The following is a 288,358-nucleotide window of genomic DNA, read 5'->3' as shown; positions in this document are numbered from 1 at the left end:
GTTAGAATGCAGCATTGCAAGTTAATTCACTGCTCACTGCCAGTTTTATTCTAACCATTTCAAGGTTGATTCAGCCTTTCATCCTTTCAAGTTTGGTAAAATGAGGACCCAGATTGTTGGGGGTAATATGCTGACTCTGTAAACTGCTTAGAGAGGGCTGTAAAGCATTGTAAAGTGGTATATAAGTCTAAGTGCTAACACTATGTTTTTTTAATGTATAGAACAGATAGGATGTTTTTGAATATTGATGACTAGGAAATCTCATTCTTTTCCTATACTATAAAATGAGTGAATATATTTTATTTTTGTGGCCTACTAGAAAGTCATCAAAACTGTGCTGCTACTGGTGCTATAGAACTTCTAATGACAAGAATATATATTTAATCAAAATTATTTATAATATAGTTTATTATATTTCACTGTCATTTATTATGGTTACTATTTGTTAGTTGCAGCACTTGCTTTTGCACATTGCTTACAATCATCTTGACTGAAGCAGTTTTTAAATGTATTTATAATTTATTAATAAATACATTGTGAGGCTACATACAAATCTAAGTAAACTGCAATAAAAACAGAAAATTTATTTGTAGAATGCTCTAAGCCATTGCTAGACTAATTTGTATTTGATGTTTCATCTGTTGGTTAGAAATGAACATATTCACTTTCTCTTCCAGTCAATGTTCCCTCTAATTTGTTTTCAGTATGAGCAGAAAAATATAGTGTTTGAGCGGCATATTTTCATGCCTGAGCACCTGAATTTTTTTCACAGATGTCACCTAAGACAACAACGAAATCAGTATTATTTGAAACTCAAAGTTATGTTTATTCAAGGTACCCGCTTAATTAAAAGTGTTACATAATACCAGTATCACTTAACAACGGTCCTGCTTAGCAACCAAAATGTTGGCTCAGAAAGTCTGGCATTTGAAGCACGCAAGTCTTAAAGCTGTTGTTACAAGATCCTTGCACCCCTAACCCTTTAGAAAAAAAATCCCAGGGGTCTTCAAACCTGACAGCTTTAAGACTTGTGGACTTCAACTCCCATAATTCCTCCTCCAGTCATGTTGGCTCAGAAACTCTGGCATTGAAGCATGCAAGTCTTAAAGCTGTCAAGTTACAAGATCCTTGTACCCATAACCCTTTAGGGAAAAAAACCCCAGGGGTCTTCAAACCTGACAGCTTTAAGATTTGTGGACTTCAACTCCCAGAATTCTTCCTCCAGTCATGTTGCGGCGACGTCATCTGTGTGGATCCATTTTTGGCTTTTTTCACAGGGGGCAGGGCTGCTGCTGAAGATGCCAACGAGCCCCCGCCGCTACTAGAATAACTGCTGCCACTGCCGCCTCCTCCTCCTCCAACATCACCAACACATTTTCTGCCCAGCGCTGCAGCCGAGGTGAAGCAGCCAAAGCTCCTGCAGGCGCCCCCGTCCATGGCAGCGGTGGCGGTGCCTTCCCCTCCCCTCGGAGCACCTCAGCCGGGCTCTGGGTTACCCCTGCCGCCGCCTCCACTGTGCTTTTGAGAAGCCATGAGGCCTTTTTTTCCTGCTCCCGCCCCTCTGCCGCCTTCCTACTAGCTCCCGCGGCCTCATGGCTCCTCAAAAGCACGGCGGAGGAGGAAGGGGGAGGGATAACACGGGGGCTAGCTCAGGTGCTCCGCGTGGAGGGAGAGGCACCACTGCCACGGGCGGAGGTGCTGACGGGAGCTTTGGCGGCTTAACCTCAACTGTGTCGGGCGGCAAATCCGGAAGTGCTATTGGAGGAGGAGGAGGCAGCAGCAAATATTCCCCTTCTGCCTGTGACATAAATCACTGCTCGCAGTTAGAAACGGCTGCACAGTGTTTTCTTGCCACGTGCGCAGCCGCGCACCTTAGAGGGAACAGTGCTTCTAGTACATATTATTGAAAAACAGTCACAAACTATCATTGGAGTAGGAACTACGTACCTGATCATATATACACAAGAGATTGTCTTTTCTTTCTTTCCAAAACTTAAGTTCACTCTGAGGATCTGGGTGAATCTGGTTAAAAGACAGTTGAGCTATATTCCTTTCCAAAATGTCTTTTATTTGGCATGACCACTTGATAACCATTGATTCTATTTCATGAAGTACTGGTCTTGTCTGGGAATTTTGCCTAAAAGATAGGGAGAATAAAGGTTGATTTTTCCATGCTTAGATATGCTTAAAGTTATCCTGAAACTAACTGCACAATATTTTGGGTGTGCTTTTATTATTTGGTTCTGATCTGATAACAGATGGTACTGCTTTATATGACATGACAAATTACATATTTAACTGACAAATTAAGCAATTTCCAATGTTTCCTTTTAAAAAGTTCACCAAATAAAGAGAATTTTTGTTTTCAGTGATAAATAAAGTATATGTTCTGAGATGATATTAGCATTACAAGGGCACTTTGAAAGTCAAGCTTAAAGTCAAGGTCTTCTGTCAATTGGATTTGTGATGTGGTGCTGGCTGGGGGATTCTGGGAGTTGAAGTCCACAGGACTTAAGGTCGCCAAGGTTGAGAAACACTGCTCTACAGTATTTGTAGCCATTCTTTCATATATTGAGGAGCTGAGGTGGCGCAGAGGTTAGAGTGCAGTACTGCAGGCCACTTCAGCTGACTGCTATCTGCAGTTCGGCGGTTCAAATCTCACCGGCTCAAGGTTGACTCAGCCTTCCATCATTCTGAGGTGGGTGAAATGAGGACCCAGACTGTGTGGTCAATATGCTGACTCTGTAAACCGCTTAGAGCGGGCTGAAAGCCCTATGAAGCAGTATATAAGTCTAACTGCTATTGTTATTGCTATTGCTAACAAATGCTTCCCTTTTATTTATCCTTAATATAGCCCCATTTTCCTTATTCTTATAAGAGTATATCAAGAAATGCACAGATTTTGATCAAAGAATAATCCAACCTGGAATTCTGCTACAGTGGCTAAGCAAAGGGTAGGTGCAACTGCACATTCCTACTTGTGTATCCAAAAACGACACTGAGAAGAAGCAAATGATATTAAAATATATACCTGTCGTTTTCAGTAGCCATTAGTTATCTTGTAATCTATAAAGTTTTTATTTTTTAAAATAATCTAACCTTTAAAATGAAGCATTATTAATAAGTTGCATTCATTATAGGATTATTATAGATGTATTTGCTTATTTACTTGTGATAGTTCAAGGCATCAAGCCTGATTGCCACTCTAATCAACTAGGAATCTATGGGGTGAACAACCCAACTGCTATATCCAGTTAAAATTATAATGCTAGGTTTAAGCATAGCCTTAAAAAAAGTCAACCTGTACAGAATTTAGTTATGAGGAAAGTGCTTAAAGGCTGCAAAAATATCACTCAGCTAGTGGAGAGGGAGATTTATATACTGGATTCCTCCTAGGCTGCCAGATATTATTTAAATATTCCCAGAAATCTGTTGTTAAAGAACAAAAGAAAGCATCCTGAAACACTTGGGACCAGTACGTAATTCCCAGAATTTAAATTCATCTTGTTTCCCTATACCACATAATTAATCCAACTGTTCCTTGCAATAACTGAATGGAAAAAGAAGAGATTCTGTTGCCCATCAAAGTGTCTATGTACTGAGAAGGCCATGGAAGTAGTGATTGACAGAATCTCTCTTCTCTAAGGAATCATGTAAATATCTTTTTGTCTGATACTACACTAATAACACTGACTGGCAGCTAATAACATTGACTGGCAGCTTAACCCTAGATAGATAAGTAGATAGATAGATAGATGGATGGATGGATGGATGGATGGATGGATGGATGGATGGATGGATGGATGGTATGTCTATCAAATGGAAGGATTATAAGGACATTCTCTAAGGCACCAGATGAGATGTAATAGGCGGAAGCTAGTTAAAAAGAGATCCAATTTAGAAGTAAGGAGAAATTTTCTGACAGTCAGAACAATTAGGTAATAGTTTACCTCCTGGAGTAATGGATGCATTGAGGCTTTCAAAAGCAGACCAAACTATTGGAAGTCAATTAAGGTTCCTATCTTGAACAGGGGCTGGAATAGAGCCGTGACGGCAAACTTACGGCACATGTGCCAGAAGTAGCAGGCCAAGCCATGTCACCTGGCACACGTGTTGCCCATTCCTCTTCCAGGTTTCTGCTGCATAAGCGTGCATGACAATCAGCTGGCCTTTGTATGTGCAGCAGTGCCAGAAACCAGAAGAGCTTGTCTTCCATTTTCCGGTGTACACATGCCCCTTGGGCCGCTTCTCTTCCATGTTGCATCTCTGACGAGCGTGTAAGCTCCCTTTCCGGCACTTGGTGCTGAAAAGGTTTGCCATCACTAGACAAGAGGATCTCCAAGGTCCCTTCCAACCTATGATTCTGTTTTAGATGAATTATTTATACTTTCTTGTAATATAATTTTGAATGCACAAATTTCCTGCTTACACTTTAACTGCTTGATCCATTAGACCATGTCCTTCTCAAGTCTCTCTATTAAGCTATTGGAGGTGTCCTGCTTCTTTTTGTTTCCTAGGTAGCATCTTTTCCCCACATTCCCAAAGACATTCACACATTCCATTACATATATATGTAAACTCCTTACTTATTTTCAATGCACATATCCTGCAAATCAGTCTTTGCTGCAATTGTTGGAAGAGGAAGAAGAATTTTCCCAGACACAATTCCATTCATAACATAGGTCTTGTTTTTAATTATCTCTATATGCCGCTCCATATCATGGGAAATAACATGTGGCCAAGAGCCATTATTTTTCTTAGTGGAAAGAACAGGAACTACAACCTGGCAGCAGAAAGAACAAGATGTCAATGATGTAAAGAATCCTTAAAACTTAACCTTCTTTTTGAAGTCGTGTTTAATTTTTGTTGTTATATTCCACATAAACTAGATTTTCTTTCATAAACACCCTCAAAAAATTATGTTAACTTTTAAAATGAAACATTATGCATTGATAATTCACAGGAAGACTATTTAAAAAAAGGACATCGTTGCATTATGTATTTTATAACTTTACACTATAAGGGCTTAAATTTGTTTATTTGTATTCTGTTTTTATTCTTATATACAGACATACACTGATAATCTTATGGCTTCAAAGTATTTCAAGATGGAAACTCAATACAGGTTTGCAAATACTAAACTAAAACTTACTATGCTGTACAATCATTTAACAACAATCAGTGTTCTTATGGTCAACACAAAACCATATTCAGATCAAGGGTGGGCTGCTGCTACCAATTCACAACCCGTTAGCCAGGCACATGCTGTGCACATGCATGCACAGAACAATTGTGCATGCACAGAACAATTTACAGTGAACTGTTCGTGCACAGTCAGTAAAAAACAAAATGGCACTGCCCCAGCGATGGAGAGGGAACTGGTTCAGGGACATGGCAGGCCTGAGTCACTGCTGGTTCTGCGACCCAGGCCTGAATTCCACTACCCATCTCTGATTTAGATCCATTACATGGTATACCATATCTTTAGAGTACATATGAAGAGAGACCCATTATATTCAGCTTCCATTTGATCTCACTGATAAGTATGGATTCAGACAAAATACGAGCTTTTATCACTTCTACTATTATGTAAAATAATTACCTCAACAATTGCCATCTACCACCCTAAAACAGCAATACTGATTGGGAAAACAGAGTAAAAAGGTAACTGTTGTGAATTTTCTATCTGATTTAAAAATGATTTAGAGAGTGGCTTGGCTCAGAAAAGGATTAAGTTTGATTCACTCTTACTAACATTGTTTTCCAATTTTCATTTCATTCTGTAAATGCACGATGTAGAGATTATCTCTAGAGTAACATGAGAGTGGATTCCCAGGAGAAAATAGAGAAACATTATCTGTTCCTTATTCAATTCAGTAAATAATCTCTTGAATTGAATTCCATACTGTACATTTAGGATTCAAACTAGAGGAATAATCTGTATTTTCTTTGCTATGCAAATTTCATGACATTGGAGTCCCTTCAATCTATGGACCGCAACCCAAGATTCAAATTAATTATATGAACAGCTATTAATCTTTATTTACTACATAGCGAAATCTCAATTTTAAATAAAATTTGAATGAGTTTATGAAGTAGTAGATTCTAAATTATCTTTCCAGTTAATTCAACAACTTCCTTATATTGGTTTTGGTGTTTGATTCTGATACCCTAGTCTGTCAAAAAAAAAAGAGTTCAATTACTCTGAATACCAAATATATTCTAAGAACTGTAATTATTAAGCCCAATACTACTACAAACTGAATTATGTTTTTAATAATAAACATTTTATTCTTAACTGATTATGAAATGACGATCTGTCTCTTATTCATTTTGCAAGACTTTCAATTTTTTAAAAATTATTTGGTCTCTAACACAAGATAGTTCTTCAATGATAATCAGAAATGTTAAAAATATTTGATCAAGCACTTTTGATATTGTGAAATGTTTGGTCTTTGTGTCATATACCAATCAAACAGTTCCAGTAGGACTAGGATCTGTAACTATAACATTCCAAAAGTTTGTTTGTTGCAATATATATTCCATAGTGATAAATGTAAACTTACATCAGCTTGAGAACAAACTGTACTCTAAATAAACATGCAATTTAGAAATAAGGTAAGACTAAATGAGCACTCAACATTAAGATCAGAAATCTCAAGCATTATGAGATGGGTGCCATCCTGTACACACAGGTTCCAGTGTGCTTGCAGACAATACACTTCATGTTATTAGCTCAATAATATGATCTTATTGTGTGGTCTTATTTTTTGAAATATTATGTCAATTAAGAAAAAAATAAATATATACTGGTATACAACATACTGCCCAGCTAAAGGATTTTTATGTAATTCTAAGACAACAGAATAGGTAAACCATGAAGAAAATGCTTTTAGGAAGGGAATTCATGGCTCTAATTAGTATACAAAATTAATGTTGTATTAGGTAGCTAAATAGGTAAATTTTAATATAGTCTTGCATTTATTAATTATGTGAATATGTATTTTATCCTTAAGTCAGATAACAATCAATACTTTCACAGCATATTATCTAGTCACAACACTATACTATAATCCAATACTTCTTTCATTTGCTGCTTATATTTCCTATTGAACTATGAACCTGTAGGACAAAAACATTTATTTATTTTCTGCAGAAGTTCAAAGCCATGTATATAGCATTCTTCCACTTTTCCTGCACCATCCTTGAAAGACTAGTAGGCTGCCCTGGGAGACCATGACTAGCACTAAGCTATCTAACTTTCCATGACTGAACACTGATTAACTCCCCATCTTACTGTTTTCAGCATTTATATACTGCATTTTTTACTGCAGATGGTCTGCACCCAAAGAACAGTAAACAAAGCAATGTTGCAATTCCATACATTGCAGGAATATAAGAAAAGCTCTGAAGACTGAGGATCTTCAGTCAACACAACATATGTGCACTGTACACTATGCTACACTTCACCTACACTAAGGCAGAAACTTGTCGACCCCAAGGATGAAACACCTAGACACAAACTGAGCAACGCAGTATATGCAGTTACAATGCAATGAGCCATATGCAGATCTGTACATTAGGGAAACAAAACTACTTCATAAAAGCATGACAAAACATAGGAGAACAAATCCAACAGGACTAGTCCATCTGCATTTAAAAGATAAAGCTGACTCTTTTGAAGACAGCAAAGTCTACATTTTGGACTGAGAGGACCGCTGGTTTGAAAGAGGGATCAAAGAGGCCATCTATGTCAAAATTGAACAGCCCTCTTTCAACAGAGGTGGAGGAAAATAACATCATCTATTTCCAGTCTACAACACACTCTATTCAACAGTTCCAAGAAGGCTCCACACCCATTTGCACTACTCAAGTGACCTGGCAACACAGGTAAACTTTAATGACTTGCTAAAAGAATGAAAATGATCACATGTCTGCAAGGAGTGTAAATCCTTACACTCCCCACCACCCAGTGAGAACTGAAGAAACTTCTTGGATGAGAAGCAAAAAGTTTTTAAAGAAAAACCAGAAAGTCCAGTTGTCTTTTGAATAAACACATTTGGGACAAGATTGCATTTGAAATTTCAAACATTCTCTAGAACACTGTCTGAAAAATATTACAAAATTGTTGTTGCTGATTTCACCATCATGTCTCTCAGTGGTCTATAGACTACAAAATATTTTTTTTAAAATCCACCATAATTCCTTTCAATATAAAAGCTGTCTTTATAATATTGCTAAAAAAGTTTCCATAATCCTTATTTTTTTTAAAATGAGAACACCCAGAAGATAGGAATCTAGTTTTCTCCAAAAAGAAGCAGCTTTTTGGCAACTTTTCTACTAAAACAGATGTAAGGATAACATATTGCAAAGTGGTTATTTATTTATTTTATTTATTTATTTAGTTTTCCAAACATGTACGACAGGGGTGGTTTCTGGCAGAGACTACAGCTGGTTCACTCAGGGACGCACCGCCCATACATGCACAATACAACAAAACTTGCTCTGTGCATGCGCAGAAGCAAAAAACAAAATGGCGGCACATACAGCGCTATCAGGAGAACCGGTTTGGGGCATAGCAGGCCTGGGTCACTGCTGGTTTCAGTGACCCAGGCTGCCAAGCTACTACCGGTTCAGCTGAACCAGTCTGAACTGGTAGGAACCCACCACTGATGTACAAGATAACAGGCATAAGTATAAACATGGACATGAACACAGGAAATGGGTACAAATAAATGGGGACAGTAGGTCAGGGACGATAGGCATGCTAGTGCATTTATGCATGCCCCCTTACAGACCTCTTAGGAATGGGGTGAGGTTCACAGTAAACAGTTTAAGGTTAAAGTTATGGGGGTTTGAGAATGTAACAACAGAGTCAGGTAGTGCATTCCAGGCATTGACTACTCTGTTGCTGAATATATTTGCTGCAATTGAGTTTGGAGTGGTTTAACTTGAGTTTGTATCTATTGTTTGATTATGTATTATTGCAGTTGAAGCCGAAGTAGTTATTGACAGGTAGGACGTTGTAGCAGACAATTTTTTCTACTATGCTTAGGTCAGACTGTAGGCGGCATAGTTCTAGGTCAGTGATGGTGAACCTTTTTTGGCTCACGTACCAAGAGCGGGGGAGTGCAGGGGGGTCGTGCACATGTGTGCCACATCCATAATGATCTAGTGCGTATGTATGCACGACCAGTGCTCCCCCTCATCTTTGGCGTGCTTTTTTCACCCTCCCCAGGCTCCAGAGGCTTTATAGGAGCACGGGGAGGGCAAAAACAGCCTCCCCACTCCCCGGAGGCCCTCCAGAGGCTTCAGGAGCCTCCCTGAAACCTCCAGAGAGCGAAAAACTGGCCCTACAGGCAAACTGGAAGTTTGAAAATGGACTTCCAGTTTGCCCGTAGGGCTGGTTTTTGGCGAAGCCTCCATAAGGTGAAAAATGGCCTCAAAAGAAGGCCAAAGTCAGCTGGCCAGTGCAATGCCTCACATGCCATGACAAATGGCTCCACATGCCACCTTTGGCACGTTTGTCGTAGATTCGCATCCCAGTTCTAGGTTGTCCAAGCCCAAAATTCCAAGCCTGGTGGAATAAGATATTCTATTGTGAACAGAGGAGAGGAGTACTCTTCTCGTGAAATACCTCTGGACTTGCTCAATTGTATTAATGTCTGATATACAGTTTGGATTCCAGACAAACAAGCTGTATTTGAGAATTGGTCTGGCAAAAGTTTGTATGCTCTAGTTTGCAATACAATTTGTTTTTAAAGTTCTTGTCTTCAAAAATCATTTTAAAGTTATTTAAATAAAGTTATTTGTCTAGTACTAAATATACAGAGTACAAGAGTACTCCAGAGTACTCTTGCACTCTATATAAGAATTACGAGTCCTTTGAATGTTAAAATAGGGAATCTAGATTCCAGTCCTTGCTAAATACTGAAATTCACTGCTGGATGTTTCACCAAATTTCGACTCCCAACAATCTATTTCAGAGACTAAAATGAAGGGAGATCTTTACATGTACTGACTTGAGCTTCTACAGAAAACATGATATGTAAATGCTATATGTAAATAAAACAAAACAAAACAAACAAACAAACAGTACCTTCTCTAAGAATACCATTACATGCTCCAAGGGTATTCCAGACAGTTCTGACAATCTGAGGTCTTCCTTGTAGTTTTCTGTTCCAATGCAATTTGCAGTCTTCATGACCCATACAAGTTTATGCTTTATAACACTTGGTATCTAAATCAGAAAGAGATATACTAATAATAATGAAAAAAAAGAAACCCATGGTTTATCCCACTGCGGAGCTGTTGTTTTACATTATAGCTCTGGCCAATACCCTGCAACTACTTAGGTTTAACTCTAGAAAGAAAAGGACTCGTACTACAAGAGACACTGTAAAATTTTATATTTTCATAGGTTGGAGGTGGGGAAACTTTTTGCAGACAATGGCTGATTTAGTGCTGTAGATCTTGTTCACTGAAATCAAGGTGTGTAATAAAATGTCTGAATGATCTTTAAGAATGAGGGGAAGAGATGCTGCCTAGGAAACAATCAGATAAGAGAGGGAGAACCCACAGTGGCTTAACAGTCAGAAAAAGAGACTTAGGAAAGGCCCACATACTTTCAGACTTGAAAGATTGATATCAGTCCTCTCAGATAACCAGATAGGAAACCCAACTAGATGAATTAATTCTACTTTATTATAGAATTAGCAGAATTATTTAACAGAATAGCAGTAGACTTATAGCAGTAGACTTATATACCGCTTCATAGGCCTTCAGGCCTCTCTAAGCGGTTTACAGAGAGTCAGCATATTGCCCCCAACAATCTGGGTCCTCATTTTACCCACCTCGGAAGGATGGAAGGCTGAGTCAACCCTGAGCCGGTGAGATTTGAACCGCTGACCTGCTGATCTAGCAGTAGCCTGCAGTGCTGCATTTAACCACTGCGCCACCTTGGCTCTGAATCTTGGGGGTACAAACTTCCCACCACCACTTTAAACTACTTGACCCATTAGGATTATGATGGCAAACCTATGGCATATGTGCCACAGGTGGCACAAAGAGCCATCTTTTGGGGGCATGTGCTGGCCAGCTGATTTTGACCTTCTTTTGGGGCCATTTTTCAGAGTGCAAAAAACTGGCCCTATAGGCAAACTGGAAATTCAGGAACAGACTTCCAGTTTGCTCGTAGGGTCATTTTTCGCCCACCGGAGCCTTCAAGGAAGCCTCCTGAAGGCTCCAGAGGTTGAAAACCGGCCCCACAGACAAACTGGAAGTTGCCATTCCCGGGTTCCTTGTAGAGCCGTTTTTCACCCTCCGGAGACTTCAGGGAAACTCCAGAGGGCCTCCGGGGGCATCAGGGGGGGCTGTTTTCACCCTCCCCAGGCTCCTAGAAATCCTCTGGAGCCAGGGGAGGGCACAAAAAGTGCCAAAAGTGGGGGAAAGTGCTGGTCGCACAAGCATGTGAGCTGGGTCGTGTGCATAGCATTATGGGTGTTGCACGCCCACACATGGCACCCCTACGCTCCCCCTGCTTTTGGCATGGGAGCCAAAAAAGATTAGCCATCACTGCATTAGGACATGTGTGTGTGTGTGTGTGTGTGTGTGTGTGTATGTATGTACGTACGTACGTACACATGCATGCATACATGCTTGTGTGTGTGTGTGTGAAAACACTCATGCAGGAATCACTAAATCTGCAGACCTGTAAAGCCTACAAACATGAAATTTGGCATGTATGTTCTTCTTTGCTACTAGATGCTCAGTAACAAAGGATTTTTTGAAATGACCATCAGAACATTAATATTTCTTATTTTATTATTAACATGCTCTGATGCTAAGAAGTTAGACGTTCTACTCCCCCTCCCAACCTGAAAACTTCGAAATGGGTGTGGCCAGCATGTGACATCCTACACCCATAGTTGCTTTGCTTTACCAGTGTTCAGCTGAAGCTTATTGACCCCCATTTGGATCCTTGCATCCTCTGGGCATTGTGAAAGGACAACCATAGTGTCACTTGGATCATCAAGGTTAGAGATATAAGCCTAAGTGACATCCACATAGTGATGATACTGCATTCCATAGTGTTGGGTGATCTCACCCAATGGTTTCATGTAAATGTTTAAAAAGAGCAAAGAGAATACTGAGACCTGTGGCATCCCACTAGGGAGTGGCCATGAAATACTGTGTGATCAGTATAATACTCTGCCATCCAAAAGGATACCGTGGTCAATGGCCCCAAAAGCTGTCAAGAAGTCATGGAAAGCAAGGATGGATTCCTGCATGAGTGTTTTCACACACACACACACACTATTTGGGTCCCTTTTAGTCAGGTTTCAAACCAGATACAGCTTTTGCCAGAAATTATTCCACAAGTGTGACCAATGCTGTATCTGGTTTGAAACCTGACTAAAAGGGACCCAAATAATGTATTTCATTCAGGATGCTCTGGAGTTGCAATACAACCACTTTTTCCACCATCTTCCCTAAAAGGAGGAAGTGGGAAAATGGATGGAAATCGTCTGTTCGAAGGAAGAGAAAGATTTGCTAGAATCAAGGAAAAATCAAGGAATTTTAAACTTCAAAGTTGAACTAAACAAGGGTAACTAAAATGATTGTGGTGTAGCCAGAAATTTTCTTGGCTTTGTTTTAACATGACATTTAATCATAACTTAAAGAATATCTGGCCATCAACTTTTTGTCACGATATAGCTGCAAGAATCTATTTCTTTGCAGGCCAAACTGGCCAACTCATTTTAATTATTTAAGTAATTTTGCCCTGTAAACTAACCAAACTAACAATGGAAAGTAAGAACTTTCTAATGAACCACAACTTCTAGTATAAATGCTTATAGAATATGCAGAAGCGAATGTAGAATACAACTTTTGGGGACTGGTTTTTGGAATAAAAAACTTAAATGTAAAACACAAACTGGATTAGTAATTTTATTGATTGGATTTAATCTTTCATAGAGCAGAAATCAAAGTTCCACATTTTTTTGAATTTCGTGCAACTGATTTTATATATAATCAATGTAATCTGATGCCAATTCAAACCTAAACAAATTGTTTAAAATCTTGCCCTGAATTATGTGTTATATTAAAGCCATAGCAAGCAGTTCTACAGAAACTTCCCCCAAAAAATTAGATATGAACTTTTTGTTTAACTATGGAGAATTTTGAGAAGGTTGATGAGACTGTTTTACTATCAGGAAATTGTAACATTAAAATAACCAAATAAAAATACTGTATATGATTGATTTACAGTACAGTTCAAGGGATTAAGGTTAAATACATCAAACAAGTAAGAGAGAATCTTTTTAGAGGGATTCTCACCGAAGAATCTGCTACTTATTACCTATTGGTATTGTGAAAGAAAGACCACAAGTGGACAAGTCCACACCAACAGCTCTAACTCCGTCCATAGTTCCACCAGTGATAGATTGTTTTTCATATGGAGAAGTAATTGCAATTCTAACTGTAGGAAAATTGTATCCCATTATTCAGTAGATAGTCCCTGCAAGTGGATTCATACACTTGCTTATTAAGTTTCCTATTCCCTCAGCCTTTTTATATCTATGTGACTGGATGCCGAAATAGCCCCCAAACAGAAGAAAACTACTTTAAGAACAGTAACTATGTATGAAACTATATTCCCTCCTTTTACCTTTGTCTCTAAAGCCAATCCTCCGGCCACAGAGTGGTAGAAGACCAAGAAAGCTGGGGTGTTACTCTCTAAAAAGTCCGTCAGGAGTTTTTGGTTCTGTTCCTCTTCCAGAAACTTGCTCCATTTCTCTTCTTTGAGCCTTAACAAATGGGTCAGGCGGAAGCCAACGAACTGCACCCGCTCGTCGTCAGCGAAACTTTTTTCTTGCACTATCTCGTCTTCCTCGTCCTCCATCGCTAACCGGAGTAATACAAGCGGGAGAGCCGAGTGAAACTCCTTACAACAAAGCTTATCGTCGGGGCACTTCTGCGTCTCGTATCCTTGGGGTCCCTTTGATAGCTAAATTACGCCTTGGATTTTTTTTTTCCTCTCCTGTCCAGTCACCTGCCTCCGCTAAGCGCGCCCGCCCACGCGAGTCTTCTTTCCCACAAGACCAGCGCAGGAGCTTCGCTCAGTTCCCCTCCATTACTGCGGCGACAGCAGCGTCCCGTTGCCCTGGGGACCAACTAAGTCACACACAGGCCACCCGCAGTTGCGGCTGAAGGGAAACAAATCACAGCTTTAGCCAATTAGGGCCATTCTTTTTTGAAGAAGGAAACACCAGCTGTAAAAAAAAAAAAAGTCGGGAGAAGATGCAGCTAAGCTTCTGATGGAGAGTGGCGAAGTGCACAATGCAGTCTTGCGCTGCTAAAGTCTAATACTCTTGAGCCTGTGGGGTTGGGGAGTGGGGCTTCTGCCGCTCACACTCAGAATTGGTTACTATAACATATCGCAGCCTCCTGCCAATATGATCTGAATCTTTGAAAGAATGGGCATGGAAGTACACATGTTGCTTTAGTTAAGTTTGATGTTGATTCTTATAGTTGTAATATTTTTAATGTGGATGTTGTTTTGGTTGTGAGATGTTGTTTGGTACAAGATGAGCAGCTACAGAAGTTTGGAAGGAAAAGAAAGAGCAACAGAGTTTTGTTAACACATTTTCCTTGTGGCTGAAGTTAATGATGAATGACAATGCATCTTGTTTGCACTCTGAGTTCTTTACTTTCTAAAAGTATGAGTACTTTCTAAGACCTGAATTATGAGGGATGAAGTGGGAAAATAATTAATCAATAATTTAAAATGTGAGGTTGTGAGGTTTGGGAGGGAAGGTGAGAGCTATCTATCAACTTCTGTAAACATTTGGTGTTTACATTCGATGTGGTGAATTGACATGGTTGTGAAAATGAAACCATCTATATTCTGAATCTATATCCAAAAATACAGTAGATTCTACCAAGTTACACAAACAGATTGAAACTTAATTAACAATGGATTTCCCAAGAAAATTGATAGTTTTAAGTCACTTCCATAATAGTGGACACCATGAAATCTATAGCTGTCCTCAGGTGACCAAACTGCCATGTGACTTCACACCACCTTGGCAACCCAAGCCAATTTATTCCCTTTCCAGGTTATACTGTAAGAGCAGCTACACAGAACTTCCACTGGAATTATATGACAGAGCAGCTTCCCATTGACAAGATGGGCTATCCCTATTCTATCTGAGATAACTCTGTCTTCAAAAACCAAGAAAGTTGCCCTCCCCTCCCCTCCCTCACATGTCTCCTTGCAGCAAACAGCAAAAAGCATGGTCAACTTCAGCACAGCCTGATTTAGCACAAGCAGCTGACTGGCAGTTGGACTGATCTCCTGGAATACTCTCCCAGGCTGTGGGGATCGCCACCACCCATCATCATTGCTACCAATCGCTGCCTCCATGTGCCCCGTTTTCAGCCTCCTTGTGACCCATTTTTGGCCTCTGTGAATTCCATTTTCAGCTCCTTGCAGGAAGCAGCGATCCTCATAGCCTGGAACAGCTGATAGGAGGTATTCTGGGAAGCAGATCCAACTGCCAATCAGCTGCTCATGCTAAATCAGGCTCTGCTGAATATGATCACATTATTTTCTGTTTGCTGCAACGAGTCAAATTGCTGGGAGCCAGAGGCCAAAGGGTGGGGCCGACAGGTAGATGGGACTTAGGCAACATAAGACGTACAGACATTTCCACCCACTTTTTTGTGTGGAGGGGATTGAAACTTATACTCCAAAAATGCACTGTGTGTGTGTGTGTGTGTGTGTGTGTATACATACATACATACATACATACATACATACATACATATTGTATAAATATGTAGGTATAAGTATATTTATATACATATGCATGTGCGCTTGTGTGCATGCATGTATATATCTATATATATATATGTATGTATGTGTGTGTATGTGTATATGGATATGGATATGTATGTAGGGATTTTGCAGCAAAATGCACTGTAAAACTGCACCAAGGAGAGAAATATGTTAATATTATACTATAGAGAGAAACATTTGCAAGTAAGGTAATCAAAAACAAAAAACATTTAAGATTAAAAGAAGTAGAAAAATGCTGACTGTGAGAGATATTTTAAAAGGGCTGTAGAAGTGATTGAACAGAACCGTAAGAAGTCAAAGAAGGTGAATGGAATGAAAAACAAAAGCAATATAGAATTGAAATAAAAACTGAATTGAAGAAATGCTGAAATATTTTAAAGATACCCATTGCTTCTTGTCCTGTCCTCAGGTGCCTTGGAGAATAGTTTGACTCCCTCTTCTTTGTTGCAGCCCCTGAGATATTGGAACACTGCTATCATGTCTCCCCTAGTCCTTCTTTTCATTAAACTAGACACATCCAGTTCCTGCAACCATTCCTCATGTTTTAGCCTCCAGTCCCCTAATCATTTTGTGGCTCTTCTCTGCACTCTTTCTAGAGTCTCCACATCTTTTCTACACCATGGTGACCAAAACCGAATGCAGTATTCCAAGTGTGGCTTTACAAGGCATTATAAAGTGGTATTAACACTTCATGTGATCTTGATTCTATCCCTGTTTATGCAGCCTAGAACTGTGTTGGCTTTTTTGGCAGCTGCTGCACACTGCTGGCTCATATTTAAATGGATTTCCACTAGGACTCCAAGATCCATCTCACAATTACTACTATTGACCGAGGTATACAGATAGTCCTCAACTTACAATAGTTCACTTAGTGACTATAGGAGCCGAGGTGGCGCAGTGGTTAAATGCAGCACTGCAGGCTACTTCAGCTGACTGCAGTTCTGCAGTTCGGCTGTTCAAATCTCACTGGCTCAGGGTTGACTCAGCCTTCCATCCTTCCGAGGTGGGTAAAATGAGGACCCGGATTGTTGTTGGGGGCAATATGCTGACTCTGTAAACCGCTTAGAGAGGGCTGAAAGCCCTATGAAACGGTATATAAGTCTAACTGCTATTGCTATTGCTAAGTTACAATGGCACTAAAAAGTAACTTATGACCATTTTTCATACTTATGACCATTGCAGAACCCCCATGGTCGGATGATCCAAATTCAGAGACTTGACAATTATTCATATTTAGATAGTTGCATTGTTCCGGGGTCATGTGATCATCTCTTGTGACATTCTGACCAGCAAATGGGGAAGCCAGATTCACTTAAAAATCATGCTATTGATTCACTTAAATATGGCAAAACAGTTGTAAAATGGGGCAAAAAACACAGCAACTTTCAATTTTGGTCCTAAGTCGAGAATTACCTGTGTTTAACAAGTGGTTCAAGATTGAGCAGGAAGTTAAGAATCAGATGTTTGACATCTGCTTCATTGTTTCATATATTTATGGATACGTGTATAAAGAATATATGATGATATCAGACTTATGTTGGTTGAAGATATAAATTGTTAAAAGACACTTTTTATATGCCTCAATTCAAACATGACTTTTTATGGGATTGTTAGTTACAATGTGAACCTAAGAAAAGACACATTATATATTTGCATAAATAGCTGCACATTCCTAATGTAGTGAACTATGCAAGTTATACATAAATGGAGGGAATAAACATAAAAATACATGCTGTGTAATTTGATTTGATATTTTGTGAAGATGGTGATATTAAAATGTTTAAATGGTGGGGGAAAAATAATGGATAGTATATGGTTTAACAATGGCTTATTAGACCATACTTCCAACCACTTTGTTAAATGGAGATTGGAAGTAATTACTCAGCAAAACATAAAAATAAGCTGCTGAGGGGACGGGGCACTTAAATGACTAAGTGGTGAATGAATGTGACTTGAATATCAAGGGTCTAATGAAGTAGCTTGTAGAAAGAATAAGAATCACATTGCAAACAAATATATAAAGGAAGACCAGTGGGTCAAGAGGAAGGGAAGTTTAAAGAAGAGATATTTAGGTGATGCTAAAAAGATCATCAGAAAGGAGAAGTTGAAAGAACAAAAAGTCATGTATGATTCAGTATAGCGACATATAAGTATGGTTTGTAAATAAAGATAAACAGAATGGTATTGGCATAAATTAGGTTTAGTTTCATTTCTTTTGCTCTTGCCTTAGATTATTTCTTTCTCTTGCTATTTCTTACTTTTACTGCATTTTGTATATTTCTTATCATGAAAGAGGCTAGCATGATGGGTTATGTATGTAGGTAAAGGTAAAGGTTCCCCTCACACATATTGGCTACTCATTCCCAACTCTAGGGGGTGGTGTTCATCTCTGTTTCAAAGCTGAAGAGCCAGCGCTCTCCAAAGTCTCCTTGGTCATGTGGCCATTATGACTAAACGCCAAAAGGGCATGGAACAGTTACTTCCCACCAAAGTACTCCCTATTTTTCTATTTGCATTTTTACATGCTTTTTAACTGCTAGATTGGCAGAAGTTGGGACAAGTAACCGTCGAACTTTCTGATCGACAAGCACAGCGTCTTAGCCACTGTGTCCCTATGTATGTAGATTAACTTGAAATATTTGTATACTTCATTATAGAGAATATATATTTTATATATTTCTAAAGCTCTCTACTAATAAGAAATTAATATCAACAGAAAATGTTATTTACCAAGCATTCCTTTCTTTTACCCTCTGCTCATTCTTTGTATCTATTCCAAACACTTAGGCGGAGTCTTAAAATAGATGTGAACACATGCAGTGAGACAGAAAGCAAAGAAGGTCCTGTTCCATGAACAAGGGCACACTCCTGCAAGATTGGTTATATTCTAGTTTTATTCACAAGGTTTTTCACAAAAAAACATTTTTGTGATTGAACCTTTGATTCCAAAAACTGAGAGAGTTGTTTTGAGAAGTACCTAATTTTCCAACTGTTGTCATTATGAAATATCTAACCAGCATGAAGAAGTCTCAAACACAATCTATAACATGAGGCATAAATGGCGCTGTGGTTTAAATAAATTAAAATAACATTTATTTTCTTGAATGTTCACAGTATTTGGATTTCATGTGTGTTCCTATTTTTGTTTAGTTTATTGCGCAGACAATGCTGGACAGTTTTAACAATCTATTTATGCTTCCTGAAGGTAGAGACACTATTTTCACAAAGATTATGTCTAAGACACCATTTTTTATTAAAAATTGAGAATGTGTACAGAAATTCTCAATCATCCAGATCATAGTTGTTCTAAAGATGCTTTTCCAGAAGACAACTGGATTTTGGTTTTTTTTTTCTTTGAAAACATTTAGCTTTTCATCCATGAAGCTTCTTCAGTTCTGACAGGTGGGAAATGGAAGAATTTATATTTATATGCAGTCCTCTGGACATTAGCAATCTGAGGGTTAGTTGTTAGCCAATAGTAGTTGCGGATTTATCTGTATTCTCCAAATCACTTGAATCAGACTGCATCCAGTGTGGAACTTTCTTAGGACTGTGTTGAAAGGACTGTTAATAAAACAGGGAAAAGATGGAGTCATATCCCCCCCCCTTCTGTTGCAGGAGGGCTATTTAATTTTAACACAGATGGCCTCTTTGACCCCTTTCAAACCTATGGTCCTGTCAAGAATGTGAACTTTGCTGTCTTCAAGAGTGACAGTTGTCTTTCAGATGCATATGCTGAATCTTGTCCTAATGGGTTTATTTTCCAATATTGTACCATGTGTTTGCTAAGTTGAGAAATTATGTTCTTTCTAATGGACATTTAGAGGGTTCATTCAAAGGATATAGATACCAGGAACTAGGCCTGCAAGAACAACAGACAAAGCCCACGGGGAGAGAATTACCTGATGCTGCACAGCAGCCCCTTTCAGCATAGGATTACCAATCCTATGAAGGCAGATTCAGGCTCAGAATATTTTGCTGTAGCCTCTCTTGCGTCTGTCATAACAAGTTAAAAACAAAAATAACCAGGAAAAATCCTGCTAAGAAATCCCCAGGCTATGCACTGACAAAATATAGATGTCTCTTCCGAGATCTATTGCAGTCTACAGATTTGGAGAAAGACAGGCTGTCATTATTTGAGAATTCATTAATTTTGTATGTATCTGTAGTTTATAAGAATCTATGATCGTGTTAACGTATCTATGATGATTTTAATGTATCTGTGGTTTTGACTTTATACTTATGCAAAATGGCAGGTGAGCTTTTCTTATATGCAGAAACTACATTTTCTTAAGATTTCATTATCTGTGATTGGTTGGCTAGAATGGAGGGTCAGCCTTCTGTGAATAGACAGCTATCTACATACATTTTCAATCATATTATCTGTTGTATTTCAAAATATATTAATAAATTCTATTAAGAAATGCATAGATATACACATGCTAGTTCCTGCAGTTTTTTTCCAAGTTGTTTACAACTGCCTTCTTCTTACATTTTTTTTACATTTACATTTGATTTTATTTGTAGGCCGCCCTTTTCCCTGAGGGGACTCAGGGCGGCTCACAGGAAACCAGGGAGGGGAGGAATACAACACTAAGACGACAACACATAATAAAATAATAAGCAACATGCATACAACATTCGGGCGGGGTAATGGTCCTTATCCCCAGGCCTGACGGGCGAGCCAGTTCTTCAAGGCTGTGCGGAAGGCCTGGACGGTGGAGAGGGTGCGAATCTCTACGGGGAGCTCGTTCCAAAGGGTCGGGGCCGCTGCTGAGAAGGCCCTCCTCCTTGTGGTTGCCAGCCGACACTGGCTGGCCGATGGAATGCGGAGGAGGCCTAACCTATGGGATCTTATAGGTCGTAGGGAGGTAATTGGCAGAAGGCGGTCTCTCAAGTATCCAGATCCACTGCCATGTAGGGCTTTATGGGTGATCAGTAGCACCTTGAAGCGCATCCGGAGATCGACAGGTAGCCAGCGCAGCTCGCGGAGGATAGGTGTAATGCGGGTGAATCGGGGTGCACCCGCGATCACTCGCGCGGCTGCGTTCTGCACTAGCTGAAGTCGCCGGATGCTCCTCAAGGGCAGCCCCATGTAGAGCACGTTGCAGTATTCCAGCCTAGAAATCACGAGGGCCCGAGTGACTGTTGTGAGGGCCTCCCGGTTCAGGTAGGGTCGCAACTGGCGCACCAGGCGTACCTGGGCGAATGCCCCCCTGGTCACAGCCGCTATATGATGGTCGAATGACAGCTGTGGATCCAGGAGGACTCCCAAGTTGCGAACCCTCTCTGAGGGGTGTAAAATTTGACCCCCCAGCCTGAGCGTTGGATTAGTGGCCAAATTTTTGGGAGGAAAACACAACAGCCACTCGGTCTTTTCTGGGTTGAGCACAAGCTTGTTAATCCTCATCCAGTCCATGACGGCTTCAAGCCCCCGGTCCATTACGTCAACCGCTTCATTGATTTGGCACGGGGCGGACAGATACAATTGAGTATCGTCCGCGTATTGATGGTATCTAATCCCGTGCCTACGGATGATCTCTCCCAGCGGTTTCATGTAAATGTTAAATAGTAGGGGGGATAAGACCGAACCCTGCGGCACCCCATATTTCAGGGGCCTTGGGGACGACCTCTGCCCTCCCACTAACACCGACTGCGACCTGTCCGAGAGGTAGGAGGAGAACCACCGTAACACGGTGCCTCCCACTCCCACCTCCCGCAGTCTTCGCAGAAGGATACCATGGTCGATGGTATCGAAAGCCGCTGAGAGGTCAAGGAGGACCAGGATGGAGGGATGTCCTTCATCTCTGGCTCTCCAAAGATCATCCATCAATGCGACCAAGGCGGTTTCAGTGCTGTAACCGGGTCTGAAGCCTGACTGGAAGGGGTCTAGGTAGTCTGCTTCCTCCAAGGACCGTTGGAGCTGGAAGGCCACCACCTTCTCAACAACCTTCCCCAAAAAGGGGAGGTTGGAGACCGGGCGATAGTTGTTAAGGACAGCTGGATCTAGGGATGGCTTCTTCAGGAGGGGTCTCACCACCGCCGCTTTCAGTGCGGCGGGGAAGTTCCCCTCCCGAAGAGAGGCGGTTACAACCGCCTGGATCCAGCCTCGTGTCACCTCACTGCAGTTAGAAACCAGCCATGAGGGACACGGATCCAGAGCACAGGTGGAGGAACTCACAGCTCTCATGGCCTTGTCCACATCCCCGGGGGTAACCTCCTGAAACTCAACCCAGAGCTGTTGTACTTGGTCCCCCTGAGTCTCGGCTGGAACTGCAGGTGTGGAGTCCAAGTCCGTCCGAAACCGAGCAATTTTGTCCGCTAAGAATTGGGCATATTCTTCAGCTCTGCCCTGCAAGGGTTCCCCCGCCTCCCTTTTGTTCAATAGGGAGCGGGTTATCCTAAACAGGGCGGCTGGACGGGACTCAGCGGATGCGACCAGGGAGGCTATGTGTGATCTTTTAGCTGCCCTAAGTGCCCTAGTATATTCCCTGGTGCAGGTGGTTACCATTGCTCGGTTCGATGCGGACTTATCGGACCTCCAACGGTGCTCTAGGCATCTCCTCCGGCGCTTCATCTCCCGGAGCTCCTCGGTGAACCAAGGGGGTCTCCGGGATCCGCCGCCTCGGAGGGGCCGCAGTGGCGCAATCCGGTCGAGGGCCTCTGACGCTGCCGAATGCCACGCAGCAGCCAGAGTCTCTACCGGACTGTGGGCGAAAGTATCAGGAATAACCCCAAGCTCTGTCTGGAACCTTACTGGCTCCATAAGACGCCTGGGGCGGAACCACCTGGTCGGTTCCTCCTCCCTACAGTGGGGGTTTGGCCTCCGGAAGTCGAGCCTCAGTAGGCAATGGTCTGACCACGACAGGGGTATGATGTCACTCCCCCTCAGACCAAGATCACACATCCACTGCTCCGAGAGAAATACGAGGTCAAGCATGTGTCCCGCTGAATGGGTTGGGTTACAGTTGAAAGAAAGTGAATGGCCAAAGATCACCCAGTTTCCTTTGTGCCTAAAGCAGGACTAAAGCTCATGGTCTACTGGTTTCTAGTCTGGTACCTTAATTACTTGCAGGACAAACATTGAAAATAACAACAAATTTTCTACTGGTTCTATTCTGTGCTATTATTTTATAGGGATTTTTTTTTTTTGTTATCTAGAAATAAATCTACTCATTATCTGATGACATTGTCTACTGTTTTTGGTATTTCAGGTAGAATGTATCCTTTTATTTGTTTCCACGTTGATACTTTTTGTTTTATTATATATACTAGTTGACCCCGAAGTTGTGTCAAAATGATGAATCTGGCTTAATATGTAAAATATAAAGGTTAAAAATAATATACGTTTTAAAGTAAAATACATGTAAATCCAAAAGAATTTAATAAGTTACTTGCAGTGTTATTGTAGGCAACAACATCTACACAGTTTTAGTTCCAAATCCACAAAAACACACAAAATTTATACAAATCAGCATAGTAAAAATTAATGCCTTAAAGATTTTGCTGGAAGAATTAATTTGTAAATTCTGGAATGGGTTTTTCTTCTATTTTTCTTATTTTTTTTACAAAAGATTTACAAGTGAAATATTACTACAAAATTTTTATAAGGTTTTTTTTTGCAAAACATTTACAATTTGACCATCAACTATTTCTGTTTCAAGATAATTATTTTTAACACCTTATGCTGCACATCAATTTCTGTGGGATGACAATTGTGACATGCATTAACAAAAAGCACAAGGCATCAGAAATGGAGACTTAAGTACAAATTTTGTTGCAATAAACAATTATAAAATTGAAAAACAGGATTCAAACATCATGCTTATCTAACAAAAACTTTTTCTAAGTTACGTTTTATTACTTTTTTCATGAAACAATGTAATAATGACATAACACCAATTTGTAATGTAATCAGAAAACACTTATACAACCCTATCCCAATAAAGTATATTAAAAGGGGGGGGGGTTATGCCAACACTGGAATTCTATCATGATAAATACACTTTGCACTTGTAAATACAATAAAGCAAAATTTCATAATGGTGGCCAAGGGATGAACAGTGAAATGTCATTAAACAAGCTACTACTGCACATCTGTGCCCTATTACATACAACAGTTATATCCCAACAAGTCAAAAAAAGGACACCAAAATTTACGATTCTTCTAAGAGTGAAAAGTGGACTCAGAACGGTATGCAGAACAGACTATCAAAATGTTTTTAATTTCAGGAGTAATAAGTGCACCTGCTAAGACAAATTTATCTATATTAGATTTTGTGACACCAAACAAATTTTGATATACTTGCCACAGATTACAATAATTTTAATTTCATATTTGCATACTTAACTATGCAAAAAGAATATTTAACAATTGTGCAGAGTACTCAACCTTTTAGTTTATAAAGTATTTTTAAAATCTATTAACATGATTCTATTAGGAAATGTCATTTGCTTAACTATTTTTCAGCACTGATTGTAAAGCATATTAAATATTCATTTGATGTTCAAATTCATCTGCAGCAGAAAATTAGTATTATCTAATTATCTAATATTATCTATACTAAATATATTGTCAATTTGATGTTTTAAAGCCAGATATATCAGTTGAGAATATTTTAAATGATATACAAAATGATATTTAAAAAATCCCAACTAATATTTAAAGTGTTAAATCTTTATAAAGGGTATAAGAAATTTAAATTTTATAACCATAGAGTAAAGTTGTTTCTTTATTATATATGTGAGCTCAAATTATGAAAGACTTCCAGTTTTGTATGTCACTACATGGAGCATTCCTAAAGTGTACATAGTACAAACAACTACCAGTAGATCTTTGTCTTTTAAAAATGGATGCAATGTCACAAAACTGGGACTTGTATATGCTTATAAAAGATGCTTGTTTGAAGTTTCAAGCAGTTCCCAACCAAAGTATATTGTTAAAGGAAATTTCATTTGTCTGCACTGTATTTTTAAATTATCCAAATATTTTATTGTAAAAATGTAAAAAGTGTTCTTGAGAAGTTTTCAACAGGATAGATAGCAAAACATAATTTTTATGTCGAAATTGTTTTAAAAACCCAAAGTATTTTTAGTTATATTCCTTTTTATGCATTCAAACTTGTAACAATTGCCACAAACCAGCAAAAGATAGCAGCACAGGAAAAATTTTCACAACACAATTAAGATAGATGGAGATTCCTGCCCATACACCAATAAGCTCATCTAGATGCTAACAATAGATGTATTCACAAAATGTGCATTCCTTCCAAAGGAACCACATTGGATGACCAGCATTCAATAAAAAGAACTGGATCTGTAACAATTTTCATTTCTTTTATTATTTTCAGTGAGCTATTATTAAAGAAACCCACATTACAGACACATCACTACACATGTTCAGAATATACTGTATTTTGTTCTGAAAAATGAAAATAATTATTTTTTCACTATTTACTGGTTTGTTTACTTTCTGTGATACAGGACGGGGAAACATGTAAGAAATTGCTGGACTCCAAATAATTTTTGCAAAATACTCTGTGCATCTAAACTGTTATATCAGTAGGAGAGAACACATATAACTCGGGGTTGGAACTATGGAGTCCCTGGCACTCTCTGAGGTTGGTTCTTGCTTTAAAAAGACATTTCGCTACCAGACTAGATAACATCTTCAGTGCTCGGAGGAAGTGGGTTTTGTAGCAGCTTGCCTTGCTAGCGTGGATGGGGGCGACATTTTCTTCTTGGTAGTTCCTTGACTACACTTTTATTTACTGCTTGATTGTCGAGTGTTAATCCCTGCTTTCCTGAGTGTTGATTGCTGGACAAGATATGTTTTGACTTTTTGTTTCCTTTTTAACTAAGTAGCTGTTATAGACCTAAATTGGGAGTATCAACTCAGATGAACAATCTATCAGTATGCAAAAGGCTAAATAAGGGACTACCAAGGAGAAAACCACAACCTAACCACACTAAGAGGGCACGTTACTGTACATAAACAGAGATCAAAACCACTCCTTCTAGCCCTGAGGATGTTACCTAGTCTAGTAGCAAATAAATAAGGTCAGAGGGCACCACAATCTGTTAAGGGCACAAAAATTTTTTTTCAAAGGAAAGAAAAGGTTGAAACCTTCTTACTTGCTGGACAGAAACTCTTGAGCAAACCAAAATTATTTCTTTGTATCCCAGTCAATATTTTTTATAAGGAGCAGATAATTATTTCAGTTATACTTTTGGTTGCTAATCTTTTTCTTTGGTTAGTTTCGTTAATTCAGTACATTTACCCTAATTGAAAAAATGTTATAAATGGTGCATAAATGCTACATTCTTATAACATTCCACTTCCCATTATCTCCAAGTATTGAATAGAATTTATTATTTAAATTACTGGCTTAAAAACAGAGATTAAACAGTTTTTAAGAATAGATCCTGTATCGTGAAATGGGATGAATTAAGATACAAGTTTGTAATGCATATTATCGAATTTAATTTTTACATAGAAATTAAAGTTTTATGTTAATATATTTCTGAAGTTCAGTATTTAATACAGAATACACTGACACTGTAGATCTCTCATCTCTTCTAGAAAGAGAATAATCTATATTTATTGATTGTCATTACATACACTACTATAATGTAGTGGCCAAAATTATCTGAGATGTACCTCAGATCCATTTCATATGCTGCCATCTGATTTTTAACAAATGAATAAAGATGGCCCAATTTAATATACATGTCTCACAAAGAAAAAAAAAGTTTTCATCTTCACTAGAGCACTTCATATTTTTGTGCCTTTTGGACAAAGTCAAATCCCATGAAAATACTAGATTTTTAAAGGAAAACTCTAATCAGCAGCAATTCTGTTGCATATTCTTACAGTTTGTTGCTACAACAAACATTTATATCTCATCCTGGAAGATAAATCTAATCAAAAATTATTTATGAGATACAGAGCTATAAAAATCAGTGCTGTGTGGAAGTAACATTTTCCTAATCTGTTTTATGCATAATTTATCTATATGAATTGGTTCTTTCTTTTTTTAAATGTTGTCTTATTGTACAAAGTACACTTTCTATGCTAATTCTCCAGCTTGGAATACTTATAGTAATCAAGACTGAATACATGATTTCCTGCTCTGTAATACACTTTTACCAGCCCACTTCCGTATCTTGAAAAGTATGTAAACTTAAGTGCATTTCTAGGCATTTATGTAATTATTTCAGAATTCCTCCATGTTTGCTGAAACATTTGGAGTTGCTGGATTTGAATCTTGAGAAATGGCTGCTACTGTGACAATCCTTGGAGATCCAAGAACCTCAGTAACTGAAGGGTCCAATTCACCTGAGGTAACGATAGCAAGGGCTGTTCCTCCACCCTTCTTGTTCTGATGTGTTTTGACATGCTTGGAGAGATGATCACTTCGCATAAATCTTTTAGAACACTCTGGACATTCAAATCTTTTCTCCCCTGTCAAGAAATGTTCAAATTAACATCATGGACAAATCATATAAGCATAATGTAGTACAGTGCCATGACTAACACTTTTTCCCTGTAAGTATAACCTTCAATTTAACAGTGATGGGAGAAAGAGGTATCTGTTAAAATCAAGTGCTGCTTAAAGAACTAATTAGATTTTTTGATGGGAGAGAAGGAAATGTGTTGGAGAAAACAGAAAACATGTGGGCTGCTGGGATATGATTGCTGGCAGTTGTGGGGATAAAAGTAGGGAAAGTGTTGCATGTTGCAAAGATTTTCAGTTTAGATTATGAATCTGCCAAATAATTTTATTAAACTGAAGGCTTATTGTATTAAAACATATATTCAAATGATTCTCAATGGAAAATATTTGCATTGATTTTTAAAGTGAAGTTAAATACGCTGAAGAATATAAGTAACTGAAATACTTGTATATACAGTATAATACTTACACCTCTTTGAGTTCTTTCTTCCTTTTCTTTACAGTTATGACCAATTCGAAACATCTTAAGTAGCTTTATATTTATGTATTTCTAAAGTCTTTGTCATATACAACAAAGAACACAAGCAAGCATAAATTAAGAACATCCTATATATCAACATCAAAACATAAAATGTTTTCAACATACACTAAACTGAATGTTTCTTTTTTGCAGTGAAAGCATTTTAAAATATTGCCCCCACAACACAAAAAGATTATTCACGATTGTTGTACATTAGAATCTTTAGGAAATACAGAGATTTTATGGTATAATCATGAAAGCCTGTAACAATAATTGCAATACTTGAGTAGATGTATAAGAAGACAATTCAAGGGGATCCTATTAACTTCTAGTTATTACTTAAATCTGAATCAAGCCTATTAATAATCAGTAGCCAATGCAATGTATAATTTTGTTATTAGCTATATGTGCTGCATCATAACTTTTTGTTGCATTGTTTACTTACAACAAACAGCATCTATATAGTGCATATGAGTAGCACTCAATGAGTAATTGTACACAGAAATGAGATTATTAATAGTAATAGTTCTTAGTCATATATTGCTTCATATCGTATATAGCACTTTCTAAGTGGTTTACAAATGTCATTATATTGCCCCCAACAATCTGGGTCCTCATTTTACTGACCTTGGAAGGGTGGAAGGTTGAGTCAACATTCAGCTGGTCAGGATCGAACTAGAGGCTGTGGGCAGAATTAGCCTACAATACTACATTTTAATAACTGTGCCACCACAGCTCCTAACATTGTTAAAAGTCATAAAATATACTCCTTGCCATCAGAGGAACTTGGTCTTCCGTAAAATGTTTAGTATATGAGCAATTCCATTCCTATATATCTAGAAATTTCAATTAACAGGAAATTATCTATATCTTATATCTAGAACTGCCAAGCACAGAAATTCTCTGCTACCAACATCTATTTAGGCTAATTATATTTTACACTATGTCCTAATTCAGATAAGTCTTACAAACTAAGCTATATTTCAGAAGGATGTTGATGACATTATTCTTCAAATTGTTTAAGAAATAATCTGAAATAATTACTTTGTCACCAACCATCAAATAGGAGTGCAACCATCTCTTTCCTCTCTCAAAAGGATGATCAGTCAACAGCGCTAAAAGCAATTATAATTATTCTTAAAGGTAACCAAGAAATCAAGCAATTATAATATTTCTATTCCTTAAGATAGGAAACTTAATAATAGCCAATTCAATCCCAAAATAAGATCTTGAGTTTAACTGAAAAGTTCTAACAGGGTTTTCTGCCAAATTCTTTCAGTTAGTCCACCACTATATTTTAAGTATCTTCTCAAACAGAAATGCAATGACTAAGCAATCATGATTCCATGTGATCTTTTTAATTGTTAAGATAGGTGTTCTTTCAATTAGCTTCCAATTTACATCTTATACCTCTAGTCAAAGAATACTCTTCATACAATTTCCTACTGTATCTTAAGAATTGAATTTGAAATTATGTATTGTAAAAATCAACATGGAAAGAAACACTAAACTTAAAAAGAAAAAATCTGAATACTTACTGCTCACAGCAAGTTGCACTGTACTATTATCAACTAATTATAATTTAAAAAAATACAAATTAAAAACAAATTCACCAAGTAACATGCAGGCATTGATCCCCAAAACACTCACTTTATTTCAGGGATGGAGAACTGAGAAATTATGATTATTCGGTAAATGCAAAAATAACTAGTAACACATATTGTGATGAAGTGGACAAGGCCATGGGAGCTGTGAGTGCCTCCACATGTGTACTGGACCCGTGCCCCTCCTGGCTGGTCGCGAACAGCAGGGAGGTGACGCGGGGCTGGATCCAGGCGATGGTGAATGCCTCTCTTTGGGAGGGTTTCTTTCCACCGGCATTGAAGGTAGTGGTGGTGAGACCCCTCCTGAAGAAGCCATCACTGGACCCAGCCAGTTTGAACAACTACCGTCCAGTCTCCAACCTCCCCTTCATTGGGAAGATTGTTGAGAAAGTGGTGGCCTCGCAACTCCAGCGGTCCTTGGATGAAGCCGATTATCTAGACTCCTTTCAGTCTGGTTTCAGGCCTGGCTATAGCACGGAAACCGCTTTGGTCGCACTGACCAATGATCTCTGGAGAGCCAGGGATGGAAGTCATTCCTCCATCCTAGTGCTCCTTGACCTCTCAGCGGCCTTCGATACCATCGACCATGGTATCCGTCTGCGACGACTGCGAGAGGTGGGGGTGGGAGGCACCGTTTTTTGGTGGTTCTCCTCCTACGTCTCGGACAGGTCGCAGTCGGTGTTAGTTGGGGAGGAGAGGTCGACCCCTAGGCCCCTGAAATACGGGGTTCCTCAGGGTTCGGTCCTGTCCCCCCTGCTATTTAATATCTACATGAAGCCACTGGGTGAGATCATTCGACGGCACGGGATAAAACACCATCAATATGCGGACGATATACAGTTGTATCTGTCCGCCCCGTGCCAACTCAGTGAAGCGGTTGACATGATGTGCCAGTGCCTGGAGGCTGTTAGGGTCTGGATGGGGGTTAACAAGCTTGTACTCAATCCAGACAAGACCGAGTGGCTGTTGTGTTTTCCTCCCAAAAACTTGGTCAATATTCCATCACTCAGGCTGGGGGGTGAAAACCTACACCCCTCAGTCAGGGCTCGCAACTTGGGGGTCCTCCTGGATCCACAGCTGACTTTAGAACAGCATTTGTCGGCTGTGACCAGGGAGGCATTTGCCCAGGTTCGCCTGGTGCACCAATTGCGTCCCTACCTGGACCAGGAGGCACTCGCAACAGTGACTCACGCCCTCGTGACCTCAAGACTGGACTACTGCAATGCGCTCTACATGGGGCAGCCCTTGAAGAGTATTCGGAGACTTCAACTCGTCCAGAACGCAGCCGCGCGAGCGATCGTGGGTGCACCTCGGTACACCCACGTTACACCTATCCTCCGCGAGCTGCACTGGTTACCAATCAGTCTCCGGATACGCTTCAAGGTGCTAGTCATAACTTATAAAGCCCTTCATGGTATTGGATCTGGGTACTTGAGAGACCGCCTGCTGCCAATTACCTCCCACAGACCCATTAGATCTCACAGGGTTGGCCTCCTCCGGGTGCCATCTACAAGCCAATGCCACCTGGCTATTACCAGGGGGAGGGCCTTCTCTGTGGCAGCTCCGGCCCTCTGGAATGAACTCCCCACAGGGATTCGGACCCTCACCTCTCTCCAGGCCTTCCGAAAAGCCGTCAAAACCTGGATTTGCTGGCAGGCCTGGGGGTGATGAGTTCCCTCCCCTCTCGACATGTATGGTTGTGCGATTGTTGTCGACTTTTATTATTTGTATTTTGTCTTTTATGTTCCCCCTTTTTTTTCCCCTTTGAATTGTTCACCGCCCTGAGTCCTCCCGGAGAAGGGTGGCATACAAATAATAAAATACCAATACCAAAACCAATACTGTTCAAATGTATATCTCAATTATTTTTAAATAGTAATTGAGCTTTCATTTCCAATAAGCCTAAAAAAATTAAGCTCAATAAGGACTCTGAAGTATTAATTAGTAAGTTCCGATTGAAGGAAACATATTCAAATATGATATAATTTAAATGTCAGAACATTAAAATATACACATATTTTATTTTTAAAAATATTTATCTAAGCTATTCACTCACCTGTATGGGTTCGTCTATGTCTCTGCAATTCATCACTTCTTGTAAATCTTTTTCCACAGAAGATCCAATTGCACACAAATGGCCTTTCCCCTGTATGCCAGCGAAGATGTGCCCGAAGATGAGATGTTTTTCCATATACTTTACCACAGCCTTCAATATGGCAGATATGTTGTTTCTTCTTTCCTGGTTCACTGCTGCTTCTATCGAATACAAATCACTATTAGTTAAAGTCAGAAAAATTTCAAATAAGGGCTATGTTAATAAAAATAATGTCATTAAAGATGTAACAGAAATATGCAAGGAGAATAAATGCTATTTGATATTTAATAGTAAATATGGCAAATACCTTCCATCCCCTTCTCTACAATTAGGGCATGAACAAGCAACTCTTCTTAATCTTTTGCCAGGCTGCACTTCTTGATCAGATGCTTGCTGAGCTTGTTGCAGCTGCACTTGAGTTATTTGATCAGGACTAACTGCACCCATTGCTGCATTAGCTATACCTCCAACTGCTACAGTTACAGGAGCTATTGTTGCTTGCTGTACTTTCACTCCTCCATCGTGCCCTTGTTGTTGACCTGGAAAGTAAGAAAAAAATTATTTTTTTATTTAATACAGGGAGATTATAATATATATATATTGTTGTATCTTGTTTACTACATAAAAATAAGTTCTACAGGTATATAAAATCAAGCCATACAAATACTTTGGGATACATATTTTAATTGTATTAAATCCCAAATTTTTAAATTAAATATGAAGTTATTAATACTGAAACATACTCTCTGCTAACTATAAAGTAACTATGGAGTGAAAGAATTACTGAATTCCTCATCTGAGATTGCTATCATGGTTGCAGTAATTTCCACAGTGCATAGTAAAACCACTGCCAAAAATGTCTGTGGAGAGTCTCAATCACCCATGAAGCTTCTTGAATGAGAAGTTAAAAGACTCTGAAATCAATGCTCAGTTTCAAAAAAATGGATAAAACAGCTCAAAGGATTTGCAGAAATAATGAAATAAGGTAAAGGTTCCCCTTGCACATATGTGTTAGTTGTTCCTGACTCTAGAGGATGATGCTCATCTCTGTTTCAAAGCCGAAGAGCCAGTAGTGTCCAAAGACCTCTCTGTGGTCATGTGGCCAGCATGACTAAACTCCAAAGGGGCACAGAACCCTGTTATCTTCCCACCAAAGGTGGTCCTTATTTCTCTACTTGCATTTTTACATGCTTTTGAACTGCTAGGTTGGCAGAAGTTGGGACAAGTAACGGGACTCACTCTGTTACGCGGCACTAGGGATTCGAACCGCCAAACTGCCGACCTTCCTGATCGACAATCTCAGCGTCTTAGCCACTGTGTCCCTCTAGCAATAAAATACCAAGAGACAATAGGAAGAAAAGCACTTTAAACAGCAAAAAGTGATATATATATGAAAATGAGGAAAAAGTTACATTATTCATTTCCTTCTTTAAAGCAGATTTATAAGAAAAATTAAAGAGAAATTGATTAGAACACAGTGACTTAATGAAGTCAGTAGCCAGAGTAAAGGAAGTGACCAACTCCATTTGGCCAAAGATCTTACACATTCATACCATAAATGGAACACTAAGAAGTATATACAGTTTTTTCAGCACAAAACAATAAAAGAGGGAAAAGTCAAGGATGACATGACATGAGGAGAAAAAAATTAGCTTCATGGCAAGAAAGGAAAGAGATGGAAGTGAGGTGAAGTGAATTGATAGTAATTAGATACGAAAATAAAAACCTAGTTTAGCTGTTTGGGTTATGTCTTTTCCCTAACTACTAACTATCTTCCAGGGTAGATGTATATTACAACAGCTATGTTTGTCTTTTTATTTTCAGGTTTGATGAGCCCATCCTAATTCATAATTTTTAGGAGAGAGATCTTATTCTTATATTAGAAAATAAAATATGAAAGGAGGATTTCTTCAGAGATGAAAGATTTTATTTTGGTGACAATATTATACACAAGCCCAATCACATAGAAGAACTGTTAGAAAAATAAATGACTAAAAAAATCAGATTGGAATGAATTGGTGAAATAATTAGTAGGACAGTTCCAAGAGTCTGACTCATAATTATTCCAAGGATAAAAGGAAATAAATATAATGCCCCAAATACTGGAGTATAGATAATGGATCACTAGGCAGATTCAATTGTGAGCTTTAAGCAGGCTATCTAAACAGGCTTTGAATCTTACAGCCTTTTTTTCTTAATCAAGGTAAAAACCAATGAATCTTCTTTCCTTTGTTCTTTTTTTAAAAAACTGAGTATCTGGTAGTTATGTACCTTTCCAAAGCTTTTGTAAACCAAGAGGGGCATAGACTTAAAACACAGGTGCTTGTGCTCATATTCTTTAGAATCTGTTTACTTCCTCAGGAACAACCATTCCCAAGTCAAACCATTCCCAAATAACTGGGCAAGAACTTGCCCTGGGTTCCTCTACGAGACAAGCAATTGGGAATGAACCCAAACAATTCTGTCTTCCAAAGAAATCAGCAGATTCCTCAGCATTTTCTGAGATAGACTTCTGTATCCTCCTTCGCAAGGGTCGATGGTTCACCTTAAAGAAGGTTGCTGGCCAATTATATGCAAACACAATTAGTGTGAAGAAGTACTTTGCTGCCAGAATTGTCATGCAGTAGGTTTTAATAGCATATCTTATTCATGTTTGATTGAATTTATCCCTTGTCTTCTGCCAGCGGTACTCTACATATCTTTTCATCCATTTCATCCCTCTCAGTATCTTTGTATATCATTGGGGATAAAAAAATCTATGGGTTGGGAGAGGTTGCATGGGTGCTATCCTATTCGGACCCTGAGTCACCTTCCTATTCCAAGTGGTGACAAGGAACTTTGGAGGGCTACATATCAGATCTGCAGTTATAACCCCCAGTTCCTTTGAAATCCATCTGGGTTGATTAACTGCTGGGGCAGATCAACTTAAAATGCCCTGTTTCTCTGCAAGGGTGTACAAGTCTAGGGAAACTCATTGCCACCAAATTATGAGCTGACCATGACAGGGAAGAAAAGATATGCCCACCAATTCTAGATTAGATAGGGATTGTTCTGAAAAGAACACCAGAGATTAGTATACCCTGGAGGATCTAGGACAGGCTAGAATCATGGCTTACATTAAATCCTGAGCTACTTCCAATCTCACATCCAGGGATGGCAGATTGAAGCCCCCTACAACTAAAGCCTGGGTAATTCCACTGCCAGCCCTCAGGTGAGGTCCAGGAGCCTAGGTAGGAAGCTTCCATGCAGGGAGGCTGCTACAGCATCCCCCCGTGATTCCTGAAGGCCAATATTAGAAAAAGAGTCTCATAACTCGACATTTGTGGAGCCATATTCCCGGAAGCTGTCAGAGACTCTCTGATGAGAACAGCCATACCTGCTCCTCAACCCTGTAGTCCAGTCTGGTGCCATACTCAATAACCTGTGGGAATATTTCTGAGAGAGGAACACCTCCCTCCAAGCTCAACCAAGTTTCAGTGAAACAAGCCAGATCAGTCTTCTACGCAAGAAGCAATAATTATTACAGGCTGATCAGGCATTTAAAAGCAGCAGCCTAAAACCAGACCCTCCACAGATCTGCTGACCAGGTATATGAGGTGAGTGCAAGGGAAGCAGAACATGAGACCAGCATTAAATACCGAGTTCTTATTCTCCATGAGTGTCTCCTTTTACCTCCCATATTTCCTCATACATGGCATCACTAAAATAGAATAACAGTGTTGGAAGGGACCTTGGAGGACTTCTAGTCCAACCCCCTTCCTAGGCAGAAAACCCTACACCATATTGGTTATCCAATATATTCTTAAAAACTTCCTGTGTTGGACCACATACAACTCCTGGAGGTAAGCTGTTCTACTGATTAATTGTTCTAACTGTCAGGAAATTTCTCCTTAGTTTTAAGTTGCTTCTCTCCTTGATTAGTTTCCATCCATTGCTTCTTGTCCTGCTGTCAGGTCCTTTGGAGAATAGCTTGACACTCTCTTCTCTATGGCAGCCCCTGAGATATTGGAACACTGCTATCATGTCAACCATGGTCCTTCTTTTCATTAAACTAGACACACCCAGTTCCTGCAACTGTTCTTCATGTTTTAGCCTCCAGTCCCCTAATCGTCTTTGCCCTACCCTGCCTTCCTTACCTGCCATTCCACCTACCAATTTTAAAACTCTTTTATTGGTCTAAAAGAGAAATCTCTTCCAACTAGTGAACAGTGAGCGGTAAAGTGAGCACAACAGGTACTTTAAAGACACCACTTCAAAAATCTAACTTTGAAGATTCAAAAAATGTACATTACTTCTAACCCCTATGTATGTGAAAGACCACAGAGAATCTTCCTATAAATATCCAATTCCATTTAAAAAAACCACACATACATTCTCCTGGTAATTAATGTCATCAGTATATTCAAAGGTAAAGAATTTCAAAGGTAAAGATTTCATAGAATATATTGGGGAAATAAATTGGGGCCTGATTGCAGCTACCCCATAATTGACTGATTTTTAAGTATAAGCTCAATATATTGGGGCTTTTGGGGGACAAAATAACCAAGTTTTTTATTTTATTTTCTTGATCTCATTTAATGCAATAGAAGCTATTTGTATATTAATAGCAATATAGACCTAGTAAAAATAAATGAATTGCATGTTAAATTGATTTGTAGCTGTTAGTTCTGCAATTTAAATATACTTACATTGATTCAGGTAGAGTACCTATTTTTTTCAACTACTGTCCAGAAAACAAACTTATATAATAGATCTAGCTATCCTACTGCCTTAAAGTCTTAGTTTCATTTTAATATTTGTCTTAATAGACAATTAACATTAAAAATATATATATTGTAACACACACACACATACAATAGATATAAAAATGAGGATCTATATGAAAGTCTATATAGACCTTCATATAGATCCTCATTTTTATATATGTTGCTTTGCTCTAAAGCTACCTATTTTTGAGACAAGTCCACAGTAAATTATATAATAACAATGCCTATGAAAGTTGTCTACTGCATTCTGTATAAACTTCAATCCTAAGTAACATGAGCAGATACCGGGTTAGGGGGCTGAAGGTTAGAATTAAACCCCATACCAGCATGGAATCAACTGAAATATATATTAAAAAGGCAAAACTACAGCATTGCTCTACTTTAAGCACACTTAACAATATGAGTAACTTAGTGCTATGCTCAAACCTGGAGTTATGTTTATTGCATAAATCATATCTTAAGCCAGTTTTCAGCTACACATGCTGGCTTGCTTTAGCAGAATAAATCTATTTACAATGAATCACAATATTATTCCCAACTTCAATAGTTTAAGATTTTTAGCCTGACAATATTAGTCCTAATTCAATAGATGGAAACTATATAAAAATATCTTATGAAGTTCAAAGCTTTAGATTAAAATGAAAATGAAAATGCTTTTCATAAAACTATGAACTAGCGGAAAGCTAGTTTGGGATAATGGTTAAGGCATCAAACCAGAAACCAAGAGATTATGAATTCTAGTTCTGTTTTAGGCATGCAGCTTATAGGTGATTTTGGGCCAGTCATGCTCTTAGTCATAGGAAACAACCAACAGCAAACCATTTCCAAAATCTTGCCAAGAAACTGCAGCAACTTTCTCAGAAACCAACAGGAGCCAATACTGACCTGAAAGAACAAAAACAATCAAGGAAATCAAGGGGGTGGGATTAACAGATAATAGAGCAAAAGGATTACAAATTAAAGCACATAAGTACACATTTTGTGCTGATGATTTAGTATTGATTGTGCAAGTTCCATTAGAGAGCACGGAAGATTAAAATATTTGAGAAATGGTGGGTTTTAAAATAAATTAAAGATGATAATATTTAAGAATATGAATGTGAAGACCAGAAGAAAGTAGAATTTAAAACTGGTTTTAAAGTTGTGAAAAAAGTATAGTATTTGGAAATGATTCCTACTGATGAGAATTCCAAGATATAAAAGTAATTATGTTAAAATATGGAAGGAGATAAAGACAGATTTAAACGGGAAAAACTAGATTTGTCATAGATGAGAAGAATTTCAGTAATTAAAATGAAGGTACTACGTAGAATGTTATTTCTATTCCAGACTATACCAATATTGACTAAAGATTCCTCCTTTAAACATTAGCAAAAAGATATATCTAAATTTATTTGGCAAAATAAAAAACCAAGAATTAAATATAAGCTTTTATAGGATGCTAAAGAAGAGGTGGCCAGAGTTTGTCAGATCTTAGATTGTATTATGTTTATTCTTTGATAGGATTAAAAGATTGGATATTTGAAAAACTCAAGGTTGTTAAATTTTGAAAGTTCTGATTTGAGGTTTGGGTTGCATGCTTACTTGTGGTATGACAAACTAATAGTTAACCCTGGTTTTAAGAATATCATTAGGCAATCGATTGGGCATGTATGGTCGAAATATAAAAGAAGATTGCTGCAAAGTGCCACTTTGGCTATCACCTCATAAAAGAAAAGTAATTCTATTGGAAGTTAAATGGATGACATACCTGGATTTATTGACATTTGAAAAAGGACTTAAAATAAAAACAAGAGAAACTAATAAGTGAAGGATTTGTTTATGATTGGCCTAATTATTATAGAATTTTTGGAAGATTTAAACTTGATAAAACTGTTTTTGGAGGAGTTCAATCTGAGTCGGATAGCATCATGTTCTGGAGATGACCACTTGATCTCTAAAGTAGTTACCTAAGATCAAACTGGAAGACAAATATGTCAAAGTTTGTATGATAAAATGAGTAAAAAATGCTAAATAAATGGAATAATGTATGGACTCACTGTTTAAAATTTACTTTGAATTAGTTTCAAAGAAATATTTTATAAAATAATTCTCTAATTATATTTTCATAATGCATGAATTGATTTTAAACAGGAAAATGGAACTAAGGAAGCTATAATATATTCCTTAGAAATAGTATATCCAGATTTCACTAAACAAAATTGTTCGATCTCTAAAAGCACTAAATAGTTTCTTCTCTGAGCTACAACCCAAATATAACTCAGTGGATTAAGAGGGACATGACACAGAATATGACTGACTAAAGCAGTATGCTGTTCTATACTCCAGCACCAATAAAGTAAGCATCTCTATGTGTCAGCAAAAGAAGTTAGGACTGAGAAAGATAAATGTAGGACAGTGAAATACATGCCATCTCTGTTGCCTAACAACATGGATAATAGCTACTTCAATCTTTAGGCTGCAATGAATTTCAATATCATGCTCAATATCAAAATAAAAAACAACTATAATAAAGTATGAATACCTATAATAAAATATAAATAATAGACACTTTTTGAATTTTAGTAAAAAAAATTGATTACCAAGTTCCTAATTCTATTTCATAACTTTTCTTAACACCCATTGATACAAGGGTCTTCAACTGCAAATTATATTTGCACAGTACATTTTTAAAAGCAATGAGCTTAATTGTATCATACTGCATTTCTTTTTGAATTATACCCCTAATCAAAAATTTATTTGCCATAACAAAAGATAAAGTATCTTCCTGCTTCATTTTTACTCACCGTATTTTTCCCTACTTTTCAAAAGTTTTTTGACATCTCCAATATCAGCATTTAGAATTATTTTGCACACAAAACTTTTATTAGGCATAGAATCTGAGTATTATTTAACTTAACTATATTTCTATCAATGTATCCCAATGTAGAACAAGCTTCCGTTAAAATATAATTATGTCACTTTGTTACAAATCAGCCTTTCCCAACCTGGTATTTTATAAGGTTGGTCTATGTGAACAGTATTTGGATAGGTGGAAATATAATGTGCAATAATGACATATACTGCTATTATATAATATTTTAGTAGACTGGGAACACAGTTTAAACCTAAACCATGTTCCCAGGAATAATTCTTTTCCATGAAATTTCACACTTCAAATATTAGAGTTATATGGGAAAAGAGGCAAAAATTAGATGCTATAACGAGATAGCCCTCGAGTCATTCATTTAGTGCAGGAGTCCTCAAACTATTACTAGTGGGCTGGATATGCCTTGCACACATCAACCCACCCACCCACTGCCCCCCTCCGTTTGGCTAAGCACAAGACTTACCTTGGTGAGCCCTGCGGGCTAGAAATGGGGGGGGGGGAGAGGGAGGGAGAGAAAAAAGACAAGAGACACACAAGGGGGAGGGAAAAAGAGAGACAGAAAGATATAGACATATAGGCAGAGATATAGACATAGACACACACAGAGGTATAGACAGAAAGAGAGATAGTGATAGGCAGAAAGAGAGAGAGAAAGAGAGAGAGAGAGAGAAAGAGAGAGAGAGAAAGAAAGAGAAAGAAAGATAGAGAGATTTGTTGATTGTAAGCTTCTTGGGGCGGAGAGGAATTGTTGCAAAATTGAGTTTTCTGAAGTGAACCACTAGACTCCTAAACAACTTTAAAAGCTATATATCTTGCTATTCTGCAGATTTAGAAAGAACATAGTTTTCTTGAAGAAACAAATTAGTCAGTTTGCATTAATGAATCCTGGACAGATGAAAATCAACCAAGCCAGGACAGAAACATGTGTCCAGCTTAATTACATGCCAGAACCAACCCCCACCCCACCCCCCCAAAACCCCTCAGTGTAGTTACTATGAATTTTTAGCTTTTCCATGGCAGCCCTTGGCACTGTCCAAAACTCTTGGGTTGAGACTCTTCTAATCCAGCATGAAATTAAGAAAAAAAGACTTGGTAAATGCTCAGGTAATATTAATGGTACAATTTTCTAATGGCAAATTTATCCTTACATACTACTGTATAAAGAGGTTAATACATTTTATACTGTATAAGTAGTCCTTGCCTTATGATCACAATTTAACCCAAAATTTATGTTGTTAAGACATTTGTTGAGGTTTTCCCATTTTATGACCTTTCTTGGTTCCACCACAAAACCGCGCCCGACTAAACCGCGCCCGACTAAACCACGTCGCTGACGTCATCAACAGGGCGACGACAGCGCAGAGACAGAAGCACGCTGTAAACCCTAAACCTAAAATTAACCCCTAAACCTAACCCCCCTAAACCTAATCCTAAACCTAACCCTTAACCTAACCCTAAACCTTACCTTAAGTTGAATCGGCTTGCTTTCAAAGCACTATTTAAAGCGCCCTTCTTTCTCCATGTTGGCTGTTGTCGCCCTGTTGATGACATCAGCGACACGGTTTAATTGGGCGTGGCTTAGTCAAGTGCGGTTTTGACGGGTCACGCAAGTAGTCCTTGACTTATGACCACAATTTAACCCAAAATTTATGTTGTTAAGGCATTTGTTGAGGTTTTCCCATTTTATGATCTTTCTTGCCACAGTTAAGTGAATCACTGTAATTGATAACTTAGGAATACAGCTGTTAAGTGAATCTGACTTCATTGACTTGGTTTGTCAGATGGTCACAAAAGGAGATCACATGACCTTGGGACACAGCAATGGTTATAAGCATCTGAATTTTGATCACATGATTATGGGGATACTACAAAGGTCATAAGTGTGTCATAAGTGACTTTTTTCAGTGTTGTTGTAATTTTGAACAATCACTAAATGAAATTGTGAGTTGAGGACTACCACTACTTTAATGCTTGCAAAAGGATAAAACTTACCTGCAACACTTGTAATAGTGACTGGCACTCCTTGCACTTGAACACCTGCAGCACCCAAGTTGGCTACACTTACTGTTTGAAGATTAGGCACTGAAGCAATCTGAGCAGCATTAAGTGTTATTGGTGTGCCAGCAACAGCTACTGGTGCTATTTGAGCAATTGTGCCACCACTTGAAGATACAGGGGTAATAGTTAATTGTTGGGGTAGCCCAGCATTTTGAACTTGGAGATTTGAAAGACTTTGAAGATTTTGGACTTGTACTGTCTGCCAACTGATTTGTCCTGTTGGGGTTAAAGTTGGTGCTCTTATGAGTACTTGTGTTGGACTCATTGCTTGCAGCTGAACATTTTGCAATGACTGTTGCTGAATAGTCTGAATAGTTTGTCCTGACTGAAGCTGGAAAGACTGTGGAGAAATTGCTTGAATGATCTGCTGCTGAGGCTGTTGGATCTGGATCTGCTGGAGAAAAGGCTGACCTACTATTTGAACCTGTTGCAGTGAATTTGACTGATCCTGCATATTTTGCAATCCATTGGATTGAAGCTGACTAGAATTTTGTGCCTCTGTTTCAGATGTGCTAGTTTGAGTTTCTTCAGCACTCGTTTCAGAACTATTTGCTGTGCTTGCATATTGGCCTGTTTCGCCAGTAGTAACTAATGTTTCAGTGCCTGTTAAAGATGTAGAGGCTGTAGTTGTACAAGTGGAAGTAGGAGATTCAGGCATAGCAGTAACAGAAGCTGTTGTGACAGGTGTGGACAATACTTGGTTTCCATTGGATAGTCCACTATCATTGGATTGGACAATTTGTCCAGAACTAGTACCTGTTGCAACATTTATTACAGGTAATGCTAGAGTCACTCCCCCAATATTTATAGGCAATGAAGTTACAACTTGAGCCTGAGTACCAGCAATGGGTAGCTGCAATGGAATGGAAACACCAGGCCTAATCTGGACAGGCACTGTTTGATTTGCCAGATTCTGAGCAATAATATTCCCAGAAGCTGTCCTGTTTGAAGTTGTAATAATAGCTTGATTATTCCCTGCAGGAATAAGCTGAATCTGGCCCTGTATATCTTGCAGAGCTGTGGCATTAGCAGGATTTATCTGAATTTGTTGACCTTCTGTTGTCTGAATGTGTGGAATCACTTGGTACTGAACGCTACCACCTGAATTCTGAACTTGGATGACTTGAAATTGTCCTGGAGCTATTCCAGAAAAATTGCTTGGTTTAGGTTTTGAGGGGGATACATTTCCATTGTTGCTATTGGAGGGACTTGCTGCAGTTGAAACAACAGAAGAGGGTTGCTGGTTGTTGTTTTCTTTTGAAGCAGAAGGAGCTGCAACAAGTTGCCAAGCATTTCCAGCAAGTTGAGTTGTCACTAATTCTAACTGCTGTGGTTGGCTCTGAAGCTGAACCAAACCCTGACTTGGATCTATAATAATCTGTTGTCCAGTTGATTGATTCTCACCAGGAGTTCCTATTTTACTGCAGGTAGCTGCCAACAGAGCCAGAGGGGAGGGCTGAGAATCCTAACAAAAATAGTATGTGTATTAGAACCTAAACTATAAAAGAGTAGCAGTAACAGCATTGTATATATTAATAAAATTACCTAACCATAATGTTATAGAAATAGGAAATTACCCACCCAGCTAATAATTTCTTCTTCTACTGAGCCTTTCAAGACCCTCTAAAGTAAATTTTGATTTAAAAAAATCTATCCCATCTATAAATACATGTAAGTAGTTTGCCACCTCCCTCCTTCCCTCTCATTTTCCTCTTATTTTTTTAGACATTTTACCTGAGAAGCTCCAGTTTTGTTCTTCTTATTGTTATTCTCAGCCTCAGGAGATTTCTCTCCCTCAGAAGGCATAGTTTCCTCCTTCTTTTGATCTTCAAAATAAAGCGAGAGAAACAAAATTTATTAAGCATCATCCTTTATGCCTATTTTGGCACAGAAAATAATCAGAACGTTCTCACTGACCCCTGGCTCCTCCATGCTTTTGCTAGTTGAAAGCTACTGTCCACTTCTCTAGTGGAAAACAGGGAGAACTTAAGAAACGTGGTTTTAAACCCGGCCTACAGGGGCTGGCGATGAACGCCCAGAAAGGGGAGTTTTGATTGGTTTCTGCTATCGGAGACTGTAAGGCAGAGGGGGGGAAAAACCACCCACAACCCTCCCCCTCCTCCTGCCCCTAAAGCATCCACGGCTACTGAGTGGCCCAGGATGCTTTAGGGGCAGGAGCAGGGAGGTGCAGGGGAGGAGAAAATGGGAGGAAACAGAAGCGAAGGAGGGATGGATGGATGTACACAGGAGGAGGGCTGGGAAAGAAAGAAGGAATGGAAAGAGAAAAAGGAGGGAGGGAAGAGAAAGGGGCTCGGGAGTGACGAGGCGGCCGGGTGGGATGGCGCGGGGAGGCAGCGGAGGCGGGAGGGAAGGAGGAGGGGGGCTACGTACCGCTCATCCCGCATTAACGCCCGCTGAGGCGCGGCTCGAGGAGGAGGGAGGGGAGGGACGGAGGGCGGGGTGCTGGGGGTAGCGGCGAGAGAAGGCCGGTCGCTGCCGGAGCTGGGAGGAGCAGGTCGGCCTATTTTTCCACGAATGGCCGCCGCTGGGCTGTGGCGTAGCTGCCCGTCTCTCCGCCCGCTGCCGTCGCCTATCTCAGCCCAGGCGCCTTGATTGACAACTTAGAGCCGGACGAAGCGGGGGGGAGGGGGGAAGGGAGCGGAGGAGGGAGGGGCCGGGGGAACGCCTCGGCTGACCCCCACCGAGGAGCCAAGCGAAGCAAGCGGCAGCTGGCCTGGAGGAGGAGAAGGAGGGGGCGGAGGCGAGGGGAGGAGCGAGGGCGGCGCTAAGCTGGAGCCGCGCGGGAGTCGGATCCCGGCTTGAAAGCAGGTCAGCTTCTATCGAGGAGGGCCTGCCGGTCGCAAAGGCCAAAAACGGTTACAGTTTGAGGGGAAAGGGTGGCGCACCCAGCAGGCGCGAGGAGTAAGAAAGCAGAAGGGGCTCGCTCTCCCCTCCCCCACTTCTCTCTCGGCCTCGCTCTCCCCATAAGGGAGAGGAAAGCGGAGGCGGGATTAAGGGAGGGGCGGCGCAGAGTAGTTCTCAGTCCCCCCCCCCCATCTCCCTGCAAAATTGTTGCTGATTGACCTGCTTCGGCGAAGCCGAGAACGAATGAAATGGGAACCCGAATGAAGGCGCGAACCAACTTCTGCCCCGCCGGAGTCGGTTCACCCCTTTTTTTTTAGCCAAAAGTCTTGAACCTTCTAATATATTGGCCGAGGCGGATCCGTATCTTCCCTTGTGCCAATTTAGGTTACTAGTGGAATGCAAAAACAAAGGGCAAAGTGCTACATCCTGCCGTCCGAATTCAAAGCTACGTTTTAGGGTTTTTTTTTGTTTTTTTTTAAATGCGAGTGGTTGTGTAAAGGTGCTCAATCCATGCCGGGATTTGTAGTTCTCAGCATCATTGTTAGCGCGTGCGCAATACAGACCAGTTACTACCAGTTCGGCTTTTACTATACCTTGTGTAGTAGAGTTCTCTGCAAAGTCTGTGCGATGCTTTAGTTTATACTGATCTGTGTACCTGGTGGGTGATTCATTCGCAGGACATAGCCTCGCTGGTTTTAGAAATGTCACGGTAGCGAAAGTTATGGATGTTAGCATCTAGCCCGTCAGCTGATATTTTGCAGGCAGATTTAAATCACAAAAATCCCTGAAATATTCAGAGTTTGGTTTGGGTCAACTACAAAGGACAGGACTACATTCCCCAATGGCCCAGTATTAAAATCCCAAATTTTCCAAATTTTCTGTTTCCTTCAGAGGGAAATCAATTAGTGCAATTGAGAAACAGCAAATTCCCAACAGTAGCTATCAATCAAGTAATAACCCGGATTATTTGTGGGGGGGGGAGGGACTATGAGGAACAGTACAGCTGATGCAATCGGTGGGCAAAAACTTTTACACAAGAAAAAATGCCACTGATAGTAACACATTCAAAACTTAGTCTTATGATGTTACCTGGTTTTCTTAACCTACCAAAGTTTACTTGGTACTTTTTTGTTAGAATAAATTGGATGGCACAAAAATGTAATAAGATTACAATTTGGTAGCAACAGGTTTGAACTGATTAAAATATTTTCTATAACTAGAAAAGAACTTTAGAAAGCAATTTAAAGGCATTCTTGATTAATGTGCCATCTTTTTAATTTCTGGAGCTATTCTTTAGTTTGGAAATACAACTGAACATGCTAAGAACAGTCCTTTAAACAAATTATATGCTAAAACCTAGACCTAATAACTTAGCTTGTTGGCTGACTTGCCTTACCTTGTAATTTTGTTTTCATCCGAACTTGGAGAATGAAGCTCAATGTTTCACCAAATTTCAGGGCAGTTATCAGGTACCCAGGGACTTTATTAATTTGGATCCAAAGATGTTAAAAACTCAAGTAAATAAAGGGATTTTAAGCCTTATTATTAAGTAAGAATATAGATTTAAAAGCATAACATGAAAAGCATACATACCAACAAGGAAGAATTTCAATCTCTTGTTGCCAGGATCTCCTTAACACCAGAGGTAGTCTAAGAGAAGACAGCGTTCCCTGTCTCCAGCTGTAGATTTTGAGTAAAAGCTTCCAACAATTAACTACCCTGCCGTTTTTTCCCCAAATCAAAACCAAGGTCAGAACTTCATAGCCTTGTATTGGTCAGGACTGCAAAGCCTCACCTTGAGTGGCTGCCATGATATGGCTAGGATTGGAATAAAAAAATGTCTTAAGGGAAAAGCTGAAATTTTGAAGATTCCCTCCTCCCTTCTTGGTACAACAAGCAAGAGTGAAAAACAATACTGGCCACCTCAGAATAACCTCTAAACTTCTCTTAATATGAAGGAGAAATCAAAATATGTTACTAAACTTAAAATAACAAATGTTCTTCTGCATTGCAATTACATTCTACTCCTCAAATATTTTAATTTCCCTTCGTGTTTTTACTTTTTATGGATTCTAAATCTCCCAGTAATAACTTATACATTTAACTTAAGATACATACAAAATATACATCTACATAATTGCCACTAAAAAAATAATTATTGGATTATATGTCTTAAATTACTGATCATAATTGGCTGCATTCTGATCACATTTTATAAAACTCTTCCAGCAACTTCTAAGTGTATGCTGGTCTTGCTTTGTTTTCAAACTGGATGCATGGTAAAACAGCATTTTTACTTCATGACAGAGATTCCTCCTTAAATAGGTGTAAGCAGATGGAGAGCTCTGATTTACTATCACGAGGATATAATTGTGTTCAAGGACTAATATCTATGTGCTAAATATTAGTCCTTGAACTAATTAAAATAGACTAACAATTATAGTGATTACTTAATGAGGCATACTCATGCTAGATGTCTTTGTGATCCCAATGATCTGCAAACCAAAAATACATGGCAGACTCAAAAAAGATCTTCACCTGGGAGATAAAAAGTAGTTTTTAAAAAAGTAAGTTTACTGTTATCAGTAAGTTCTTTTGTTAGTTTACCATCTGATTTTTTGTACCAGACTTTCTTTTCTGTAGATGTAAATCCTCCCTGACATTTTAAATATTATTTTCTAACCCATCTATCTTTTATTGAACAAATATTTTTTTCTAAAATTAGCTGGGAAATCTGATTCCCTCTCTCAATAAACACATTACTATGTCTCTGCTATACAGGACAGCCCGACGTTTTCCTCTGTAATCTAGGCTTATTATACTGTCTCAATTCTTTTTATAACCAAACTGGACCCGAGGACAATCCTGTCATGATGCAGCTCAGCCATAGATCTACAGATTTAGCAAAATTGCTTTCTGAATGCCTTTAATAGCATTTGCATATTAAAGTCAAAGTGGAGGAGACAGATTCATTAGCTAAGGGAGGGGGAACAAACATAGTTTATTATAACTGAACCCTGAGTTGATTCCCTTAATCTTTTGGAGTACAGCTGGTCCTCAGCTTACAACACAATTGGGTCCAACATTTCTGTTGGTAAGTGGGACAGTTATTAAATAAGTTTTGCCCCATTTTATCATTTTTCTTGCAATAGTTAAGTGAATCACCCTTATAAAATGAATCTGCCTTCTCCATTGACTTCACTTCTCAGAAAGTTGCAAGAGGTAATCACATGACCCAGGACAAGTTCATAAATGTGAGTCAAGCATCCAAATTTTGATCACATGCCCATGGCGATGCTGCCAGAGTGAAAAATGGTAATAAATCTCTTTTTTCAGTGCTGTTGTTAGTAAATGAATGGTTGTAAGTCATGGACTACCTGTTTATAGTAAACCACCAACAATTATTTTTCCAGTAGAGAACATTACACTTCTGCACCTTCCTATAGATCACTTTTTTTTGATAAAGTTAATTTATCATAGATCCAATGTACATTCACCCTATATGGCTAGTTCTAAAAAATTTAGAACTTGGAAATAATCAGCTTATTGAACTAAAACTTTTATCTTACTGAAAGAATGTTCAGCTTCATATCACTTCTTCATTTTATACCAGCTTGGGAAGGAGAAAATTCTATGCTATTGTCAATCATAGTGTGGTGCTGTCCTGACCATAGGATTCTAAAAATTACTCCTTTTTTTAATCTGTTATCCAGTTCTCGGATTCTTACGCAGGTGTTTATAGGTCAATTAAATACTTCTCATTAAAGATAAATCATCAAAGATTAACATAATCACAATAATGCCTGACAAGGGTATTATTCTTGAGATGAAACTTGACAGTTCATTGCATTTCCTGTTTAGCTAAATATATTATACAATTCAACTACAAAGAATTTTAATGCTACTTAATTCTCCAATAAGTTCTCAAAATCAAAACTGGGAAAAAGCACATTCAATATTTGAACTGATTTTACAGCCAAAAACTTTTTTAAAAATTTCAAATAGATCATAAATTATGGAGGCTCTATCAAACATAGTCAGATAGATAGATAGATAGATAGATAGATAGATAGATAGATAGATAGATAGATGATAGATAGATAGATAGATAGATAGATAGATAGATAGATAGATAGATAGATAGATAGATAGATATACAGAAATGATTCTTGTTGCAAAAGTAGGGAGGGGGAGATTGCTGGTAATCTTCACATCTCTAGACATTTCTAACTGCTTAAGCCAATCCACAGCTGAATAACAGTAAAATGTGAATACTCAGTCCTGGAATGTATCGCTAAGCCCAATTCATTTCATCTAGAAGAGCAAGCTCATCTTTAAAAGCAGTGACTTTCTAAGTTTGTTGCTGCACCTTTCTTTGACTGGTTCAAATTGCACGCAGACTAGAGGTTATATTCAGCCATTCGCACCGGTTCAGACAAACTGGTAGGAAAAATTTGACCTGCTTCGCCAAACTGGTAATAACCTCTGGCTGGCCCTGCCCCTGGTCGCTGCTTGCTCACTCCACCTGCCCGATTGCTGCTTGCCTGTTCACCCCTCACACCTGCTCGACACTCTTCGTCCGCCTGCTGCCAATTACCTCCAATAGACCTATTAGATCCCACAGAGTAGGCTTCCTCCGAATTCCATCTCCCGGCCAATGTCGCCTGGCTACCACCCACAGGAGGGCCTTCTCTGTGGCTGCTCCGGCCCTCTGGAACGAGCTCCCCGTGGAGATTCGGACCCTCACCACCCTTCAGGCCTTCCGCAAAGCCCTTAAAACCTGGCTGTTCTGACAGGCCTGGGGCTGACGAGTTCCCATCCCAGCTTGAACTGTGTGACTGTTGATTGTTTTTAAATTCTTTCTGTAGTTGTTTGTTGTGCTGTTTTTTTCCCCCTTGTCTGTATTTCCCTCCCTTTGATTTGTGAGCCGCCCTGAGTCCCTCCGGAATAGGGCGGCATATAAATGCAATAAATTCAATTCGTGCCTGCTGGGTCAATGCTTGCCACACCCATCCCAGTCCTATATATGTTGCCTTCGCCATGCGGCCCAACTAATTGCCTCACCAGTCACCTCCACCTCTTGCCTGCTCTGCTCAGCTCACCAAAGGTATGCATGCTGCCCACTTTCCATTTGCCTTGAGTCAGGGGCTAGGGCCCAAGGACACAACATTCCCTGGCTCTGGCCTTCCTGGGGCCTCCTGCATGCCACCCACTCTCACTGCCACATGTTGCCCAGTTTCCCCTCCTTCAGAGGCCACGCCCGGTCCTTACTTAATCTCCCCACAGGTTTACCTTAATCCTGTGGCTGGTGCCAGAGGATTGAGCCACAGCTGAGCTGTCACCGCTGTGCTCCTTGTCAGCCTGCATATAGCCCCCTTGTGAGATGTTTGCAGCCGCCACTCCTTTTTTCCAGTGCGAGAAGCCTCCCGACCGCCTCTTTGCCAGCTGGAAGTTTGATGACCAGTGGCTGCAGTCTTATGCTGAAAACTACCGACCTCTGCTTCTTGAACATGCTGAAAAAAAGTTTCAGTGCCACTGCTGTCACCACCCTGTTCTTCATGCTAGCCGCATACACACACCCCACACCCCATGCACTGGAAGAAAAGGGTGGTGATGGTGGTGGGACTGAAGCTCTTTTCCAGCGTGCTCTAGAAGCGGAGGCCGGTAGTTTCCAGCACAAGAAGCCTGCAACCGCCTCTCGGTTCTGGCTGGCAAAGAGGCGGCTGCTAGGAGGCTTTTTGCGCCAAAAACTACAGGCCAAAAAAAAGGCCTGAAGTCCCATCACCACCATCATTGCCCTATTCTTTGTGCCAGCTGAACATGTGCACCCCATTGCCTGCCAGTGCATGTGCACAGCCACACCCCATTGTCAGACCCAGTCAGGAGAATGGCCTGCTGCACCAGAGGGACAGCATTGCAGCAGAGCTGCTCGGAAGACAGCTGGACTGCAGTGTCCCTTTAAGGTACTTCGATGGGGGGGGGGAGCAGAGGTGGTATTCTACTGGTTCCACCTGGTTCTCCCAAACTAGTAGTGGAAATCATGGGTGGCCCCACCCACTCACCCCGGCTCTACAGCATCCCACTTAGGCCCCCTTTTTTTTGCCAAAAGCAAAAAAAATGAGTGCACTCACATTTGCAAACCAGTAGGGAAGGTAAGTCAATACCACCTCTGAGGGAGGACGACCATAAAGGTATAGGTCGCAGAACTGCCTTTTCTGCCGGTTCAGTGGGTGTGGTTTATGTGACCGAGTAGTCATGGCTAACTTAATGTCATATTCAGTTGGCCATGCCTACTCAGTCACATGACCCTCACCAAGCCACGCCAACCAAGTTGTGCCCACAGAATTGGTAGTAGAAAAAAAATAGAATCCCACCCCTGGTCCAGACATTTTGGATCAGTTGATCATTGAGAAAGACCGTCCCAGTCCACTGTCTTCTTTCCATTCTTCTCTCGCCCTCCCAATAACTTCATGCATGCATTGAGAATTCAGTTCTAAATTGTGAAATAAATTCATTGTGCAGGGGAAAAATATTATTGTTTTCTCCCCATTAGTTCCCCAGCCCCAGATTATCATCCCCAGGCACATTTTATATTTGGAAATCACTTGACAGGATGGCAGACATTTAGCTACAGTGCAATACAATTTATAAAAGTAAAGTTATGCTTAAATATTTCAGTCTCTCTACATCTGGATATAGAAACCAATGTGCATTTCTAGATACGGTATTGCTTTCTCCCCACCCATTATTAAGATTACAGATTAAACTACAAGGTTATTACTAAGGTAATTTGTATGCCATGAATGCATTAACTAAATATTACAAAGGAGCCAAGTTTTTTCTATCAAAAATCAAGCACTTTCTTTGTCTTGAACCTATTTAAAGTGGAAGTCTAAATGAATTGTAGACAGGAATTATGTTGGAGGCATGGCAGAACCTGGAAACAAAGTTAAAAGAGGGGTCAGCCTAGAATCCTTATTAAAAATCAGACTAAGTCCAACTTCCCTTGAATTCTGTTGATGCTTATTTAACTTCAAGCAGGTGATTTTAGTTGAGCAGATTCCTGTTCATAGACATGAGTAGCAATAAATCAATTTAATTGAACCTTCACACGTTCTTTCATGCAAGACAACCTCCATCCCAAATAAATTCAGAGGTGAATTGATGCTTTTCTGCCCATCTGGTTTTTATTGGAAATTAAACATGAGATATGTGATGAAAATGTTTCTTTTATTTAGCAATAGCAATAGCAGTTCGACTTATATACCGCTTCATAGAACTTTCAGCCCTCTCTAAGCGGTTTACAGAGTCAGCATATTGCCCCCAACAACAATCAGGGTCCTCATTTTACCCATCTCGGAAGGATGGAAGGCTGAGTCAACCCTGAGCCGGTGAGATTTGAACCGCTGAACTGCAGATAGCAGTCAGCTGAAGTGGCCTGCAGTACTGCACTCTACCCACTGTGCCACCTCAGCTCTTTAAGAATGATTAAACATATTTTTATTTTGATTAAATTATAAACGGTAATTATTGCTACAAGAATAGTTATTGCTATAAATAAGCAAAAATGTTATTGGATTGATTGATTGATTATATGCCTTCAAGTAGTTTTTGACGCCTAACAACCACATAGATTTTCTCCAAAGCAATCTATCCCCAACCTGTTTCTTTTATGTGTTCCAATGGTGTACTCATCAACTCTGAAACTGGGTTTATACACCTTGCTGCTGGTCGTCCTATTCTTTTAACGTCTATCTTTTCATCTTCCCCACCATTAGAGTCTTTTCTAGAGAGTTGATTCTTTGCATAAGTAGGATAATTTGAGCCTCATCATTTTTTGCTCAGTGATCTATTTACTTATTTTCCTAACTCTCCGTGATTTTCTCAGGAGTCTTCTCCAACACCAAATTTCAAAAGTGTCAATACTTTTTCTATCCAGCTTCTTTAAAATCCAACTTTTGCTTCCCTAGGGTGTCATAGGGACTACTATGCACAGTTCTAAGATTTGTAACTATAGAAATGTTACAGAATTTGAATACCTGACTTTCTTCAACAACCTCAAATTTTAATTTATGGCTGCTTAATAAATGTTAACCTGTGGCTTAATTTCTAAGTGCTTATTTCTTTACTGTTAATGGTAGATTCCAAAAGGCAGAAGTTACCTTTGATATATTGTTTGTTAATTCTAATCTAATTGTTCTACCTGTTGTCATTAATTTGGTCTTTCTTCTTTTTATTTAATTTTACATACATTTTTTCACTGTGCTCTTTGATCTTTAGTACTAGGATTGAAATCCTTTGTGTTTAAGCTGTCATGATAGTGTTATCAATGTGCAGGTGCAGGTTACTGATATCTTTGTCCAACTTTAAAACTATGTTCATCTAATCCAGCATCTCTTACATATATTCTACATGTAAGTTGAATTAAAAAAAGGGGGAGCATACACAGTTTTGTTGCATTCCTTTGCTAACCTGGAGCCAGGCTGTTTTACCATGTTTTGTCCAGACTATATATTTCTGACTAGTGTATATGTTTCTTCTGAGGATATTCAATGATTCTCACTTTTCTGAGCATATTACACAACTTTTGGAATATATGGATGTGATTCACACAATGAAAAGTTTTTGTATAATAAATAAATAACATACTGATGTTTTATTATTCTTTGGCTTTTTCAATTATCCAGCCCTTACTGGCTACAATGTCTCATGTTCCTCAGGCATTTCTAAAACCAACTTGAACATCTGACATCTCTTTTTTCACGTAGGGCTCTAATTTATATTGGGTGATCCTAAGCATTATTTTACTAGCATAGGAAATTAAGGATATTGTATAGTAGTTTGCATCTTCTATTCTCCATTTTTTGCTATTGGAATATAGTTTGACCTCTTCCAATTAATTGGCGAGTGTGTCGTTCTCCATATTTCCTCATGTAGCTTGATTAAAACCTTGGCTGATTTTTCTTCTGCTGTTGTCAGTTGGATAGTCTATCTCAGGGGTGTCAAACTCAAGGCCCTCAGGCAGAATCCAGCCCGCAAGGTGCTTAAATACGGCCAGCATGGGGCCAGCATGGAAATAATCAAAGTATCGGCCTATGGGGTCTCTGCTGGCCAAAATGGGCCATGGGAAGCATGTGTGCTGTCCCCCCATGGCCTGTTTTCAGCGTCCACCGCCTCTTGTAGCACTCTGCCAGCCAAAACAGGGCAGCAGGAGCCTCACGAGGACAATTTTCTGCCTCCTCAGCTCCAGCTGCACTCTGCCAGCTGAAAATGGACCATGCGCCCCAGGAGGGCCCTCATGAGGCCTCCGTGTAGCCTGTTTTCGGCCAGGAGAGGGCTGTGGGAGGTGTGGAAGTCAAAACCAGCCAATTGAATTGGTTACTCTCTGTCTATTGGTGTCCTTTAGTATATCAATTTGAGGTTTAAATCTGAGTTCAGAGATCTTCTGAAAAACTTTCCTTGTTTATTTCCTTCTTCAATGTCTTTATAGATGGAGTCGTAAAACTGTGTCTTGTCTTTTCTAACCTCTCTCTGAAACTTTTTGTTAAATTCCTTTCTGAAATTTTTGTTTTTCTTCGCTTTGGCTTCTTTTCTCTTTTTGGCAATTTCCATAGTTTATTCTGACATCTAGTTTCTTTTCTTCTTTTTCTTCATTTCTGGCAATGAATTCCTTACATTCATCCTTAACTTCTTTAAGCTAATTTCATAACTTCTCTGGTTCTCTATCAATAAGACCAACAATTTCAAAGTGATTTTTAATGTTCTCCTTCAAAATATGCTCAAGATCATGCCACAGAAACTAACTCTGTCCTTATTATTTAGTTTAATATGGATGTTGCAAATGAGCAATTCATGTTGTGTTTTTGATATTCCTACACATTTTTAAAATCAATAATATAGTCAATTTGAATTCTATATACTCCAACTGGTGATGTCCATGAATTGAAGTATTATTTTGGTGATCTGAAGACAATGTTAGTTATGAAGAAATCATTACAGTGGCAGAGATTAATAAATCAACCTTCTACTTCACTTTGGTTTCTTAAGAAACTATGTTTTCCTCTTTCATGTTACTAACTTTGGCCTTCCAACCACAAGCAGCAAGGTTTTCATTGTCAATTCGTAATTGAACTTGATTATAGTAGTCATTGATCTTCTATGGTCAGAACATAAACTTGAGTGATTGTCATATTAAAGGGTTATCCACAAAGCATAATTGATATCATCTGATCATTGATTACATTATAGCCAAGAATTGTTCCCAACTGTAAAGTAACATCATTTCTTTTTTTGTTTATCATGAATAAACAATGTGATCTGACTAAAAGTGTTTGATCCTAGTGCATCTCAATTTACTGATGCTTAGAATGTCTATTTGTAGTAGTTTGATTTCATTTTTCACCATGTTGAGCTTTCCTGCATTGATTTTTTTTTTACATTCCATGTTCCTGCTGTAAATCTATCTGTGCAGCTTTGGGTTTTCTTTTTCTGGATGGTAACTAGACATCCCAAAGCTTTATTCTAGTACCGTGATGGCGAACCTATGGCATGCATGTCGGAAATGGCACGCAGAGCCATCTCTCCAGGCACGTGAGCCGTCGCTCAGTGCTCTTTTGGGTTCTGGTGTGCCGGCCAGCTGGTCTTCACATGCATAGGAATGGCAGAAACTGGAAGAGCAACTGCCCGGTGTGCATGTGCACACTGGGCAGCTGCTCTTCTGATTTATGGCACGCATGTGCACTAGTCTGCTGGTTTTTGTGCACACATGTGTGCAAGAAACCGGAAAACCAGGTGGCCGCTCTGTATGTGCACGCTGGAAACCAGAAGAGCAGTTCTAGTTTCCAGCATGCACACACACATGCACAATGCTCCTGTTTCAGCACTCAGTGCCAAAAAGGTTCGCCAACACTGATCTAGCACGTCATAAACACCAATAGCTTATTGAGAGATCCTCAGCTCTTCTTCAGTAGCATGTTTAGTGCCGTCTGATGTGAGGGTTCCATCATCCTGCACTACATCATCAAACATTTCATATTTTCTATCCATGTAGTTTTCTTGGTAAAAATATAGGAGTATGATTTTTTTACCATTGTCGCTAAAATGATCACCTGTCTCCATCATCATCTATCTCCATCACCTCCCTCATGAGGACCAGATTGTTGGGGGCAATTTCTCTGACTATAAACTGCTTAGAGAGGGCTGTAAAGCACTGTGAAGCGGTATATAAATCTAAGTACTATTGCTATTGCTATCTTCCTGTATCACTGCTTATCCAATATAGATGCTTTCTTGCTTTAGCTGGGCAACTGAGAGGACCTTCATGCCTTCGGTGACTTTGCTAGGAGCATATATTCTTGGGACATACTTCCAACATTCTTCGCTCATCCTTCCCAGAAATATTTTCCACCATAGTGAGGCAATACATAAATACATAAACATTTGTTATCTTAGGGTATAAGTATTAGATATAAGAAACATGAAAGTTGCTTTTTGATATTTGGTAGAAGTATATGATGCTTGAAAATGTTCTAAGGAATAAAAGAATTCAGCTTCTTTTACTGTAGATGGGAAAGCCATTTGACCATGAGCAGATCTTTCAGTCTAAGAAGTGCACTTTGATTTATAGTTATGGGTACATATTTTGTCTTTTGGAGCAGCGTCATAGTTATCTGACATCAAAAGCATTTTTTTAACCTTCAATTTATTGTACTTTGCTATCACCAGTGGCTGTACATACAACTAAGATGGACTGAACTAATTTGATGCTATGTAACCCAGACACTTTAGTCTCCCAGCAAAGAATTACACAAGTGTTTTTATGTCAAAGTTATATCTCCTGTAATGGTAGATAACAACTGTAAACTATATAGACACTTCAATAGTTTTGACTGCTCCGAAAACTCAACAGGAAATTCTACTTCAGTTGATATTTCTATTGAAATTCATGTTTCAGACACTAAATGAAAGCATACTGTGTTAGCATCATGAAAAGCTTTACTTAGATCAAATTAATTTGTGAAAATATCAGCTTTGAGTTTAATTTTAGGTATAAACATTTTATACATTATTCAAATGTTTAAACAGATACAAATAAACTTAATAATGCAGATTTTTAATCTAAATTGAACATTGTGGAGAATACACATTAAGACTACTAAGTTTATTAAGTTTGTTCTTAATATGGTTGGCAATATCCTGTTTCCCTGAAAATAAGACCTCCCTGAATAATAAGCCAAATCTGGCTTTTGAGCATAAGCACTAAAATAAGCCCTCCTCCCAAAATAAGCTCTCCCTGAAAATCTTGCAACACAGCAGAAGCCATGAGGTGATCATGCTCACCATCTCCTGCACTTCAAAATTAATAAGACCTCCCCAAAAACAAGGCCGGGTGCTTATTTCTGTGGCCAAAAGAAAATAAGACCCTGTCTTATTTTCTGGAAAACACGGTAAGCCTTTTTTCAGCACTGCTAGGATTGGATCACACTGTATAAATGAGCAAATGGATTTATCATTCTTGTTAGTGACTTTGTCTCTTTAAAGCTGAACTAGATAGCCTTGTTGCCTAGACTGCAGTTAATGTTTTTAATCCATTTTGTTTAGTTTTCAACTTAATCATAACCATTATTATTATTTAGAAACTATATCTTTTCTTTCATAGATGTACTGAACGTGATGTATATTTTACTACTTTTTCCTAATCTTCTACAACAATAGTCTTTTAGGTATCCGAGAGATAGTAATTGGCCAAAACCTTACACGGTTTTGTCTCTTTTTCAAGAATCTGATGCCTTCCTTTAATTCCCATAAAACAAGGTAATTACGAATGTCCAATACTCTCTAATATAGAGTCTATATGATTTGCATATTGGATATTAAATGTAAGGGCATTCTGAAATACCTCTAATATAAAGTTCTACTGAAACTGTATGCAACCTGAAGACCAGGATACCAGTGAGTTAATTTCATTTTTAAGAAGTCTTAATGGACTATTTCAATAAGAAACAAAATATTTTCTAGGAGTATTATTTGAAAATCTTCAACAAAGTACATATGCAGTACATATAAAACAAAGGAAAGTGTCTGTATGAAATTTGTGCTAACGTGAAAAGTTTTTTTTTAAAAAAAAATCACCCTCCCCACAAGGTCCAGATAAAGGCCTATCCTCATGACGACAGCATGTTTAAATGACCTGTTCTTTATCTTATACACAACCTTCTACTGAAGCACATTAAATACATTTTAGCTGTTTTAAAGTATTGTTTTTCTTCTTGTTGTGATACCATTTCAGCTGCATGTGTTGTCTACAGTGCTTCATTACTTACATGATTGATTATTAGGTCAGGGTTGGGATCTGCTTAATGCTTTGTAGCCTCCACATTTCTTATACTTGAACATTACTTTCTGGCACCACTTTGCTTTTGGTAGAGTCCTTTTTCTCCCTAATCATATTTTCTGTATTTATCTATCTTCAAATGATGTCAATCTCAGAGACTTGGATCAGTCCAAATAGCAGTTGATTGGAGATTGCAGCAGATAAGAGGGAAAGAGAGAGAAATAGAACATTTCTCTTTGTTGTTTCACAGCAGATACTCACTACAATATCCTCCTTCTGTTAATATTCAATGCTAGAACTCCAGTTGCTGGAAAATTTGAAGTTAGAATCTTCCTTCTGATACATGGATTGGAAATCTGGTGGGTAAAAAGCTGCCACCTTTCATTATTTCCCATTTCACTACGCTCTTCTTACAGCACCTGTCACATTTTCAGGCTGCCTTACAGGCATTGCTCCTGCCATCCTTCTCAACCTTGATAGTGAAGTAGGGAGAGACCATTCTTTTTGTGCCAGTCATCTGTGGGCTTAGGAGCCTGGCAGATGAAGACCCATTTCCTCTTGATAGAGCCTCTGCTCTCCATGATTGTGCATATTTGAAGAGTTGCTTTCTGTACATTGTTCTAGATTAAAATTATGACAGACTTTTTGTTACAGAAACAAAATGAAGTTTAATAGCAAATTGAGCAATGAATACTTTGACAGCTTATCTTATTATTTATTTATTTAAATTTTACCCCACCCATATCCCCTACAAGGTCACTCTGGGTGGCTTACATATGATAAAAAGACAATTAGAAAAATAATGCAAATTAAAAATATAAAACTATATGGGAAGCCAAGACAAAGAGTCAATGGCATGGGGATAAAATCTTATTACCCAATCCACCATTTTCAACAGTAAGTGCCCCCCTCGGGGTCCCAAGCCAACTGGCAAAGCAGAGTTTTAATATTCTTCAAAGGGCAAAAAGATTGGGAGCAGTTTTCATCTTTGGTGGTGGTATTTCACAGGGACAAACTATAGCAAAAAATGCACTTCTCCTTGACCTAACTTGCTGTAATTCCTTAGCAAAAAGAATTCATAGCAGGTGTCTTCCAGTGGCCCAGAAAAGGCAGGCTAGTCCCATTGGGGTGAGACAGTTCCTCCTCTTCTGCCAATTCAGAAACTGGTGGGTTGCATTTTAATATGGTTGCCTGATTATACCCTAAGCCAGTGATGGCCAACATTTTTTGGCTCCCTTGCCAAAAACATGGGGAACGCAGCGGAGTCGTGAATGGGCATGCCATACCCATAATGCTATGTGAGTGACATCCCCATGTGTGCGCGACAGCAACACCACCATCCCGCTTTTGATGCAGTTTGTTGGCTCTCCCCAGGCTCCAGAGGCTATCTAGGAGCCTGGGGAGGGCGAAAACAGCCTCCCTGCCCCCCCCCCCGGATGCCCTCCGGAGGCCTCAGGAGCTTCCCTGAAGCCTCTGGAGGGTGAAAAATGGATCTATGGGGAACCCAGAAGTTCAGAAATTGTGACTTCCAGTTTGTCCGTAGGTCCGTTTTTCGCTCTTCATGTGCCCTAACAAATGGCTCCGTATGCCACCTGTGGCACGCACACCATAGGTTTGCTATTACGGCCCTAAGCCTTATCCTTGTTGTTTGTTTGGTCCTGATTCCTGCACAGTACATAAATCCACTTAACCACCCTGAGCAGGTGATTATTGAAATCTCCAGCAAGAGGTAATCTGCTGCTGTTTGGAAAAGAGTATATCTATTGATTAACAATTTTTTTACTGTCTGGACATTTTCTCCAATACTCAGTTTCAGTAGCTACATCCTTTCTTCCTCAACAATTCCTTAGATTTTATTTTGTTTTATTTTATTTATTTCTTATACATACATTTGTACTTCCACCCCACACATACTTTTAAAAGCTCAGGGTTGCTCACATTGTTTAGATATTTATATGAGCTACTATCATATCTTCTAATAGTATTCTCCTTTCAAATTTTGAACATATATATTCCTTGGCTGCCCACTGGAAGGTTTTCTAATTTAGCCTCTTAGAGTTGCATGTTGTGCTTCAAGTGACAGGAAATAGTTCTGCCTATTTGTATTTTATAAAATGTGGTTTCCTTTATTATGTTTTCTTTTCACTCACTGTGTTATTTCCTGCACCAAGAGTGAAAAGCAGTTAAGTAAAAAAGCAGAGTTGAATCATGTATCATCTACATGGATTACTATAATTCTCTTTGCATGTTGCATTGGCTGCATTATTGCTGTAATGCGTTGCTGGAGATTGTTGGAGATGGAAGTCATTTGTAAATTCATAAATGAATAAGAAAACAATGTACAGATTCAGAAACATTAGTGTCTATCTTTCTAAAATAATTTCAGAAATATTGTTCTACTAATAGTAAGCATGCAAAGAGTATGTTTACATAGAAACCCATATAAATTATGTGGTGGCATAATAAATTAATACGTAAAAATATGGCTTGATCCTAAAAAAAACCATGTTAGGTAAAAGAAATATTACATTATAGAAACTAAAACTTAATACTGTATAAAATAAGTGCTTATCTTTGTGTTACAACTGTATTCAACTTAAGCCAGAACCATTTGGAGCTATGGTATCATGGTTAAGGCACTAGAAAGCTGGAGATTGTGAGTGCAAATCCTGCCTGAGCGAGTTGGATGACTTTGGGTCAGTCACTTTCGCTTAGCCCAATCTACCTACCAGTATTGTTGTGGCGATAACAGGAAGACTGAGTATTGTGCATGTTTGCCATCTTGAGTTATTTGTAAAAATAATAAAGGTGGGATATAAATAAAATTAAACTGTGGGAGAAAAATCAGTATTCTATTCTACCTGCATTTGTTGCTGAATGAATTAAATAGTAACTTATGATGTGATGATCAGTTTCATCATGTCTGCTTCTGGTGACATCAGATGATCTTTGTCCAAATTAAATAAGTTTGAGTCAGGGTAAAACTGAACCACTAAAAATATATATTTGTGGTTTACAGTATATATTAAGTTCTGGCCGAGAATGGAGATGAGGCCAGAGTGACTTTTAGCAAAACTCTTTTATTAGCTCATTGGAACAACAGAAACAACACCCTGGCTGACAGTGCTCCTTTTTATAAGAAACTGTCAGCCAGTTAACCAATAGGATTGCTTCAATAGCAGACCTGAGTGAGAACTAGTTTCAGCTACTCATGTTAATATGTAACACCACTCTCCACCAACATGGAACATTATCAATTTAAATGTATGCATTTTAGCATTCGTAGTCATGTAGGTTGTTGGGGTGGTGGGGCGCTCGTCTTGAGCTGCACAATTCAGTTAGTCTGTCGTTTGGGGAAGGTATGGTCACGGCTCTTGGAGGCTCGGCCGCTGGTGTCTCTGCTGCATCAGGAATTAGTTCTACAGGAACTCTTCACTGACTGGCCCCCGGTTTGGTAGGTACTTGCGTTGCGTGACTATCTTATTTGATTTGTAGCTCCCTTTGTGGTGGAGCTTCAGAGTCTGCAATTGGGTTTGTTTCTGTTGCAGTCCATTCTGGCCGGTGGCAGACAGAGGTGGCCAAATGCCTGTGCAGTTGGTCGATGTGGCGGTGCCATACTTGGCCATCCTCCAGCTATACTCGGTAGGAATGTGGCCTGGTTACGGTGATCACCCGGGCAGGAATCCAGAGAGCACCCTTGGCATAGTTGTGGGCATATATTAAGTCTCCCACAGTGAATGACCAGAGTTTGCTGGTCGAGTCAGTGGGTGCATCGGAAGAATACTTTGGCGTAGCAGGGCCAGATCAGTTCTCAGGTGGCAACCCATTAGAATTTCAGCCACACTCTGGTTAGTTGTGGCACAAGGTGTAACATGTTGGACTAACAAATATTTTGAAATTTGCATTTGCCAGTCCTCAGGTCCCATTCATGCCTGTACCTCTTTTGCTGACTGCACCATTCTCTCTGTCTGTCCATTACTAGTGGGGTGGAATGGGGCGACCAGGGCATCCCAGATGCCATGGCCTGCCAGAAATAGTTCAAATTGGTTGGATGTGAGCTGTGGCCCGTTATCTGACACCAAAATGTCTGGTAGTCCATGGGTTGCAAGCATTTTGCAATGCCTTAATGATTGCGTCAGAGGTGATTGATGGCATTAGTATCATTTCAAGCCATTTGGAGTATGCATCCATGACCACCATGAAACTCTGGCCCTGAAATGGCCTGGCAAAGTTGATATGGATTCTTGACCATAGTGTTTTGAGTGTTTCCCACTCACACACTGGAGCAGATGGGGGTCCTGGTCTTGATTCTTGGCACGGCTGGCAAGAGGCGATCCACTCTGCGATTGCTTTGTCCAGGTTGGGTAACCATAGCTGCGGGCAAATGCCCTCAGTCTTACAATGCCTGGGTGGCCTATGTGCAAGGCTTCCAAGACTGTTGCCATATGGGACTAGTACTGTATTTCCCCACAGTAAACAGGCCAGTTGAGCTGACAGTTCATGTTGTTGGGCATGGAAGAGCATGAATTCTGCTCTGACTGGGCCCTTTAGCCACCCCCTCCTCACCCAATTGAGTACTTGTGTGATGACTGGGTCTTTGGCGGAGTGACTGGGTATTTCTGCTGCTTAATAGGACTGGTTGTTAGTTCTTCAATCAGGAGAATGGGGGTGATTGGGGCTAGGTCCTCTACAAAAGTTGGGAGTGGGCATCGGCTGAGGGTGTCAGCATGACTAAGTGACTTACCCGGTCGATATATGAGCCGGTTGTTGTAGGCTGCCAAAAAATACAGTCCAGTGCATCATGCAAGGTGACAAGATTTTCAGTGTCTGACGGTCCCCTGTGAATAGGTCTAGCAGTGGCTTGTGGTCTGTAATAAGATTAAAGCCCTTGCCATAGAGATATTCATGGAAACATTTGACTCCTGCAATTTCAATCAATGCTTCCTTGTCCAGCTGATTGTAATTTCGCTCAGCAGATGACAAAGTTCATGAATAAAATGCGCTTGAAGCGTCTTTTACATTTGGAACTTTGTGGTTTAGGATTGCTCCTATGCTGAATGAGGAGACACTGTAGGTGAGAACTAGTGATAGGTTCTCATTATATTGAATGAGGATGCATTAGATGATAACAGATCCTTGACAGTGGAAAACATGACAGCTTCTTTTTGTCCATAGGACCAAGACGTTTTTTGTCTAGCAGTCTGTGCAGAGGCTCTGCTATGGCAAGAAGACGCTGTAAAAATTTAGTAGTCCCAAGAAAGCCTGTAGTTCCATTTTGTTTTTTGGTGTAAAACCTTTCTGTATGGTTTGGACCTTTGCCTTTGTAGAGTATAATCCTGAGGCATTAATAAGGTAGGTTAGGAACTTCACTTGTTTGACAGCTATTTTCCAGGGCGCTGCTCTGGAGAGTCCAAGCAAGGGTTAAATACAGCCAATCTGCCCAGAACTGAATTGAAACTTTAAGCCACGCCTCTGGTGCTGATTATCTTCAGTTTTTTTCAATTCAGCTAGCCCAGTGGAAGCGCTTTGAGTTTCTTTTCAATTCTGGATAGATTGCTTAGACTCTCCATTGAGTTTAACGTGAGAAAAAACATTGATGAATTTAAATTCGAGCAGGCTTGGTGAGCAAAAATTTCCTTCCTTCAATTTGGTCATTCTCTCACCCCTTGGTCCTCCCAGTGTCCTGGTCTCACTCAGGCACCGTTGGGGCCACAGGCAGCTGTCGGGGAGGTGCGTGAGTCGGAGTGCCGCTGCCAGTGCTGCCGCAGCACCCCACTGTGGTGGGCATCCCCGCTGAGAGCTCCGTTGCCGCCATCCATGCTTTACAGAAGCCGGCATTCGGCGTGGCTCCTCAGGGCTCTCTCCTAGTGCTAGTGGCAATTTTAAATAACAGGCGAGGCAACAGAGAGTTTCTGGCCACCATTTTGGATTTCTGCTGGTTTTGTTTTTGTTTCTGACCACATGTTGCAGCTGCCTGAAGCCTGACTCACAGCAAGAGCCGCGTTGAGGCTTTATTATCTGGTTAGGCAGATGATTTGACTCCTAGCTCTTCAGATTGAAGTGGCAAAGGATTGAGACCTCCTGGGTCACAGCCCTATTATTCCTGCAGGCGCTGGGAGCTGTTTTTGCTTGCGCCCCACTCCGTTTGGCTAGATTTGATCCTGCAACCTTCTGTGCCTCCTCTACAAGCGCTTTGGTCTGCAGTGGACTCCTGTGAGGTGGTGAGTGGAGGTGTCCCTACCTGTCTCAGTTAGGCCCAGTATCAACACCATGGCATATCAGGTCCCTGAAGACCCTGTGGGTATCTTCCCGAAAAGCTTGTCTCTTTGCCTGTCCTTTGGACCTGGAGGAAGGGTCAGCTGTGGGCCCTTTGGCACCATAGCAACTGCCTCCCAGGCCTGATCCTAGGGTTCGCCTCATTGAGGACCAGGGGACCAACCTCTCTGCAGAGATGCAGGAGGTTATTAACAGAGCTATCTCCCAGGGCATTGAAGCGGGTATGCAACAGAAGGGCAAGCACACTCGCAAGACCTGGCATCTCTAGCTCCAAGATGCTCCTGGAGCTGCATCTCTCACCCATCCTTCGCAGTCCCCCCATTCTTCTCTGGCCACAAAGAATTCGGACTGGGAGAAGGAGAACATTCTACCTAGGCAGGAAGCTGAGTTCTCTGGGGACAAAGGTGGCACCACCGAAAAACCTGCGTTTTTGGGCCTATTTAAACTTTCCAACTTCAAAGCCATTCTGGATAAGGCTAAGATAGCAACTTGCTTGGTCAACTCCACCTGTTCAGGCGATTAATGACCCAGATGGTCTATCTGGAGACCTCTTTGAGGAACCTGTTTTGGCCCAATATGGTGCAAAAGCAACGGGCAGAACCAACCACCATGGCTACCCCCAGTAGCAATGATAAGAAGCTATACACGGTAGATGCAAGCCTGGAGGACTTGCTTAAGCGGCCCCAATTGATTCCTCTGTGGCGGCCCTTACCTCAACCTCTGCACTCCCACCTGATTTACTGGAGGGTCTTAAGGCAGAGGACAAGAAAACTGAGAACGCCTGTCACAAAACACACCAGGTGGCTGCATGGGCAATTAAAATGTCCGCCTTGGCCTCCTTCCTTTCCAGAGCCACTCTCCTCTGGTTGAGACAGTTATTGACAAAGATCCCAGCCAGAGATACCAAATTAAGGCAGGATATCAATAAGATCATGGTGATGCCACCCTGAGCACAGCCAAATTCGCTTCTCGGGCCCTAGTATCCAACGTCACTACCAGGTGTCTCTTGTGGCTCTGGCACCGGAACGTGGACATGGGTTCCAAATGGAAGCTAGTCTCAGCTCCCTTTAAAGGGGACAAGCTTTTCGGGGAGGTCCTGGACCCGGTCCTAGTAGAAAACAAGAGCAAAAGGAAGGTGATGCCATCGGTTACAAAGAAGTCTGACCGGAAGGGCCCCAACTCCAAAGGAGACAGCCCTTTCAGAATGCGGAGCCCTCTTCCAGTTCTGTTCCGCCCCATCGGTCATACTCCCAGCAGGCTAATCGGTCCCAAGACCGTCAGTCATTTTGCAACAGAGTTCGCCAGCAACACTAGTCCAGGCGTCCCTTTCAGGGGAGGGGATCTGGCTCCCATCCCTTCAGGAGGTACAAATGACTATTGAGTTCGCAACTTGGGAGTCCTCCTAGATCCACAGCTATCGTTCGACCACCATTTGACGGCTGTGGCTAGGGGGGCATTCGCCCAGGTTCGCCTGGTGCGCCAGTTGCGACCCTACCTGAGTCGGGAGGCACTCACAACAGTCACTCGGGCCCTCGTGACCTCTAGGCTGGAATACTGCAATGTGCTCTACATGGGGCTGCCCTTGAAGAGCATCCGGCGTCTTCAGCTGGTACAGAACGCAGCCGCGCGAGCGATTGTGGGTGCACCGCGGTTCACCCACATTACACCTATCCTCCGCGAGCTGCGCTGGCTACCTGTCGATTTCCGGATGCGCTTCAAGGTGCTGCTAATCACCCATAAAGCCCTACATGGTAGTGGATCTGGATACTTGAGAGACCGCCTTCTGCCAATCACCTCCCTGCGACCAATAAGATCACACAGATTGGGCCTCCTCCGTATTCCATCGGCCAGCCAGTGTCGGCTGGCAACTACAAGGAGGAGGGCCTTCTCAGTAGTCGCCCCGACCCTTTGGAACGAACTCCCTGTGGAGATTCGTACCCTCACCACCGTCCAGGCCTTCCGCACAGAACTGGCTAGCCCGTCAGGCCTGGGGATGAAGATAGTTGCCCCTCCCGAATGATGAATGCATGTTGGTTACTGTTTTTATTATATGTGTCTTTGTTATTGTCTGCATTTCCCCTTCCCTGATTTTATGTGAGCCGCCCTGAGTCCCCTCAGGGAAAAGGGCGGCCTACAAATGTCAATAAAATCAAAATCAAAATCAAAATGACTATCAGAGGTCAGCTCCCAGAGGAGGGTGTCTCCAGCTATTCCAGGCGTAGAGGGAGCAGATAACGTCAGATCAGTGGATCCTACAAACAATCTGACTGGGTCTCACCTTAGAATTCCTTTCCCTCCCTCCCTGACACTTCATCAGATGTCCTGTCCCCTCATGCCTGATCAAATGGGCTCTCATGGAACAGGAGATCAGGCATTTCAAAGATATCAGGGCCATAGAGCCAGTTCCGGCAGGTCAGGAAGGAACAGGATTTTACTCCATCCTGTTCCTGGTCCCCAAAAACTCTGGGGGGTGGAGGGGAATCCTAGATCTAAAAAGATTAAACTATCACATAACCTACCGGAGATTCAAGATGCAGTCCCTGCAGTCTATCCTGAGCTGCATTAGACCGAGAGACATCTTGACATCCATAGATCTCAAAGAGGCCTACCTCCACATACCTATTCGCAAAGCCCACCGCCAGTACCTGAGGTTTGCTTACGCCGGCCGCCACTACCAGTACTGGGCCCTTCCGTTTGGTCTGTCATTGGCCCCCAGGATGTTTACGAAGATCCTCGCAACAGTGGCGGCGTTCTTCAGATCCCATCCGGTAAGGCTACACTGCTACCTAGACGATGTCCTCATCCAGTTGTCATCACCCCAGCAGGCGAACCGGGACCTGGAGTATACCATGCAGGTGCTTCAAGCTCACGGATTTTCCATAAACTTGGAGAAGAGTCATCTTCACCCAACAACCAGGCTGCAACATCTAGGAGCCACAATCAACACCGTCTCCTGCCAGGTCTTCCTATCGCCGGAGCAGGTGGTGAACCTCAGAGAAAGAGTCGCACAGGTGTAGCGGTTTCCCCAAGCCAAGGTTGTTCAATTGTCACAACTCCTAGGCAAAATGATCTCATGTTTGTTCATCGTTCCATGGGCAAGACTCCATTCTCACCCCCTCCAGTGGCTCCTGCTCCCTTACCAAAGGGCCAACGAAAGCAGCTCGACAAAGCTCATTCCGATCTCCATGAAAGTACGTCGTTCTCTCAGATGGTGGATGTCTCCAGCCCTGGCAAAGGGGTCCCTATTCAGAGAGCCGACCCGACTCACCATCACGACGGACTCCAGCCTGTACAGTTGGGGGGGCCATTTCCACAATCAACTTGCGCAGGGCAGGTGGTCCCCAACTGAAGCCACTCACAGCATCAACTGGCTGGAGCTGAGGGCTGTCCGACTAGCTCTCCTTCATTTCTATTTGGGAGCGTCACGTGAGGATGTTGGCAGACAATGTTGCGACAAAGGCCCACATCAACTGCCCGGGGGGCATACACTCCAGATCCTTGATGTCAGAGGCCGACGGCCTGGGTCGGTGGGCGGAGAAACACCTCCTGTCCATACAGGTGAATCACATTTCCAGCATGACCAACACTCAGGCAGACGGGCTGAGCAGGGCCGCGGTCGACCACTCGGAGTGGCGCCTGCATCCGCATCTGTTCCAACGCATGTCCCAGAGGTTCAGTTGTCCGCAGGTAGACCTGTTCGCCACCACAGCCAACTCGACCTTCCCAGGTTTTTCATGAGATTTCATGACCTGTGTGCCGAGGGAGTCAATGAATTGCACTGCCCTTGGCCGCGGGGACTGCTCTACACCTTCCCACCATTACCTCTCCTTCCCAGAGTCACGCGGAAGATCCTGTCAGAGGCAGCGGAGGTACTACTGATGGCACCATTCTGGCCCAGGAGAATCTGGTTTGCAGATCCCACCACAGGAGATCTCCCTCAGTCAAAGGGCCCTTCAACACCCGCAGCCCCAGTGGCTGCAGCTAACTGTCTGGCTCTTGAGAGGGATCTTCTGAGCAGAGGCAGCCTTTTATCCAGGGTGATCTGCACCATCCAGGCGTCAAGACGTCCCTTCACGACCTGGATCTACGACGCTACCCAGAGGGCCTTCAATAGCTGGTGCACTGCTTGAGGCACATCGGCTTCCTCAGCATTGGTTCCTGTCATCCTGGACTTCCTGCAGGACGATCTTGACAAGGGTCTGGCACCCAACACTCTATGCTGTCAGGTGGCCGCAATTTCCACCATCCTGGCTCCAGATGAACAGTCCTCACATGGTCGTCATCCCACCATCCACAGTTTTCTCAGGGGCGCAACTAACCTGAGACCCCTAGCGGTTCACAGATATCCAACTTTGGACCTCAACATAGTTCTGCGTGCTCTTATTGAGCACCCTTTTGAACCTCTCCGGACGGCCAGCATTAAACGTTTGACATTTAAGACCGCCTTTTTGATTGCCATTACCTCTGCACAACACATTTCATAGCTGGCTGCCCTGTTAGTCCAAGAGGACTTGTGCCTGATTCAACAGGACAGGGTAGCCCTCAGACTGGACCCATCATTCATCCCTTAGATTAACTCCTGGTTCCACCGAGCCCAAGAGGTAATTTTACCGGATTTCTGTCCACATTCTAGACATCCCAGGGAGGAACACTGGCACAAGCTAGATGTCCGCAGGATGCTCCGCACGTACGTCAAGCACACTGCTAGTTTTCGTCATTCTGAATTGCTCTTTGTTTCCTTCCAAGTGGCTTCCCAGGACAGGAAGGTGTCCTCGTCTACAATGATGGATGGCTTAGAGTCTGCATCGCCCTCGCTCATGTTCTGCAGTCGAAACCGGTGCCTAGCCACATCATGGCAGATTCTACTAGGAGCGCTGCCACCACGGCAGCCTTGGCGACTTGGACACCGATTGAGGAAATTTGCAGAGCGACTTAGTTATCTCCGTTTGTCCGGAATTATAAGTTGGACAAGTTTGCTTCAGCGGAAGGGGCCTTTGGGAGGCGAGTTCTTCAGGGCATTCATACCAGCGGAGAGACCCTGACTGCAGCTGCTTCCCGCCCAAGTGACATTTAGTTTGGGTTTGTCCCTTGCTTGGACTCACCAGAGCAGCGACCTAAAAAATGACCATTGACTTACCTGAAGGTTCTAGTTCCGCTGGCCTTAGTTCAGAAGTTTGCAGTTCCAATTGGTTTTGTTCTTTGTTGGATGTGTATCGGATCCATTGTTGGACTTCTTAGCGCGCAACAGTTCCACATTGAAAAAATCTGAAGATAATCAGCAACAGAGGTGTGGCTTAAAGTTTCAATTCAGTTCTGGGCAGATTGGCTGTATTTAACCCTTGCTTGGACTCTCCTCCGCAGTGCCCTGAAAATGACCCTTCAGGTAAGTCAATGGTCATTTTGCATTTGTCCCTTCTAACTTTGAGGTCCACCTCCTGGAATCTGATGAGCATTGCTCTCAGATGGTTGAGAAGTTTTGTGTTGTCAGTTGCAGATATCAATATATCATCAAAATAGGGGATTACACCAAGGATGCCTTGTAAAAGGTGCTCCATTATACCCTGGAAAGTCCTTGCACCACGCTCACCCCAAACTGCAACCAATGGCATCTAAAGGCTCCTTGATGCATCATGATTGTCTGCACTTCAGCTGTGACATCATCAACTGGAAATTGTTAATAGGCTTGTGGAGGTCCTGGCAAATATTTTTCTTTCATCCAGAGAGTGTGGCTGGTGTTGAATTAATGGCACCGGGTATGCGTTTTGTTGCAGCGCCTTGCTGAGAGTGCATTTATAGTCTGTGCAGATGCAGAGGGTCTCAATTGGGGTCTCCCATTTGGCATTGTTGACTGGTTCCAAGATCCCCTAAGCTATTAGTTTGTCTAGTTGTTCATCCACTTTTGGACATAATGCGAATGGCACCCTGCATGGTTTCATTCATATTGGCACAACCTGGGGTACAAGATTGAAGGATATGGGTGTATCCTTCTACTTGCCCAGGTCTCCTTCAAAGACATCGGTGAAGTCCCAGATCAGGGTCTTGATATTCGAGTCACTGGTGGAATTGATGCCAATCATTCCCAGATCCAGAGAGGAAAATCGGTCAGGTCCCAAAAGACTTGGTAGGGAGCCATCCACTATGATCAGCTGTAGTTCTTGAATGAGATTTGGAAAGTTTCATTTTCAATGATGGGGATGAGGTTCCCTTGGTAGTCTCGCAAGTGACGGTGACAACATTTCAGCTGGTGTTTTGAAAGTCTAGGCACCAGTTTTTTAATCATGTTCCAGGAGACAATGGTCATGGACAACCCAGTATCCACCTCCATGCCACAAAGGGATGCTCGATCATGACAGTGACTTGGATTTTCTTTGAATAGATGAGGCTGGCTTGCCTAATGACTGCCTGGCAGGCGCTTTTGGAGATAGTGAAGCATTCTTCTCCATGAGTCTGCTGTTTATGTTGTGCTGTCCTGGAGCCTGTTGGGCCTGCAGGTTGGCTGGTGCGACAAACACTAGCTAAATGTCCCTTTTTGTTGCACCTTTGGCAGATGGTGTTTTTCTATTTACATGCCGCTCTTGAGTAGTTGCTGCCGCAACCTACATATGCTGTTTTTTCTTCTCGGCAGTCGTACCTTGCTTTTTTGATGACTTGAGTTGATTGACATCCTCTTATCATCATTGGTTGTAACATCCCTGTATCATCCCTGTAACTCAAATCGTCATGGTTTACCAGAACTGCTTTGTGCAAAGATGGTGTGATGTTTGATTTCTGGATTTCAGCTATCAATCGGTTTGACATTTCAGCTGCTTGTGCCTTATTGAGTGCCATCTATAGGGTGAGGTTCGTTTTAGCGAGGAGCCATCACTGTAATTTAATGTCCATTACCCCACAAACCAATCTGTCCAAAAGAATGTTGTCTAATTCTTTGAATTCGCAGTGTAGTGCTGCCTTTTGAAGAGCCATGACATATGTGTTGATGGATTCACCCTGTGCTTGGTTCCTGTCATGGAAAGCGTGTTGGCAGGCAATCTGTAAAGGTTTTGGTGCATAGTAATTCTGCAGCTTGTTCTGCAGTGTGTCCCACGGTACTGTGTAAATGGCTTGCAGAGCAAGGTACTGTGTAAATGGCTTGCAGAGCAAGGAAAGTCCTGACCATTTTGAAGATATCTGGGTCACAGTAGCTTAGGAATAGAACCCTTTTCTGGTTGTCCAAAATACCAGTGAAACAATTTGCTTCGAGGACGCACTTGAAATGGACGATGTACGAGTCTCATGTCTTGGTGGCTGGGTTACATGGAGTGAAAGGTGTTACTGCAGCCATTCTGCTAGACCAATGCAGGCCCAGGCAATTTGGGCTGATCATTATGGTGGATGAATGGGGCTGCAGCTATGGAGAATCATCTCTGGTGTTCAGTTTTCGAATGGGCCCATGCTCAGCTCTTTTGGACTCAATTTCCATTTGATTCCACCTTCATCGCCAGTGTTAAGTTTTGGGCGAGAATGAAGATGAGGGCAAAGTGACAAAGCTCTTTTATTAGCTCATTAGAACAACAGAAGTAACAGCCTGGCTGACAGTGCTCCTTTTATAGAAGGCTGTCAGCCGGTTAACCAATAGAATTAAACTATTTTCCTGCTTCAATAGCGGACCTGGGTGAGAACTTCAGCAAATAGTTTCAGCTACTCATTTAATACGTAACAGTATGCAATTGTTTCTTGCTGTCAAAAAATCTTCTTTTGCTATTCTGTTGATTTGTGGTTCAAAAAATTGAATAATATTGTATTTTTCTTGGCTGATGGTATAGTGAACATTACGAGGATGTAAAGGAATTGTTGCTGAATTTCTTTTGTCCATTAACAAGCATTATTTAAGATTTCTTCATCTGGAAATCTAAGCTAACAAAAAAAATGGACAAAATTTCAAAATTTATATTATTTTTAACATAATTTTATAAGCAATGTAAAGTAAATCACAATACTTATATTGAAAAAAAATAATTTTAATATAATTTGATTAAACTTTAAAAGCATTAAATTTAATATTTTCTTTACTTGTAATGCTATATACAAACTAAAAGGCAATGTAACTTTATAATGATATAGGTATTATGTAGCAATAAATTATTTTATAATTTAAAAACTAAATTATTTTATAAAAAGGCATATAATAAAAAAGAGTACCTAAATTATTTCTTTAAAAAGCCATTCAGAAATTATTTAAAACTTAAAAAAACAGAACTAAATACTGTAATACTAAAAGCTAAGCTGAATTTAATTACATAAATGTAAATTATATCTAATTCTCAATGTATATAGAGACACCCATCTAAAGGTAAAAGAAAAAATAGGTTATATTATTAAAATTATATGTTCATTAAAACCATAATGAAATTGAATAGTAAATTCAATTTCATTATGGTTTGATTTTAATGAAGTAAATAGTAAATTAAACTCAAAACAGAAGCATATAGTCTGGTCTATTTCTCCTTTTTCTTATATTGTGTCACATGGAACCAACGTTTTTAGAGGAAATGTTTCCTGTCTCTTTGAACTTAATGATAATAAGAGCAACAACAATAACACTGTTTTGGATGAATTGTCAAAGAACTACCAGAATTCTTTATAATTTTCTTAGCCAGAATGTATAAGGCTCTCCAAATAAGTGACATGTTGAATCAAACTGTAACACCCACATCAATAATATTACATAGCATTTTCTATTAAAAGGAAATCCTGTTAAGGATCAGCTTCTGTTCCCATCTACTCTTTAGTTAGAACATGTCCTCTGAGACAGCCTTTGAATAAAAGGTTTCACTCAGGCAGGATCACATTTCTTTGCTGCCAAATGTTTTTGAAAAGGTGTTGAAGATGAGAAAGAGAGTTGCTGTATCTTAGATTTCTTTTTGTGAATGCTTTGAAATTTCCAGGGATATGTTTGTGCAGCTTCTCTTAGGGACATTTAGGAATTTACTGTTGGAAGATAATAGCACATGTAATCTTTTTGGTTTAATTCATTTTTAATATTATAGATTTGAATATGATTTTGTGGTTTGATCTTTTTAATGTAGAATTACTATATCTCCATCACTTATCAGGTAAATGCTACAATTTATTTTCCAAGTATGCTTCTTTTTCCATACTTACACAACTGTATAACTTAGGGGTGTTAAACTCATGTTGTCACGGTGGTGTCACGTGGCATATTGGGACTTTTTTCCCCTTCACTAAATTGGGCGTGGGTGTGGCCAGCTTGTGACGCATCCAGTCTGCGTACTGGGAGTTTGACAGCCCTTGTGTAACTGTTAGAATTTAAATTTTCATTCAGCCATTGGATATTTGCAACTTTTATTGCTGGAAGTAGTACAGTAGTAATGCATTTTCAAAATTGGTGTTTGAAATTTCATAAAATCACACATTACAAAATGGCTTCCAAAACCAAGCTTATCTCTTTTTTAGCTTTTTTTTCTTTCTCTTATTAGTACAAATCTTTTTATTTCCATTTCATTCTATACAATCACATGTTTACTGTGCAACCGAGACATATAACATTGAGTAATAAACACAGCCCTCGCTTTTATAGAGAATGCCCCCTACAATACAAACCCAATATACCGCCTTAGCCCACCATACACCCTCTTTCATCCCCCTCCAACTTTCATTCTTCCTTCTCTCATACCCCTCTACACCTACTTCCCCTCCCCCTCTATCTAACCCTAACCCTATCACTCCCAATCCATTCCCTCCCTTCCTTCTCCTCCTCCTCTCTCTCACTCTCTCTGCTCTCCTTCTTCTTTCATTCAGCTCCTCCCTTCGGTATCTCTTACTTTCCGATATATTCAGTTTGTTCTGTTTTAACACTAACATTAATAAAAACCACAGTATACAAGTGCAATCATGCTTTAGAATTTAACACATATTATATTTCCCCCCTCCCCCTAGATCCCCGCCTCCCTTCCCTCCCCCCGACTTCCCAGAGCCCATACATGGTATAACTTTTTGACAATCACAGTCTAAAATATCTCTACATTGAACTCAGCTTCTTGCTGTTACCCAAATTTTTAACAATTTACGTTATTACTAATTTTAAGCATAAGCTATCTGGAATTTCCTAGTCCCAAGCTTATGTCTTCACTAAATGACTTCCATGGTAGACATGGTCAATCACAGAATTCCAGTTATTAGAAAACAAACTAAAGACATTCTTCCCATCATCGTGTTTAACTTACCACTAGATGCTCTTTCTTATCCCAGTTATTTCATAGTTAAATGCATGTTTTTGGATTTAAAAAAAAGATACATCTATAGTGCTTTATTTGTTTTGTTTTTAGATTGGGGCCTATCTGGTTCCCAGGTACATTATTGAACATAAAGATGATTCTGAAAGATAGTGTTTTTTTAATTTGTCAATTTCTTAGGTCTATTTTTCAATTAAATAATGTTCTTTTTAACAATAAAAACCAAAGACATGAAGCTTAGTGGCCATAAATACAATCACAAATAAATTGGCGCTTACAATTACTGCTGTGCTTATTCTTTGCTTCATATTTACAAATCATGACTTATTTTAATGACCATTTAGACAATTATTGCTACTGTATAGCTGGGTCTATTGGGATTTTTGAACCCTATGACTATGGGCCTTCCTTTCTTGCTCATCTTTCTGTAATGTCACATTATAATTGCTACTGCTCATCCCTGAAGTTTGACTGAACCCAGATTTCAAGCCGTTTCTCAGGTTTTCCATGTTTGTTAAAAATATTTTTTAGTTGATTGTTGCTGACATGTGTTAAAGTAGATCTCCTTAAGATGATAACAGGATGGGTAGGAATTCTGAGAGCCCCATATGATTAGAATGTAACATGCTAAAAAAAAAATTACTGGAGAAATGAAACTTTCCAGATATCAATTTTGGGTAGCAATACAAGTAGTGATAATATTATTATTATATGTTGTTGTTGTTGTTGTCATCGTCTTTTTTGGATTGTAAGATTATTCACTGATTTTGTTCTATTTCAGGACACATGTCTTTATTTATCAGTACTATCTAGGTTTTCTGCTATTATATGACCTCATTTCCCCCCTCCCAAAACAGGCTAGTCACCACCTTTTTTCTTCTTTTTCTCCAAGAATTTATTCTGTCTATGTTAAAGTATTTCAATAAAATTACATTATAATAAAATTGCTTCATTTTAAAGTACTACACATCATTCTCTCTGTTTTTCCTCCCAGTCTAAACATAAAACTGTTTTGAGACAAAAAACTGTCCTTCTCTGAAAGGCTGTATATTCAGTGATCAGTGGTGGGTTTCTGCTGGTTCTCACTGGCTCAGGAGAACCGGATGGTGAAATTTACCGATCCAGTGAGAGGAGGTTCGACCGGTGGACCTGGAAGTAACTTCCAGAACGCCTGCCCTGGCCCTGTCGCTCGCTCGCTCACCCCTGCCCATCTGGAAGCAGCTCCATCACTTGCTCCCCCCGCCTGTATGCACTATCCTAGCCCAATTTGGTGTCACGTCCAATTCCTGGGAGTGGAGGTGGTGAACGGAGAAGCATGGGGAGGTCCAGTGGCACAATCAACTAGACAGCAGTGGCAAGCTCAGGATTTTTCTCCTGGATTCCCCTCTGTCCTGCCTCCACCGATCTCCCAAAGTTCTTTCTCCAGAGTGTGATAGCTTTCTACTGGATTCCCCTCTGTCCTGCCTCCTCCAACTCCCAAAGTTCTTTCCCCAGCGTGTGATAGCTTTCTACTGGATTCTCCTCTGTCCTGCCTTTTCAGATCTCCCAAAGTTCTTTCCCCAGAGTGTGAAAACTTTCTACTGGATTCCCTTCTGTCCTGCCTCGTCCAATCTCCCAAAAGCCTTTCCCCATTGTGTGATAGCTTTCTACTGGATTCCCCTCTGTCCTGCATCCTCTGAACTCCCAAAGTTCTTTCCCCAGCGTGCGATAGCTTTCTACTGGATTCCCCTCTGTCCTGCCTCCTCCAACTCCCAAAGTTCTTTCCCCAGCGTGTGATAGCTTTCTACTGGATTCTCCTCTGTCCTGCCTTTTCAGATCTCCCAAAGTTCTTTCCCCAGAGTGTGAAAACTTTCTACTGGATTCCCCTCTGTCCTGCCTCGTCCAATCTCCCAAAAGCCTTTCCCCATTGTGTGATAGCTTTCTACTGGATTCCCCTCTGTCCTGCATCCTCTGAACTCCCAAAGTTCTTTCCCCAGCGTGCGATAGCTTTCTACTGGATTCCCCTCTGTCCTGCCTCCTCCAACTCCCAAAGTTCTTTCCCCAGCGTGTGATAGCTTTCTACTGGATTCTCCTCTGTCCTGCCTTTTCAGATCTCCCAAAGTTCTTTCCCCAGAGTGTGATAGCTTTCTACTTGATTCCCCTCTGCCCTGCCTTTTCAGATCTCCCAAAAAATTTTCCCCACTGTGTGATAGCTTTCTACTGGATTCCCCTCTGTCCTGCCCTCTCCAATCTCCCAAAGTTTTTTTCCCCAGCCTGTGATAGCTTTCTACTGGATTTCCCTCTGTACTGCCTTTTCAGATCTCCCAAAGTTCTTTCCCCAGAGTGTGATAGCTTTCTACTGGATTCCCCTCCGTCCTGCCTTCTCCGATTTTCCTAATTTCGGCCCTTAATCCTCAGTTTTCTATTTTTGGAAGGTTTTCCCCTCTCTCCCCTCCCCCTTTATAGGAGTCCCAAAAAAATTTGCCACATGGCTTGGGGGGGGTGTCATGTGACTGAGTGTGCATGAGTGATGTCAAGTTTTCCATACCCGCCTAGTCACATGACTGCCAAGCCACTCCCACAAAATAGGCCACACCCACGGAATAGGTTCTAAAAAAAATTGAAACCCACCACTATCAGATATGCACCTTTCAGAACCTTTTTCAGTATCCATGCCATACAGAAATAGATGACTGGCACTACTAAATGTAGATTATAAAATCTTTGCATAAATAATGGCAGAAAGAATGAAGAGACTTTTAAATGAACTTATACATATAGACCAAAATGGACTTCTCACTAAGAGACAGATCAGAGACAATATGTAAATTGTATTAAACACACTAGAGTACTATGAAGCCCACCCAGAGAAGCAAATGGCACTGTTATTTCTGGACACAGAAGGCCTTTGATAATGTGAACCGGCAATTTATGATAACACAACTGCAAATGATGGGATTTGGTGAGGGATTTATGGGCATGATCAAGAGGATATACAATAGCCAATCGGCAAAAGTAATGGTAAATTGTGAGATGACAGGGAAGATAGAGATCATGAAGGGAACTAGACAAGGATGTCCACTATCCTCATTATTATTTATACGTCATGATTAGAGATTTTGAATAGAATAAATATGACAAAATAAAGAAGTAAAAGGGATGAAAGAAAAATATAAATTGCAGCCATTCACAGATGATTGGGTGTTTATTATGAAAGATCCAATAGAAATGGGGCCAAAACTAATCAAACTAATAGAAAAATATGGAGAAGTAGAGTGCTTGAAGATTAATAAAGGCAAAACAAAGATTCTGTTGAAAAATATGACAGAAAACTGAAAAGGGAGTTGATGGGGAAACTGGACATACAGGTAGTGAAAAAAGTGAAATATTTGGGTATTCAATTGACCAAGATGTATAACACTAAAGGAGGATAACTATTATAAGGTGAGTAAACTAATAGAAATAGATCTAAAAAGACAGAAGAACCTGCAATTATCACTGATGGGAAGAATAACAGTAGTAAAGATGAATATATTACCAAGACTGCTATACTTATTTCAAACAATACTGATAAAACTAGCGAAAAAATACTTTGAAAGCATGAATAAAATAGTGGGATAATATATATGGCAGGGGGCGGGTGGAAGCAAGAATTAATATAAAATTTTTGCAAGATGCAAGAGTTCGAGGTGGATTCAGATTATAGCAATAGCAGTAGACTTATATACCGCTTCATAGGCCTTCCAGGCCTCTCTAAGCGGTTTACAGAGAGTCAGCATATTGCCCCCAACAATCTGGGTCCTCATTTTACCCACCTCGGAAGGATGGAAGGCTGAGTCAACCCTGAGCCGGTGAGATTTGAACCGCTGACCTGCTGATCTAGCAGTAGCCTGCAGTGCTGCATTTTAACCACTGCGCCACCTTGGCTCTTTACCAAATTGGGAATTGTATTATCAAGCAGTGGGATTAGCTTGGATGAAAGAATGGATTTTACTGAGTAATACAAGATTATTGACACTGGAAGGCCATGATTTGCAACTAAGTTGGCCTGCTTTTTTGAGGTATGGTAAAAGCGAGGCACATGGTTATTTTCAAAGACACTATGTAAGGAATGGATTGTTAACAATATGGGAAAGAGTGAAAGGGAAACACTCTTTAGAAATACCAATGTGGCTTTCAACGATGGAAGCACTGACACATCCAAATTAGTAGTATGGAAAATATCATTAGATACAAAGATATCTTAACAGAAAGGGGGAACTAAAACAAAAACAAGAATTAGAAAAATAAGGGATTAAAATAGGATGGTTTGCACAATTGCAAATACAATCAAGATATGAAAAAGATAAAAGAGAATACAGTTTTAACTTAGGAAGTTCTGAATTGGATAAGATATTTATGGGAACGGAAGAAAAAATAATTAAGAAACTATATAGCTACCTACTAAGAACTAGGTTAGAAGAAGAAGTGGTTAAAGAGACAATGGTAACCTGGGCAAGGAATTTTGGTTACACGATTGAGCTAGAAAAGTGGCAACAGCTATGGGAAAGGAACTATAAATTAACCATGTCAACAGCTTACAAAGAAAACTTATACAAAATGTTTTATAGATGGCACATGTCACCAGAAAAACTAGCAAAGATGTTTAAAAATGAATCAGCTGAAATGTTGGAAGTGTCAACAAGCAATAAATTCCTATTATCAAATGTGGTGGACATGTGCAGAAGCAAGGAAATACTGGACTAAGATAAGAGTATGGCTAAATAAAATGTTACAACAAGAAATAGAATTTAGACCAGAGATATTTATACTAGGTATTATTTCAGAGAAATTCAAGAAAGAGGATACCTATTTGATTATACATGTAACTACAGCAGCAAGAATCATATTTGCCCAAAATTGGAAATTAAATAAACTACCAACAGATGAAGAGATAGTAAAAAAAAAAATTAGATTGTGCAGAGATGAACAGGTTGACAATGAAAATAAAGGATAAAGAGGAATCAGAGTACTTCAGGTCATGGGGAAGATTTTATGATTGGCTAGAGAAAGCAAATTAGAAAAGAGTAGGAAGAAGATACAGAACTCAAGCGATGCACTGTTACGGAAAAAGGGGGGAAGAAGGAAAACAGAAAAGAAAAAATTAACTACATAAGTATATATATAATAGAGAGATACAAACAAGGGGGGATATAATTAGTATAGATTAGTGAAGGTAAGGGAACAAGAAAAGATACCAATTTGAGAATGCTCAGGCATTCTGAGGCTTGAGCTCTGCTGCGGGCGAAAGAAAGTGCTTTAATCAGTGGGGTGCCAGGGGAGAGGACTGCCTCACCAGCCATAAACCTCACCGCACGTCACTGCCAAACTGTATGCCTATATTATAACCTATAAAATGGAATAACAAATGTATAAGAATGATAAATGTAAATAAGAAAAATAATTATGTGAATGTATATTTAAAATGGTATGTAAGAGAATTAAAAATAAATAAAAATGTTCTGGCAAAAAGAAAAAAGAAATAGATGGCTGTCATTGGACTCTTGCTTTGATTCTGCAATGTGACAACCTCACTTACATGATTGAAACCAATAGGAAATTTTAGAATGTGCTAGGCAAATTATATATCACACATGGGTTTGTTCTCTTAATATACAGAATCTGATACCAAGGAAGTTGCTTTCACTTGCCAGGTTCATTATCTCAAAGATGGCTCTCTATTTTGCTACTGGCTTAAATAGCATAAACATTCCATAGAATTTCTAGAAACATTTGTGATTTTCTAATGTTCAAACCATTTAGATTCCAAAGCATTTGGAAACCTTTTGAAAAATCTTCGCTTTAGGCTTTCAATCTTCATATATATTATAAGCACCTTGTTCTATTTTCCTCAACCAGAAAGGTGGATTTCTCTATTTTGGCTGAAATCAAATTTTTGTTTCCTTATATTTTATTTGATAAATGATGATCAAAAAAGTATGTTCTATTTTTTTATTTAGGGCATATGTTTTGTTCTTGCCTTAAGATTTTCCATTTAAGAAATTTTCCTTCCGTCCGTCCGTCCGTCCATCCATCTTCTGTAGGCAGTGTATCAAACAGACTTAAATATCTTTTTGGAACAATACCTTACAACTAAACCAAACCAAACCAAAAAAAAACCCTGCACAAAACCACCTTTTCCCTGTCGTTTAGACTTATAACAAAAGGGGTTAGTAAATGGTATTATGTATGATATGAAAGTTATACTGTAGTTTATAGACTCATGGGATGTGTAATATGTTCCTCAAAAATAGAAGCTTTACAAATGATTCTATTATATAATTCTATTATATATAAAATATGCAATATATGAATACAGATAATTGGACCCCAATTACAACTGTATTCCTCTTTCCTGTGAATTTATTCCATTGTACGTAGAATCTAGTTCTGATTAAATGTACATATTGCTGTGCTAACATTTATTTATTTATTTATTTATTTATTTATTCATTTAGCTTGAAATCAATGAAGTAAATTCATAATTATTGAATTGCCATTCATTTAAGCAGAAGTAGATTCATTCTTTTGTCTCAAGAATTAAATACTGGTTTTATAAATGTTCATTACCAGCATAACTGGTAAGGAGAGAGGGAGGGAGAGAGAGAGAGAGAGAGACAGACTGTAAACGTCCAGACCACAACAAAAACCCTATTGTGCCCTCTTGTGGCTAGCCTGAAAATATAAGGATGCCAACAATATATTAAGATTCAGGCACAAGTTTTACTCAATTTGAAATAAAACTAGTTCTTAACTAAGTAAATAAATTAAATAATATTAATGGGTTCAAGATTTCTTTCTATATAAATATTCTACCATATTCTTTGTTGTCATAAAACTCCTGTGAGATAAGGTAGAGTCTTCACAACTTTGTCAAGATTTGAACCTTTGATGTCCACAGTCTTAGATGAACTTGTGACTATTTTATTATAGAATATTGTTTTCTCATTAGCATGGAATTAAGGTTATATTCTTATATTATATCAAGCTATGGTTTATATAACTATAGGTCATTGAATAAACCAACTGTTAAGATCCGCACGTACTAGGGTTTTTAAAATCCGTGCTAGTTAAGAATGATAGAATCTTTGGTGTAACCCTGCTGAGGAGCCCTGGATCAGGGCTCCCCAATCAGCATTATTATCAAACTTTTTTTTAAAATGACATCTTGATCTCTTAGTAAGAGTGGGAACAAAGCTTCCCAATCTTTTAAATTGTGAAAAGATTTTTAAAATTGAGTCCTGCTTTGTGCAGCAATATAGGAATTCAGCAAATTCACTCAAGTTGCCCATGTTATATCTTCATAACTAACTAACCGGTCTTTTGTTATATTATCATCACAATAACCAAGCAGAGAGGTCAATTGATTAGAGGCAACAATTGAATGCAGTTACTCTGTGGCCTGCATACTGCATTTCACCAAATTGACACTGTTATCTTCTTCCTTGACACTTAGTGTATACTGAATTCATTTCTGATAGAAAGTGTAAGATTGATCATTTGTAGTACTTAGGAGCCTAATTTACATCCAATATTTTTTAAATAACATTCTATTATTGTCATTCCGTAATATTCATATAGTTCTTGTATTTAAAATACAAACAGAAAATATTTTAAATATAATATTTTAAATTTGTTATAAAATATTAGAGAAAATAGTTTATTAACTTGAAATACAGTAGCATCATTTATACCCTTTCTTATTGTTGTCAGGAAGGGGGAGAATAGAAACACCCATACATGGATTTTTAAAATTCATATCCAAGTTTTAATGTGCAGACTTGGCAAAAATGTGATAATATGTAGAATGGTATGATGAATGCATATCACAAGATTTAACATTATCATATTCACAATATATTAAATCATCAGTTTCATGAATACATGTTTTAATCATAATGTTAAATTTTTTTTTGCAAGTAAATGATAAGTAGGAATGCTATGAGTGTTCAATGACTTTAAAATTCATTTTGTTATTTCTACAGCATATATTTAGGGTGAAGTTTTAAAATAAATCACCTTGAGTATCTATTCAATTGTTTCTTTTTTTTTAGTTTAAAATGTTATCTTGAGATGTTTATTTCCTATATAGGCTTTTATTTTTTTACACTTTTTTTCTGAACGAAAAATATTCATTAATCTAGTTTTTGAGGAAGGTATTTTTATTCTGTTTAATGCACAATTCAATGAGAGGAGTGAATGCACAAAAACTTCCTTCTGCCATTATAATCTGCACATGTTTCAGCCCTCCCAAAGTTTTAAAAAAATTACCTATAGGAATCCATTAGTGCCTAATTATCCTTAAGATAATGTGTTTATTGTATAAAGTAAATTATGCAATTTTTACTTGTATCTATGACTTTTTTTTAACCTGAAGGAAGACTAAGCTTGTAGAAAACATTCCTGAAAAATTTACCAGTGTACGGTATTTATATTACGTTAGTGCATGCATACTAGGCACTTTCCAATGCACTTAAAAAAAGAAACGTCAAATCAAATAGTTTCACCAGATGATGCATCTTTAAACTTAAGATTTTATTTTTCTGACTATATTAATTAGAAATAAATTGAAAAAGGTATAGTCAATTAATATTCTTGACAACCTTTGCTATCAAAAGTAAACAATAGCAGATATTCAATTTTTCCTCAACATCAGTATTTCATTTAATATAAATTACAAGATATAAAAATTTAGGATTTGTTAGGACTATTATTAGTCTGGACGTAAGAGTCCCCCCCCCCCATTGGATGTTTTTAAACAGTATAAAGTTGTTGTTTTTTTCTTACCAACTTTACTACATTTAACTAGCCCTTCTCTTTGCTGATTGCTCTGTGAAAGTTGATTGTCCTCCCCAAATAATCATTTACACTCAAAAACAGTTAAGAACCATGTAGATTACTAATTTTGAATTTATGGAAGCTATTTCTTAATTTAGAATTGATATGTAGGCCATTTGAGAAATCGTGTTGATATTCTCCTCAATTTGCCAGTGTGGCACAGAGAGATTGAGAAAAACAAGTCTATAACCCTCTTGGGCTTATAAAACAACCCTGTTTTTGTTTTTGGTTTCTTGGCCAATGTATCTTTGGAACTGAATCAGGGAGAGGAAGAGAAAGAGGGAGGGGGAAAATCAATTAGCTAATTCAATAAGTATTTCTCTATATTCTTGTAAATGCTGTTCAGCTTTTATCTGCTGCTTTTGCAATGTTTTTACAGTATCGGGAATAACATATGGTTAATTTTTAAAATTAATGTTTTCAACTTTTGCAATATTAGCATTTTGCAGCCACTGAATTATGAAACTGTCACTTTTCTTGTTAAGCTTGAAATAAAATAGCAAAGACACAACCTTTTCTTAGCAATAGAGGGCAGTCTGTGGTTTTAAATGAGATTAACATTGTAAGAGGGCTGAGCGTTTCTCCATCAGGCTGAGATAGCAGAAGACGATTCAGCCATAAATAGAAGCATGAAACATGCTCCATCTATAATTTATGGGAAATATTAGTGATCTTTGCAATAGCATCTAATACATGAATGAAAGAGAACCCCATCATTTGAAAAAAGTCAGAGATTGAACACATAATTATTTTGCAGCCATGTCTTTGCTTTCATTGAAAATCATCAATGTAAAGCTGATAGCACTTCAGAAAACAGCTTTCTAAAAAGCAGAATGGTTTCTTCTTTTCTGCATTAATACCCACGCAGAACATTTTACAATGATGCAAAATATTGTCATATATATATATTAAAATCCATCTAGAATTACTACTTGTACATTAATTTTACAAAATTGTTATTTTTGACAGATAAAATTCATAGTTATCTCTGTTTTATCCTAATTTCCTTTTATCATAGGATAAAAGTTTTTGGAAATTTTTTAATGAATCTAAAAGAATAGTTATTTTAGTACATTGTGTTAATCACTTAAAAACATTGTTACTTCAAAAGGAATTTTGCATCAGTTAGTATGATAAGGCAGTGTTATTGCTGGTGTGACTGACCATTTTAATAAAATAATATCACAGAAGAACTGATAACATTATAATTATTTCTTATACAATAGTGTTTTACCAACATAATGTCAACTAGCTTGGGGAGGAGGGGAATGAAACTGGTGTCTGATTTGACATTAGTAGATTTTCTTATTAAGATTGGATTTAAAAATATGAGAAATAAAAGTAATCCTACAACCATTTTCTAAGCAAGTCATTTGATGTTTTAAACCTTGGGAGCAGTTTATCTAAGGAAAATGTGTATGTGTATTGTGTATTTAAGAATTTTTATACTAATAACATCAAATAAAATTAAAAATAGAAAGAAAAAGAAAGAATATAATAAAGAAAAATAAAAGAAATATACAAAAATAACTTTTCTAAACTAATTTAGAACTCTTCACTCTGTTTAAGTTATAAACCTGTATTTCTTAATATCCTATCTTTTATCTAAGACAAATCCACAAAAACATCACCTTTTCAGGCTTGGTGTCAGCAGGAAGTCCAAAAATAGTAGCTAGAAATAACAAAATATCTTGTTTGAATCTTCATCAAATAAGCCAATTTTATATTCTTCCCTCTTCTAAACATTTTAATTTTTAATTCATTCAAATATTGTCATAGGATTTGATTTCATCTTTGGTTCTTCTTGCACGGAATTCTTCAAGGCTTTAACAATCCTTTTTTGTCAATCCAATAGGAAAAAAAATACCCATGTCACTTCTTGGTTTATCATTTGTATTTTCCTTTTAAATGTTAAAAACTCAAACAGGTCCTGTTAAAAGATCTTTTCTAAATCATTTTTGTGATCTGTCAGTTGTGAATTTATTTTTAATACCATCTCTATCTTATCCTTATCAGATAAAATTTGTTTTACATTTTATATTTTTTCAATAACATCTTTTAGAAATAATCTATCCATAAAAACAGACATCGTTACTGATATTGTTAGTATTAGGGATGGATGTTTCTGGGACTTTAATGTTTTAATGCCCAGAGTCATTGTGTGTGAGTTGTGTGATTATTTAAATATATTTAAATAAATATTGTGATTACTGTTATCTTTCATAGGAAATGTGTGAAATGGCCTTAGGTGACAGCTGTTTCATGGGCATAATATCATCACTTCATCGGGGAATCAACTACTGCATATCTAACACCACAAATAGTAACTGTCAGATTAATCACAATTTATGGTTTAGATGTAATGCTAAGGCATGACTAATTGAAAATTGAAGCAAGAGCTTTAAAATATCCCAGATGCATCAGAGAATGAGAGGGGACGGGAAGTTTCATGATTAGAGAAATATTTCTCAAATTAAATCCAAATCCAAACACAGAATAAACCTGTGTTCTCATAAGATATGCCATATTTCTCCTTATGAATAGGCTGCCATTCAAAAGTACTTTTCTGCCATTTCATTGGAATACTTCTCTACCTTTTAGAAAAGGTAGAAAACTACTCTAGATAGATTTAATAGGTGTCACACTCCCAGGTCTACACAACAGTAAGAAATAAAATAATCATAAGCTTCTGCTTATGTATAAATATATTTCAAAAATTCTCTCTTAACACTTGTAGCTGTACTGTTGCATTATGTGACAATATCTGAAGCTTCTTTATAGATATAAATGTAAGCTACTAAGTACATATGAAAAATCCTCAAGCCTCCATTCTAAAAAGAAGAATCAGATTGTAGAATTTGTCAGAGTTGATATTCAGCAAAGGGTGAAGTGATTAATCTTCCCCTTCCTTCCATTTTTAAGTACAGGTAGTCCTCGACATACAAAAGTTCATTTAGTGACCATTTAAAGTTAAAGAGACTAAAGCAAGTGATTTATGACCATTTTTCATACTTACAATATTGCAGCATCCCGATGGTCACATGATCAGTATTCAGATCCTTGGCAACTGGCTCATATTTATGATGATTATAGCATTCCTGGGTCATGTGATCACCTTTTTCTAATAAGCAAAGTCAATGGGGAAGCCAGATTCACTTAACAACAGTGTTACTAACTTAACAACTGCAGTGATTCACTTAACAATTGTGGTAAGAAAAGTCATAAAATGGGGTAAAATTCACTTAACAATTGTCTTACTGGGAGACAGAAATTTTGGGCTCAATTGTGGTTGTAAGTTGAGGACCATCTGTATTAAGAACAACTTTAATTGAAAGTAGCCAAACAGCAGTGAGCTTTGGCTGACCAATCAAAATGCACAGAGGTGAAATCTATGAGCCAATCAATATTGTCATACTTTCTGACTATAAATAGGCATGAAAAGCATCGACAAATTTAATTTAGCTCTGGTTGCGGGCAAGGATGAAGGCCTTTGCTTTCACCAGCACTGAGCAGCAGCATCGCATCATTGTGCTTCATGAAGAGGGTTACTCCTGTACAGAAATAGCCAAGAGAGTGCCACTGCATTGCACCACAGTGAGCAGAGTGGTTGAAAAATATCAAATAACTGGTTCAGTTGATGACAGGCTCTGCTCTGGAAGACCAAGAAAGTCGATAAAACGTCAAGATCGGGCTTTGCCACACATTTCGATGGCTGACAGGAAGCTCACCTCACCTAAATTACAAGAATTTGAGGTAAAATATGTGATGTAAAAGTGTGCACAAGTACGGTGCATCATGGACTGCTTGCCAGAGGGCTCAAAGGCTGCAGGGCTCGAAGTAAACTTTGCTCACAGAAGTTCACCTCTCTCATCGACGTGCATGGGCCAAGAAGTATGCCAAGTGGACCAACAAACAGTGATGAGAACAATTTCTATTTGCCTGGGAATCAGTGCAAAAAGTATGTCAGAAGATTTCCAGCTGAAGAATTTAGGCCATACTGCCTGAATCTGTGAAGCATCCATTGCACATGATGATCTGGGGCTATATTGCTGCTTCTGGTATTGGTCAGATACAAATCATGCAGGGAATCATGAATTCCAAGCAGTATGTTGAAGTACTGGAAAAGATCATGCTTCCTTCAGCTCAGCAACTTGTAGGGAGGGACTTTACTTCCAGGATGACAATGTTCCTTGTCATCGAGCCAAGTTGATCCAGCAGTGAATGAAAAAGCATGGTGTTTGACTCCTGGATTGGCAAGCTTAGAGCCCGGATTTGAATCCAATTGAGAACTTGTGGGCCAAGATTGGTTACGAAATAAGCAAGAAACATCAGAAGACAAAGCAGGAGCTGATTGAATCCATTATTGCACCCTGGCACCACATTGTCACCAAAGATCACGTGCAAAGGCTTATATAATCTATGCCGAAGCGTGATAAGCAATGAGGGCTGGCCAATTTCATATTAGTAATCATGTTTGGTTACCTAAATGGTCCTTTTCAGGGCCACAAACAATTAAAATGTTAACAAAACACTAGCATTGGCCATACTAATTGCAACACATATGCCACTGGGTATGCATCAGTTAGTCTGTTTTCATAGTCATTGTAAGCATGCATTGTATAATATCATCCTTCACCTATTCGTGCCTATTGCAAATGCTCTTGCCTTTATTTTAAAATTCTGCGTAAAAGTACTGTTTTCTACATCTAAAACTCTTCTGAGCTCATGAGCTACTACTTTCTTCGGATTCATAACAGACTCAACTCTGACTAACCACAGCACATGCTCATGTCTTCCCTTCAACAGCCATTTCCTTACATGCTGCCAGGCTCTGTTGAATTATCTATGGATTGGCAGTAGTCTTCTTTTTATTATCTTGCAGTTGATTCAGTAATGGTGCCATAAACCCATGACTTTTTCCTATCTTTTCTACTTCCAAACTCATCACTTCAACTGTTTCGGTTTCTGACCCAGGTTGGTTGAAGCATGCTCCGTTTGCCCTCTGACTCCTTACCTAAGCATCTTTTTCTTTTTCTCCCCTCTAAATTTTTAAGATGCAGTGTAGGCATGTTGGATTAAAACTACAAAGAAGAGTGTCAGTGAATGCTGTTTGATTTTATAAAGCCATTTGTCTTCCCTTGCTATAGATTTCCTATGGTTCTGCAGTGGAACTTCGGAACAAAAGAGTAACCTATTCCTGTGTTTTGATCATTGTAGCATCAGAATAATGATGGTACTATAAAAGGAAAGAACCTGTGCGCTAAATATGAATGAAATAAGGTGGTGAGGGGATGTGTAAACATCTGGGAAAGCAAACAAAATGTATAGGGATTCATGAGGAGGAAACAATTCCTGAAAGGAAAAGATAGGTGCTGATATATCCAGCCATGCCAGAGCCAGAAAGTGGGCTTTATCATCCCTGTATGTAAGAAAGGGGCATGAAGCAGAGGAATAATAAATCAGATCTTGCAGTCGCCATAATCCAGAGCGATTCCCAACTGAGCCCTGCCACCATCCAACTGCAATCTGGATCGAAATGTTTAAAACCAGCCTGAGGAACATTAGGGAGCAATACAGACGAATATCTTTGGCTGCAGTTCAGCATTGCCCTTCCCCAGAGGAAAATTGCAATTATGGGCAATTTTGCACTGCAGCCTATGCTCCTCCCTTCCTGTGTTGTTTCCAACTAGTTCTTAAACCAGTTTGAGAAATTCCAATCAGGATTGCATCGGATAACAACAGTCCAGATCACGGCACTATAGGATTTTGGTCATTCCACTCTTCTTTCCTTTCTCATTCTTGCAAGGTGCTCCTGTTATTGTCTTCTTAGGAATTTTCCCCTTGTTAGTCCCATGCCTTATTTTACTTTCCCCGATTATTGCACATGTGGATGCCTTTACCTCCACTTTCCTAGGTCATTTCCTGTGGTACTAACCCTTTCTTTTTTATCCCTATGGTTCCATGTTGTTCGATTCAATCCAAACAATAGGAAATGGGTTGTTCTTTCACGTTAGTTCTTCTGTGACTCCATGCAAATTTTGTGTCAAGGAGAACTGGTAGTTTCATAGAAAGAAAATTCTACCATGCATCTTAAATGTTTTTAAAAGATAGAGGAATGAAACGTGGAATGTGCTTGTACCTGGACAAAAACTAAAAGGGTTCACTAGGAGATATAAGAGTTGACTGGAGCATGAGGCTCTAGAATGAGAGAGAGTTCATTGACCAGACAGGTCATTATCTAATTAACTGAAAAATATGTTTAAAAAACAGCAACTGCTGACCAATGGAGAACAGGGGCCTCAGCAAGTGAGATAAAATGGCTATCCAGGGTTGTGACAACCTGTTGGACGGAAGGAGGCATGCCAGGCACTGTAGTCAATCAGAGCTGAGGTTACAACTAGAAAAAGACAAAGCACTACAGACCAGGGGTGAAATTCAGCAGGTTCTGGAGAACCAGTGGCGGAAATTTTGAGTAGTTTGGAGAACCAGCAAATACCACCTCTGGCTGGTCCCAGAGTGCATTGGGAATGGAAATTTTTGCAATATCCTTTTCCTGGAGTGGTTTGGGAATGGAGATTTTGCAATATCCTTCCCCTGGAGTGGGGTGGAAATGGAGATTTTGCAATATCCTTCTGGAGTGGGGTGGAAATTGAGATTTTGCAATATCCTTCCCCTGGAGTGGTTTGGGAATGGAGATTTTGCAATATCCTTCCCTTGGAGTGGGTTGCAAATGGAGATTTTGCAATATCCTTCTGGAGTGGGGTGGAAATTGAGATTTTGCAATATCCTTCCCCTGGAGTGAGGTGGAAATGGAGATTTTTGCAATATCCTTCCCCTGGAGTGGGTTGGGAATAGAGATTTTGCAATATCCTTCTCCTGGAGTGGGGTAGAAATGGAGATTTTGCAATATTCTTCCCCTGGAGTGGGTTGGGAATAGAGATTTTGCAATATCCTTCTCCTGGAGTGGGATGGCAATGGAGAATTTGCAATATCCTTCCCCTGGAGTGGGTTGGGAATGGAAATTTTGCAGTATCCTTCCCCAGTTACGCCCACTGAACTGGTGGTAAAAAAAGTTGAATTTCACTACTGCTGCAGATCCATCTACTCTGAAGGGCTTACATCATCTATCCCTACAGTCAAGTAATAGAGTTGCCTATATTGGTACCAAGCCAAACAGAAACTTCCCTATGTCACAGAAATTTCCCTACGTTCACCACAGTACATAAACAGAGATTTAGTAGAAATCCATTAATAATTAGTATAAGAATCATTTTGAATTCTAAAGTAGAAATATACATAGTAAAAATAATATTGCTAATTTCAGTCAGATTCCCAGCATTTTTCCAAACGGCTGTAAGATAGTACTAAAATTGACTCTGTCTCTTTTACAGCTTACCTAACTAGTAAATACTAAAAGCTGTTTTCCTTGATTTTCAACACAGAGTTGCTAGCAGCTGTTTCAACATTTATAAACATGATTCCCCCTGATTGCCAAATAACCATAAATTCACATACATATTTTTTATTGCAAGCATAAAAATAATTACATGTCTGATTAAATCCACTTATGCTCAGGTCTTACTAAATCTCTAATAGATATAAATTGTTCCAATGTACTCCATGGAACACATAAATATTAGAGCTGCAGCCTGTTGTCTGAAGGACAAACGAGTGTTATACTATTGAAATCAAATTGGGTTATCTGTCAATTGACCAACTGTGATGGTCATATAATTAACAAATTTAAAATTTAAATATAAATAATTATTTTTTCATTAGGCAATACATACATTAATATAATAAAGGAATTATATTTGTAAAAAAAAGCTATATAGTTTATTGTACAAGGATATCTACTTTCCATTTTTGATATAGCAATAGTTAGGCTTATATACCGCTTCATAGGGCTTTCAGCCCTCTCTAAGCGGTTTACAGAGTCAGCATATTGCCCCCAACAACAATCTGGGTCCTCATTTTACCCACCTCGGAAGGATGGAAGGCTGAGTCAACCTTGAGCCTGGTGGGATTTGAACAGCCAAACTGCTGAACTGCAGTGCTGCATTTTAACCACTGCGCCACCCCGGCTTAACTTGTTCCTGCAAATATTTATTGTCAACGAGTCTTTGCCAGCTTGGCATTTGCTAAATACCATATTTTTCAGAGTACAAGACACACCGGAGTATAAGACGCACCAGAGTATAACACCCACCAAGGTTTTGAAGAGGCTTTTTTTTTAAAAAAAAAGTAGGTAGGTAGGTAGATAGAGGGATAAAAGGGAGAGAAAGAGAAATACAGTAGGGAGAAAGAAAGAGTGTGTAGGTAGGTAGAAGGATAGAGAGAGAGATAAATAGAGATAAATACAGTAGATAGGTAGGGAGGAAGAGAGAAAGTAGGTAGGTTGGTAGGTAGAGGGATAGAGAGAGAGAAAGAGAGAGAAATACAGTAGATAGGTAGAGAAAGAGAGTAGGTAGGTAGGTAGGTAGAGGGAGAGAGAGAAATACAGTAGGTAGGTAGGTAAGTAGAGAGAGAGTAGGTAGATAGGTAGGTAGATGTTTCCAGGTGTACTTATCCATGTGCGGGAGGAGGAAATTGCTGACAAACTGCAGCACCTAAGACTTAGTTTCTGCTGGCACAGCATTTGATCAATGTAATTCTCATCAATCAATTAAAGAGCTTTGCACTCTGCAAACTTCCCCAAAAGGCCCATTTTTCTTTTTTTTTAAAAAGCGTGAATAGCCTGGAGGGGGGCTTGCAGAGTGCTCCTGGGAGGGCAAAAATGAGCAAAAAACGGTCCATTTTTTTGTTTAAAAAATTGCATGCATAGCCTTATGAAGGCTTATAGAGGGCTGCTGGAGGGGCAAAAATGGGGCCCGTCTTTTGCTCATTTCTGTCCCCCCCAGCCCGCGGGGGGGGGGAGCCTCCATAAGGGTATGGATAGCCATTTTGGTGAAAGGGCGGGCTTCAGGAGGCAAAAAATGCTGTATTCGGTTTATAAGACACACCCAGATTTTCAGCTGCTTTTTTGAGGAAAAAAGGTGTTATTCTCCCAAAAATACCGTATGTCATACTGCACCTAATAGAATTTACTAGTATCATCATGCTGGCAATGGAATTCTAGAAACTATAATGGCTAAATCCTGATTCAATTGCAGTGATCCTATTTCTTTTAGCAAAGATTACATTTTACCTACAATATTTAGTAATGTATTTAGATCTGAGTCAAGCAGATATCACTATAACACTTGTTGATGGTTCTTTTAAATGCTGAATCTTAATTCATTTGCCAGTCACAATAATCCCTTTATCCTAATGAAGCCATCTGGGTGTATTCATATGAATTTTTTGAATGTTTATACTTCTATAGTGCAGTTTAGTTTTAATGTATGAACTATTTAATTTCCACAATAAGAAGTTCTACAAAGAAAAGAATATAAGCTGTTTTCAAAATGTATATTGTATTATTATTTAATAATAGTAATGTAATAATATGTAATGTAATAACAGTAAAATACCTAATTCATGTGTTGGATTTGATGCATTTACAATCACATTAAAATAATAGCAGGCTATGAGTGTAGAATTAATAAGTTCCCTGCATATTAAATAATATACAGTAGTTTATACAAGCAATGCTTAATCTGGCAAGGTTCATATATAAGGTTTATAAAGAAAGTGAAATACATGGAAGCATATTTAGGTAAAAGGTTTATTTACTTGTTTCATTTTAGCAAGATGTTCGGGCAGCTTAGGGTATGAATCCATCTGGCCCAATTTTGACTCTGCCAATATGCTACCCAATAGTTTTTTGGATATGTTTATGCTTCTTTTCTTCTTGAGGCTCAGTATCGATATTCCAGTGGCTCAGTGCCTAAGACGCTGAGCTTGTCAATCAGAAAGGTTGGCAGTTCGGTGGTTTGAATCCCTAGCACCATGTAATGGAGTGAGCTCCCGTTACTTGTCCCAGCTTCTGCCAATTTAACCATTTGAAATCATGTAAAAATGCAAGTAGAAAAATAGGAACCACCTTGGTGGGTAGGTAACAGCATTCCGTGCACATTTGCCATTTAGTCATTCCGGCCACATGACCACGGAGACATCTTCGGACAGTGCTGGCTCTTCGCCTTTGAAACGGAGATGAGCACTGCCCCCTAGAGTCAGGAACGACTAGCAGATGTGTGAGAGAAACCTTTACCTTTACCTTATTGATGTTCCAGTTCACAAGTTGAAGCTTTGAAACCTTACCCCATGGTAACTCTCTGTGGCATATGCTGTCTCATAACGTTTACCTTTACAAATGGAACTGTATCATATGCTAAAATGGAGGTTTGGCTGAGAAACAAGATATAAACCATATGATGTAGGTACACTTAAACAACATCTCCACTGTGTAGTAAGGAAAGTCACTCTGGGAGTTGTGAACCTGGAAATTTCTTTCCAGCTGCATTAATTAGCAGCAAATATAAGTCTGCAGCTGTGTTGCCCAACACAAGAAAGGAATAATGTTAGCTATTCACCCTAGAATCATAGAACCAAATTTATGTGAAGTGTTAGTACCATTTTATAATGCCTTAGTAAGACCACACTTGGAATATTGCATCCAGTTTTGATCACCAAAATATAAAAAAGATGTTGAAACTCTGGAAAGAATGCAGAGAACAACAGCAAAGATGATTAGAGGCAGTGGTGGGATCTTGCCGGTGTAGCAACGGATGCAGTGATAATTTCTTTATGAAGAAAAGAAGACCAGATATTTTCAAGTAAAAGCACTTTAATTTCATAGGGCTGTGTATGAGTAAGAGAGTTGCATTTAACCTTGAATTTTTACACACACACACACACACACACACACAGAGAGAGAGCGAGAGAGAGACATACAGAGAGAGTAATATATAGCCATTTTTCTGTCCACACTTTTTGTTATGCCCCAATTTAACCTCTAAATAAAGAGTAACGTTCTGTATACTCAGATACATATTCCTTTCAGAGAATGACATGTCAGTTTAATCTGTTACTACCACGAGAAAAGGTTGCCTGAAAACTCCTGCTCTTTTATTATTCCTTTAAGCAGGTAAACTTTGTAAATAGGCCACAGTGAGTGTCCTTCAGTTGGAGGAATGGGCAACATGATTTGAACTTGCATGATAAAATAAAGGAAAGCTTTGTAGTTGAATTAAATACCTTCACTCAAAAGATTTACTGTGGTAATTGTGACAAAGTCATGGCTGTTTATTTAGCAGCAAGAAAGTTTTTAAAAGACAGGAGGCATTGTTGTTATTTGCCTTGCAAATTATAAAATACCTCAAAAATTACATGGTTTCAAACTGTGTGACACAGATTGTAAAAATAATATATAGTTTTGAATTTTATTAAGAAAGTTGAATTAAATTAACTATTGGGATTCCTAAGGTTTTCTATAATTTAAACTTTATCATTATAGAAGAATGATATTTGGTTGTACTTTGAACATTTTGGAAAGCCAAGTATAAAGAAAAACCGTATAGTAAGTTTAAACATTGATACTTTACTATAGAGTTAAACATTAGTAGTGAATATGTTTTAGTTGTGAGTACTTTATTCATTTAACGTAACAAAAGGAGGCACAACTGGACAGCCATTTTGCCATATAGCCAAATATTATCTATTCAGTCAAACATCATTCCTCTTGGGTCTCGCATAACACAATTTTACCTCATCTGCCTAGTATTAAGTATGGAAGATCAGATGAGAAACCAAACTTGTACTCATTCCATGAATCAGACTATGAGAAAGACATAATCAAACAGAAATATCATGTCTAAGAATAAAATTCAGTGCCAAGAGTCAGTTGTAGACAGAGAACTCAGCTAAAATCCCTACTTTTAAGCGGGATGATATTCCAAAAGAAACCCCTTCCCACAAGGTCAATTGAGTCTTTACTCTCTAATCCTAGGATCAGGGATATTTAAAAATAAAAAAGTTGCCATTTCTAGGTGTTACCATGCAGGTTTATTGCATTTTGTTATCTCAAGTTTATCTCCCATCCATGTTAATAAACAAATAAATAATATGCTTTAATTAAATCTATTCTATTAATTTGGGCTTTGAATTTAATTTTCTACCTAGCTGTAACTCTCAGATCTCTAGACACTGAACTCTTTATTCAGGAATGGGATGATTTGGCAGAAGACTCCAAGACATGAGTCAGCAAATTAGTCTGTTTGTTGAAGACAAAAATGAAGCCAAATTCACAGAATATTTGCCATTTAGCCGCAGAAGTCAAAATCTGAATATGAACTATGCTTCAGATTTTTAATTCTAGTATTTTTTTTCTTCTTCCTTCCTAGGCAATGGACCCTTGGTTGTATTCTTGATAGGTTTGGAAAGTAACCGAATCTCCATTGAGGTAATAACAGTTTTGAGCCCCGTTCCTGCTTTAGCAGCTTCATTAGTTACAGATCTAAGTTCACAACATACTGGACCTGGCCAATTGCCTTACTTCATTTTTTCAGAAATGGAAATAACAGATCCAATCAGAACTGGTGACAATTAGAGAGCTTGCTGGAGGGAAATTTGTAGGGGAAGTTTATAGAAACTAAAATGGTACAGATAGTCCTCACATTATGACTATAATTGAGCCCAAAATTTATTGCTAGGTGAAACATTTGTTAAGTTAATTTTGCTCCATTTTACGACTTTTCTTGCCACAATTGTTAAGTAAATCATTGCATTTGTTAAGTTAGTAACAGTTGTTAAGTGAATCTAGGTTCCCCATTGACTTTGCTTGTCAGAAGGTCACACAAGCTGATCATATGACCCAAGGAGACTGCAACGGTCATAAATATAAACCTGTTGCCAAGCCGCCGACTGGCGACTACGCGGAGGAGAGCCTTCTCAGTAGCAGCTCCGACCCTTTGGAACGATCTGCCCGTGGAGATTCGTACCCTCACCACCGTCCAGACCTTCCGCACAGCCCTCAAGATCTGGCTATCCTGTCAGGCCTGGGGATAATATCCTAATCCGCCCCGCCCGAATGCTGAATGAATGTTGTGTTTTACTGTTTTATTTTATTTTATTCACACTTTATGTTTCTCTTGCACTACCTCCCATGAGTTGTAAGCCGCCCTGAGTCCCCTCAGGGAAAAGGGCGGCCTATAGATGCCAAATAAAACTCTAAAAAAACTCTAAACTCTAAATTGTGATTTTGTGACCATGGAGATACTGCAATGGTCATAAGTCACTGTTATAAGTCGAGGACTGTATTTGTAGTCACGCAATTGAAGTCCCAACTTCCTTATTCACATCTGTGATACCTCCCCTTCACTCTACTGGTACCTTTGATCTCTAGAGTCTTGTAGGGCCCTAGATTTTGATTCTAGCAAAATCTTAATTGTCATTGTTTTTTTAAAATTAATTTTTAATTCTCAAAGATAAAAGGCAATTATGCAAAACAGGAAAAAGCAGAAAGGGGGAACAATGGAAAATGTTTAAAAAGAAACCTACAAGAAAAAAAATGAAAACAACATAAAAAAGAACAAAAACAGTTCTCTTCAATATGGATACAATTGTGTAATAAGTAATTTCTAGTTTGACAAAAAGCAGATATTCAGCTAAAATATAAAAGATATATGTATCCTAAAAATAAATGGTAATATTGATGTAGATAATTTCTTCCTGCAAAAAATCAATTAAATTGGTTTATGCAACATTCATATCAATGTGTTTATAATGGTTTCAAATCATATGCTAAATTAAAATAGTTATTTTATTTATATATTCATTTATTTTAATTGAGTTAAACAGCTACTTAGCTCATAGCATTAGTGAATATGTAAATCAATGTATTTTAGATGGTGATTTTATAATCATACAGTTTGTAATTTGTTGATAGTATTGCTTATTGTGAGATTTCTTGAAACTCTAAATGGTATAAATTAAAAATATGAATTAAAAACAAACAAACATGAACAGTATTGATATTACTGATCCATTTGAAAATTACCAAATGTACACATTCTCCCTTAAAAAATTGAGGTGAAATTAAGATTTTTTAAAATAAGCATATTCGTTGCCTCGACTGAAAATAATTCAGTCAATCATAATTTTCCCCCTTAAAATAATTATTTTTAAAAAACTTTTAAAAAATGCTAAAATTAAAAGCTTACAATAGCACATTATGAATCTGTTTTTTTTAAAATGGTCCTCTAGTGAGTCTCTGTCAAATTTTATGTCATAAAGTTGGAAAGTTTTCAAGAGGCTTTCTACTTGTGAATAATATCATGCAAAAGCATATTCATAAGTCTCTCTTTGTGGCATTACTGTAGATTTAGGTGGCATTAATTAGAAGCTAGTATTATAGTGGAGGCTGGATGAAGCAATAAATACCCTTTCTGGGTGACTATAGGTCACAGAGCTGCAAATCCAGTATTTATCATCAGAAAGACTGTTTCTTTCTAGTTAGAAACAGTACCATAACTCAAAGACTTAGTACTTGGAGAGTACTAAGAAAAGAAAGAGGTTAGACAGAGTAACACAATACAATATTTTAAGTCTTCATTATAAGCTACTAAGGCAGCTGTCTAGATTTAAGGTTGTATCAAAAGCAGTCACTTAAATTGAAACATCTCACTTAAATAGCAGAAAAGCTAATAATAATAATTTGGACAAAATGTAGTTAAAAATCCAGTATGAACAACTGGCTGACTGTGCAATGAATGATGATGATGATAATAATAATAATAATAATAATAATAATAATAATAATAATAATAATAATATAATATTTATATCAAAAAAACTTCTTTAAGTCTTAAAAGTAATTCAAGGAAACAGCTGTATCTGATTCCAATTTTATTTGGCTATTCATAGACAAAAATGAATTGTCATAGTAATGCCTGCATAGTTGTTTTGAGGGAAAACATAGTTTTAAATATGAACATCCTTTATCCAACCAAACTAAGGGAATATTTAGCTTCATAACATGTCTATGAAATTGGTTAAAGATGACACTGACTTGCTACAAATGCTTAGATATCTATATGGCTGAGCAATTCAGAAAAATTAAGTCTGTCTTGGAGATTCGAATATTCATAACAATGGCTAATGATGATTAGAGAAATATGGGCATTGCAAAACTTTTAACTATTTAAATATTCAAATGTGGGTTATTTTTAAAGCCTCTGTTTAACTAATTAGTAGGTAGCAGCCCAAAACCTGTTTCACAAAAGGAATATGAAAGAGAAGATATCAAAACTGACAATTTGACATTTGTTCTAGGCAACAATAAGGCTTGTGTATGTGTTTGTAGTTTAAAGTATAATAATGGACAAGTATAATTTCTGTTTTCCCATTTCATATGTATGAAGCCTAAGGCACGCTGTTGCAATCATATGTCAGTTGTTGCAACAGAATTATTAAAGACAACCCTGCAATTCCCTGATCTTGAAAATCCTATAGGAAATTGAGAGTACAAGTACACAGTTACACATAAAAGCACGAACAACAGGTTGTAATATATTGCTAACGTCAAGGACAAACCTTACCCAGCAGGAAAAAATAGACACATCACATCTCAGAAGGTAAAGGTATATGTAGCTGTGTTTGCAATTGTGTTTGTGATGTTTGTGTCTGTGTGGTCATTGTGATTTACTAATATTGAAAACAAAGGATTTTTTTTTAAAAAAAATGTAAAATATAATTTGACAGACATTTTGCTGAAAAGTAAAAAGACAATATTAGTTATATTGTATACAAAATATTACCAAAGAGAACAAGGGGAAAAAATCTAAGCTTTTAACTTTTGCTTGTAGATGATACAATATATCTTTCAAAACCCAAAATTTAAAAGATAGTGATTCCAAACAAACAATATGCTCGCAAAGTTATTCTGTTTATGCATAAAGATGTTACAGTATACCTCCATCTATTGGAAATGAGTATATTCATAAAGAATAATGTCCATTTTATTTGATCTTTGCTTCATCTTTAAAATGCAATTTATTAACATTTAATCATAGACTGATTTCAGTAATATATTTCTATATACATTTAACATATTTGAAATAATTATATGCAGAATTTGATTATTTTGATTGAGAGTTAGTGCCTGCAATATAATACTGGCTTTTTAAAATAGGAATTACTTCAATGGAATTATTTCTATGGATGGTATAAAAATATTAAGGGTTGTTCGTTTTTTTATTCATGTCAGAAGCATCATAATTAAAATACAGCATATTATATCACATAAAATTTAAAACATAAAGTGCAAGATTAAAATATGTACAAATTAAACAAATATTGCCCCGAAACCAGCAACATTAATCGCATTTTGTTGGCTTTCATGAGTGTACACTGATCAGGGCACATAAGGCAGGTAACATATGTGTTGTTGTCTGCATGTCACCAGAATTGCAAAGAGAATATTAAGGATATAACATAGTTATTTGTTAAGTATGTTAAGTAAGTTACTTTCTACAAGTGCCATATCTTAACCATGCCATCTTTAGAATATGGCATTACTACTATTGAGCTGTAATTCTGTAGCTTGAAAAATAGCAAAAAAAGAAAAAAATCTGTTCACAAGCTTTATAAGCACAATTGGAACAAAAACATTAAAAATTAATTGTTTTTGTATGCTTTCTTCAATTGTATAAGAGACATTTTTAAAGAATTGCAATTCTATACTTATTGACTTACTTCTTGAAGATTTGGAAGCAAGCTAGATGGAACTCAATGGGACCTATTTCTAAGACATATCTGGATAACATTGAAAAGACATCATAGTCAGTCACTTTGACTCCCAGTTGATGAGTTGTTTTTTGTGAGGGTAAGAGAGAAACAAATATATGAGTCCTGAAAATAATTGTTCTGTTTCATCTTCACCATTAGCAATCTAATTTTAACATGCCCCAAGCAATGAACTGAAATGCGCAAAATTTATTGTTGTGCTTAGAAGAATTAAGTGTTTCTTAGTTTTTACTAATTTGTAAGATATTACATATACAAACAAGCGTTTCCCTAAAACCAGGAACTTATTAGTTATTTTTTGGTTTATAATAAATCCTTGTACAGTAGTTCTAAATATGTGTAAGAAGGAAGATGAGGGCTATATTAGATCCACACAAAGTCCTATCTAGTTCAATATTCTTTTCTCAAAATTGAATATATGAAAGGGGAAAAATACATATATTTACTAGTAGACTTTCTCATTTGTGTTCTTCAAAGACATCCTGTCTCCAATACTGATGAAATAAGCACCTTAACAAATAGCCATTAATAGTATTATTTCCCATTAATTTATTTCATTCTTCTCTAAGGTGAAAATTAGATGCTCAGATATTAGGTCTATGAAACTTAGGTTTCAAAAATAGGGAAGATTTAGAGTTTCCTATATCTCTTTGTTGCCATCTAGGCATTCTCCAGATTTTTACAGCCCTGTTACATCTTAGTGTTGGGTTGACTTATGGGGATTTGCCTCTCAAAACAATATTCCATTGTCCCACATGGCACAATTGTCACTAACAAGGCTAAGGGAGATATTTCATTAAAAGAAAAATGGCCGAAGAAGATACAATAATTTACAAAATAAGAAAAGAAAAATAAATTGTGTGATTTTGGGCCAGTTCGGTTTTAAACAAATTCCTTTCTGGACATTTTCCATGATAAATCATAGAGTATAAAACAATGAAATGGCAGTTTGGGAATTTCCACGGTGCAGAATGTATTGGCTGCCTTCTATACCAATAAACAGATATCAAATACTGTACAATATTTTAACTTCTAAAAACTGCATCCTATTTTAAAGTATTTCTAAGAACAAAATTATGCAGTTTCCAATTTTCAGCCACCTGCTTCTCTGTGAAACTAAGTGTATTCTATAGTAGTATTAATTTGGAGATAATTTTCTAGAACACATTGCTTACTTCCATATGCATTTTACTTCCCAAGAAACTATCAAATTCAGGTTAGAGACTAGTGCTATCCCCTTAGAGAGTCCCAAGTGGATTTTAATTTTCAGAGGACTTCATGCACCATTTGTTGTTTATTCCTTTGTAATAGTATTATTTCCATTATGATAATAGGATTATGTTCATCATAACATGTGTTGTCTTTCATGGTGTAACCTCAACTTTTCCCATAGGAAGAGAGAGGATATGAATGGCTTATCTGGTATAATGGGTTCAAATTAATTTTAATCTTGCTATCATAAGAAAAGTTTAATGCATATTTAATACTAGGTTTTTAGTATTTAAATAACATAATGGCAATTATAAAATAGAATTAATTGAATTCTAATATGGGGAAGAAAAGGTATATGGTGGGTTACACAGTATTTGAAAGATTAGGGTCCACAAATCAGGGCTTTAACAGTTGCAAGAAGAAACAGTGATTTGAGAAGTCTTTAAAAAGAGTGATAAGAGTTGATGACAATTTTTATTCTTCTATTTTTTTTCCCTTTTGATATGAGTGGGAGCTCTTGTTTCTCTGCTGAAAATGATTCAAAACTCGGAAACCAATTTAATTGGTAATTTTGATCCTCTTGGGAGAAGGGAAATCAAAATCAAATTAAGCTGAAATCAAATCAGAATTGCATCAAATCAAATCAACATCAAATCTTGATTATTGTCATAGACCAGCAAACATTTTTCCAGTGTACATAAATCTACATAAATCCCTATTTTAAAAAGCCTGCTTGAATCCTGAAAATTCAGCTAAATTTATGCTGCTGAATTCTAATTTTGATACTGTATTTCTGTGGTATCCCCAACTCAGTCTTGGAAACTCTGGTATTGGTTTTTGGTTAGTTCTGCCCAAGTCCTGTTTTTGGAGTAGTTGATATACCCCATCATGGCGTATAAAACGTCCACTGACCAAACAAAGCTATCCAAAATTAATTCCCCTTTTCTCAGAAAAATTGGTACACGTAGGCTGGTATAACTCACGCTTTAGAAACAATAACCTTTGCATAGCCTATAGGCATATAATTCATAAGGATGAAAAGAAATGAAGATCAACCTGTTGTCCATAGTGATATAAATGTAAGTATTAGAATATACCTAAAAATGAAATCTAAAATAAATCTGTACTATCAAATAGCTGTAAATAATACATCTGTTTTTCTTGCTGTGAGTTGCCATAAACAATTCTCTATGAAAGCACAGCAACATTGTTTCTTTTTTAGATGGGGCATTCAATGTCCTTTTTAAAAAAAAGCAAATCTACAAACTGGCAATAATCATCCACCAAATATAAATTGTTTTTTTTAGTTGCTTATGAGACTGATAAACGCTTACAAAAAAGAGATTAATGTAAAGAAGTGCATATCTAGGCTAATGTAGTATGAACATGTTTTATAATTTGCGGTGTTGCATGAAGTCAAAATTGTTCCTTAAGTTGGATTGACTATACCTTAAATGTACCTTCAGTACATTTACTGAAGCTGTTTTCATAGAGAAAACGACAACTATTATACATACTTGCTACATTGGTACAGGTGTATAATAAGCCTGTGTAATTAGATGAAAGATACATAATGGTTTGTTGTTGGTTATGCATTTACAACAGCTGACGATGTGCTTAATGTGCAGTTCAAAAATTAAGAAAATTACTTAGGGCTCCGCAGGAGGATTCCTTATGGACCTCAATTCAAAAACACACTGCTTTTTTCAAAGTGGATTCCCAGGGCTGTCTGTAATTTAACTTGTAAGCTATTATTTTTATTCAAGATGGTTAAAAAATGTAAATCACTGTCTAACTGAAAGTAACAAAATCTCCAGAAGATGTGAATCTACTTTTTGTAATAATATATTTGTATGCAAAATAGAATTCATGTACATTTGTCTGTCTGCCTAGCATCCACCCACCCACTCATCTCTATCCTGTCTGTCTGTCTGTCTGTCTGTCTGTCTGTCTGTCTATCTATCTATCTATCTATCTATCTATCTATCTATCTATCTATCATCATCATCTGTCATAAGTCCAAAGATAGACTTTCTTCCTTTATTTTGCATTATAACAGAATAATTTTAAAATATTGAGCATGGTATGTGATGAATCCCTAGATGTATTAGCTTTAGATCTAGAACCCTATGTATAATGCTGCTCACTATTTGTGATTGAACTTGTGCAGGGAATATTTCAAGGGATTGAGCTATATATTACATGTCTTTATTTTATAAATAAAATTATTTCATTTATTGGCACCTCTTTAATATATTATCAGTGTTTATTTGGTTGTAAATTAAAAATAACAGATATAAAGAATAATAAAATGAAAAGCAAATTAAAATATTACAGAAACACTTAAAATCCCTAAATATGTCAATGTATAAACTTTTTCAGAAGAAGTAGATTAATCTCCTTGGGAACAGCTTTCTGTAAGTAGGGAGTAACTTTCCTCTTCCAATGGGAGGGGCAACTGTGATTAATTCTAAAATGTTCAAATAGTGCAGTGCTGGAGAAGGTAATTCTTCAAGTTATGAGCAACGTTCAGCTTTAAAAGCAAGTCAGCATCTTGACTTGTGTTTGGAGATAATTTCATTACTATGAATTAGTGCACTTGTTGGATAACTGACAACTATATTTCGATTGAAATATCAATCAATGTGCTATGGGGTAGGAGGAGATGCATTTGATATTGCCTTAAGTTCAAAGGAGTAATCAAATTTAGCACTATTTTTAAATGTAAATTAACAAGTTCAAATAGAGGATCCACAATTTAGATAGTTGAATGTTGGAATGGCTTTACCTTCTGTCTTGGGCATTTGAAAAAATTAGTAAAATCTGCTAAATGTTTCATTGTCTTCCATAGTGTAATCCTAATATTATCATGACCCTAATATGGTGCCTGATTTTATGTTATTTAGAAAATGTAGAATAGTTGCTACTAGAACACAATAAAGCTGCTTAATTGCATGTAACCATGAAGCAGTCTAACATTTCCATAAAGTCTTTCCTGGTAGCAACAGCATTTCTAAAAGGGAATATAGCAATTGCTTTACATTAGTCCATCAGGTTGAATTGTCCCAAATATAGTATTTGACATTGGCAAAGGAGGAAACTATATTGGGGAAAGATATAAAACACCAGTTTATGTCCAGTTCATTTCTGAACTCAGACCATTATTTAAGATTTTCATTGTTTCAACTGGACTAAATAAAAGGGGGCAGGACTGAATGTAGCATACATGTAGATAATATTTGATTCTAATTCTTTGGATAACTTTATTGGCTACACTTTCTAAATGATAACAGATTAGGGAAGATGAAACCTTGCAGATCCACACGATAGAAAGTATTCTAGCTTCAAATTCCCAGAATCAAGATGGTTTTGCCATCTGACGTGGGATCCAGCAAAATGAGTATGGACCTGCAAGGTAGCTATATTGTTAGGAAAATTGAGTACACTCTCCCACAGGTTGGAGTTTTTAATTATTTTTTAAAATTTCTTTATTGTTTTGTCTTTTTAAGTTTGTTGAAACAGTAAGTCATATTTGTCAGAAAGCTGTCTATAAATTTATAAAATAAATAAATTAAAATTAATTTCTTTAGTAATCAGAATAAATCACTTATGTACGACAGCTTCCCGGCTTGATCCTCTTTGGATTGATGTGGCTACAGGTTCTGTAATTCTCATTTGACACCTGTGAAGAGTATCTGGTTATGAAAAACCATATTATGGTATCTCAGTAAGGTCCATATTAGAATGTCTATTTAGAATGCTCTTAATACTTACAGTTTCTTGATCAAGTAAACTACCTTTGCATCAACAGACTGAGAAAACATAATTTATAGGAATATCTATTACTTTCCCGTAAGAGGTATTTTATTTTTAAATGTTTCTCTTGGTAATAATTATCAACTGTTATCAACTATCCCAAATTATACTTGATAAAAATGCATTGCCCAAGAGTAGATACAACTTTAGTAGCAGATGTGAAGTGATCAGGGTTCGATAAGCATTTTCACATAAATTATTACATCGGCAAAATTAATCATTATGTACAGGTGGTATGCCACCTGTTTAATTCAGTCTGAAGTGGATTTGAATGTAATGTAGCAAACTGAAGAACTCTTCACCATTCAAATTATTCTTAGGTGTCTGCCAAGTGAACAAAAATAACTATTTCACTTCATTTATATCCCGTTTTTTTTTAAAGAAACATACTTCTTTTTAACAGTTTCTTTTTTATATGTAACTTGTGGTGTGGTATTGAGCATAAAAGACAGCATCCATTTTTATACATTAAAAATAGTTTTGGCTAAAGGACATTGAATGAAGTATAATATTTGACTGTACATTCTGAAAAATGCATAGTTCTATCAGTAATTGCTAATATAAAATATCTGAATATGTTATCAAACAATCCCATTTGATTAATACATATACTCCTTTTTCTCAAGAATTCAAGAACCTCAATTAAGCTGATGCCCTAATCAGCACTTTGTTAGTACAGTGACTAATTTAATTCTGCTGTAGTAAGAAATAAAAATAAAAGGAAATTATGAACATAATATTGGACATAAAAGGATAAGTTAAAGGGCACCACTGATAAAAAAAGACATACAATAATACTTTGAAAGGAATGGCTGCTTGTATAAAATTTGGTCTTAGTAATTACAGACTATATATAGAAAAATATTGTTGGCACTCCCTTCATTAGCTCAGATATGCCACCGTTTGGCCTTAGATCCATGGATAAATATTCTGTTTACCTCATTTTCTGAAACTGTGGTTGACATTCTAAGCCATAGATAACAATGGGAAAGTAAAAAAAAAGTTTTAGACCTTTTGGGATAGAGAAAAAAAGTATGAATGCTATAGACACTATAGTGGCTTCTGGGGGGAGGGATCCAAGTCTGTTAGATAGACAAATAAGTAGAGGCATTTTGGTGCGCAGGTGTTTTCCACATTGAAGATTATAAAAATAAGTTTTATAAAATTTTATACGACATCACACTGGCTTATAAGGGGTGGGGAACAGGAGGTCAGCTTGCCTGATTCTGTTTGGAGTTTCCAACTATCTGTTCCTCCCAAGCTCCTTCTTGTCTTTTCCGCAACACCTTTTATATCCTTTATTTCTTTAGCATCTTTCATACTTTTTGATTCTGTAGCTCTCTTTCTCTTTTTTTCTGATTTTTCTCTCAGCATAGATGGTATAGATTTACTCAATAAATACATCTAGAATACAAAGGCAGGTTTGATATAATGGTTAAGGCACCAAGTTAGAAAGCAGAAAACCATGAGTGAAAACCAGCTAGGTGACCTTGGGCCAGTCACACTTATCTTACAGGATGAAGGGGTTATCGGGAAATGGGGGAGAAAGGTATATTGGATATGTTGACTGTCTTGAGTTGTTTGTAAAAATAATAAGGGCAAGATACAAATAAATAAATATTCTATGCAAGGCTTTGGATTGCAATAATGACTATTTCATTTTGTCAGTTTCGAGTACAGAATTCAGAAGTGGATTCCAATGGAAGCAAAACTGGATATCGAATGTTCTCTTTAATTAGTACACTCAATTTTCTTTGCCAGTTCCGTCACCTTTACCACCCATTTTTCCATTGCAAGAATTAATGTCCCTCTATCTTTGTGCATGTAAGATTCTCATCACTGTCAACATATATAGTAGCAAAGTTCCAAATTTTCTCTCAAGCTCTTGTTCATCGAACATAACAGGAAAACTTCTGGTTTCAGTTTTATATTTATTTTAATTATTTTCTAAATTAAGATAAGAATTCGATCCCAATATTTCTTTGCTTTGTCACAAGTACAAGATAGATGATAGAAAGTACCCTCTTTATAGATGTATTTCCAGCCTACATTTGAAACTCCTTTATATATCTTTAACAGTGTTTCAAACACCAAATGCAATCCATTCAGTTTCATCATGAAGCTATCCTTTCAGGATGAGAGAGATATTCTATTTTTTGCTTTTTTTGCTTTCTATTTTAAAAAAATTGTCTATCCCTAAGTTGTTCCTTGTTTAAGTGATTTCTGGGAGGGATAGCAGTTGTGGGTAGCAGTGTGACAATGCCTTCCAGTCTTGGATAGACAAAAAATGCCAGAGCAGCTGAAAGTGGCAGAGCTGCAAATAGTTCAATTCTGTAGGTGCACTCGTGAATCACTGCTGGCTGACTGTAGAGCTGGAAGCATCTAGCACTAATTGAATATGAACCATGGGGTATAGGTGGCACTATATATGCTATGGCTGATAGAAGACAAATACAGGCATGCAAAGGGCAGATAAAATTATTAAGTTGCTTCAGACTTATTCTTTGTAACATTTTCCCCAAAGGACTGTGATTGATCCAGAAAGAAGAAAATAATTCTCTAGTTCAGAGCAATAATATATCTTTCTTTTGCAATTCTCTTCCTGCCTCTCTTATCTGCTCACTGCTTTCCATTCAAAAGTTCAAAATGTTAAACTGAGCTAAAATGATGAAAACCTAAGCTTTGAAGTAGAGCTGGAATCCTGGAGTGTGGCTATCCCAATACCTCACAAATGGGATTATTTCTCAAATGCCTTGAATTAATTCAGAGTGATATCATATTCCTTTATCATATAAAGGCTCTCTTTTTAAATATTGATAATGATAATGAAGAGCAAATGCAAAACATTGTTATGCATTATATGCATGTACTATATAGATTCAAATGGTGAATGGCAGTCATCTTCCTTCCATGTCTTAAAGATTTTGTATTCAAGATATTTATTCAGAAGTTTCTATGCCACAGACATTTAATCAACTTAAAGCCAGGGCTCTAGGAAAATGTAGTGAGGATTCTTTTTGAAGCTAAAAGCCACCTTGGCAACAACATTATCACTATCCGTGTTTTTCCTTGCTAAAATATAGTAGTTATTTACTACTGGCTTCTCCCATTCAGTATAAAATTATGCATTTTTCCATCAAATATTTTCCTATATTATAGTTGACTGATTGTGCATGCTTTAGCTCTGCAACTAGGATGGCATTAATTCCTATGTCTCCTACTGGAAGTATATACTCTTCATGAATATTCCTAGTGTTCTTCAATCATCCCATCCAAGAATAACTCCTTCCTCTATGAGACAACATAGCAAGATTTTAGGAGGAACCAGTGCTCTACTGGTAATTTAAGTGTATAAATATTGAATTTCAAATACAGACAGATAGAACATGCAAATATCTTTTAAATAGATTTTATGGAGAAGAAAAAATATAACATGTTGTCACTGCATTGTTATACAAGATGAACTCTAATTCTACATGTTAAGGAATGCAGAGAACTCCCAGCTCTGCTTTTACAAACACCAGTAGTGCTCTCACACCAGTTGTGCATGCAATTCAGTACTGGTTCATTAGAAGGAAGAAAAAAAACACCAGCTACTCAGCAAATTTGTGTTTGGGTTGTTTTTCTGCTTCAGGAGGAATACTTATTTGCATTTATGTTTTCCATTTTCTGTATTTTAGCTGGAGGACGTAACTCTCCACTACAATCTCTCCTCCCAGTCTATAGTCTCCAAACAGAAAATCAATAAGCCAAGTTTGCTGTCATTGAAAATGGTTTGTAACTTCCATCAATTGATGTGCAATCAGGCTTCTTGTCAGTCACTCATATCTTGAAATGCTTTATGTAAATGATGAATATCCCATTTAATATAAAATCTTCTGGGTTCACCCTTAGGCATCAAGTACGTATGTATTCTGTAAAATGTTAAAAACTAATTCCAAAAGCCTTAAAATAGAAGTGTATTTCACGGACATTGAAACAATCAAGGTGATCTTTACCCCTTTTCTTTTTTCTTTGTACTTCTACAGTTTCTAAGTATGATGCATTCTCACAGCATAGTTTAAGGGGATCTATTCTTGATGTATTAAAAATGTATTAGTCAGGAATATCAAAGAAAAGTTTGCAGTATGGAAAATTTTTGTGGTGCCTTTCAGATACTTTCCTGGATTTTGTAGAGATTATTTTTTGTCAGATTTGGAAGAAACTGATTTATTATTTAACAAATTTTATTTATTTATTTTATTTATTATTAAAAATTTATTTTCCACCTATCTTGCAATGGGCTACTCTAGGCAAATATGGCAATAAAAAGAAAGAAATGGAAAGAGTATAAACAAAACAGAAATAAAATAATATAAAAACTAAACAATGAAAAAGAAAACAACATGAATACATCATTATGATAACAAAAAGATGAATCAGTTGTATTTAAAAAATTGCCCTTGCAAGTCATTCTATACGTAATAAAATAAAGGAAGGATTGATGTCTGTTGAAGTTAATTGCAGATATAGCAAAGCGTAATGTTTCCTTTTTTTAAATGGCTTTATCCTATGTCTTAGCTTAAAACTACATTGATACAGTAAAATTCCCATAGTTTCATGTTTAAAGTGGAAATTAACACTGCAGACCTATTCTGATTTACCTAGGAGAAAGCTCTATTGAACACAGTGAAATTTACTTTGCCCAAACATGTATTTCACTTGTGTTTCATAGCAGATACAGAGTAGATCAGAGCATTGCAAAGTACATGGGTGAGGGAATGTGGTATTTGGTACTTGTCAATATGATTGTCATGTTGGTGCATTCCATTTCCCCATCATTGCTTTCTTGTCTAAATATTAGCAGGTGAGTTTACTTGCTTATTCACAAGTAAGCAGCACACATGTTCCCCAAAAGTAGCTATTTATCATGGAAACCTGTTTAATTGAAATCACAAATGTGACTGGGTTCCTACTATAATGTGATCTGACATAAATGATCATAAGAAAAAATTGTCTCTTGCTGATCCCCACTATCTAACATCTCAACTTGCTGCAAGATTGAAGCAAACTGCACCAATTTACTGCTCCCAACTGCATGATAATGGACACTTTGCTGTGCACTCTCCCTTCATTACTGTACAGGTCAGGGCTGTTAACAAGGGGCTGTTGCCACTTTTGACAGATAGTCACTACCAAGATGAATGGCACTAGCCACATGACCACTTAAGACTCCACTTTCATTTTCCAGCACCTTTCCAGCACTTACTCTAAAAAAACCTAGCCTCAGCTTTTTTTAACTCTTTATTATCTAGGATGATCAAAAATTTCCATCAAAATTGACATGTAATTAAGAAAAAGAAATCAAGCTAAATTCCCCTGATATAGCTTCCATTTTGTAAAAAACGACAACAGCAGCTACATGTATACCTTTCTACCAACAATAAAGTTCACAGTTTTTTAAAAATACGTGACAATAGTCCCAAGCTACTGGAGTCTTTGGAGAAGTTAAAAATGTTTTCACTCGATTTATACAAAAGATTATCTTCTAATTTGTGAAAACATAATGTAATTGTGAGTTTAATGCAACTTCATAGCACCTGAAATGAAGTACAGCTTTTTACTTTGCTTTATACTGTCCAATATCAAGAATTGTTTTGACATTTTTATTGAACAGGAGTGATGGTAGAATGTCCTAGAATATGTAGTTCTGTTTTAGGAAGAGGGCTGTTTTTAATGGAATGTGGCCATAGAAAGTGTCATTTAAAGGAGGAATTGTTATTACCCTTTCCTCATGGGCTATTTTCCTGGCAAAAAAATAACCAAACCTTTAATCAGAGTGAGTTAAATGTTTGTACACTCATAAATTCTTCCTATTAAACATGTTTTTAGTTGAGGAGGGATATTTAAACAACTCTTTTTTACATTTATGGATTCTCCTGCATTGCAACTACTTAATTCTATTTTATTTCAACTCTATTTTAGAAAACTCCAAGAATCACAAACTGCTTGTAACATCTATTTCAGTGGCTGACTATAACCCTCTTTGTGCTTCCCAGTATTTTTAATACTTCCATACAAATATGCATACAAGTATGCAAGCATAGACTTGAATTTCATACTTAGATTTATCATTTATATAATAGCAAACTGAAGCCTATTAGTAGGATCTGGCTATGGCAGGCAACTGGCTTACCTCTCAGAGCTCTATTAAAGCAAGGTTCTAATATGGGACAAGTTTCTTGTGCCCACTTCAAGGGAGAGGTCAGTGGTGCTGTGCACAAAACTGGTGAGACTGGAAAGAAAGGGGAGGGAGCAATTGAGGAAGGCCATGTGTGTAGTTGCCAGGCAACCATGCAAGTTTCTCTTCTTGCTTCCTGATTAACAGGACACTTTAAATGTGGTTGCCAAGTGATTTCATCTGGTTCTCCACCCCATCCCTTTCTTTTAATCTTTATTATTTTGCCAAATATGTTAGAAAAGTGATGTAGATTCAGTCAGGCCTGTGTATAAAGTTGTGGTCTGGACTGATGTGCTTATACTGTATTATACTAATTCCATTAGTAAACTCAAAAGTTAACAAAAATTCTTTTGATAACTGGCTTGTTCCAACTTTCTCTTTTATCAGAGGATATAAAACAGAGCAGTATAAATAGGTATATTGAAAGCTATGCTCAATTTTAAATTATTTGTTTTAAATAATTTGCATTCAGAATGATTTAAAAACAAGATGGGGTGCAAATAAATTTAATTAATGAATACATTGCATAAGTATTTCACAATCTGAGTTTTAAGAATTATTTTAAGTTGGAAAGAGAAAGGGTAAAATTATGTGTTTCTTTTGTAAAAGTAAAGTATGGTATTCATTCAAAATAGCACTAGATATATGTTTGCTATGCTAGCAACTTACACTCTAAAAAAAGAAAAGAAACTGTTTGAAAGAGGTAGAAATGGTCTACCAAGATAGAACACAAATGTAATTTCAGTGCTCATATTTAGGATCAATTTTATGTGATAATATAAGAAGTTTTGTCCTGAAGTCTAGGATAAGCACAGAATAGGTTATTGATATTTTTTCCTCCAATTTTAGAACCATACTCATGTTATTCCTTAACCTATACCCAGCTTAAGTTGAATCAATAAGGGGAGATTACAGACTTGTCTCACTGCTTTTTCAACCTGCAGCCAATCTATTTCACCTTGTTCTGTATTGTAGGTTCCTGACCTGTATGTACGTTTTTCATGAGAATAATAAAGTGTTCTAGGATTCCCATTTTTTCAGAGAATATTCTTCAGCTTGATGTGTTTGGCACAATGGAAGTGCTTTCTATAATCAATGAAGTCTATGGTGACTTCTTTTTGATATGATTTTGGTTATCTCCATTATTCACCATGCATCAGCAATAATGTCTCATATTTTGCAGCCTTTTCTAAAGCCAGCTTGAGCATTGTGCATTTCTTTTTCCAAATAGATATATGTTCTGTATGTATCTAATCAATTTATATACATTTATACAGCACAGGAAATTTCCATATGATTTCATACTAGAAAGTTTTTATTTTATTTATTTTTCTTTATTAAATTACTTATATAGTGATAGTAAATCTTCTTTCTAACAGTAAAATTTAGACTCCTGAAATTACAAGACTGTACTGTCCAAATCCAACAGCCCTTGAAGAAGATAAAACATTTTCACTTGTTTATACAATTAACATTTTCATGGCTGTATTTCAGTCTTCATTAGTTGCTGAGGTTTCTTCATGATAAACTGTCGATTTATTTGGTAAGAACAGTTATTAAGTTTACATTCCTTTGTTTAATTTGTTTTGCCCTGTGAAATTAGGGGAATTATTAAGCACATAAAATGTTATTTCCTATTAAGATTAATTGATTTCATGTCATCTTATAACTAATGCTCTAGGATATTTTTATAAGCTGAATCATATAACAGGAAGACTATTTTATTTTCTATCCTTTTTGCTAATGCTCTTGTACAGAATTATGCTTCACAAGCTTTCACTGCAGAGCCAAAAACATAATTATTCTTACACAGGGATCTTTCCACCCTCTTCATAATTGATTGCTATAGTGCCTACTAAATATAATGGGGATATTTAAAATGGCAAAAGAATAAATAAAACATTTGCTTAATTAAGCATAGCATAAAAACCAAATTCATTATTTAGATTCTTAACATAACTAAAATAAAAAGTTGATCTTTTGCTTTTTTTTACACTCTATCATGATCCTGAACTCAAAATGTTAAGGATCCATTTGCAGACTCTGTTTTAGAATCCGATACACTACAATGTCTACAGAAAGAATATAGTGATGGTGATATCCTTAGCCATATTGAAACAACTAGATAATATTGGTTAATTCACAGGCCTTTATGAAACCATAAAGTTGAGTTACAATCCTACAAATGCTACAATTCGTTGGAATGTGCACAGTTAGTTGGAATAAACAATGAACACAGGAGTGTCTTTTACCTAAAAATGTCTACTCTTTTTTAAAGAGATGTAAAAGCAACAAGTTTCTGTGTTCTGCTTCATCAGAGGAATTATATCAATAGCAGCCAAGGTGATAGGAAGAGCAATGAGAACAGTAAGTGCATTGAAAATAGTTATTGCAAGAAGCAGATACAAAAGGAATTCTGTATCAAGGGTAGCTCAATGAATCCTGATAGAGAAGAGCAAATGCCATCTATGCTGGGTAGAAATTGTGGCTTTCAACACTTGACATAATTTTGATCTGGGATTGTCATCATTTTCAGCCATTCAGTCTTGTCCAACCCTCAGCTATTTAATGGACCAGTGCACTCTATGCCCTTCTGTCTTGCACCATCTCCTTCATATCCCCCATAGTCATCCTGCTGTCAACCTTTATAATGTCCAGCAAGCGGGTTCTAGGGAGGTCCCTTCTCCTTTTTCTGCTGATCACTCTCAGCATGATTGACTTTTTGAGTGAGTCAGCTCTCTTGACATGACCAAAGAATGACAGCCTCTGTTTGGTGATTTTGGCTTCAGGTGATATATTTTTGGTGCGGTTTGGTCTAGGACTCCTTTTTTTGATATTTTTATAGACCATGGGATACATAATAATCACCTCCAGCAACAAAGTTCAAAGGCATCCCCCTTTATCCTATCTGCCTTTTTCAGAATCCAAGTTCCACAGCCATAAGTAGCAATTGGTACAATTATTGCATTGACTAATCTACAAACTAATATGCCTTCTGATCTCTGAGCTGTGGTCACCACTTTGGTAGATTGTAGAACCCAGGAAGATGAATTCCTTTACTGTTTAGATGGCTTTGTTGTCAATCTGCACTCTGACCTGTGGGTTTTATGCAGTTGTCATTATCTTTGTTTTCTTTTTGTTAAGGAGAAGTCCAATTTTTCACTTCCATCTTTCATTTTTAGGATTAGCCTCCTCAATTCTAAGCTGCTTCTCTCCTTGATTAGTTTGCACCCATTGCTTCTTGTCCTACTCTCAGGTGCTTTGAAGAATAGCTTGACTCCCTCTTCTTTGTGGCAGCACCTGAGATATTGGAACATGTCACCCTTAGTCCTTCTTTTCATCACCCTAGACATACCCAGTTCCAGCAACCGTTCTTTATAAGTTTTAGTCTCCAGTCCCCTAATCATCTTTGATGCTCTTCTCTATATGCTTTCTAGAGTATCAACATTTTTTTTACATCAGGTCAACCAAAACTGGATGCATTTTATTTTTCTTGCTTAAATGTAGAACCTTATTTTTTTCACCAGTGAATTTCATTTTGTTAGATAGCGCCCAATGTTCAAGTCTGTCAAAATGTTTCTGTATCTTAAGCCTATCTTCTGGAGTGTTGGGTATTCCTGCTAACTTGGTATCACCTGTAAACTTGATGAGTTCTCCATCTATCCCCTCGTCCAAATCATTAATGATTTGAAGAGTACTGGGCCTAAAACAAAGCCTTGGGTTACTTCACTGCAAACTTCCCTCCATATAGATCAGAGGTGGGTTGCTCCTGGTTCGGCCTGGATTGGATGACCCAGAGTAGCAGCAGTGGGACGCTCTGTCCACCTATTCGGATGCGCAGAAGCATCACACACATGCAGGAGTGTGGGCAGCAGAGTGCTTGAACCAGTAGTAAAAAAATTGGCAATCCACCACTGATGTAGATGCAGTTCCATTGAGGACTACATGTTAAGTGTGGTGGATCAGCTAGTTACAAATCCATCTGGTGGTGATACTGTTTAACCCACATTTTTCTATTTTATCAAGTAGTAGGTTACGGTCTACTTTATGAAATGCCTTGCTGAAGTCCAAGTAGATTATATCAACAGCATTCCTCTGGTCTACTAATTTTGTCACTTTTTCAAAGAATGCAATAAGATTACTTTGGCATGATCTGTTGGTTTTTTGTTATTAGTTTGTTTGCTTCTAGGTGATTCATTGCTTGATTATCTTTTCTAGAATCTTCCCTGGTATTGAGGTAAGGCTGACAGGTTTGTAGATTCCTGGATCTATTTTTTCCCCTTTTTTGAAGACTGGAACTACATCAGCTCTTTGCCAGTCCTCTGGCAGTTCCCTGGTTCTCCAGGATCTTTGAAATATATAGTTCAGTGGTTCTGAGATCTCATGTGCTAGTTCCTTCAGAAACTTGGAGTATAATCCATTTAGTCCTGGTAATTAGAACTTTTTAACGACAGAACCAGGGAAAGATTCCACAGATGATAATCTTCAAGAGGAAAACAACCCAAGAAGCTTGGGAAATTTTGAAAAGTGAGATTATAAAAGCCCAATCTAGCACAATACCAATAAAGAAGAAAAATAACAGTTCTCAAAAGAAACCAGCATGGCTGCATAAACAACTCTGACAAATTGAAAGACAAAAAGGACAAGTATAAAAAGTGGAAAGAGGGGCTCATAAGTAAGGCAGAATATTAGCAAATAGCCCTGCAAAGATGAAGTGAAGTGGAGTGAGGAAAGCTAAGGCTCACAATGAACAAAGTAAACAAAAGTAAAAAAATAACAAAAAAGCTTCTTCCAACATGTTGAAAACAAGAAAAAATCAAGGAAACAATTGGTCCATTGCTGGGAGAAAGTAGCAAGAAGGTGACAAGTAACAGGGAGAAAGCAGAACTATTTAACTCAAAAAATGAGTTGTCAATAAAACAATCATTCTTCAGCTCTTTCCGAGTTTCTTCTGGTATTTATAGATGTTTATAGAATAACAGGAAGTGGTCTTTGCTAGAGAAACCAATATGCTAACTAAGGACTGGAAGTGACAGAAAGGTATTTGGAAAATATGAAACATGTAATCTGAGATGTTATGAGAACTGACAACAAACAAATTAAATGGTGAGAATAATCCAAATCTGTATATGCTAATCAGTGGTGGATTCTGGATCCAATTACAACCGGTAAGATGCAATGGGACCCAGTGTCCACCACATGAACGCATGCACATGATGCTCCGTGACACCTTCATGATACTCCAGCTGCTCGGCAGAGCATCGCGCAGGTACCATATTGCTGCATGTATGTGTCGGAAGCGCTGAAGAGGTCAAATACTGGTAAGGAGCTTGGGTGGGTGGATGGGCCCTCCAGAGCACCGTACCAGAACGGTACCCAGTGCTCCCAGCAGGCACCAGTATGCCTGTGCCAGGGCATACCGGTTGTAACCCACCACTGATGCTAATCTCTAATGCACTAGAAAAATCTTTGTTATTGTTACAACAGATAAACCTGGCTAACCTGAAATAAAGAGAGCATAGCATCATGTTTATCTACGAAGAAATGAATATAAATTAAAAGGAACTATAAAACCAAGATAGGAAGTCCACATCTTCACTCCGAGACCACTGCCAATTTATAGTCAATTATAAGCATGACAGGAAATTAAAGGTGTGTATTTTTTTTAAAAAAACCTATTTTCATGTTCCAGTCTAAATAAATGTGCCCATTTAGTGTACAAAGTAGTATTTTAAATTTGTTTAAAAATGCGGTTTGTATACAAGAAACTCAATTAATTTATTTGGAGCTAAGGGATTTCACCTTCTCCCTGTTCTACCAGACCATACACTATAACCAGTTTATCAGGAAGCAGCACTGCAGCCCATCAGTTTTATACTAAACTGTGTAGGATAAAACTGGCTAACATATATTTTTATATTAAATAGTTAAAAAGAGAGAGAAATGATTTCAGATGTCTAAAAATCATGAGCAAAAATATATGGCAGAAAGTAAGGAGAAAGCTTTAAAAGTCTCTGTGAATGTCTTCTTTACATGTATGATCTTATCAGAACATACTCAATTGCATACCCCCTTGCTACACACCCAATTGCATAAGTTTGCAAAGAGAACAAAGACTGCTATAAATACTCCAAAAAGCCAATAAAAAAATACTTAGGAGTGGTTAGTTCTCAGTGTAATGGGCCACAACAAAAGCTTTTATTGTTAAGAGAGTTACTTTGCTAAGAGCTGTATGAAGAAAGCTGAATGAATGTGAAAAATTGCATGCAATAACCTGAGCTGAAAGATGATTATCAACTGTTGAGTTCTGAGCTTTTGAGTGAGCTGCTATGTTGTTAGATGACTGCTGTTGTGGTTAAAGAAAAGCTTGTTTTGTATTACGTTCCCACCTCCAGGAGTCCTGAAAGTCAATGTATGCTTTTCTCTGCCTTTGTACATTTATACATAATATCACTTGTAAAGTTTTAACAGCCTGATGCTGTAGTTCTGCCTTCCCTAAACTCTTAAAGTATTTATCTGCAGGGTGATTTTGAATTTCTAAATTCTTTCTGCACAAAACAGGAAGCCACAGCTACTATCTTGTAAGTACAATCTTGTATTGTACTTTAAATGCTTTATGAAATTGTGTATGCAAACTTACAGATAAATGAAGCTGAGAAAATTCATCACATTTTGCACCAAATTACAAGATGCTAGGGGCAACAAGAGAGGTGCTGATGGCTGGTGCATTGTCCATCATGAGTATGCATAGGATGCAGCATTATTTTAGTGAACAAAGGAATTGGAACATTTTCCTGTTTTTGTTCCCCCCCCCCCCCAAATGAAAGCTTACATAGAATGTAGTGTTGTGGGGTATGGTTAGAACCATCATCCTGCAGTTTTATAAAAAAAGTATTTTTAATGTTTTAATATGTGAATAAAAAAGTATTAAACCAAACAAAAGGAAAAAATAAAATTAAGAATAGAACCATGAATCAGAAGATTAAGAAAGAAAGAAAAAAAGACTATAATAAAACAATGAAATGCATTTTCGAGTTTAATAAAATTTGTATGCCGCCCACTCCAATTGGGACTCTGGGCGGCTCAAAACAAGACAAAAGAAACATTTAAAATTTTGAAATAAATGTATAAAAAGCAAGCAAAACAAAAATTACTCTTCATTATGATTATTTTGGACTTTCTCCAGCTTCAATAGTAAGCTGGGCCATATGTAGAAAGTGAATATATATCTATATATATCTATAGCTTTCGATCAGTTGTAGCAGAAACTTTTCATCAGAAGTAAAACCACTATTACACACTATGCATGATAAATCCTACCACTTTTTTGGTATATAATTTAATAATAGATTAATGTGCTTTGTCCTTATTTTTATTCCCAGTAACTGCCATCATTATAAAAATGAACCCCAAACTGCGGCTGTAGAATAAATCTAAGATAATGAGTTGACATTTGCTTAGATATATTACATTCCAACATTCAAGTGACTGAAATCCATCTGTTGCTACATATCCTCTCGGGTAGAGAAAATATGAAAAACATTATTTTGTTGAATTAATTTTTTTAAAAAAAATGTTATTCCATCAAATTTTTCCAAACAGGATATTCTAGGTTTTTTTTTACTATAAGTTTCTTACAGATGTTCCCTTTCTTAGCTTACTAAAACTTAATAATACTTTCCAAAATGCACGTAAAAATTAAATGTAGATTTAATTAATTTAACATCTTTTCCAATAATATATTTTATAGTCATATCGGTGTGTGTGTGTTCAGTATTGACCATGCACTGGGTCCAAATTGTAAAGACATGAAAGACGTTTTAATTGAGCATATTGCTATTCAGCAATTCTTGGCAATCCAAGTTCCTTTTACAACATATAATGTAAAAATACCAATTAATACTTTTATTTTTTCCACAAAAGCGCTTCAGAAGAAGATGTATTAGCAATTTTCTGGTTGGGATTATCCCACAGTATCAATTTTTCATGAGAATTGGGATTGAATTAAATTTTTCCTCATCACCTCATTGTGTTTGGAATTTATTGGATTCCTGAAAGAATGTACTTGAAAGGATGGGCATCACTTTTTCTTTGATGGAATAATAAATTTGAGTTATTAACTCATATTGTGATTTTATTGTGCTTATTAACTCATACTGTAAGAGGGTCACTGTAACATTTGAATTTTTTTCTAATGTATATAAATTGATCGGAAAATATTTAAATGTTGGGAATATCTACGGGAAAAAAATTATATGTTAAAGATGTTGATGTGATGCTGAATTATATACCAAAGTTTTGCAATGTGACTGCCTCTCAAAAATTGTACCTGCATTGAGCATGGGGAATGGATAAAAAATTACATTGAGAAACATTATTCCAGATGTTAACGGATTTTTTTTTAAAGTGCCTTATCCATCTTGGAAAAGGCAATATTTTCTACTAATCAAAGAATACAAATTGCAACTTTGGCAAAGATTTTATGATACTTGGTACTTTTAATCTATATAAGAATCTGCTAAAACAACAATATTCCATTGAAAACCTGACATTAGATATTGGCAAGAGTTGAAGTCGATTACAAAAGATAAAAACTTAAAAAATGGGATCCTCTTTATATTTTCCAACTTATTCAGTTTCCACTTGTGCTAGCAATAGTTAATTTATGTGAAACATTTGCAATCTTATTTTGGACTATATTTCCCATAATTTTCCATCAGGAACTATTTAAGAAAAGCTCCTTATGTTTATTAACTTACATGATCGAAACACCTATTAACATATAAACAAAATGTACAGGAAGTCCTTGACTTAGAACAGTTTGTTTAGTGGCTACTCAAAATTACAACAGCTTTGAAAAATATGACAATATTACTATATTTCACACTTACGACTATTCATCCCCGTGCTCATGTGATAAATATTCAGATGCAGTTGCAGTATCTTAGAATCATGTGATTACCTTTTACAACCTTCTGACAAGCAAAGTTAATGAGGAAGCCAGCTTCACTTAATAACCATGTTATGAATTTAATAACTTCAGTGACTCAATTAACAACTGTGACAATACAATATAACATTTGGCCAAATTTAGCATGCCTTACTTAGAAACAGAAATTTGGGCTCAATTGTGGCTACAAATTGAAGGCCTGTATCTGAAATTGTTGTTATCAGATTAGATGTAATACAGATTTTTTATGACTGTAATAAAGACTGAATTATTTGTTACCAGCAAGGATGAAGCACAAGGTAAAATTAACATGTTACAAAATCAAAAACTTTTTGCGTAACTTTAATTTCTTCTTGAATTTAATGTTATTTGTCATGTAGTCTATTGGAAATGAATAAGAGTGGCTGCCTATAAATGGATAATCTCCTTAATACACAAATGGTTAATATATTGTTTTGTCCATATGGTTTTCTTGGTAAAATACAGAAATAATTTACTACGGATAGTCCTCAACTTATGAACACAACTAAGACCATAATTTCCATTGCTAAGTAAGATAGTTGTTAATTGAGTTGCACTGAATTTTATAACCTTTTTTGCCTCATCTCTTCAGTGAATCATCCTCTTGTTAAGCGAATCCAGCTTCCTTATTTGATTGTTGGAAGCCAGCTGGGAAGGTCACAAATAGTGATCATGTGATTCCAGGACATGCAAATACCATAAATACCTTCCAATGGCTAAGTGCCTACATTTTTATCATGTGATTATGCAAATGTTTACCTAATTGTAGTGAGAGGACTGATTATAAGGCACCTTTTTCAATAGTTTTGTAATTTAAAACAATCACTAACTGAATGGTTGGAAGTCAAGGCTACTTGTATTGCCTTCTTCTCTATAGTATGATAGTACAGTTTGCCATTGTCACTGAAGTAATTGACCTCTGGCATTCTCCAGCATCACTTTCGCAATATAAATGTATTTTTGCTTTAGCTGGGCAACTGGGATGATCTTCATACCTTAAGTTAGTGGTTCTCAATCTTTTCTTCACTACGGACCCTGTTTAAATATATTTTGTTGCCCCCAAGACTTAACTTAATATTTAAATCATTATATTTTTTCAAGCCTTCACAGATCCCTTGTGATGACATCCCCTACAGCAGTGATGGCGAACCTATGACACGCGTGTCAGTGCTGACACGCGTAGCCATTTGGGGTGACACGCACAGGATTTCATGCGATTCATCCTCGGCTCCTGCACGGCCGCCGAGGATGAAAGAATCTGTGCTGGAGGAACGGGGGGGGGACATGTGATCTCTCCCTCCCACACTCACTTACTGTATCGCCGCCGCCCCTTTCTGAGCGCAGGGGCTGCTGGTAAGGCGTGCGTGCCGTGCGCACACACGTCATCAGCGCGGCGAGGGAGGACCCGCAGGAGAGGAGCGCGGGAACAGTGCGCTGTTTATTTATGAAAGGCTCTACAAATTTAAACTCTGCAAGTTTGAGCATTGCTCACTCCATAGCTCAGCATGCAAAAGCGCTTAATGAGGGAGAATTTATTAAAGAAACTCTCCTAAGATGTGCGCCAGTTCTATTTCACGATATGCAGAATAAAGATGCAATTATTAAGAGAATATCTGAGTTCTCTTGGGGCGGGCTGGAGCGGCATGTTGATGAGGACGTGGAGCTGGAAGCAGCCGACTCCACAGCCCTGGTTCACGGCACCCCAAACAAGTTCAATAATATCAAAGGCAACATACGAAATCGACTGATGAACAAAGAAGTTACTAAGCAGGTATGTTAAATAATTTGTTTTTGGTTTATTAAATACAATTATATATTGCAATTATACATTTTTGTAGTTTAAACTATAAATTGCGCAAAATTATGTTTTTGTCGAAGTGACACACAACGCAAGTTATGCTTGATTTTTTGCCGATTTTTGACACACCACGCCAAAAAGGTTGCCCATCACTGCCCTACAGGGTCTGTGGACCATAGGTTGAGGACCATTGCCTTAAGTGATCTTGCTTGTGATATACTTTCCTGGCATACAATCCTGATGTTCTCTGTTCATCCTTCGTAGGATATGACTCCCATTCCTATCCTGATCAGGCAGCACAGCAGGACTTGGTGGATAGGTGAGAGATTGAAGATATATTTCTTCACATTTCCATGAATACACACCTTGATTGCTAGATGAAGAACCAAATAATTGGACTAATTATTGCCACAGGGCAATAATTTTCCATATCACTTCACAATCTGTTCATACTCATCTTTCATAGTTCTCTCAACTTGCTGCTTCTAGAAAGGTAGGATTGGGAGGGCATTTCACTATTTTATCTGATGGGTATTTCTGGTGCAAGGTGCTGACTATAATGAAACTAATTTCACACAGTTCAAGTAACCTGGTTAAAATAATTGTTTAAACTAACTGATTTAATTGTAATTATTTTATTGGTTATTAAATGCCATCAGGTTGTTTTCTACTCTTAGAGACAGACAGATCTGAAACAAGAAGCATTATAAACATATTTGAAATAAAGAGGTAAAACTGTAAGGCTAAAGCAGTTTATAATGCTATTATAGTTCAGCTTATCTATGACATAATGACAGGCTATAAATTTGGAGAGCTCCTGACCCGTTGAAAGGTCTTTTGTTGAATTCTCTCATTTTGGTTCAAGGCTCATTATTTATATCGGCTGTCTCTCTCTTTTTTTCCCCCTCCACCTAACCATACTGTCTTAATTTATACATTCATGTTTCTGTCTTTAGCTGTTCACCTTTTACTTCTTTATTGCACTTTACTGCACTTGAATCATCTTAGCAGTGTGCAGTAGTAGTATGCAGACAACTGTCTTAATATTAGCCAGGCAACAGATTCCTTTTCTGCTGACACATAGATTTGGGGTTGTTGTTGTTTTGCAATCCCTTTGCTGAAATGTACTATTTCCAAATGGCCTCTCTATTTTTTTGGTGGAGGAGACCTGATTTGACCATTTTTGTAAGCATTTGTACTCTCTGTGCAAAATGTTTTACAGATTATTCTGAAATGATGTCAACATTCAAGAAGATATAATCTTAGGTTTATATTTTGGATCAGATGATTTGTTCCCTATGCCCTTTCTTTATGTATGGGTGTGTTTATGTGTGTGTTGTCTGTGAAAAGGGAAATGCATAAGTGAATAATAGTTGGTTCTGAAAATAGGTTTGGCAGAATTCCGACTGATTTAGTAATTAATTATAATAAATATTATTAGTATTGCTCTGTGTGTGTGTGTGTGTGTGTGTGTGTGTGTGTGTGTCTACACAGTGCTCACACCTGCAGATTTTGGGTTCTCTGGCACACTATCACGTGTAAAAGCAACCAACAAAAAGACTTATGTACATATTCAGTAAGCAGTATTAAATCTAAGCATAGTTTGCTTTTCAATGTATCATGAATAAACCCTCATTTAAAAGAGGTATCATGGATTGCCTATGGATTCCCTCCTACACAGGACAGATGTTTATTTATGATGTCAGCAGGCCACAGATGTCAGCAATGTCAAGATTATTCTGCCAGTAAATAAGTAATAAAGCAAAGATCATTTAAAATAAAACTGGCAAGTGTCAGCAGTAAGTTTGGCTGTAGTCATGGCTGCTGCCAAGAATGTTATATGCTGATGATACTGGACCTAAGTGGAGAGAAGCGAAGGGAGACAATAATTATGTTGTGTAAAATGGATATGATTACATATTCTGGAAGATAATCTTATTCTAACAGATAGCATTGATTTATAGGAGAGTTGGCAGAGAAAGAAAAAACAAAGTAGACCTATTGCTGGTAAAGAAAAGCTTTATCATGTTGGACTACGTAGGTCACTTGTTGAGCAACATTAAAATATTTTGTTCATTATGGGGATTTATTGAGTTTGGTTTTCCATAAGATTTTTAGCATGTAATTATAGTGTTTATAAGACAATGAAGAAGGTTTAAAATAATAAAAAGCTGTGGAGGCTGCTGTGGTCTGACAAAGACAAATAGTGGCTTTCTGTGTATACTATACATTTAACCTGTCAGCAAGCACAGAATTTTTTTCCAGGTAACATGGAAAAGGATGCATTTAGTAACTATCAAATAAAACATTTCCATTCTCTGTTTTTGAAGGTAACCACTTAAGTTAAAATGCTACTTTATTAAATTATAAATTAAACTACACTGCCTGCTGAAAATAGTTGCAGTTGGCTTCTGTTGTAATCTGAGTCATTATAATGCTAAGTTAAAGGTTTTTAGAACATAATGAAATTCACACTTAACATTCTTCATGCAGTTGCCATGGCCAATTCACTTGAAAATGAGAATTATAGAGAGAGCATTTCCTGGTCTTTGACCTCTTCTGAAGAAGTTTAAAAAGCAGGTTTTATCAGAGCACTAAACTCCTTCTCAAGCAAGCCTATGAGTCATATTAACTGTCTGAAAACACTTCAATTGAAAAGTATTCAAACACATCTTAACACTAAGTCTAAAAAGTGATCATTTACCGTGGAGGACTTTAGCACTTTGGAATTCTAGCATGTCAGACAAAAAGGATGCCAATATTACTGTAGTCTGTTTAATTAAATAGCTTTAATTAAATTGCATACACTAAATGAAATAAAAATAAATTTAAAAGATTGTTTCTTAAATTAAGCCTAAGCTTTGAATAATAGCATAGAATAAATTTTACATTTCATTTACTTGACCTGGATTTTTGTATTGTATAAAACGGTGTTTACTTCTTTGGTGGCTATCAGGTTTTCTCTGAAGAAAAAAATGAGGTTTCTTAAATAATTCCTAGATCTCTCTTCAGATTGTGAGCACATTGTAATAATAACAAAAGGAGCAATTCTGCTGAAGTATAGAATTTCATTCTGATTCCAACTAAGATAGTAGTAACTTTATGGCTCTAATCCCAATATTTATGCACGTAGGAATAAATTCAGTTTATTTCAACCATAAGATCCAAACACCTGCTAAGTTCATAATATGGTATTCTATGATCCTACCCATTATAGTTAATAAACTATAGCATATGAAAGCATGTGATGCATCTCATACCCATTTGCAGTATATTAAAGAAAAGATGGTGGATTTACAAAAAATTGACACTTCAAGTAAAAAGACACATGATGAAGGCATAGGTTTTACTGAAATCATTACCTTATTAGTATTTATATTTCTAATATATTCAGATAATTTTAATAACTATATAGCTGGAGAAATTGCTATGAAAGTTTGCTCATGTTAATTGCAGTATCTATGTTTTGTTCAAAACTATTGTTTTTTTAGGATAAGGATATATAACTAGATTATATCATTATCATCATCATCATCTCCACTGCCTTTATTTTCTCAAAAGGAAAATAATGACATTGTTTTCATTATATGAATAAAACGATTACTGTAAAACTGCAAAATATAGAATTCGCCTCAAGTCATTTCTATACATCGATATTGTTTCCAAAACATAATGGCAAAATAGAAATGCAACCTTAGAAGTATAATACAGATGTAGCATTATGTGGATAAAAGTGTTGTGATATGTGTTTTCTCTGCTTAATCATGCTGAAAGCAAAATTACATGGACAGAAGTGATGGAACAATAGCCCTCTTCAGAATATAGATGATGTGAGATTTTCAAACTGAAATGAAATAAAGGGCTTCTCACATTGACATCCCCTATAAACTTCACAATTCAAAAGGTTTGGGGCCATGTGATTTATAATCTTGGAAATATTACAAGTTGAGGCCCATTTTTTGTTGTGGAAATATATGGAGATGTTTCGATGGAAGTACTTCATGGATTACCTGTCCATGTATGGCTATAGTGCAACATAATATCAGGCACATTTAAGGTAGGGAATTCCAGTATTCTAGTCATAATATAAATCGAGTAGTCTCCAGAGGTGGGCTTTGCCGGTTTGGACTGGTTCAGGTGAACCAATTGTTAAGATTTTGCATAGTTCGGAGAACTGGCTAATTGCACCATTTGCTGGCCATGCCCACCCCATCCTACCCTATCTCACTTCGCCCGCCTTGGCCGATATTTAGAGTTATACCTGCGCCCAGATACTCTCATTGATATCAAGGAGATCGATTTCCAACCTGATCATCTCTCATTTGACAATATCTAATTTACCCTGACTCATTCCTCCGACATTCCATGTGGCCATCCAATATATCTCTCTTACAACATAGACATTTCCTTAACAGCACTGGTTGCCTCAGTTGTTGTTCTATCATTAAGCACCCTACCTAACACATTTGTAATCCTTTCCATAGAATTTTCTTGGTAAGTTTTTTTGCAGAATAGGTTGCCAGGTCTTTCTCTAACCTTATAACTCACTTTTTAACAGCTGCCCAGGGACAGCAATTGCCACAGTGCTTGTTAACCTTGGTGATGATCAGGTATGGGATTATTTTTCTGTTCTCTCATCATGGTTAATGGTTTTGTGAATACTCTTAGTTTGGTTCCTCAGTTGGGACCTATCTAATTTGGGTGACCCTTCTAGTATACTTTCTGCTGGTATACCTCCAGCATAGTTTTCAACCATAACAGAATACACAAGCCCTTCCCCAGCGAGAAGGGGTATCCACCTGTAGAAGAATAAATTACCAATTCCAACTATATCCCAAGTTCATCTACTTTTGTAAATATTTTTTAAAAATAAAAGCTAAGTTTTTAATGCTGACCAAGTCTGCTCAAAAATTATCTCCAAAGAGACAGCTAATGTGATTTTCTGATTAATCAGATATGTAATTTTGTGTAAAATGACTAAATCACACATCTCTGAAATCCAATCTTTTATGTCTGGAATTACAGTATTTTCTCCTTTCCTAAAAATTATTTTTTTTGTGAATATGTTAAATGATTGTTGATATATAATTCAATACAATGTACATGCACAAACATTCAGAGTTAGGCATACTGTGGTGATTAGGGGAGTAGGCGCTATAGTTTTATAATGAGGAATAAAGACACTATCAGTAATAGAATTTCTCCAAACAAGTTATAATTTCAGCCTTCCAGCTCTCTCCTCTCTCAAATTATCATGTTGTTCTCAGGAGATTCTTGAACAATACTGGGTGTGAATTCCTTTCATTCATCTTCTAATCGTCAGACACAAAAGGAAAAAAATGGTGTAACCATAACCTCACATTCTTTCTTGTATCATCATTATGGCTGGTCCAGCTTATACAATGTGAGAAAAAAAATCCAATTAGAATTTCCAGTTCTGCATAACATTTTTCAGTAATCATAATCATACTTATCCAGTAAGTTTCAAAAGAAAATAATTCCACATTCAACTTGTGCTTTAAAAAGACAGGAAGGTGAAATATCTTGTAAACTTCATTTTCTGTGACGCCACACACTTAAAAACTTTTTGTTTTTATTTATTGTAGTGATTCTATATGCTGTATTCTGTTCACACTGTGGCTATTAACTCCTTCGTATTTAAACACATTAGTACAGTATGTATATTCCTGAGATAATTTTACTCCTGCAGAGAGAAAAACATCAGAATGATTGAGGAAAGGGCACTGCAACAAACGCAAATTAGGTATATGCACATAAGCTTTATATGGAATTTATATGTTGCTTTGTCATTTGAATAGTCAGGGTGTCTTGACCTTGGGGGCTTGGGGGCGTGGCCAGGTTAGGTTACATCACTTGTGTTGGGAGCGCCTGTGGTGGCCTGGGTGGGGCTGGGGGATCCATTGGAGAAAGGCAAGACCTGGGAGCACACCAAACCCTGATCTTCCAGAGGCAACTCACTCTCCTCTCAGGCCACAAGGAGAACTCACAGACAGCGGCACAGGCTGTCCAGAGCCCTAGGCAGTGGAGGGCAAGCATCTAGCCTGACTCTCAACTTCCAGGGCACCAGAACCCTACAGTCCAAGCCAGCCCAGTCCAGTTTCCCTGAGGAAGTCCCCAGCTGTGCTTATCTCTTCCTCAAGGCTGCTGTTGCTGTTCATGCCTTGGCCAGGTTGCTCATGATGTGTGTGGGAGGGCAAAGTGTGTGGGTCAGGGAGGCCCACTCCCTCTCCATGCAAGGAGACCCAGCTTTGTCACCAAAGTATCCTCAGTGATAGGGTTGGAGACCACCAGGAGAGGTCAGGAGGAGGAGACAAGGGGATGGTGACAAGGCAGCAGGGCTGCTGCTGACCAAGTTCTAAAGATGCTAAACCAACCTACCTACCTTCCTTTTCTTTTTCCTTCCCTCTTCATTTTTTTTTCTTCTTCCTTCTCCTTTCCTTCTTTTTCTTCCTTGCTCTCTTCCCATTTTTCCTTCTTTTTCTTTTTCTTTCCCTTTCTCCTTTCCTGTCCCTTCTTGGACACTCAAATGCAAAAGGAGAAACATTTTTCCTTGTGTTATGTTTTGTTTTGCTTTTAGTATGTTTTGCTAGCTTTTTGCCAGTGAAAACAGAGCTCAGAGAGGCTCTGTACAACACCCCCTCTATTTTTGGCAGTGATGGCCTCCTGTAGCCCTCTGCCAGCAAAAATGGGCCTTGGGAGCCACACACAATACCCCCGGGTGTTTTTGGAGTGAAACAGCCTCTTGCAGCCCTCTGCCAGTAAAAATGGAGCTCAAGGGTGAGTGTGCAACTCTCCAGACCCTATTTTTGCACTGTGGGCTGGTCCTTTGCTGTTTCCAGGGTGGCCCCGCAGGCCAGATCTAAGCACCTTGTGGGCTGGATTTGGCCCATGGGCCTTAAGTTTGACATGCCTGGAATAGGTAGTACTCTTAGGGTACAGCTTCATTTGGTATCCTTTAGAATTAACTTATTGATATGAATGCTTTCTAATTTAGGTGCATATATGGGAGAAGGAAGCTAGGAAGGAAGGAAATGAATTTTTTGAGAAATGCAAAGGACCGTCATTAATTTTATATTTTTTACATATTTCACATTTGACTTTTTGAAGCTAGATGTTTAATTATTATAACACTATAAATGCATAAATATAATGAAGTTAGATCTCCATTTTTGGTTAGATCTAATGTCTAAATTTGGCATGGTTTAAACATCATGGTATATCTAACATAAATGGTTGTTCAGTTTTGTTCTATTAAGGCTTTTTATTTAATAGTGCAGAATCAAGATATATCATTAAAGGGGAAAATGCAGCTCCAAAAATTGTTTGTGCAGTGTGAAATTTGAGTAATGTACAAGTTGTATTATTTAGCTGTATTAAATATCAGTGGAAAATGTGAAAGTAAAGTAAGTAATCTAGCCTCTATAGAATTCCAGAGCCTGGCCGAGGGTACTAATTTCTTTCCTCTTGCCAAAGTCATTTCCTCTGAATACCATTTCTATAAGAGTGTTTACAAGTTTTTCCAAGCTAAACAAAATCATTCTAGTAGCTGCAAACTTTTCTTCGTTTTTGACAAGGCTGATGAAGATATCAATTCATAATTAAAATGAGACCAGAAAAAAATATATTTTCAAATTGTACTTTGTATTTATCTGAGAATCTAAATGTTCTCTTTTTTCCTTAAAAAAACCTCACTACAGAAGTGCTATAAGATAAGGTTTTGCACTTATGTGCTAAACTGGGACATAATGGATGAATCCATTTTGTACTGAAAGCAATAGCAATAGCAGTAGACTTATATACCGCTTCATAGGCCTTTCAGGCCTCTCTAAGCGGTTTACAGAGAGTCAGCATATTGCCCCCAACAATCTGGGTCCTCATTTTACCCACCTCGGAAGGATGGAAGGCTGAGTCAACCCTGAGCCGGTGAGATTTGAACCGCTGACCTGCTGATCTAGCAGTAGCCTGCAGTGCTGCATTTAACCACTGCGCCACCTTGGCTCCTAGCATATGCTATCATTGCATGATTGTATATTTAAATATTGTTTTGCCTAATTATTTCAGTCTTGTATATTACAGATAGTAATTGATTACACTCCAAATTTGGACTGGAATTTCTGTTGCTAAATCAAGCAGTCTTTAAACAGAACATGATATGACTGCACCACTTAGTGAGATCTGGAATATGGTTAACATGCCAGAGTGGTGGAGCTCATCTGCCAAAGGAAGTTTCTGAGATCTGGCTAAGAAGGAAAGGAGGCAGTGGGATGGAACTGGCAGAGAAGGCAGAGCAGCAGCATGGACATGTCTTCCACCTCCAGTGCCAGAGCAAGAAGCAATAGCCCACAGACTGTGAAGATAATAATGGGATTAGCTGGCAAGGTGCAGTGTACTCCATCGCTTGGCAAGGCAGGGAAGGAGATGACGGAAGTTTCCTGGATGAAGGTAGTAATTATGCAGCAGACACTGTTTGCAGTGGATGCAGAACTGGAAGAAACAGCAACACAAGGGCTTCCTGGAGGCACAGCCCAGAGGTGATATTCAGCAGGTTCTGACCAGTTCTGGAGAACTGGTAGCAGAAATTTTGAGTAGTTCGGAGAACCAGTAAATACCACCTCTGACTGGCCCCACCCCCATCTATTTTCTGCCTCTGGAGTCCCAGCTAATTGGAGGAAATGGGCATTTTGCAGTAACTTTCCCCTGCCATGCCCATTAACCCATGCCACACCCACCAAGCCACGCCCACAGACCCAGTAGTAAAAGATTTTGAATCCCACCACAGGCACAGCCCCACATTCTGCAGCACAACATAAACAAAGTCTTCCTGCAGGCCCTTTGCTCATTTGGCCCACCTTACTCCTACATAGCCTTTTGAAGGACCAGCAGCTTCCAATGCAAGTTTGATATTTGAATGGAATTGATATATACATTTAATGTGCCATCTCAAACCAAGTTACTTTGAATTGATTCACAAATTCAGTAGATTTGGGGTATGCACAAACACTTTTTATCAGTTTAGCATGGGGGAGAACTTGAGAAGCCTGAGGCAGATGGGCTTGTACCTCAGGGGTGGGTTGCTGTTGGTTTTACTACCAGTTCGCAACACGTGCACTTGTGCTGTTCAATGCAAAATTGTTCTTCACAGAATAATTTACAGTGAACTGTGTCCATACAGTCACTAAAAAACAAAATAGCGGTGGCCCAGTGACGGAGAGAGTATTGGTTCAGGGGCATGGCAGGCTTGGGTTGCTGCCGGTTCTTCAAACCAGACCTGAATTCCAATACTGGTTTGGCCGAACCAGGAAGAACTGGGAGCAACCCACCTCTGTTGTACCTGCATGAGGACTCTATGGATCTCCCCCACCATTGAATTTCACTTAGCAATCCATGTATTCATTTAATAATTGCACTGCAGAGAGTAGGGATGGCGGTCATGGGAAGGCTCTTATTACAAATGTAACTTGAGCAGTACCTCTACACAATAATTGCACTTTTCTCCTAGAGTCTCCAAACAGCTCAATGTCCATTCCTAATTTTTATTAGACTATGTTTAATACTGTCATTTAACCCAGGGTAGGGAACTATGGCCCTTTTATGTCTTGTGGACTTCAACTCCCAGATTTCTGAATCATTTTGAATTTGCAGTCAATAATGACACATTATTTATTATAAATACTTAATAATATATTTTATAATTTATTTAATTGATTTAGTTAAATTCTGATTTATCCTAACAGAAAAATAGTATACGCTATTTTTCTTAGTCTATCTTAGCTGAGTATTCCTCCTTATCAGTTACTATGGTTCTTCTTGCCTTAGGATCTTGCCCTTCTTTCTACTAAATCTTTACAAGTAGTCCTTGACTTACAACTGTTCATTTAGTGACATTTTAGAGCATTAACAACACTGGAAAAAATAATTTATGACTAATTTTACACAACTGTTGCAGCATCCCCTTGGTCACGTGATCTTCATTCAGATGCTGGGCAACTGACTCATATTTATGAAGCTTGCAAGTATCCTCGATTCAACTGAACCCCTTTTGCGACAAGCAAAATCAGTGGGAAAGTCAGATTCATTTTACAGCATTGTTACTAATTTAACAACTGCAGTGACTCACTTAACAATTGTGGCAAGAAAGATCATAAAATGGGGGCAAAACTCACTTAACAAATATCTCACTTAGCAATAGAAATTTGGGGCTCAATTGTTACTGTAAGACAACCTGTACTCAAGTGCTTGCAGCTTCTTTACCAAATAGTCCAGGCTCTCTTGAACCAAACAAACCTCTTTAAGGCCTATGTGAAGTCCCCCTCCCGCCCCCATTCAACTGATTGTTTCACTCCCTTTATAAAAGTTGGTTCAGCTTTGAATTTTTAGTGACTTTCCCAATAAAAAAAGTATATGATCTATTTTTATTTTTTTAAATTTAAATGGTAGCCCCCCAAAAATTCTGAACACTTTATATTTTAATAGTGTAACAGAAAATATTGGAGTTCCAATACGTGACATTCTTTTATTGAGGACATCCAAAGTGCATCATCGGGCTAATCTGACTTGATGGGCAGAAACCACAGCAGGTCCACAGGTAACCCAGTCCTATGTTTTAGAGCTTTAGAAATGGAAACTCATACCTTGAATTGCACCTGGTAGTCTACACCTGATAGCAGTGCCCCTTGCGAAGCAGATCATATGGTCATATTAGAATGTGTGTATTGCCAATAATGTTGCTGCATTCTGGGTCAGCTGTAGCTTCCAGTTAGTTTTAGAGCAATCTTGTGTCCAATATATTGTAACAAGGAAACTATGATGTGTCTAGGGCCTCTTAATCCCAAAATAGGCAAAAGTGGTACACCAGATGAAGTCCAAGACACTGCCAACATTATACATTACTAAAAAAGGCAATACCATGTAAAACTAAGGATGGAAAGTCTTCAGAACTGGGAAGGAGCTGATACCTATAATCACTTGTCTTGGTAGGATTGAGCTTCAGCCTGTTCCTTCCCCTTTAGATTTACACTGCCTCCAGATATGGGACAAGACAGTATGTTGAAAACACCACTTAGCTGGCCAGGAGTTATGATTGTACAACCAGATATCAACTGCATATTAATGATACTGAATCCCAAATCTTCCCCTGCAGTTTCATGTATATATTGAACACGAAGGAAGTATCAATCCCTAAGTCACCCTATGCTTGAGACAATGAGGTGCAATTTCTCTCCACCAAAGTTGATTGGAACTGGTTCTAAAAAATGGTGGAGAAGCAGCAGAACATGGTTCCTCTCAATTTCTCAGCTGGTCCGCAAAACTGCTGTGATTGATAGAATAAAAACTGTGTTCCCAGAGCAAGACATTTAGGGTCCTCTTATATGAAGGATTTAGGCTGCTATAAATCCATAGTTCCTTTCTAGGTTTGAGAACCCTGACTGGAATTGTCTGGAGCAAATTGTCATATGGAGCCCAAGCAGGAAAGAATTGACTATTGCAGGAAAATTTCATTACTCATGAGCATCTTCTCATGGAAAGATATATAGATGGTGAGTGAATCTGCCAAAGATTATTAGAAGTAGCAGACAGAAATAGATAATATAAATTCCTTCAATCTTTCTTTTCAAAATTCTAGAAAAATGACCAAAATTCTCAAATAAACATTATTAATAAATTAAAATTTTAAGATAGCTTTATGTGCTACAATGGTCTTCTTAACAATGACAGTTATTACTGGTTTTTGGTAATAGCTATTTAATTATCATGTATATAATTATATAATAAGTGTATAATTATAACTTTGGTATTTTGGTGTTGCTGATGTTATTATATTATTGTTGTCTTTGGGATAGTGACATTATTCAGTGGGTGGTATTCCTTCTTTTGAGAGCAGGGCATCGGAATTTCATTTTAATGGTTGTCATTATGCATGAAGGTAAATGACTATTGACAAGATGGGATGGGATGCAATAAAGTAAACTAAGCTAAACTAAACTTTATTAAGGTTAGTTTAGCTTAGTATACTTTATTGCATTCCATCCCATCTTGTCACCTTGCTTTGCCCTGCCCTGCTCTGCCTTATCATTTTAATCTGCATATTTGATTTGAAGTATGCATGTTTTCATTCTTTATAGGTATATGCCACTAAACCTCAAAGTAACCACTTCAGAAATCTTCTCTTTATTGGCTCCCTTATGTTTTCTCCAAAAGAAATAAATCGAACTAATAACAGTATTATAGCTTAATTCTCACAGTTGCAATCCTATAGAACATTGTTGTCAATTTTTTTGGGTTTGCCTTGGCTCATTGAGTTTTATATTCATATTGTTTATAAAATATATATAATATAATTAAAGAGCAAAAATATCAAACTTCATTTTTATAAGTTTTTTATTATCTTGTGGAACTACATTGTTAGCTATCTAGGGCACATGTGGAATGTGGGCAGAGAATTAGACTTGCTTGCTATAGAGGCTAATTAGTTAAGTGATTCACATAAATTGTCAACTCAGTTTCATATTATGCTGTTTAATCCAATAAATATTATAAGTGCATTAAACTCAAGTATTTGAAAAACAAGTGTGATTTTCATGATATGTAGACTGTGCAGCTGCGGCATCTGAAAAATATATCTTTGAATGTTGTACATACATTGTTTTTGATTGGAAGAATAATGCAAACTAGTTTGGCATGCTAAAGTGGTTTAGTTTTATATTTCCTAAATGTACCTTCATGTGACACCTTTGGAAATAGAGAAACTTGAAAAAGCGGCTTCCACTGTGTGGATATTGGGAGGGCACCTGTTCTTTGTAAAAAGCCAAACATTTCACTGAGCATTTCCATGCCTTAGGCTTAAAGTAGTTATTTGGACCCCAGCCACACCATCTCGTATTTCCATCACAATCACTCTAAAGCTAATTTTCCTTATTAAATACCTTGCTTATTTTGTCCCAAAATAAGTTTTCTGAAGACAAACATTAGCACTCCAGGAAAGAAATATTTGTAGGGAATGACCATATACAAAGCAAATCTCTAATTGTCATAATTAATTTAAGATCAAGTTATATGCACTGAGGTATATGAAACAAATCCTGAATATTTTCCTGTTCTGAGACCATATGCAAAATAACATCAGCTGTGCCTCATCATAAAAAGAATCCAAAAAGACAAATCTTTGCACCTACCTTGCTTGGAAGAACAATCCAAAATTTTCCCATGTCTATTAGGCCCTTACAGCCTAATCCTGTGCTGGCAATTGCTTCCATGGTGAGATCATTAAGTAAATTATTTTAAGATCAAACAGCCTGTGCTGACAATAGGGTTCCAAGTAAGGTAAATGCTTCAAAGCCCCCCCTTGCTTCTCCCGCCTTTTCCTCCTCTCTCAAATTATAGCTCTATGGGCTATTCATCACTTCTCCATGGGGGCTTGCCCCACCATTACTTGGCTTTTTGCTGCAGGCTAAGGTAGCCCTCCTAATTGGCCTTTGTAACAAAACTTACCTATGGACAGGATAAAGCTTGTTTTGGAGCTTTAGAGTCTTTTTCCCCCCAAGGTTAAAAACCCACACCAAAGCAATGATTACGTCACTATAAAAAGGAGTGAATGAATTTTTTCCTCTGCTGTTCTGCACATGTGAAAAAATGTGTGGATGTTGTGTTCAGGCCAGACAAAAGCTCCTTCAGGTAGCTGAACAAGACCATGCCCCCCCCTTTCACTTTTGGCTTAAGGATAAGAGGGATATATCATTTTCTTTATTTCTCTGAAGCCCCTCACGGTCAGGGTCCTTTGATCTTGGAGAAGAATAGTAGATGGGACAATTTAACTGCCCCATACAGGTGCAGGCAGTTCATCTGACAGGTTGTGGCTTTTCTTTCAACTGCTTTAGTTGTGTGCATACAAATGGGCTTCTTGACAGATTTGAGCAGCCAGGAACAAAACAACCCAAAAGCAGCATCAATGCAAACTATAGACAAAAAACCCAGTACATCTGCAAGGAGGATACAAATTGAGATGGAATAAAGTCAGGTAAAGTCATTAAGTTTCCCCACTGTGAATGATTTCTTTTTCTTTTTAACAGCTTAGAAAGACAGTTAGTGGCAAGGAAAATAAAAAGGAGTTGAAGCAAGTAAATAACACATGATGCAGACAATCGCCTCACAATTTAAAGCATCTCTTCTCTGAGTTATTTTAAAATAAATAACTCTTCAATGTGAGTGTGGTAAGGTAGCACCTAAATTATATTGTCTATAACAGAAGAGTGAAGGAAGAAGGAATGGAAAAGAAAGCATTTTCAAATCATATTTACTCAAACCAGCACTTTTTTCAAAGGATGATTATCTATGAGGATTATCTTACATTTACAGTTATTCATGATTATGACTGGTGAAGTGAAAATACCGCTTTTAGGTTGTAAGCTTTCTCTCCCCCCTTGTTCCTCCTCCTTTCCCCTAGTATTTCACTTATCTTAAGTGCTGTTAAAATGGCTTGGAGAAGAAGGATTCTACTTTTAGACAGGACTGATGATTGCCCATAAAATTGATGAAGTTCATCTTGCCTAAATTTGTCACTTCTTTATTTTCAGCTTTACGGTTCACCATTATGGGCAACATTTTAGGTTTTGACCCAAACCTAGCAATAAAAACAGATGTACTATGAAGTAGAACAACGGTAAAGTTTTAAATCCTATCGTGTTCTACCGGTTCCTCCAGTAATGTCTTGCCTTTAAAGATATCATCTTTGTTGCTGAAACTAAAGCTCTCTTGCCTACTATTTTATGAAAGACAAGGCAGCTTATAATACAGAGGAACTTTCTATGCTTAAAAGTTGGAGGTTCAAAAAGAGTGATGTGTCTAAATTTCTAATACAAATATTTTCTGAGTAAGTAAATCTAGGAACAGTGGAGGTTAATAGTTGCCATGATAACCATGTTCTAACAGAAATTACAGGCATATGCGTAAGAAGTCAGAAGATATATTAAAATTGCAATGCTACAAATAAGGCCAAATTATGAGCTTTATAAAAATCTTATTATAAGTGCTAGATTTAGGTCTAGATCAGTGTTTCTCAATCTTGGTCATTTTCAAGATGGGTGAAGTTCAACTACCATAATTCCCCAGCAAGTTAAGGGAATCAAAGCATCCTTGCATTTTTGTGCATAGAGTATTCAGCATACATAACATCAAAGTTCTAAATTTTCTTTCAAGTTTTTATCTTTTAACCCTACAAGAAAAATCTCTGGTTTTATCTTTTCATTCACTTTAAGAATCTTCTGTATTATTATGTCAATTCTACTGCATTATTTCTTTGCTTTCACACATGCCCACTATAAGTGATAAAAAGTTCCTTCTTTACATTTACATTTCCAATATTCATTTGAAATACCTTTATAATTATTGATAATTTTATCTGGTGTTAAATATCATCTTATAAAACCTTTCTTTAAATTATAATTTAATGTAAATTTTAAATTTTTTGTCCATGCTTTCCCATTGTTCAAGCATTATATTGTATACAAAGTTCTTTGTCCATTGAATCATACAAAGCTTTACATGTTCATTCTTGAAGTTCAATAGCAATTTATAAACCTTAGCAATAATATATTCGTCACTACCACACAATAATATTTCCAATTCATTTTTTGCAAAATCAAATCCACCGCTCTTTTTGTCTAGTGTAAATTTTTCTTTCAATGGTAATATGTAAACCAATGTGAAACATGCCCTTCTAATTCTTAATTTTCTTTAGTTTTGATGATAGGCTCACCATAACTGAAAGATTTTATTTGACCAATCCACCAGTTTGCCATTTCTTTTCTTTAAAAAAAGTTTCCTGAGGCGACACCCAAAGGAACATTTCACAAAGAACCTTCCTTTAGATTTATTTCAAACTTTTAGAGTGACAAATCTAAAAAGCGATTATTGAAATCAACATTAATCTTATACCATACATAGCCATGTTATCGGTTGTCCTATCTTTTCTTGAAAATCTCCAAAAGCAGCACCCGCAACTCTTGGAGGCAAGCTTTCCATTGATTAATTGTTCTCTATCAGAAAATTCTTCCTTATTTCCAGTTTGGTCTCCTCTGAGAACTTTCCACCCTTTGGTTCTTGTCTTTCCTTCAAGTGCTATGGAGAATAAATTGGCAGCCCTCAGGTATTGGAAGATAGCTATCAGGTCACCCCTAAGCCTTCTGTTCATTAGTTAAACATACAGTAGAACCTCTGGTCACGAACACTTCTGATCACGACCAAATCGGTTTTTGACCAAAAAATTCACATTGTTCTTCTTCTTTGTGGCCAATTTCAACTTTCGTACTAGTTTTTTTTAATAAGAGCCAAATTTTTAAAATTAGGTTTGGATCACAACCAAATCGGTTTGTGATAAAAATTATGGTCGTGACCATAGGTTCAACTAGGTTCTACCTAGTTCCCTTAGCCATTTTTGTATGATTTTTAAAAATATTATTCTTCTGTTTGTATCTTATCATTGGATAATAATATATGCTATGAGATAGCATAGCTTTGTGAAAGCAACAATAGATTTATGAGGGACCGTAAATGACGTAACAGGTGAGTGTCACAATTGGTCCCCTACAATTCTTTATTGATTGACTACATGATCATTATTTGGCACTTCCAAATATACACTTTTTAAAAAAGGCTGCTACCTGCTCCATTTTATTTCCAGTTTTAGAAGTCTTTCCCATTTAAAGCATATTGGAAGATCAGATTTACCTTATATAACATTAACAGTAAGGGCATGAAACTGTACATGGAATAGAGCACAGGTTATTAGTCTTCGCTCAATTATATAAACAGGCATGTTTTTCAGTAAAATGCCAACAGGTCTTTGATCCTTAGGAACTTAACTTATTTATTGGCAGAAAGAATGTTTATATTGGCAATGAATTGTCTTAGTCATTCGGTAGGTGGCACTCTTCCCTACAAGCAAACACTATTCTAAATCTGTATCATTGTCTGACTTGTATACAGTTCACTCCACTTGTTCTGACCTTTGGGATAGTTGTAAGCAGGAACAGAAAAATAGTTGTAAATACTCCTTAAACAGGAACATACAAGCTGAAATCTTGATATTATGTATAGCATCAATTATGGCCTGAACTGATTATGGCCCACAAAGTTCCTAGCAGTTTGCAATTTCAATGTGCTGAAGGGGTACATTCTTAATAAACTAATGCATAAACATATTAACTGTTGAAGTAATTAATGGAATATATTAAATGTTAATGAAATTTCATTAAAATATTTCTGGCTTTTCATCCATATACTATTAAGGTTTACATAGACTTTAGTGATTGAGAGGGCAAACTATAATCCATGGTGTCTCTATTATGTCCTTCTCCCCAAACAGCCAGAGATTGGGGAAAAGATGGTCCATGGCACTTTGCAGAGGGTTGCTATTAAGAGTGCACTCCATTCACATCTTTATGTGGCCTTCCAGGCTGTAAAATAGGATAAAAATATTGGGATATTTTCAAAGGAAAACAGGAATAAATGATATGTAAGCCTCTGATATTCTAAAAGTCAAAAGGAAACCATCCATGATGATCTCCTATTGCCCTTTAGAAGACTTTCCTAAAATCCTTTTATGGTTTTCAACCAATAAGCCTTTTGAGAAAAGAAACGGCCGCCAAATAAAAATGATTACTTATGTTGACTTGCTTAATTTTTTTCAAGGAGAAAAACAGAAGAAAACTTAGAATTGGAATATTTTACATACAATTGGTTCCCTTATACTCAGCTAATGAAAGATTTGGGTTGGATAAGAATTATGAATTTGAAAAGGATAAAACAACATTTGATAGAGCTCTGTTCAAATAATGACCATATTATAACTAAGACGTATAAGCTTTTCTTGAAGCTTATTGAAACAGTAGACAAACAAAGATTCTAAAATTAAAAAGGGGTGAACATTTTCAGACATAATGTACAGTTGGACCAATAGTACAGTGGTAGGACCAAAGGAAGGAGTTGAAATGTACATTGAAATATAATTTTAAAGATAATTTTTATAAAATGACTATTATTGGTATATGTCACTAGACAGTATAAAAATGTATAAGGGAATTTCAAATATTTCTTGAAAATATAATCAGAAAAAAATATTTTTCCATTTGTGGTGGACATGTAACAAAGCTAGAAAATATTGGGATCAAATATGTATTTTGATTCAGGTGTAAAAAGTGAATTTACAATGGAAATCATTATTTTGGGCTTAATGGACAAAGAAATAGAAACATCTTATGAAACTTTGTTTTATATATGATAACAGCAGTGAGACTTTTTTGTACTCAAAGGTGGAAAGACTTACAAATATCTACAGTGGAAGAATAGAGGGCGAAATTCCTGGAATTGGTAGACATGCTAAAATTGACAGCTCGATGAAAGAAAAGATGTTTACAAATTTTATTTCTGTCTAAAACCATTTTTAGACCTTTTTTTGGCCAAAAACTGAAATAAACAAAAAGTTGATTTGATGATTAGAATTACAGGTATGTGAAATTAAGAGTTTGATTTACTTTTTATCGTTATCAAAAAAACAGCCAATTCTTTCTTCTTCTCTTTTTTGAAAGTTTGTACTCTGCAAAAGACACAATCAACAAAAAGTCCAAAACACCTCCCCACCAGCATTAATATTGGACCAAAGATCAAGAAGTAAACAATATCCTAAACAAGGAACTGCCAAACCAGCCAATAGTGAACATCCCAACCAAAGAACCTCCAAGGCCACTCCCACCAACATTGAAAGAGCAAACCAGTAGAATGTAAACTGAGAGCAAACCTTACCCTTTACTAATGATGACATTACCTAGCTTTGGTAATGAAATGCCTTCAAGAAAGCAATCAAGCTCAGAGAGCACCAAGGAACCCTTGTTTCAATCTTGAGCCTCAAATATTCTCCTTGGTATTTTAAGCATCATTTTAAGTGTATGTAGCTTCAATGAGATTAGGCAGATACTGGAATGGGCCTTAAGATATGTTGGATACCATAATAGGTAGCATGTAGATTTTAAATGTCTCACTGTATAAATTTCTTCTGAAGTACCCACCAACCATTCCTTTGTTTGCCTAAAATCTTTACATAAGGAAGAGTTAGTATAACTTCAATACAACTCAATAGTCCTTAATTTGCACCATTTCCTTAGTTACAACGGCACTGAAAAAGTAACTTATGACCATTTTTCACACCTATGACCATTGCAGCACCCCCATGTCACATGATCAAAATTCAGTTGCATGGCAATTGACTCATATTTATGGCAGGCGCGATCACCTTTTGCAACCTTCTGACAAGCAAAGTTAATGGGAAGCCAGATTCACTTAACAACTGTGTTACTAACTTAACAATTGCAATGATTCACTTAAAAACTTGCTAACAAAGGTTGTAAAATGGAGCAAAGTTCACTTAACAAATGTTTCACTTAGCAAAAGAAATTTTGGGCTCAATTGTGATCACAAGTGAAGGACTAGCTACTGTGTTTCCCCAAAAATAAGACAGGGTCTTATTTTCTTTTGATCCACAAAATATGGCTTGGGCCTTATTATCAGAGAAGGGCTTTTTGTTTTGGGGTTGCCAAGTGGCTGCTCTTTTGCGAGCAAGCTCCCAAAGAGCTGGGCACAGCCTCAGGGGCGAACAGCTGTGTTGCGCTGTTGCAGCAGCACAACACAACAGCCATGAAGCAACCACACTCACGAGCAGCCACCCGACAAGCCCCCTTTCCAGCCAGGCACAGCACCATTCACTGACCTAGGGGTATTACTAAGCCGTGTGAGTCCCTGTTCAGCACCACATGGCTCCCATGGTTTGGCACCTTCGAAATGCCAGTAAATGGTGCTCTGCATGGCTGGAGGGGGGGTTGCATGAGTAGCTGTTCCACTCCCAGTCATGCGCCTCCCAGCCTCACGATGCCCTGGCCTACCTCTCCCTGTGGAACCATGGCACTTCCGCTGTCACCACCCGCCATACACTGTCATCCAAGCATGGCTTTTTGGGCGGCTTTCAAACCGAGTCCTCCGGCAGTGGCCGTTCTGGGGATATGCTCTATGGTTATAGGCCGGCTGCCCGCAGAGTGTACAACCAGGCAGCGGCAGTGGCAGTGCCCTCGTTCCGCAGGGAGAGTTGGGCCAGGGCATCATGAGACTGGAGGCGCGCAAGCGGGAGTGGAACAGCAGCTCGCGCAACCCCCTTCTCCAGCCGTGCAGAGCGCCATTCATTGGCATTTCAAAGGGGCCAAGCTGCAGGAGCTGGGCAGCGGCAAACAGGGGCTTATGTGGCTTGGTGATACCGCTAGGTCAGTGAATGGTGCTGTGCCCGGCTGGAAAGGGGGTTTGCTGGGTGGATGCTCTTGAGCGTGGTCACTTCATGGCTGTTGTGTTGCGCTGCTGCAACAGCACAACACAGCTGTTCACTCCTGAGACTGTGCCCAGCTCTTTGGGAGCCAGCTCACAAGAGAGCAACCACCTGGCAACCCACCACTCTATCTGGGCACAGCGCCGCTCACCAACCTAGCGGTATCCCAAAGATGCCAAGCAATGCAATCACCTCCCTCCCCAGTTCTTGCGCTTGGCACCTTCGGATACCTGCTAGGTTGGTGAGCGGGCTCTGCCTGGCTGGAGGGGGGATTGTCCAGAGGGCTTATTTGCGGGGGCAGGGTAATTTTTGTGCCCACCAGAAAAATGTGGCATGGCCTTATTATCAAGACATCTCATATTTTCAGGAGATATGGTATATATGAAATTCTGTTTCGTAGGTGTTCCAAGAAGTGCAATATACATATTACGGCTGCATAATGCACATACAGCAAACTGTAATTTCAATGCATACCCATGAAGCATTGGATGAAATCTCTGTATGTAGGGTGCATTTTAGGATAATCATTTCTCAGGTTATGGTCTGCAAAGAGCTATTTGGTCACATGATTCAAGTTTTTCTCTTAGTTTCCTGCTGCTAAATTACATTAGAGTTCCTTCAAAAATGCATTAAATACTTTCCAGCTATTATTTTTTATCCAAGTAAGCAATTGGTGCTACTACATTGTTATATGATAGTGAATGGGAGGGAGTTTGGCTCATTAGTCAATCCTCTTATTAAGGTATGATCGTATGATGGGGGGGGGGAGTTTGCTGAACCTCATTTTAAAGCTACCTTCGGCAGCAAATATAATGAAGGTATTAATATCAGGTTTGCAATAACAGTTGAAGAGACGCCAAAATGAGACTACTTATGATTTTTCTTTAAAACTACTTATATTTATTCTTTTAAAGTTGGCATTTACCAGGAATAAATTTATTAAAATATTGTGACTCAGAGCCCATAATAGCCAGCAGGAGTGTCTGCAGAGCATGGTGGAAAAAAGATCAAGCATATATTGCCATACTGATTAAAAAAACAACAACAGGCAGAGCTTAAATTATATCATTGTGGTCACACAATGTCTTTTGCAAACCACGCTCTGCAGATTCTTTCCCAGGATTTTACTTTTTTTTTTGAAACACAGTTAAATGAGTTTGAACATGTAGCATCTCCTTTTCCTGAAAATCTGCATTTAATTCCTGTTTTAGTGTTTGTGAAAGCCATACCGAGAGGATAGCCAGTGAAACACATTGTTGCTATGAAGTACTATCATATAACTCTCATAAACTAGTACTGCATAATGGTATATAGAAAACTTGGGAAGAGTTCATCTCAAAGTTGTTACTTTTTTGTTGCCTAATAATAAAATATTGATTTTAAAAAAAACCATACAAACCTCTTGCATGAAACTTTGTCAATATACTTTGCTGCTCACATTTGGAAATCAATGTGGTTGCCTGTTATTCTTTTATGATTAAATCCATCAAGTAATTTACTCATAATATAAAATATATGTAATTTTCAACCTTAAAAAAAGAGTTCTTGCTATCAGATCTTTCCAATGAGAAGATGCATATTCTTATGGGTTGACTAAACCTGTTCAATTTAAAACACCAAAATTGTTTATTATTGGAGGAGAACAGTGTTCCTAACAAAGGGAATCTTTATCATTTGCCATTGCATTAAGATCAACAAAACAGAGTAATACTGTTTAGCAGTATTGATTTGACAGCAACAAAATAATAGTTACAAAGTAACATGATTCTTGTCTTGATTAGAGAGAGAGGAAAGGAAAAACAAAGTATCATTTGCATTTAGAGATTAATGGGAACACTTTATTTTCATACAAATGTGAGAGCATTTAAGAGAATTCCCACTAAAATGCTATGTTCTAAGAATGCTGTATAGTATGATATAAATAGGCTAGTTTCACTAATGATATCAAGTAAACATCAATATTAAAAAGAAATAATATTGGAAATAATATATAATATAGTTTGAAGTTGATACATATACCAGAAGGCATTTAAGGATTACATTTTTATATATAACATGATCAAGGATATCAATTGATGAACTGAGGAAAGGAATATTAAGTGCATTATATAGAATTGTGCAAATGATGTAATTTCATACAATTTATACAATTTGCATAATTCATGTAATTTGCTCAGTGACATCATAACACATGGAACATGACTGTTTTTTCTTAATTTCTAAGAAATGTAATTGATCATGTTAGAATGACATTTGTTAACTTATTTTTTGTTTGTTCTGAATAAATATATTTTGATATCCAAAAATTTTACTATCATTTTTTCTTGGCCTTTTTTTGGGGGGGGGGTGACACTGAGAATGTGATTCATTGTGCAGGTACATTTAATTGGGTGGTCCATGACTAAGTTTAGTATATGTCAACTTTTCAGCTGGTAGGAAAATACTCTAGTAATTTTGATATTGATTACAATTGTGAATCTAAATGAAACTTAAAGTTAATAGTGAGGTTGTAAAAATCAGTACAAGCATAAACTAGATGTCAAACGTCTATGGGGATTCTTTAGTCATTCAGGTCATGGTTGTCCCAAATGTCCTTTTTCAAGAGGCAACTGGACTTTCTGATTTTTTTTTGAAGAAGTTTTGCTTCTCATCCAAGAAGCTTGTTCAGTTCTTCAGAGCTGAAGCTTAATGTCATGAGTTGAAGAAGCTTCTTGGATGTAAAGTGAAATGTCTTCAAAGAAGAACCAGAAAGTCCAGTTGCCTCTTGAAAAAGAACTTTTAGATATTAAAAGTTGGATATTAGATATTAAAGGAACTCTTTTAAAATATAGTACTATGACCTGAGTATTTTAGACCATACAACAAAGAGAACTGATTATGTAGTTACCAGAGTCTGCTAACAGAAATCTCCCAAGGAATAATTAAAATGGATTTCTTGATTTACAAGAAATAAAGTTATGTATCAATTCCAAAATACTGTACTTGAACATGAAGAGGAAGGTATACAAATAAAATTTCTCCAAAACCACTAATTCTTATGAATTAAAAATTATCTGTTAATCAAAGCACCCAAACTAAATTGGTGCTTTATGAGTTTCCCTCAAAAAGCATAGACAAGTTTTGCTTTGAGATATCTATTTTTTAAAAGTAGTATCATGAATAGTGTGTGCAAATTCCACACACATTTTGAAAACATTGTTACTACTACATTCAATAGTGAAACAGTTGTTGAAAAGTAATATTTTTATCCAAAGGCATTTGCAGGGTGATAAAGTTAAGAATTAGAAAATTGGCAGGCATAATATTGTACAATACAGATGGGACTTGTATCAAAAAGATTGTAATGTCACTGTCTATGATAGTCTCCCTTCCTGATCCCTGCTGCTGAATTTGTCCTCTCTATTCCATGCAATTTTAAATCAGAACAGCTAGAACAGCGTAGAACTACAAGTTCTTTGGGCATGCTGGCAGGAAACTAATTGTAGCACACTGCATCTAGAAGAAATCTGGCTGGAGAATATTAATATTATAAATGTTAGACAACATGCAAGGTGGGGTATTCCTGTTTATTTTTAGGGGGGGGTGTTTATTTTTAGGGGGGTGTTTATTTTTAGAAGGGTGTTTATTTTAGAGGGGTGTCACTGAACAATGTTGGTGACATCACTGAGATGGACAGGATTGAAACACCGCTATTTATTTAAAAAATGGTTTGAAAATTTTTAATATGGCCAAAGCTGACTCTAAAAGCTCTCCCAGACATACTAAGACTCAGAGCCTTCCATGCAAAAAATCATCAGCTGCCTCTGATAGAGACTCTACCAGATGCCAAGTGGCAACAGAAAAACAATTTGCCAAGGCTCAAAAGGCCTCGCTAAGGGAAGCAAGTTCCAGGCCTTTGCAGCTTACTACTTACTTTACTTTATTTGTATGCCGCCCTTTTCACTGAGGGGACTCAGGGCGGCTCACAATTCAAGGGAGGGGAAGAACAGACAAGTTACAAAACATAACATGAAGATCATACACCATTAAAAAGCACAACAGTCATACCATTCGAGTGGGGCTTTAGTCTTTAGCCCCAGGCCTGTCGGAACAGCCAGGTTTTAAAAGCTATGCGGAAGGCCTGGAGCTTGAAACCCTACCCACCCACAGCCTAGAGAGAGGCAAGATATGTCCCCGGATGGGTTATTGGAGCCTCCTTTGTTACAGGTAGCTTGTTTTGAGCAGGAGTTTGCCCCATTTCTTTGTCTCTCTATGGCTGGGGGAGGCCTAGCAGATGTCCCAGAAAGATCAGCTCCCTCTGCCACTTTCACCCCATTAGCAGAGGGCTGCCCCCTGAGGAGAATCCAAAATCCAGCCTAAAGCAAGAGATGTGTGAGTACATTTCAGAAGCCATTTTCCAAGGTGTAGAAGCTACATTCCAACATCGTAGCCAGATTATGCCAATTCATCCTGACATGGCCCCCACAGGTAATTGGCAAATTCAAATGGACAAAGAACTGGCATCTCTACAAGGGCATCATTCCCCTAGACCAGTGATGGTGAACCTTTTTTTGGCTCGCATGCCATAAGTGGGAGCACAGGGAGATCATGCGCAGGTGTGAGATTGAGATTGAGATTGAGATGCTTTATTTGTATGCCGCCCTTTTCCCTGGGGGGACTCAGGGCGGCTCACAACTCAAGGGGAGGGAGGACAAACAAGTCACAAACATGAAAAATGATACATCATTAAAAAAACACAACAGTCATGCAATTAGAGTGGGGTTGAAATCTTTAGCCCCAGGCCTGTCGGGACAGCCAGGACTTAAGGGCTACGCGGAAGGTCTGGAGGGTGGTGAGGGTACGAATTTCCATGGGGAGTTCGTTCCAGAGGGTCGGAGCAGCCACCGAGAAGGCTCTCCTCCGGGTAGTTGCCAGCCGACATTGGCCGGCTGATGGAATTCGGAGGAGGCCTAATCTATGGGATCATATCGGCCTAGTGGAGGTTATTGGCAGTAGGCGGTCTCTCAAGTACCCAGATCCAATACCATGTAGGGCTTTGTAGGTGACAAGTAGCACCTTGAAGCGCACTCAGAGATCAACAGGCAGCCAGTGCAGCTCGCGGAGGATAGGTGTTACGTGGGTGAAACGAGGTGCACCCACGATTGCTCGTGCGGCCGCATTCTGGACCAGCTGAAGTCGCCGAATACTCTTCAAGGGCAGCCCCATGTAGAGCACATTGCAGTATTCCAGCCTAGAGGTCACAAGGGCACGAGTGACTGTTGTGAGAGCCTCCCGGTTCAGGTAGGGCCGCAACTGGTGCACCAGGCGTACCTGGGCAAATGCCCCCCTGGTCACAGCCGACAAATGGTGTTCAAAAGTCAGCTGTGGGTCCAGGAGGACTCCCAAGTTGCGGACCCTATCTGAGGGGCGTAATATTTGACCCCCCAGCCTGAGAGATGGAACACTTGACCAATTAGTGGGAGGGAAGCACAGCAGCCACTCGGTTTTATCTGGATTGAGTACAAGCTTGTTAACCCCCATCCAGTCTCTAACGGCTTCAAGGCCCTGGCTCATCACGTCCATCGCTTCATTGAATTGGCACGGGGTGGATAGATACAGCTGTGTATCGTCCGCATATTGATGGTATTTTATCCCGTGCCATCGAATGATCTCGCCCAGCAGTTTCATGTAGATGTTAAAAAGAAGGGGGGACAGGACCGAACCCTGCGACACCCCATACGTTAGGGGCCTAGGGGTTGATCTCTGCCCTCCGACTAACACCAACTGCGACCTGTCCGAGAGGTAAGAGGAGAACCACCGTAAAACAGTGCCTTCCACCCCCACCTCCCGCAGTCGTCGCAGAAGGATACCATGGTCGATGGTATCGAAAGCCGCAGAGAGGTCAAGGAGTACCAGGATGGAGGCGTGGCCTCCATCCCTGGCTCTCCAGAGATCATCGGTCAATGCGACCAAAGCGGTTTCTGTGCTGTAGCCAGGCCTGAAGCCTGACTGGAATGGATCAAGATAACTGGCTTCCTCCAAGGACCGCTGGAGCTGAAAGGCCACCACCTTCTCAACAACCTTCCCCACAAAGGGGAGGTTGGAGACTGGACGATAGTTGTTTAGAACGGCTGGATCCAAAGATGGTTTCTTCAGGAGGGGTCTCACCACTGCTGCCTTTAAAGCGGGGGGAAAGACCCCCTCCCATAAGGAGGCGGCAACAACCGCCTGGATCTAGCCCCGTGTCACCTCCCTGCTGTTGACAACCAGCCAGGAGGGGCACGGGTCCAGCACGCATGTGGAGGCACCTAAAGCTCTCATGGCCTTGTCCACGTCCTCAGGGGTAATAGCCTGAAAATCAACCCATCGATGACCAACCAAATTATCCCTTAGTGCCTCGGCTGGTTCTGCAGAGTTGGAGTCCAGGTCCGCCCGAAACCGAGCAACTTTATCCGTGAGGAATTGGACGTAATCCTCAGCCCTGCCCTGCAAAGGATCACTCGTATCCCTCCTATTTAGCAGGGAGCGGGTTATCCTGAACAGGGCGGCTGGGCGCGACTCAGCGGAAGCAATCAGAGAGGCAATATAAGTTCTTTTTGACGTCCTGATTGCCCGGATGTACTCTCTGATGCAAGATGTTAAAAGTGCTCGGTTCGATTCGGATTTACTGGATCTCCACTTGTGCTCTAGGTGTCTCTTTTGGCGCTTCATCTCCGTAAGTAAACCAAGGGGCCCTCCTGGATCCACTGCCTCGGAGCGGCCGTAGAGGCGCAATCCGGTTAAGAGACTCCGTCGCTGCCGAATTCCAAGTAGCAACCAGAGTTTCCGCCGGACTGCGGGCGAGAGTATCAGGAATAACCCCAAGCTCCGTCTGGAACCCCGAGGGGTCCATAAGTCGCCTGGGGCGGAACCACCTGGTCGGTTCCTTCTCCTTACAGTGGGGGTTTGGTCTCTGAAAGTCAAGCCTTAGTAGGTAGTGGTCCGACCATGACAGGGGTAAGATCTCACTACCCCTCAGACCCAGATCACAACTCCACTGCTCCGAGAGGAATACGAGGTCGAGCATGTGACCCGCCGAGTGGGTTCGGCCCCGAATTACTTGGGTCAAGCCCATGGTTGTCATGGAAACCATGAACTCCTGCACTCCATCAGAGTGTTCACCGAGCGATTGAAATCCCACAGAACCATAAGCCTGGGGAACTCAACTGCCAGCTCGGCTACCGACTCGAGGAGCGAGGGGAGGGCTGCTGCAACGCTGTTGGGAGGCAGGTACGTTAACAGCAAACCCACTTGACCCTTGAGGTCCAACTTCACCAGCAGGGACTCACACCCGACAAGCTCCGGAGCAGGGATCCACAGTCATAATGCAATGCACAACCCCCAGTGCGCATGCATGCATGCATGACAGGCACTTCCCCCATTTTTTGCATGCTCTTTTGACCCTCCCCAGGCTCCCCAGAGGAGGAGCCTGGGGAGGGTGAAAACAGTCTCCCCCGCCCCCTGGAGGCCCTCCAGAGGCTTCAAGGATCTTCAAGAGGCTTCCCTGAAGCCTCTAGAGGGCAAAAAATGATCCTACAAGCAAACCAAAAGTGACTTCTGGTTTGCTTGTAGGGCCATTTTTAGTCCCCCAGAGCCTCCAGGGACCTTCCAGAGGAGAGTCAACCTTTTGGGGAGGCTTTAGACCCTATATTAATAGAAACTAAGTATAAAAAGAACAGGAGGTACAGGAGGTATAGCTACAGGAGGGCTGACCGCAGTTCCTCACCCCATCCTCGCAGACAGCCATTTTGCTCCACTGACAATAGATTTTCTGCCCCTCCCCCTGCTCCAGTACCAGCGGAATTATTCCCAGGGAACTGACCACCCCCAGGACAGTTCCTTTCAGGACAGGGACAGGCAATAACCCTATTCCTGGAGGCCTTCCGAGTGTTTGGGAACAGACCTTTCTTTAAGTCCAAGTGACTCCCTGCTCAATGCTCCTATTGGTGGTTGTTTGCAGTTATTCACACAATACTCACATTGGTGGCTGTTTGCAATTATTCACGACTCAGAGGGAAAACATCACCACAATCGCTGTGGATTCTGCAGATGGTGAGGCTGAGTCTCACCCTAGAATTTGTGTCCCCTCCTCCCTGGTTCTTTGTTCAATGCCCCGATCCCAGAAATCCTTCCAAGAAGGATCTCATAGAGGCAGAGATTTGTCACCTATTGGAAATCAGGGCTATTAAACTGGTTCCAGGGGGTCACAAGGGCTTAGGTCTACTCATCTTCTTCCTTGTTCCAAAGAGCTTGGGAGTGGTGGGGGTGGAGAGCAATCCCGGACCTAAAAAAGCTCAATGTTCATGTGGCATAGAAACACTTCAAAATGTAATCTCTACAATCCATCCTCAGTTGCATTCGGAAGTGGGATCTACTAACATCTATAGATCTAAAGGAAGCATACTTATATGTTCCCATCCGCCCATTCCAGGTTCCTGAGGTTCTGTTATGTAGTCCATCACTATCAGTACAGGGCCTTGCCATTTGGCCTATCATTGGCTCCCAGAACCTTCACCAAGCTACTGGCAGCCCATCTCAGATTATTTTCAATGTGTGTGCAATGTTATCTGGATGACATCCTTATTCAATTATCGTATGTCCTCCACCACAATGGGATCTACACATCATGATCCAAACATTGCAAGAACACAGATTTTCCATGAATGTAGAGAAAAGTCATCTGGTGCCCAGCACCAGGCTTCTTCATCTAGGGATGGTGATAGACACCACTTCTTGCACTGTTTCTCTTTCCCAGGACCGTCTTGCCAGCATAAGAAGATTAGTGGACCTAATCAGATCACAGCAAATGGTGCCACTAATCCTACTATGTGGACTGTTAGAGAAAATGATTTCCTTTATCAAAATTGTTCCATGGGTATGTGTACATGCCCGTCCATTACAGTGCTTCTATTATCCCACCAAAGGTCAGGCACCAGTACCTCCAACTCACGGGTTTGAGTCCCCCAGAGAATTTTTCAGTCCCTCTAATGTGGACTTCCTCAGCCATGCAGAAGTGGTGCCTCATCAAAGAACCCAACCAGGTGAATGTCACCTCAGACACCAATCTTTTCAGCTGGGATGGTCATCTCTAGTCCCAAATGACTCAGGGGTGCTGGTTGCAGGAAGAGTTGGAGAACAAAATCAACTGGCTGGAACTCAGGAGAGCACATCTTGGTTTCAGGAGAAAATATCCATACAGCTGTTCTCCAGCTGATGGGCAACGTGGCCACCAAGGCACACCTAAACCATCAGAGCGGCACTCATTCAAAGGCCCTGATGCACAAGGCAAAATGACAGCCTCTCTGCAGAGAATCACATCCTCTCTATACGGGCAGTACATATATCCAGAACAGCCAACTTTCGAGCAGACTGGCTGAGCAGGGCCACAGGCAACCACTTGGAATGGTGCCTGCATATGGATCTCTCAGAGATTCAGTCAACCATCGGTGGACATTTTCACTACACCGGAGAATGCTCATGACCCGAGATTCTTCTCCAGGTTCCAGACACCAGGAGAAGAAGGCACAGATACTCTTCGCAGCCCTTGGCCACAGGGTCCTTCCCTATGCCTTCCCCCCCTCTTCCCCTCATCTCCAGGGTAGTCAGGAAGGTGATCATGAATGGGGCGGAGGTTCTCCTGTTTGCACCTCATTGGCCAAGATGCCCCTGGTTCGTGGACTTGGTCAGCTTATCCACATCATGCCCCTGGAGAATACCCAAAGACAGGATCTCTCTCAGCCAGGGTGGGCACCAGAATCTCAATGGCTCCAGTTAACCATCTGGCACTTGAGAGGGACATCCTGAGAAGAGGTAGCTTCTCCGGGAGAGTTATCCAGACCATCAAGGCCTTGAGATTGGCATAAATTGGAAATCAAATGAGTGATTCATTGATACATTAAAGGGACAGCTTCTTTCTGACAGACTGAATTGCTCTTTGTTTCCTTCCAGCCTGCGACTATGGGCAAGAAAGTGGCTCCATCCACAATTGCTCAATGGTTGAAAGCCTGAAAAGCTATGGCCTACGAGCATCAAGCCAGGCCAGTACGAGGCCATATTACAGCACATTCCACTCACAGTGCAGCCACTACTGCCACTTGGGCCACACAGGTGTCAGTGGAGGAAATTTGTAGGGCTGTGACCTGGGCTTCACCGTCACTTTTTGTCAGGCATTACAAGCTGGACTCATTTACCTTGGCCGACGTGTCATTTGGATGATAGCAATAGCAATAGCAGTTAGAGTTATATACCGCTTCATAGGGCTTTCAGCCCTCTCTAAGCGGTTTACAGGCAGCATATTGCCCCCAACAACAATCCAGGTCCTCATTTCACCCACCTCGGAAGGATGGAAGGCTGAGTCAACCCTGAGCCAGTGAAATTTGAACAGCCGAACTGCAGAACTGCAGTCAGCTGAAGTAGCCTGCAGTGCTGCATTTAACAACTGTGCCACCTCAGCTCAGATGGGTCCTTCAGAGGGTTCATTTGGCAGAGCAGACCCTGGACTAGCCTGTCACCTGTCCTTGAGATTCTAAGCTTGGGCTTATCCTACGCTTGGATTCTCCAAGTAGCACACAGGAGAAAGACTGTTGGTTTTACCTGAATGGTAGTTCTGTGTCCTCTGGAGAATCCAATCCCACCCAAAAGGCCTGGGTCCAGCATCCACCTTTGATGCATCTTCATGATGTGACAACCCTTCTTCTGGGCTATGCCTTCATTGAGAAACTGGAAGCAATCGAGCCAATAATTCATGTCCAAAGATTTCAAACTCAGTCTCTGGTCAGATAGACAGAAGTTATGTCCATGTTTGGATTCTCCTGCAGTGTATAGAGAACTACCGTTCAGGTAAGACCAATGGTCTTTTTGGAAAATGTACTTGAAAATTTTCTCTGTCTTAATAGAGAGCTGCCTTCACCCCACACCAACAAAATTTAATGTTTCTGTACCCTCAACTATTTATGGGATGATCAAATATGGTTTTGCTTAGATGGTTCTAATTTGGGATGAAGGTGTCATGGTCATAGTGTTTTTGGTTTTGACCAATCTCATGTTAGCTGCAGCATAGGAAACAATTTCCATGTTCAGGATTCACTTAATCTATGTCAGTAGTTTAAATACATTGGTTAGAATGGATAGTGGCAGTGTGGGAAATAAATAATAAAATGTCATCAATTAGGCTGTAAGATATCTAAAGTTATATCCTGGTGCAATGGCAAATAGTGGAGGTAGAAAATTTGCTCTAATTTTGGTTTCCTGATTGATAGGGGGAATCTATTGCTTACTGTTCATCCCCTGGTTTGACCTGGAAATAATTTTGACATAAGGTAAAAGACCAATATGTTTAGAAGTCCTAAACATGTACATAGAATGCCTTCTAGACATTAATGATAGCAGGTGATGGTTGATTGATAGATAATTTTTGTTTAGGATTTATGAGAAATGGAATTCTGGATTAATATTAATAAATAAGTACACATATACAAATTAATGGTGCTGCTGGTGTTATTTATGGAAAACTGATTTTCTCAACTCTTTCTTGTTGAGGGGCAACTCTTTTCCATCCTCCATTGATGGCTGCTCATAATTGTCTTCTGCCAAGAATTCCAAGCCGGCTTCTAAAAACCTAGCCATTACTCAGTCTGTCATCTCATTACACAGGCCAATAAAACCTAGTGGCCTTTTCTCTCCCTCTGTGAGCAATCTTGCTAATGGATACAACGGTGATCAAAAATAGCGGGTTGCATATAGGGAAGCTAGTTTTGCATACATCTTGCAAAGCCTAATAAATTGGAAGTGAGGGACGAGTGTGTGTGTGTGTGTGTGTGTGTTTAAATCTTAAATGGCTTGAATGGCAGGGTTCTTGGAAAAACTGGGAAGTACTACAAGCTTGATTTCCTCCTAAAGACAATACTTTCCCCCCAAGGCTGTTTCCAGCTACAGCCACTTAGAGCACCCACATCAAGCATGTATCACACAGATTCTGTCAGTTAGTTCTGGAGCCAGAAAATTGTTGTTTCAAATGTTACAGTACAGGAAAATCGCCTCTCTGCACTTGCTGCCAAAAAAATGACAGCTTAATTTATGCCATGCTGAAGCTACATTACAGAGCCATTCAGGCTGGCAGTTAAGTACACTCCATGTTCACATCTTTTTTCCCCATGGAAGTGCACTAGGGTAAAATAGAGGAACTGTAATAGGGACAATTGGCTGCAGTGTTCTCTGTATCAGTGGAACAAAATACAGGTGAAATAGTTGTCAGCCAAAAAAATAATTACTAGAAGTTCTTGATTGAATTGGTATGCATGAAATAGATTATTGAGCAGTTTGTGTGAAGTCTCTGCATTATATGTGTGTTTGTGTGAAGTCTCTGCATTATATGTGGATATGTGGAAAGAAGTCTCTGCATTATATGTGGAAAGGCCATATTATCATGGCGTTGAAAATGATGCTGTATCCTTGATTCAGGAGCTTCAAAACTCAGCCATGTTTATATTTCCTGAAATTAAAAATCAGCATTAAAGCATAGTAATGCATCTATATAAATCAGCAAGGATTATTATTTAGGGGTCATTAAAAACATACTTTAGTTTTAAAAGTGACAACCAAATTCTGTCCAATTATCCCCCAGGTTGTAGTGAAAAATTGCTATTGTGTGGCTAGGGCAAAGAGTAAACTCTTTAATACCAGATGGCCATCAGCCATATATTTTGGCAATATGTGAATAGCTGAACTGAGGATTATCATTTTATATTCCTTCCCTTAACTGCCAATTTTATTTATATGAATTCTATAATGATTTTTCCCAAGGATTTCAATCTTAAATGAAAAGTTAGTATATCAATAAACAATTCATTTCTATGAATTCTGCAAGGATGAAGCAAGCAAAATGTTTTGAACTTGTTTTGTATTATTTTGTTCTACTTTTAATACTCCTTGTCTATTCTTATGCCAACAGAATTTAGATACCTGTGTGCTCTAGAAAATATCTCTCAACCAATTGTGCTTTAAAATGAAATACAATTGAGTGAAAAGAATAAAAAAGATGGAAAACAGTAATAGAAGGTATGCCCTTACATAATAGTTCCCTCAGAGTATACTCAGTTTTAACACCAGATATATACTGTATTTTTAAACATTGACTTGATATTCAATCCTTATTTCTCTACCAGCTCATTCCTTTGGTAGAAATAGATCAAGAAGAAAATAACTGGGGTGCTAAGAAAGCCCAAGTTTCCTTAAAATCTGTGTCATTGTTGCAATCAGAAAATACAAAGGTTTCTCAGCAAGAAGGCTATTACCACTGATCTCCAGGGAATTCTGTCTGAAGGATCTTATTCTGCTAAATGGCAGAACTTACAGAAGCACATCTGAAAGCAGCATTATTAAAACACAAATACACAATATCTATTCATATAGGGCAGTGGTGGGATTCAATTTTTTTTTACTACCTGTGACCGTGGCTTGGTGGGCATGGCAGGGGAAGGATACTGTATAATCTCCATTCCCTCCTGATCAGATCAGCTGGAACTTGGGAGGCAGACAATAGATGGGGGTGTGGCCAGTCAGCGGTGCTATTTACCGGTTCTCCGAACTACTCAAAATTCCCGCTACTGATTCTCCAGAACTGGTCAGAACCTGCTGAATACCACCTCTGATATAGGGACAGCTACAGTAATTAAATGTATAACTCTGTTGGTATTGCTATAATATCAAATGACATTTAGGTGCATGTCAATATGCTGCATGAAACTATTGATCAGTAGGATGTTAGTCAATAATATGTTTATTACAACACAGTTTATAAATAAGGGATCCTAACTTACCCAGAACAGTGTAAAAATGTTTTATGTAAAATTGGGCTTTGATTACACTAGTAAAATTCTGACCAAAACATGCCACAATGGATCAATATAATCCTTTCTGTTTGCAGGGAATATTGCATGTGCAGAGATAAAGCTTAGGACAAATTACCAAAAAATTTCTTCAAAATGATGGACAATTTAGCACTGATAGATTCATGGAGCAAAAGAAAGAGCTCTTCTAAAAAATATACTTTTTTTCCGGAATAACAAATCTTTTTCAAAAATTGATATGAATCTTGAAAAGTCTTGCAAATAAAAATTTAAAAAATGATATTTTTCCTAAATATTTCTCTGACCATAATCCACTTCTTATCAAGCACCAGGGAAATCAGGAGATTCAAGCAGTCCAAATGAGTATAAAGATTTATTGCAAGCTCTTTACAAGAATCTGAACTACTAAGGGTCAATAGAAATTAGCAGGAGTTAAGAATATGAAGAATAGTCATATCAAGAAATGAATTCAAGGTGGACTGAACTTAGATCTCTTGTAAGTGTGCAGAGACTCATGATTGATGATGAGTTTGACCCTTCTCTCTTGAATTGTGGATGAAGATTGAATGACTCTTATTTTACAAAAGGAGATGATTGTAAAGTGGTGGTTCCCAACCAATCCACAGCTCATTGAAACCAGCCTGCCCAGCGGTGGCCGAACATACAAAGGTTCATTTGTGCATGTGCAGAATTAGATTGTGCATGAAAAACAACCCCTCTGCTGCCAGCACAGAGGCTACTGCTGGTCTGTGGAGCCAAAATGTTGGGGGTCGCTGTTATAAAGGACTCTAAAAACAAATTAAATGAATTATTTGCTAATAACCTGGATAAAGGGAAAATTTAATGACTGTTTGGGTTGCAGTTATGAGAGGTTATTTTGTACAATATAATTGTCTAAAGAAGAAGAAATCAAGGAAAGGATGCAAAAGATATTAGATGAAATTGGACAGAAAGAAATTGAATTGCAAAATTTTACATCAAATTAAACTGTTATGTCAACAATTGTCTACGTTAATAGTTAAAGAAATAGAAACTAAACTGAATTAATTTGAGTTTGCAACTCAAGATGGCTGGTATATAAATTAGAAAAGGAAAGGAAAAAGAGACTGCTTGAGAAAATCCATGAAGGTAACATTGCAATAGCAGATAATGTTTTTATTTTAAAGCCCTTTCACAATTTTTACTCCAAATTTTACAAGAAGCAGGAACTTAATATGCATAAAATAGATGAATTATCTGTTAAGATACTTAGCTGAACTTTCACAAGCTCAGAGACAACTTATCAATGATCCAGTAACTACTTTTGAAATATCAGAAGCTGTTAAAAATTAAACTAGATAAAGTACCAGGTCCAGATGGTCTTACAAGCCAATATTATAAATGCTTTGACGATCAACTTCCTCAACCACTAAACGATATAACGAGTGTGGTATTACTACAGGGAGCAAAGATGCCTAAAACCTGGAAAGAAAACAATGTTGTGTTATTACCAAAAAGGGGTCAAAATGAGGATTAAAAACAAAACTATAACGGATTTCATTATTAAATAATGACTGTAAACTTTTGCTACAATTTGGCAGAAAGTTTGAAGATGGTTTTACAGACTATATTCATGAAAATTGATGAACAAGAGAAAAAAGACAGTTAAGACACAGGCTTTTATGTAAAGTTTTGAAGATATGGACTTTGGGAGAAATTTATTCAAGGGTCAAAGCAGTTTATATGTCACAGCAAGCAAAGTTTGTTATTAATGGAAATTTAACTAAACTATGCGAAATTCAAAACGGTACAAAACAAGGATACCCCTTATCTCCCCTATTGTTTGGATTAGGGTTGGAGGTTTTGAATAAAGATATTAGGCAAGATGAGAGAATAACAAGTGTAAATATCAAAAAGGAAGTTTATAAATTGATAGCATATGCTGATGATATTATATGATGATATTATATTTTTATAATATAATATATTATATTTTTGCAACTAAATTTTAAAAAACTAATTTAGAATATTCAATAAAGAAAATAAATGATTTTGGAGTTTTAGTAGGCTTTAAAATAAATAAATAAATAAGCAGAAAACAACAATGCTTGTTAAGAATATGACCTCTTAAGTTTGTGAAATATTGACAAAAATTGGGTTTTAAGGTAGAGAAAAGGTGAATTACCCAAGAGTTATACTGATAAATACAAACGCAAACTGTTTCAAAATAAATTTGTGCCTCTTTGGAATTATATTTAAAAAGACTTATTAAAATGAGAAACAATGCAACTATTATTTTTGGGTAAATTTTCTGTAATTAAGATGTATATTTTACTAAAGACGCTTTTTCTGTTTCAGATTTTACCAATATTTGTATTCTATTTAAACAATGGCATACACACACATCAAATTTATATGGCAAGTAAAAAAAAAACCAAGAATTAGAATAGGAAGCTTGGAATTACTAAATATGAAATTGAACTTTAATGCCTGTCTTTTGATCTGACTAAAAAGTAGGTTTAGTATTCTGAAAAATAAGAGATTACTTGGGTTAGAGAGCCATTACTTAAGATTTGGATGGCATGGCTATTTATGGTATGATAAGGTTAAAGTAAATATTGGTTTTAATCAGAAGTGGTATTCAGCTGGTTCTCTCCAGTTCGGGCGAACTGGTAGCAGCAGCTGCAGGAGGCTCCACCTGCCCACCCCAACATACTGCCGAGCGCTGCCCATGTGCAGAAGGCAGTGCACACGTGCAGCTCACATTTGCGAACCAGGCAGGAAGGTAAGTGAATCCCACCATTGATTTTAATAATCACCTTGTTAGACATGCCATACTAAGAGTTTGGAATAGATATAAAGTAAGGTTCTCTGGGAAGATGCCTGCTTATTGTCTCTCCAGGAGCTTTGTAATGAAAAGAAATGGTGGTGAAACCAGATGCATTTCTTATGACATGATTAAAGAATGTGTTTCAATTATGGTGAGAGATATTATGGGCTTCATGCTTGAGATGGGAAAAAAATGAAAGTTTCATTTTGGATTTTTCTGATTAGCTAGGCTAGAAATTGCTAATAGATATTATCATATAAAAGTAAAAAGTTGATGTTTAATGTTATTACCTTATATTTCTGCACCAAAAGGAGTTGGAAGTCAATGCCTTTCTTTTACTTTTCCCCTTTCCCTACACTTTTCTCTCTTCCCCTTTTCCTCCCTTATTTTCCCATTACTTTCATTTTTCTTTGAATTTCTATATTTTATATTTTGATGACCTAATAAAATACTAAAAAAATAAATAAATAATGCAGGTTAGGATTAATGTTAGGGTTTGCCACTACTTTAAGCAAAAGGGGCAGATGTTAAGCAAACCAATAGTTTGCTCTGGAGTGTGATTTTTAAAAAAAGAAGAAACCAAAAGTAAATGCTGGTTGTCAGAAAAATCATTTTTAAAAATTACAATCATATGTGCAAATGGTCATACATACAGTTGCCAAAAATGTGGTCATATGACTGCGAGGGGTGGGGCAGGTGTCGGTACTTCAAATCTGGGATGTAAGTCCCTTTTCCAGAGTCTGTCCGGTTTTTGAATGGTCGCTAGGTGACTGGTCATAGATTGAGGACTGTATTATCTAGTTGACAGTCAGGGTAGTCCGTACTGAGCTACAAGAACCAAAAAAACAAACAGCTTTATTCTGGTCTTTCCATATGTACTAGATTTCAGGTTATAGGAATTATAAGACCGAAATATATCAATATACTATAATAGCAGACTTTTAACTGCTTTACTTTAATCAATACTTCTACTCATTTGTTGTTAACAGTGTTAGTGTTGACACCGAACAACACTACATAAAACATTTTTTGCATTCCTGAATTAATTTCTCCATAAACAGCAAATGCAAAGGAGGAGATAGTAGTGAGGAAGGTGCTCATATCCACTCCAGTAGAACCAGAATATGAAAATATGATGGCATGGGTGCTAATTGGCCAGCAGCACTATATATAGAATCCATTTAGGCATGCAGATTCTTCTTTTTGTAATTCTTTATAGATTAATCTAATATCTTTCAATTTTGACAGTCAAGGCAATTGTGCTATCGTTTTCAGAGTTATTCTCTTTTCCCTTTTAAAGTAAACATTGTATCTCTTATTTTCCAGTTATCCTGAGACACTGCAAGTTCTTCATGTATTGTCAATTTATTTTATTTCACTAGGTTTATATTATACTCTAATTATTGCCAAGTTTTATCCAGAGGAAGGGGATTAAAATTCCCACCCCAAATCAATGACAGTAGCATTAATAAATTAAAAATAAAATTTTAATATGCAAAACAAACATAAAACTAACCTTGGATATGCATAAACAAATGATGCTGTACACACAATGGCTTGTGTGATGTGTTGTCGCAGGAATGAGGGGTGGGGGGCTATTATATTATTTGATTATTTTGTTTTATTCATTTTATTTTTATATATATTATCTTTTTATATCTCTGTAAGCCGCCTTGAGTCACCATGTGTGAATAGGTGGCAATATAAATTTTCAAATAAAGAAAGAAAGAAAGAAAGAAAGAAAGAAAGAAAGAAAGAAAGAAAGAAAGAAAGAAAGAAAGAAAGAAAGAAAGAAAGAAAGTTAAGTAAGTAAGTAAGTATACATAAAGAACCTCTCAATTTATCTTCATTTTTAGGTGTGTTGAAATAAATAGGGTCAGATGAGAAAATCAACAGTAAGCAGCCAGAATTACCAGATGAACTGCTATCTGGACAACTGCAGGCAATAATCAAGAGCCATAACTGCTCCTAGTCTTGGACAATGAAGGAGCTTAGCTGTTACCTCCTCCTGGTTCAAGGATTCGCTGCAAAGAAGAGAGCAGAAGAAAGGCACTTTGCAAGCTTTCTCACCAGAAAGGAACCTTGTCCTTCCAAATGACCAACACTGGGATTGCTTCCATTTAAACAAAGCAGCAAGCGCAAGATCTCTGGGACAACAACCATTTGCTAATCTAAGCTCTGTCTTGTCTTCCATTTTGAACTCTTCCAATTGTGATTCTGGAACTGGACTGGTTGATGACTCTGCTATGATATTTCGACCTTGAAGTTTGGCCGCTCACTCTTAGGCCTACTGTTTTGGATTTAGATTCTCTCTCAAGGCAGATTTACCAGACCCATGATGGTGAACCTATGGCACATGAACCAGAGATGACCCACAGAGTCCTTTCTGTGGGTATGTGCACCATCACCAGCTGCTCTTCTGGTTTACCGCATATGCATGCGCACACCGCCACCTGCTCTTAGGGTTTCTGGTGTGCACGAAGAGAATGCATGTGTTCACACACTGGCATTCCAGTTTGGGCACTTGATGCCAAAAAGGTTCGCCATCACTGTACTAGACTAATGGGGAATTGATATTTGTTGTATGTGTGTGCTTGCAAACAACTTTCCTTACTACTTGTTATTTGCTGCTAAGCTTTACAGTTTTGTAAACGTCTGTGTTTTGTAAGTGCAAAGCTTGAGAAAGGACAGAGCCCTTGGATTTTACCAGTTAGATTGATAGATGGTTATAGAAATGGCTAGTTGATATTATTATGAAAAAAAATAACAAAAAGTTCATGTTCATGCTTTATTCTATTGTAACAGAGGGAGTCAGAAGTCAACGCTTCTTTTTCCCCCCCAACCATTCCTCACTTATCTCCCTCCCCCCTTTTCCCCACTGCTTTCCTATTTACTTTTGCATTTTGTATCTTATTTTATAATTCAATAAAATGTTTGCCGGAGACAGGACAGAGCCCATGCGTGCTCAAAATTACATGAGGTGCTTCATTCTGGAACAGCTATAGTTTCTGAGAGATCAAGGGCAGCCTCATCTAAAACACACTGAAGTAGTGGAAATGATTAAGACATTAAGACAGGAGAAGGGCTTCTATTCCAGAAGAGATAATAGTTGATATGCCAGGTTAAACTGTGTTTTTAAGCAGGAGCTGTGGGTCTAGGACAATTACAAACTAGTTTGTTAATCAGGGAGAATAACCCCATCCAGGTTCTGAGATGGAATGCTCTTTGAGACAAAGAATTTCTGAATTCACAGCCACCTCATCTTGCTGGAACTGGCCCAAATCGGTTTGTTGTTTTTTTTCTTCATCCACATCTCAGATATGATTGCTAGAATTTTGACACTTGTCAACTTTTATAAGGTCTTTGGGTGAATAATGTAACCTCCTTAGATTCATTAAGATTGTGTCTATTCATTGTTCGGCATGCTCCTTTGTTATCCTAATTTTGGCCTTTCCCCTCCCCTTTTGTCCATGCTGCTAATGCACCCCAGTTTTCATTCTTTATAATGGCTGAAGTTCAATTTTCTTTTTCTCTTCAGCTCACTGGCTAACTTGCACTGGGTCAAAAGCCAATGACAACATGGAACAATGAGTGAATGTCCAGGTGAACCAGAACTGTCAGAAGCACATGTAACAAATGCTTTTTGCCACCTGTTCTTGAAATCTGATCTTAAGTTGATTTTTTGCCACCACTGACAGCAAGCCAGATGGCATTGGTGTTTGTAGTCAGTGGCAGTTTGCCACCACAAGATAGATTATTATCCTTTTCATCCAGTTTGACCTAGCTGGGTCCTTCAACTTTGTCTCAGTCTTTGCTTTTGCATTCTTCAGGGACAAAACAAAATGTTCATATTTTCATCCAGTCGCCAGCATTTTATGTTCATCCTACTTTTTTATGATTTACAGAAAAAATAACATTCATTAAAGTTAAAAATAAAAGGAATTATTATTTCTTAATTAAAAAATATATGCTACATTTACTGGACTTAGCTAAGCAGAAAATAGTAAAGATAAGCAATTTAATTAATAATTTTACTAATAATAATTTGCATAACGACAGTGTAAGCTAATAATAATAAATAACAGTTTGAGCTAAAATTCACTATGAGAAAATAATACAGTTTTTTGTGATAAATTGCTTTATGAATTAATTTGTTTGTCTTAGATATAAATTATGTGTTATGAATGCCAAATATTTTAAATAATTCTATCATGGGGCAATCAAATTTGAAAGATATTATCTTCCATTAAATAATGTATTTATACAATTAAACCATTTGTTTATACAAGCCCTAGGCGTAATAAATAATATGAGATGGCTAGTAGCCATGTTTGCATGCAAAAATAAAATATGTGTGCCAAATGATAGTGTTGATGCTATTGAATTATAGGCAGATAAATGAGGATACTAATAATCAATTCTCTGTGACCTCACTAGATGATAAAACATGTCAATTTTATGGAAGTTTCTAATCAGAAGCACACACTATGGCTTCTTCCTCTTTGTAATGGCAAGCCTCTTCCTTTTTGATGTGATAAGGAAATTTATAGAATTATTTCTGAATATTATATCTATTCCTACTTGTAATATCTCTGTACCTTTTCTTCCTAACATTCTCCTGCAAATGCAAGATCCACTTTTTTGGATCAAGCATTATGGTGACTCATGGATTGCAACAAGAATTGATCAACCAGCTTGTTGCCCAAGCCTGGCATTGAGGTTGGACCAAAATAGTTCTCATGTACTATCTCTGTAATCATTTACTAATCTTGGTAACATTTTACCAATTTAAGTTTGGTTAGCACTTGTGAATGTAACCAAAATATGAATACTTGCTGATTTTTAATAAAACTTATTTTTCTTAACACTGCTTGTACTGAAACTCTATTTCATAATTATTAATAATGTAAAAAGCTTGTTTTTTAGCACGCACGCACGCACACACACACACATACACACACTTTCTTATCATCTTGGAGAAAATCTGTGGTTGTTAGATGTCAAAAATGACTTGATGGCACATAATCAGTAAATCATTTACCAAATCCAAATTTGTGTAAAAGTTTCCAGTTACAATCCTCACTAAATCGATATACAATGGATGGTACCATCTCAATATCCAAATAAAATTATGCCATATTTTGCTATTCAAAGGTACAATTTTCACATTTGCCTACTCAACAAATGAATCTAACCCAACTCTGCATTCAGGATAAATGTAGGTCCTATTCTGTCAAAACCAGCAAATAATCTGGCTAATCCATCACTTCATATTAACTAGGAAAAATCACATGACTATTGCTCCTAAATTAACAACTGCAATAATGCTGTATAATCTCCAAATATAGATCATTATGTACACACATCATCCTATCATACTGTCTCTTTTAGGATAATAATGTTCCAAAACGCAGAAAAGTAGGAATAAGTAGTAAGGCAAAGCCATTAAAGAGATGGCCATGGCCCAGGAAAGGGCACAATTGTTGAAAAACACAAAGTTGAACAAAGATCTTCCTGCTATCTGCTTCCAGGATAGAAGCCACACCACCACCACCAGGTAACTGCCAAGGACTCAGCTAGACCATGCAACTGATCACCAGGAATAACTCCCTGCTCCTCTGAAACATGTCTGGATCCATTAGGTGCTGGGGCAGACCAATCTAATAGATCCTGCCTTCAGCAAGGGGCGGAGCTATGCGGCATTACATGACCTGAACAGAAGAATTACCAAAAGTCCCTTAGTAGCAGATCATGTTGTCATCGCTGCAAGAAGAAAACCATTCAGAACTGTTGAAATCGGTGTCTTTAACAGAAAGGATTCTTTATGAATTCATGGATGTTCCATAATTTTAGCAACCACGACATGATTTTATTCTGGAGATGAAGAAATGGTATAAATTTCTTCACAAGCAAAGAACATGCAGAAAATGGACGACATGATCTGTTCCTCAAAGAAATTCTTTTTTTACAAAGAATGAAACCAAAATATTTACCAACAATAATAATCTACCGAGCCTTTGTTTCTGTCATTCTAATTTGAAAATGCAGTGTTTATTTTAGTTTTTGTCTTCCCAAAGAATATATAACTCTTTCAATGAAGGCAAGAAACACATCTGTGCATCAATCATATTTAATATTATTAAAAAGAGGTGGCATAATCTGAGTTCAATCACAATCTCCTTTTTTTTCTTTAGGCAAACCATTGATCATGAAGGCTCACTCAAGATTGTTCAAAATAAAACTTTTGTTTTCTTATGCATATTATGTCTTATTTTGTTTTAACTAATATGTACCAATAAATATTATATCACACAATATTAAAACTGCAAAAAGATGGTGCTGATTGCTATTATTCAGTGGTAATCATGAATTGCATTTGTTATTTGGTCTGCATCTTCCTGAAGAACTTTTATTTTAAAATGTGTGTATTTATTTAAAATTGATTTATTTGTTTATCTTAATTAAAAGGCTTTGACCTAAGGACAGTTCAAATATTTAAGTTTCAATAACACTGATAGGTGCCATAATAAGCAATTAAAAATGAAATAAAAAAATCATATAGAAATAATTGATACAAACTGCATTTATAAAGACAGAATAATACTAATGGAACATATTTATAATGTAATATAGTTACAGTTATAGATATGTTTATATTATATTTATAATATATTTATAAAATATTTATAATAGAAAGCTAGTTTGGTGTAGTGGTTAAGGCCTTAAGGTACAAAGTAAGAGACTATGAGTTCAAATCCCACCTTATTCATTTAAATCATCTTGGTGATTTGGGATAGTCCAGGGGTGGATTCCGGCTTCTGTAACTGCATGGTTCAGTTAGGGATGCACGCACACATACTTGATGCCCACTATGCGCACATGCGCAATAGTAAAAAAATAGCTTCTGCACATGCGCAGAAGCAAAAAACGAGATGGTGGTGCCTATAGCACCACTGATAAAACCAGTTTGGGTGTGTGGCCAGCAGAATTATGACCTATTCGGCCAAACCGGGCCAAACCAGTAGGAACCCACCTCTGGGCTGGTCCTTCTTTCTTAGAACTACCTACTTTGCATGCGTTGTGGGGCAAATAAGGGAAGAGATCAGTATCAGGCATGTTTGTTGCTTTGAGCTGTTTATAAAAAAACAAAGGGACAATATAAATAAAATAAGGTAAAATAAATATTTATAGGAAATATAGCACTACCCGACCCAGATCTGTACTGTTCCTCAAACTCTGGCTTCACATCTTGATGATGAACATACTCTGGTTAATATTAATCTTGATGATGTATAAATAATACCTAACATAATTAATCTGTCAGCCAAAGAATAAGGAAAATGGGCAAAATATGGATAGATCACATGATCTAATCTACATGCTTTAACCTAAGAAGAACATTTCATTTTTATTATCTTCTGTATTAGATTCATACATTATATTAAGATGTAAATTATTTTAATATTTTTTGGGAGGAGTTAATGTTCAATATGAATTAAGCTAATGAGTTTTTCTTCAATAAACAGGAATACATAAAAACATAGCCCCAACAATATCTGTAATAATTATATACCAGTGGTGGGTTACGACTGGTACGGGCGTACCGGTGTCTGCTGGGAGCACCAGGTACCGTTCCAATATGGTGTTCCGGGGGGCCCACCTGCCCGCCCGCTTTCCTTACCTGTATTTGACCCAACCAGGCCACACTCCACCAAGCAGCTGGAGCATCACAGGCGGTGGGTACACATACACACGCTTTGCAACGGGATCCGGAACCCACCACTGTTATATACATATATACACATGCAACCAAATATAGACTGACATAATTATACAGTCCAGTCTTAAGCAACTAGGATGTCCCAGAGCCACCAAATAATTTGTACTTTATCCCTTCATCTAGTTGTTAGTAACTACAAAAACATATGTCATAATAAAATTATTAATTATGTCATAGGTGTATGTTATGATGTTATGTTGTATTGTGTTTTAAGAGTACATTGCTTTTTTCATGAGCCCTTCATTATTAAAGCTTATCACAAGTATGATATAATTTAGAAAACAATATCAATACACATGGCATTGGGCAGGAACTGGTTTTGATGGCACCATTAGTTCCAAGGCTGTTGAAAGAGATTTTTTTATGGCAAATTTTGTCATTGCTTAATAACACTTCAGACATCTGACCTATGAATGCTGTGTCCTGATGTTACTCTAATCAAAACATGTTGGCCACATGAATATTTGTGAAACATACAGATGACAGCTTCACTGTATGCATTCAGGATAAACTATCTCTTCACATGAATGACATCAATGTAATCTCTCTGAATTCAGCAAACTATAAGTCATGTCATCTAGGTTCCACCAACTTTACAACACTGTAAGACCCTAATCAATCTCACAGTCATGTTTTTAATCCCAAATGTTTAACCTTGCCCATTTACAATGTCATGCCTTGAAATTCACATAGGAATATAGACACATTTTCTTTCTTGAGAATTGACCTTAGTAGTTTTTGCACTTGCTGACTAATAAAGAATGTTGTGGTTCAAACAAATTTCACCCATTTCTTATATGTAATACTATTTGCTCGAGCATTTGAAATCATGAGATAATATAATATCTGCTTTAGCTAAAATTTAGAAAAGTCTATCTGTTTAAATCATTATTGATACCACATCAACACTTCTCAAATAATTTGGGGGGAAATTCCATTGACCAAAAAATAAAGTTCCATTAACAGAATAAGATACAACTCAAAAACATAGTCTATAGGACAACAGGGAAAATGAGGCATGGCTATTGGGACAGAAACTGGATCTTTGGCAATTGTATGCAGTTATTAGGGTGCATTAGTTGGGTAAGAAGAAAAACTGCTCCATGGAGCTGGACTGTCTAAGGTATAGCAGTTTTTCCCCATTTGAAAATACTTATTTCTTCATCATTTAAGGCATAATAGATCTGCCTTAAAAATCCATTATGTACATAATATCTATTCTCACAGTACAAAGCATGATATCTTCCAGGGAAGCCTAAAGGTGGGGTCCCAAAAATGTCAATATGGTCCCCAAAAAGTCAAGATGGCCTCACCATGGCAATATGAACAAAGACCACTCCATTTTGGGCAGCATTTGGATTATGTTGTCATGGCAGCCATGTATAGTCCTGTACACTTCTGCTAGTTCCATTGCAAAACATACATTTTTCTCCACTGAAGGGAAAATATAAACTATAATCAAGCAATAGTTTAAAAATTATTTCTGTCAACAAAACCAAAGAAGCATTTTGCATGATGGTGGGTTTATTAAATATGATACAATTATTGATTTAATCTGAAATTTCAGCAGATTGGTCGAATCATCTCCAGTTTCTTTCCCATAAAATCTGTAAAACAAGCATATATGCCTGTTGATTTATAATTTATTTATAAGTACTATAATTTATTCAGAAATTATAGTACTAATACAGCATTAGGAGCAGTCAGAATTTTGTTTCCCAGTGCTAAAGGATATTGCCTCACATATTCATGCTGGTGGGAAGAAGGCTAATGAGAAAAAGAGTGATTGTGACAAGCAATTATGTCACCTATATGAATGGATTAATTTGCTAAATTAGCCACTTTGATAATTATGACATCTCATTTGTCTTTAATTCCATGAGCTCTGAAGTTTACCTTTTTGTTCCTCCTCAGTCAGATAAGAGGCTTTGATAAGCCAAGGGTCTATTATGTGACTAGGAGAAGATGAAGAAAGGGGGGCAGAACCCCCCTGAATTTCAGTCTGATTCTGTCTGCTCATCTGCTTGAGCCAGAGCAAATAACACTCTTGACAAGTGCTCTCCAAACAGGGTTTTCACTCCTTCTGTGCACACTAACTATCCAAAACAAGAGGAGAGAAGTTTGCTAAGCAAATTAATAATGTAAACAAGGCTATGAGGGGGGAACTGTCTCGCCTGCTTAAGAGTGAAGGCAAACAAACTGAGCTGAAGGACTTTTCAAGCCATTTTCAACAGCCTTCAGCATGCAGACAATTAGCATGTTAATTACATTCGCCTTTTACTCAATTAAAGCATTTCTAGGATTCACACAGCATCAATGGCAATCTGCCTTGTTTTAATTATTTTGACTTGGTTTGTATTTATTATATCTGGAACACACATACAGAGTTAGATCTAACTATTGAGAAAAAGGAAGGTTGTTTCCTTAACAAACATTTCATATTTAAAGTAGCAATTTTTTAAAAAAATACCCTCCAATGTGTAAGTAAAGAATCTTGAGTAAAAGAACACAGGAAGTCAAAAAAATTATTCATGAATAAAACTGGATGCTGAAAAATAATAAGCCAGTTTGGTTACTAACTTGTGCAGTTTAGTACAGCCAAGGACATGAAAGCTAGTTGTATGACCTTTGGCCAGTTTCTCTCCCTCTCCCTCTCCCCCCCCCTCTCTCTCTCTCTCTCTCTCCCTCCCTCCCTCCCTCCCTCCCTCCCTCTCTCTCTCAATCTAAAGTTTTTCATTTACACCCCCCTCCAAGATAATGAACATGATAAGAGTTTCCTTCTCTTCTTTACCAATGCTCAGAATGTTTCAATGAATTTATTTTTGTGAATGATTGGTGTCCTCAATAGTGTCATACTTTTACAATTACATTTCTTTTTGCATTTCACCTAATAGAATCAGTTCTAGAAAAATGGAAATTTGTGTCCCAAATTTCTGTTATTTTCTCCAATGACTTGAACTGAGTTACTCTTCTGGAAAGAGTGATGGAGAAAATAGGAAGGCTTAGGGAAATTAAAATAGACAACACAGTTCCATTTGAAAAACTAAAGTATTGAGATTGGCCAAAAGATAAAAATGAACATATTTTAAAAATATGCTAAGAATTGATTTTTCTCCAAAAAGAATTTTGAATAATTGGAATAGCTGTTTGTGCTTTTATAGTTGGAATTGATCCAATAAAAGCCTGGCAATGAAGAGCAAAAGAGATTATCTACAAGAGTGTTTTAGCTAAGCTGTTTTTCATTGCCCAGCTTGCTGTAGACCTCTAGTTCTTTATCAAAGGCTCTGCAATTTAATAAGGCATACGATGAATCATAACACTAAACAAAAATCAATGAAATTGTGTTATCAACCTTCCCCTGCTCCTTTGTCCATTTACTAAATCACAGCATCATTTAAAGAAATAAACTGAAATGTATCACAGGAGATTTTTAGAAGAAAGAAATTAATCTTGTAAAAATAACACCTTGACACGAATTCAGTTCTCAAAGCTTTATATCTATTAGGTAGAAGTACACTGACTTTAGTATACAAAAATAAACTGCTAAGCCATTCTTAGGAATCAGGATCAAAATTAAAAAAATGAAGGAATGGGGACTCTTATATTGTGGCTTTAGAGTACAGACATTATATCAAATGTCTAACATAGAAAATTGTGAATAGTTCATGAATGGAATAAGGTGAAACTCTGACCAGAAATATTAGTTATATAGCCAGTTTGATCTAGTGGTGAAGGCACCAGGTCAGAAATCAAGATACCATGATTTCCAGTCCTGCCTTGGCCATGAAAACCAGTTGTGTGGTTTTGGGCCATTGACTCTCTTTTATCCCTATTCACATCACAGCATTGTTTCTGTGAGGAAAATAGGAAGAGGAAAGAGTGTTAGGTATGTTCACCGCCTTACTTTCCAAAATAAAGGCAGGATAAAAATAAATAAAAATTAGAAATTGCATAAGGTAATCAAGATTGTTGCTGATCTAATTTATGGAATTGGCATAAATATAATTTTCTACCTGCAGTGTAAAGCTTTTTAATTGATATTTTAAGAAGATGAATATTAAGTTCATTATTTCTTCATCTGATAAAGGAAGAGGAGGAGCAGGAGGTAAAAAAAATCATTTATTCTATTTGCAGTGTTTCTCAACTTTGGCAAGTTTAAGACTTCAAATATCAGGGAGAGGAAGAGCCACTGTCATGATGATACGATGTGTGATCTCAATGCTCTGAGATTGCCATCGATACTTTTGCCATTGGGTAGTCCAAACGGACCTAAATCGTCCCGCAGAGACGGTGAACAGGAATAATACGTCTTGCTGATCTCAGGGACATCACAAAGTTCCTGATCGATCCAAGAGAAGTTCTTCAAGCCGGTGACAAAAAATCCAGCCATTAGGCTATAAAGTTGGGGCAGCTCCAAAATGGAAGGATATGGAAAGAGAAAGTGTTTCCAGCTGGTGAGGAATTTTTACCGTTTTAAAAGAGACTGCCTATAAAAAAAAATAATTTAAATTGGAGAACAGAAGAAATGTGGCAGAATTAAATTTGCAATGGTTTTGGACAGTGGATTATCTTACTTTTTAAATGCTGTCTTCAGGGTGGAATTTATGCAAGCCTTTAAAAACGAATGGATTAAGTTTTCTTCTATTTTTTTTCTTTTATTATTCTTTGTAACCTATGGACTAAAATTCTCCTCTTTCTTCTAACTCATTCAAGAAGGACTTTTTTAAAACTTGAAATACAAAAAAGATACAAAAAAGAAACAAAGATAACAATAACACTGCTACTCGGATGCTGGAGGTTTGTGTATTGGAAATGAAACACTCTTACTTTTCTCACTGATTATCCTGGCTTGACACTTCAAGGTCTCACTGCTTGTTTATAGAGAGTGATAAGAAGAAAAGCATACAGATGTTTCTTTGATGTATATCTTTAACCAGAGAAAAGTGAAAATAAAACGTTATTGTGAATCTATGCTTAATCTTGTTAAAACCTTCCAAGCTAGAGCAGCAATGTTTGCTAGCAGGAGATAATGGCACAATTTCAACAGCAGAAAGAAACTTTAAGTCTGCAAAATATATTCTCAGACATACAGAAATTATCAAACACATATGAGAGGATAGAGAAGAAGTTGGAAGACTTAGAGCATCTAACAGCAAAATATGATGAAGAAGTTGGAGATGTTTATCAAGTGAAAAAAGTGGTGATTAAAATCCTAAAAATCGAAGAGGAAAATGAATATAAAGAAATTAAATTTGCTAATATTTATGGTGATTGGTTTGTCTCTGAAAATGGAAAGAGTGGAAAACTGAAAGAGGAATTAAATGGAGGGGAAATCTACCCCAGATGGCAAGATACAGAAGAAGAAGAAAACAAAAGAATTTATGGATTTAAAGAGAGAAATTTTATTAGCAATATCATTGATAACACTACCGACAATCAAAGATAAGCTGATTAAGGAAAAATAAGAAGGGCATCGAAATTGCATGAGAGATTTTATAAGCAAGGAGTTGCTAAGAGAACGACGAGATCCTCCCTGGCGTGGCTTTTTACATCGGACTTTCTAAACAGCTGGGAAGCGGCGGCGACGGCTCTGTGCGAGAGGCGGAGGCTTTGGCCCTGCCGTTTGGAGAAGTGCCGAACCCCCTCACTGATTGACCAACATCGTGGGGCTGGCCTATGCCCCGAAGAGGAGGTGGGAGGCCCAGGAGAGATGTCTAGACTGGACTGGGACTGGGACCGGGAGGCAGAGGAATTGATTCCCTGTCTCCGTTACAGCTTTACTCCTATCCCCCCCTGCATTTTAAAAGGGCGTTTTGCCACGATTTCATCGCTGTGCCTGCAGGACCTTAAAAGATCTGACCATCTATCGGCTTGGCTTAGGAGAAAACCTGGAAGAACCAACTTACGGACTCCCGGTGGCAGCCATTACCATCAGCTGCCTCCATTACAATTAGCACTGCCTCAAGAGTGCTGTGTTGGCCGGGAAACTGAACTCCCTCTAGTGGCCATTACGGGTATTTATCTGAAACCTTTACCATCACCCAGCACTATTACATCAGGGAGGCAGTGTGTTAAGAACTTAGACGCCCTCCAGTGGACATTGTTAGTATTTCTTTTTGGACATATACTTTTCTGGACCATTTACAGCTTTCTATTGGACTCCCACTAGACTTTATTAATTAACTTGCGCAATTTATAATTTCTTTCTTTTCTTTCATCTTTTTCTTCTCCCTTTGCATGGGTTATATATGAGGTACGCATGAGATGAATGAATGTCCCACTTTTATGACCATATTGTTGTAAATTTTGTGTTTTTTAACTTTCACGTGGGGACTGTTTGGGGGAGTGTTTGAGTATGTATGATTCGGAGGACCTGCCGGGAGTTGCGGGGGCTATGGGGGTGGCTGAGGGGACCAGAGACACGGGAGAGGGTCGGGGTATTGCGGTCGTAACAGGGAGGGGCAGATACGGCGGGGACTTTAGGGCAGGCCATTACCGGGGAAGGAGGGTTCGCTACATTGCAGAGATCCCTCCTTCCGGCCCTAGGAGTCCCACTCCAAGACCAGATGGCGGAAGTAGTCAGGACCCTGGTCTCAGGCTGTTGTCGCTAAATGCCAGGTCTGTTGTTCATAAAGCTCCTCTCGTCCGGGACTTAATTTTAGACGAGAGGGCAGACCTGGCATGTATTACTGAAACCTGGCTGGGCCCAGAGGGAGGAGTCCCCCTTGTAGAGCTGTGCCCAGAAGGATTTCAGGTGCTGCATCAGCCGAGAGCCCAGGGAAGGGGTGGAGGTGTGGCCGCCGTTATCCGGGAGTCGTTAGTTCCTCGTAGGGTCCCTGCTCCGGAGATTGTCGGGTGTGAGTCTTTGCTGTTAAAGTTGGACCTCAAGGGTCAAGTGGGTCTGCTGCTAACGTACCTGCCTCCCAACAGCGTTGCAGCAGCCCTCCCCTCGCTCCTCGAGTCGGTAGCCGAGCTGGCAATTGAGTTCCCTAGGTTGATGGTCCTGGGGGACTTTAATTTGCCGTCGCTCGGTGAAAACTCTGATGGGGCGCAGGAGTTCATGGCCTCCATGACAGCCATGGGCTTGACCCAAGTAATTCGAGGCCCAACCCACTCAGCGGGACACATGCTTGACCTTGTATTTCTCTCGGAGCAGTGGATTTGTGATCTTGGTCTGAGGGGGAGCGACATCATACCCCTGTCGTGGTCAGACCACTGCCTACTGAGGCTCGACTTCCGGAGGCCAAACCCCCACTGTAGGGAGGAGGAACCGACCAGGTGGTTCCGCCCCAGGCGCCTTATGGAGCCGTCAAGGTTCCAGACAGAGCTTGGGGTTATTCCTGACACTCTCGCCCACAGTCCGGTGGAGACTCTGGCTGCTGCGTGGCACTCGGCAGCGTCGGAGGCCCTCGACCGGATTGCGCCACTGCGGCTCCTCCGAGGCAGCGGATCCCGGAGACCCCCTTGGTTTACCGAGGAACTCCGGGAGATGAAGCGCCGGAGGAGATGCCTAGAGCACCGTTGGAGGTCCGATAAGTCCGAATCGAACCGAGCAATGGTAACCACCTGCACCAGGGAATACACCAGAGCACTTAGGGCAGCAAAAAGAGCGCACATAGCCACCCTGGTTGCATCCGCTGAGTCCCGTCCAGCCGCCCTGTTTAGGATAACCCGCTCCCTATTGAACAAAAGGGAGGCGGGGGAACCCTTGCAGGGCAAGGCTGAAGAGTATGCCCAATTCTTAGCGGACAAAATTGCTCGGTTTCGGTCGGACTTGGACTCCACCCCCGCAGTTCCAGCCGAGGCACAAGGGGACCAAGTAGAACAGCTCTGGGTTGAGTTTCAGGACGTTACCCCCGGGGATGTGGACAAGGCCATGAGAGCTGTAAGTACCTCCACCTGTGTTCTGGATCCGTGTCACTCATGGCTGGTTACGAACTGCAGTGAGGTGACACGAGGCTGGATCCAGGCGGTCGCGACCGCCTCCCTTCGGGAGGGGAACTTCCCCGCCGCACTGAAAGCGGCGGTGGTGAGACCCCTCCTGAAGAAACCATCTTTGGATCCAGCTGTTCTTAATAGCTATCGTCCTGTCTCCAACCTTCCCTTCTTGGGGAAGGTTGTTGAGAAGGTGGTGGCCTTTCAGCTCCAACGGTCCTTGGAGGAAGCAAACTACCTAGACCCCTTCCAGTCAGGCTTCAGACCCGGTTACAGCACAGAAACCGCTTTGGTCGCATTGATTGATGATCTCTGGAGAGCCAGAGATGAAGGACATTCCTCCATCCTGGTCCTCCTTGACCTCTCAGCGGCTTTCGATACCATCGACCATGGTATCCTTCTGCGACGACTGCGGGGGGTGGGAGTGGGAGGCACCGTGCTACGGTGGTTCTCCTCCTACCTCTCGGACAGGTTGCAGTCGGTGTTAGTGGGGGGGCAGAGATCGTCCCCTAGGCCCCTAAATTATGGGGTGCCTCAGGGCTCGGTCTTATCCCCCCTGCTATTCAACATCTACATGAAACCGCTGGGAGAGATCATCCGCAGGCACGGGATTAGATACCATCAATATGCGGACGATACTCAATTGTATCTGTCCGCCCCGTGCCAACTCAATGAAGCGGCAGATGTGATGAGCCGGGGTCTTGAGGCCGTTATGGACTGGATGAGGGTTAACAAGCTTGTGCTCAACCCAGAAAAGACCGAGTGGCTGTTGTGTTTTCCTCCCAAAGATTTGACTACTATTCCAACACTCAGGCTGGGGGGTCAAATTTTGCACCCCTCAGAGAGGGTTCGCAACCTGGGAGTCCTCCTGGATCCACAGCTGTCATTTGACCACCACCTAACGGCTGTGACCAGGGGGGCATTCGCCCAGGTTCGCCTGGTGCGCCAGTTGCGACCCTACCTGAATCGGGAGGCTCTCACAACAGTCACTCGGGCCCTTGTGATCTCTAGGCTGGAATACTGCAATGTGCTCTACATGGGGCTGCCCTTGAAGAGCATCCGGCGGCTTCAGCTAGTGCAGAACGCAGCCGTGCGAGTGATCGCGGGTGCACCTCGATTCACCCGCATAACACCCATCCTCCGCGAGCTGCGCTGGCTGCCTGTCGATCTCCGGATGCGCTTCAAGGTGCTATTAATCACCCATAAAGCCCTACATGGCAGTGGATCTGGATACTTGAGAGACCGCCTTCTGCCAATTACCTCCCTGCGACCAATAAGATCCCATAGACTAGGCCTCCTCCGTATCCCATCGGCCAGCCAGTGTCGGCTGGCAACCACAAGGAGGAGGGCCTTCTCAGCAGTAGCCCCGGCCCTTTGGAACGAGCTCCCCGTGGAGATTCGTACCCTCTCCACCGTCCAAGCCTTCCGCATAGCCTTGAAGAACTGGCTCGCCCGTCAGGCCTGGGGATAAGGATAGTTACCCCTCCCGAATGATGAATGTATGTTGCCTACTATTTTATTATATGTCTTCTATCTTGATGTTTGTGTTCCCCCCTTCCCAGTTTTATGTGAGCCGCCCTGAGTCCCCTCAGGGAAAAGGGCGGCCTACAAATTCTAATAAAACTAAAACTAATAAACTAAGAGGAATCCATATAAAGTTGATTAAGGAGATGATTAGAGGACTGACACCACAAATGGCAGAAGATATGAGACTGTTTTGCTACTGAAAAGATACAGGTTGATAGATGGACAAGTATAATTTAAAACTAGTTAAACTTAGTGAAATTTAATGACAATAGATATAGTTAAATAAATAATTGATAATGATAATAATGTATACAATGTGTAGTGTTATGATAAGTAATAATTGGATATGAATATTGAATGGTACCCATGAAAGAAAGATTAGAAATCCTTTTGGATCATATATAAAGGTTAATAAAAAAGAACTAAGTTAGATACAGTTAAGTCTTGATTATTAGGGGAGAAATGTTATGATACAGGATATAGCTAAATAAAGGAGGGATAATGATAACAACGTATATATAGGTATTGGTATAACATAAAGGAAACTGGATGTAAATTGTAAACAGTGATTTGGAAAGGAGGATTAGAAAATTTTGTTATTAAATATTATGGATGTTTAGCTAGAATAGGACATAAGGATTCAGTGTTATTGGAGGATTTGAGAAATAGTAAATGAAATGCCAGTATATGGTTATGTATTAAATCTTGGTATATTTTATGATGAAGGACATTTAAACAACTATAGTCAAATGAAAATGGAGGTATGATGATGGTAACATGTATAAATCTGAGTTAAATACTTGAGTTAATATGAATTATGTTTGTTGACTGTGGAAGAGATGCATGAAAGCCTTTTTGTAACCAACTGATACACTTTCTACAGTATGTAAAGAAGGATGTGTTGTGTTTGTTTTGAAAATAAAAAATAAAAAAATGAAAAAAGACTTCAAATATCAGAATTTTCTAGCCATTCCCCAGTTGAAATTCATGCATCTTAAAGTTGCCAAGATTGAGAAGTACCATGGTACAGTGTACAATATATTCTGGGTGTCCCAGGCAAACTCATGAGGTTTATCACTTCTTTACATCAACTCTGTTATCAATCGCAGTAATACTTCCATAGTTAAGGCATACTAAAAAAATGAGTATGGCAATTGTATGTAGGCCTATTGCAGCCTTATGGGAGCTTGACTTTTCATACAATGGTTCATCAGTCATGTTTTGTATTAGACAAAACATGGACCTTAGACCATGAACCCTTGACAGAAATTGGTCATAAGAGCCGTGGTGGCACAGTGCTTAGAATGCAGGACTTCCAGGCTAAGTCACTATTCAGTCCAGGAGTTTGATCCTTACTGGCTCAAGGTTGATTCAGCCTTCCACCCTTCCAAGGTTGGTAAAATGAGGACCCAGATTGTTGGCACAATAGGCTGACTCTGTAAACTGCTTAGGGCTGTAAATTGCTATGTATATGTCTGCTATTTCTATTGATAAATTAATAAGCTTATCAGGAATCTTGCTGCCAATTTAGCAGTCGACCAAAAACTCAAATCAGTTTAAAATTTCATTTGGGTAAAATTCAAGTTCATTTCCTCTTTGTTGCATACCACATACTGTATACATTCTAATTCCATATTGTACATTTTAGCAAGTTTTAGCAAAATAGCAGAATCAAACTTAATCCTGAATTCAGTATCAGAATGGAAGAGACTTTCTTGGAAACCTCCAAAAAAATGGAAATAAAAATTCCCTAAAGGGTATAGTGATATACTACATCTTGAAGGCTCCAAAGTTGAAGAAGACTGCACTAGTTACTTCCAATCTTTCTGCATGTTTAATCTCTGTCCTTTCTTTTCCTGAAGGGATGGATTAAACAGCTGGAGGCTCATAAGAGGCTGGATTGATTGTTGAAGGGCCCAGATGGCAAACTTGACAAAACATTGCTTACTGGCAGATGTGTAGCTGCTGTGACAATATTTATTTATTTATTTGTTTATTTGTTGCTATTCCCTCAGCTGATAACTTCACAAAGAACTTCCTGGCTATGTTCCATTTGAACAACCTTGTCACGTAACAGGGTCTCTCTTTAGTTTTGAAGTACATTGCATACTTATCATCATAACAAAGAAATTGCCAAGCAATATTTAGTTTGGAACTAATGAAAATATTTAGGTTGTCGTCTCTTCATTGAATGTGCTTCACCAAAAGTTTTGTTCCATAGGCTAGTCTGCCATGAGGCTTGATGTATTTATTCAAATCTGATTAAATAAGACGGTCTGAGATACAAAAAGTAAGGCAAACTTTAAGGTATTCAAACTTTGAAAAAACAAATATAAGAATTTAAAAATAACAAAGTCTAATTTGTTACATATAATTCACTAAAAAATATAGAAGTATGTACAAAAATTGCAGTGATGTGTTGAAAATTCATTGTAAAAATAGTTGATTGCTATATTGAGTGAAAATTTCCAATTAGATACAAACTAAAGGAACCTATAACCATAGATGGGGAAATGAAATCCTATTATATTTATAATTAAAAAGTTAGATATGATTTAGGATGCAAAGATTATGGGTTAGAGGGATTTAGGAGGAGGTCAAGCCACTTTTGTAAGAGGAAATCTTTTTTGGATAACATTCATTTTTATTGCCTGACTTCCTTTTGTGCTCCAAAGAACAGCAGAGAAATATGCCAATGAAAGAATTAGTAAATGGATAGAAGAAGGGGACTTATACAAGTTTAGCATTTAGACTGAGAAGACCAGAATATCAATACCAATTTACATCTTGTTGAACGCAATCATTTCCAATACTTTGAATATAATGGGAATTCCAACTAAAGAAAACAAAACAATTTTCTTTTTAGTGTGGTTCAAGAGAGTTGGATTCAATCAGCCTCCTATATATTTTATATACATATTTTGTGACATCAGTCAGTCTTGATTTCCTCATGACGGCTGAACAAATCCCTGAAATTTTCTTGGCTAGATGTCAGAAATGGCCTGCCACTGCTTGCTTCCTTAGAACTGAGAGAGTATGAGTGGCCCAAGGTCATTTAGCTTCATTCATACCTAAAACAGGGTTAGGCATGATCTAATCTGGTGTGTTTCTAGGCTGATGCCTTAACCACTGCACAAACTGGTTCTCAATCAGCACCTAACATTAGTTAAATTAGGTCTTGGCCCTTTTGACTATGGCTTTGGGCTTTTTGTGAGAAATGGAGTAGCTGCATTGAAATGGATAGTGCTTCCAGCTGGCCTTCCAGCTTCAGCGTACCTTGGAGGAAGCTAGTTACATTGACCCCTTCCAGTCCGGCTTCAGGCCCGGTTACAGCACAGAAACCGCTTTGGTCGCATTGACCGATGATCTCTGGAGAGTCCATCCTGGTTCTCCTTGACCTCTCAGCGGCTTTCGATACCATCGACCATGGTATCCTTCTGCGACGACTGCGGGAGGTGGGAGTGGGAAGCACTGTTTTGCAGTGGTTCTCCTCCTACCTCTCGGACAGGTCGCAGTCGGTGTTGGTGGGGGGGCAGAGATTGTCCCCGGGGCCCCTTACCTATGGGGTGCCGCAGGGCTCGGTCTTATCCCCCCTACTATTTAACATATACATGAAACCGCTGGGCGAGATCATTCGGAGGCACGGGACAAAATACCATCAATATGCGGACGACACACAGTTGTATCTGTCCGCCCCGTGCCAACTCAATGAAGCGGTGGACGTGATGAACCGGGGTCTTGAGGCCGTTAAGAACTGGATGAGAGCTAACAAACTGGTACTCAACCCAGACAAGACCGAGTGGCTGTTGTGTTTCCCTCCCAACAATTTGGCCAGCGTTCCATCACTCAGGCTGGGGGGTCAAAATTTACACCCCTCAGATAGGGTCCGCAACTTGGGAGTCCTCCTGGACCCACAGCTGACTTTTGACCATCATTTGTCAGCTGTGACCAGGGGGGCATTTGCCCAGGTTCGCCTGGTACTCCAGTTGCGGCCCTACCTGAATCGGGAGGCCCTCACAACAGTCACTCAAGCCCTTGTGATCTCTAGGCTGGAATACTGCAATGTGCTCTACATGGGGCTGCCCTTGAAGAGCATCCGGCGACTTCAGCTAGTCCAGAATGCGGCCGCGCAAGTGATCGTGGGCGCACCACGGTTCGCCCACATAACACCGATCCTCCGTGAGCTCCACTGGCTACCTGTTGATCTCCGGGTGCGCTTCAAGGTGCTACTTACCATTCATAAAGCCCTCCATGGTAGTGGATCTGACTATTTGAGAGACCGCCTTCTGCCGATTACCTCCCTTCGTCCCATCAGATCGCATAGAGTAGGCCTCCTCCGAATTCCATCCGCCAGTCAGTGCCGACTGGCGACTACGCGGAGGAGAGCCTTCTCAGTAGCAGCTCCGACGCTTTGGAACGATCTCCCCGTGGAGATTCGTACCCTCACCACCGTCCAGACCTTCCGTGCAGCCCTTAAGATCTGGCTATCCCATCAGGCCTGGGGATAAGACCATAATCTCGCCCCACCCGAATGCTGAATGAATGTTGTGTTTTATTGTTTTATTTTATTATATTTCACATTTTCTTTTTGTGTTTTGTCTTGCACTCCCTTCCTATAAATTGTAAGCCGCCCTGAGTCCCCTCAGGGAAAAGGGTGGCCTATAAATGTCAAATAAATGACTAAAAAAAAAAAGACTAAAAATGACTTTGTTAGATGGATATGATGGTACCTTCCTTGATACACTGATGACATTATCAGTGATGTCACTGACAATACTTAGCACACCAACAATCCTTTCTTCAATATGGTGCAGTTTCCATAGCAACTCTTTCCCTTTCTTTCCCAGTCTTCCACTGTCATTTTAAAAGAATCGGATACAGTTCAGTTAGCCACATAAAATCTACATCCCATGGATCTTCTTTGAGGGTGTCTTGATCTGGATACTCTTATTTAGTCTAGGTATCTTAAATATATGGAAGGGTTTGATAATTTCTGCAAATATCATGTAGGTATCCTTTAGTTGTGACAATCTTTCCTGAATAAAAGAAGAAATAATTTCTATTTTAAGGTAGCATTTTATCATTTTTTTAAAAAATAATCATTTAGATAAGTAAATATTGTAGCATTATAAAAATAGGAACAGAGGTACTCCTAAATTATTTTTTATGACTGAAGTGATATAATCCTAGAGATATTACTGTCATGTTTTTAAAAAGGAAGGTTTTCATATTCAAATTGTGTCTGCAACTGACGAAGTTTCACATATTTGTTTTCTTTATAAATCTATTAGGTTTTATTCATTTTCATTCTTTCCTTTTGTAAACAGTTCATTTTACTTTATTTTTTGATAAATTTTATGAAATATGAATTACAACCTTCCTGAAAAAAATTACATCTTTCCTGAAAAAAAGGAAGAGAACTCGCTTTGCAGAATAATTATTGTGTGTCTGTATTTGCACATGAGTAGCACTGAAAAGAAAGAATTGCTTATTTCCATTATGTTCCTGGCAGCTTTCTAGTTTGTGACTGTGATACTATCAAAGTTAAGCATCTGTAAATATGTAACGACCATTTTGTTTTGTAGGTTATCAACAATCTTGTAATCAAAGAACAAGTAAGAGATCTAGTGAATATCTGTGCCACTGAATAGATTGTTGTTGAGATAAATGTTGGTAGACTATAGAATAATATTGAGGTTCAAAAGAATTGTTCACAGTTAGTATCCCCTCTTCTAAATATATTTTGCAATCGATTAGATTGCAATGTTAGATGGAAAAACTCCTGTGTTGACAAGATATTTATCAGATTTCAAGACTACTCTGTTTCATCATCTATATTTAACCATTTCAGATGTCTTCAGTAGAGTTTGTGATAATATTTTGAACCTTTCTCGTTTCATGACCTTGAAGATGTAATTAGAGAATCCAATTTAAATCAATTGTTTCGTTTGACTGATGGTTTGAATTTTTTTCAACCATCTGACAGTAAATGACACATAAATTTTATATTCATAGTATAATTTCATTGGTCTAAGTTATTGTGGCTCATTCTGCACAAGTGGGAAAATAATATTAAAAAGCCATATTCTAAACCTAACTCAATCTTTCTTTCTTTCTTTCTTTCTTTTTTAGAATTTCATTCCTCTCACTTTAGTTGCTTATAAAGACATGATTTCATGAGAAAGGGTTTGAGTGACTGATAGAGCAATGAATAGTAGACCAGGTATTGCCAAGTTATTAACAATGCTGATGAGGCTGTCATGCATGTCGTACAAAGGAGAAAACAAAAGAAAAATGCTGGCACCCTCACTGCTGAAATATCAGTTTAGTTAAAGGTTTCATGACAAACCATTTGTCTTTTACCCTCTTAAACCATGGCCCTGCCAAATATGTTTAGATGTCTGCCAAAATGAAAATGTGGCAGAAAATGTAACGACTTTTATACATGTCATTTGCAGAGTGGAGATGTGCCTGTTACAGTAGATATGGACTTTTTTTCTGTGCTTTTAAAAATAAAATCATAGAAGCTATTTCTATAGTATCAGTAGTAGCAACAATAGCATTTTGCTTCTTCAGTACAAGGAAAATGATTCATTGGATATTTACCATAGTGAATGCTTACATGGCATTGATGTTCTTTGTTTATTTCCACATTTTGGCCACTTTGCTCAAGCTCTCAGCTATGATATGTATTTAAAATATTTACTGTAACCCTCTTCAACTACCTAGAAGTTCCTTAAATGATCTAAAATTAATGTTTTGAAAAATGGTCCCATGAAGGGCAGATTAGTAAAATAGTGTGCATTTATTTTGGTGATAGTTCCAATATTTTTATATATACAGTCCAATAATAAGAGGCAATGTATGTAAGAAAAGATGAAATAAAATTGTATTAATTTCATCTTGGAAGTCATTCTATACGGCTTATGCCTCTGAAGCGAAGGCATGTTGCCTTCATACCAGCAACTGGCATAATGCAAGCAGAAATCAGGACAACTATAGTATTAGTATTAGTATTTATTGGTTTTGTATGCTGCCCACTCCCGAAGGACTCCGGGCTGCTTACAATAAAAAAGGGAGAGGGGATATATAAGACAATACAACAATTTAAAATTACAACAACATTCATAATTAAAGTGGGGCTGGATACTTCAACAGCCCCAGGCCTGCCGGAACAGCCAGGACTTAATAGCTTTACGGAAGGCCAGGAGGGTAGTAAGGGTCCGGATCTTGATGGGGAGGTCGTTCCAGAGGGCCGGAGCTGCAACAGAGAAGGCCCTCCCCCGGGGGGTCACCAGCCGACATTGGCTGGCAGATGGAATCCAGAGAAGGCCTAGTCTGTGCGATCGAATCGGTCTTTGGGAGGTAATTGACAGGAGGCGGTCTCTCAGGTAACCAGGTCCGATGCCATGCAGGGCTTTAAAAGTAATGACTAGCACCTTGAAGCGTGTCTGGAATTCAATGGGCAGCCAGTGCAGCTTGCGGAGGATAGATGTAATGTGGGTGTACCTAGGTATACCCACAATCACTCGCGCAGCTGCGTTCTGGACTAACTGAAGTCTTCGAACACTCTTCAAGGGCAGCCCCATGTAGAGCGTGTTACAGTAATCCAGTGTTGAGGTGACGAGGGCATGTGTGACTATCCAAAGGGCTTCCCGGTCCAGGTAGGGTCGCAATTGGTGCACCAGGTGAACCTGGGCAAAGGCCCCCCTGGTCACAGCTGACAAGTGATGTTCTAACGTCAGCTGTTGATATAGGAGGACTCCCAAATTGTGAACCCTCTCTGAGGGGCGTATGATTTCACCCCCAGGCTAAGGGATGGAATAGCTGGACCATTTTTGGGAGGGAGCATCAATAGCCACTTGGTCTTGTCGGGATTGAGTGCAAGCTTGTTCGTTCCCATCCAGACCCTAACAGCCTCCAGGCACTGGCACATCACTTCTACTGCTTCACTGAGTTGGCATGGGGCAGACAGATACAGTTGTGTGTCATCCGCATATTGGTGGTATTTAATCCTGTGCCGTCGTATGATCTCATCCAGGGGCTTCATGTAAATGTTAAATAGGAGGGGGGACAGGACCGAACCCTGCGGCACCCCATAATTAGCAATAGCAATAGCAGTTAGACTTATCTACTGCTTCATAGGGCTTTCAGCCCTCTCTAAGTGGTTTACAGAGTCAGCATATTGCCCCCAACAACAATCCGGGTCCTCATTTTACCCACCTTGGAAGGATGGAAGGCTGAGTCAACCCTAAGCCGGTGAGATTTGATCAGCTGAAGTAGCCTGCAGTGCTGCATTTAACCACTGCGCCAACTCAGCTGAGGGGCCTAGGGGTCGACCTCTGCCCTCCGACCAACACCAACTGCGACCTGTCTGAGAGGTAGGAGGAGAACCACCGAAGAACAATGCCTCCCACTCCCACCTCCCGTAACCGTCGCAGAAGGATACCATGGTCGAACTATACCCTTTCCAAAGGTTATAGATGGCTATATGACTGATATCGTATAAATACAGCTGTTGTTAAAAGACAGAAAGAAAGAGAATCATTGCAAAGGATAAACAGAGAATTATTTGTACACTATGACTGTTCAAAAAAAAACCTGATAGGCTAATAAATATGTGTCATAGGTAAAGGTAAAGGTTTCCCTCTCACATATGTGCTAGTCATTCCCAACACTAGGGTGCGTTGCTGATCTCAGTTCCAAAGAGCCAGCGCTGTCCGAAGATGTCTCCGTGGTCATGTGGCAGACATGACTAAATGCCAAAGGCGCATGGAACTCTGTTACCTTCCCACCAAAGTACTCCCTATTTTTCTACTTTCATTTTTACATGTTTTCAAACTGCTAGTTTGGCAGAAGCTGGGACAAGTAACAAGAGCTTATTCCATTACACGGTGCTAGGGAATCGAACGCTGAACTGCCGACCTTCTGATCGACTAGCTCAGCATCTTAGCCATTGAGCCACTGCCTCCCATGTGTCATAGATATTAGTTAAAATGGGTATATAAAATAAAAGCTGGTTCCTGCTTACTCTTTTAGAAATAGTGTTTAATTACCCAATGAATTCTAGTCTTTGTGGTTACTTTTATCAAGGATAATCTCCACTGGGAAAGCTTCCTTGAAAAACAGAAGTGCTAAGCTCAAAAGCCTTTCCCAACCTCCCTGATCTTGATCCTTTCTGATGTCAAGGAAAACTCTAAGAAAGGAAGTTCATAGAACAGAACCAAATGCTTAAAATATCTAATTCTACAAACCTTTAGAGATTTAAATTGTAAATAGTCGCTTGAATTGTTCTTGAAAAGATTCAAAATAACTTAGTTATAAAATTGATCCCTGACTATACTCTTCTGATTTTGAATCAGGTAAATCAAAGACAACTTGCAATTCTATGTACCACAGTTGCAGGATATTACTAGAACTAGATTATGTGTAATTTTGTATTTAATAAAATCAAAGCTTTTTGGTATTAGATATCACTTTCTGAGGAATGCTGTGGCTCAGTGGCTGACACTGAGCTTGTCGATCAGAAAGGTCGACAGTTTGGCAGTTCAAATCCCTAGTGCCACGTAATGAAGTGAGCTCCTGTTACCTGTCCCAGTTTCTGCCAACCTAACAGAAACCTTGTAAAAAATGCAAGTAGAAAAATAGGCACCACCTTTTGTGAGAAGGTAACAGCGTTCTGTGCACCTTTGTCATTTAGTCATGCTAGCCACATCACCATGGAGACGTCTTCACTGGCTCTTCAGCTTTGAAATAGAGATGAACACCACCCCCTAGAGTCGGGAATGACTAGCACATATGTGCAAGGGGAACCTTTACCTTTTATAGTATCATTTTCTATATATTTTTTAAAGTGTTTCAGAACAACTGCAGGTCAACAATTACACCATGGATATTTAATCTTTTTCTGAGATTTTTGGGAAAGGATGAATGTCTTTACTTGAATCTTCAGTATCATCATTGTTTTGGGGAGTTTCAAGAGTCTGCTTGGGAAAACCTGCAGAGTAAATTTTTAAAGGAAGCTGACCAACCTCCCCCTATTTTATAAGTATTTTGACACACTAGAATCAGAGCTTATTATCCTATAAATGGAATGTATTCTTTAAAAAGTATTAGTTGATTTTTTTACCCTCTCTGCTGTAACCAAAACAGATTATCTAGATTTGCCAGATGCTCAGCATTTAATGGCAGGTATTTATTTTAACAGTTCACCTACTATACTCATGTGCAATTGAACATATCTCTCATCTACTGTTTGTGCCAACTCTGTCTCCAGCAATTATCCTGCTCTAGGACTGCATTGCTGACACTTGCCAACACAGTAAAATTTGCAGGTGGTAGCTATAAAGCGTTGCTTCTTAGGCATCTCTGTATAAGGCACCCTATAGTGGTAACTGAATGTGATGGGCTCTAATATTGTTTGTAGTAAAGGCCATGGCAAACACATGGAAGAAGGACTGTTTCCATTTCCCATTGATCCAGATGACTGGCTGCACGTGTTTCATTTATATTGCTTTGTGTAAGGAATGGACAACAGTGGTGCCACATACAAATATTGATTTCAACACATCCAATAATATTAAGAAGCAGATTATTTTTAAAACAATGATCTTTTTGGTGCTGTCCAGGTGTGTAGACTCCAGGACCCAGAATTCCAAAGTAGCATAAATTAAGTCTAAATCAGAGCTATAGTTACATGGGAGAGTGGAGAAGGATTGGTCAAACCCTTGGAATAGCATAGTAACATAGTACATACTGCTTTGAAATTCAAAAGATTAAATGGTTGTAGATTTTACTCCCATGCTGATTGTTAATTAAATATAGTACTGTCACCCTATCTTCATAATTAATTGTACCATGGAAGAACCATGGTAGCACAATGGTTAGAATGCAGTACTACAAACTAACTCTGCCCACATCCAAGAATTGGATCTTTACCAGGCTCAAGGTTGACTCAGCCTTCCATCTTTCTGAAACCAGTAAAATGAGGATCCATATTGTTGGGAAAAATATGCTGATTTTGTAAAATGTTCAGAGTATGCTGTAAAGCACTACAGGGTGGTATATAAGACTAAGTGTTATTGCTATTTATACTTCTGTGAACAATTTGGAGGGAATTTCAGTCATCTTGGCAGAGAAGCAGCTGACAGACAATATGACCCAGTTGTCCACCACCAAGCACATCATATCCAAGGTTTGATCAATAGTCACCAAGTCATCCATGGATCACTGGTAGTCCATGAGGAATTTTTGTGGTCCACAGAAAAATTATTTGCATTTTTTATATTGCACTAAAGGAGCTTTAAACTACGGCCCCTGGGACAGATATATGCAATGAATGTGTTGTATCCAGCCAGGGTACTAGATCAGCCCCTGCAAACTCTGTTTCTTGAGGAGCATGCCCAAAGTTTTGCAAGCTGCTCGCTGGCCTCCTGTTTAATAGATCCCTCTATCACAGGAGATCAGGTGCCTCAGCGAGCAGCAAACAAAACTCCTGCTACCCAGGAGGAGAAGAGTGCGCCAGAGCCCAAATGCTGAGCCTCGCCAGCCTTGGAAGCCAGGAATCCTGCAGGCATCCTGGCCATATAAAAGCTGGGTTGTTTGCTCAACCCACCTGCTTACTCACTACACCTGGGCCTGTCAGGCATCATCTGCCCCAAATCAAGCAGCAGGGAGGGACCAGGCACAGCACCCTTCAGTGCCCACCTGCTCTGGCAAAGTGAAGTCTCCCACCCAGAGGCCTTGCAGAAGCAGAGACGGGCAGGAGGCTGAGAGAAAGTGCTAGTCCGGGCACACAGCACCCCAGTGTCAAACCAGGTTGATATCACTCTGCATTGATACAGCAGACAAAACAGAAAAAGGGGGATGGAGAGAAACAGTCCAGTTGCCAAGGTATGCCAGAGTGGGAGGCCAGCGAACCAGAGAGCTTCTTCCCCATCTTCCCAGGAGCATGGGACTTCTCAGGACTGGATCCTGAGCTCCCTTGCAGTTTGTTCTGCTGTTGAAGGATGGGCTGCAGCTGTGCTGTCCTCCAGGAAGCCCATGCCAGGATTGCTACAGAGAGTCTCTCCCTTCAGAGTCTTTTTGTGAAGGTCAAATGGAAATTCTCACTTGGGGTCTGCTTTAGCCTCCTGGTGCAGGACTTTGAGTGAAGGCTGGAGGGAAGTGCCACTGGTGGCAAAGAGCCGGAAGGCCTTGTTCAGTGGGAGAGCATCATGGCCTAGAACTAGCTCACCATGTCAGCCCATGGATCCTGTGGGCACTGGTACCTGGTCCTGCCCTTCTGCACATCTTCCCTCTGCTTAGAAAGTCTATGATCATAGTGCTCAGTGAGGTGCTTCTGCTGAGCCTCCTTCTTGATCAGATCCAATTTGAACTGAGCCAGCTGTTTTCTGTTTCTTTCTCATAGTGGTTGCTTAGCTCCAACAACTGCTTCTTTCTGGGGCCCTATGGAGCCTGGATGGGGAGGGGAGGAGTGTCTGGGAGGGACGGGTGAGTAGAGGCCAACAAAGCACCACTTGAGGAGACTGACATCCAGTTGCCCACGACCATCCAGCCGGTCATTAGGCAGATTATATTAGTGGTCTGTGGGATTTAAAATTATGAATTTAGTGGTCTCTGAGGTCCGAAAGATTGGTGACTTCTGCTCCATATGGATTGAATTTCAACATCCACAATATCACAATACCATCTAGTATGGTCTAATTACTGTACACCCCAAAGGCTAGCAAAATAAATTTTATATTAGTTTCTAGCTTGCTGGCTGCTATATTAAAGTGGCAACCCACAATTCAAAAGTGCCAAGATGCATGTTGCAATTTCACAAATTACTTTAAAATTGTAATATTTTTTCAATGACTTTGCAACTCTCCCTAACTACATAAAATTATAATTTGTTCCAATAAAAAAGTAACCAAAGGCAAATACCCACATGGAACTTCCATCAGAGTATGAAGAACTAATTAAATTTTATACAGGGTATGCCATAATTGTATGTCATGCTTTAGAGTGAGATCTTGTGGTCATCTTTGGCAATCTTAGTAGAGCAGGGTGTCAAACTCAAAACTCATGGGCTGGATCTGGCCCGTAGGGTGCTTAAATCTGGCCTGCAGGGCTGGCCTGGTAATAGCAAAGAACTGGCCCATGGTGCCTCTGGCATTCAAAACAAGGCACAGGGGGACTGCACAGTCCCCCTCCCCCATTGCCCATTTTCAGGCTAAATGGCCTCCTACAGCTCTGTGCCAGCCAAAACAGGGGGTGGTGACACGCGCAATTCCCCATGGCCCAGGTATCTCTTCCAACTCTCCCCTGGCCCATGGAGGAGAACTATAATGCTAATCCAGCCCTTGAAGAAATCCAGTTTGACACTCCTGTAATAGAGAGAAGGGCTTGAACATAGGATCTGTAGTCTAGAAGTTGAATGACTAATTTCAGTCTCTGGTTAACTAGTCAGATAAACACAATATTATATTGTAGTAATAGCTATCACACAATGCAACAGAGTATGTGATCATTGTTTCCTGGTCAGCATTGTTCATGATTACTTTTTACTTAGTGTTCTAGCATTCCATCTTAAAACTTAATTCAGGTGGAATATTTCCCCAGTTAATAGTGTAAACCCATAATGAAGAGAGATCTGTTTTGTGACTGAAAAAAAGGTTTAAGTTCTCAAGTTGCAATGCAAAAAGCAATGATAATCCAGGGTACAATTTCAGGTACTTTAGAATCATTAAAATTACCATGATTTAACTGGTTTAACCAGTTTTTGGATTAGGCTACATATCATGTTTATTTACAGAAGGTTTTTTTTTCTAAAGTACTTCAGATAAAGTACTTGAGGCAATTAAATTATTTTTTTCATTTAATTATCTCAAGCTGAAAATTCATATTTGCATTCATAAGAAAATCAACGCTGCCTATTCCAGAACAATACTACTTATGGCATTTATGGCATAACTAGTTTGGAAAATGCATATACCTCTTGCCGGGAGGAGAAAATGATCAATGCTAAGCCTAATATTAACCAAAATTCTCCTACCTATTAAAGACCATGTGCAGATTCTACAGACAATTTGATTGGTTGTAACATAAAATAAATAACAGTATAGGTAGTCCTCGACTTACAACCATAATTTATATTCCTAAATGAGACATCTGTTGTTAGCTTTGTCCCATTTTACGACCTTTCTTTCTTTCCTAACCCTAACCCTCTTGCCACAGTTGTTAAGTGAATTACTGCTAAATTAAATTAGTTAATTAGTTAAATTAGTAAATTGATTCTTACTGGCTTCCCTTTTGACTTTGCTTGTCAGAGGGTAACAAAAGGGGATCACATAATCCTTGGACACTGCAAGAATCATAAATATGAGTCAGTTGCCAATTTTGAATTCTGAATTTTGACCACATGTCCATGAGGATGCTACAATGGTTGTAAGTATGAAAAATGGTCATGTCACTTTTGCAGTATTTTTGCATGGTCACTAAATAAACTGTTGTAAGTCGAGGACTATTATAATATAAAATGAAGAAACTAAAAAAATTGAAACCTTAACATTTTATTCAAAATCTACAGCCAAAAACAACATACTGAAGCCTTTGGCAACATAATTTTACGATTAATTTAAATAATTTACCAGCACATGTTCAATAGATCTGGGGGGAAAAATGATTGCATTGATCATTTTAGCCTAGTGAGGTTTTTTTTAAGTTCTGTCTTTATTGATGGAGAAAAGGGGCATTCAACCCTTCCAGCTGCAGCTTTATTACCTCTAAGTCAGGCTTCTCTAGCCAAGTGCCTTCCAACAAGTTTGTCCTTTGTAACATTTCTTGTTACCTTTTTCAAATGCAGCTTCTCAAATATTCCTTAGAGTCAAAACACAGGTAGGTAATTTCATCTCTCAAACTATTTAATATTTGCCAAATTTTAAATGTGGAGAATAAATCAAAAGCTAATGTGAATACTAATCCTAATTTGAGTTGCAAAGCATGTCTGGGGTATCCAATGTTCCAAGATGGCTATGTTTTCTAGATGGCAAATGGCCATGAAATATTAACTCTTAAGATATGGAAATGTCATTTATTGTTTCTACCGATAAAGGGTACATTAAACCATTTTATTTAACTATTTAATAACTCCATGCCTGCCCTTCAGAGAAACTTTTCATGACAGAATGCATTTATTTATATTTCTTTTTAGCATTTCATATACTCCTCCTCAAAAAGAGACAGGGTGGCTCAGTGGCTACAACTCTGAGCTTGTAAATCAGAAAGGTCAGCAGTTTGGCAGTTCGAATCCCTAGCGCCGTGTAACGGAGTGATCTACCATTACTTGTCTCACCTTCTGCCAATGTAGCAGTTCGAAAGCATGTTAAAATGCAAGTAGAAAAATAGGGACCACCAGGTTGGGAAGGTAACAGCATTCTGTGCGCCTTCATTGTTTAGTTATCCCAGCCACATGACCATGGATATGTCTTCAGACAGTGTTTGTTCTTTGGCTTTGAAATTGAGATGAGAACCACCCCCTAGAGTCAGGAACGACTAGCACATATGTGGAGAGAAACCTATAACTTTATGCTCCTTATTTATTTGATAACTAAGTCAAATATATACTGTAAATGGCTAGAGTGATTGCATAAATAAGCAGTACTGAGTCTGGATTTCATTCTGCTCACCAGAGTTTTACCAGTCATCAGTAGCAAGCAGGTGGAGTCAAGTGAGGCAAGATGACATGATTTTAGCTCTGTCCCTTTTTTACAGGTATCAGTGTTGCTGCTCTTAAAAAAAAAGACAGGTCTGGCATCATGACTTTCCATGTTGTCTGTTTTGACCCAGTTAAACATAGCTGCTAGTCCTAATCCATTCATTATAGGTAACCCTAACACCAGAGGTGGGTTTCTGCTGGTTTATCCTGGATTGGGCGAACCGGTAGTGGCGGTAAGTGGGAGGCTCCGCCCACCTTCCCAGACACTTCTGCGCAATTTTCCTTTTAAAATATGGAAATGGTATAATAAATAAGGAAATAGTATAGTAAAAATGCATAAAACTATATAACAGTAATTTTCTTATTAATGAATTGTTTTTTCACTAATTAGCAAAAAACAAGATAATTTTCAAAAAGCATGAAGGGAAATATGCAATATGAAAAATATTTTTACATTGTGCTAAGAAAAGACTGACTACACAAACACACACAAGCACACATACACACATATGTAGTCTTTATTCTTTATAAAGAAGCTCTCAATAGGCCACTATTTATAGTAAATAGAATGTAACATTCAGAATTTAGTGACCAGTTATAAGCACTGTGAATTTGAATAAGACTATTCTAAAGAATATTTGACAATAAAAAGACATTCCTAATAGCTAGTTGAACAAAATATCTATTGTGGAGTGTTTACATAATTGTTGATTTCAATGTATCAAGTGGATTTGCATGAAAATGTGAACTAAACAAATGTGCTATGTTCCTACTCTAAAACTTATTATGATGTCCATTTTCCTGCTTTCCGCTTTGGTTGTATTGAAACCAGAAAATTCATAATGTTATTCATCACATTAACAGGGCATACTTTTAATATAAAAAATAAAACATTAAATATATAAGATTGCCAATGCACTGTATCCCTAAAGGCAGTCATGAGACCAAGGTGTTTTGTTTTGTTTTGTTCCAGGAGATTATTTGATAGAAGCACAAAGATATAGCTAGTTGCTTAGTATGTAACTTTTGAAATGTATGAACATTTTTCATTATGCACAATTCTTTTATGTGCTTTCTTATATCATTGCAATTATCATTGACTTTAATAACTATCTGAAATAATTATTACACATCACTTCCCTGGTTAGTGAACTCTTGTTCAGAATGGCTTTTTCCTAAATCCTCTTAAAAGAAGAAAGTAGATGTTCTGGTGTAAAGTGCTGTCTCAAATCATCTTGTTTCAAATATCTTCCTGAAGCTATTGCATCTATATTTCTCTATCCAGACCATGAAGTATAGTTCAATGAATAACTAGCAGATGATTACATTTATGAGTGAAGACTTCTCATAGCAGACAGCTACTTCCTATAGGTGACAAGCAATCTTCTGCCAGGTCTTCACCTGACTAGTCAACTTGGGACATGATCACAAGAGTCGGAGACTGATGAAATTATCCTGTCCAGTATCAAACACAAAGTGGTTGTAAATCAGTTGTGACCGTAGCAGCAGGGGCACAGCTCATTCTTTAGGCTTTACTGACAGCTTTTTCACTTAGTAACTACGTTAGGAATCCCAATAATGTCATTAAGTTTTTCTTTAAAGAGTTGCCTTCGATTTCTCCATTATTATTTTCCATAAGCATTGAACTCTACTTTAACAATGAAAGTAAGACCTGGAGTGGGGGGGGGGGCAGATTACACTGCCTGACTGAAATATGTGTCCTACACAATAAAATACTGATAGAGAATTCATAAAAATCAGTTTTAGTAATAATGATACATAAAATGTTTTTTTAAATATTGTTGAACCTTTAATTCTGTGCAGTTATTATATTTACGTTGCTCATCACTCAAGAAGAAAAAAGTAGGCATTTGATATTTTAAAATCTTATTGTTTATAAGAATAGACACATAATTTTTATTTATATTCCATTCTTATTTTACAAATACTCAAGCTGGCAAACGTGTCCAATGCACTTTCCTCTTCCTATTTTCCCACAACAACGCTGTGGATTGGGAAAGAGTGACTGGTCTAAAGTCACCCAGCTTCCATGGTTAAGACAAGTTTTGAACTCATGGTGTCCCACTTTTTAGCCTAGCCTTAACCATTAGACTAAACTGGGTATTATTAGATGAATCATAGATACATTGTAGTAGAAGAACCAAGAATTTTGTGGAAATTTATAGTAAATAACACATAAACTTTCATTCAATAAACTTTCATTCAATAGATTTGGACAGAACAATACTAGAAAGTTTATATATCTAATCTTTTAAGATGTTTGTATATTTTATACATGGAATTAAAACATTGCAGCTATTTTTATTTCTACTGACAGTGCATGATATAGCGTGTGGTAGCTTCTAGATGGTTTTGACTGATTTTATAAAGCTAACTAAGCAAGTAGTATTGGATGGAACTTCAACAGGAATACAAGGCTGTAGATGAGACTGGAAAGTTTAAAAAAAAGACTCTGGAAGTGGCAATTCAACAAGAAAACAACAGAAATATCCATGTAATTATTGAATATAACACTTGTAGAGAGCTTTACCTTTATGGATGATATCATTAAAATTATACAATTGTTATCTTCATGGAACCATTAAATTACTTCCTACAGTTTGCAATCATTGTAATCATAACATCAAAACCAGTATCATTATTTTGTAATACTATGTAATATGTGAAAGCTTACAGAGTAACAAAAACACAAAAAATAGTTATTTGTTTGATATATACAGGGGCAGCCCATGCATCACAGATGCATCATGGGCCAAATACATCATGTGCAGGCCACACCCGCCTCGGCTCCGCAAATACAAAAAAAATTGTGCGACATGACATCACATGACACAATTGAGTTTGACATCCGTGGTGTATAAAATTCTTTTTTCCCCTGTAAAATGTGTTTTTATTTTCCATTTTCCATTTTCATACAGTCACATATAACCGGGGCCATACAACATTAAACAATAAACACAGCAATTCCTCTTGTCAACAATACCCCCCAAAATAGAAACCCAATGTACCTCTTAGACCCTCCATACACCTCTTTCTTTCTCCCCCCTCCAACTTTCCATCTTCCCTCCATCATTCACCTCTACTCTACTTCCCCTCCTCCTCTACCACTCCTCTCTCCCAATCCACTCCCTCCCTTCCCTCTCACCCTCCCTCCAATCCTCTCTCCCACCCTCTCTACCCCTCTTTCTTCTATCCCGCTACTCCTCCCTTTGGTTATTCCTACTATATGTCAATATATTCAGCTTGTCTTATTTTTACAGTAAAATTAAAGAGCAACATGTGCAATCGCGTTACATTGAAATCTAACACATACTATATATCCCCCTCCCCCATCCCCCCTAACATCCCACCTCCCTTCCCCCCCCCGACTTCCCAGAGCCCGTACACGGTATAGATTTTTTGACAAACACAGTCTAAAATATATTAAGACAAAAGAAATTTAAAAAAAGAAGTAAATAACATCTCTACATTGAACTCAGCTTCTTCCTGTTGCACTAACTTTGAACAGTTTAGATTATTCCTGAACTTAAGCATAGGCAATCTGGAATTTCTTAGTCCCGTATTTGTTTTGTGTATAGTCAATCCATTTTTTCCAGTCTCGTTTATATTTCTCATTTGAATGATCTTTAAGATATGCCGATATTTTAGTCATCTTGGCTAGGTTTGTAACTTTCAATGTCCATTCTTGAGTTGTAGGCAAGTCTTCCTTCTTCCAGTATTGCGCCACCAACAGTCTCGCTGCCATTATTAGGTGCAGAATCAAGTTAGTCTCTACCACTGTAAAGTCAGTACATATACCTAGTAAAAATAACTGAAGAGTAAACTTTATCCTTCTTTTAAAGATATTTTGCAAAATCCACCACATTTTTATCCAAAATGCGTGGTGTATAAAATTCTTGTATAAGGTACTTATGTGTGTATGAATGAACTGTGCTATCTATTTATGATATTTACATTTTGCTAATCTAGATTTTGACATGTTATAGCAAATAACAAAGACTTTAATGGTTTTTAAATTTAAATTTTAAATAATTTGGTTAATTGTGGTCCAGCTTTATATAACAAGGTATCCACATATAAAAATACATTTTCTCACTGTTCCCTTCATATAACCACATTGAATTGATTCAACCTATTTATAACACACACACACACACACACACACACACACTCAATAGGAACTCTTGCAAAATGACATCAGATACAGATACAACAGAGAAAAATTCTAAAGTCAACAGCTTCATATTTTATAAATTTGGCTTCTATGTAAACAGTAAAAAAAATGCAGACTATAATTCATTTATGCAGTATTTATGCTATGCTGAAATCCCATAATCTAGGATTGATCAGGATTGTTTGCTCTTGGATAGGACATCACCATCTATTCGACCAAACTGAAAATAATACACTACATGTTTCCCTCACCCAGCAGATTGTTAGATGCTATATCCGCTAATATACTGGTAATTCTATCAAAATTACAAATTGCTTAATTATATTCCACACTAAATGTTGAATTTATTAATTAAGATACTGACAAATTATGGAAATTATACTGAAAAATTATGGAATTATATTTCAATTCTGCTTTTACAAAATCATAGAATAAAAAAATTCTACTTAGGCAAGTGAGTTCAAACCTCTCAATAGGCAACCAAGAAGTCTATAGCACCCACTCAGAAATTGATCACTTCACTCCTTCTTTTCAGATAAAACTATCACTCTTAATTTATAACAGTGACTTGACTTTTTTAACTTGGGTATATACAATACAATGCACTTTATCTTGATCCTGAGCAATCAAGAGCTCTTCACCAAGATATTGAAAAGTGCTATCTAAGACTTAGAATAACTTTATTGTCACTTTAAATGTACACTAATTGGCATATTTTCATTGCATACGGCCCTTAAAGGGTCACCACCTCCAACATATACTACATAAACATGATCAATCAATCAACATACCAGTGGTGGGTTTCAATTTTTTTTAGAACCTCCTCTGTAGATGTGGCTGCTTTGTATGAGTGGCTTGATGGCCATGTGACTGGGTGGGAGTGGCTTGCAGGCCATGTGACCAGGTGGGAGTGGCTTGCCAGCCATGTGACTGGGTGGGTGTGGCCAACTTGTAAAATGTGATGAAACTCACTTAACAATGCTCTTGCTTAGCAACCAAAATGTTGGCTCAGAAACTCTGGCATTTGAAGAACGCAAGTCTTAAAGCTGTCAACAGACCTATCAGCCTGACCTCAATACCCAGAAAGATTCTGGAAAAAATAATCAAGCAACGAATTATTGAACACCTAGAAGCAAACAAAGTAATAGCCAAAAGCCAACATGGGTTTGTCAAAAACAGATCATGCCAGACTAATCTTATTGCATTCCTTGATAATGTAACAAAATTAGTGGACCAGAGGAATGCCGTCAATATAGTTTACTTGGACTTTAGTAAGGCATTTTGATAAGGTAGACCATAGCCTATTACCAGATAAAGTAGAAGAATTTGGGTTAGCCAGCATCACCACCAGGTGGATTCGTAACTGGCTGACCAACCACACTCAATGTGTAGTCATCAATGGAACTGCATCTACATGGAGGGAAGTATGCAGTGGAGAACCACAAGGGTCTGTTTTAGGCCCAGTACTCTTCAACATTTTCATCAATGATTTGGATGAGGGAATAAATGGGGAACTCATCAAATTTGCAGGTGACACCAAGATGGCAGGAATAGCCAACACTCCAGAAGATAGGCTCAAGATACAGAAGGATTATGACAAACTTGAATTTTGGGCACTATCTAATAAAATGAAATTCAATAGTGAAAAGAGTAAAATTCTACATTTAGGCAACAAAAACGAAATGCACAGGTACAGTATGGGTGGTACTTTGCTCAGTAGTAGTAACTGTGAAAGGGATCTTGGAGTCCTAGTGGACAACCATTTAAATATGAACCAGCAGTGTACAGCAGCTGCCAAAAAAGCCAACACAGTTCTAGGCTGCATACACAGAGGGATAGAATCAAGATCACGTGAAGTGTTAATACCACTTTATAATGCCTTGGTAAGGCCACACTTGGAATACTGCATTCAGTTTTTGTCACCATGATGTAGAAAAGATGTGGAGACCCTGGAAAGAGTGCAGAGAAGAGCAATAAAGATGATTAGGGAACTGGAAACTAAAACATATGAAGAACAGTTGCAGTAACTGGGTATGTTTAGTTTAAGAGAAAGAAAGACTAGGGGAGACATGATAGCAGTGTTCCAATATCTCAGCGGTTGCCACAAAGAAGAGGGAGTCAAACTATTCCCCAAGGCACCTGAAAGTAGAACAAGAAGCAATGGGTGGAAGCTAATCAAGGAGAGAAGCAACTTAGAACTGAGGAGAAATTTCCTGACAGAACAATTAATCAGTGGAACAGCTTGCCTCCAACACTGCAAGTTTTTAGGAAGATGTTGGATAGCCATCTGCCTGAAACGGTATATGGTTTCCTGCCTAGGCAGAGGGTTGGACTAGAAGACCTCCAAGGTCCCTTCCAACTCTGCTATTGTATTGTATTAAGTTACAAGACCCTTGCACCCCTAACCCTTTAGAAAAAAACCTCAGGGGTGTTCAAACTTGACAGCTTTAAGACTTATGGACTTCAACTCACAGAATTCCACCTCCAGTTATATTGGCTCAGGAACTGTGGCATTGAAGTGTGCAAGTTTTAAAGCTGTCAAGTTACAAGACCCTTGCATCCCTAACTTTTTAGAAAAAAACCCCAGGGGTGTTCAAACTTGACAGCTTTAAGACTTGTGGACTTCAACTCCCAGAATTCCTCCTCTCGTTCTTCATCTTGATGATGTGCGGACGGGCGGGGGGGAGGGAGCTGGAACCGGTTTTAAACGGCACTGTAGATTTGTGGAACCTCTTCTGTAGAAGAGGTTAGAACTGACAAGAACCCACCCCTGCCACATACCCACATATATTATATGACACAGAAAAACAACACAATCTAGTTTGGATGTATACATGTACATGGTGAGAAAAACAAATCTTGTGAGTTTACCAGAGAGATGGCATAGGGAACATAGCAGTAGTTTTGCTAGAAATACTTCAAATCCTCCTCCTAGACAAGAGCAATAGAAACAGACTGTGAAGTGATTGTGTAGGGTCTTTAACAATGCTTTGAGCTCTAAGCACATAGCACTTATGAGCAGTATCCTGAGTAATGGTATCCTGAATAATAGGAAGTAAGCTTCCGATAATCCCAGCTGTGTTTATCAGTCTCTATATGGACTTTTTATCTGAGGCACTGATACCAACAAACCAAACAGTGATACAATTTGTTAAAACGCTTTTAATTGTGCCTCTGTTAAAAGTGGCTAAGACAGAAGGAGAAAATGTGCTCTCCTCAGCCAGTGCAGGAAATACCTGTTGCTTTATTTCTGGGATATATCTTTGAAATTTATATTTTAAAAAACTCTCTCATGTGGTAACAATTAACAAGATTATTTTGTGGACAGCTTCTTGGTGATCTAATAGGTGTCCATCCTCATTATTCACGCAGTCTGGGAATTGCTCAGCAGCATCTGAAATGGTATAAGTTGTGAATTCCTATCCTAAGAAATATTCTAATCTCATGTTCTAGCTCCCAAACTTGCAAGAAAAACTGTACAAAAATATGCATAATATTCAGCCAATTGATTTAGACCAAGATGGCATTTTACACTATCAAATCTGAGAACTGAAGATATTTTGCTTAAAATGTAATATTGATGTAAATTTTGTAAAAAAACATTATTTCTTCCAGTGTTCTTATAATGAACACATAATAAGATGAATTTGGCTAAATATTCTTTAATGAAAATTAAATTTTACATTTTTGAGATACCTTGTACTTCATTATTATTCTTTAAACTCAATCTGTTTTAATATACAAACAGAGAAGGGAATTCTCTTTTAATGATAGCTATTTTAAAGTAAATTGAACAATCCTTTGCGTTAGTAAGAAATATGTTCTCTGGCACTTTACTGATGGCTATTTTTGTGTCTCTCTGCAGTGTTCCCTTAGTGCCTGCTCTTTAATTATCCTGCACTTTGTTCCAGGAAGGTATGTTGTGGCTTCTTGCCAATACTGGCTAAAATTCTTCTTGTCACTAGCATGTCTAACAGCATGTAGGGAGCGATATCCCAATTAGATCTGTATGCATTAGACACCTGATATAGCAGATTAATTTGTTCTAAAATGAATCAGTAGGAGCTATAATAGATAAGATTCCCAAGAATTTTTGATATTATATAAAGCATTGCTTAAGTGAACTGAACTTTTTGATTCATCTGTAATGTTCAAAACAGAATTTTCGTATAATAATAGGGTGGGACGGAGTAGGGCTGAATGTCGTTGGGCACATAAACCATATGAATGTTATTCTGATAGTACAAAATCCTTAGTACAAATCAGATATGGTATTCAGCAGGTTCTGACCAGTTCTGGAGAACTGGTAGAGGAAATTTTGAGTAGTTCCGAGAACCGGTTAATACCACCTCTGACTGGCCCTGACCCCATTTATTCTCTGCTTCCCAAGTCCCAGCTGATCGGGAGGGAATGGGGATTTTGAAGTGACCTTCCCCTGGAGTGGGGAGGGAATGGAGATTTTACAGTATCCTTGCCCTGTCATGCCTACATTACCGGTTGTTAAAAAATATTGAATCCCAGTATTAGTACAAATCCAGCCGGAACTGGGAAAAGAGTCTTTTGAATTATGTCTCACAAATGTCTGAAATACTTCTGTACTGAAAGATGAAGTGCATTTAATTGTATACTAACAGCATTTTCCTGCAGATGACATGAAAAGAAGGCATCATTGACAAACAACCATGAGTTGTTGCTGGTTTGGGGTTATGAGCAGGCCATGGCAAAGTTTACGAAAAGATTCTGAACATGAAATCTCAAATTAAATTAGCAAATTTCTATGAGGAATGAGTTGGAAAATCATAATAATTGTTCTAAATCCAGATACCATAAACAGCATATAGTTCACAAGCACTGCAGAAACAGTTGATCAAGAACAGAACATTTCATATCATTCTTGCTAACTAATCTCCTGGATTAGTTAGGTTACAAGGTTTATTTTATAAGTTGTCATATCTAAATGATGGACTATGCAGTATTCAGGTGTCACCAGAGAAAATTACCATTATCCAAAATGGTGCATTTCATTTGGTTTGGGAACATGATGAAATTTATTATGGACTATCAGAAGTTGCATGTAATGTAACATAATATGTATTATATTGCCTATATTATAATATAACATCATATAGTTTATGAGGAGCTATGTAATATTAGTCTATTTGTCTTGTGTCAGAAATGCAGAAATGAAAAAAGGGGAAATTATGAATTTAAATTTAGATTAAAAATTTCAATAAAAGCATGCTGGGCCACATTGATGGCAGGGATATTTCCGTCCAGCAAGTCATTCTGAATGCATGTTGGTTCCAGGGGACATGTAAAAGATGGATAATTATTTGAATAGTGCCATATTCACGGTAAATAACATTGTCCTCTGGGAGAAAACCCTATTTTTTCATGTGGTCTTTAGTTCTAAGCAGTCCCAGCACCAGTGTGCAGTCTATTTAAGCATCTCCAAATCAGTCCACTTATAGTCTCAATCATAGATGGGAAAGCATAAAATCAGGCTTTAGGACATCTACCATAAAGATGCTACTACTTCACTTTATGTAATTTTGTGTGTTTGTATTTGGAGTCTGGTGGAGTGGGGAACCAGAACAAGTTGAAAGGAGCAGGAGCCAAAGGAGGTTCTCTTCATCAAGATATTGGTGGGAGGAGTTCAGATTTTTATCACCACTTCAAAAGGATAAGGATTCTTTTTGTACAATATTTCTGATATTGATTAAAGTTTAACATATGTATGACTAGTCAATAATCCTTCCAATACCTAATTCTATTCAAAATGTATTTCCTCTATTTACATCAGACATATAAAAGAGTAAAAAAAAAAAAATCTCCAGCACTATTCTCCAAATTCAGTTCAAGCTTTCCTAGATCTTCCATAATTTCATTTAATTTGTCCCTGGGTCATAAATCTTCTTCCTCTTTTATTTGTTCAATTATCAAATATTCCATGGTTCAATACAAGATATCCTAAGAATCACTTTTATGAAATGTATCTTAGATTTTCATTTCTGTATTGTAACACTGAATATGAGGAAGATAAACAGCACTAGATATCTTTTATGTTTGCTGGCTGCATATAACATGAACTCCTTGTTTGTGCAATGCAAGTATATATAAGCCTTAGTTTATGAAATCATCTGCACTACAGTAAAATGTTCCTTAATAAAATAGCACAGATGAAGTGTAAGATTTGGCACTGTTTCAGTTTCTAGAACTCAAGTAAAACTGATCAGTTTTCTGAAAAATTAGACATTTTGAACTGTCCTATGAAAATATCCTTAGAATCAGATTATAGAATTAGAGAGTTGGAAGAAATACTAATGACACAGAGTCGAATCCTTTGCTCAGAGCATGAATCCAAATGAAAGCATATCTGACAGATGGCTATTAATTCTCTGCTCAGACACATGTGAATAAGGGCTCATCACTTCTCTTAGCAAGTGGCTCCACAGCTGAACTGCTTCTACCAGATGTATTTTTTTTCTTAACATTCAGCTATAATCTGCTTTCCTGTAATTTAAAACCACTATTTCATTACCTATGTTCTGCATTAACAGAGAATATATTCTGAACTTTTTTTTGTTCAACATTCCATCCGTGTCCTTAAAAGTTTATTTTCTTAAAACTACCCAATTTTCCCATCCTCTCTTTGTAAGACTTATTTTCAAGTTCCTTGATCATCGTCAGTGCCCTTCTTTGCATTTATTCCAGTGACTGTTTTAGAAATGTGTTGTCAGAATTGAAAAGGCCATGAGATATTCAGAATATAATAGACTCATACTTAGTTTGCATTGACTCATACTAAGTAAATCAAATTTACTTCCTCTTTCTTTTTACAAGTGCTTCCATGAAGCATGATATTCCCCATGTTATATCTGGTGTTTTGATTTCTTTTTACTGATTAAAGAACTCAGCATTTGTTTGCTGCTTTTCTCCTTCTTCCAAAGGTTTATCACCAGCACTAAAACAACTCTAGCCTCAGGCAACAGATAGTCAGTGCAGGTGTGAGAAACCTTCTTTCCTCATAGGACATGGCATTTATTTGCAATGTTGTTGATGTCCTATTGCTGATAGCAGAAGAAAAGCAGTAAAAGATGGATGAAAAGTTACTATTCTTATTTTTTCACACCAACCCTGCAAAAAATCTCTAGATCAGTGGTTCCCAATGTGGGGTCCATTCCACCCAGGGGGTCAATTTGATTTTTAATGGGGGGGATTTGAACCTTTTTTAACCAGGTTAATGGCCTTTTAGGCTTCCTCCACATGAGTAGAGTTCACTCTTTGAGTAAAGTAAGAATTATATGTGGAGTGGGGGCATCAGGATTGTAGAGATGCTTAGATGGGACATGGCCAAACAAAGGTTTGGAACCACTGCTCTAGATGGATGGATGGATTTGCACAAACAGCTCCCAAGTTAGCAACCAAATTAGCCATCTTCAAGACCAGAAAAATTGTTCACTCTTGCACTGAAGCTGTTGCATTAAAAAAAACACCCTAGATCTTGTGACTTATTTTCTTCAACATTAACAGCTGTGGGAATTTGGTTTCACTTAAATTTCATTTTATTTTCTGGATGTTTCTCCAATATGGAAAACACTATTAGACTCAAAATTCCAATAGATGATTTTCTGCCAATTGCACATCAAAGGGTATTAAACAAACAAATACATGGGTGAAAATTCATCAAACTTGTGATGATTCACCTTTATCAGATTTCATTTATCCCTTTGGGCATATTTCTGCTATAGAATTTATGGCATATAAACAGTATCTAGAAATGGACTTTTGATAAAATTGTTCAAGGATTCTTGAACAGTAAATGCTAATCCTAGCACATGCAGCAAGAGGTTTTACTTTTTATGTTATAAATAATGTATGCTGAATCTTATAATAAATGTATACAAAAAGGGTTGTTATGTGTGGTTTAAAAATGATGCTATTGTGTGTAATTTTGATCATAGTAACAGCTATATAAAAGTGAGGGTGTTAATGGTGGTGCTTGTTTTTACTTGAAATTTCTAATGCTTAATTGTACTTAAATTTCATTGCTTTTTAGATCTAAATATCCATGCTGTCCAAGGAATATCCTACTTTATTTGAGAACTCAATAATTCCAATGTTAGTGCTTCAATATCCTCTAAACTTTATTGTGTGCATTCATATGAAGATATTTCTCCACAATCATACCCAGGAAAAAATGCAGGATAGATCTGTCACCTTCCTATGAACCCACAGTCAAGTAAGTGTTAAATGCAGACACTTTCACTATATAGTTTTATATATCATAGGATCAAGGTCAAGAGTTGGCTTCATCAAATGAAAGTTCAGTATAATTTGGTTGACTTGGTTCCCCTCCCCTCTCCTTTGGCAATGCAGTAAGATCTGTGAGTGGTCTTTAATTACTAGCTCATCAGATGTTTGGAAAATATTACAATCATCTATCATCAAGTCATGCAAGATATTTACATTAAATCATAATTTAAAAATAGATCAATGATAGATAGATAGATAGATAGATAGATAGATAGATAGATAGATAGACAGACAGACAGACAGACAGACAGACAGACAGACAGACAGACAGACTGACTGACTGACTGACTGACTGACTGACTGACTGACTGACTGACTGACTGACTATATATATTGTAATAAGTATCATAAGAGACTATTTGGCTGTGATTTCTTTTTAAGACTCTGACATTGAAAAATGAAATTCAAAGCAAAGTCAGCACTGCATAGAACTCATGAAAATATATGTGTGGATTGCATTTATTACTATGCATTTGCCTAACACTTTTTAATGGTTATCTTATCTCTTCTATGTTCATATGATGGAGCACAATGGCTCAGCAGTTAAAGCAGCTAGAAAGCTGATGGCCCAGTTCAAGACCTAAGCACTGCATGATGGAGTTCCTGTCCCAGCTCCTATTCACCAAGCAGTTTGAAAGCATGGAAATACAAGTAGATAAATTGGCACCACTGGTGGGAAGGTAACAGTATTCCACACATCTTGGCATATAGTCATGCTGGGCACATGACCACAGAAATGTCCTTGGACAATGCTCCTTCTTCAGCTAAAAATGGAGATGAGTATCACCTCATAGAGTCAGACACAACTGGCCAGGAAAAATCTTTACCTTTATATTCATATAATGAATCCTGTAGGCAATGTATGTTTGTATGTCACTTTAAAAAAAAAACTATCATTACATAATTTGTGATCTTTCATAATGGGGTGACTATTATATAGTTACATAATATCCTTAGCAACATAAAAAACTTTCAAATGCAGACAAGAAAGACAACATCCAATATTAAATTATGACAAACTTTACACAAACCTTACTGTCATGTTTTTATTGAAGAATGTATGACAGGTCAAGCCATTGGTGTATAAAATGAGAGCAAATGCCCCTCTCTACTAGCACTGAAGATATTCCCTAGTTTGATAATGAAATGTCTGCAAGAAAACAACCAAGCTCAGACAGTACCAAGGACTCCACAATTCAACCCTGAGTGTAAAATAGTCTCTTCTATCTGTAAAATAACTTTACCACCAGTTCCAATATAATTTCATTTTTTAAAAAAAATGCCACAGATTTTAGAATTAGATCACAGAATATAGAACAAACCTTTGATATTTTTTGACTAGGTAATATATGAAATTATATCATATCATAAAAATATACACATTTTGTACTCATTCTGGTTAGGAACAACTTTCCTTTAACTTGACTTGGTTAATATTGTTATTAAATATATCAATTGGAGAAAAGTATGTTAGGAGTTGTAACTCAGAGAATAATACATAACAAGTTAAGAATCAGAATAAAAAAACAAAACAGAGACAGAGGAGATGACAAAAATTCTTGAGATTTCTACAGAAGTCATGTGCCATTTCTTTGAAAGCTGCTTGGTGAAGTATTAAACTTGTCTTGAATGAGGCCATGAGGAGAAAATTATGGTTGTTATATGAATCCTACCCTTAAAGTAGTCTGAGCAATATAACTGCTAGGAAATAAAATCTTTCAATATTTGATTCCTATTCTGACCTAAACAAAATTTAAAAAAATATATGAAAGATTAATGATTAACATCTGGAATCCCTAACTCAGCCTAAATGCATGACCAAACTTTTTTTTTTGTTAACATAAAGTGCATAGCAAGCTGGTGACATAGCAAATGAAGAACATCAGTTTAATTATTTTGCAAGCTTATTGCTTGTTGACTTGATCCAAAAAAGAGACAAAGAAAGGGAGGACAGATACAGTGACAAAATATATGTCTTCTGTATGCTTCCTTCATATTTGTGTGTATTTGCATGTGTGTGGCAGGACGGTGGGAAGGGAAGAATTGATAGCTGGTTTAAGTAAAGGAGACTCAACATTTACTGCTCACTACTTGAACAAAGTGTAAAACACGTAATATCTGTTTCTTGTTTATGAGATGAATTGGCAATTTCTTCAGGGACAGAAGAATGAGCACTGGCCATGTAAATAATTACAGGACACAGGTCGCCTGCCTAGGCCTCTCAGAGGAATATATGAATCAAAGCCTGTATTTCTATAGTTGCAATATATCTTAATATTTTGCTTATACTGCAGCATTAAATAGGAACTTTTAATCATTATTTTAGTGTCAAACAGATTTATTTTTACATAAAAAATAAAGTTTGATTTACAACCTCTATTGAGGGAAAATGTGTGATTTCCCAAGGCAGTTTTGAAATAGTAGGAAAAAAAGACTCTGAACTGAACTGTATTTTTTAATAATATTTTCAGATCAAGATGATGAAAAGAAAACCAGAAGTATGATTCAAATGTCTCATCTGAAATTCAACATTCAAGTCTCACAGTTTTTTGTTTTAAATGTGATTGATGAAGATGTAATTACGGTATATAGGGCCTGAAAGGTGATTCTGGCCAAAAGATACAGTTTGTCACTTTGTGTTCTGCTAAGGTGAAATACAAAATAGATCAAAAAAATAATACGATATTTCGCTTTATTTATCTTTATTTAATATTCAATATAGTTAATAATTGTTCTTCATTTACATATTGAGATTAGACCTCACAAATTAACTCCATCATTATATTACACAATAGTATGTTCCATTTCATTAATTATAAAAACTGAACCAATCGTCATGTATGTGTAGATCAATTTCCTGTATATAGATGTGACATAAACTTGTTCACATTATTTTCTTTGTAATGAGTAAAACCAAATAGGAAAAATATAGAAAATAGGCTATATATCAGAAGCCTACTATATAAAAGTTCTATAATATTTGAAAATGTAGATGTTTAAGTAAATTAATTAAAATAAATTGTTCCTGAGTAAATTATTGATTTCAATCCTGTTAGTCTTGTTTCTCTTTCATAATATCTTTTAAACACGGTCTATCTGTATAGGTAAGGATTCTTAACATTTATTTCTGACTCTTTTGTTCAAAAATATCCTTCAATATATTCAATGTTAAAATCTCTTGGTTCATTCTGTATTTTAAGGTCAAATTTAAGTGTTCTCCTTTAATTGTAAATTAATTCACCTGATTCCCTTTTAGTGCCTTTTGTATATTGAGGGCGGATGGAAGACGCAGGAGTCAGGATTCAAACAGTCAAGAAGTTTATTCCAACATCTCATCCTATCGTCCTTTTTTGTTTTTTAAGAGAATTTGAAACAAAAATATTTTCCCCTGGGAAGGATTCTTATGATTAATTTCAAAACTAATCCTTCATGGTCTAGTCATTCAATCCATTTGTAACTTTCCACACTTAAAGTTCTAATAACTCTTTTGCTATTTATTCCAAAAGATTTTTAAATCCTTCTACCTATTTAAAATGAGAAGGAAACTGGTACTATAAAACCTGTCAACCAAAAGATTCCTAATACCCCAAAAGCACTGAATAAGCAACTTCCAAAAGTAATTAGAGAAGGAAGTTTTCAAATCTGTCTTTTTGTAGGTGCCAACAGCCATTTCCCCAAGATGGCTATTCTTTTTTTCTAGAGATTGTAAATCTCATCTATCTGAAGAACCTGTGGGTGATCTGAGGTCCCCTCCTTGTCTACAGATTGATTATGAGGAGCCGTTCTACTCTCCAGCTCTTCATTCTTCTGTGGTCATCAACTATGTTTTTAGTGGAACTATCTTCAGTTTCTTCTTTGGAAGTCAGTCCCTGAGTAGATCAATTGTATGGGGAATTAACCCACTAAATGTGAAGTCTTAATAAATATTATAACACTTGAGAGCAATTAATTGAATATAATAATTGCCTAGCTTTGACCAGATGTGAAAGATTATGTTCAGCAAACATTACAAATGAAATAGCTGCATTACAACAGCCCCATCATCATTTAATTCTAGGATTCATGCCACAACATAATTCAAAGTAAACCCAAAAATCATTTACCTATATAAGTGGGATACTGTTTCTCTAAAGAACTACTATATTTATCAATAATTTTCATGAAAGTGGCTTACATGAGGAGTGGCATTAATAAATAAAAACTATATCTTGTCTGTGATTTTCCAAATATGAATATATCAACCTCTTGATAGATATAAAACAGTTGAAAGATCTGGAAGTTATATCCTTCTATTGTTATACACATCATCTTTACTTGCTTTTTATTACACAACATTCCCATTTATGCTTCAACTATACTTCTGTTTGATCCCCCTAAAATTAATTTTACCTACTGAGAGGCATTGATAAAGAAGATTATTTAGGCCTGTTGGACATGAAGTAATTAGCCCCAAAGATAAAATTATCACCATTTCCATATTGTACTTTGTCTTCTGCTAAATCTTGTGAAAATTGGGGGGGGGGGGGGAATCTTTCATGATAATAAATAAATAATACTATCCCTGGCCTTATTTTTCAAAATATTTAGCCATCTTGCTCTTTTAATAAAAGCATTCCTTGTCCTAAAAGATGCAGCTGACAGAGAGTTCTACAGAGATTCTGGGCATTTCCTATCTAAATGGGAGAAGGTTTCAATCTACTGGAGCTGGATTACTAATGTGGGTGAATCAATAGGATCATAAACAATAGAGTTTTATCATGGACATTGTCTACCTACCCTTCTCTTAGCCCAATTCAAAGTATTTTATAATGTTAATGCATTGTTGTTGTTTTATTATTGTAATTGTATGCTGCTCTGTTACTGATTTGCTTTCTTGTAATCCAACAAATTCCTGTTACTGAAGTGCATAACAACTTAATCTATCAGCCAGCAAAGGCTGGTAGGATAAAGAGCACTTGCTATTTGCTGTTCCCTTTTTTATTGGTTTTCTGCCAAAATTATTTGCTATTTCAGTGGTTTTCCTCCAAAATTAAAGTAGCACCATTAAGCCCTCTTTTTCAATTATATATTCCATAGTAGATCGTCTCTTGCCGGTCGCATCAACCTGACCCATCAGAGCAGGGAGACAGGGGATGTTGTGGGTCCCATTTCCAAGGGAGATACATCTGGTAGAACCCAGAAGAATGGTCTTCTCCATCGTGACTCCCTCTCTCTGGAACATCATTCCCTCAAAGATTAGAATGGTCCCCACTCTAGTTCTCTTCCAAAAGGTGAGAAGACCTGGTTCTGCCAGCAGGCCTGAGGAACCCATAGTGAGATGGAACCCATTAAATGGCCTGTGTGATGTCGCTGGGGCAGGAGGTGGGGGTGGGGTGATTTTATTACATTAATTTATACATTTGATTATACATTTGATTTTTCATTACTTTTACTATTTTAGATGTGTTTTTTTATATTCTGTAAGTTGCCTTGAGGATCATGGGCAAATAGGTGGCAATATAAATTTAATAATAAATAAAAAAAAAAATATATAGTCACAATCAATAGAAAGAACAGCATGGTGAAAAGAGTGGCACGTGGCCTAATGGTGAAGACTTTCACCTCTCATTTGGAAGGTTGAGAGTTTAGTCCTAGGCAGTGGCAGATGTTTTTGTGTTATGATGCAAAGAAAAAAATATTTGCTGCAAACTTCACGTAGGTGTCAGGAAGGGCATTCAGTCAGTAAATGCTCAGCTCCAGCCAAACTTGTGACTGTACCCTAATAGGAACCATAGAGTCATAAAAAGCAAAAAAAAGTTACAATCATAGATGTAATATTTCCCCATTGAAGATAAACTAAAAATAAAGTTTGATTAATATCAATTTGCTGATATCTGCCATGACACATCAGGCATAGAAATGCAGGTAAAATTTACTTATTCAACCATTAAAGGATTCACAAGTAGAAATGGTTTCCTTGAAGATTGAGCAGAAGTACTTAATAGCAAGAGGAAGTTCTTTAAGAATGGGTCGCTGCCCAAATCATTTAATTAAGCTCTTCTTATGGTGGAAAGAGGCAGAAAAGAAAATGTGAGAAAAAACAATAATTTCTGAGCAGGTCAATGGTTTTATATTAATATATTTTTCCATATAAAAGAACAAACATGCACTAATGACATCAGACAATAAAACCATCTAACAGCATAATTCTGCATTGTAGAATTATATATCGCATGTATTCGCATGTAAAACTACATAGTGCAAAGAACTTGATTTTCAATTAATGTGCTTTCTAGGATTGAATAGATACATTATGGATGCCTTTAAAGAGCCACTCTATATTACTCTTGCTGAAATATATTCAGAATAGATTTGGAGTTTTGATAATATTGGGGTCTTCAATAATTAATATCAAAATGCAATTTAGTTGTTTATGATTTTGCATAAGATGTAAACCCCAGACATGCTTGTTTAGCAATAGCAATAGCAGTTAGACTTATATACCGCTTCATAGGGCTTTCAGCCCCCTCTAAGCGGTTTACAGAGTCAACATATCGCCCCCACAGTCTGGGTCCTCATTTCACCCACCTCGGAAGGATGGAAGGCTGAGTCAACCTTGAGCCGATGAGATTAGAACCACTGAACTGCAGATAACAGTCAGCTGAAGTGGCCTGCAGTATTGCACCCTAACCACTGCACCACCTCGGTTTGTAAACATGACTTACAACTTTGAACACTGTGTGAACTCAGCATGGTTTAATTAAAATAAGTTTTAGTGCCTTATAAGAATTGTTTTTATTTTTTATTTTTGTTAATATGCTGGATTGTAGATGTGGGATTTTTTAAAATATCAGTTAAAGAGTCAGAAGTCAAACTACATTTACAAAGCAGACATTTCTTACCTCGTAATCAGTTTTTTCTCCTGTCTGTTGGATCAGGGAATCAGGAACTCAGTTCCAAAGCACTCAAAAATGACATCCTGTACAAAACCTCAAACTATCAATCTATATTTGTAAGAAACCAGAATGAGGTCAGTTACAGAACTATGAAGGAGCAAATTGAGCAGTCACCAGATTCCAAGGCTAGGAAATTAAAGGCAAATTTCTAAAGAGAAAAAAGGAAAATTATGGAACAAGAAATATTTCTTGTTGATGGGAAATCTCTTAATTTGCCTAGGAGGGCAGAAAATTTTAAGAAAGAAAAAACAAGTAAACAAAACAAAATAAGAATCAACCTATTATACCTAGTTTGAATTGGATTAGGACAAGACTACACATTGGTACTCTTCCAAGAGTGATTTTATTTAATTTGGAATCTATTTATTGTGGCTTTGTTACATTAAATAAATTGATCAGCAGAATATCATCTAGTATTATTCCCACATGGACAGAGTCTGCTTTTTGGATACACGATCCCGTCTTGCATGATCAAATGCAACATCCAGATCATGTCTGCATTTTGATTGAGATAGCTGTAGATCCATTGGTTTCTACAACCCCCCCCCCAACCAATTGGCTTGTCACATGGTCCTGACATCGGTTTGGTCAGTGTTCAGCACTGCCTTGATGGACAGGCAATATCCAGCAGTACAGTAGCAGAATAGACCCCACCACCACATTGATCAAAGGAATATGCCAGATACAGTTTGGGAAAACACATCAGGAGACATAAAAAGTGTTTACTGTATTCTTTTTCTATAGAATCTAGAAATAACCAATAATTTGTTGTGAGAAATGATATCTTCCTTTGAAATATAGGAGGGGATCAGCATAAATAGTTTAGCTACTTGACAATCCACACCTTTGCACATGACTGGCTATAATGATCCTGGCCAAAATGAAACAGTGCAGCATGATGACAACTACAAAATGTAGGGAAACAGACAATAATGACTATTCAACTCAATTCAATTAAATATTGCAGAAATAAATTCCTTGTAAACAGAAACATAGTATTAACTGTTTTTTGCTTATAGCCATCCACCCATCCATGCATCCATGCCACAATACATTTGAGTATTAGGTAGGCGCAGATAAAATATTAATACATTAAAATATGTAACATTTCCCTTTTTTCACTATCTTTTTGCAGATATCCTGTGATGTTACTAGGATTGTTTACATTGTCTACAGTTACTACCCTTTCATAATTTCTTCTGAGGCAAGTAACTTTGAAGGTATAGGGAATTACAGAGATGACTGCAGGAACTAGACAGAGATAATGGTTGGAAAAACATGTGTTAAGCCTAGAAAGCTGAGAAAACTTGAGACTATTCATTAAATGACGAGTATAAGAGGGACAGGAACACTCAGACATTTAAGATTCTGTTGCTATAAACTACAGCAATAAAAGACTATTCCAAATCAGAGTCCTGCTCTGACTTATTCTGAAGAAATTACGATGAAACTATGGTTACTGTACTCTTTCAAAATTAGTTTTTCCTTTCATGAATATAAATAATCACAACTTCCCAAGCCATTCATGCAGCCTAGAAAGCATTTAATATAAATTGCAAAATGTTGGAAGTAGTCGTATTTTACTTATTCAGTATAATATAACTGTTCTAATTTGTGTGTTTTAGAAGTACTATACAGTTATTTACTTATCTACTTACTATCCACTTCCTAAATGAATAGATGCAAGAGTTTACAATTAATTTTATCTGATCACAATAACATCTAAACAGATAGTGGTTATATTAAAAAAAAAAACTATGCTTCCTGAATTTTCTATCATAATTAATAGAAATAACTCTGCATCTATGCCATTATTTAAGCAAAGTAAAGAAGAAAGTAATTTCTGCAAGAGGAAGCTGGTTCTAAAATGACTAAAGATACACTGTTAACTCTAGGAAACATCCAGATTTTCAGGAATTAATAATTCCAATTTCAGGCATATGTGTGACTATATAACAGGAATGGCACAAAATCTATGTGTTCCTATTCCGTTACACTTAATTTGAAAGTGATTTCAAATTAGTACGTATAATTCCAAAAAGTGATGAATTAATTATGGGTTGAGTTACTCTCTTGGTTGATAATGTATATATTTCAAAAGCTGCTTTGAACTGAGTGGAGAAAATGAATGGAAAAGTTACTTCAGTATATAGGAATGATAGTACAAATAAGAGCTATAAGAGTACATTTGCACTTTGCTGTCATAGATAACTGGGCCAGGATTTTATTTGCAAATTCAGAGTATGGTGCACAAAAGCAATCGTGCATGGAGGATTCCTTGTAAATACTTGTAGCTTTATTTTCTTCAGCACTGTTTCTAGTTTCCCTACATAAATAGAAGTTCTTAATCCTGATCTCAGAGGAATGATGCATTAATTAATCCAAAACTATGACATAAAAATAAAAGAATTGAGTTAAATAACATTAAGAATATGGGTTTTAAAACACATTTTCAAAAGGTAAATTATGGTAGGTATTTCTTTGCCAAATCAGCACTGACTTCTCTGGCAATGTTTTTTCTCCTAATCACTTACTATTTGTTGATAGAATTGATCCATTTAGGCATCAAATATAACTGTCTGTTTAGTCCAGGAATCCAAATTAAGGCAACTCTGTTAGCTGATTGCCTCTTCAACAAATCGTCCAGTAGTAATAGCACTTAGAATTATATACCACTATACCATTTATATACCATTCCTAGTTCCGTCCTTGAAAAAGGGTTCAGTTTCATCATCATCACCATCATCATAATCATATAATCATCATCACTAATATTATAGTTTCTCTTTGCACCTGTTCCAATTTTCTGAATATTTTTTTAGAAATACAAAACCAGAATCGGTCACAGTACTTAAGGTATAGTCTGACCAAAGCAAAATGTGGTGTAATTATAAATTCCAATTAGTTGAAAATCAGTTGGAAGTTTGACAATCAGAAAAAATAGACATCAATAAACACATAGAGATAAAGCAAATTTACACACCATTCAAAAAGACATAATTAAAAATAAAATTAAAATGGTAAGAAAGAAACAAAGAAAACCAGAATACATGTTCTCCATCAACTGACAGCCAGATAAGCAGGGATTAAAGACAATCAGAAAACAATACCCTAATGAAGGAGCTACCAAGGAGATGGGAAAACCCTAACCAACATTGGTAAGGCAAGATACTGTATATAAACAGAGCCAACAGCATGCTCACTAGCACTGATGATGCTACTGAGTTGAACAATGAAACTTTTGTAAGTAAACAACTATGTTCAGAGAACATCAAAGAATCCATAATTCAACCTTGAGATACATGCAGTCTATTCTCTTCTATTAAAAGTTCTTCTATTTTCTTGAGAAATCTGTTCTCTTTTATGGTGCAGAGTCATTTTGTAACATTTCATTTGGTCAGTTTCATTAGGCAAACCAAATATATCAAAAGAAGGTACATCCCTTTCTAATACCAACTTACAAAAGTAGGGGTAGCAATGGTGAAAAACCTGACATAACTATTGGTGACTACTCATATGCTGATCAGCAGGAGAAAAGTAAGCATCTTTGAAATTTCTTCCTAAATCAACAAACCCTCTCAACAGTGATCATTATGAGCTAAACTTCTGATATACCTTGCATATGCATAAACATGATTTATGCATTCATAGCATGGCTTGACTAATTAAAGTACACCTTTTGCTTATTACATTTTATGGACTCCATTACTATAATGCAGGCAGCTTCAGGCAGCAGGAGACAGAAAATCATCTCTGGGGAAAAAAATGAGACACATGTGTCCTTTATTTCATTCTTGCAGAATGCTGAATGGTAGCAGATGACATTTTGCAAAACAGAGTAAATTGTGAGAGAGCTACCATAAAAATGAAATTTATAGTCTTAAATAAATCTAAAAAAATATCTTGGATAGAATGAATAAGTATATGTGCAAAAACTTATATTGGGAGGTCACTCATCTTATACCCTTACCAATTACTATCCCATTTCATATTTTAATCAACTTAATTTTAATATTATTCAAAGAAAGTAGTTACATCACTTTGTTAAGGTTCTACATACAACAATAAGATAACATATATTAAATTACTAAAAAAAGTAAAAATTACAAAAGGAAACAAAAAAATGCTATCAGCATAAGCTTTTTTATTCTAGTTTGAAGGTATCTGTTAACTGTGTCTCATTCCAATTTATTGTAATTGTATATATCTAATATCTAGTTTTTCATGGACCTTGGCATTTTTATAGCATGTCATTTCCAGGTGACAGAAAAAAATATGACTTTAGTGGCACTCAAGAATTTCATTTTGCCAACGTTATCAGGGAGATATTAAGATTATCTGTGGATTCAATCAGTTGTGAGAAATTTGTAATAACTTGTCAACTCTTGGGTTAATATGTTTTATACATGATACTGCTCAAAGTCCTTGAGTAAAATATCTTTGTTTCACTATTAATCTGTATTCTGTGGTGCAAAATAAACTACTATCTTTAGAAAAGCCATGTCCAAAATATCAAAGAATGAAAGTGTAAATATTTAGAGCTCATTATTAAAAAGAGACTGAATGCCTTTTATGCTTTTCTAAGAATTTTTATTCAAGTAAATTTGTAATTCAGACATACTGAGCTTGGAAAAAAGTACCAATATAGTTGCCTTCTTAGCTCTCTGATTTCTATACTTGTAAGTCAATGTCCAAATTCTAACCTAAGCTGATAAGTTTAGATAGTTTCCCCAAAATTACTGTTTGCATAATATTTATTTATTTATATTTTTAAATCAAATTTCTATACTACCTATCTCAATTAAGTGACTCTTGAGTAATATGGGTCTCAATCAGGCTTTTTCTACTGCATATATGTAATGAACATACATTCATACAAATATACACACTGATAAAATTAGTTCAGTTTTTGATTTGAAGGTCAATAAATTGGAAATCAGACTAGTTAATATTCCAGCTCATAAGCAATCCATATGGAAGCACCACTTAATTGGGTATAGGAAAATAGATGCTTTTTATGATATGATAATCTCATATTTTTCTTAATTAATCATTTTCTACCCATCTAGTTGATTCCATTAACATGGAATACGTTCTATTTGTAATATGGCTTCAACACATTATTTTAAACCATATGTCTTATTTTAAAAACCAGCAATATTTTCCTAGATTTTTGCAGCCAAAAATTAAGACACTCTAGGAAAGAATCTGTGACAAATACCTTGAATGGTTTAAAGAACATTGGATCAAAAATATCCTTTCCCATGTGGTGAACTAAGAATGCAGACTTAGTGTGTCTCACCACAGGCCAGCTGAAACATACCTTACAGTATCACATTATTCCAGTTCAATGACATTGACTAAAAATAGAGAATAGTGTTGTCTATCTCTTTTGTGTGAAATAATATCTTGCATAGTTAGTAAAAGAGACAGAAGAATTTAGTTCAGATTATAGCTTGAATATTAACTATTCCATGTCAAATATAATAGCAATTAACATTTTTAATTAGTTGAAACTGTCTATCTTGTACTAATAGTTTAATGATAGTTCCTGTTTCAGACATATGCTAAAGATACAACACTGATGGAAGAAGATATTACCCATTGCCATACCTTACTGGGCAAAATCCATTTGCTCTGTTTGTAGGGTGAATGATGGAAGAACTGTGATTGAAAAATATTATACCAAAAAGGATTTACATGAGAGCCTTTACATTTTTTAAACCTAACCAATTAGCTTGCTATGTAGACTTCAACTTATTTTAAGAAATAAGCAAAGAATGGCATAATATATTAGGCATTCTTAGTTATGTTGAGGATGTGAAAGAATACATAGTGAATGCTCAAATGCTTGAAGATCCTGAGATACAACACTATAGTTATTTGGAAGATTTACACAATTTAGCTGAAAGAAAATGTTGATAAGCTTTAAATACATTTTAAAAATACCTTTCTCATGAACTGATAAATAACTATTAAAAGTCCTGGATTTGTCAAGAAAGTGATTAATTTATATCTGTGGTTGTAAAATTCAAAGTTCTTGTTCCACAGGAACTTTTATTACAGTGAGAAATGGCAGAAATATTTTTTTCTGTTCATTTGTTGTACATATTTTTATATGGCCTAGAGAGATCAAATTGATGCTTAGCTATGGATACTCACTGGGTGAGATTCAGACAGTCCCTCTTTCTTGGTCCAGCCTACTTCATAAAGTTGCTACTATGGGGATTAAATGAAGGAAAAACCATAACCATTTGACTGGAGAAAAGGTGTAATATAACAATAACAACATGAAGGAGGAGGAGGAGGAGGAGGAGGAGGAGGAGGAGGAGGAGGAAGAAGAAGAAGAGGAAGAAGAAGAAGAAGAAGAAGAAGAAGAAGAAGAAGAAGAAGAAGAAGAAACAACATTCATTTGGAGTAGAGAGAAAAAAAACATTACTTACGTTAAACTTGAAATGTTCATGAACTTTTTATTACAATATACAGAAAATGGTGGGTACCTTAGATGAGCTAGTTTGGAGATTCACGTAAATATTTGAGGGCCTCCAAGCAATCATATTTTATAGAATACCGAATTTTCTATTCATATCTAACTTGGTACCATTGCTGATGATGCTTATTATAGCTCACAAATTATCTATAAAGATGTTTCTTGTCACAAATCCTACAGATGACTAATGTTGAGATCCGCACAGAAGCTGGGATAGTAATCCATTCTGAATACGAAATAAGCAAGCTACTAATTCCTTTAGGACAGTAACAAAATCACACTACCTTCTCAAAGCCCGGATTATCTTTTGATTAATTATTCCCCTTTCACATGACCACTCAGATGAAACATGGCAATATTGCGTGGTTGAATTATCCCTCTTTGTCCATTTATAACCAAGAAAACGATGTCTTTGAATACCTAAAGAGCATTAATGCCCTTCTATGTGTTATGAGAAATTATTCATTATAGATCCAGGTAACCAGTATTGAAAATAAAAAGTTTTCTGGTTGGCCTTGTAACCAATCATAATTTAATTATCAGACTGCTACTGCTACTTAAACTATTTTCTTATATAATTGGTCTTCAGGATACCAGTATTGAAATTAAATAAGATTTTAACTGATCTGTTTTCTTGCTCTTCAAATACTGAGCTCCACTTGCAATGGAGTCAATCCCATTAATCAACTCACAACTCACAATTCCATTGCCTCTGTCTTTAAGTTACAGTATTGGAAAACTACTGGGAGGGTGCTACGTGAATAGTTAATTACTAATTCTGTATGACAAAAGTTTCAAGATTTCCAAGAATCTGGCAGAAACCTAAAATATACTCATTTAAGGGAAAACTGATATTATGGGACAAACACTACTAAATTGTCTTAAGGAGAATTGAAAAAGGAGAAACATCAATTGCATCTACATCCATTAAGACTACCTACAGTTTTATCCATTTCATTTGCTGGAGTTGTTGCAATGAGATGATGAAGCTGAGGGATGATTAATACATTACATTTATTAAATTAATAAATAAATTACTAGAAACTAATTGGAAGTATTAGTATCACTTGGTTAAATATTAAACAGATCAAAATTGAACTGAGTTTAAAACTGAATTGCCAACAGAAACCTTGAATACTATTATAGAAATGTTCTCTTCTGCTACTAATAGAATACACTGTCTTCTATATTTCCATAGTAGATTATTTTCCTTCCTGATAAATTATATTAAAAGATAGTACATAGCCCTGTTATGACTTCCCATAAAATGTGAATTGAGAGAGATGATTGAACAGTGTGCCTTGTAAACTTTGCCATATAAAAAAGAAATTAGAGATATCTTTATACTTCAACCATCATATGCCAGGCATTAATCAGTAGAAATGATCTTTTAACAGAGCAGCTTACAAAACAGATTCTTGTCTTCACTAGGCAAAGGCTCACTGACAACTTCATTGAAAACTAGTATTTATTTGTAGTTTTTATGGAAAAATTGTCTTAAAGTATATAATCTAGAAGAAAAATAAAGATAAAAATGGGATATATGGAACATAATGCTTCATTTTATTTGGAAAAATGAAATGAAATAACTTTTCAAAGTTGAACATCTCAATTTTTTTGGGACCTCACAGCCCCACCCCCATGAGCACCCATGTAGAAACCTTTTGGACTTCTTGGCAAGCTTTTACAGAAGTGGTTTGTCATTGCCTCCTTCTCAGAGTGGAGAGAGAGTCAGCCAGCTGGCTGTGTGCCTCAATTGGGACTAGAACTCATAGGCTCCCAGTTTCAAATTTAATGCCTGAATTACTACATCAAACTGACTCTTAATCTTTGTTTAAATCTGCTAAATTGATGCCATGAAAACTGTTTTTTTTCCAATAATGTTTTCCATTACATCTTCTGAACTGAGGAATTTTCTTGGATGAGAAACAAAACATATTCATGGAAAAACAAAAAAATCCAGTTGCCTTTTCAAAAAGCACCTTTGACAACCATAACCTGAATGACTTAGAATATCCATAAACATAATGTTTTCCATATCTCCAAACTTGGGAGGTACAATGTGCATGTGTGTATCTCAGTTGAAAGGATAACAAAAAAATGCCCATCAGAATTTTATATTCATTTTGCACATATGATGCTTTATCTTGTCAACCTTCTCCTTTTGCCATGCAGTGAAATATTAATGTTATGAACTCTTATTCAAAACAGCCATGTATATGAAGCAAAATCAGTTCTGTTAATTTAATCTGCTTTCCTAAATGTTAACAGCAGTGTAAAAATGGATGCTCTCATCCTTGTAATCAGTTGCACAGTGCACAGGGGCAGCAGTCTCTGGTGCCTCATCTGTGAACTAATCTTTCATTTCATAGCAGATCTTTCCATATCAAACAACACAAATGACTTAATTTGCATGACAGGATTTGTAACGGGGCAAATCTAGTGTCAAAGTCGATTAAAGATTACACTGGAGAACTATCATAATCAGGACTCTAATGAGCCTAAATAGTACATGTGAAATCTCCTCTCTTTGCCATTCCAGTCATGTATAAAAAGGGAATGCATTTCTTTTCATTGCTGAGCAAGTCCTTGGGTTTGAACATTACACCCTGCGTTGAGCTAAAGTCATGTCAGTCTAGTTGCAGAGAGAGAGAGAAAAGGAAATAATAAAGCAAACATCACTTCACAAATGACATTGCTTAGTATAAGCCAACGTTTGAAGCCCTTAATTCTTCTAATCTGCAAAATAGTCGATGCTAATGGGTTTTTGCCTTTGTGAAAGCTGATGCATAGAAAGAAAAACTTTAATGAGCTGCCTGGGTTGTATGCTTACAGATACCTGTCAAATGTCTGTCATCTTAGCTATCGTTGAGGCATTATAAAGAAAGTAAGAAGGAAAGAACGACAGTATTTATACAAGCATTTTCATGCTAAAATGGCACAATTTTCTTCCTGTCATAATTTCATTGTGCCCGAAAGTCAGAAAAAAGCTTAACCCTTTCATTTTGTACAACAAACTGTCTATGCTACTAAGCAGTTTTCAAGAGAGCACCTTTGTGTGTGTTTCTGCTTTTTTGTAAATAGCATCCTGTTGTAAATTGGTTTTAGGTACAAGCTGCCAGTTGCTGTATCCTGGAGAGATCAATAGTTTATTGTACATAACAAAACCGTAATATAAAATGTCTATTGTTGGAATATATTTTGACTTCTAGATATTTACTTTACATCCTAACAATGTTAAAATGAATATAGGTGTGACAAGATCAGCAAATGCCCCCCTCAGCTTCTCAACTTCTCTTTTAAGGAAAGGAAATAAGAAACATAATGGCACCTGGGAAGCTAAGCCTTGGTGCAAGACTAGGCTAGCCTAAGTTGAAATATCATCCAGAAGCAGGCAGTGGCAAACCTCTTCCATACTGTTGCCAAGAAAATGTTGACACCAAGAATTGAGTTCTGGAAAGACCTTTTGACATTAGTAGTTGATCACTCTGTCATTACTCAGCTATTAAAATGGTTTTTCAGAGCTGAAGCAAGATGTTACAAAGATAATGTGTAGAATGTGTTTTCCCTCCCATTTTTTAGACTTTTTAAAAAAGTAAGCAACAGAGAGTTTTTTGAAGTTCTGATTGCATTCCCTATATCACCTTCCTCAACTACATAACCTGTAATAATTTTTCATTATGGCTTCTTCCACTTCCTTTCTGCAAATGTCTTTTACATGTAATTTTTTGGGGGGGAGGGCGCAGTATGGCAAAATAGAAGTCATGTAATAACAAAACACAAGGACATATGGGCAATCACTCCTGAAATGAGAAATATGTCCTTAACTATTATGTTGCTTTGATGTTGAGAAAACAAAGGTTGATTACTCTTAATTTTATTTATTCTACTTAAATCAATATTCTTTTCCCCATTGCAATCTTTCCTCTATTTTTTTCCTCCACAACTTGAGGTGTGTTGAGTTTAGAGAGACTGTCTAGTCTTCACTTCTTTTTAAGAACATTATAGTCTGTGAGTTATATTGTATGTGAGAAAAGGAGCTTTGCAGCAGTTATTATTGGCTATTAAATCCAAATCCCATTTCAAGACCTCCATTTAAGATGTGGCTACTGACAATTTTTGAGCAGATGGGAAGCATCTTATTGTTGTTACAGCCAAAGCAATAGGAGGCAAAGTGATAAGGGTGAGATTTCCATGGTGGCAAAGTTTTAAGGAAAACGTAAGAGGAGCATCATTGGACAAAATGACCCTTTAGTGTACTGTAAAAAGCCATCCTTTTTACACTACACAGAAAAACAACAGGGAATGACTTTATTGTTGTTCGATGATTTAGCAATGTAGAGTCAGGATTTTCTGGTGGAAGCAACAAAGCAAAAGAAGAAATGTACCTTCCCCTATGCAGGGATCCTTAAAACTTGGTCCAAGGATCGGTAGTGGTCTGTGGCCCATTGGGAGCCAGGCCGGCCAAGTGGCAGGCAAGCACACAAGGGCACAAAGCTTCATTTGTGCAAGTGTTGATTCTTGGGCAAAACCATCCCCTCTCCCTTGCTGCCACCACCAGTCTGCAGAGCTGGAAAGGTTGGGGATTGCTGCTCTATTGGCAATCTTCCACCATACTCTCTAGATGCTTTGGGCTATATTCCTCATAATTCCAGTCTGCAGACTGTTGGAATTGGTTCAACAGATCTGAAGAGTACCAAACTGGAGAAAGATGTTCTATTTACACATCAATCCTTCCCAACGAGGTTTAGCTCAAAGTTCACAGCATGATGTAATGCTTCCTCTCACTTTAACATTATGTGGAAAAGATCTCAACTTTGTGTATCAAAAACAAAATCATTCCTTACTTCTATTTCTGTGAGTTAGGTAATAAATAATCATCTGAGCATCCTAGCTGTTTAACAGAACTTTCAAACTTGATCCTAAAAACTAAATGCTAAGCAATTAATGTTCCTAATGTGAATAATATCTGAATATATCTGAAGTGTGTGTGTGTGTGTGTGTGTGTGTGTGAGAGAGAGAGAGAGAGAGAGAGAGAGATGTGAGATCTCATCCCTTTCAAGGTATGAATAATTCATTCAATGACTTTGCTCAATTGTTCTTTTAACAATGGCAATTATGATTTTAAAAGGTTATATGGCATGTTGAAAAATACTCCTTTGTGGCTTCCCCTGGGGCAGTTTATGTACAATTTTCCACAGACCCCCAGCCCTTGCCATTACCCTCTCTGGCTCACTCTTTCCCTTCCTCAGTGCGAGCCAAAGTTCGCCTTTTCCTCTGAAGGCTACCTCTGTGACCTAACTGCTACACCTCTGATCCTCCACACCCCAGAAGCTGTCACAGGTCTCCCTCCTTCCCAGGAGTTGAACACACAATAGAGAATAGGCCCTCGCTGTGAGGTTCAGCAGCCATTAACCCCTACCAGCTGTTCCTGCAGGGAGCCTTCTGTGGCTGAATGCCCTTTCTCTGGGGAGGCCCTCATTTCCACTAATCTAACTATTGTTGGCTTGGAATGCTGACAGGAGAAAAGAAATTTTTCTTGTGTTCATGCAAGTGTGTGTATCCATGTGTAAGTGAAGGAAGAGTGAAGGCTAATTTCTATAGTAGGCATGAATGGAGGGGATGGGAAAAATACTAGTTAAAATGTGTTTACTTGCTTAAAAGGCTCTGTCAATTTAAATAATTTCAGTACCATGCTTTTTTCCGCTTCTGGTTAAGGGGAAGAAAATTGGTTACTCTTAATTTTTTTTTCCCATGAAAGCCACTAAAAGATCCTTATATTGCCTGTATCTTTTCAGCAATGTGTTACTCTATTTTATTTTGCTTCTAAGAATGACTAATCTTACAGCTTAGTGAGGGGAGAGGAGTATTTGGGGGAAGCCATCTTTTCAAAAGCTAAATGTGTGAGAGTATATTCTGAAATATTTAATTTACTGAATGTCATTGTTGGAGAACTGTGAATATTTCCTCATTTTACTTGTTTGTGGAAAATATGAAGTGATTTTCATACTTTATAAACAGACATTATATCATTTTATATAGTGCTTAAGGAATGATATAAAAAAGCCAATTTCCCTTTAAATCAATTAGTCAAAATAATAAATTCTCACATTATTTACAAAAGGTATTACTTTTGGTAATTATAAATAAATGTTATTTTTAAAACATTTTCATGGATTGTGAATAGCTGTATATAAGTTTTCAAAACTTTGTATATAGTTTTCAAAGCTAAGAAAATAGTGAATTGGCAAGCAGAATAAAAATGTTAGTACATTAAAATAGCTTGGGCTTTATAAAGTTTTGGGGATTTTTTAAAGAAAATTGCTGTTATTCATAACAGAAATTATCTGCATAGAATTTTTTTTAATAACTAGGACAAATGACATTTAATGCAACAGTGCATCTGTTCCCATGCCTAGATTACAGAAATTATGGATTGTGGAAGTAGTAAGAAGTACTACTAACAGAATGTAGCCTGTTAATTTATTTGTTAGATTTATATACCATCTTTTCTCCAGGAACTCCCACCTGTTTATGTGGTGATCTTCCTTCAATTTGTCCCACAACGCCAAGCCTGTGAGGTGAGTTGCATTTTGCCCATAGCTCCTCTTTTTTTCTATTGCACCAAATCATTGAACTGGTGTAAGTAATATTTAAATGAATAGAGTTTGATTTTTCTCAATTTTAAAGGCCGACAAGCAAACTACTGGTAATGGAATGTGAGAACAATCTTGGGAAATAGGAGGAACAGCCACAGCCTAGACAGAGATCTGATAATAGAAAGCTGAGTCCAAAAGAAGAATGCAGATGTAGAAAATGTCTTAGAAAGGAATCCTTCCTAGTTCTCAGAAAAATAAAAGCTGGAGAGGGAGGAAGTGTTTTCAGATTTGCGAAACTTGATTGTAATCTAGCAATAAGTCCTTATTAGTACTCATGGTTTTGCTTTCCTATGTCAAAGGGCTGACACAGGGAAGAGTCTTTTCCTTAAAATACTATTTTCTCTAAGTTTTGTTAAAACAAAAATGTTTTAAAAAGAAATTCTAATAGAGATGACAAATTTTAATATACCATCAAAAAATAAAATGAATGTGGAAATCTTAACTTAACTTGCTTTTTTTAAACTACTGTTTTGGGACTTTCCTTGGCATCAATAGGAAAGCTAATATCAAGTTTAGTATCATCCTTTGCCTATAAATGATAAGCATCCTATCATTTTAATTTTTACTGTCATTGAAAGATGAAAATTGAGATGTTTAAGCAAACCAAGATACTTATTACTGCCCCCTTCTTATTATCATAAGACAACCAGACCTCACATATAATTTATAGGATTCTGCAGCTGTTCAAAAATGATGTGGAAAATATTACTGTAAGTACAGTACATACTAATAAAAATAAAATACCAGCCTGCAACTCTTTAAAGAAGCTGAATGTTTTCTCAATATCTCATGTCTCTCCTGTTTAGCTGGAAATTAAATCTGAAGCACTGCACATTTTAGTTATTTCTTTTCAAATGGGTAAGTCTATTTAAAATCCACATTCTGTTTTCCAGAATTTGAATGGTTGTACTATGTATCGTATTGGGCACATCAGCAAGGACTAGAATGGTTAATACAATCAACAAGTGAATCAGTGCCCAAATTATGTCCTAGAAACCTCTGATTCTACTGGATTATTATAAAATGGAGATTGTTGTTTCTTATCAGAATCTAAACAATAACAATATAAGATTATCTACTATTACTATTTTGGGTTATATATGAAATATACCAAGTAAAAAGTAGGATAAACTCATCACCACCTGTTAGAAGTAAAGAACTTGAGAGACCGCCTACTGCCAATTACCTCCACTAGACCGATACGATCGCATAGATTAGGCCTCCTCCGAATTCCATCATCCAGCCAGTGTAGACTGGCAACTACCTGGAGGAGAGCCTTCTCAGTGGCTGCTCCGACCCTCTGGAATGAACTCCCCGTGGAGATTCGGACCCTCACCACCCTCCAGTCCTTCCACGCCGCCCTAAAGATCTGGCTGTTCCGGCTGGCCTGGAGTTAAGATTCTGACCCCACTTGAATTGTGTGACTGTTGTGTTTCTTTTAATATGTTGTATTGTCCTTATGTTGGAAATTGTTTGTCCTTCCCCCCCCCTTTTTTGAACTGTGAGCCGCCCTGAGTCCCCCCAGGGAAAAGGGCGGTATACAAATAAAGGGAAAAGTAAAAAAAGAAAAGTAACTGTCTGTGCTTCAGGAATTCTCATTAATTTGTAGGGATTTTAACTGAATTTTAACAGCACGGGAGTACCTAGGAGCATTGTTGAGAACCTCAAGCAGTCTAGGAAAGCAGTAATAAAATTACTGACCTAGAAGATGGTCACCAACGTTTTTGGGCAAGTAAGCACATTGCAAATTTTGAAAACATGCAATTGGCCAAGAACCACAACAGTTTGTGTTATAATACAATGGAGTATTATAATAAGAAACTATATTCCAAATTGCAAACGGAGCACTAGATTTGCACCTCCATTATTCTACTTTCTAAGAATTTTTCTGGGATTTATGTGACACTGAGAAGCACCACTAAAAGTACAGACTTTTGCAAGATATTAGTTTCCAAATCCTTTCTTAAATTAATTTTTTAAAATATATATATATATATAAACTTAGGATAGAAAGAATAACAGACATCAAGGAATATCCTCGTTGTACATATTGTCATCCCCAGGACTCAAATTAATTCAAAGAGGTGATATTTGTGGTACAATATTCCAGTCATATCTCAGTGACACCAGTTTTGTATTCATAAGGTTCCAAAGTGCAATATTTTTATTATAATGTTTATCTAGTAGAATTTATTTTGCTAATTGTTCAATTTATATACCTTTTTTACTTCAAGACATCAAGGCAACATAGTTATTTTTTTCTTTGCTATTTTTATACAATGAAAACAGACAGAAAACAATTGGCCAAAAATCATCAAATGAATTTCAGTAATTTCTATAATGGAGTATGAGTTAATTCACAATGCCTCATGGGTAATTATGCAACTTTCCTCCATCTAAAACTTTTTCACATTTTTACGTTAGATGATAGAAGTTTCATTTAATCATCTAGTCAGTTTATCGAGGAAACAAACTTATCTATGTTTTTATTACAGAAGCAATTTCATTTGGGTGTATTTGTAATTATATTTTTCCAAGAATACAGTAGTGGCCAAAATTGTGGAAACCTTTTGGGAAAAGTTACTTTCTAAAACTAGCACTTTTTTTAACGTAGTACCATAAGATTATATATCAATGGAAAGATAATTTAATCAAGAATGTAATGCAATAACTTTTATGAAGGATTTGCTATTAGAATAGCAGTTATAAAGAAGAAAAATGAAACGAGATATTACAAAATTATCACCATGTCAGTTAATACTTAGTTGGGTATCCTTTAGCATGAAATTGCAGCCTCATAACATCTTCCCATGGAGTGAATCACATCTTTTTGTTCTGCAGTTGTTATAATGTGAAACCAAGATTGAATGTTTGCTTCTATTAACTGGGTTTTATTGCTGGGTCGTTTCTGACTAACAAGTTTCTTTGGGCAGCTCCATAGATTTTCAGTTAGATTAAGGTCTGGGCTATTTCCAGGCCATTCCAGCAGTGGAATATGATTACTTTGAAACTCCAAAAAAAAGTGGAGTTATTAGCCATCAAACCTCAAAAATACACTTTCCCCAAAAGGTTTCCACAATTTTGGCCACTAGTGTATGATGTAGTTAGAAGATTTATGAGCTGTAGAAAAAAGTTTCCAAATGAGCAATTAATCAATAATCAGTTGCATATGCTAAGAATCTCTTTAGAACTACATGAAGGATTGATAATCAGGATATTTTAAAAGAACGAAGATAGATAAATCCTTAAAACTGCAGTGATACAAAGGTATGCGCAAGGTAAAGATTTACAAAATTAAATTTGTACTGAACTGTAAGTTGCTGAATCAAATCAGTAGTTGGTAACTATGTGTACACTGAGCATTCAACAGCTGCTACTAAGCACTATAACTTTAGATAAGAATTCCTATTTAGTGTCATTGTTAGTCTGAGGCCAAAAATTGAAGAAAAATGTTGACAATTTAAAAGGAACTACCAAACAATTATATTCATAAACGAAAAACATTTAATAGCATAACTTATAAAAAATATTTGAATAGAATAGGGTTAGCAAGAAAGATTGCAAATATGAACTAAATCAGAATACTTGCAGTATATCTGAACACTACATAGTTATTTTTCTTATTTTATGCACTCTATGTTCCTCCAGCTTTGACAAAGTGTAGCATTGAAGGTGGCTTATAATAATAATGGGATTAAAAAAAATGGAACACATTGAAATAAATTTAAGAATTTACCAGACAGATGTGGCATATCTGGAGTTAGATTCTTTCATATTCCGTGCTACCAGATTCTAGTTGCTTGTTTACCAAATTATGTAGCCACTCAGAAGCCATGGTCAAGATGAAAATTATCTGGAACTTCGATTTGTGTCAACTGTAGCAAATATTTAGTTTATATTAGGTTGTACACCTAATTTGAAGGGATACTGAAAGCTTTAACAATATTTTGCATTTGTCATATAACATCCTTGTTTTAAAATTAAATTTTAAATTGTTGAAGGCCTTCTGGAATCACCTATGTGTGACTTGGATGGTTATATAGTTTAAATAATGAATGAATAAATAAACACACACACACACACACACACACACACCAGTACATACAGTTTAGGGGATGTCAATTTTTTCAATTTTCAATTTGTAAACATTAGCAGTGCTCAAAAATTGTGACATATCTTGGGGATTATAAAAGTATTTTGATTACTTTAATATAATTTAGATGTCCTTGGTAGGTAACTACATAAATATCATATTTTTTAACATTTTGTTTGTTTCATCATACATAACTTAAATATATTAATAAATAACCAAATAAATAAAATTTACCTAATACTGCTCTAAGAAGTTAAGTGATGATTCAAGAGTTATTTCTTACCATTGGTTACCACAAATCTGAAGATAGGCGAGAGGCGTCAAGGAGATTAAGCACATAGAAGTATTTCATCTGAATTCAGGTGACAATGTCTTTGAAAAGCATTTTTTTCTCCTCAAAGTTTACTTGTGACAAATTTCAGAGTAATTTTTATGAGATAGAATCCTGATTATAGCCATTTTACTTCCATTTTATCATTTTAAACTTCTTTAAACTCCTTTAAAGAGTAACTATTCAAATGGCCTGTTTAAATTTACAGGCCATTTGAATAGTTACTCTTTAAAGAATTTGCATGTGCATAACTTTTAAAACGTATTGAATATGTGGAGAAGTTGTTATAAAATACAAAATCTCCCCTGAAGCAGTAATCTTTAACTAGGAATAAACTCACTGAATTAGTTGTATTGGATTCAGAGTTAGAGTATCACTGTTAAAATTAGTGGAATTAAGTTAAACATAATCATTACTTGGGTTTGATACACCCTAATGAGATTTGCTGCAACAAACATTCAAATAATTGTGCCAAAGGACATTGCATGGGTAGATATTGGAGATAAACTTCATTTTATAATAATCTCTAAGAATTCTTCTGAGAAGTAGAATCCATGTTCAATATTTTCATGGAAACTCTTACTAAATATTATGCTTTATATTTTGTACATACGCCTTGAAAAATTAATGCATGTAAAAGATGCTATTATTATGCGATCCCGAAAATGGAAAACTATTGTGTTAACAGTTGCAAACATTGTAACAGTTCTGAAAGTTACAATCATGGTCAATTAGAAAAATGCACTTTTAATACTGCAAAATCATGGGTTTTTTTCATGCTTTGTTATTTGTATATAAGTTTTCTTTAATATATGTGGATTGTGCTATCATATATAAATTATTGGAATTTTAAAGCTCATTTTAAAGGTGCCTTAATCCCATTCCAGAAGAGCATTGGGGGAGGGGGAGGTATGCATAAAGAAAAAGTATTTGCAAAAAGACTTTTAAACATACTTTAACCTATAATATGTTTTCTCCTATGTTTCTGGTAGTATTGAGAACTTGCTGGAGCATAGAGCTCACAGCATTAACAATCTCTCCATTTACTGAACAATAGCACAGCCAGATGCTGCTGGTCATAATTTATTCTTTTACACTGATGCTTGCACACATAGACATACACTTTCAGTGTAAATTCAATTCAATTTGCACTCATGAGGGTGGGAAAAAAACCTGTTAAGTGCATCATTATCGTATCAGAAAGCAAAATGGTACATCAGTTCTGTATATAATAAATTATGTGCAGAAGAATTAGCAGCCCTTTTCTTTTGCTCATGCTGTATGCCCTTAAAAACAGGGAGTATACCATATCCCCAAAGACAAAAAAAAATGGAGGGAGGGTGCAGTTCCCAAAGAAATCTAACTTTCCCAATTCAATACATTCTTTTCTGTTTCTTACATAATTGAAAAAGAAAAGTGTTAATTTTTCTTTGGTTAAGCAAAAGCTGGAAAAAAGGAGAATGTCAGAGAAAAATCTTCAAGAACCTGGACTGCTTATTGCTTTACATTGCTAATTCCGCTGTAATGTTCTTGTTCTTTCAACCACACCTTATTTGCTAACGTTCAATATTTACTGCAAGTTCAGTTATGTGCAGCTTCACTAGGTTTTGCGTTGTCTTCTTTATCCACCAATAATTGCAATACATGGAAAGAAAGCAAGAGGGAGGGAGGGAGGGAGGGAAGGAAGGAAGGAAGGAAAGAAGGAAGGAAGGAAGGAAGGAAGGAAGGAAGGAAATTAATTTTTTCTTTTTTCTTCCTTCTTTCCATGCAGTAGGATTAGAGATCTTTACAGAATCATTTAAAGAAAAAGAAAGAGGAAAAAGGAGAGAGAGAAATACTAACTATTAAAAAAGCACATACATGGCTGACACTGTTGTGACAGCCAGTAGTATCAGCGGCAGTCAATTATCTTCACAAATGCCTCGTGTGCTAATGAGTCTCACAAAAATCACCAGACTTTTCTGGCAAAGAGAAAAGATCAGTTTCATTGCTTGCAGAACTAATTCAGTGTACAAAAGTGAAGGCTCCACCATCACTGCCTCTTTTACTGCTCCTTTTGTAAAGGCTTTTGATGTGCACTGAAGAGTTCCGTCTGTGTTTGGGACTCTTCATCTGCAGTTCATTGCCTGTCATTAACATACATATCCATATGAAAAGTTTGGTAAGTCACTAACAGCTGTCCAGAATGGAGTTTGGGGGATGGGCTGGAGAAAGAACCTATCCGTTCTCAAAATGCTGACAATGCTATTTAGCTCTTTTTGGCAATGATATACCTAACTTTTTAAAGCCGCTTTTCACTCAAAGAGCCACTAGGCATAATGCTACATTCAAATAGGTTGTGGTTTTCAGTTTAAAGCAGTCACTGCTGTATTCAGAAGGGGCCGTAGTAGCTGAGAGCAAAAGAAACTCCATCATTCATTACAAAACAGAAATACTTTCCAAGCATAGCTTTTCACTGTTGCAAATAACCTCAATGATTCACCTAGATGGGGGGAGAAAGAAGGCAGCAGATGCTCTTGAAGGTTATTTTATGCTAAATTCTTGCTCAGAATGATCAGACCTCACAGTTCACCATCAGTGACTGCTAGAAACAAAAAGCACGTCACTTCACTTCTGATAAAAAAAAGTTTGGCTGTAAGTGATTTGCAAATGTATGCAAAAGATCTTCTGAAAGAAACAAAAGTAGTTTTCCAAGCACAGCAGAAACATCACCTCTCAAGACTGAATTGGGGTAAAATAGGTGTGTGTGTGTGTGTGTGTGTGTGTGTGTGTGTGTGTGTGTGTGTGTGTGTGTGTGTGTTACACCATACAGTTACACCTATCAATTTTCAAATAACTTTCAATCTCAGTATTGGTAGTTCAAGATATATACTAAAGTATCACTAAATCATGCTAATTTTATAGGTATCAAAAAAAAAGATGAATAATGTTTCAGGGAATACATTCAGGATATTGTCTCCCATTCACCTCTTATTCAAAAATGGCAAATGTTTGAATGGAAGCTTTTAAGCAATGGAATTAAAGACATTTGTTGTGGAATTGTAATTTTAAGCTTTTGTAATCATATTGCAATACAAATTTATTTTGCCATTTTGTACATTAAACTGAAGCCAGAGAGTTTTCCCATTGAATTTAAGGGAATTGAGACGGCATGTATAGAATATGAGGTGGGGGTGGGGAATTGGTTGGGTTTTTCCCCTCGTCTCCCAAATAATGCTTTGATTGATAAATGCTTTTCCACCCAACCCTCCCTGTAGTATGGAGTTCATGACCCTTGAGTGATAATTTACAATACCCTGAATCCAAGGTTTGCCAGGTCTTAGTTGCAAAATTATGGTGGGTAAATCTGTGTCAATTATCAAGCGCTTGACATACTTTTACAAGCATTTTTATCAGAAGCAAAGTGCCCAGCAGGCTACCAACCCACCAATTCTGGAAAGGTTTTATTCTTGTACTGATCCTCCCACTATGCAAAAACAGCTTAAGCTGTATAAAAACGAAGACCTTAATCTCACTTGTTGCTGCTTTCTTTTCTTTTCACAAAGTTCCCAACCTCTCTTAGAGCTGCATCTCCCATATCTTTTGCTAACAACCCCCCCCCCAAAAAAAACCACTCACAAAAAATATCCCTTTTCACTCTGCCTATTTTGATCCGAAAATTAAATCTTATTTCTTATGCATCCTGTTTATTGTCTTGAAGGAATCTGAGCATTCATTCAAAGGAGGCCAGAATGACTTCTTAAACACATTCTCTCTTTGCTGCAATTAAACAAAGTAGAGCTGTGATTAGTCCACCACAGGGGGGAAAGAAAAAGGCACCCTTGAATCAAAATGGGGGGACCTGACTGCGCATTATCGTCTCACAATGCAGGAGTTTGTTGCTGAAACCTGCTTATCGTCTTGCAGGGCAAACCATGGGAACTTCAGTCAGGTGGAAACTTACTCTCTTCTTTCAGCTGAAGCAGTTTTAAGTACCATAAGAACAGCTGAAGACCCTGAAGATCTTCCCAGTAACTGAGACATTTAGGATAATCTTTATGAGAGTTTTCCACATTCACTTCTGGTTTTTTTTTTTTTTATTGACCAGAGAAGAAGAGTTAATGATGAGCTTTTGCCTGCTGCAGTTGCTGCCCCTTCTCTCTCTCCCTCTCCCTGGTGTAAGCCAAAAGCGGCTGTTTAAGTGAAGTCCCACCTCCCTCCAGCTCTTGGGAAACCACTCAGGCCAAACACTTGCTTGACTGTGTGTGCATGACACATAATGAAAACAATTTTACGCTGCAGAGGGAAGTCTCCGGCAATTACTGATGTAACAGCCACCTGCAGAAGCCAGCCTCTAGTTGGCGGCTTCATGAATATTTGATGCTGTGATGTTATGTGTTGAATGGCAAAGGCAGGTGAGGGGGATGGAATGAGGGACACTGTTGGAGACTTGTCTCACAGGGCTGTTTCTCCACAGTGGCCCATGGTGTTAACACCACTGGGGATTCTGACCCTGCCCAGGACTCCAGGGGAGCAGCTGAAGCTGAGCTGAGCTGATGTGACAAGTCCTGGGGGGCGCTCTTTCAAATCCCTTGTATGCCAATTTTACACATGAGGTCCAGCTGAAAGAGCCCCGGCATCGGGCTTGTCCAATTTAATTTGAGAAGCTAAGTGGCGGATCAGGATTAAATGAGAATGGTGTAATGGAGAAAGCTTGTTCTCCCTCTTTAAGCCATCAAGGTTAGAAATGAGTGTGTGCACGTGCACACACACACACACACACACACACACATATGCACACAAGCAGAGCACTGCCTGCAAAATCACTATCACCTCTTCTTTTAACCCATTGGTTGAATTTATTATGCTGGGCATGGAAAACTTTCATCATTGCCTGCCCTTTTTGATAGCTGTCATCATATTTCTAGCTTTCTTGGTGATTCATTTTCATTTTTAAGCATATCATTGCAACATATGAAAGAAAAGTTAAATCAATGGTTTTGTGGAGCATACAGTACATTACTGTTTGCGCCCATTAAAAACAACTCTGAAATCTTTTATCTAATTTGAAAGGAAATTATAGTAAAACATGAAGTGTTGCCCCTTTTTCAGCAGTTAATATTTATACATTACGTATGCTGCCTTCTATTCCTCCCTTCTTGAATTTGGAGTTTTATTCAAACATACTTTATCTTGGAGAAAATAATATTTTATATGGTGTCTAAGCTACAACTCTAAGGTATAGGGTAGCTAGCTCTTCACTCTTCACACAATAAAAGTGTGGGTATAAATTGACAAAGATGTATAAGAAAAAGAAAAGAATTACATGGAAAAGGATTTTGGAGTCACAATTACCTATAGAAACTCTAAAATCACTATACTTAGCAATGTTAAGGCATGTAAAAGGTTAAAATATTATTTTATGAACATTTCATACTATTACCTCTATTAAGAAAGAAATGATATAATTATATGCTACCTACTTGAACATTAATTTTAATACAATATTAAAATTTTCCCATTCATAACATTTGTAGTTTCTTTTGTGTTCAACTTTCTGCCTTTCTAAACAATTGGACCTGCAGTATAGCTTATTAATTCATTTTTTCCCCTACAAGGAAAAACTCAGAAAACCAATGCTGATTTTCAAATAATTGGTCTTTTGATCAGTCTAGAGAGAGAGCAAATAGAATAAGGGCACAATAGGAAATTCATAGAAAGCATTACATTTTCAGCAACAATAGCTCTTAGAAATTTTAAACCAGATACTCTAAGATCCTTACCAGTTCATCTTTAAAGCTGAAAATTGTACTAAACTATTTGTACTAGATTTGTTACCATCCCTACCTCTGAGAATTTTTTTAAAGATCCTATTGAGCAGGTGAATGCCCTGTAAGTGCATTCCAAAGTAGCTGGCCATCAAAACAGGCTGAGATGATTGGATGCAATTACCTATTCATTTGAGTTCAATTGCCCATGTCTCGGTCTATGAATGCTGCTTTATATAAAGTATCATGACTATGCTGATATTCTGCCACATCACAGGTTTGTATGAATAATATTTAAGTTTCCCAACTTGAGAAATTTAAAGCACTTTTACACCACTACTGATTTTCACAGCCCATGAAATAGTCTGAAACCAAGATAAAACTTCCTTCACTTTTCCTATTTTTAAAGCATTGAAATCCATCTGGGATCATAATGGTTCAATAAGTGCCCTCCAGCTCACCAGTAGGAGAGCACAACCATGTCAGTCCCACACTGAGTCACTGTTGTCTTCCTAAGGGGTTGCCCCTTGTTAAACTGTTTGCATGAAGCTGAATATATGTTCATCGGATCTCATCTATTGTAATCCAGGAATATCTGAGAAGCATCTGAATGGATAATGTTACCATAGCAGCAATTTTGCAACCTGATGTTTTTTCTCGAATATTCAGCTGTAGTGGCACGTTTCTTTCTCCTGATAGTAACAGCATTATACATATATTCAAATTTAGTATCTCTAGTATCTCTTTCATTTCTGGAAAATCTCTTTGATATAAAAGGACTTTATACTAATATTGTAGAACTAGAAAGAATATTAAGTCCTATTGTATATAAATACTGCTCTACTCAAAAACTCAAAAAATCATTGCTGTCTTGTCAGTTCTATAGAATATTCCAGAAAAGTAATGATAATAGTACTCAGCTGTGATCATTCAATCAGTGACTATAGAAAGATATAATGGCACTGAACAAATTGTACCTAAGATGGATCCTCCTAGTTCTGGCCTTCACAGCATCCATGCAGTCACACAATTATGACCTGCATGGTTGGCACCTGGCTCATAATTTTGACATTGTAGTGAACTACAGTCACAGGTTTGACAATTTCTGATATTCCTTGCCAGCTTCCCACCAGCAAAGTCAATGAGGAAGCTGGCAGGAAATTATAAGCTATAGAGGTCCTTTCTTAATGACCTGTATGGTCTTCACTCAATGATGGCAATTAGGACTGCTGATATTCTGTTCTCAGTAGCCATCACAACTGAAGAAAATACTGCACCAATAATTAAAGATACAGGTTCTGGAAAAAAAAATCTCAACAATTCCAGAAAATGTCCTGGAGAAAAGAAATGATGTGATTCATACAGCCCTTAAAACCACTTCCAAACTTTGGGATTAAGAGGATGCTCTCTGCTTTTAATCAAAGAAGATCATAGGCAGTAATGTGGTGGAGGGGATTTATTACTTTTTCTCTCAAATTCTCTTCAAAAATAAATGTTAGATAAACTTGAATGGAAGCCACTGTAACAGACAACTGATCTTAATTCACCATAAAAACAATGTTTCTTCTTTAATTAGCGTACATATAATTAATCCAAAAAATAATGTGACTGATTATCACAAGCCTGCAAACAAACAAAAATATGCAGAATGTACTGATTGATCCAAGCTACAATATAAGAACTTTGTGTCACTATCAATATCCATAGTAACTATTTTCTGAATTGTCTGCCCTTTGAAGCTAAATATCACATGGATCTAAAAATGAGTTCATTATTATACAAACATTTTTAATTGAGTTGGCATCACAAATTTCAATAAATGCTTGAATCTAAAAGGGATCATATTTGAATGATGTTTAATCCTAGAACACCACAAATGATTTTTCTTCTCGGTGTAAATGTAGATCACCTATATGATGAAAAGAACCTAAATCTGTATCCTTCTTATCTACAGAAGAGTACATACATGTGGTTATGGAGAGTGTCAATTAAATTTGCATTTAATAACTATTGTCAATGTATTTGCTGATGTTTCATGAAACATTTTTATAGTTTTAGAATATGTTCTTATAATTTGCAGTGTTAAGACAGAAACAAACAGCATCCTATAGCTTAAAATATAGTGTAGTTTTTCTCAACCTTGACAACTTGTATTGCTAAAAAATATTACAGATCTATAAGACATTCAGATTGTTGGAACGTTCTTGAATTCTTTCTGTTTTTTTGGAAGAGGGGTTGGGATGTAAGGAAGAAAAATATGTTTTGCTGGCAGAGCTCTTAGTATGCCTCTTCTAGCTCATGTGAGAGATAGAAGCACTCTTCAAATCAGCCAGCAATTGGTTATTTGGAAGACTGCTTTTATACTGATCACACAAGAGACAACTAGGTTTAAGTGGCATTTAAAGGCCCAAAATGATTCATGGGTGCTTCTTTGCCCATCGCATTGTTAAATTGTAGAATTCAATTCCATCAGATGAGGTAATGGTAATGGTTTAGATTGTTTTAAAAGGAGACAGTGTAGATTTTGGTAGAGAACAGTTATGGCTATGTTCTGAAATTATAGACAGCATCTTGCCTTCAATAACAGCAGCCAGGAAGACACAGTTGAGGAGAGTTCTCATTTTCTTGTCCATATTTGTGTCTTGCTGGTTTTTCTGAAGGCATTAGAGCCATTGATCCAGGTAGGGCTGAATAACATAATAATAGAGTTGGGAGGGACCTAGGAAGTGTTCTAGTCCAACCCCCTGCCAGGTAGGAAATCCTATACTATTTCAGACAAATTAGCGAACCAGAGGAATGCTATGGATATACAGTAATTTACTTGGATTTCAGCAAGACATTTGACAAAGTAGACCATAACCTACTATTTGATAAGATGTGGGTTAGACAGCATCACCACCAGATGGATTTGTAACTGGCTGACCAACTGCACTCACTGTGTAGTCCTCATTGGAAGTGCATCTACATGAAGGGAAATATGTAGTGGGGCACCTCAGGGCTCTGTTTTAGGCCCAGTACTCTTCAACATCTTCCTCAATGATTTGGACCAGGAGATAGATGGGAGGCTTATCACATTTGCAGATGACACTAAGCTGACAGGAATAGCCAACACTTCAGAAGGTAGGCTTAAATATAGAAGGATCTTGATAGACCTGTGCTCTATCTAACAAAATAAATATAATGGTGAAAAAAGTAAAGTTCTACATTCAGGCAAAAAAAACAAAATTCACGGTTACAGTATATGTGGTACCATGTTCACTAGTAGTTGTGAAAGGGATCTTGGAGTCCTACTGGACAATCATTTAAATAGCAGCCAGCAGTGTACAGCAGCTGCCAAAAAAGCCAATGCTGCGTAAATAGAGAGATAGCATCAAGGGAAGTGTTAATATCACTTTATAATGCCTTGGTGAGGCAACACTTGGAATACTGCATCCAGTTTTGATTGCCACAAGTTAAAAAAGATGTTGAGACTCTAGAAAGTGTACAAAGAAAAGCAACAAAGATGAATTGGGGACTGGAGGCTAAAACATATAAAAACGGTATGAAATTGGGTATGCCTAATTTAATGAAAAGATGGACATGGGGTGACATGATACCAGTGTTCCGATATCTCAGGGATTGCCACAAAGAAGAAAGAATCAAGTTATACTACAAAACATCTGAGGGCAGGACAAGAAGCAATGGATGGAAACTAATCAAGGAGAGAAGCAAGCTATAACTAATAAGTTATTTGACAGTTAAAACAATTAATCAGTGGAATAACTTGCCTCCAGGCATTGTGAATGCTTAACACTGGAAGTTTTTAAGAAGAGATTAGATAACCATTTGTCTGAAATGGTATAGGGTTTTCCACCTAAGCCGTAGGTTGGAAGACATCCATGGTTCCTTCCAATTCTGCTATTCTATTCTATTCTATTCTATTCTATTCTATTCTATATCATTGGCCAATCTCTTCTTAAAAACCTTAAGCATTGGAGCAACTTCTGGATACAAGTCTTTCCATTGATTAATTGTTCTAAATTTCTCCTTAGTCTAGGCTCTTCTTAATTAGTTTCCACCCATTACTTCTTGCCCTGCCTTCTAGTGCTTTGGAGAATAGTTGACCCCCTGTTCTTTGTGGCAGTTCTTTAGATATTTGAAAACTGCTATCATGTCACCCCTAGTCATTCTTTTCATTAAACTACACATGCCCAATTCTTGCAACTGTTCTTCAAATATTTAGCTTCCAGTCCCCTAATCATCTTTGTTGCTCTTCTTGGCTTGATGTGTAAGAACTCTTTTTAAGGTGCAGTTCAGTTAGAAGGAGAGTTTTAAAATATATTAAAGTCAAACCTTAACTACATTATTGGAGGCAGCATTTACAATGCAAAATGACCCTATTGCTCCATGTTTGTTCTAGCAAGCTCTGACTCTTTTTTTATTTGAAAATACATTTGGGAAGCAACAGCTGGACTTACAAACACTAGCTTTTCCCAAAGTAATAGAATGAAATCCCTGGCTTCCTTTCCAGCATATGTTGGCTGCCTTATCATCACTTATAATACAAAATAAGCTTGACAATTTGTTTTACTGATAGTACCTTGAAAGGATTTCTCTATGGGGTACTTAATAAACATGCAGTTGGTCCAAATGCAGGCAATAATATCAAGGACACTGACAGAGGTGAATTATTTCTCATATTTGAGAACTCAGAATTAAAAAGCAATAAAAACAAAACAATGTAAAGTCAAAAGCCTTGACAAAGGTAAAATTAGAACTGTACTGTATATCCATAATTTTCAAATGTATTAGCCAAATCTGAGTTCAGAAAAATTAACTGGAAGGTTTTTCTGAACTTCTGCAGCGGAAAAGGAAATTGATCAACACTTTTTTCTAAAGTTGTATACCTGCTTAATAAGACAATACTATTATTATTTAATCCAAATGGGGCTTCAAAGGATTAAAGCCTGAGAGAAGATGGCTTCATGAAAGATAAGTGAATGAACACACTATACAACTACCAGAACAGCAAAGGAATATGGAATGGAATAGAAGTCTGTGGATGTGCCACCTTTCCATACCAAGTCTATTTTCCAAAATGTTGCTTTCCACATAAGAGAACTTGAATGGCGGCTCATTATTGATCTCATTAATATTGTCACTACTATTTTCTCACTCCATTTTTCAAAACTCTTTCAATATTTTCATTGTTGTAATATTTGCACTTTATAAGCTTATATTTTTTTATCTACTTAAAATCTTTAGACCCTTCTCGTGCCCAGGCTTTAAATCATGAAATTATTTATCTCTGTTATGTCTTTCAAGAACCAAAACAGATCTATTTCCAATCAGAAGCTATTAGTTCTTTCTAATTAATTCCAAAATCTTATTATAAAAGTTTCAATATTTCAAATTTATTTGCACCATAAGTGCATTTATAACTTCCTAAAATCAAAACTGTGTATAGCTTTTTGCTTTTTGTTTCAGATTCTTTAAATTGTAAAGTTTATCCTCCATTCAAGATAAAAGAGAAACATACCTGATGTTTTCAAACTTGACTTTCCTAGGGTCTATAATAGTTTAAAAGTGGTTAATGAGCAATTCCTGAAAGTGAGGTTTATGAACTAAAAAGGTATTGACCATAATTGTGAGCATGGTGGCTATTCCTATTTTCTTCTAGGACTCAGACACATGGGAGTCTGCTGTCTGACAGTCTCCTTGTGTGGAGCAGCTATTCAGAGCACGTAAGATGTGTTCTTCTGTCCTCCCCTTTTCTGGACAGATTCTGAAGAACTGGTCTATTCACTTTCGTTACTTTCGATTGCCAGCTCCACTTTCTCAGAGCTGCTTCATTTTACCATTCCTCTCTCAGATAAAATTTCCCATCATATTTCTCACAAAACTTATAAAACAGATTTTGTAATGTAAATTGTTTCAGGAACTTATCATGACGACAATGGAAATAAATAATAGGTTTCTACTCCACAAAAGGTAATGCCTCACTATATATTCATTTCCAAAGTTGGTGGCTAATTGGCTAATGATTATTTTGAAATCAGATAATTTAAAGCCACCTTTCTCAAATGGTTGTCTCAGTTTAACTAAAAAAAATCCTTCATAGTCTACTATGTCAAACAAAGTTGCTAAATAATCTATTGGTGTAAAATAAATCTTTATTTAATGTTAATATAGGAATATATATTTACATCCTCTAAGGATGTAAATCAAATGAGGGACAAGATCGTAGTCATCTTAGAAAATTGAAAATAAACCCCTTACAACTTAGGGAAAAAAGTTTAAAAAATGACAAGAAAAAATAAATAGAGAAATCTGTGAAAATGCTGGTGTGCTTTGCCTTAAGAATATAATTGATGTTGTCTAGACATTAATTGTTTCACAACTAAGGCACATGTTATAAAAGTGTTAGACAAGCCACTGACATAGTAAAGGACAAGTTATCTGATCTGTTAGCTGCCCTCATTTTCCCTACAAACAGAACCCCCAAATCAAGTTAAAGCATGTTTAATCTTGGATAGACAAAATGAAGAGAAAAAGAAGGAAAAGGGGCAGAAGTAAATTAATCTTCTTGCTATGAATAACCACAGAGAAAATGTGCAGGAGTTATTTGTTATAACAATCCAAGATAGATGAGGGACCTGCAGGTAAAGCTCTGATGAAGGACATACAAAAAAGACAATGGCTTTCCATTTTTAAGTTAATCAGCACTCAAGTGATATATTTTTGAAAAATAAGAAAACGGATTAATCAGGAGCTAAAGAGGAGAAGAAGACAAGCATTTTATTTCCATCACGTGGAGATGAAATATACATAACATAATAAAGGGTTGCTGTCAACTCTCTGCAGGAAGAGCATCTGGAAGATTAAAGCTGTGGACACAACATTAACAAAGTACAGACCACACTGAATTAATGAGCATGGGAGATAGACATTCAGCAGAGTCTTAATTTATTTTCCTTTTCGAGCTCATCTTTTAAGAAAATGACAGTGTCTTCTTATCGATTTTACACTCGGAGATCAATCAGAATTGCCCTGACTCAGACAGAATTTACAACGCTCTTTGACATTGCCTGGAGCACCTGGACCTAAACAGCCGTTACAAGGAAGCAATAGATCATGTTTGTATGTAGAGCCTGACATACTTAAAAATAAGCTAATCTGTGATGGAATTTCCTTCTTTTTGACAAGTTACTCTGCCCAACTCTTTAGCCTTTTGTTATGAATTTCTTCCTTAGTTCCCTATTAATTATAATCTAGGTAGGGGATTCATGCATTTAAGCCCTTGGGGAGGTCATCTGCTCCACAGTTTTAGATAAAATATAAACTAACATATCACTCCTACTTAAACAATGTGAAATGTCACTTTGATGCACTCCATAAAAAACCAAGAGGTATTCCATCAAGAGCTATGATCAATTCTGACATGCCAACAATATGAGAGTTAAATAATGGGCCCTGAACATTCCTAAACAGCCATTGGTGGAAATTGCTATATCCAGAATATGTTTTGCAAGTAACAGTTGTATTAAATGGAATAATTATTAAAGACACTGACTGTGCTGCTCAGGCAGTTGTTGATAAGCTCAGTTGTTTCACACTACCATTTATCTTGTAACAGGGGATTGCTCTGATGCTGAGTTTATACACCAGGGAATGGAATACACATCCTTTGCATTAAAGAGGTGAAGTTCCTGCACTTCAGACCTGCTTCCTATGCAACTTTTGCTTTTCAATAGATGGGACTGCCAGGCTAATGGATTCTTTTTGGATTTAAAATAAATCAAACGAAAAAGTTAGAATGTTGCATTGTCTTCCAAAAAAGCATGTATCTGCCCACCATTAGACGATGAAAAGAGATGGTATTCAGTATACCATAATACAGTTCTTAGTCCAAAAATGTTTGCTTGATCTTGAGGACTACAGGAATTCTAAGTGCCTAGTGGCAGGGAAATATGAAAGTCAAACTCCTAACAGAATCACCAAACAAAATAGTTCTGTTTAAATGTATTTTTATCAGTAAATTATTACCAATATGGCTTTCTCCATGGAACATAACTTCTGAATATAGATGCAACAATAGTAAAGGCTGTATTTCTTATGCTCTTCTTTGGAATCTCAGTCAGATGGAGTGTATCACATGACAATCATAGACTAAAATGATCTTTGAAGTAGCAGATTTGTAGCTAATTTTGGATGAATTGAGTTAAAAATAGTAACTAATGAATGCTAAATGGCATCAGATTTAAATCTTCTGACTTACCTGTGCTCGGCCTGTACTAATTGAACTGAATTACTTTGATTATTATTATTAATTTATTGGTTGTTGATTGATTAGAAATGCTTATATGTTAAAATATAAGATCTAAGTGGAAAAGACCAAGAGGGAGGAATACAATCCAGCTTTATGCTAACTAGATTGTGGTTTGATTCATACTCATAATTAGAGCATCAGGTATATCATCCAAAGCCAATAAAAGATATTCCAGATCATAGACACTATTGTATCATCTCCATCAACATAACTGAAAATGTAGTTTCCTCCAGAACGTTTTAAACAGGGAGTCAATTTAAGGTGCCTCAGACAATTGGGTGCCCAGACTGGGTGGGTGAGCAAGGCTAGATGGTCATATGACTGGATGGGTGTGTCTAGGTCATGTGACTAGGTGGTGTGACCAATTTAGCAGTTCATCAAACAATGCACACAAATTAAACTTTAATCTGCTTTGCTCCTGGAGGTGTTTTATTTGTTTTTGTTTGCCTGTTGCTCTTTTGGTTGACTTTTTTTTAACCAAATCATTTTTTCAGTTGTTTAGGAATCTAGTGGTCCACTTCAGCAAACTCAGTTTTGTAGCAATTCTTCTCAGGCCCAAGGAGCTTACAAACAACAAGTCTGTCTGTCTGTCTGTCTGTCTGTCTGTCTGTCTCTCTCTCTCTCTCCTTTCTTTCTTTTTCTATCTCTCTTTCTATCTATCTCTCTATCTTCTGGAGGTGGGTGAGGTCAAAAATGGGGTGCATGGATACCCAGTTTTTGGCCTCTGTGAGCCCAGTTTTTGATCTGTCAGGGTGTTCATGCGTCCTGGTTTTTCAATTCCCCCTGCCTCCAGAAGCATTCTGCAGACCAAAATGTTGGCCTTACCTTCCAGTTTCAGATTGTGAAGGTAAGTCCTGAGTTCAGCTAAAGAATGAAGGCCAGCAGGTGGGCAGAATGATGTGGATGGGGCAGCCTCATGGTCCTGCACAGGTTGGATTAATGGCTTCAGCGGGCTGTATGTGGCCCACAGGCTGTAGTTTGAGGACTCTTCCTCTAGAGTAACTCATATGCCAGGCTTCTAACTAGTGAACAATGTTCAGGCATTATAAAAGTGCCAGTTCTACAAGTACTCCACATGAACCACAACAGCAGTTTTACTTAAGTGATATTTAGTTTGTTATTTCCACAGATCTGTAGCAGCAGTGATGGCAGTAGCAGAGGAGAAGGATGGTTTCATGCACACAACCTATCCCATGAGCATACTGAATTGAAGCTTCATATGCTTGCCCTCCACTTGCATGGCCCAGTTCGCAACATTTCTCCACCCTAAGCCTAACTTATTCTTTTCATGAGTACACACATGTGGCTTTTACACTGGTCATGATCCTGCATTATCAGGATCCAAGTTTGTGTGAAAAAAAATACAAAGATTTAACTTGACCTATAAATAGAAAAGAGGTAAAAATCAAATGGATTGTTCAGGTTCTTAAAATGGCTGACTGGGATTAGTGCCTCTGCCATACTTGGATTCTGTTTTAAGTTCTTCCCAATATCTGCTCATTGGCTGTTGTCAAAAACAGATCCATCATTTCTTTCCTATATCAGAAGAGTGGACAGAATTCATTTTCATTACCTAATATATGGTTTCCCCTTAAATATTAGATGTCTAACCAACTGATCCTCTCTTGCTCTTATGAAACTGCTCAATAAAATACTAAATATGTCTACTTAGAAAAGATGGGACTTATTCCCAAATAAACATATAGGAATATAGGATAACACTTCAATTGATTAATGCTTATCTTATAGAAAATATCCAATATCCTTGCAGAAGTGCAAAGAAGGGCTAAATATCTTAACTAATATGATTGAACTCACTGAAGTTCAATCTGTTCAATGCTGTTGCTAATTATTTTCTTTTACAATAAAGCTTATGCATAGCATTAATAGCAGAGACAGCGTAGATAAAAGATATGACTGAACAAATAACTGAGAATATATTGATTTTCCTGAGGCATAAAGCTAAGCAGTTATGAATGATTATACTGTTATTGTTTAAAATAGAACTAAGCTATGAAATGTGAATCCTGAAATGGAATTCACCATTTCAGTATGGAGAAATAAATTTCAATTCTGTTATGAATAATATTTTTTGTGGAAGTGTTGAATAGCTGAATGAAAGTATGCTTTTTATACGTTTCTTCATATAGTACATACATTGAGCAAATTAGCTTTTGTTCCTAAGCAACTAAATTTCTGCAGCAAAATTGCATAAGATTCCTTCCCATTGCTATTCTTATGCTGTAGTCAATATAGGAATAAGCAAACAAATAAATAGCCTTTAAAATGTTCCCTTCTATGCCAGTCTGAAGTATCTACAGAAAAGTAAAAGCTACTAAAACTTTACTGAGTTCAGTATTCAGAGTAGTATTTCCAGGCTTAAATACTGAGTTTTCAGTTAGTCTGGATTGCCAGTTATAGTTCCTTACTAATATTCAACCATCAGAAATGAATTCATGGGTTGCCTTGAAAACCAATTTAGGTATCTCCTACAAGAAAATGGACCTCTTTTTTTCTTTGTGTGTGTGTTTTAGCAGACTAAGATAATGATTGTTACAAGTTTTAAAGGTGCAAAATAGAATAAAAATAATACAATAATAGTAAGGTTACAATAATTATCAGTACTTAGAAACATACCATGGCTTACATGATAAGTGTTACCAGTCTGCCAGCTGCCTTGGTGATCTCCTGGGAGGGAATGATAGGAATGAGTGAAATAATAGATAAATACGTAAATCAGATTTTTAATTCCTTCTCGCTTGGGTTTCTATTTCTCCTTGAACAGATTGAAAGGTTTATTAAAAAAAACTAGGAAAAAGAAGCATTTGGCAAATGAAAAACATATATTAAAGCATTTCTGTTGTGTCTCTTACTGTTTCATTGACTAAGCTGCAAGCAGCTATGAATTACTGATTGTTGAGATGAATGGTTATAATTTTGTTATTTGTTAGAAGGACGCTTTTCAAGTACTGATTTAAAAATACATACTTTTGTTCCAATACAATACATATAGACATTCACTTTAGTTTATGAGCATACTATTGTAATTTGCTAATCGGATCAACTGCACATCTCATCTATATGCTTTCCAACTTCTGTATAAAAACAGGGGTTATGCAGTATCTCTAGCATAGAAATGCAAACAATTGTGGTGCCTATCAGAATGAAAATAAAGTAGCAATATAATTACATACTAGAAACTGATATGCTGTAAGAAATATTGCAGCACACTAATGATGCCATAACATTAAATGGGTAAAAATGGGAAACTGTGTGTGTGTGTATATGTATGTGTACACACGAATTTTTTAAATGAATATGCTATTATTATATGACTGTAAAAAAGTACAGATAGTATAGTACAATTTAATCTGGAGTTTGAGTAAAACAGAGGTATGTCATCTTGGATCAATATACACTCTTAGAAATGTGAGGTTTGACTATGACTATTCTTCCAAAATAGCTGCTGTGTGTAGGTGCGGATTAATGAAACAGTTGCAATGGGAGTATGCAAAACAAGGTGGCTTCTCAAGATGTTTTCTACTAATCTAGATAATCTGTGTTTTTATTTTTAAATTCAGAAGGGAATCCATGAAACAAAGCACGGGGCTGGCACTAACATTTTAAGTTTCTCAAGCTATTTCACCATCATTGCAATTGGACCTCTCCATAGCATTACTATAAATGATATAAATTTCATTTAAAGCAAAAAAGTACTGTAATATAATCCCCAAAAATGAGATGCAACAGGAGATCTAACAGGTTGCCAAAAACATTGTTTCTAGCAAGTGTTGCTGTGAAATACTAAATTAAGGATAACCATAATCATAATCCAAAAGACAGGGATCACTATTCATAGGTTAGTCTAGTGAAATCATAATCAACAGTATTCTTCTTTCCTACAGGATTAGGTACTGTGGATTACTCAAATTTATATTTATTTAATTTCCTAGATATCATTCCTGACAAGTGGATCAGCTAACATGATCTTGTTGCAATTGGGATTTTAAAATGGTCAACTGCTTTCAAGTGATGGCAAAGTTACCTACAGAATGTAACTTATTAGAAAGAGGAAATATCATACTGTTAAGCAAGCACTGTCTTCATACCATCCAATATATATGGAGAAAAATGTTTTTAATAATTAATTCACATTTTATTAAATCAGTAATACTTGTACAGCTTAGGGCTTATAACCAATAATGTTTAGGCAGAAAATTTGAGATGAGATGGTCAAACTGGAGAAAATACCAACTGTGATGGTTTGAGGGAAGAATTCAATAAATGGCCCACAAACATACACCAAAGAATTTTTTGCATCAAAGTTGAGGTTACTTCTCTTATAGAGACGCTAGTAAAATATGTTCTACATTGTGATTAGTGTTTACTAGCTCTCCTGGGGTTTGCTACTAATCTTTCTAATCCTAATATTGTTTCCTCCCTTTTGCTTGATGATGATCCCAGTCCTGCAGGCTCCTGTCTCCTTATGCAGATTTTGTTTAACAAATGTATAAATGGCCAGCATCCTGCCCTACCTGAGAAGGTTTGCTGCCTGAGAAGGACAAGAGAGTCTCTTATCCTAGCATTTCCTGTAGGGAAGGTAATCAAACTGGAACCTAAATCCTATTTCAGTACAGACATGGCATCCTTGTTTACTGCTGATAGGTATGATAGAGAGATGATAGGTTACAAAGCAATGATGTATTCACTCACACATCTCTGCCCAATGTTACATCCTGAGTCACCTGCTTTATTTTGTCTAAGTTTCTGGCCACAGTAAATGATTGTTCATAACACTGTCCCTCTAAATGGAACCTATATGATCTTTATGCTTATATAGTCTGGTAAATGGAATTCGCTTTCCAAAATAATACAGGGCATATGTCAAATGATGCTAGTCTTTAGTTACCTTTGCATGGAGAATATGATGTACCCTGTTGCATGGAAACTTTGTCACTGATAACAAAACTTAGTGCTATCTCAAAAGGGCCAAATGATTTGAAAAATCTAATTAAAGAGAATTTAATTTAATCATTCAAATCAAAGGCCAAAAATAATAGTTTTCCCCCCTCACCCCTCATTTTATTTGATGCAATAGAATTCCAGCATTGCCATTTATAAGAAATGTTATAATCCTGTAAACCTAGACAAGACTAAAATTCTCCTAGAGATAGTCACTATATATGCTACAAAGAAAAGAATGATGAGTAATGACCAACAATTTTGTCTTTCACAATAAGATCTTTTCAAATGTTCAAAAATGAATAAATCCTCATTGCTGAAATCAATCTGTTAATAATGATATATTAACATATAGTTTCATAATGTGTGGTTCTTTCATTATTCCCTTTATTTTGGAACACATAGTTGTCACTTACAATTCAGACATACAACATATTCAAATTTCCCATTTTATGTTGTCCATGCTCTTTCACATGTGTGACATTTAGGAAACCTGGTGATTTCAGATGTTTATTTAATCACTTTTTTAAAAAATGCCCTATTTATTTATTTAATTTAAATGGACCATAGATTCTGTACGTTTATTCTCATTCCTTGAACAGGAATTTTGTATTATTAGTGGAGATACGTACATGTCAAAAAGAAGCCTCAAAAGCACTTCCTGTGCACTTGACAGGGTGACAAAATATTTCTCCTATCCTTTCCTAATTGAGCTGCAGTACAAAGGAAGACATTATAATAATATTAATAATAGTTACATGGATATTTGTAGGTACTGTGTAACCCTTCAGTCCATTTTCCCAGACAATGGTAACTACAAAGAGGCTTCAAAATAGAACATCACACAATATGAATGCCACTTTTTTCTATCTTACATTTTAAAAACATCATTGAAATCAGAAAGTTCATTTACAAAGGACTGGCAGTTGCAATCACAGCAATAATGTAGTGCTGAGAAAAAAAGGGTAATTGGTTTGGTAAAGATCGCTTTCCATTACACCATAAAGCACTACACAATAGGAAAGGTCGCCAATTAAGCAATCATGAATACCAAGTACTGAAGCTGATGAAAATAGGGCAGTGGTTTAAATAGATTTGCAAGCAATTTACCTTTTCACAATGTTGGCAATCTGATGCAATTTGCTTGCAATTTTGTCTGCTTTCAGTAGCACTCGAAGCTGACACTACACAGACCAAATGGCAAGAAGGCCTGCATAGAAAATGTAAAACTATCTTGGCTGCATCAGGCAACCAGAATGGTGGTTCATCAGGAAAATTACAACAATTAACATAAGTGCTGCAAAAATCAACACTTTAAATGTCACACTCTCTAGTCTGTCCAAAGACTGTAAAAGTACCATCTCCATTGCTGGACTAACAGTAAATATGAAGCAATCACCAACAAGCCTGGAGGCTGATGGCTTTACAATTGATGTGACATTCTCTGAGTGATAAAATAGCCTCTCATTTGACAAAAGTAAGTATTTTTCTTCTTTAGATTTAACCTGGATTATGTCAACACAAAACTTACATTTAATTTTTTTCAACTTTTCTTTCTACAAAGCTGGTTGGTTCCTCCCCACACTTACCCCTAGTTTTGCTCAGTTGTAGCTTCCTCTAAAGAAACCATCCCTTGATATAGCAGAAAATTCTGCCTGCATTGACAAAAACAAAATCAAGTATTGATCTTTAACTTTTCAGAGTTTTACATCAATATGTGCTTTGCAGCCTGGAAGTGAAATGTATGTGGCTCTGCCTTAGTTTTATTGTCTAGAGGAGGACTAGAAAACAAAGGTACTCTCTTGAGCTTTGACTGAGAAGACAGAATGCCATCACTTCCATTTTAGTATAGTCAACAAATGTTCAAGAAGGAAGATTCTTGGAGTAATTGATATCTCACATTATTGCTCTCATGTTAGGGAAAGAGATAAAATTGTCAGGCAGTGAATCAGGTTGACATAGAGTCTTCTTAATGATTTATTTTCCTTCAAAGGTAGGAAGAAAACAAAATAGCAATGCTATTTCGGTTGACCTCATGGAAAATAAAATAGGATTGGGGAATGGAAGAATCTTATATCCATTTTCCTGATGTTATGTTCTTATGCCTGTATTGACTCTCAGCTTGAGATGCCTGTGAACCTGCTAATGGACAAAAGATAACAAATCAAAAGATTAGGCTTAAATTGATATAATGAAGATTCTAGGCTTTTAGAGAAGAAGAAAAAATACACTGGCAGTTTAGAACTTTTAAGATCCCATGGCTATTTGTAAAACTGGAGGACTAAAAGCCAATTGAGTTAGATCCATAATGTAGTGCTATGAATTAGCAAAGGAAATTTCCTTGAATAATTCCATTGAATTATTTCAAGGTTAATTTGTGTAAAATTGCAAGTCAAGTTTTGCTTGGATGCAACTCCAGTTTATTTCAATAAAACACTGATATTTAAAATGATTTCAGGTATAATTTTTACTAAATCTTAGTGTTTTTTCTGTGATGGAAGGCTTTTGGATATTAACTTATTCTTATTTATTTTTAATATTTAGTGTTATCATTTACTTTCTTTTATATTTTATTACTGATTGTAATGAACACTTTATTTTATTTTTATATTATTTATTTATATATAGGTAAAGTTAAAGGTTCATCTTGCACATATGTGCTAGTCATTCCCAACTCTAGGGGGCAGTGCTCATCTTCACTTCAAAGCTGAAGAGCCAGCACTGTCCAAAGATGCCTCTGTGGTCATGTGGCCAACATGACTAAATGTCAACGCTGTAACACTGTTATCTTCTCACCAAGGTGGCCCCTATTTTTCTACTTATATTTTTACATGTTTTTGAACTGCTAGGTTGGCAGAAGCTGGGACAAGTAATGGGAGCTCACTCCGTTACGCGGCACTAGGGATTCGAACCACCAAACTGCCAAACTTTCTGATCAACAAGCTCAGTGTATTAGTCACTGAGGCAACACCATGGCACGACAAAACTGCGCTCATCAAAATAGCAGTGATAAACGCGTCGCTAAAGCCGCGATGTCATCACCGCGCGTTATCACCGCCGCAACAACAGAGTGGCGACATAAGGGCGCTTTAAAACAGCGCGGCAGCAGAAAGGGGATTTAAATTAAGGTAAGAGTTAGGATTAGGTTTAGGGGTTTGCTTTAGGGTTAGGGTTAGGTTAGGGTTAGGGTTAGGGTTAGGGTTAGGATGCTGAGTGCTTCAGAAGGCGTGGATTTGCCCTCCGCGATTATGTCATCACGGTAGGGTCGCGTTTTTCCTTAGCGCTTCGAACGGTGTGGATTAGTCTTCGCGCTTATGTTTCCATGGATAAGGGCTTCGGGGATTTGTGGTGGAACCAGCCAACGCGTCCTTTGTGTGTGTGTGTGTGTGTGTGTGTGTATTTTCCACCTTTATTATTTTTAAAAATAAGGTAGCAAACATATCCAAATCAACTTCCTTCTCCTATTTTCCAATATCAACAGCCCTATATGGGTGGGTGGGTTGAGAGAGTATGATTGGCTCAAAGTCACCCAGCTGAATTTTATGGCTAAGATGGAACTAGAAATCACCATCTTATTATCCTAGGAAGTCAAAAAAATAATTTGCACTCAATAGGCTTCTTCTATCTTAATGCTATGATTCTTCATTCCACAAATGTATAAATACTGAATACAATTACACTGACACTAATGTTTTAAAGACTATAGAAAAAATTACCATCCAAGAAGTCTTGTATGCTTATAATTCTAGTTTCTCAGACACAATGGATCAACCCTCAGTCAAACAATCTATGACACGGCACTGATAATATTAAGTCAAAGCTAAAATGGCACATTGGAATCTTTGTGGTATCGTTTTCTATCATGAATATATCCCTCACAAAAATGAAATAGTAATTGCTTATCCAATCTGTTGTGTAATCATCTGCTGGAATTTATGGGAATTGTAATTCCATCAAATCTGGAGAGCATCCAGCAAAGCAACTTTGGCATGGAACCTTGTTTTTGTAACAAAGGACATCAGAAGAAGTGGATCAGATGAAGTACAACAGCATTTGGTAAGGAGAGGATGGACATTCTGCTCCATTCAGAAGGATCTTCTTGCCAAGTGTCAGTTAACATTCATTTATCATCATTTTTTAAAAAAATTAAAATGAATTTTTTTTATTGCTGGCTGCTATACTGCTATACTAATTTTAGCAAAAAGCTGAGTGTAATCTTTCCTTATTGTTAAAAAGGTAACATTTTTATTAGTGATGTGTTATAATATATTTATACCATATATATTTTTCCATGAGTTAAAAGTAGCCATAACAATGGGCAAAGCCTTTCCATCTAAAAGCATTTTGAGTTCAAAAATACTATGAAATCAAACACTGTTTTTTCAGTCAAAGACCAGCATAGTGGCTACTTGGAGCATTTTGAGTTTGAAGGAAAATGTGTAATCCAAGAATTTTACTTATAGATTACAACAAAACTTGTTATTTTGAACGAGACCTTTCATATATTGTGGTCACATAAATTAACCTTTCAACTTTGAAACAGCATGTGAAAGAAATTGTTTATAGAGTTCCTGAAATTTGGTTCTGAACTTGGAATCAAATACCTAAGTCATTTTGAATTTGCTTTAGTGAAACATAGCCAACGCATAAGATGTGGATGGAACATTTTGAGGGGGCTGTTTTGTTCCAAACATGAAACACAACACATTTCCAATTTTGTGCATACCCATAGCAGTTACTTAACATTCCCATATTTCTGTCACAACAATCTTATGAATTAGGCATGCTGTGAAATAATTATTGTCCCAAAGTTATCCTGCCAGCTTCATGAATAACTGGAGATTTGAACACTTTTCTCTCTTCCTAGTCCTCACTCTCACAAGTACATATTTCTGTTAAGTAAGAAAACAGAGTGAGATAAAGACCTTATTCCACCTTTTATCCTCCAATTATTGTTTGTTTTGTGAGCTGATCGAATGTGTTCAAGCTGCAATCCATCTGATGCAGATGACTTCACGGGATAAGTGGGATTTGTAGCCCCTCTGTAGTTTACAAAGCAAAACTTCCTTTGTCTATAATATAAGTCACAATGCATTTAAATTAGAACTTGAATCAGCATTAATTACTGTAAAAAATATAATGAATCAAAGCATGTTACCCAAGATATCCTTATATAACAGCTAATTAATATAGTTAGATATAAAACCTGATATTTCTTATTTGTCATTAGATTCTAAAAGGCTCCTTGAAAACTTTAATATTTAAGATGTTTATCTCATATTTTAGAGGTGACCCAATCCCAAGCTAAGATTCTGTTCAGCTCTGTATTGTCATCTTTTAAGAAATGATATAGAAACTTTTTTCTACTTATGTTATGTAAAAAATAACATAGTATTTTCTGAAATTGGATTTATCTTTTAATAGATGGAAAAGCTGCACTAGAAATACTAAATTTCTAGTTTTGAATATAAGGATGTACTTGATGAAACTTATATAAAAGTTTTAAAAGGTCAAGAAATATTTGTTGTTGCAGTAGGTAAACTTATTTCTTATGCTTTCAGCTTACAGTTTTCATATATATATATATATATATATATATATATATATATATATATATATATATATATATATATATATATATATATATATATATATATATATATATATATATGTTTTTATTTGTGCTGATAAATAAATAAAGGAAGACTAGTATAGATCTATTTCAAGCTATTTAGCTCTCATCAGCTAGCCATATCCTTACTGGGATTCGAACCTGTGACTTTAAGTATATATATATATATATATATATATATATATATATATATATATATATATATATATATATGTGTGTGTATATATATATATATATACACACACACACATACATACATACATACATACATACATACATACATACATACATACATATATATATATATATATATATCTTCCTCCCATAATTGGGGCTTACCAGGGGTTGTGACACTAAATATATACCTTCTTCCTGGCTTCAGCTGATAAGGAGGAGGACTTGTGGCTTAATGGCTAAGACGTTTGCCTAAGATGTAATATAGCACAGGTTTGAATTCCAGTAAGGGTATGGCTAGCTGATGAGAGCTAAATAGCTTGAAATAGATCTATACTAGTCTCCCTTTATTTATTGATCAGCACAAATCTAACACAAAATGTGTAACAAAGGCAACAGTAAAAATATTGGGTTTCTGTCGTGATGGACTCTTGTGATGAGCCAATTGACAGATAATGGAAGCTGTTAGCTTCCTCCCATAATTGGGGCAAACCAGGGGTTGTGACACTAAGTATATATATAAATATTCAAATATTTTGGTTCGTGCACAAATATTTCTTTAATTTTCACCTGAGACTGTGATAAGTTTGAAACTTTTTAAAAATTAATCTATCAATAACAATAACACTTGATATATGATCTATATACCTCTTCACAGTGCCCTCTCCAAGCGGTTTATAGAGTCAGCCTATTGCTCCCAACAATTTGAGTTCTCATTTTACTGGCCTCGGAAGATGGAAGGCTGAGTTAACCTTGAATGGGTGAGATTTCATCTGCCAAATTGCAGCCAGCTGGCAGCCAGCAAAAGTAGTCTGCAGTATTGCACTCTAACCACTGCACATCATGGCTCATCTATGTAACTATTTAAAGCATACAATGTTGTTCTGTTTCAAACTGGTTTCGAAACTGGGTACACATTTGCCATCTAGCATGGAGGAAAACTACATCAAGCATTCCTCTAAAAAAAAACAACCTAAAGATTCAGCAAAAACATATATTTAGATCTTGTTTGGAAATAAAGATGACAGGTATTCACCATTAAGTATCAAGATCATATGATTGCAGCAAGGTCTTGTTCTCTCTTTCTCTATAATGACTCATCAGATTCTAGTGAAAAGGCAATGATTGTTTCAGGTATAATATGTACCCAAAATATTGATTTTGAAAAGTATTCTATTCATTACAAGTAGCAGCTTTTGAAAATTAAAGTTGGCAAGAGGTTTTCCATTGCCTATTTGAAGGTCATTACCAAACTCTATTCACTATTTGCATGCCATACCTCCATAAGTATTCATATATTAATATATTTTTTCCAAAACAAATCTATGTAAATAAATACAATGTAAATAATAGTAATCACCAACTAAAAGTTGTAACAACTTTAGTTTTTTTTTTTTTCTAGGAAGGAACCAGGGATAAAATAAACAAGAGTTGAGCATTATTTTTAGAATTTCACTACTGGTTTGCAAACGGGACCTTCCGTGCATGCAGAGCATCAAAAATGGACATGATGACATCTGGGCGGGTGTGTGGAGATTGCTACCAAGCACACCTGCAAAGGTAAGTAGAACAGCGAGGAGGAGGAATCTGCTGTGCCACTCGATTTAGATTAGGTAGAAAGCAGGAAATCCTGCTTTCTAGCTAATATAAATCACATATCATAGCTGATTGTTGGAAATACCAGTTCACCCAAATTGGTAGCATTTCTTTTACTACCATTTCAGGTGAACTGACCTGAACTGCTAGCATTTCACCCCTAGTTCAAGACCCAAGTGCTACAAGATGGGATGAGCTCCTATTACTTACCTAATCTCCTGTCACTCTGTTCTATGTACTTCAATGTATAGTCATGTTGGCTACATGACCACAGAAAATGTCCCTCAGCTAAGAAACGAGGATGAACTGTGGCTCTGCAGTTGAACACGAATGGGCAGGGCAAATCTTAACCTTTATCTTTCTCATTACAAGATATGAGGAAAATAGATATTGTTCTTCTCCTATTCTCACTATCCACTCATTGCTTAATATCTTCCTGACTGCCCACATCTAAACCTTTCTATCTAAAACAGGTCAATGATCTAAGTATCTCCCCTGCTGGGTAGGTATGACAGAGGTTCCCCATAATCTTCTTTCAGGATTTAATTGTAGCAGAGCAAGTTTCAGAAGATCGCAGAGCTCTGGATGACAATAGTTGAATAAAGTACAAACCACTCAAATACATACTCTTGCTATATTCTAAGGTAATTATAAAGAGCTAAATCATTCAGGATACGTTCACCCATATTATTTTTTTGAGGGAAATCAATTATAAATATTTAGAACTATATTTTTTCTATCAGAGTGAATGAGAAAATGAACAAATGTAGAAGAAATTGCTAATATGGTATTAAAGTGTGAAGGTGACAAAGATTTATGAAAAGCTAAACTACAAGCAAATAATTGGCCCAATGTAAGGTATAGCTAAAGGACAAAATACAATGCATTTATTTTGTTTGTTTCTATATTATACCTCAATCAGAAGCAAGTATTTTACAGATTATTGACCATAAGTTCTTCTATAAATGGCCCATGGTATGATATTCAGAAATAAGCTTAGGTGCTCATATAGCCATGAAGATTGTGATTGAGACATGTATAGAACTTATTGAAGACTCAGCATAACAGAAAAGGATGTTCACAGCCACTCATGAGTCCTCTGAGGTTCAGCTCCCACAAGACATGTTCAATGATTTAATAAATATATACCAATGTCCTCTGAACTGTTTGAAAAATGCTTTGAAATGTGTTCATGACCTAGTTTTCTAAATAGTTTTATGCTTTCATCTTATATCCATTTCAAATAAGCTCCGCTAAATTCAATTCATATGCACAAAATTGCCAAATCAAATGTATATAATTTCCTAAATGATAACTTTAAAAAGTATAAATAAATGCCTACATATGTCACTTTTTCTCCAGGTTCATCTTGGTAGTTTATTGTACTCATGGGGGTGTATTAAATTCTGAAAAATACTATGGAAATAATTAATTTAAAAAGAATCCCAGTTCAGAATTATTGCCTACCTTCCAAAATCAAATGAATATACAGCTATAGACAACCATTCATTTGCCCCTAAAATATGGGTTTGTAAATAAAAAGTTCTGTTAGCCTTAAAGATAATTCAAAAATCACTTAAAGTGCAGGGGTCTCATTAAAATCACTTTAAGATTGCTTTGAATAGTAGATTAGGTACAACAGAGATAGACACTACCTTGGTTAAATCTATTTAGTTGACTTCACATAGGTTTTGTGGGTAGAAAAAAATGCACAGATGGGACTATAACTGACCATAACCTGCTCTATTGTATTTTCAATAATCTCTAATTACCCCAGCATCAAAGAGGGAGAAATTTGAAAGGGCAGGTGATAGGATACGAGAGAAACCTGTTTGACTTAAACAGCACCGGATCCCTCACCATCAGGGTTGATGTACATCAGCCTGACAGCTAATTAGGGTAGACATGAATTTTTCCAATGTAACAGATGTTCGTTAATCAGGCCAGATTTGGAGCCTTTGCGCCAGCAACATTTCATGCACAATTTAACTATCTAAAAGGAATAAACTACTTAATGCATTGTACTGGAGGCACAGCTGTTTCACAATCAGAAAATTTGCTGTCAAAGATGTTCTCTTTAAAACTGACATGTTTTTATATAACTCTGATGGGGTGTTTATAATGTATTAATAGTTGTCAGTAAGAGCTGCTGTCATCATCAAGAAGTAAAATATTTCTGAAGGTATATTAAAATGAACACACTCTTTTATCTTCCCCAAATCTATTCAATTAATCGAGCCACTTTTAATATGGTTTATTTAGAATCAAATTTCTTTTGATTCCTAATGCAAAAAAAACAACCCTATTTATTTCACTGTTTACCTCAATCATTTTACTTCAAAATATCTACATTTTGAAAGTGTGGAAAGTTTAGTTTATTATTATTTTTATTCAGTCAAATTGCATTAAATCTTTCAAATAAGGATTATGTGATACATTCAAAAATGATGGACGTTTAAAAATATCTACAGAATGTCAGCTATTTCCTCATACAGAAATAATTACTTTTTAAAAAGAAAGGTTATTTCTGTCCTTGTTTAGGCAATATTTATGCAAAATAATTCTACAAAGAAACTTGAAAGTGCTGAGTAACTTAAACTTTTTTTTTGTCTTGTACATTTTTCTTTAGATATTGCACTTGGCTCAACATTTCTATTGTTTCCAAAAAAGAAATAAAAAAGAAAGCTCTCAAGCTTAAAAGCTTGTAGAATTAATGTGAGCAAGAACTGTCTTAGTTTTATCGTTTATACCTTTTCTACACTATTAGTCAGTTCAGAATAGCCCAATCCAGAAGCCTCATTACTAACACAGCATAGATCCTTCAATAGAGCATTTCCCTTTTGAGTGAAGAACATTTTAGGGTGGAGTAGAAAGGTGCACAACAGATGTAGCTATTTTAAGATTTAAAGAATCTTCCCAGTTTCTTGAAGTATATGTGATAGGGCTACATATTTTTCCTGGCTTGTACACACTGAAGATTTCAGGAACAGAATGGGACCTTTAAGCAGTTGTATTTGTAGACTACAGGGTGTTTTGGAGGATCTGCATAGGTGTATTTCTTTCCTCCTGACATAAGAACGTACAACTTCTATCTACTCAAAGATGACACTGGCTTTGTGGAGCAATCAAAGGCCATAATTCAAAAATGAGTGGGACCAAAAGAAGTCTGAATTTGAGAAGATATTGGGATTTTTATACCAACTAGATATTCCTCACAGTATGCAAAAACTAAAAGCAATGAAAACAAGAGTGATGAAATTGAGTATGTCTAGCCTAATAAAAAGAAAGACTAGGGGTGATATGAAAGCAGTGCTCCAATATCTCAGGGACTGCCATGAAGAAGGAAGTCAAGCTATTCCCCAAAGCACCTGAAGGGCAAGGCAAGAAGCATTGGATGGAAATGAAACGAGGAGTAACCTAGAACTAAGAAAAATTTCCTGACAAAATAATTTATCAGTGGAACAAATTGCTTCTAGAAGTTGTGGGTGCTCCAACACTGGAAGTTCTTAAGAAGAGATTGGTAAAATGAAATGGTAAAATGTTTATTGCCTAAGCAGGGATTGGACTAGAAGACCAGCAAGGTGCCTTCCAACTCTGTTACTCTGAGTTCTGGAGTAACATTACGGTACTGCATTTACTGTATATCAATTCCCCATCCTTTTTTCCCCTTTAGTCATATGCCCTTTTGAAAATATTATTTAAAGGTAAACTGTAACCTAGAAATTTCCTGATGCATGTATTTTCACCTTTATTTAACCTAGTCTGAGAACATTATTATTAAGGTCTTGATGTTCTTTATATGAAATGTAATAACTGTCCTCAGAGTTGTGCCCCAGCTTCTATTCTTGATGCACCAGATTCAGGATGACCCAGATTCAAGTTCACCCTTTGGATGGGCTTCATCCTCTCTATGGAAATTGGAGCAGAGCATTCTCTTTATGCCATCCTGAGCTCCTGAACAAAAAATAAGATAGAAATCAATGAAACATATAAACAAATCAATCAATACTTTTGCTTTATTTGCATATGAATTTGCCCTAAAACTGAACTGAAATTTTCTAGCTTGAATTTCTTGTATTTACCTGACATAATTTCACCTGTTGCAATATATGGCTGTGAAAGTTGGACCATAAGAAAAGCTGAGCACCAAAGAATCGAGGCCTTTGAACTATGGTGCTGGAGAAGATTCCTATGAGTCACTTGGACTTCAAGGCGATCAACCCTGACTGCTCCTTAGAAGGCCAAATCCTGAAACTCAAATATTTTGGCCACCTAATGAGAAGGAAGGATTCAGTGGAGAAGAGCCTAATGCTGGGAAAGATTGAGAGCAAAAGAAGAATGGGACAACAGAGAATGAGGGGGCTGGATGGAGTCACTGAATCAGTAGGTGTGAACTTAAATGGACTCCAGAGGATGGTAGAAGACACAAAGGCCTGGAGGAACGTTGTCCATGGGGTTGCGATGGGTCAGACACGACTTTGCAAATGTAATGACTAAGCAGGTAATTCAGAATTTTGGGAAAATGCTGAAATAATTGTAAACATTTGAGTAGTGTTGTGATTCTGAGCACCTAACAAAGACATCATCACATTCTGCCTCCACCTCATGCTGCTAGAAGTGAGGATCTGGGGAAAACAATTATTTTAATTGGATGGCATTCTGGCTGGAAAATTCTGGGAGATGAAGTTCACACATCCTAAATTTGCAAAGGTTCGGAGGATCCTGTGAATCTTTTAAACTCTGTCAAGCCCAAGAAATAAACCTACAAACTTCTCTTGCCCCTTTCTTTCTCTAACAATTTTCATACAAACTGTGGCCTAAAGCATTTACATTTTAAAATTAAAATGTGTAGAAATAGTCTGTCAGTCTATGTAATCAAATATGATACAAGAGGTATAAGCCAGGGGTGAAATGCTACCAGTTCAGGCCAGTTCGCCTGAACCAGTAGTAAAAAATGCTACTGGTTTGGGTGAACCGGTAGTCAGCTGTGCAACAATTAGCTGTGTTGCACGATTTATATTTACTAGAAATTGTGCGGCACAACTGATTGTCACACAGTTGATAATTGGAACTTCCCTGCCCACTTTTCTTTAGCATTTTTTTACTTCTGGTTTGGGTTAAAATGCTTTAAAAAGTTTTTTATATCCTGCTTTCTAGCGAATCTAAATCGTGCGGCACTGCTCCCCCCTCCCCCCGCTGTTCTACTTACCTTTGCAGACTGAGAAAAGGCTTCTTAGGGCCTGCCGTGCGCATATGCACAAAGTGAACCGGTAGCAGACTTCAGAGCTTCAGTATACCCCTGGTATAAGCACACTTTCTACTTTATTAGAAGCTAAGGACAAAGCCTGCTAATTAATCCAATTTTCCTTCCCTGTAAGAAAAATGATTGTTTCTCTTTTCCTGTCTTTGTATGTAATCTAAACTTAGGTATCATTTTTAAACTTGAAGATTCTGACATATTAATAATTTCACATTCGACTACAAACTGTTAAATTATGAGTTATTCTGCCACATACCTAATCAGGTAATACATGAACATGTATGGAGAGCTATTGCATCCCAGCCTTTCTCCTATTTTACCTTCATTTAGCCATTTAGTATGTGTAGGCCACTGGAAGTATTTCAGCATTGTAGAAATATGCCCACTTTGAATTGTTCCAAATAATATGGTTTAGGTTTAGGTTTTATTAGAATTTGTAGGCCGCCCTTTTCCCTGAGGGGACTCAGGGCGGCTCACATAAAACTGGGAAGGGGGGGATACAAACATCAAGATAGAGACATATAATAAAATGGTAGGCAACATACATACATCATTCGGGAGGGGTAACTATCCTTATCCCCAGGCCTGACGGGCGAGCCAGTTCTTCAAGGCTGTGCGGAAGGCTTGGACGGTGGAGAGGGTACGAATCTCCACAGGGAGCTCGTTCCAAAGGGCCGGGGCTACTGCTGAGAAGGCCCTCCTCCTTGTGGTTGCCAGCCGACACTGGCTGGCCGATGGAATACGGAGGAGGCCTAGTCTATGGGATCTTATTGGTCGCAGGGATGTAATTGGCAGGAGGCGGTCTCTCAAATATCCAGATCCACTGCCATGTAGGGCTTTATGGGTGATTAATAGCACCTTGAAGCGCATCCGGAGATCGACAGGTAGCCAGCGCAGCTCGCGGAGGATAGGTGTTATGCGGGTGAATCGAGGTGCACCCGCGATCACTCGCGCGGCTGCGTTCTGCACTAGCTGAAGTCGCCGGATGCTCTTCAAGGGCAGCCCCATGTAGAGCACATTGCAGTATTCCAGCCTGGAGATCACAAGGGCCCGAGTGATACAAGTAATTGCTTTATTCTCTTTTGTTTTTGCTCTAATAACACTTTACATAGAGGTCTTGTCATTGGTTATTGTAGGAAAGTTTTTGTTTTTTACATCATATGCTATGGCCTGACTGGTGGATAATGGGACACCATTAATTTAATGTATAAATAACTTATTCAGATTTAATGTATTTGATTATGATAGTGAAACTTTGGGTGGCTTGTATAAGAAGATAATTGTTCAAACTCAAGTTCTGATGGAGGTTGTAATGTTTCTATGATGATGAAAAATTTCTAAGAGCAGAATGTTATTTGATGCATTAAAAACCTCAAGTTAGGATGATTATTTGTTCAAAATTTCCTTGAGTCTTTTCCATGCTGTTCATTTTTACTATCAATGGGAAGGCTTCCCCCCCACCATTACACCAGCTGCATCCCCCCCTCCTATTTCCTCCTGAAATGTATTTAATGGCACAATGTGTGGCATGAAGAATCAACTTATCTCCCACAAGAGATAGATCTTATTCCAAGTTGTCATTGTCTTTTACAGCAAGTCTTTGACAATGTAGGATCAGTTATCTATGTATGGCATCAATGAAGGCACCACCATAAGTTTGTTTGTTTCATTTTTACAAAGCCATGGAACTGTTAAAACTTTGGAGCAGCCTCACAATCAGTTGAAGGAAGAATATTGAAACACGTTAAAATGGATCATTTCCCCAATTTTCTAAATATAAGTTGCACAGTATTTCAAACTGCAGAAAAATTAAATAACTATAGTCATGTGTTAAAACATAAAGTGCTACCTACCAAGTGACTTTTGGGAATCTTTTGCTCTATTTCCTTCTCTCCCTTGGCATATTTAACAATGTAAATGAAACAATAGATATTATCCGCCCAGAGTCCTTCGGGATTGGGCGGCATACAAATCTATTAAAATTACAAATTACAATTCCAATGGTTGCCCATTTTAGCATTGACATTCTCAACAGAAAAGCTTGATTAGAAAATAATTGTACTTTTTTCTATCTTTGGTTACCTTACCTGCACTTTTCATTTCCTCTGAGGTACAGTGGCAATACTGCATCTTTCAACTCTCCCTCTTTTATCTGATGTAGTGGATGACAGGTAATCTAGCTGAAAGTTCCTACAATTGCGCCCCCAGAAAAACACTGGCTGATGAAATCTGAGCAGTTATCACCTTAACCATCACCTGTCAAGCCTCCTGCTTCAATTTAAGGGTGCATCAATTTTCTGAAGAGGAAATCAAGGGCAAAGAATAAAAGCGCTACAGATAAACACTGACAAAGGCCCTTTCTACTTTTTTATTTATGATGGGATGTACTATCATAGGTTGCTCTGTGAGGTTTTATCAACTGTCCTGATACATCCCAGATAGCTTGGAATTCTTTGGCCATTGATGAAGTGCTACACTTGTACTTTACTGAAAGGGCAGAAAATTTCTAAGTGAAAATTACTTTCACTAAATACCACAAAGATATTGAAGTCAGAAAGAGCAAGAAGATGGGACAAATGACAGCTGCATATAACAATGAACCTCTCTGTTCTTGTAGATGGCAGACAAGACTGATTAGAGTAAGAACATGAAATAATGTTTTCTTAAAGCTAGAGAGCGTATTGTGTGAAATGTCAGACATATGGAGTTCATATGCTGTTTATACTGAAATGTGGATGTCTTGGCTGCCAACTGTGTTTGCCATGAAAGCTGACACCATTTCTAAGCCAATCTATGCAATGGCATGCCTAACAATAATGAGTTTAGAATGGGTGATGGAAACCAATGAAACTGAAGATATTCAACTTTAAAAAGAAAATAGAGACAAAAAAAAGTCTCAGTTCGAAATCCTCAGCAACATTGTCTCTAAACATATTTGTAGTGAAACTGCAGAACCACAGCAAAATATTTGGCTGAGACTGGAAATAGCAGGTCCTTCCCTTGTTTGACTAGAACAATAAAAAAAACTAGACATATAAAGGAAGAATGAACCTCAGATACTAAAAACAATTGTAGGAACAGAGGAAACGTTACATAAAGACATGCACAATAAAATGCCATGATCTCAGTAGCTGGTTACCTTGAATACTTATGAGCTCACCTAATTCCATTACCAGATGTAAGTAGGGAGGAAAAGTTACATACAGACATGCACAGCAAGTCTCCATGATCTCAGTGACCGATGACCTCAACTGTTTATTAGAACCAGGTAGTACCAGGATATGTGAAGCCTCTACTCTGACTGGGATGCTATTGACAAGTAAAATGTACCAATAAGATGCTGTTGCTAACCCTGCTTTTGCTTTGCTTGTTAAAACTGTATAAAAAGCCAAATAAACTCTGTGTAAGGCAGACAGACATTTTGGACACCACCTGCTGTGATGGATTTCTGAAACCTACATCTGATGCCGAAGCCCAGGACAAAAGGAAACCCTTTGGGGGAGCAACAGCCAACATATTTACCTCCCATCTGGAACTTGGACAAAGTGCACTTCGTCTTACAAGGCACCTCAGAGGTAGGTATGGGTTGCAATCTATCTCACCAGTAGCAACATGTACAAGAATTTAGATTCTTGATACAGGAGTCAGGTGTTATAGCACCTGGGGCATGCATAAGGAATCTGGTTGGAGAGCTAGGAAAAATTTTACATTTTGAACCCCGGTTTTCAGCAAAGATATTACATGCATGGTCTCAGTGCCGTCAAGCAGTAGAAAAATTTGGCTCTAAAGTTTTGGCAGGATATCAATTGACCACAGAGCCTCCACATGATTATGATCAAGTAAAAATTCTTCCCCCAAAATCATCTTTAATTGGACTTTCAGGTCTTCGCGGAGAGGTTAATTCTTCTTTTCCACCATCAGAGGAACAATTAGCAAAAGAGGGAGGGGATATATGTTTTCTGTCTCTTCGCCTACATTGATTCCAAAAGATCATGAAGTAATTGGCTTAAAAAATTGTTTTTGTTTTCCCTGTGATCAGGAAAAGTCCATCTTCTCTGTGCCTGCTGCTTCCCTCCCTCCACCTCCTCCTGATCAGGAAGAGTCTGCGCCTGTTTCTGGCAAGCCTCAGCAAGCCTTCTCTAATATCAGGCAGAAGGCTACTGAGCCGTATCCTGATTTTGTTAACAGATTGCAGGATGCTTTAAGACAAAAAGATAATTCTGAGGCTCAGATGGAGTTGTTGATGTTTTTAGTAAAGAAGAATGCTACTTCCGAATGTTGAGGGCAATTATTGATCTTGGGAACAATCCTGATTTGACAGATATGATGTAGGAACAGCCTCTTGTCAAACTAATTTGGAATGTCGTAATCCAGGGAGGGTTATGCCTGCAGCCTCCCGCCCTTCCAATGCAAAATGTCCAAAGTTATTTCGTTGGTTGATTTATACATTTACTTAGTCTTTTTTTTAATTCAGATTTATGTTGTAGAATTGGATACTGTTCATAAGCATTATCCATTGGCTTTGGTAAATCATTATATGGATGATATTTTAATTGGAGCCCCAAAGAGTTGGCTTTCAAAAATACAATGTAAGTGTCTAATTTTTTTTTGCTCCAGTTTTTCTTTGTTTAAATGTACACAAAGATATTTTGTTAATTAATTTATGGCAGTTGCTGGGGACCCTTACTTGGGATCATCTGTATTTTTCTCTGCTGGCATATACACTTAAGGTCTTTATTTGATTTATTGACCAAAGGAAAACAGTCCGGCGATCTCATTGTGATTTTTTTTTTTTATCCCTTGCCACAGTTGAAAAGATTAATGAGATTTTGAGCATTCCGTTTGTGGATCGTATAAATTGTTAGTTAACTCTTTTGATGTTTTTTTTTACTAATAAACTGCCTATAGGAATGTTAAGATAAGGAAGGAAGGGTCCCTTCAAGACCGCCTACTGCCACATACCTTCCAGCGGCCAGTAAGATCCCACAGATTGGGCCTCCTTCAGATGCCGCCAGCCAAACAGTGTCAGCTGGCGGGCCCCCGGAGGAGAGCCTTCTCTGTGGCTGCTCCGACTCTTTGGAATCAGCTACCCCCAGAGATCCGGACCATACCTACTCTCATGGCCTTCAGGAAAGCTGTAAAACTTGGCTGTTCCGGCAGGCCTGGGGCTGTTGACCTCACTGTTGAGGTCCAGCCCTGATTAGAATGAATGTATGAGGTGTTGCTATTTTAAACCATTTTCTTTTGCTATGTGTTCATTATGTGTCGTCTTTTTTTTCCTCTTTATTTTTGTAATCCGCCCGGAGTTCATCGGGATTGGGCAGCATATAAATGTGGTTAATTAAATTAAATTAATTAAATTAAATTAAATTAAGATAAAAAGGGTCCATTTTTGCCATTTTTTCAGGCAGTTGTTGAATTTATAACTTTGAGCTTGTCACAGAAATTGGACTGATTTGATTAATATTATTTTTTCCTATTCCAAAATCTGATTTTCAATTTTATTTTCAGAATAATTTTTCTTTTCAATGTGCTTTAACTGACTATATGGGCTGTATTTCATATCATTTGCCTAAAGATTCTCAGCTTGCGTGTTTGATGACTTTTTCTTTTCCTGTTGGTCCATTGCTTTCATTGTTCTGCTTTCGCACGTTTCTACTGTTTTTTCAGGTGGAGGGTGAACGAGAGGAGCGATTGCTTACAAGGACTCTCATGAATGTTTCCTACCCTGCAATATAGTTGTTCCTGCAACACTTAGAATTAGCTGTTGCTATATTAGCTTTCTAAATCTTTTCTCAACAAGCTTTTTAACTAAATTTCTGACTTTCATTATGTGTGTCAACTTATTTTTTATTTTCTAGTTACTTACATCACACCCAGGATTGATTCTAATCTTATGGCTTTGTTTTTTTAACTTTGTAGCAACTATTATAAGACTGAAAGCATTTATATTTTATTTCTCACATACGTAGTCATTTGTTTCTTTCCGGACCTCTCTCTGAAGGTTTCATTTAAGCAGATGTTGCTGTTTATGTTTTACCTAATCTCTTTTCAGATGTATTTTTTAATCATTTTTTTTTCATCAGAATGTCAGGGGGCTGGCACAAGCTTGCCATATTCCACTCGACCAGGCCAAGCAGATTGTTCATCTTGCCCCCAATGTTCTGGGTCATCCCCCTCTGGGGGGCGCGGAAGTTAATTCCTGTTGTTTGGCCTCTAATCAACTATGGCAAATGGATGTCACCTATGCTCCCTCTCTGGCTCCCTGGAAGTATATTCATGTATCTATTGTTATCCATTCAGGACTGTTTTGGGACACTCTTCAAACAGGAGAAACTGCTAATCATGTTATTTCTCATCTTTTTTCAGCTATTACTATTTTGGGTTCAATTTTTCTCTTTAAAAACTGATAATGACCCGGCCTATTTTTTATTGGCCTTTTTTCAATTTTGTACAAATTGGAACATTGTTTTAATTTATGGGCTACCTTACAATTCCACAGGTCAAGCCATTGTGGAATGTGTTAATTGGTCCTTTAAGGACTGTCCTCCCAAACAAATAAAAAAGGAAGGATATCGGGTACCCAACAATTTGGCGTACCCCCAATTTGACTAATTTGGTGTGGGTAACATAATAGGTTAAAAAAGTTTGTTTGCCTTCCCCTCTAGGGAGACAAGGATATGCTGTGCTTGCTTCTACAGGTCTTTGTGGATTCTACCACGTAGTGTTCGTCCAACTAAGTATATCGTGGTACCAGTCCCCAAATCCAGTTCTAGAGATGACCAAGGTGACTTGAGAGACCGCCTACTGCCAATTACCTTCACTAGACCAATTAGATCCCACAGACTAGGCCGCCTCCGAATTCCATCAGCCGGCCAGTGTCGACTGGCGACTACCCGGAGGAGAGCCTTCTCTGTGGCTGCTCCAACCCTCTGGAACAAACTCCCCATGGAGATTCGTACCCTCACCACCCTCCAGGCCTTCCGCATAGCCTTTAAAACCTGGCTGTTCCGACAGGCCTGGGGCTAAAGACTCGCTGCCCCACTTCGAATGGTATGATTGTTATGCTTTTTAACTATATATGGTTTTTTATGTTTTGCTACTCTGATTGTATTTCCCCTCCCTTTTGAGTTGTGAGCCGCCCTGAGTCCCTTCAGGGAAAAGGGCGGCATACAAATAAAATTAAACTAAACTAAACTAAACTTTACAGACAGCACAGTGGCCAATACGATCTTGTCAGACTAGCTGTCCAGTGACATGGAGTGATGTGAAAACACCAAAGCGCAAACAGTGCTGCAGCAATGACACGTGGAACAAATCCCCAAGAACTTATTCGCTGCCATTTTTGTGGTTATCACTGCCAATTCCTTAGTCATCCTTTGTTTATGTTTAATTGTTAATTGCTTCCCTTTAGCGATAGCTGCTGTCAACCCAAAAACTCATTTGAACAGAGACTGAAGCAAACCTATGGACACAGCTAGCTAATGTCACACAAACTGATGTCTTTTGGTTATCTAAATCATATAATATGGAAAAATTTCTTTCTACATGCTTGGTTCCTGTTTGTATCCTGCCTTCAGTAATTTAACACTTCACTGGTTTGAGCAGATTGCTATTGAATGAAAACTTTAACTATAAGACTATATCTAGTTGGGGGTTGAGTGCCTATGATCCGCCCCCTGATGCAATTGCTTTGCATACCCTGAAAGTAGCCGTTTTTGAAAATATAACATGCGTAAAAGTAGTCAATTGTATCTTTTCAAGTAAAAGCCTCACTGTCTTTCATTTCATTTTTCATTTTATTGGAAATTTATATGCCGCCCTTTTCCCTGAGGGGACTCAGGGCGGCTTACAACAGTAAAGGGAAGGGGGTGCAAGACAAGACTTAAAAAGAAAAGAATCGTGATTAAAAAAAAAATCATAAAAACAGAACATTCAGTCAACATTCGGGCGGGGTGAGAGTAATCCTATCCCCAGGCCTGACGGGATAGCCAGTTCTTAAGGGCTGTGCGGAAGGCCTGGACTGTGGTGAGGGTACGGATCTCCACGGGGAGGTTGTTCCATAATGTCGGAGCGGCAACTGAGAAGGCTCTCCTCCGCGTAGTCGCCAGTCGGCACTGACTGGTGGATGGAATTCGGAGGAGGCCTACTCTGTGCGATCTGATGGGACGCAGGGAGGTGATTGGCAGGAGGCGGTCTCTCAAATAGTCAGATCCACTACCATGGAGCGCTTTATAGGTGGTAAGTAAGACCTTGAAGTGCACCCGACGATCAACAGGTAGCCAGCGCAGCTCACGGAGGATTGGTGTTATATGGGCGAACCGTGGTGCGCCCATGATCACTCGCGCGGCCGCGTTCTGGACTAGCTGAAGTCGCCGGGTGCTCTTCAAGGGCAGCCCCATGTAGAGCACATTGCAGTATTCCAGCCTAGAGATCACAAGGGCTCGAGTGACTGTTGTGAGAGCCTCCCGGTTCAGGTAGGGCCGCAACTGGCGCACCAGGCGAACCTGGGCAAATGCCCCCCTGGTCACAGCCGACAAGTGGTGGTCAAAACTCAGCTGTGGATCCAGGAGGACTCCCAAGTTGCGGACTGTCTTCATATTAGTTCACCTGCTTTAAACTGTACAGCTTTTGAGGAGATTTCCTTTCACTTTGCTTATATTTGGCTCCTGCAAGGATGGTTTTTATATATGGTCAAGAAACTTTTAAATTACATTCCTGCTAATGTTAGTGAAGCACAGTGTTGCCTTAGCTGGTTAATTCCTGTTTTGCTTTTCAAACAGCAACTTCACTCAAGCCGTTCTTGATGTGGAGTCACACTAGACAGCACTTGTGACTCTGAGATAGCTTTGCTTAATAAAGTAGAATATGTAGCATTGGCTGCATTTATAGTGGGTGTGCCAGGGCTTGCTGCTCGCCCTTATTTTAATATTAATGCTGTTGTGAGTAATTTGAAAAAAATAATGCTACTATTTAGCTATTTTAGTAATTAATGTGTTGTTTCAATTTTTTAGATAAATTATGAAATATACAGCATCAATTCAATATTTTATACAATTTGCCCTCTGATTTGAAAATTGATACTTTAGGATCTTGATGGGAAAGCTTTTAGTCTTCATTGCTCACGGGTCTATTGGGAAATGTTCTATGTTATTTAGTCATCATTTGTGCTATTTTGATTGGTGGTTGCTGTTTTATCCAATGTCTTCCCTCCCTTTGCAAATATATGTATCGCAGCTTTTTGCCCTAAACCCTCTCCTGCATTGCTTCAGGGTCAAGTATATGCCCTGTATAAAAAATTGCAAGGATGTTTCCTTTTTTATTATTATGATCCTTTTACTAGCTCCTCTTACGATGTCTAACAAAATAAAAAAGAGTGAGATGTAGGAATAGAGGAAACGTTACATAAAGACATGCGCAATAAAATGCTATGATCTCAGTAGCTGGTTACCTTGAATACCTATGAGCTCACCTAATTAGCAGAACCAGATGTAAGTAGAGAGGAAAGGTTTCGTACAGAATATGTGCAACAAGTCTCCATGATCTCAGTGACCGATGACCTCAACTGTTTATTAGAACCAGGTAGTACCACAATATATGAAGCCTCTACTCTGGCTGGGATGGTCTTAGATATTGACAAGCAAAATGTACCAATAAGATGCTGTTGCTAACCCTGCTTTTGCTTTGCTTGTTAAAACTGTATAAAAAGCCAAATAAACTCTGTGTAAGTCAGACAGACATTTTGGACACCAACTGCTGTGATGGATTTCTGAAACCTACACTTAATGATGACCATGCTGTGATTTGAAATATCATATGCTATCCAGAGTGCATGTGGGCAATCTTACAATCTCTCTTTTTTCTGGAGCAGACTGCAGGAACAACTCATGGGTGGAGCAACTGAGAATTAATGGAGTTTCACCAAGCTCACAACTGTCAAAATAACCCATTCAATTTATGGAGCATATGTGTCATATAGGCATACTAAAATATGCCCATTACTACTGACAGCACTGAATTCTGAACTAGTTGAAAATTTCAAATTGTTTTCAAGGATAGCCCCATGGAGCATAAATTATAATACTTTAGCCCTGAGGTTAGTAGAGATGAGTAGAGCCTCTTTATCTAGGAAGAGGTACAACCAGTGCACTAGATAGAACTATGCAAAAGCCCCATTGGTCATAATTGCCATTTGCCTTCAAGCAGGAAAAGTGAGCTCAAGAGGATATCAGAAGTGGTACTCCCAAGAGCATAAAAGGGAAATCCTCAGATCCAGGGAGCCTAATATCAACAGCCACTTAGTCTTGGTAGGATTAAATTGGGGTTGATCATTCCCTAGCCAGACAATATGCAGACTATGAGATAAGACCTCAATTGACTCATTTGGCACTGGGATTGAAAAGTATAATTGGGTATAATCAGCATATTGCTGATATTGAACCCAAAGGTAGGGTTGACTTTACCTAATGGCTTCATGTGGATCCTTAAACAGGAGGCGAATGCACATAAAGCTGTGTGGTACCATATAAGACCTAGGAAAGCTTGATACTTCTATCTTATATCAACATTATGAAAGAAGGATGAGAAATATCATAAAATGGTATTTCCAATTCTAACCCTTGCATGCACATTCAAATACCACTCTAGCCCTGAAACTCATTAAATAACTACAGCTAGTCACTTGCTTAGTATTGGGATTTTTGGGTGGTAATATCAAACAGAGTTATTAAAAATGTATCTAGAGTATAGAACCATGCTTGTCCCCAAATAAACACCTGCCTCAGTTTGCAGAGCAGTAAAAATGGAAGAACTCTATGTGGATTCATATTAGAATAACTCTCTCATCCAGACATTCCAAGGATCATTTTTCCTGTTTTGAGTCTATTCTACCACACATTTCCTTTCACACTAAAATATTTTATGTTGAAGAAGGATAGAAGACAGCTATCTAGTTAGATGAGAGAGAGAGAGAGAGAGAGAGAGAGAGAGACAGACAGACAGACAGACAGACAGACAGACAAACAGACAGACAGACAGACATAGAGAGAGGGGGAAAGGGAAAGAGATATAATGGACCGACAGATAGATATCTTGATCTCCAAAAAAATAAGGAAAACATCTAAATGTATTGTTAACCCCAAGAGAGTGTATCGAATATGGCAATATAACAAGTCAAATAAATGTAAAATGTAAAAATATTTACATGATTTTCCAGGATAGGTTATCCTGTTACATAAACTGACTTTAGCAGGATGTTTGTGTGTCCTGAAATCATAGCAAATTGTTTCTTATCATCATCATCATTCAAATTCATTATTGTTATATATATATTTTTACTGCCAAAGAGAGGAGAAGATTCTTGTGAAGTTTTCTATCTTAAGTATCAAAGTAATCTAGTAGACTTTAGATAAGTAAGGATGGAGTGTGATATGGACTGCTGCCCAAGACTGCAAAACATTTGAGGCCAATCCTGTAGTTCACATATCCTTGCTGAACCAAGTGGCAATCCTAGTTTTATCAGTTTACATTGCTAACATCACTAGCTCTGCGATACTAATCTTTCTTTGCTGCTTATCTATTCATAGAAAGAGCTCAAGAATATTCAATATAATGCATACCAGTCACTCTAGAAGATAAACCTTCCTACCATTGTGTTTAGTTCTTAGGGTAACTTGGTGCCAAGTCTGTTTTTATTTTAGAGAAAAAATTGCATCCTTTTCTTCTTCTAGTGACAAATCTTTTCAATATCACAAAAAAAAACCATGATTTTGAAAGGGAAAAGGGAATGGGATCAAATCTTATGGGATTCACATCTATGACCAATATTTAGGCAGGCAAAATGTTCATCTAAAAAAGCAACACAAATATTTATGTATTTTGGCTTTTTTAAAAGTACCATTCCCTTTCTGCTTTTTAACAAGATGGAATCATGCCAAGCATGTTACGCTTTTGCTTTAAGAAATCCCTGTTCAAATCTATTGCTTGCTTTTAAATCATTATACATGTTTCAAGAGTTTCTCTCCTTCTGTGACTCACATATAACACATTTATCATTTGTATTCATTTTAGATTGTGCAATTAATTTCCTTTTTTATTCTGAATAACTATTATTGGGCCTTTGATTGACTTCTAGAGGAGCAATTGAAGTAAAAGATTCTGATGGCGTTTTATGAATTGCCTAAACTGAGCTCACACAGTTTATAATATCAGCAGTTTTCCCATATAATGCACATCTTGGTTAGTGGTACTTTTATTTGCATAATCACTGAACCAAATATAGTTACATTGCAGGCAACAGAATTTAGCTGACCTGACCCCATTAAGTTACTTTTAAAGGGAAAAAACTATTATACTGGTCTTTTAAAAAAATATCTTACTCAACTGGCACATTTCTGCAAACGGATAAATGTGAGTCTTCTTGAGATATATATATATATATATATATATATATATATATATATATATATATATATATATATATATATATATATATATATATATATATATATATATATATATATATATATATATATATATATATATATATAACATATTTTATTTATAAGCACTGGGATAATATTATTAACATTAATAATTAATTAATTATTCCCAAATTTCCCTAATTCACTCCACACCTAGACCTAGATGGAATTTTTATAAAGCCAAATGGCCAGAATTTGCCAAAAGCCTTGACAGTACCATACAATGGATCCCACCGATCGATATAACGTAGTATTCTCATATGCAGATATAGTTTATATATGAGAAAGATGTTAAATTACAGGGTTTTTACAAAGAATTAACTGTTAGATAAAATTCTAACAGGAACAGAAGAAAGATTAATAAAGAAACTGTATAATTACTTATTGGGCATAAAATTGGAAGAGGAACAAGTAAAAAAGACAATGATAGCATGGGCGAAAAATTTTGGCTATACGATAGAATTGGATAAATGGCAGAAATTGTGGGATAGGAATTACAAAGTAACAATGTCTACTGCATATAAAGATAATTTGTTTTACAAAATGTTTTACAGATGGCACCTTTCACTGGCAAGGTTGGCAAAGGTGTTTAAAGACAATTCAGCTAAATGTTGGAAGTGCTACCAAATACCTGGATCTTATTATCATATGTGATAGACATGTGGAGAGGCAAAGAAATATTGGATAAAAATTAAGACGTGGTTGGAAGAGATGATACAACAATGTATTGAGATGAAACCAGAAACATTTCTGCTAGGAATTCTACCTGAAATTTATAATAAAGAGAATGTACATTTAATCACTCATATATTAACTGCAGCTAGAATTGTATTTGCACATCATTGCAAAAGTGTAGAGATCCCTACGGATGGGAAGGTAATAAGGAAAATATTAGAAGGTGCAGAAATGAAGAGATTAACATTAGCAATTAAGGAGAAAGAGCAAACTGAATATTATATGATTTGGGAAGTATTTTACCAATGGTTGGAGAGAAAAAAAGGAGTTTAGAAATGAAGAAAACTAAAAAAATAAGTAGACAATACACTTAGATAACAATATAAAATGGTTAGTATGTGTATAATAAGAATAATGATGTTTAATGTTGATATATTATTACTAGAAGATAGTAAGAAGAAAAATGGACTTTTATAATGTTTAAATGCTTAATATATTATAATACTAAACTTAGAAAAATAATGTTAATATGAGTGTGAAAGGTGTGGCAAAAGAGGAACGATGTTGCACAGAGATGTTTGTACCAAGATGACACACTGCATAAGGAAAGATGGAATGTTTATTTTTTTAATTGAAAAATAATAAAACTCTTTTTTTAAAAAACAATGGATCCCACCAACATTACCATAGATTTGTGAGGGCTGTATTTGCTTCAGCTAAAAGATACATCCCTCAAGGATTCAGAAAAGATTATATTCCTGGATGGAACAAAGAGACTGAAGACCTCTACCAAACTTTTCTGCAGAGTGGCAACCCAGAGATTGCCAATGATCTCTTACACAGTCTGGATACAACTCATTGCAAGACATGGAAACAACTCACAATCTCATTAAATTTCAGCAAATTCAGCAGGAAAGCATGGAGCCTACTAAGGAAACTGGGAGCTGCCAGACAACCTGCTCAACAAACATCCAGTGCGTACCAAATAGCTTTCTGAGTTGCCTCCCTCTCTAAAGCCCCAAGGGTGAAAAAGTACTCAACTACTATCAAGAAAGCGCTTTCAGCCTTTCGAAGGTCAGCTCCATCACACTCTGAATTCTCTGTGGATGAAATCGACACAGCCATCAATAGTCTGAAGTCTGGCAAAACTTCAGTTTTGATGGCATTGATGCTGAATTTCTAATTAATTCTGGGAGACTAATAAGGAATTGGCTCTGCAAATTATTTTCAAACATACATTCTAGCGGACACCTCCCATCAGAATTCAAAAAAGTCAAAGTAATATTGCTTCTGAAACCCGGCAAACCCCAAGACAACCCCATTGCCCTTCTGAGTTCTTGTTACAGATTTCTGGAGAACCTTACCATAAACAGAATTGGACCCACAATAGATACATTTCTGCCCATGGAACAAGCAGCTTTTGTCATAATCACAGTTGTATTAATCAGGTGCTGAGCCTAACAGGACATATTGAGCCTGGTTTCCAGCGAGGCTTAAAAACCACATCTGTGTTCATTGACCTTACTTCAGCATATGATACTATGTGGTAGAAGGGTCTGCTTTACAAACTAAGTAACATCCTCCCCTGTAAAATCATCAATCACCTAATAAACAACATATTCAGATATCCGATCATTATGGTGGGCAACGTTAGCAAGTTAAGAAGGCTCTTCCACAAGGTTCTATACTGGCACCCAAACTATTCAATCTTTATATCTCAGATATGCCAGCTACAAGGGGATATAAATTTGGATATGCAGATGACCTGGCCCTACCAGTGCAAAATAAAAAAATGGAAGTTTTGGACTGCCTCCTCTTTGAGGACCTGAAGTGCTAGAGAAAATTCTTTGCTGACTGGAGACTCATACCCAGTGTCAGCAAAAAGGTGACCACCAGTTTCTATCTCAACAACAAACTCGCCAATGCCACCCCAAAGGCCTACCTGAATAACAACTTACTCCATTATGATCCTCACCCCAAATACTTCAGAGTAACTTTGGATTGGACTCTCTCCTATAAGAAACACCTAGAGAACATGTCCACTAAAATCAATACAAGGAACAACTTACTTCAGAAACTAAGAGGATCACAATGGGGAGCCTCAGCCTCTACTCTCATATATCAGCACTAGGGTTGGTCTACTCCACAGCTGAATACTGCTTCTCTGTTTGGTATCCAGATACAGGCAGTTACATAGATGACCCTACACAAAAGGTGTCAGGTTTTGACCTTCCTCGCCAGCATTGGTCAACTCTGAACAGGATCTGTACCCAATAGGGTGTCTTCCAGGATTCATTGTTTAAGTGGAGTCTTGTCTCTACCCCTCAGTGTGACTGTGGTACTCCTCGACAAAATATCCACCACATTGTGTCCGAATATCCATAAAGAGTCTACACTGGCCTGATGTCTGATTTTTCCAACATAGATCACCGTGTCCTTGAATGGCTGGTTGGACTGGGCATTAACATTTGAACCACTATAAGTCCATGTATTTGCATATGCTAAAATAATAATAATAATAATAACAACAACAACAACAACAAGAATACCGAAAAGATGTGATAAAATCAAGAATGTAGAGTTGGCAGAACAAAGCATTGCATGGCCAATTTCTGGAAAAAATAAAAGATAAAGTGAACAGTGAAAAAACTTGGTTATGGTTAACAGCAGGTACATTAAAGAAAAAAACAGAGTCACTAATCCTGGCTGCGCAAGAACAAGCTATCCGCACAAATGCCATTAAGGCCAAAATCGAAAAATCCTCTGATGATGCCAAATGCAGACTTTGCAAAGAAGCTGATGAAACTGTTGATCACCTACTCAGCTGCTGTAAAAAAATCACGCAGACTGATTATAAATTGCGGCACAATTCAGTAGCACAAATGATCCATTGGAATTTGTGCAAAAATTATAATATTAAAACAGCAACAAACTGGTGGGAACATCAGCCTGAAAAAGTCACCTAAAATCGGATGGTCAAGATCTTGTGAGATTTCCGTATACAAACGGACAAAATACTAGCGCATAATACACCAGACATCACACTGGTTGAGAAAAATAAGGTCACAATCATAGACATCGCAATACCAGGTGATAGCAGGATCGCCAAGAAGGAACATGAAAAAATAGCAAAATACCAGGACTTAAAAATCGAAATTCAACAACTATGGCACAAACCAGCAGTGGTAATTCCAGTGGTAATTGGCACACTGGGTGCTATTCCAAAAGCACTGGAATTACATTTAAAACAGTTAAAAATTGACAAAATCACCATCAGTCAAATGCAAAAAGCCGCACTGCTTGGATCTGCACGCATATTACGAAAATAAGTTACAATGTCCTAGACCCCTGGATGAGGCGCGACTAGTAACCAATGCCAAATCCGGTGAAACAACTGGCCGCTGTGATACAATTCTGTTGTTACAAATAATAATAATTCATTATTCATTATTCATTATTTATTATTCATTAAACATGAAACTCAGTCAACTGAACATTAAAAAATGCATCACAAATACCATTGACTGGTGCTAATGGTTGATACGGGTTGCTGCCAACATCCTAAATATCAACCAGATACCTTCTTAAAATATACAATGCTCCAAGTAATGCAGTTTTTTGCAGTTCTGCGGGTGTTATTGCAGGAAGCTGCAATTTGTTAATGTATCTTATAAAATTCTTGGATGTGGTACCAAGTGCCCTGATGACAATGAATATCACTGTTACATGTTTCATCCATAATCGCATAGTTTCGATGGCCAGGTCATGGTATTTTATGATTTTTTTCCAGTTCTTTTTCTTTGACTCTGGCATCTCCTGGGACTGCGATGTCAATAAATTGTATGTTTCAGTTTTCAACAACTGTGATATCTGTCGTGTTCCAAATGGTTATCTGTCTGTATTTGAAAGTCCCACAATATCTTCATCTCATTTTCAATAACTTTTTCCACTTTATGTTCCCATGACTTTCTGAATACAGGTAAATGGTATTTTTTACATAATGACCAGTGGAGTAATTCAGCAACTCGGTCATGTTTAGCTTTGTAAAATGTTTGTGCAATTTTGCTTTGTTGTTGCAAAGTCAGCAGTTTGGATTGTCAGTGGATTTTTGTATCTTTGCTTTCATGGCATTAATTTATAGAGCTTGTCCTTGAGATGATGATGATGATGATGATAATGACGATGATGATGATGATGATGATGATGATGTAATCTTTGGTGAGATTCACAGCCTTTGGGGCTGGTTAATAGCTCAACAGCTCGAGTCCTAACCAAGAACCTAGGAACTGTTAAGGTAACGTAGGAGGTTAAGGTAAGCTGTTCCAAGTAGGGTGGTTTTTTTGTAGAATCAGAATGTTCAAGTCCGGTAAATTTAGAATTTCCAAATAGTGAGGTAGCCCTTTAGGTATTGTTCCAAGGGCTGCAATTACAATCGGGACAAGACATGATTTCTTTTTCCACAGTCGCTCAACCTCAATTTGCAAGTTCTGGTATTTTGTTATTTTTTTTCTTGCTGTTTATCTTCAATTCGTGCATCTCCAGGTATTGCAATGTCAATGGACCATACTTTATTCTTTTCAACTATTATTATGTCAGGTGTATTGTAGGCCATGTGCCTGTCAGTCTGAATTCTGAAATCCCACAAAATCTTGACTTTCTCATTCTCTAAAACCTTCTCAACCTGATGTTTCCAGTGGTTTTTGCTGTACTCAAATCCAAACTTCTGGCACAATTTCCAGTGAATAATCTTAGCAACGCGGTCATGGCATTGTAGGTAGTCAGTTTGTGAAATTTTGCTGCACCCACTGATCAAATGGTTGGCTGTCTCGTCTTTTTCATTATAGAGGCGACATTTGCTGTTGGTGGTAACATGCTGAATTCATGCAATTTGTGGCTAAGGCTTGTTCTTGAGCTGCCAAAATAAAGCCTTCTGTTGTTGTTGTTGTTGTTGTTGTTATATAATGAGTGTTTTTTTTTGTTCATATTCTAGCAATGATTTGGTACTTTAAAAACAATTGTGAATAGCTTCTATCTTTTAGGATCAACCATCAAAACAAAAGAAACAAGTAGTCAAGAAATCTGCCATAATGTAGCACTTGGTAGACCTGCCATGAAAGCTGTGGAAAAGACATTCAAATTCTGTGAAGCTTTTATACCTATTAAGATCGAAATCATGCAAGCCATGGTGTTCTGTGTGACATTCTATAGAAGTTATACTTTGAAGAAACTGGGAAATCAGAATCAAAATCAGAATATAACTGGAAGGAACCTTGAAGGTCTCCTTACCCAGCCCCATCCTCAAGCAGGAGACTCTATACCATTTTAGACAAGTGACTGTCCAGTCTCTTTTTAAAAACCTCCAGTGATGATGGACCCACAATTTCTGATGGAAAGCTGTTCTACTGGTTAATTGTCCATTTTGTTAGGAAGTTTCTCTTTAATTCCAAGTTGCTTCTCTCCTTGGTTAGTTTCCATTCATTGTTACTTGTCCTGGCCTCTGGTGCTTTGGAAAATAAATTGACCCCTTCCTCTTTGTCAAAGCCTCTCAGATACTGAAATAATCCTATCATGTCTCTCTTACTCCTTCTTTTCTTTAGACTGGCCATACCCAAATCCTGCAATTGTTCTTCATATGTTTTAGTCTCCAGCCCTTTAATAATCTTAGTAATAATCTTAGTCTTTGTACTTTTCCAAAGTCCCAACATCTTTTTTGTAATGTGTTGACCAAAACTGGATTCAAGTGTGGCTTTACTAAGGCTTTATAAAGCATACTAATACTTCATGAGATTTTGATTCTATGCCTCTGTTTATACAACCAAGGATTGTATTAGCTTTTTTGACTGCTGCTGTACAGTGCTGACTCATGCGTGATCGTCCAGTAGGACTCAAGGTCCCTCTCACAGTTCCTGTTTTTGAGCCAGATTTTGCCTAATCTGTACTTGTACCTTTGGATTTTGTTACCCAGGTGTAAAACCTTGCTTTTCTCCATATTAAATTTCATGTTGTTGGATAGGGCCCATTGTTCAAGTCTGTAAAGATCTTTTTGGATCTTGAACTTTTTTGGGGGGGATGTTGGTTATTCCTGTCAGTTTAGTGTCATCTGCAAATTTGAAGAGTTCCTCTTCTATTCCCTCATCTAAGTCATTTTTGAAGAGATTGTAGAGTACTAAGCCTAAGATGGAACCTTTGGTACCCCACTGCTTCTTTCCTTCCATGTGGATGTAGTACCATTAAAGATTACTAGTTGAGTACGGTTTGTCAGCCAGTTACAAATCCATCTAGTGATTATGTTGTTTATCCCACATTTTTCTAGCTTACTAAGAAGTCAGATATGGTCTACTTTGTCAAATGCTTTGCTGAAGTCTAAATATACAATGTCCACAATATTTTGCTGGTCTATTAATTTAGTCACTTTTTCAAAGAATGAAGCAAAGATTGGTTTGGTATGATCTGTTTTAAACAAATCTATGCTGGCTACTAATTATACCTTTATTTGTTTCTAGATTGTTCACAGATTAGTTTTTTTGATCATTTTTTCCAGTATCTTCCCAGATATTGAAGTTAGGTTGATTGGTCTGTAGTTTCCTGGATCTGGTTCCCATTTTTTAAGATGGGAATCACATCAGCTCATTTCCATTCCTCTGGTAGTTCTCTGGTATTCCAATATTTTTTAAAGATATGATACAATGGTTCTCAAATAATACCTCCCAGCTCCTTCAGAACTGTGGGATGTAATCCATCAGGTCCCGGTGATTTATATTTATCAAGGTCAGACAGGTGTTCTACCATTTTCTTGCTTATTTTAATTTTTATTTCTAGTATGTCTTTTACAGTTATGCTTTTGGTAGGTTAGGTATAGTTTATTTTTGTATGAAGACTGATGCAAAGAACGAGTTAAGCAGCTCTGCTTTCTCTCTACTGCTTATTACTTCCTTTCTGTCCTACAAGACTCCTGAGAATATCATAGGCATGCAAGAAAACAAACAAATGGATCATTGAAAAATCAAATTAAAGTTCTCATGCAAGGCAGAAATGACCAAGTTCAAATTATCCTACCTCACTTTATGTAAAGACCCAACTCTCTGGAAAAGATTCTAATCCTGGAGAAAATGGAAGAGAACAATCAGCAGCAAGAGGGATGGATTTAGTTACAATGGAGATGAGTGTGCCATTGGAAGACTGAAAGGCCAGGTTGTGGGTAGATCATCATGATCTATCTGTGTAGCTACTCTGAGTTAAAAACAATGTGATGGTACATAAAAATTTCCTATGTGTAAGGCTATATTATGGATGAATCAAAAGAAAATGTTTAAAACTCTTTCTAGATCTTTGAAAGGATAAATCTAAAGAATGATCATGGATTGTCTTCCTATTTTCTCAGCCCCAACTCCCATTATTACTATTAGAGCCAAGGTGGTGCAGTGGTTAAATGCAGCACTGCAGGCTACTGCTAGATCAGCAGGTCAGCGGTTCAAATCTCACCGGCTCAGGGTTGACTCAGCCTTCCATCCTTCCGAGGTGGGTAAAATGAGGACCCAGATTGTTGGGGGCAATATGCTGACTCTCTGTAAACCGCTTAGAGAGGCCTGAAAGGCCTATGAAGCGGTATATAAGTCTACTGCTATTGCTATTGCTATTGCTATTGCATTATTGAGATCATGCATTAGAATAGTGCTCATATGGTACATTCAGATGACTTTACAAATGACTTTACATTCTTACTAATATTATGTTTTTACTGCTTTTGGGAGACTCAAACAAACAAAGCAGAAGAATTGGAAAACAATAGAAGGTGTAACTAAAATATACCAATATTGTGTTTCCATCATGGGCAATATAAAAACTGACTAGGGAAATTATCCATTAATCTATTTTATGAATTCTGTCACACAAAAAATATAGAGACTGACTAATAATACCATATTTAATTGTATTTAGAATATCTACTACAAAATAGAACTTCAAAATATCTTCATAAATACTTTCTAACAGGTTTATGCCTTCCTGTTTTGAAGCAAGTCCTTTCTACAAATTCAGGGGAGAGGCAAAGTTAATGCTATAAAATAAAAGAATAAAATTCAAAACCTCTGACCCATATATAAGATGAGAATATCTGACTTAATATTAATATTTATGAATCATTCAAAGAAAAGAGGTGATTGCTAACTTGATATGCGTTAACACTATGGTGCAAAAAGTGTAAATTTGGATATAGGAACTAAGAAGGTTTTTCTCTTAAATTCCCACCAGATTCCCATCAGATATTTGTTGAATCTTACATTAATACTGCAAAAATACTAGTATATTTTTACAAAATTGTTCTTTGGCCAAGTGTCAGGAATGATTGATTTGCTCTGCAACCATGTTCTAGCAATGGAGGATTTAGAAAACCAGATTTGTGTTGTAATATTATTTGTGGCTGAATACAAAGCAACACACATGCATCTTACTTCAGTTTCCTATTTTCTTTCCAGAAATGTTCAAATGTAGTAAGCAACTATTGTCCCCATCACTAACACCATGAGTCAGAATCTAAAGAGAAGCAGATATCCAGTCACCCGCGTGGAAAAAGAGACTTGGCAAATATCCTTGCAGTATGTTGCCTTTAAATATGTTTAAATGATTTAATGGGCAGAAGAAAAGATTCCCTGGAATACATAATGTACCTTTGAAAGGGAAAAAATAATGCTTGCCAGCTGTGCTGCAAAATTCCAACCAGATTCCAAGAAGAATACATGGTTACCATTGCTTCAACTTTCTATACTGTTATTAGTGCTCAACAGTCTTGAAGCTGAATGAAAATGGCCTGAGCCCTTTCAAACAACAGCAACCAGGTCAATTTTTATAACAAGGAAATGGAAGTGGTGGTGCAAAGGATCACTGACCCTTTATAGCTTCAGCTACAATAAAGAAACAGAGAAGTATTCAAACAAATTATGGTATAGCAATACAGTGACAACACTATGATACAGTAGAGGGCTACAGCTAGCATAAATCTGAACCAATATGGAAAGCAAGATGTCATTTGGCATCATTTTTAATCCTGCAAAAGAACATTGTATAACTTCCCACAGGGGCAAAAATGGGTAAAAATGAGACCTGTTAACTACAAGAAGATATTGTTCTCCTTCATTTTAGGAGAAAAAAATGAAGGAGAACCAGTGACGTGCGGTGATGGTTACCATTGGTGAGGCAAGACCACAGCAGCGGCGAGAAGCAACGTCCCCGGCACTGTGTCCGACAGGCGTCTCGCATTTATGGCAGACATAAACGTGAGACGCCTGTCGGACACAGTGGCGGGGGTGTTGCTTCTCGCCGCCGTCGCGCTCCACCGCCTTGCCCCCCCGCCTCCTCCGACAAACAATCCTGATGCCCCGGCCTGCAGCCAGCCCAGCACCGAGCCTGGACTCACCGCTCTTCTCCTCCTCCTCCTCGTCCCCGCTCGGTGCTGGGCTGGCTGCAGGCTGGGGCATCAGGATTGTTTGTCGGAGGAAGCGGGGGCAAGGCGGTGGAACGCAACGGTGGCGAGAAGCATCTCAGATGGAGCCGGGACACCTGGAAGCCGGCGTGCCGGCTTGCCTTCCGGGTGTCCTGGCTCCATCTGAGATGCTTCTCGCCACCGTTGCGTTCCACCGCCTTGCCCCTCCCCACCTCCTCATATGGACAATCCTGATGCCCCGGCCTGCAGCCAGCCCAGCACCGAGCCTGGACTCACCGCTCTCCTTCTCCTCCTCCTCCCCGCTCGGTGCTGGGCTTTAAAGGGGTCTCCCCTCCCCAGCCAGCCCACCCAGCCAATTCCTCCCACCACCACCACTGTGTCCAACAGGCCAGGTGTCTCGCGTTTATGGCGGACATAAATGCGAGACGCCTGGCCTGTTGAAACACAGCAGCGAGAATGTCCCTGCCGCTTCCATGCTCCGCCGCCCGACCCCAGCGCTGTGAAGAAAAAAAAAACACACACACAAACCTCACAATAAAGAATTAATTTTTTTATTAAATTACAAATTACAAATTAAATTACAATAAATTTGAAACCCCCCCTCCCTCCATCTGATCCACCTTTTCCAGCTGTGGAAACTCTCTCAACTCTCCTCTTGTCCGCCCAACGTAAGCGTGCTCAATGCAAGCTCCTAAGGCATGATTCGCTGCTCCCCGATCAGGAGGCGGGAGAATCAGTGCCTCTTTTGCATATGAAAGTGTTCGCTTGTTAACTCCGCCTTAACTTTTAAAAGGCGAACAATTCCTTAGGCAAAAGAGGCTCCGAGTTCTCTGGCCTCCTCCCATAGTTAACACTGAGAGCAGACACCAAGCCACTGTGACTTTGAATCTGGTAGCAACTACCCTGGCTTTAATTATTTTTTAAAAAATATTTAAAATTCTTTCTTTCCCTCAGGAGACTGGTGAGGCCCCGCCTCCCCTGCCTCTAGTGACTGCACGTCCCTGAGGAGAACAATATCCAGCATTGAATGGGTATAAAATTTCAGTGCTCATAAAACTAAGAAAAACATTGCCAACTTGGGAGGAGGATCCATTTTGCCCACTGCTCCATCTAGTTTAATATATTGGAGACTGTTACATTATTGTAAAATGCCAAGCTTCAAAACAGCAGCAGATGTTTTAATGAAGAAAACTTACAGTACTTTTTTATTTGAGTATAGGTCTAAACTAACCCTATTTTCTAATTCAATAGAGAAATTTCTTCCATATGTCTTGCATTTCAGAGTTGCACACATGTGCTTCCATTCTTAAGAACTATTATGTGATGCCACTAAATGCTGATTTTGTCAAATTTCTGCTATTGTAAATTCATAAAAAGCCAGCCCTCCAACCTAACACACCTGGAGAATTTTGCCAGAATTTCCCAGGCTCAGTGCAATAAGAACATTATTATTATTGATTGTTAGCATTCCTTTAATAAAACAAATAGATGGGGAGCTAGCATCTTGCAAGGCAAAGTGCCAATATCAAGCATAAGTTTAATTTGGAAAAATGATTTTCCAAATGTATTGTCCTGGAATATTCTTGGAAAATAAAAATTATAAAAAGCTATAATCCAGTTGTATACTGAATATTGAGCAGTGATAACCTACTTAGAAAAAAGAGCAAACCGAGAAATAAACTTATGGGTTCACAGACAAATGCGCGCTCAACAAAAGCACACCGACGAAACCGTGGCGAGAAAATTGCGAGTTCTAAATTGCGCCAACGAATGAGCGCAGAAGCGCGCCAACAACAGCACGCTGACAAAAGCGCACCTTCAACAAACAAGTAATAACCGCGAGTTCTAACCCTAACCCTAAACCTAAACCTAACCCTAAACCTAACCCTAAACCTAACTCTAAACCTAACCCTAAACCTAACTCTAAACCTAGCCCTAAACCTAATCCTAAACCTAGCCCTAAACCTAACCCTAAACCTAATCCTTATCTTAACTGAAATCCCTAAACCTAACCCTGAACCTAACCTTTACCTTAACTGAAATCACGCTTTTGTGGGCGCGGTTTTGTCGGCGCATTGTTGTGGGCGCCTTCATGTCATCACAGTTTTCTCGCTGTGGTTTCATCGCGCACTTTTGTCATGCACGCATTTGTCAGGTCACGAAACATATGTGCTAGACTACATCTTGCTTAAACAGAAATTTCAGTAAGCAATATTAATTTCAAACCTTGATTATTTATTGTATGTCTACCAAATGTACACAAGCAACAAACATATTTGAGATCTTTCTATAATAATATTTACCTGACTTTAGATGAACTAGATGTCCTTACCTGTCTCTGGAAAACCTCTATGTAGATCAAGAACCAACAATCAGATTTGGATATGGAAAAAACTAATTGGCTCAAAATATGGAAGGAAATACAAGGCTGTATATTATCACCCTGCTTATTTAACTTATAAGCAGAGTACATCATGTGAAATGCTGGACTGGATGAGTCAAAACTTAGAATTAAGATTGCCAGGACAAATATCAAGAACCTCAGATAGGCAAATTGTAGTATTGTAATTGCAGAAAGTGAAGAAAAACTAAAGATCCTTTTGGTGAGAGGGAAAGGAGACTACAAAAGTTGACTTGAAACTCAACATTAGATAACCTAAGATCATGTCATCACTTCCTGGAAAATAGAAGGTAAACAAATGGAAGCAGTGACGGGTTTTATTTTCTTAGCCTCCAAGATCTGCAGATGGTGATTGCAGCCATGAAATTAAAAGACACTTGCTGCTTGTGGTTGTATTTAAAAGTCTCACAGCCCAAGGATAGAAATTATCTTTAAACCTGTTTGTTCGGCTGGCTATACTTTGATGTCTTCTGCCTGATGGTAGAAGTGCAAAGAGACACTGACCAGGGTGTGAATCATCTCTGAGTATCTTCCTTACTCTGCTAAAGAAGTGAGATCTGGCAATGTCATCCAGTGGTGTCAGAGGGCAACCAATGGTTTCTTGTGCTGAATTGATCACTCTCTGTAGTGCCTTCCTGTCTGCAACTGTTAAACCAGCATACCTTACTGGAATACAATATATGAGGACATCAGTGACACGCAATGAGGTTTATGGCTGGTGAGGCAAAAAGAAAGAAAGTGGCTTTTGCCTGCCCCACTGCTATGTCTGACATAGAGGCGTCCCGCATTTCCACCTCAGATTGTGTTTCCCCTTCTATCTGGTTGAGAGGAGAGAAAGTTTGGGTGGTTGCTCTTATGCTAGACTCATTTACTGGTTTCAACAAGCTACAATGAAATTCTGGGTCAAACTTCTCTAGACTTCTGGGTAGACTGAGTTGAACTGTAAATGGGTTAACTATCTTCACTATTGGAAATGGACTTAGAAATTTTGGACCAAATTCCTTGCTAGGCATTCCTAATCTTAAATATTTGGTAGACACAAAAAACTTTGTCCCCCACATGGAAGGGGGTCTGGAATGAGCGATGTTTCTCAGCTTGCTTCTTGTAGGCTTCTGCTGCATCTGCTAGAGCCTTCTTCGTATTCTCCCATCCTTTCTTTAGCATGTCCATCCATTCATTCAAAGACATGGAGGAGGAAGGTTCTGTAGGCACCTCAGGCAGGGGAACAAATTCCATGCCACTGGTAATCTGGAAAGGAGTAAATCCAGTGCTGCTGTGAACCGCATTGTTGTACGCCACTTCGGCAAAGGGTAGCAAGTTTGACCAGTTGTCTTGCTGATAGTCCACAAAACACTGGATGTATTGTTCTATTACCGCATGGGCTCTCTCTGCTGCGCAGTTCATGCTGGTATGAACCTCTGAGCTCCATTGTGTGGACCCAATGGATCTCAGGACCTCTCTCCAGAACTTGAAATGGACTCCGCAGTCTGAAATGATCCTCTTGGGCAATCCATGCAAGTGATAAATGTGTTTCACAACATTTTCGCTAATTTCTTTGTGGATGGCAACTCTGAGCAAGCGATGAAGTGCACCTGCTTGGGAACCAAGTCCATAACTGTCCAGATTACTCTGTTTCCACTGCTGTCTGGAAGTTGCACGATGAAGTCCATTGCGACCTCTTTCCATGGTCCGTTAGGGCTGGCCACACGTTGTAGCAGTCCAGACTGGTCTGTTGAGAGTGCCAATTTCATAGCTATCATCAACTTATCCTGGCTTCCATTACTGTCATGCTGCGTTTTTCTCAACAAAACATCCCCCAACAAGTTTTTTTGTTGGACAGCTGGGTTTTTTGTCTCTGCTGCAGGTTCTGGGCTCTTGGGTTCAATCATCCCTGGCTGGCCCTTTTCCTCCACCAGTGATAGTGGCTCAACCACAATCATCAATTTCCTACCACCATCTTCCCACTGTATCATGGGCTTCCACTTGTCAAGCCATGCAAGCCCCAAGATTATTTTCTCCGGCATCTCTGGAGCCACAATGAATCTAAGAAGCTCGCAGTGGCGGCCCACTTGTAACTTCACCAGGTCAGTTACTAGCATGGGTTGGGCCCCTCCAATTAGCGTTCCATCTACCTGCTCAACCCAAATGGGACTGCCAAGGGCCCTTCTGCTGGCTTGGAGGACTTTCCCATGTTGATGGCCCAGGAGGTGCCCATTGGCATCTTAACCATCCATACTCTGGGAAGAAAGCCCAATTTAGTGGTGCTTCATCCACTAGCTGCAACCCAATTTCTGGTGGCTGGCAAGTGAAAGATGCTGGCCAAATCCTTCTTGCTGGCTGGATTGTAAACCCCATCTTGATAGGGATTCTGTCTTCAACTCAGTTGCAGGGTATTGGTTCATTTCAATTACTCGCGTATGGAAGGAGTCAAAATCACCACTCCAGGGTTTTCCCAAGTCTTGGCTGGGGGGAAGGAGGGGGAGTAGGCACTCACGTTTAGTTGTCTGGAATGGTTCGGAAAGGCCATCGGAACTGACTGCGTGAGGGTGGCTGGGATCTCCATTCATCGGATCATCTGGCCATACTTTAATTGCGTTGAGAATAAGTTTCTTCATTCCCCTTCTTTCCAACCCCCACAGGCTGGGATTCTTGCCAGCAGCAATAAATTTTAAAAGAGAAACGGTTTCACCTTTGAAGATTTGAAGAGAAACGTCTCATCTCAGCTTCTTATCTCAAAAGGCTTTCTCATAATTGTTCGCTGATATTTTACGCTGACCAGGTGGCATTGGGAAAACAGCAACCGTCACCAGCGCCCCCCCCCCTGTGAGGGAGGGTGCTGGTGATTTATTTTGAAGGGAGAATTTGGATAATGTCAGTGTTCCAAGTATCATGTAGAATTAAATCAGAGTCCAAGGCAAAATGATCCTTAAAGTTCCAATTTAATAAAGCAGACATCTTAGCACATCTGTGTTAATCCCAATTCTGGAAATGACATCAGAATTCCACCCAATTAAAAGTTCATGATCTTGTCCCCACATCCACAATCCATCACATTGTCCAAACTTCTTCTTCCATGCTGGCATCCACACCCAGCTGCTTCCGGTCAGGTGTAAAAGTGCGAAGACAAAAG

The 288,358-nt window shown here is 37.8% G+C and overlaps 2 protein-coding genes and 2 long non-coding RNA genes across 6 annotated transcripts in view; 2 read left to right on the top strand and 2 right to left on the bottom strand.

The window, feature by feature from the left end:
* Window positions 1-14,137, bottom strand: part of DNAH11 (dynein axonemal heavy chain 11) — a 179,655-nt gene extending 165,518 nt beyond the window's left edge. The window contains exons 1-4 of the mRNA XM_087712777.1: window positions 13,673-14,137; window positions 10,100-10,240; window positions 4,587-4,783; window positions 1,948-2,137 (exon numbers count right to left, since the gene is read on the bottom strand). Coding sequence (XP_087568903.1) covers window positions 1,948-2,137; window positions 4,587-4,783; window positions 10,100-10,240; window positions 13,673-13,906 — 762 coding nt within the window. The 5' untranslated portion in view covers window positions 13,907-14,137. The remainder of the gene's footprint in view (window positions 1-1,947; window positions 2,138-4,586; window positions 4,784-10,099; window positions 10,241-13,672) is intronic.
* A 9,089-nt stretch (window positions 14,138-23,226) lies between these two features.
* SP4 (Sp4 transcription factor) lies at window positions 23,227-43,908 on the bottom strand. 3 transcript variants are annotated; one of them, XM_087712776.1, is made up of 6 exons: window positions 43,625-43,908; window positions 42,968-43,059; window positions 41,168-42,698; window positions 31,848-32,079; window positions 31,502-31,701; window positions 23,227-27,319 (listed from the first exon to the last, which is right to left on the bottom strand). In XM_087712776.1, exons 1-6 carry the CDS (start codon window positions 43,629-43,631, stop codon window positions 27,147-27,149), a joined length of 2,235 nt encoding a protein of 744 aa, XP_087568902.1. In that variant the 5' UTR covers window positions 43,632-43,908; the 3' UTR covers window positions 23,227-27,146. The 3 variants fall into 3 exon arrangements, with proteins under 3 accessions (XP_087568902.1, XP_087568899.1, XP_087568901.1); XM_087712773.1 differs by having other exon boundaries at window positions 23,227-27,329; window positions 43,625-43,904; XM_087712775.1 differs by lacking the exon at window positions 43,625-43,908 and adding an exon at window positions 43,151-43,313 and having other exon boundaries at window positions 23,227-27,329.
* Window positions 43,909-98,152: 54,244 nt separating this feature from the next.
* On the top strand, window positions 98,153-207,297 carry LOC106545245 (uncharacterized). Its single transcript, XR_015696241.1, has 4 exons — window positions 98,153-98,349; window positions 121,802-122,030; window positions 203,788-203,970; window positions 206,516-207,297. It is a non-coding gene; the product is annotated as an uncharacterized LOC106545245 (long non-coding RNA).
* A 1,810-nt stretch (window positions 207,298-209,107) lies between these two features.
* On the top strand, window positions 209,108-212,391 carry LOC148045812 (uncharacterized). The gene is made up of 2 exons (XR_015696240.1): window positions 209,108-209,314; window positions 212,115-212,391. It is a non-coding gene; the product is annotated as an uncharacterized LOC148045812 (long non-coding RNA).
* The last annotated feature ends 75,967 nt before the right edge of the window (window positions 212,392-288,358 follow it).

This window comes from Thamnophis sirtalis, unplaced genomic scaffold (assembly GCF_051295495.1).
Source record: "Thamnophis sirtalis isolate CommonGarterSnake01/CBP01778 unplaced genomic scaffold, rThaSir2_p1.2 scaffold_4, whole genome shotgun sequence".
NCBI lineage: Eukaryota > Metazoa > Chordata > Lepidosauria > Squamata > Natricidae > Thamnophis > Thamnophis sirtalis.
Note: the sequence above shows the minus strand (reverse complement) of the source record. Positions and strands in the feature narration are given on the sequence as shown.

Coding starts and splice junctions, on each gene's coding strand:
- SP4 (XM_087712773.1), bottom strand. Junction 42,699..42,967: donor ACAAAACTGGAGCTTCTCAG/GTAAAATGTCTA, acceptor TATTTTTGTTAG/GATTCTCAGCCCTCCCCTCT. Junction 32,080..41,167: donor CACTATTACAAGTGTTGCAG/GTAAGTTTTATC, acceptor CTTACTTTCCAG/GTCAACAACAAGGGCACGAT.